The 288,358-nt window shown below is 47.0% G+C and overlaps 1 protein-coding gene and 2 long non-coding RNA genes across 5 annotated transcripts; all 3 read right to left on the minus strand.

The window, feature by feature from the left end:
- Positions 1 to 2,908: 2,908 nt before the first annotated feature.
- LOC140396182 (uncharacterized) lies at positions 2,909 to 5,425 on the minus strand. Its single transcript, XR_011936477.1, has 2 exons — positions 5,239 to 5,425; positions 2,909 to 3,456 (listed from the first exon to the last, which is right to left on the minus strand). It is a non-coding gene; the product is annotated as an uncharacterized lncRNA (long non-coding RNA).
- Positions 5,426 to 38,320: 32,895 nt separating this feature from the next.
- Positions 38,321 to 42,370, minus strand: LOC140396175 (uncharacterized). Of its 2 annotated transcripts, none has more exons than XR_011936476.1 (3): positions 42,219 to 42,370; positions 41,272 to 41,777; positions 38,321 to 39,006 (listed from the first exon to the last, which is right to left on the minus strand). It is a non-coding gene; the product is annotated as an uncharacterized lncRNA (long non-coding RNA). The 2 variants fall into 2 exon arrangements; XR_011936474.1 differs by having other exon boundaries at positions 38,321 to 38,982; positions 42,219 to 42,369.
- A 27,033-nt stretch (positions 42,371 to 69,403) lies between these two features.
- On the minus strand, positions 69,404 to 186,880 carry aqr (aquarius intron-binding spliceosomal factor). Of its 2 annotated transcripts, XM_072484459.1 has the most exons (36): positions 186,816 to 186,880; positions 175,704 to 175,806; positions 167,158 to 167,214; positions 166,405 to 166,445; positions 165,496 to 165,531; positions 165,250 to 165,370; positions 162,886 to 163,026; positions 151,249 to 151,317; positions 150,908 to 151,008; positions 150,588 to 150,664; positions 147,339 to 147,403; positions 146,979 to 147,095; positions 143,959 to 144,072; positions 132,288 to 132,391; positions 131,779 to 131,881; positions 131,555 to 131,675; positions 131,302 to 131,443; positions 128,651 to 128,829; positions 128,072 to 128,239; positions 127,280 to 127,449; positions 124,748 to 124,989; positions 122,944 to 123,087; positions 115,127 to 115,196; positions 114,770 to 114,880; positions 106,671 to 106,780; positions 101,694 to 101,829; positions 94,367 to 94,576; positions 90,846 to 90,983; positions 78,164 to 78,235; positions 77,543 to 77,730; positions 76,255 to 76,426; positions 75,859 to 76,029; positions 75,058 to 75,143; positions 72,488 to 72,662; positions 72,289 to 72,402; positions 69,404 to 69,823 (listed from the first exon to the last, which is right to left on the minus strand). In XM_072484459.1, the coding sequence occupies exons 2-36, from the start codon at positions 175,776 to 175,778 to the stop codon at positions 69,620 to 69,622; spliced, it is 4,344 nt and encodes a 1,447-aa protein (XP_072340560.1). In that variant the 5' UTR covers positions 175,779 to 175,806; positions 186,816 to 186,880; the 3' UTR covers positions 69,404 to 69,619. The 2 variants fall into 2 exon arrangements, with proteins under 2 accessions (XP_072340560.1, XP_072340569.1); XM_072484468.1 differs by lacking the exons at positions 150,588 to 150,664; positions 162,886 to 163,026; positions 165,250 to 165,370; ... (3 more) ...; positions 175,704 to 175,806; positions 186,816 to 186,880 and having other exon boundaries at positions 151,249 to 151,318.
- Between the last annotated feature and the right edge of the window lie 101,478 nt (positions 186,881 to 288,358).

Here is a 288,358-nt window from a genome sequence, read left to right on the forward strand (position 1 = left end):
CCTATACTGCAGCCTAATCCAACACTAATGTCAGCAGAAGAGAAAATGATAGGTAAAATGTAAATATTTTGAATATTTAAATGAGTTTACAATCTGTCAGTTCTGTTGGTCCCATCAATGCTCCTTGTTTCTTGGTGTTAACATATTCCAATATACCTCATCCACAAAGACAGCAACTCACTGGTGACCTCAGCAGCTATTTTCCTACTTGCAGTTGGCACAACATTTCTTTGCCTCTTTACTTGAATGACAATCGAGACAGTGAGATTAACAAAAATAGAACAAGATAAATTCAAACCTGATATAGAACCAATGTACACAGGTACACAGAGCCAGCATTGACTGATTTTAAAAGTAACAGAATACATGAACTGAATGGGTTACAGTCCCAGCTGCTGATTAAAGGAGTGAGAGGATTTAGGGGAGTTAAAGTTGAAGAGCGATTGCTCCACTTAGCCTGGGGTAGGGGGTATTGAAACAACTGTGGGAGGAGGGTGATGAAATATACAGTGATACCAGCAAGAGGAGAGTGGAGGACAAAGTGCTTAAATCAGAGGTCTGTACCTGGTGACTAGTGAGCGCCAATTCTCTTCTTTCTTGGTGAACAGGAGGCCTGTTGCCAATGTCATCTCACAGATATTGAGGAAGCAGCAAAGATCTGAATCAGAGCCCGAGCCACCCACTTACTCAACTCAATCCAACCTTTAAGCATTGATCTATTTTTCTTTCATTAAAATCTGATTTTTTAAATTCCGGAGGTTATTTATGATGGGGCCCCCTGAAATCTTCTTGCAGACCCCCCCCTAGGGGGTCAATAGATCCCCAAATTAGAACTGGTTTATCACATTGCATATGCCAGCATGGCTTTGGTTGTTTTCATACTGTACCCATGTATGAGGGTTGCAAACCAGAGTCATGAGTTATGTTGTAAGTGGATGACCCTTCTTGCCCAATGGCCACCCATTGGTTTGCCATGAAGGCTTAAATGCAGCTGGCGCAGAGGATTGTCATAGAATGAAGACATCATGACCTCTGCCAGGACATCGGACACTGACCTGTATGATTCGCTGTCCATGGTCACACACCAGTTGGAAGCTGAGGGAGTGGAATCCCTTTTGGTTCTGGTACAGGGCAGAGTTGACAAGCAGTGCCTGCTAAGTAATGTGAGTGCAGTCAGTGGCAGCCTGCATTGTAGAGAAGCCAGCAATATATCTGCCCATTCCCCTTGCTTCACTCTAGCAAGAAAAAATGGAATGGAATTAGCTCACTTTAAATAGAGAATCCCAGTGACTTCCCGTTGCAATAATGGATGGTAAACTGCAAGATGGTGCTAATATCTCCAGGTCCATCCTGGAAGGAACCAGACACAAGAAAGTTCACCACCACAATCACCATCATAGCCACTGGCAATGCAGTCCTTGCCCCTGCTGTGATGTTGTGATTGCAGGAAATGGTAGATTCCAATGAGGACATCATCTCACCCCTTGTCTCTCACTAAGTTTCAGGTAGACGAATTGCTCACTGAATACTCTAGGGGGATATGGCCATTTGGTGAAGGTGCATGGATATGGAGCTCCCTCCTCCTCCTCTCTCTTCTAGCAACTTGCACTGCTCTGTGGCACCTCTGCTCATTCTCCCTTTCGTACTTTGGTCCAAGAGAGATGTAAACTATTTGCCCCATATTTCAGAGCAACTAGTTTGTGCAGAAGCCTTGAAGCCAACAAGAAGTTCTTCAGCAACTCACACACCACCCCTTGTTAACCCTTGCACCTTCAAACTGTATTAGGTAAAAGGCACTTGTAGAACCATAGCAACAACTTGAAGAAATCAACCAGCAACTATCCTGCAAGTAGTTGATGAAGTCTTTAACTAATGTTGGTATTGTCCTTCCTGATGTTGATCACATGTTTACCTGCACGAGATTAAATGAGGACAGCAGCTACAGTGTTGAGTTCCAAGATGGCAATGCTGGCAAACTAATTGACATGATGGTCTGCCTGCTCTGTGTGTTTGTTGCAGATGTTCACTGTATGCACACTAATGACCTCTTCAATATATCATTCAGAGTAATTCATCCCACAAGAATGCACACACCCAGTGTTTGCCATTTTTGGAGCAATAGTAGAGTAGTGCCCCACAAACTTGCATTAATGAGCCCAGTTTTTCACCCACCATGCATGCAGCCCTGCAATTTGTACCCATACAACCCACTTGAAAACTTTGAACATTGAGGGTAAATTCTACACAAATGTTTCCTGACTCTACACCAGTGTAAATTTTACTCTTCTCAAAACTGGAAAATGGTGTGACCTTTCCATATGAGGTGCCATTTCAGTGTACATCTGTGCACAATTTTACAATGAGCATTTATAAACAGGAGGATCTGCATTAAGATTGTCTAAACTCACTTTGAGTAAGATCATATAGCCAGCAAACTCAAGAAATGTCTCATCTCATCCCATCCATCTAGGTAGGATTGGCCTGGAAACGTACTTGAAAGGTAAACGAACAGTGTATATGCACTTATGACATTGCATCGTCACTTATAATATATATATTGTGCCACAATCTTTATCTAGAGGAAAGAAAATGCTGATAACTTGTTTTTACATTTAACAAATGCCACTTAGAAATACATAATATGTAGAATAAGCAGAATACATCATGAAGTGTTGCATTACAGTAAGTAAAGCACTCTTCATGTGGCTTATTTCATGCTGTCCTCACTATTATTACATGGTTTAGCTTCAGGTAATTCACCATATAGTCCTTGACAGAATTAATACTTTGAGTGTTCTGTGAACCTAGAACATGGAGAAGTTTTTCCAGATTCTGACCATGGATTCATGTAAACAATATGTTGGGATATTTCGATAAAGTAGAATTCTGAACAAATATTGAAGCTACATTTTGAAAAATATGAGAGGATGGTCATTTATTGCAGCATTTTAATTACAAATAAGTTAAAATGTATTTGTTTTCATTCTAGAGATATACCTCTATATAAAGGGGTTGTAAAAGTGGTCAATCAAATCTGTAGCCACCAGCGAAGGTTAGAAGGGAAATGTAAAGTTCTGTGACTATTTGCATTAAATGTAGTGATCCACAGTTATCTAAGTGGTGAAGTAGACAGCTCACAGTTGTAGTAAGGTTTCTTTGCCGCTGAAAGGGTAGCAGATATCCATTTGATTTTTAGCAGAGAGCTTTGCTTGATCTCATATTCTCAGCACAGGTTCTGCCCAGATTTGCACCTTGTAGCAGGACATCGGTGACCTGATCCAGTCCAATGCAGGTAGTCAGAGGTGATAAAAACCCATAGATTCCCCCAAAGAATATACTGAGTGGCCAGCCTATAAAGAACAGCACAATAAGCCAGAAAAGGGACCACATAAGCTCCGAGCAGCTAGCCATGTTGTCCTGGAGGTTGATAGACCGGATCTGGGTGAATTCCAAATACTGAAGTGAGGAAAACAAACATTGTTTAAAGAGTACACCACATTCACCAGGCAATGCATGATGCATTAAACAATGACGTAAATATTGTTCTACTTCATAAATTATGGGACACACTAGATACATATGGTGGATTGACAACACGTGAGTGACTCAATATTCCATAAATGGAGACTGTCATTGTGTGGAGCGATTTCATTGTTCAGCATTATGCCATCACATTGTATAATGTCAAAAAAGTAATATTTGAAGAGATAATTCACTATTGGTACAACAAAGTAGTCTTCATGACTAGTTAGAAAATATCTTTGGGGGACAGCACGGTAGTGCACTGGTTAGCACTGCTGCCTCACAGTGCCAAGGTCCCAGGTTTGATCCCGGTTCTGGGTCACTGTCCGTATGGAGTTTGCACATTCTCCCCGTGTTTGCGTGGGTTTCGCCCCCACAACTCAAAGATGTGCAGGGTAGGTGGATTGGCCACGCTAAATTGCCCCTTAATTGGAGAAAATGAATTGGGTACTCCAAATTTTAAAAAAGCAAAATTTGTAAAAAAGGATAGGTCTTTGGGGAAATCACTTTGTCAGCATTTTTGATATGGTTTCAAAATACCATCAGCACCTTCATGTTAAAGTAAATAAAAATGAATTCTGTTTTGAAAACTTGTGAAAAGACGAGTTCTGTGATGCCATGTGAGATCATAATGCGAGTGAATGATATCACTCCTCACACAGACAGCTCCTGAATCATGTGTTCATTTTTAAAACTTATTTTATCAGTCACAATTTGAAAATTGGAAGCTATGATAACATTTTGTTGCCAGTTCCATGCACATTTCAAGTAATTAATGCTGTGTCGCTCGTGGCTGTGCATTTTGCAATTTAAATGGGCTGTGATAAAGAAGGGTTTTTCAAACAAACACAATGAAATAAGAACAGGGAAAAGCGGCGGGATGCTCTGTCCCGCCACGCCTCATTTCTGCCTCAACCCGCCGGCGGGATTCTCCGTTACGCCGGCTGGTCAATGGCGTTTCCCATTATGCGGCAGTCCCACGCTGTCGGGAAACCCCCGGGCTGATGGCAAAATGGAACATCCCGCCGGTGGAGAATCCCGCCTGTTCTTCTAACCGGTGTTTATTTTAGAAATGCTTTCGGCTGAAGCCTTCACTCTTCGTTCTACTGAGACCATAGATTTACACAATCAAAGGAGAGAATACTTATTAATTCATAGGAAATGTGTAGAATGTTATTAATAAACTGCTGCATCACAATTCTCTCTTTAATCTTTGTTCAAATACTTTGCTGCCCTATTTTCAGATCAGCAATATGTGACTCACCAACGTTGCTTCACGTGTTGCTGACATGGAACCCATGGCGCACATTATTGAATCATAGAATGGTTACAGCACAGAAGAGGCTATTCGGCCCTGCATGCCTGGGGCCGGCTCTCTGCAAGAACAAATCCGACAGTTCCTCTCTGCCGCCCTTTTCCCCAGGTAGGCCTGCAAATTAACTCTCTTAAGATGCTTATCCAACTCCCATTTTAAAGCTGTGATTGAATCTGCCGCCACCTCATTTTGTTGTAAATTCGGACCTCCACTCTCACCCTAAACCTCTCAAGGCAAAAAGCTATAAGCTTTAATATACAATTCAACTAAACTAACTGCAAACTATTTTTTTTTTTTAAAAACCTACATTATTGACAATGAAATATCCACCAACATTGATACATCTCATGGGTAAGGTGCTCAATTTCATAAAAATAGAACTAATGTTCAAAGACTGTTACCTTTGATGGACTAAATAATGTGTTAAATGTAACGAAGCCTAGGACACCTGTAGTGACTCCTTTGTTGAAACTTTGGAGACACTTTTTCTCCTGTATTTTAACAGCACACAAATCCGGACACTGTTTGGAAAAATAGTCAATTCCAAATACAGGAACGTCAATAAAAGCACATTGAAAGAGCAGTTGGTTCACTGCTAACCCTCGTGTAACAATCTACAAGTGGCACAAGAAATCATTTCTCCACAAGTAGGATGTCACAGTGACAAGGTGACAAGCCAAAGTGACATCACAAAGCAATTTATTTCAACTACACCCACCCTCACCAACATTATTTTAGCTGACAAATGAAGATGTGTTATCAACATAGTGCAATGTGAATTTTAAACACTGCATGCTGCACCTTTGCACCTTTTTGACAACTTTCAAACCACCTGTGCACTGAGCAACTGCTTTCAACAAAAGGTGTCTGCAGAGGATCTCCTTTCAAAATATCCAAGCCGCATAGTTTATCCTCTAGAAGGGTTTGAGTGATGAAAAATATTTTTAATTACTTTATTTCAACAACACTAATGTCATTTCTACAGTGGATCGACTATCACCTGCCAGGATGCTTAAATACAACAACTACTTGTTTTTCTATCGCACCTCAATGCAGCAAAACATCCCAAAGAACAAAGAACAGTACAGCACAGGAACAGGCCCTTCGGCCCTCCAAGCCCGTGCCGACCATGCTGCCCGACTAAACTACAATCTTCTACACTTCTTGGGTCCGTATCCCTTTATTCCCATCCTATTCATGTATTTGTCAAGATGCCCCTTAAATGTCACTATCTTCCCTGCTTCCACCACCTCCTCCGGCAGCGAGTTCCAGGCACCCACTACCCTCTGTGTAAAAAACTTGCCTCATACATCTACTCTAAACCTTGCCCCTCGCACCTTAAACCTATGCCCCCGAGTAATTGACCCCTCTACCCTGAGGAAAAGCCTCTGACTATCCACTCTGTCTATGCCCCTCATAATATTGTAGACCTCTATCAGATCGCCCCTCAACCTCTGTCGTTCCAGTGAGAACAAACCAAATTTATTCAACCGCCCCTCATCGCTAATTGGCTCAATACCAGGCAACATCCTGGTAAATCTCTTCTGCACCCTCTCTAAAGCCTCCACATCCTTCTGGTAGTGTGGCGACCAGAATTGAACACTATACTCCAAGTGTGGCCTAACTAAGGTTCTATACAGCTGCAACATGACTTGCCAATTCTTATACTCAATGCCCCGGCCAATGAAGGCAAGCATGACATATGCTTGACTACCTTCTCCACCTGTGTTGCCCCTTTCAATGACCTGTGGACCTGTACACCTAGATCTCTCTGACTTTCAATACTCTTGAGGGTTCTACCATTCACTGTATATTCCCTACCTGCATTAGACCTTCCAAAATGTAATACCTCACATTTGTCTGGATTAAACTCCATCTGCCATCTCTCCGCCCAAGTCTCCAAACAATTTAAATCCTGCTGTATCCTCTGACAGTCCTCATCGCTAACTGCAATTCCACCAACCTTTGTGTCGTCTGCAAACTTACTAATCAGACCAGTTACATTTTCCTCCAAATCATTTACATAAATTCTACGAACAGCAAAGGTCCCAGCCTCTGATCCCTGCGGAACACCACTAGTCACAGCCCTCCAATTAGAAAAGCACCCTTCCATTGCTACTCTCTGCCTTCTATGACCTAGCCAGTTCTGTATCCACCTTGCCAGCTCACCCCTGATCCCATGTGACTATACCTTTTGTACTAGTCTACCATGAGGGACCTTGTCAAAGGCCTTACTGAAGTCCAGATAGACAACATCCACTGCCCTACCTGCATCAATCATCTTAGTGACCTCTTCAAAAAACTCTATCAAGTTAGTGAGACACGACCTCACCTTCACAAAACCATGCTGCCTCTCACTAATATGTCCATTTGCTTCCAAATGGGAGTAGATCCTGTCTCGAAGAATTCTCTCCAGTAATTTCCCTACCACTGACATAAGGCTCACCGGCCTGTAGTTTCCTGGATTATCCTTGCTACCCTTCTTAAACAGGGGAACTACATTGGCTATTCTCCAGTCCTCCGGTACATCACCTGAAGACAGTAAGGATCCAAAGATTTCTGTCAAGGCCTCAGCAATTTCCTCTCTAGCCTCCTTTAGTATTCTGGGGTAGATCCCATCCGGCCCTGGGGTCTTATCTACCTTAATATTTTTCAAGACGCCCAACACCTCGTCTTTTTGGATCTCAATGTGACCCAGGCTATCTACACACCCTTCTCCAGACTCAACATCCACCAATTCCTTCTCTTTGGTGAATACTGATGCAAAGTATTCATTTAATACCTCGCCCATTTCCTCTGGCTCCACACATAGATTCCTTTGCCTATCCTTCAGTGGGCCAACCCTTTCCCTGGCTACCCTCTTGTGGTAGTATGCATTAGGGGTCATGTGGGACTGTGAAGCCGTGATGTCATCGGCTGACAGATCCCGGGTCCTGGTTGGACGTTGACCTCTAGCTCCGCCCTGAAGGCGGAGTATAAGTACCAGGAGTCCTCCCCCGCAGGCAGTCTACTACTGAACTGCGGGGGAACAGTCACGCTTAATAAAGCCTCATCGACTTCACTCTATTCGTCTCTCGGAGTCTTTGTGCGCTACAATTTATTAAGCGTGACTAAAGGACTATGGAGCTCAGGATCATCCCGGAATGCCTGAGGATCAGCCACCACGCAGTGAACGCAGCAGCAGCTTTCAAGCACTGGCAGACTTGTTTCGAGGCCTACCTCAGAACGGCCACCGGCCGGGTCACAGAAGACCAAAAACTACAGGTCCTGCACTCGAGGTTAAGCACGGAGATTTTCTCTCTCATTGAAGACGCAGAGGATTTCCATACGGCGTTCGCAGCACTAACAAGTCTCTATGTCCGCCCAGTAAACCAGATCTACGCTCGCTATCAACTCGCAACGAGACGGCAATGTCCCGGAGAATCGATAGATGAATTCTACGCCCCGCTACTAATTTTGGGACGAGCCTGCAGCTGCCCGCCGGTGAACGCAAATGAACACACGGACATGTTAATGCGCGATGCTTTTGTGGCAGGTATGAACTCCTCCCAAATCCGCCAAAGACTTCTAGAAAAAGAGTCGCTAGGACTCTCAGAGGCACGGGCCCTAGCAGCCTCCCTAGACGTGGCTGCGTGAAATACCCGCGCTTACGGCCCCGACCGCGCAGCAGCCCATTGGGCTCTGTACGCACCCGTCGCGACAAACCCACTCCCCCCCGGACACCCCACAGGCTTGCGTGGTCCAAACGCCAAGTCGCACCGGGGGAGCCCGCTGCTATTTCTGCGGCCAGGCGAAACACCCCCGGCAGCGCTGCCCGGCCCGCGCAGCGATCTGTAAGAGCTGCGGGAAAAAGGGCCATTTCGCGGCTGTGTGCCAGTCCCGCGAGGTCGCCGCTGTCCCGGGAGAACAGGGAGCCCTGCACGCCGTTTACGCTCCCCAACCCCCCCAGCGCCCCATGTACGACCCGCAGGCGCAACCACTCTGGGTCCCGACCACCGCTCTCCCCGGAGAACAGGGAGCCCTGCACGCCGCTTGCGCTCCCCAACCCCCCCCCCCCCCCGCGCCCCATGTATGACCCGCCGGCGCTACCACTTTGGGTCCCGGCCACCACTGTCCCCAGAGAAGAGGGAGTCCTGCGTATTCCCAACGCTCCCCAACCCCCCCAGCGCCCCATGTGCGACCCGCAGGCGCCGCCATTTTGGGTCCCGGCCACCACGAGAGGAGAAAGGGCGCCGCCATCTTGGACCACCCCAGAACTGTGCGACGCATGGGGTGGCCATTTTGTCCACCCCCGCCGCCATCTTGTGACCCCCCCAGCCATGTGCGATGCATGGGGGCAGCCATCTTGTTCACCCCCGACGCCATCTTGGACGGCAACAACGGACCCCAGTGTCGACGGCTCCACGGGGTTCGAAGAAGACGCTCGACCACTACAACCACGTCTGGCTTCAATGACGCTGGACCAAGCTCGGCCCCGGACGCTCCAGACGACGACGACAACGGTGCTGATAAACGGGCACGAGACACCATGCCTAGTCGACTCTGGGAGCACGGAGAGCTTTATCCACCCCGACACGGTAAGACACTGTTCTTTGACCATCCATCCCAGCGCACAAAAGATTTCCCTAGCTGCAGGATCCCACTCCGTACAGATCAAAGGCTTCTGCATAGTTACCCTAACGGTGCAAGGGAGGGAGTTCAAAAACTACAGGCTCTACGTCCTTCCCCAACTCTGCGCCCCCACATTACTGGGATTAGACTTCCAGTGCAATCTACAGAGCCTAACCTTCAAATCGGCGGCCCAATACCCCCACTCACTATCTGCGGCCTCGCAACCCTCAAGGTGCAACCCCCATCCTTGTTTGCAAACCTCACCCCGGATTGCAAACCCGTCGCCACTAGGAGCAGACGGTACAGCGCCCAGGACCGGACCTTCATTCGGTCCGAAGTCCAGCGGCTACTAAAGGAAGGCATAATCCAGGCCAGCAATAGTCCCTGGAGAGCACAGGTGGTAGTAGTAAAGACAGGGGAGAAGCAAAGGATGGTCATAGACTATAGCCAGACCATCAACAGGTACACACAACTAGACGCGTACCCTCTCCCCCGCATATCCGACATGGTCAATCGGATTGCCCAATATAAGGTCTTCTCCACCGTGGACCTCAAGTCCGCCTACCATCAGCTCCCCAACCGCCCAAGTGACCGCACGTACACAGCCTTCGAGGCAGACGGGCGATTATACCATTTCCTAAGGGTCCCATTTGGCGTCACAAACGGGGTCTCGATCTTCCAACGAGAGATGGACCGAATGGTTGATCAACACGGGTTACGGGCCACGTTCCCGTATCTCGACAATGTAACCATCTGCGGCCACGATCAGCAGGACCACGACGCCAACCTCCAAAAATTCCTCCAGACCGCTAAAGCCTTGAACCTCACGTACAACGAGGACAAGTGCGTCTTTAGCACAAACCGGCTAGCCACCCTGGGCTACGTGGTGCGCAATGGGATAATAGGCCCCGACCCCGAACGTATGCGCGCCCTCATGGAATTTCCCCTCACGCACTGCTCAAAAGCCCTAAAACGCTGCCTGGGGTTCTTTTCATACTACGCCCAGTGGGTCCCCGAGTACGCAGACAAGGCCCGCCCCCTAATACAGACCACGACCTTCCCTCTGTCGACAGAGGCTTGCCAGGTCTTCAGCCGCATCAAAGCGGATATCGCAAAGGCCACGATGCGCGCCATCGACGAGTCCCTCCCCTTCCAGGTCGAGAGCGACGCCTCCGACGTAGCTCTAGCGGCCACCCTTCACCAAGCGGGCAGACCCGTGGCCTTTTTCTCCCGAACCCTCCACGCTTCAGAAATCCGCCACTCCTCAGTGGAAAAGGAAGCCCAAGCCATAGTGGAAGCTGTGCGACATTGGAGGCATTACCTGGCCGGCAGGAGATTCACTCTCCTCACGGACCAACGGTCGGTAGCCTTCATGTTCGATAATGCACTGCGGGGCAAAATCAAAAACGACAAGATCTTAAGGTGGAGGATCGAGCTCTCCACCTTCAACTACGAGATCTTGTATCGTCCCGGAAAGCTGAACGAGCCGTCTGATGCCCTATCCCGCGGCACATGTGCCAACGCACAAATTAACCGCCTCCAAACCCTCCACGAGGACCTCTGCCACCCGGGGGTCACTCGTTCTACCACTTTATTAAGGCCCGCAACCTCCCATACTCTTTAGAGGAGGTCCGTACAGTCACAAGGAACTGCCACATCTGCGCAGAGTGCAAACCGCATTTTTTCAGGCCGGATGGTGCGCACCTGATTAAGGCTTCCCGCCCCTTTGAACGCCTTAGTCTGGATTTCAAAGGACCCCTCCCCTCCACTGACTGCAACATATACTTCCTTAATGTGGTGGACGTGTACTCCCGCTTCCCATTCGCCATCCCCTGCTCTGACATGACCGCGGCCACAGTCATTAAAGCCCTGAACACCATATTCACACTGTTCGGTTGCCCCGCATACGTCCACAGCGACAGGGGGTCCTCCTTCATGAGTGACGAGCTGTACCAGTTCCTGCTCAGCAACGGTATAGCCTTGAGCAGGACGACCAGCTCCAACCCCCGGGGGAACGGGCAAGTAGAGAGGGAGAACGGCACGGTCTGGAAGACCGTCCTACTGGCCCTACGGTCCAGGGACCTCCCAGATTCACGGTGGCAGGAGGTCCTCCCGGACGCCCTCCACTCCATCCGGTCACTACTGTGTACTAGCACTAACCAAACGCCTCATGAGCGCCTCCTTGTCTTCCCCAGGAAGTCCTCCTCTGGAACGTCGCTGCCGACCTGGCTGGCGGCCCCAGGACCCATCTTGCTCCGAAAACATGTGCGGGCGCACAAGTCGGACCCGTTGGTCGAAAGGGTTCACCTCCTTCACGCGAACCCGCAGTACGCTTACGTGGAGTACCCCGACGGCCGACAGGACACGGTCTCCCTGCGAGATCTGGCGCCCGCCGGCAACACACACCCCCCCCCCGACACCAATCACCCAACCCCCCCCTTCCTGCCACCGCCGCACGCCGCGACCGCCCCCTTCCCAGGAGGATCGGTCCTCCTCCCAGGCCCGACCAGGAATGAAGCCCAAGCTGAAACCGTAAGGCTCCCGGAGACGACAACACCGGAACAAGCACCACCACCACCACCGGGGCCGAGGCGATCGACACGGACGACCAGACCGCCCGACCGACTCGTGACGTCGATCTAACAGTACAATATGTGGACTTTTAACGAGAACATTTTGTTTTTCCTGACGATTACTGTAAATAGTTCGAAACAAAAAAAAAAACCTTGTACATACTGTAATAACATGCAAAAGGTTTCCTCCCAGGACCAGCCTTGTAAACCCTTACCACCATGCGAAGCATCACCCCGCCGGGTTCATTTTTAACAAGGGGTGAATGTGGTAGTATGCATTAGGGGTCATGTGGGACTGTGAAGCCGTGATGTCATTGGCTGACAGATCCCGGGTCCTGGTTGGACGTTGACCTCTAGCTCCGCCCTGAAGGCAGAGTATAAGTACCAGGAGTCCTCCCCCGCAGGCAGTCTACTACTGAACTGCGGGGGAACAGTCACGCTTAATAAAGCCTCATCGACTTCACTCTATTCGTCTCTCGGAGTCTTTGTGCGCTACACCTCTTGCTTTTTATGGGCTTGTAAAAAGCCTTGGGATTTTCCTTAACCCTATTTGCCAATGACTTTTCGTGACCCCTTCTAGCTCTCCTGACTCCTTGCTTAAGTTCCTTCCTACTTTCCTTATATTCCACACAGGCTTCATCTGTTCCCTGCCTTCTAGCCCTGACAAATGCCTCCTTTTTCTTTTTGACGAGGCCTACAATATCTCTCGTTATCCAAGGTTCCCAAAATTTGCTGTATTTACCCTTCTTCCTCACAGGAACATGCCGGTCCTGAATTCCTTTCAACTTTCACTTGAAAGCCTCCCACGTGTCAGATGTCGATTTACCCTCAAACATCCACCCCCAATCTAGGTGGAGGACCTGGAGAACAGGTCAAGGAGGCAAAACCTTTGGATTATGGGTCTGCCGGAGGGGGTGGAGGGCCCAAGGCCGACTGAATACTTTGCAAAGATGCTGCCGGAGTTGATGTGGGTGGGAGAAGAACCTACTGATAAGAACTGGACAGGGCACATCAGTCGCTAAAACCGAAGCCGAAAGCTATGAGCCACCAAGAGCAGTTATACTTCGCTTCCACAAGTTTCAGACCAAGGAAAAGGTCCTAAACTGGGTGAAGCAAAGGAAAGAGGTGAATTAGGAGGATGCTGGTATACAAATTTACCAAGATTTGATGGTGGATTTGGCAAAAAGGGGGGCGGATTTTGGATGGGTGAAGGTGGCACTCTACAACAAAGGCGTGCGGTTTGGAGTGATGTATCCCGCGACGTTAAGGGTGACGTACAACTCGAAGGACCTCAATATTGGAACAGTGGAGGCAGCGGTGGCTTCCGTGAAGGCCAAAGGATTGGGACTAAAATGAGAGATGGGACTGGAAATGCGATCTGGACTGAGGGGAAGGAGACTGGGCTTAGTCTTTGTTTTTTGTTTATGGTGCTTTACATTTCTGTACTGGGTGGCGGAATGTAGGGTTCTTGGGGTTGGTTGAATGTGGGAGGGTCGTCTAGCTGTGTTTAGAGTTTGTCATAATTATTTGGGGTTTGGCGGATATGTGCACTAACTTTGACGGGAGTAGTTGGGGGGGGGGGTTATTGGGGGTCCTTTTTTTCCATCTGGGATTGGGTTATGGAAGAGGGAATTGGGAGAAGGGGGATTTGGGTGGGGGCCCCCATACTAGCAAGCAGAGTTTGGTTAGTGGACGGGAGTGTGGTGGGGAGAGGGGCCACATCTGTCGATCTGGTTGAGCAGGTTTTGATGGGCCTGGGAAGTATGAAAGAGGGAGGGGCAGTGATAATAGGTGAGGGGCTGATAAGGGGGAGTGATTGGGGGATTTTATTTGGGGGGGGGGTGTTTGACGGTAACAAATAGATGGGGTGGGTTAAGCCCGAGAGGCAGGACCCGGAGCTTTGATGACGGTGGATAAGGGCTTTGAAAATGGACCAAACATATGAAGCTTTCAGAGAAATTATACTTTTGGAGGAGTTTAAAAATTCAAGTCCTGATGTAGTGAGAACTCATGTGGAAGAACAGAGGGTTAAAACTGTGAGGATAGCAGCAGAAATGGCAGATGATTATGAATTAGTTCATAAATCAAAGCTTGGTTTCTGACATCAGTTTCAGCCTGTGAGGGATAGAAACTGGGGACATGAGAAATACTCAAATGGTAAAGGTAAAGGTGATCTGATGGGAGATAATAAGGAGAATGTACCTCAGATTTAAAAAGAAACCCAGGAGGGTGGAAAAGAAATGAAAAGTTTCAAATGTTTTCACTGTGATAAACTAGGCCATGTAAAGTCACAGTGTTGGTGGTTGAAGAAAAGCACTGGGAAGGCTGATATGGGAAAACAGGATAAGACAGTGGGGTTTGTTAAAGTGGTAAAGGAAAGCCCAAGTGAAGCGAAGGAGGGGCAAAAGATTGTACAGAGTGATCAAGAGGTGATTGACAAGAAAGTGCCAGATCTCTTTAAAGAATTTAGTTGTGTGGGTAAAGTTTGCTCATCTGTATCAGGAGGAGCAGGTAAAGAAGTCACAATTTTAAGAGATACGGGAGCTAGTCAATCTTTAATGGTAAGAGATGAGGAGTTATGTAGTTTGGGAAGAATGTCGTCAAAAAAGGTGGTAATATGTGGAATTCAGGGTGAGGAGTAGTGTTCCATTATATAAGGTAAGGTTGGAAAGTCCAATGAAGATAGGTGAAGTGGTAGTAGGAGTAATAGAGAAACTATCTTGTCCAGGAATGCAGTTTATCTTGGGTAATGATATAGCTGTATCGCAGGTGGGAATGATGCCTACTGTAGTTGAAATGCCAGTGCAAAATCAGACAACTGAAGTTTTGAAGGACGAATATCCTGGGATTTTTCCGGACTGTGTAGTAACAAGGTCGCAAAGTCACAGGTTAAGACAAGAGGAGAAATCAAAGAGTGGAGATGAAGTTGAAGTGCAATTATCAGAAACAATTTTTGATCAGGTGGTTGAAAAAGAACAAGAACAGGCGGAGGATGAGGTGGATATTTTTAGTTCAGGAAAATTGGCGGAGTTACAATAGAAAGATGTAGAAATAAAACAGATGTATCAGAAAGCACACACAGAAGATGAATCTGAGTGTATACCTGAGTGTTATTACCATAAAAGTAATGTCTTGATGAGAAAATGGAGACCTTTACATATGCAGGCGGATGAAAAGTGGGCAGAAGTTCATCAGGTCGTATTGCCGGTAGGGTGTAGAAAGGAGGTGTTGCAAGTTGCACATGAGGTACCAGTAGGAGGACATTTGGGAATAAGGAAAACTCGAACGCGGAGGTTCAAATATATCAGTGCTGGAGCGCGGAGGTGGCGAAGAAGAGGGCCGGGTACAACCGGGTGAAGGCGGTGCTGCACAGGAAGGGGGGGGGAAGTTTGTCATGCTGCAGCCGGCGCGACTGTAGGACACCTACAAGGAGCGTCGGGATGGGTGGTCGGGCGTTGGGATGGTCGGGGATTGTTGTTGTTGTGTTACATTTTGAGGGGGGGTTCTTTGTTCTTGATTCTTTTTGATTTGGTTTGGGTGGTTAGGGTGGGTTGGGCATTGTTTTGGTTGGGCCTGTCGGGTGGGCTCTTGGAGGGGGGCAAGTAAACGGAGTAGGGGTGGATGGCCGGTAGGGGGGGATGGGGCCCCACGGAGGAGGGGGGGGCCCGAGTCGGGGGTGAGGGGACTGGGCCTGTAAAAAGAGCTGCGACAGAGGAGGCGGGGGCGGGCAGCTGGAAAGCATGGGCTTTTTCCCACGCTGAAGGCTCGTGGTATACCTCATTGGAGGGAGCGGCAGCGGCGCCGTTGCCAGCGCCTCCAGACTCGTACCCTCACAAGACGCCGTCTCCAGCCTCTTCCATGCTGCCCCCTCCCCCTCCATCACACACCTTGCGCACCATCGCCACATTGGCGGCCCAGTAGTACCCACAGAGGTTGGGCAGCGCCAGCCCCCCCCCCCCCCCCAATCCCTACTCCGCTCCAGGAACACCCTTCTCACCCTCGGAGTCCCTCGCGCCCACACAAACCCCGTTATGCTCCTGTTGACCCGCCTAAAGAAGGCCTTCGGGATAAGAATGGGGAGGCACTGGAACAGGAACAAAAGTCTTGGGAGCACCGTCATCTTGACTGACTGCACCCTACCCGTCAGGGACAGCGGCAATGCGTCCCACCTCATGTCAAATGATAGGGAAACCTCAAGCAGTGATAAAACCAGTGCCCTTAATAGCCATTCCAGCATTTGAGAAACCTTTTACAAGGGTCCTAATTGATTGCGTAGGGCCACTTCCTAAAACGAAAAGTGGGAATCAATATCTTTTGACTATAATGGATGTGTCTACTAGATTTTCAGAGGCCATTCCAGTACATAATCTTACAGCTAAAAAGATTGTGGAGAAGTTACTTAAATTCTTTACTTGATATGGACGACCCACAGAAATACAATCGGATCAAGGATCAAATTTTACCTCAAGGTTATTCAAAGAAGTTATGGATAACTTAGGAATAAAACAATTTAAATCAACTGCGTACCATCCAGAATCGCAGGGAGCATTAGAAAGTTGGCATTACTTCCGGTTGCGGCTATGCGGAGCTAAGTCGTACATTCAGCGGCTCCCGCAAAAGCGGACCTTTGGGCTCTTTTCAGGGCCCCCGACGGGACATTTTCAACATTTCCCAGTGTGGGAAGGAGATTACAACAATTCCCCGATAGTATATGGCTTTTGCCAGGAGCGGGGCGACTAAAAAGGTGGTGGTGGACCCGAAGAAGGTGCGAGGGAAGAAGAACAAAATGGCGGCGGGCGGAGACCAGGCAGCATGGATGTAGTGGGCGCAGGAGCAACAGGAGGGTGTCCAGCGCTGCTTCAGAGAGATTAAAGTGGACCTGCTTGAGCCGATGAAAGCTTCCATTGATAAGCTGCTGGAGGCACAGACGGCCCAGGGGGTGGCGATACGCGAGGCTCGACAAAAGATCTCCGACAACGAGGACGAGATCTTAGGCCTGGCGGTAAAGGTGGAGGCGCACGAGGCGCTCCACAAGAAATGGCAGGAGCGGTTCGAGGAGATGAAGAATCGGTCGAGGCGGAAGGATCTGTGGATTCTGGGCCTCCCGGAGGGGCTGGAGGGGCCGGACGTGGGGGCCTATGTGGTCACCATGTTGAACTTGCTGATGGGAGCGGGATCCTTCCATGGGCCCCTGGAGCTGGAAGGGGCCCATAGAGTGCTGGCGAGGAGGCCCAAGACTAACGAGCCTCCGCGGGCGGTGCTGGTGCAGTTTCATCGGTTCGCTGATCGGGAGTGTGTGCTCAGGTGGGCCAAGAAGGAGAGGAGCAGCAGGTGGGAGAACGCGGAGGTTCGAATATACCAGGACTGGAGTGCGGAGGTGGCGAAGAGGAGGGCCAGGTACAATCGAGCAAAGGCGGTGTTGCACAGGAGGGAGGTGAAGTTTGGCATGTTGCAGCCGGCGCGACTGTGGATCATCTACAAGGACCGGCACCATTATTTTGAGTCTCCAGAGGAGGCGTGGGCCTTTGTTCAGGCCGAGAAGCTGGACATAGATTGAGGGTCGCGATGGGCGTTTGGGGATGGCGGTTGATATGTTACTTTTGGAGGGGGGGTCCTTTGCTCTTGGTTTCTTTTTCTTTTGTGATTTTCTCTTTCTGGTCGGTGAGGGTGGTTAGGGTGGGTTGGGCACTGTTTTGGTTGGGTTGGTCCGAAGGCCGGGAGGGGGGTGCGGGCGCGTGGCTGGCCGAGGAGGGATTATGGCTAGTTGGCGGGGGAGGTGGGCAGGTAGACCCTTGATCCAGCTGATAACCTGGAATGTAAGGGGACTGAATGGGCCGGTCAAGTGGGCCCACGTGTTCGCGCACCAGAAAGGGCTGAAGGCGGATATGGTTATGCTCCAGGAGACACACCTTAAGGTGGCAGACCAGGTAAGATTGAGGAAAGGGTGGGTAGGTCAGGTGCTTCATTCAGTGCTGGATGCCAAAAATCGAGGGGTGGCGATCTTGGTGGGAAGGAAGGTGTCATTCGAGGCGTCGAGAATTGTGGCAGACAATGGCGGTAGGTACGTAATGGTAAGTGGTAAGCTGCAGGGAGAGAGGGTGGTACTGGTGAATGTGTATGCCCCGAATTGGGACGATGCGGGTTTTATGCGGCGCATGTTGGGTCGGATCCCAGACTTGGAAGTGGGGGGCCTGATAATGGGGGGAGACTTTAACACGGTGCTGGATCCGGCACTGGATCGCTCCAGGTCGAGGACGGGTAGGAAGCCAGCGGCGGCTAGAATGCTGAGGGGGTTTATGGACCAGATGGGAAGGGTGGACCCTTGGAGATTTGCAAGGCCGGGGGCTTTCATTCTTCTCACATGTCCATAAGGCTTGTTCCCGAATCAACTTTTTTATTTTGAGCAGGGCGCTGATAGCGAGAGTAGAGGATACCGAGTACCCGGCGATAGCCATTTCGGACCACGCCCTGCATTGGGTGGACTTAGAACTGGGGGAGGAGAGGGACCAGCGCCCATTGTGGCGCTTGGAGGTGGGGCTGTTGGCGGAGGAGGAGGTGAGCGAGCGGGTCCAAGGAAGTATAGAGAGGTACCTGGAGGCCAACGATAACGGGGAGGTCCAAGTGGGGATGGTATGGGAGGCTCTGAAGGCGGTGGTTAGGGGAGAGCTGATCTCCATTAGGGACAACAAGGAGAGGAGGGAGCAGGGGAGAGGCAGAGGCTGGTGGGGAGATGGTGAGGGTAGACAGGAGGTATGCGGAGGTGCCCGAGGAAGGATTGTTGAGGAATTGGCGCAGCCTCCAGGCCGAATTCGACCTGATGACCACCAGGAAGGCGGAGGTGCAGTGGAGGAAGACCCAGGGGGCGATTTATGAGTATGGGGAAAAGGCAAACCAGATGCTGGCGCATCAGCTTCGGAAGCGGGACGCAGCTAGGGAGATCGGGGGAGTTAAGGATAGGGGAGGGAGTGTGGTGCGGAGTGGGGTTGGCATCAATGGGGTCTTTAGGGACTTCTATGAGGAATTGTACCGTTCCGAGCCCCCACTGGAGGAAAGAGGGATGGGCCGCTTCCTGGACCAATTGAGGTTTCCGAAGGTGGAGGAGGGACTGATGGCGGGATTGGGGGCCCCGATTGGGCTGGAGGAGCTGACCAAAGGGATAGGAAGCATGCAGGCGGGGAAGGCACAGGGGCCGAACGGTTTCCCAGTCGAATTCTATTAAAAAATATATGGACCCCTTGCTAGTTAGGACCTTCAATGAGGCAAGGGAGGGGGGGGCTTTGCCCCCGACGATGTCCCGGGCACTGATCTCCTTGATCCTGAAGCGGGACAAGGATCCCCTGCAGTGTGGGTCTTACAGGCCTATTTCATGCTAAATGTAGATGCCAAGGTGCTGGCGAAGGTCTTAGCCACGAGGATTGTGTGCCGCAGACCATCCACGAAGACCAGACGGGGTTTGTGAAGGGGAGGCAGTTGAACGCGAATGTGCGGAGGCTTTTGAACGTTATCATGATGCCGGCGAGGGAGGGGGTGGCAGAGATAGTGGTGACGATGAATGCTGAGAAAGCCTTCGATAGGGTAGAGTGGGGGTACCTGTGGGAGGTGCTGAAGAGGTTTGGGTTTGGGGAGGAGTTTGTCAGGTGGGTTAGGCTATTGTATGAGATCCCGATGGCAAGTGTGGCCACAAACAGGAGGAGGTCCGAGTACTTTCGGTTGCACCGAGGGATGAGACAGGGGTGTCCCCTGTCCCCCTTGCTCTTCGCACTGGCGATTGAAACCCTGGCTATGGCACTGAGGGAGTCGAGGAACTGGAGGAGGTTGTTGCGGGGTGGGGAGGAGCATAGGGTGTCGCTCTATGCGGACGACTTGCTGCTATATATGGCGGACCCGGTGGGGGGAATGCCGGAGGTAATGAGGATCCTTAGGGAATTCGGGGATTTCTCGGGGTACAAGCTCAACATGGGGAAGAGCGAGCTGTTTGTAGTTCAGCTAGGGGACCAGGAGAGGGGGATTGGCGAGCTCCCATTAAAAAGGGCGGAGAGGAGCTTCAGGTATTTGGGGGTCCAGGTGGCCAGGAGCTGGGGGGCCCTGCATAGGCTTAATTTCACAAGGCTGGTGGAGCAAATGGAGGAGGAGTTCAAGAGGTGGGACACGTTGCCACTGTCCTTGGTGGGTAGGGTGCAGTCAGTCAAAATGACGGTGCTCCCAAGGTTTTTGTTCCTGTTCCAGTGCCTCCCCGTGTTTATCCCGAAGGCCTTTTTTAGGCGGGTCAACAGGAGTATAATGGGGTTTGTGTGGGCGCGAGGGACTCCGAGGGTGAGAAGGGTGTCCTGGAGCGGAGTAGAGATGGAGGGGCTGGTGCTGTCCCACCTCTGTGGGTACTACTGGGCCGCCAATGCGACGATGGTGCGCAAGTGGGTGATGGAGAGGGAGGGGGCTGCATGGAAGAGGTTGGAGACGGCGTCTTGTGTGGGTACGAGTCTGGGGGCGCTGGCAACGGCACCACTGCCGTTCCCTCCAAGGAGGTATACCACGAGCCCGGTGGTGGCGGCTGCCCTTAAAATCTGGGTGCAGTGGAGGCGGCACAGGGGGGAAGCTGGGGCCTCAGTGTGGACCCCAATACGGGGGAACCACTGGTTCGTCCCAGGGAGAACAGATGGAGGGTTTTCAGGGTGGCACAGGGCAGGGATACGAAGGTTGGGGGACCTGTTTGTGGACGGGAAGTTCGCGAGCCTGGGTGAGCTGGAGGAGAAGTACGGGCTCCCCCTGGGGAACACCTTCAGGTACTTACAGGTAAGGGCGTTTGCCAGGCGGCAGGTGGTGGAATTCCCGCGGCTGCTGCCACACACAGTACAGGACAGGATGCTCTTGGGGGGGGTTGGGTTGGAGTGGGGAAGATCTCGGAAACTTACCAGGTGATGCAGGAGGAGGAGGATGCCTCGGTGGTGGAGATGAAAGGCAAGTGGGAGGAGGAGTTGGGAGAGGAGATTGAGGAAGGGACGTGGGCAGATGCCCTAGGGAGGGTGAACTCTTCCTCATTGTGCGTGAGGCTCAGCCTCATACAGTTTAAAGTGCTGCACAGGGCACACATGACCGGGACAAGGATGAGCCGTTTTTTTGGGGGTGAGGACAGGTGCGTTAGGTGCTCAGGGAGCCCAGCAAACCACACCCATATGTTCTGGGCATGCCCAGCGCTGGAGGAATTTTGGAAGGGCGTAGCGAGGATGGTGTCGAGGGTGGTAGGATCCAGGGTCAAACTGGGCTGGGGGCTCGCAATATTTGTGGTGGCAGAGGAGCCGGGAGTGCAGGAGGCGAAAGAGGCCGGTATTCTGGCCTTTGCGTCCCTGGTAGCCCAGCGAAGGATTCTTCTTCAGTGGAAGGATGCGAGGCCTCCAAGTGTGGAATCCTGGATCAACGATATGGCGGGGTTTATTAAGTTGGAGAGGGTGAAATTCGCCTTGAAAGGGTCGGTACAAGGGTTCTTTAGGCGGTGGCAACCGTTCTTAGACTTCCTGGCAGAACGGTAGACATTGGTCAATGGCAGCAGCAACTTGGGGGGGGGGGGGGGGGGTGGGTTTACTTTACTTTATTTTTATTTTCGTTATTTACACTGGAGGGTCAGAGGGGGTGTATATACCTGTTGTGTTAAGTCAGGGTGTCAATGTTAATTTATTATTTATGTACAGGGGGGAGGGGGGTATGGAGGGTTGCTTTTCTAGACTGTGTCTTGTACTTAACCCTGTTGGGTTCCTTTTTCATTTTGTTATTGATATTTTATGAAAACCTTAATAAAAATTATTTGTAAAAAAAAGAAAGTTGGCATCAGCCATTAAAGACAATGTTGCGGGCTTATTGTTATGATTATCCAGAGGATTGGGATAAAGGAATTCCATTCGTACTGTTTGCAATTAGAGATGCACCGAATGAGTCAACCAAATTCAATCCTTTTGAACTAATTTTTGGTCATGAGGTAAGAGGACCACTTAAATTGATTAAGGAAAGATTGGTGAGTGAGAAATTGGAAATTACATTATTGGATTACGTGTCAAATTTCAGGGAACGATTAAATAGAGTGGGTGAATTGGCTAGACCACATTTAAAGGTTGATGTGATGAAACGGGTAGCGGACAAGAAATCCAAAGTTCGTAGTTTTGCCTGTGGAGATAAAGTTTTAGTATTGTTACCAGTGGTAGGTGAACCTTTAAAAGCTAGGTTTTGTGGACCTTATCGGGTTGAAAGGAAATTAAGTGAAGTGAAATCTGTGGTAAACAGGCTAGATAGAAGGAAAATTCACTGAGTGTGTCATGTGAATATGCTTAAAAGGTACTTTGAAAGGGAAGGAGAGAAAAAGGAGGTTTTAATGATTCTAACACAAAGTGACAAACCAAATCCAGATGACTTGGAATTTGACATACTTCAAATTAAATTGGAAAACGAGGATGTTCTTCAAAATTGGGATAAATTGTTGAGTTACCTTCCAGAGGAAAAATGAACTGACCTGAAAGAGTTATTGATATCACATGGACAAGTTTGTAGAGATAAATTGGGAAGTACTAAAACGGCTATACATGATGTTGGAAATGCTGTTCCAATCAAATAACATTCATACAGACTTAACACTTTAAAATTGGCACAGGTTAACAAAGAGATTGGGAGTACGCTTAGAAATGGCATAATTGAAGTGGTTTGCAGCCAATGGAGCTCACCCATAGTGATGGTACCTAAACCAGATGGTACCCAATGGTTGTGTGTGGAGTATAGAAAGGTTAATGCAGTTACAAGAATGGACTCTTATCCCATCCCACATTTGGAGGATTGCAATGAGAAAGTGGGACAATCAGCTTTTATTTCCAAATTGGATTTACTTACAGGTTACTGGCAGGTACCTTTATCCGAAAGGGCGAAGGATATTTCAGCTTTTGCGACTCCAGATGGTATATACCAATTCCAAGTTATGCCATTTGGTATGAAAAACGCCCCAGCCACATTTCAACGGTTAACTAACAAGTCGTTTCAGGATTACACAATTGTGTGGGATACATCGACGATCTGGTAATTTTCAGCCAGACATGGAAAGAACATTTGAAACATCTGATGGAGTTATCCGATCGACTTCAGGAGGCGGGTTTGATGATAAACCTAGCCAAAAGTAAATTTGGAAAAGCCCAAGTCACTTTCCTTGGCCATACAATCGGACAGGGTCGAATTGTCACACGGGATGTGAAACCAACAGTTATTGAGGAGTTTTCAATACCCTCAAGACGAAGGGAAATGATGCGATTTCTTGGCATGAGTGGATTTGATTGAACATTTGTGAAAAATGTTTGTAGCGTGGTTGCTCCACTGATGGACTTGCTGAAGAAACGTCAAACATTTCAGTGGACTTTCAACAGGCATTTGAATGCCTGAAACTGTGATAACCAATGCTCCTATGTTGGAGAATTACAAGGGACTCTGTGATCAGATTGAACTAAAGTATCTGACTTTAAAGAGAAATGCCGAGGCGTAGAGAAATGGATGGATGCAAAGACCTTCTTGTTCAAAGAGATGTCAATCGAGAAGTATTTCAGTTGGAGGAAGAAAAAAAATTGACTATATTATTATATCTGTTTGCGTGTGTTGTTTTTTGAAAAAAAAAAGTATATTTACTGTGTGCATTTCTTAAAGGATGGTGAAAAGGTGAAAAATGAAACCATCTTGAAGTTGATGGTTTATTTATATTTCTTGGGGGAGGTATCATGTGAGAGTACCTTTAAGAAATGGGTATTTACTACTGCAGCGATGTCGGAGAGTGGGTGGAGCTGGGCTGTCTGTCAGCTTTTTACTTTTGTTTTAGGCCGTTTGCTGCAGGGTGTGTTTTAGTTTCGTTTTCAGTGTTGGAGCTGAAGCCAGACAAAGCAGGTCTACTGCTGTTCTCTCTGCCATGAAAAGACTATCTCTTGATCATTTGGTGAATTCAGAATTCTAAATAGTGAATGTAAATCTAATGTGCTTCTGTTAAAAGGTGTTTCTTTTGTCTTCTGGATGCTGTTTGGGAATTACTAAGGATTGCTTAGTGTTGTATTCTTTGGGGGTTGCATTTGAATTGATGGTCGCTAAGGTGTTCACTGTATGTTTTAAAAAGGTTAACTTGAGTTCATAGAATAAGCATTGTTTTGCTTTAAAAATACATTCCCATTTCTGCTGTACCACACCTGTAGAGTGGGCCGTGTGCTCCCCATAATCTATTAAAAATTGTGGGTCAGGTGTACTCCATGATACACTTTAAGGTTCTCTAAACCCTGGCCCATAACAGTTGGCTGTCCCTATATGCAGATCATCTGCTCCTATACATCTTGAAGCCAAAGGTATCGATGGAGGGTATAATGGAGCTGCTTCAGAAGTTTGGAAAGTTCTCGGGGTACAAGTTAAACCGAGGGAAAAGTGAAGCTTTCATGGTCTCCCCACTGGGAGTGGGAACAGGGGTGGGAGGTTTGCCATTCTGCTTGCCAACATCTCACTAAGTATCTGGGGGTGCAGGTGTCTCGGGACTGTGCAGGACTCCAGAAAGTTAATTTTTCCAGTTTGGTGTGCAGGGTGAAGGCTGATTTGACAAGGTGGGCCAATCTCCCTTTGTCTTTGGCAGGCTGGGTACAGGCTGTCAAAATGAATGTGTTGCAGTGGTTCCTGTTTCTGTCCCAGTGTCTGCCGATCTTTCTGCCTGAATTGTTCTTCAAGTGGGTGTATAAATTGATCTCCTCGTTCATTTGGTGGGGGAAGGTCCCCAGGATTAGAAAGGTGATATTACAGAGGGAAAGGCGATTGGGGGGACTAGACCTCCCAAATTTGCTTTACTATTATTTGGCGGCAAATGCTGAGACGATGAGAGGATGGTGTAAGGAGGGGATGGTTCTATTGGTAAGGTTAGAGGCGGGCTCTTGCAGGGGTTCGGGTTTGCGGGCATTGGCAAAGGTACCGCTCCTGATGGCCCCAGGAAAGTACTCGGGGAGTCAGGTGGTGGTGGTCACATTAAGGATTAGGAGGCAATTTAAGCTGCACTTTAAATTGAGGGCTGGGTCAGGGAGGATGCCGATTATTGGGAATAATGGATTCCGGCCAGGAAGGATGGATGCGAGGTTCAGGGATTTGGAGAAGACTATCAGTGAAATGAAGGATTTGTTCCCTGTGGGACGATTTGCAAGTCTAGAATAGCTGGGAGAGAAATATGGATTGACACAGAGAGGGGTTTAGGTATATACAGGTGCGGGACTTTGCAAGGAAAGTAATCTCAACCTTCCTGGTCGTGCCGGCTCCTTCGTTGTTGGAGGAAGTGTTGTCAGCGGGGCAGCGGGGGACTGGGGAAGGGGTTTTCTGCGATTAATGGAGGATCCTGGAGGAGGATGCGGTGTCCATGGAGGGGATTAAGATGAAATGGGAAGAGGAGCTGGGAATGGTGCTTGAAGAGGGACTGTGTTGTGAGGTGTTACGGAGGATGAATTTATCGACTTCTTGTGCGAGGTTGGGGCTGATACAGCTGAAGGTAATGTAAAGGACACACCTCACTACGTCAAGGATGAGCCGGCTATTCGAGGGGGTGGCAGATGCCTGTGAGTGATGTGGATGGAGCCCTGCAAATCATGTTCATATGTTTTGGTCCTGTCCGAAACTAGAACATTTTTGGAGGTCGGTATTCAGGACAATTTCAGGGGTCCTACGTGTGGGTGTGAAGTCCAGCCCCATATAGATATATTTGGTGTATCAGATCAGCTCGAGCTCAGACGGGCATGGGGGCAGATGTCTTAGCCTTCGCCTCGTTGATCGCTCAAAGGCGGATTTTGTTGGGGTGGAGGTCAGCCTCACCACCCTGCGTCTCGGTGTGGCAGGGGGATTTACTGGAGTTTCTGACCCTAGAGAAGGTAAAGTTCGAACTGAGGGGCATGAAGGAAGGGTTCTACAATTGTTGGGGTTTGTTGATTATGCATTTTGGGGAATTATTTACCGTTGACTGTTCATGGGGGAAGTGGGGGAGGGGGGTGTATTGCTTATTTGTTTGTTTGGGGATTGCTTGGGGCTGTTTGGGTGTTGCAATTATGAAAATGTTGAGAATTTGTTGAATAAAAATACTTTAAAAAAAATGTTTTTCTTATTGTTAAAATTAGCAGTCCCGTGACTCTGTTCCTCCATATTTTATTTTTTTAAAGTTACAGTCTTTTGAGCCTGCTTCTTTCTGGAATCTTTCCGCCCAATTTAATTGTAATTGCTTACTTTCAGCAACGGGTGTACAAGGACACACAGGTCACGCGGCACATTCCCTTCTACAGCTATTCAGATAATAATCTGCCTTCCTGTTTTTGCTACCAAAGTGAATAACCTCTCATTTATCCACATTATATACTGCATCTGCCATGCATTTGCCAATTCACTCACCTTGTCAAAATCACACTGAAACATCTCTGCACCCCCTCACAGCTCACCCTCCCACCCAACTTTATGTCATCTGCAAATTTGAAGATATTACATTTAGTTTCCCCATCTAAATCATGAATATATATTATGAATTACTGGAGTCCAAGCACTGATCCCTGCGGCACCCCTACTCAGTGCCTGCCATTTGGAAAAAGACCCATTTATTCCTACTTTTTGTTTCCTGTCTGCCAGTCAGTTTTCTATCCATCTCAAAACACGACCCCAATCCAATAGACTTCAATTTTACATGCTAATCTCTTATGCGGAACTTTGTCAAAAGGCTTCTGAAAGTCCAAATAAACCACATCCACTGGCACTCCCTCATCAACTCTACTAGTTACATCCTCAAAGAGTTCCAGTACATTTGTCAAACATGATTTTCCTTTCATAAATCCGTGCTGACTCTGTCCGACAGTGGACTCCAGCATTTTCCCCACTACCGACGTCAGGCTGACTGGTCTATAATTCCCCATTTTCTCTTAACTTCCCTTTTTAAATAGTGGGGTTACATTCGCTACCCTCCAATCTGTAGGAACTGTTCCAAAGTCTACAGAATTCTGGAAGATGACCACCAATGCATCCACTATTTCTAGGTCCTGGGGATTTATCATCTTTCAACCCCATTAATTTCCCCAACACCATTTCCCTACCAATACTGATTTCCTTCAGTTCCTCCCTCTCACTAAACCCACAACATTTCTGGTACATTATTTGTGTCCTTCTTTGTGACGACAGACCCAAAGTATGTATTTAGTTGGTCAGCCATTTCTTTGTTCCCCATTATAAATTCCCCTGTTTCTGACTGTAAGGGATATACATTTGTCTTCACCAATCTTTTTCTCTTCACATACCTATAGAAGCTTTTACAATCAGATTTTTTGTTCTCTGAAAGCTTACTCTTATACTCTATTTTCCCCTTCTTTCTCAATCTCTTTGCCCCCCTTTGATGAATTCCAAACTGCTCCCAATCCTCAGGTCTGCTGTTTTATTCTGGCTAATTTGTATGCCTCTTCCTTGGATCTAATGCCATTTTGTAAACCATGGTTTGGCCTTCTTTCTAGTTTTTTTATTTGAGTCAGACTGGAATGAACAATCACCCAGGCGGTCTTTGAATGCTTGGGATTGCCTATCTACCATCATCTCTTTTAGTAACATTGCCAAATCCATCATAGCCATCTCACGCCTCAACCTTCATGGTTTCCTTTATTTAGATTCAGGACCCGGGTGTCACAATCAACCACATCACACTTCATCTGGATGAAGAATACTATCATATTATGATCGCTCATCCCAAGGGGCCTCACAGAACTATTCCTTTCTCATTACACAATAGCCAGTCTAGGATAGCCTGTTCTCTAGTTGGTTCCTCAACGCATTGGTCCAGAAAACCATCCCATATACACTCCAGGAATTTCTCAACAGTATTGCTACTAGTTTGATTTACCCAATCTATATGCAGATTCAAGTCACCTACAATTATAGATGGTTCCTTATTGCATGTGTCTTTAATTTATTGTTTAATGCCATTCCCAACATCACCACTAGAGTTTGTTTGTCTATATACAACCCCAACTAATGTTTTTGCCCCTTGGTGTGAAGCAAAGTGATCAGTAAAGGTGTGCATACAGAGAAACGGATGTAAGTGTGTACAGTTTATCAGAAGGTATTCTATTATTGATGCTTATAGAATTGTTACAAAATTTCAAGCATTTTGAATAAGGAAACATTAAACTGAAATGGATCAGAATCAAACGAGCTGGATAACTGTCTGAAAACAAAGGGCCAGAATAAACGGCTTTTGCTTGGATTGAAGGGTGAAAGTGGTGTTTGTGCAAAGCCAGCTTTGTACTCTCTCTCTCTGCACATATCTCTTTGACATGGATTTGGGTGTGATAAGCATTGTATCAAATTTTGTTAATAACACCAATGTACGGTGTTTGGCAGAAAGTAAGGAGGAGACTCCAGATTTCAAAAATGGCCAGACTTTTGACAGATGTTAAAAGAGAAGAATTATGAAATAATGTATTTTAGGAAGAAAAATAAATAATAGGAGCGTAAACTTTAAACAGTGTTGAAGAGTCTGAATGACACCTCAGGATTCAAATCCAAAGGCAAATTTCAATTTTCACTGCATTGGCAGTAATCTGGCAGAGGTGATCCAATGTTCATTACATTGAAATCATGAAGAATGAAAACACACAGGCAGGTGGTAACAAGATTTCTCTACTTTTATAATACTTGCTGCATCGGCATGCTAACTGTTTGTGATTCATGTACGATTCAATCTGATTCATCCAATCTATATGAAGATTAAATCATCCAAATTATTGTAGTATCTTTCTTCTTGATTTATACTCTGGCCTATTGTTCAGCTACTGTCAGAGGGTCTGTAACGGACTCCCAGTGTCTTCCTTCATTTTTTGTTCTTATATCCACCCAAACTGATTCTACACTTTGATCTTCTGAACCAAGATAATTGCTCACTACTCATTCTTTATTAACAGAGCTACCCCACGTCCTTTTCCTTTCTTCCAGTCCTTCTGAAATGTCAAATATCCTTGAATATTTGGTTCCCAGCTGTAGTCACTTTGTAACCATGAATTTGTAATGGCTATCATCTTACTTATTTCTATTTTTGCTATCAATTCATAGAATCCTTACAGTACAGAATGAGGCCATTTGGTCCATCGATTCTGCATCGACCCTTGGAAAGAACACCCTACCTAGCCCCATTCCCCCACCCTATCCCCATAACCCTATAACCCCATCTAACCTTTGGACACTAAGGGGCAATTTAGCATGGCCAATCCACCTAGCCTGCACATCTTTGGACTGTGGGAGGAAACCGGAGCACCCGGAGGAAACCCACGCCGATACGGGGAGAATATGCAAACTCCACACAGACAGTCACCCGAGATTGGAATTGAACTCGGGTCCCTGCTGCTGTGATGCAGCAGTGCTAACCACTGTGTCACCGTGCCACCTCAGACATCTTGTTATGGACGCATGTGCATTCAGATCAAGAGCATTTAATGGATGTCTTTTTCCATTTTTCCCTGCTCTATGTGTAGTCCTGGGCTTCTCTATTACAGAAATCCATATAGAACGTACAGGAATAATTCATCAGGCTGATACAAGGACAAGAAGCTACAATTATGAGATGAGACATGGAGTTTTGGACTATTTTCACTGGAACAGCGAAGCCAAAATGAGGTGTCAATTAGTTTTTTTTTAAAATTATGACGGACAAATAGTTAAAATGATTACCCTAGTTGGAAAAGCAGTGATAACTGGTCAGCAATTAAAAATTGTCCCTTAAGAGAATTAGAGAAATCCATTCACACGGAGTTTTTAGAATGTGGATTGTTTGGCCACAGAACAAAGACACAAATTGCTCATTTGAAGGAAGGAAACAAGGAATTCTCCCACAGTAGTAAAAAAGAAAATAATATTTGGTATAAAAGGAAAATACAAGGCTATGTGGAGAAAGAAGGGTGGAGCGATATGCTTTAGAGTGCTCTTGTAGTCGAGACAGCAAAGGCTGTCTTGACAGTTGGCTCCATTCCCTTCAAACTATAATTATCAATGATTGTGCAAATAAAACTCTACTTACACTTCAATTACCTCAAAATGTCTGTGACATCACAAAAGACACAATGAAAGAAATTAATTGAAATCCTATAGCTCTTTGCATAAGAGTGGTGTACATAATCCCCAGAAGAAAAACAATCTAACAATTTGAAGTTAAATAAGCTTCAAGTGGTAAGAAAAGGCTTTTTTAAAACATAGAAATTTCAACACATTTATAGTTCCAACATTGTACTTGTTGCTGTACTTGTTGCTGGTTTTGGTGGCAAAAATAAATGTTGAATGCTGTAGCCACCTAAAATGGCTGATTCCCTATTAATTTGGCCAAAACCTGATTTACAATGGCTCACCAAAAAGGCTGATGGGAAAAGCAGCCAACAGGACACAAACGGACAGCTGCAGACAGAATAGCATATTCGGCTCTGGGGAAGTCGGCCCAGATCGATATTCAAGACCATTAGCAGCACATCAACCCAGACATCTGCAGTTTAATTGGCTATCCCCGGGAACAATTGCAACATATTAGCAATTGAATGCCGGGCCAGACCTGTCGGTGCCTGCAGTGGCCGAAACAAAGACAGGTCAACGACCACCCCCCGATCGAGGAATCGCCCCGTTATTGGACGTATCGAACCCAGTGATTGGGAACAAGTCCAATCACTTGGGACTCAGGGTCAAGGGCCGCCCCGAGAGGCGGGAAGCCCCTGAGCCCTATAAAGTAAGGGGCCAAGTTCAGATCGCTCTCTCTCTCCCTTCTTCTCCTGCTCAAGACCTTCGCAAGAACCTTCAACAAAGAAACAGTAAGTTTGACTCTAGCGATCGCTACCCGATAAAGACTCCTAGCCATCGACCTGTATCAGCCTTTTTGAATCCCGCGGGCCAGATCCGATTCGATAAGCCATTCGTTTCCCTGACCTGGTGGGCCCTTCCTAAAGTTAAGTATTGGCCAGTAGTGATAGGTTTCTGTATAGATAGTAGGATTATTGTGTAAGCATTACTTGTTGTATATAATAAATGACTTGATTTCAATCTTACTAAGCGGTGTGCTGACTTATTAATCATAACTCGAGCTTGAACCACGTGGCAGTATCAGAAGATAGCTGGCGACTCGTGAGCAAAGGTGACATAATCAGAGCTAATAAACTAAGGCTAAAAAGAGCAACATAATTGGCGACTCCGCCAGGATCTGACATAGAAGTGGAAAACCACTCCCGGAGAACCCCAACAATTTGAATAGAATCCAATCGGAAACAAAAACAAAAAAAAACCACAAGTGTTCAAGCGGTTCTGGTTAATAATTCACAATTCGGAAGTGTGTGTATGCATGCGTAACTAACAGGGTTATAAGGTAAAACTGATAGATTTTGTTGCGTCAAAACTGTCGGAAGTCTGTATTTTTGGAAATTAGCGCAAGCCGTACCCGCACCTACGACACCACCTTAGCCCCGTTCCAAATTTGAACGTAACGAGCAGATAAAAGAGATGGCCATGCAGGCAATGCAGCGCCTCATGAACCCCGAAGAATTTGCGGTCGCACTGTGTTAGAGTGGGACAGTCCCATTTGGGAAGTGGAAATTTGCAAATTTCTGCAGGGCAAAGGATGGCCCGTGTGGAGCGGTTTCTGTAATAACGACGTCTCAGGTCCTGGAAGTATAGGGCATACTTGGTGGGAGAACATGAGTGAAATCCATAAGAAAAGCTTAGCGAAAGCGCGCAAGCCGATGGCAATCGTGTCCTGCATGGCACAATTGCGAGGCACAGAGGAGGTCGTCAGGACGCTCCGAAAAGAAATAGAAGGCATACATCGTATGAGTAAAATCGATGTATGCGAGATGGAAAAGGAAAACCTGGAATTGAAAAGGCAGTTAGAAGCCAAGGACGAAGAGGTGGCTGACGCCAAACGGGGTCACCAGTCTTGTCTGGCGCATTTAAGCAGTTTTCAATCCCAGTATGAGAAGGGTTATCAGGACACGCAGCGTGCCATCCTGGTTAAGAAAGAGACGGAGAAGCAGGTGGAGACACTACAGAAGCAATGTAGTGATCTCAAGGCAGCCTTGAGAGCGCTCCACGCTGCAACCACAGAACAAAGGCAGAGTACCTTAGACCATGCAAAGTGCCGAAAGCAAATTGCAGACCTGCAAGCAATGCTTTCTGTCCAAAAGGGATTCCAAGACACCTTTGGGGAAAGTTTAGACCAGGAAGACGGCCCTGATTGGGAAGAACTGCAAGAGACAGCGCAGAGATATGTTCAGGGAGCATGTGCGCAGGGAAAACCCCAAAGGAGGAGAGCACCCCCACTCCCCACACAGCAGGTAATACAGGCTCCCATGAACCCTGTAACAGCCCACCGCACCGCCACAGCAGACGAGGCGGAAGTCTTATATTCCACCCCCCTCACAGTGACCCAATTTCGGGACGCGTGTGCTAAAATCGCACCGTTCCTCCCCGCTTCAGACCCACACCATTTCTTTGCCCCCGTCAAACACCAGGTGACCATGTACGGCCTGGATGAGAAAGAGCAGGTAAAGCTCACGGTCCTCAGCTTAGACCCATCGGTTGCAGCAGCCCTTCCCGACCCACAGAATGTATGAGGAGGCACCCTTGCAGAAATGCATACCGCGATCCTGGATGCGATTGGGTACAACCGGGGCGACCCCGTAGACGGTCTAAATAAGTGCAGACAGAAAAAGTCTGAACACCCCACAGCGTTCGCAAGACGCTTGTGGATTCACTTTGAAGCCGTTTTCAGAAATGTAGACCGTGCCCATTTGTCCGCAGACAATATGGCCAAATGGACCCACACCCTTATCTCCCATGCCACGAAAGCAGGACAGAATGCCTGTAGTAATTATGACCTCTCGGAGGAGGCTCATAATGAGAAGTGGGTGGTCAAAAGATTGTCCCGCGTTTGGGAACAAGCGGCTCACGGTAAACCCGCAGTTAGAACCCCTGAGGAAAACCAAGCCGCCGCAAACGTGCAGGCAGTAAGAACCATTCTTCACAACCCCGCCAGGGTAAACAAGGGAAAGAGCAGCCCTCCAGCAAAACCGCAAGAATGCTACAATTGCGGACAGTTGGGACATTTTGCCAAAGAATGCAAGGCCCCTAAAAAAACACAGAGCCCAGCAGACTGGCACTCTCAATAAGAAAAAGGCAGAACCCATACATAGCGTTAGCGCCCAGTCCGATCAGACAGACTTGACCAGAACGGACTGACGGTGTACAGGCTCCCCCAGCTGGGTCTGCGATACCCTTTGGGATAGGTCAGGACGACCCATAGTCACAGCAAAGTTTAGGGACAGCCGATCGAGCTTCTCTGGGACACAGGAGGGTCGCGCACAACCTTAAATTCCTCCACCCTTGGTAAGGACACGTGGCCCACCACAGCCACTATCACCCTCAGCGGCTTCACAGGCCACTCACAACAGGGACATATCACAACCCCTGTACCCATCCAGATCGGAACCATTAATACAAAACACTCCGTAGTGTTAGTCGACCTGCCCCCAACAGCAGACCACATTTTGGGGATCGACTTCATGAACTCTCATCACCTCTCTTTCGATCCAGTCAACCAGTGTGTCTGGAAGATGGCGAAATCCGCTAGAGCCCCCGCAACGCTCAATATAGGGGATTATATGAACAAAATTAGCGCAGTAGGCGAGTTTTGGTTCAATCCCAGCACACTCAGCATGGACCGACAGGTTAGTCCTGCAAAAGAACAGGGCAGCATTCGCAACCCACAAACACGACTGTGGATGGATGACCGGTTCCGTACAAATAACCAGACCGGACCAAAGACCCCCAAAACAGTATGGATTTCCCCTAGAAGCAGAGGGAGAAATCCTAAAGGTCATAGAAAGCTTATTAGAGCAGGGCGTCCTAAGATCGGTAGCCTCAACTAATAATGCCCCGATTTGGCCAGTAAGGAAACCCGACGGATCATGGCGCTTGACCATTGATTATCGTGAACTCAATAAAGTCACCCCCGCAGCAGCCCCCACCGTTGCAACAAGTCCCGAGACCATGCTCAAACAGGGACTCCATGCCCGATATTTCACGGTTTTGGACGTCAGTAATGGGTTCTGGTCCATTCCATTGGCAAAGGCATGCCAGTATAAATTTGCCTTCACTTTCAGAGCTCAGCAGTACACGTGGACATGCCTGCCACAAGGCTTCCACAACTCCCCCTCCATTTTCCACCGACAGCTGGCAAATGGACTAGCAAAATTTTCTCGCCCCAAATGTCTGGTACAGTATGTAGACGACCTACTACTGCAGACAGACACAAAGGAATAGCACATTGAGCTTCTGTCCGAACTCCTGGAATTACTACATTCCATTGGCTGTAAAGTAAACCCCAAAAAGGCCCAGTATTGGAAGAAAAAGTGGTATATTTGGGTACAATTATCACGGCAAACGCGAGATCGAGCACAAAAGAATTGACTCGATCGCTAAATTGCCCCTTCCCCAACACGTTTCAGCCCTCCGGTCGTTTTTAGGACTGGTTGGCTACTGCCGAAACCACATCGACGGTTTCACCAGCAAGGCAGCGCCCCTCTCAGACCTCCTAAAGAAAGGAACCCCCTGGGAATGGCTTCCACAGCATACGGATGCTGTGGAATCATTAAAACAGGCGCTCATAGCCGCCCCCGCACTACAAGTTCCCGACCCGCTTTCCCCTTACGCCATAGAGGTAGCGACCACAGACCGCACCCTTTCAGCCGTGCTCCTGCAGGAACGGCACGACCAGCTAAGACCCGTGGCTTATGCCTCCCGGATTTTAGATGCTGTGGAGCAGGGATTCTCAGCCTGTGAGAGGCACCTGCTCGCAGTTTTCTGGGCAGTCCAGTACTTTTCATCCATTACCAGACTGAACCCCATCACCATCTTGACCGAGCACACCCCCAACCAACTTTTACTGGACGGACGACTCAAGGACGGTACCGTCAGCCAAATCCGCGCTGCTAGGTGGACCCTTCTCTTACAATGACGGGACATCACAGTAAAACGGACAAAGACTCACACATACTTAGCGGACAATCTACAGTACCCCGGAACCCCCATGAGTGTGAGATCATTTCACCCCACCATAAAGCAGGTCCCTTTATAGCTAAAACACCCCCCCAGAAAACTAGCCACTCCATCTCAGAACCCCCTTCACCCGGACACGTGTGACCCCGTTAGGATTTATGTGGATGGATCTTCCACAATCCTGGATGGGCAACGCATAACAGGTTGTGGGATTTATGTGGAGGACGCGTCCTCGAGGAAATCGCATTAAAATTACCCGGAGACTTAGGCGCGCAGGCAGTAGAGCTTGCGGCCATCGCTTACATTGTGGAGCACCCAGACTCCTTCCCCAGCCCAGCAGACATATATTCAGACAGTCTATATGTGTGCAACAGCCTCACTGAATTTCTGCCCCTCTGGGAAACGAGAGGATTTGTTTCCGCGGATGGGAAACCCCTCCCCTCAGCCCCATTACTCCGCCATATTCTGAAAAAAGCCAAGAACAGGATTTTTGGCATTATAAAGGTCCGCAGCCACCATCGTTCCTCCCCCCCTGGAAATGTAAAAGCCGACGCACTGGCTAAGGCAGGATCCAGGCATGGGTATTTTTGGAAGCCCCCCGAGAGCGCCCCAGTGAGTGCGCCAGTGAGTGCAGTTCAGGTCGCGCAGACTAGGATCGAAGATCTAGTAAAGACCCAGAAGCAGGATAGCGCTCTCACTGAGATCGTGAAAGGGAAGTTTCCAGCCTCATACGAGAGGTTCAGAAATACAACAACCACACATGGCGGTGTGGTGCTAAAGGACACCCTTTATGTAGTTCCTGAGCAGGAAAGGAATCAAATGATCTGTTTATTCCATGATGGTCATGGACACCAGGGAATCGAACCCACCGCAACCCACCTCAAACAGCTTTGTTGGTGGCCTAATCTCAAAGAGGATGTATCCCATTACATTGAGAATTGCCTCAACTGCGCTCAGAACAACCGAGATAGATATGCTAAAAAGGCACATCTCAGCCACACCCGACCCGTTAACGGTCCCTGGACTAACCTCCAGATCGATTTTATAGGTCCATTGCCCCCTTGCAGGAATGGCTATAAATATGTTCTGGTGGTCATAGACACTTTTACAAAGTGGGTGGAAGCATTTCCAGCCCGCACCAACACTGCGAAAACCACAGCCAAAATCCTAACCCACCACATTTTTACAAGATGGGGACTCCCCCGCAGTATTGAATCAGACCAAGGTTCTCACTTTACGGGATGGGTCATGCAGAATGTCCTCACGATATTTGGCATAACCCAAAAATTTCACATTGCGTACCACCCTCAGTCGAATGGTATAGTGGAGCGCATGAATCGGACCCTAAAAACCACCCTTAGGAAAATGGTCCAGCAGAATAACACCACTTGGGATTTGGTCCGCCCCTTTGCGCTGATGTTTTTGCGTAACACTGTTTCCACCTCCACAGGTTTCACCCCACACACCCTCATGACCGGACGCCCCATGAAAGGGACAGAGTACTTGTTGGGTTTAGACCTGACCAGCCCTGAAGTTACAGCCCTCACCCATGAGAAAGCCGTTGAACAATTACTTGTGAATGTAAAAATGGCTCAGTTAGCAGCCGCTGTTAAACTAGGCACTAAAAGAAAACAGAGCAAGGCCTGTTTTGATAAGGCAGTACATGCAACGGAGTATAATATAGGACAACAAGTGATGTTGTCTGTGTATAACCCCAGCACATTTCTGTCTCCGAAATACTCGGGTCTGTACTCCATTACGGATAAAGTAAGCCCATCGGTATACAAAATCAAATACCAAAATGGTAAGACTGCCTGGTTTCACATAAACCAGCTAAAGGTTTATGGAGCACAGTCGAACCACGTTATGCTTGACGCGGCAGACCAAACCCCGCCCACAGCCAACGTAACCACACCCACCCCTTCCACGTCCAGCCCAGACACGGACTCACCCCCGACTCCACCCACAAACTTTACACTCCGCCCCGGAACACCCACAGACTGCAGCAGCAGAGACAGCGACTGTGACTCTGACGACAGCCACAGCACGCCTCCCTACTATCCTGGTCCCACACCCAGCGACTCCGACTTCGACTCCAGTGATCCCTTCCTCATCACTTTCTTAAACAAACCACACCACCGACCACCGAACCACACGAACGACCCCGACTTTGTTCCCACCCAACTCATTGGAACCACGACAACTCCTGCAGACTCGTCCGCAACGACGAGAGCGACCCCAACTCACACCAAGCAGCCCTTTCCGCCCTAATTCACTCCAGAGTTTGGCACCCGGGAGAAGGTGACGACCTCGGGTCTGACTCCCAAGCCGCCAACCCCTTTGCAACCCTGTTCGCAACAGAGAACTGAGGTGTCCACATGATGATTTAAAGGAGACACTTGGTGAAAAGTGTTGTCCTTCCTGATGGAACCTGCAGGATGTTTTCCGTTGTTTGTATGTTTGTTTAATGTTGTTCGTCCAACAGGAGAATGTTCTCACCGCCACACACCCATTCACCTGACCTTTTAGCTCAGGTGAAAAAAATATCTGCCTCAGTTTATCTTGAATTGGATAATTTCTTCCTATCAAAAAATACTCTTTCAAGTATTCTGAATTATTTACAACACCATCCTTAGCATTTTTGCAAAATGTCCCACAATTATTTGAATTGTTTTCTACATCAAAGGAAGTAATATGGCTTTCATATTACCAACTTTGCCTTCACTCTCAGTCTCTCTGACGGTTCCAAGATGTCGCCAGAGTGTGGCGACTCTCTGCGAGCTCACTCACGCAGATCCTCTTCCGACATCTTATAACCATACTAACCTTTTAAAATTTAATTCCAACACTAATACTACCTCTAACCGTTCTCTTTTCTCTACTGAGTAGTACTGCACTCCATATGTTCACCCATTGCCTGTGCCTATGTATTTACATTGTTTATGCATGTCCTGTTTTTTCATGTATGGAACAATGTGTCTGGACAGTAAGCAGAACAATACTTTTCACTGTACCTCGGTACACGTGACAATAGAACAAATCCACAATCCACTCTGGTAAAGTTTTAAGCATTCCTTTGTATATTTCTTTACTATCTCTTCACTCATATGCTCCGCAGTGGACTCTTGTACTTCTTCAATTATCACACTGTAAGTAGTCGTAAGAATCCTTTTCAGAGTCTTGGTTAGGTTCAAAGTCGTATTCTGCACATAACAGGAATGAATGACTATGCCAATTATTGTGTTAAAAATGTTTTATTGCATATTGAATAATAATTAGAATACGGCAATTAAAATTGATAATATATATTAAAAGAACATATAAGAAAGATAATGTGTATAAAAAGGAAGATAGATAACTTCATTGAAAGGAGAAAGCATTTTGTATATATCTGAAGAAAAGAAGTCAGACAGATGTTTGTTTATACACAAACAATAACCCTCAATTTGGTCTGTTCCACGACAGCTCACTCAAAATTGGTACACTTGTTACTTTCTCCTTCATAGATACATTACCAAGTCACTGAGAAACCCCAACGGGACGGGCACTATGGTCAGTTACTCCATTTCTGGCCCTTCCTCCCGTCGTCTGTGGGTGACGATTCCACCCAGTTGCAACTTTTTGTCTCTGAAGCAGTGTCTCTTTAAAATGAACTTTTGGTCCCATTCCAGTCTAGTGAAGTCTGCTACACAGTCTTTCCCAAAACAACTCTCAGATCTAGTCAGTTCTCTCACAGGGACCACAAGGTTAAGCAGACTTTGCAATATTCAGGTATTATATAGCTCTTGATGATGTCTTTCCATCTGCCACCAATCAGGTGTATGTCCATTAATTAAATGTCATCTTCTGCGGCTTCAGGTGACGATTAGTCAGCTATCTGGTCTGGAATTCAAGGGTCTAGAATGCCGTAGAACAGTACTTCTGAATATTTATAAAAATCTTATTTTAATATTCTATCATGAGAAAGTGGAAATCAAAACCTTTGCCCAGACAACAGATGCATGGACCCGTAAAAGGGCAAACAAGATAAAGAAAAACAGGTCACGACTGATTACTATTGATTAATTGATGTAAGCACAATTATAGCTGGGTTAAGATCAGACTATCAAGTGAGAAAATAACAAAATGACTTTAAATATTAAAAATGAGAGGCTGCAAAAGCTTTAGTCCTTCCACAGCTTCACTTGTGAGTTGTGGAACGTAACAGAGGGAGATGGCCTCATTTCCAAAAATTAAAATTGGAGATGGAAAATTACTTAAAAAGTGTTAATGCAGGGCAGCATGGTGGTGCAGTGGGTTAGCACGGCGGCCTCAAGGCGCCGCGATCCCAGGTTCGATCCCGGCTCTGGGTCACTGTCCGTGTGGAGTTTGCACATTCTCGCCGTGTTTGCGTGGGTTTCACCCCCACAACCCAAAGATGTGCAGTGGATTGGCCATGCTAAATTGCCCCTTAATTGAAAAAAAATGAATTGGGAACTCTACATTTATTTTTTAAAAGTGTATCGCAATTAGCTGATGAAAGATTATTGAGCAAGAAAATTGCTGAGAGAAAAATACAGGAAGCACAATTATTTAAAAATATATATTGGCCCATAATTTCCGAGTTCCCCAGCGTTGTATTTAGGAAGTACCCTAATGATGCACTGGGCAATCTCTCAAGGAAGTTTCCATGTAAGAATTTACCCAGCAATTGCGCAGAAGTGCTAACTTCCTCGGGATACTTACGCTGGGCTGGAAACCATCTGACAGAAGCGATTTAAATCACTAACTTCAGATGGTTCTGCCAGCTTTACAGATTGTTATTCTGAAAAAGTGAGGAAAGAAAAACTTCTAACTCGCACGCCTCCCCCACCCCCCAGTGTACCCACTACACCACAGCCACCCCCAATCCAATGCCCTGTCCTGACCCGATCTGACTCGACTACCCCTCCTGGTGAGACCCTGGCTCATTCCCCTCCTGGACTGACCCCTCCTCTGGCACTGAGAACCCCCTTAGACTGATTCCCCTCCCCGACTGACCCCCTCCCTCCTGGACTGAACCATCGTTTGTGGTCTGACCCCCTCCTGCACTGACAACCCCCTCTCGAACTGAGCCCCCTTCCTCTTAGACTGACTTCCACCCCACTCCCCCACACACATCCACCCCCATTGCCCACTGGGACCGACCCCCCACCCCCCTCCAATCGCCAGGACCAGGCCCTTCCCTCCACTAGGTCTGACACAACCAACCACCAAGTCTAACTCCAAAGCACCTCATTCCCCAAACGTTAAATCATACCCACGATCTGTAAATTGTCCCTTTAAACCTCTGTTTTAAAGCAGCTTTCCTGTAAAAAGGGAGTGTTTCCTTCTTCTGTGTGACCCCATTGCTACTCGCCAATGCAGCTGGATGGACGTTTGGCTCCTCCTGTCTCACCCAGCCTATGTGAGGAAGATTAGGCGAGACAGAGGCATCAGAATCTCAGGAAAGGCAAGCCTGGTGAGAGTGACAATCCGCTGGATATTGCCACTCAGGAAGTTACGGGTAACATTTATTGATCTATTTTAACAGGACACAAACATGTTTTCATTAGGTTTTGAATATTTCTTGTGCTGGGTCTTTGAAACTTTGGGCACCTGAATATTTAGGCACCGAGTATAAACATGGGTAGTGAGACAAAAATTATAAAAACAAATAAAAAGATCAAATGGGACAAGAATGGATAAAACGACTCAAATAAAAGCCAATGCTAGAAATCTGAAATAAAAACAGAAAATGCTCGATAAACACAGCAGGTCTGGCAGCATCTATGGAGAGAGAAACAGAGTTAATGTTTCGAGTGCACACGACTCTTCTCCAGAACTGAAGAGGAATGGAATTATATTATTGTTGAGGTGGGTGGACCAGTACAGGGGGTCAGGGATAGGCTGGGGTTAAGGGGAGATTGACAAAGGTGTCATGGGCATAAGGCAAAGGTGCCAGTCGGGGATGAAGAGTGTAAATGGCGGCAAAAGGAAAGATAGTAGAATGTGTTAATAGGATTAGTATCTTCTGGCTGGACAGTAATATAAAAGGTCAAAATCTAAAACAGGCAATTTATTATCGAGTTATTTATTGCCAATATTAAAATCACAAAAGTACAAATTTACCCTTCTCATTAAAAAAAAAAGTTGTACCAAAGTTGAGGATTGTAAGATTAAGTTTACCATGACAATGGCGCATCAGGCAAGTTCGAACAGGTGAAAATTAGTGGACATTTTTTTTGTCGAATGAAGTAGAAATTGTTCGATGAAGTGAAATAATGAAGGATATGGGGGTGCCTAGGACCCTGGGGTGGAAGAATAGGCGTGAAGAGAATTTCGGGCTGCCTCTCTCGGCGTTGTCATGTTTCTTGGTCGCAATACACAAACAACCAGGTTTCCTGCAAAGACTGAGGAAAGTTTCTCAACACAGCGCTTTGCTGGATATGATGTTCTCGGCGCAGGAGCGACCCAGGCTGGCGCCTTTCAGGAGCAATTCGCTGACTCTGTCCAGTCCCATGCAGGTAGTCAGGGGAGAGATGAACCCGTAGAGGAAGCCCAAGAACATACTGATCGGCCAGGCCAGGTGAATGAGGACCAGCAGCCAGAACACGGACCACAGGACGTCCTTCACACTCATTGTCCGATTGCCGCTGCAAAGTGACAGGATGTCGCTCTGGATTTTTCAGGAGCTGGAGTTGTGAGAGAGAGAGAAAAAAGATGTGGTTTAAAATGGCCTGGTTTACATTTAAAGTGGGCACCAGAATTAATGTGAAGGCGGCAAAAACAATCAGTATTCAGACATGGACTGTCCATTTGGATACATATATATATTCCGGAGACAGAGGAAGGTTTTGATCAGAAACTGGGGTGTGGTTTTCACACAGTTACAAGTAAAAGTCTTGCCACAAGAAAGTTGCTTCTCCTTCAAGTGAAAGAGGCGGGCGGAATTATCCCCCGCAGAAAATAACCCACCCTGCTCAGATCAAGCCTCACCTGCAAACATCTCTCGCATTTTCCCTCAACCCTCAGGAAACGTGATAGTTAAATCCCGACTCACCCGATTGAAATGTGCACAGTTTTACAAAGAAATTCCTCGAGTCGAAATTAAATAACTTGCAAAGAATGCTTACCTGGTGAGCTCAGAGTCTCAGATGGTTACAACTGTTCACATACCCTTGTTCTAAAAAGTTTACTCACTGGTCTGATGAGAATTTCTGTATGCCCCATGACCCACTCTGCAATTTGCATATTAAAATCAAGGATGTGACTCTCATTAAAGGTGGAATGTCTTTTTGTTCCCAAAACATTCACTGAAACCGCAGTAAAAAGTTCAGGCAGTTATTTATAAGAGTACTGATTATTTATTGGCAGCATTTTAAAGTATTGTCAAATTTACACGCAGAATACCTTTTAAAGGTAACCAAGCAACAAATGCCTGACGAATAAAAACTTGGAAATCTGCTCCAACATAATGATGCCTTAACATCAATCCTATTTTTTTTAAATTATTGGGGATCTGAGAGAAAATCATAGAATCCTTACAGTGCAGAAAAGGGTCCATTCGGCCCATCAAGTCTGCACCGACCCTTTGAGAGAGCACTCTGCCTAGTCCCACTCCCCCGCCCTATTCCAATAATCCCTTAACCTAATCTGCATATCTTTGGGCGGAAACCAGAGCACCCAGAAGAAACCCACAGACACGGGGAGAAAGTGCAAACTCCACACAGTCACCCAAGGTTGGAATCGAATCCGGCTCCCTGATGCTGTGAGGCAGCAGTGTCAACCCGTATAGCATCATGAGTTTTCTCTGCAAATTAAGAACATAGGAATAGCAGACCAGTCAGCCCCTCAATACTATTCCACCATTCAATTAGATCATTGGCTGAGTTCCATTGCTCTGCCAGTCAGCTGACGCTGCCCATTTACATTTCTTTCATAGCCCTCAGGCCCTTTTCAAATCAATGGGGCTGGCAAATTTGCTGGATCCCTGCCACCACTATGAATGGCACCACAGCAACATGGAGCGGAAGATTAATGGTGTGGGTGACCTGTCAGTGATGTAAGTTATGATTCTCACATGACCCTCCACAAAGGAAGTCTTGCAACCATAGAATCATACTCTGGCAAGTCTGGAAATTAAGAGTTTTTAAAAATCTGGTCAGGCAGCCTTTTTTGTTTAAACCAGTCTGGCCATTCGGAATTCTGTTGGTGTTGGAAGGTAATAATTTTCAGGACCAAAGCTCTTTCTACACCCAGAAGACAGATAATGTGATAGACTGGTCTATCCACAGGCATATTCACTGTTTTTGATTATGGCAATAAAACCATTCCTCATGGAGGGAGTGTGTCGTGGAAATTATAATGAAGACAATTGCTTCGAGCTTCGATTCAGTGTCATGGGAATGTCACTTTAAGAAATGTTTGTCTTCTCAAATGGCTGCAGTGATGGCATTGTGTGGATGGAGCTGGGCTCTGGCTCTGCTTTTTACTTCCGTTTTCAGCTGGAAGCTGTTTTTGGCTCTGAATTTTAGTTTAGTTTTCAGTTGGAGAGCTGCATTCAAACCAAGGAGGTGTATTTTGGTCTCTCTCTGCATGCTAAAGAATGTCTCCAGATCACTTGATGATTTCAAAGTAATACCTGTTTCTGTAAGGAATACTGTCTTTGTTAAAAAGGGTCTTTGACTTATGGATGTTGTTAGGAAAGTTACTAAGTGTTACCTATAGAGTACTGTATCTTTGGGGGGAGCATCAGTGTTGGTAGTTTATAAGATGTTTACTGTGTGTTTATAAAATGTTAACTGGATTCATGGAATACACATTGTTTTTGTTTAAAAATACTTTAGATCTCTGTTGCATCACATCTATAAAGTGGGCCCTTGTGCTCCCCATAACCAAAATCTATTAAAGGTTGTGGGTCAGGTGAACTCCATGATATACTTTGTTGTTCTCTAAACCCTGGCCCATAATATCAGGAAATGTATTTGACACAAATTTGTGGAGAGGGCTGTGGCGCGCTTAATAGCCATTCCACAGCACTCTAAATTATTCAGTTCAAAATCATTATATTTATAGTGTGAAATAAACAGCTCTGAAGAAATAAAATCTTGGGAACATACGTAAGAGGGAATACGGATATTTTGCCCTTGGTTTAAAAACAATTCTCGTGCGCATTTGTTATCCTTCGGGAGGTAACAAGGAGGTAACAAGCAAGTTAGACAAAGGAGAATCAGTGGACGTGATTTATTTAAATTTCCAGAAGGCCTTTGACAAGATGCCGCATAGGAGACTGTTAAATAAGTTAAAAGCCCATGGTGTTACGGGTAAGATCCTGGCATGGATAGAGGATTGGCTGACTGGCAGAAGGCAAAGAGTGGAGATAAAGGGGTCTTTTTCAGGATGGCAGCTGGTGACTAATGGTGTGCCTCAGGGGTCTGTGCTGGGACCACAACTTTTTACAATATACATTAAGGATCTGGAAGAAGGTACTGAAGGCACTTGCTACGTTTGCAGATGATACAAACATCTGTAGAGGGACAGGTACTATTGAGGAAGCAAGAGGGCTGCAGAAGGACTTGGACAAGCTCGGAGAGTGGGCAATGAAGTAGCAAGAGAAATACAATGTGGAAAAGTGTGAGGCTATGCACTTTGGAAGGAGGAATCTAGACATAGACTATATTCTAAATGGGGAAATGCTTCAGAGAGCAGAAGCATAAAGGGATTTGGGAGTCCTTGTTCACAATTCTCTTAAGGTTAATGTGCAAGTTCAGTCAGCAGTTAAGAAGGCAAATGCAATGTTAGCATTCATGTCAAGAGGGCTAGAATACAAAACCAGGGATGTACTTCTGAGGCTGTATAAGGCTCTGGTCAGACCCCATTTGGAGTATTGTGAGCAGTTTTGGGCCCCATATCTAAGGAAGGATGTGCTGGCCTTAGAAAGGGTCCAGAGGAGGTTCACAAGAATGACCCCTGGAATGAAGAAATTGGCATATGAGGAACGTTTGAGGACTCTGAGTCTGTACTCGTTGGAGTTTAGAAGGATGAGAGGGGATCTTATTGAAATGTACAAGATACTGCGAGGCCTGGATAGAGTGGACATGGAGAGGATGTTTCCACGTGTAGGAAAAACTAGAACCAGAGGACACCATCTCAGATTAAAGGGACGGTCCATTAAAACAGAGATGAGGAGGAATTTTTTCAGCCAGAGGGCGGTGAATCTGTGGAACTCTTTTCCGCAGAAGGCTGTGGAGGCCAATTCACTGAATGTCTTTAAGACAGAGAGAGATAGGTTCTTGATTAATAAGGGGATCGGGGGTTATGGGGAGAAGGCAGGAGAATGGGGATGAGAAAATATCAGCCATGATTGAATGGCGGAGCAGACGCAATGGGCCAATTCTGCTCCTATGTCTTATGGGAGGACAATGTGTTATCATAATAAGGCTGAGAACAAAATATTAAGCAGTATCTTTTTCCTTTACCTGACCTTCTAAATTTTGTTCAGAAGCAGTGTTAAAAATATAGTCAAATAATCCCCATATGCTTTAAAGTGCCGATTTCTTTATTAGCAACGAGATATTAATGTATGCTCTAAGTGGGCAGCTAATCCTCACATTAATTTCCCTTCCACAATTCCCTCCTTGTTGATCTTTTGATCAACACCTTTTAGTACATTATTTTGTCCTCCATGGAGAAAGGTGGTTTATAATGTAAGGGGAACGGACGTATGACAGTTCCCTGCATGTTATTGGGCTGGTACCAAGGAGGCAATGCGGCCAGGGCTGTTCCCATGTTCATACAATACCCTGGCAATTATAATCCAGAACACAATCTTCTGTCCGAACGATCCTAACCACCCAAAGCCAAAGTCCCTTCCCTCATTTTCATGTAATCTTGTTACTTCGTTACGAATGTGATCCACCAGATTATCAATTTTTTCTGAGTTATTTGGATATATGTGCAACATTCACTTCCAATAAGGGCACAGGTACCTCCCTTTTCAGCTAACAAGAAATCAAGGGCCATTCTATTCTGCAGGGCAACCACTCTTATAGCAACCATCTCAGTTTCTATCTATTTCACAGCTTCTGCAGTATCATTTGCTACCTGCTCTAGGATATCTCGTAGTTCACGTAGTTCACATGACCAATCAAAGATGAATAGTCCCTCAGCTGTAGTGTGGAACATGGGGGGTTGCCAATTCTAGGTCTTATCACACTGACTTGTGCCTACTGGGTGGGTCCCATATGTTTTATGTTTCTTAAAGCATATACTTCCTTTTGGGACTCCAGTGTAATTGGGAAGGATCAAACAGGGCAGTTGACGTGTTACATTAAACCTAGGCCACCAGCATCCCTCAAACCTATTCATATCGTATCCAGTTTATCTCCAATCTAACATATTCTGTGTATCTTCACCCTGTCCTGTTCTTTTTCTTCTTAGAGCCCAGTCTGCTATCTCTTTACTGGTGAATGGGATTGTCGAACAGGGTTGCCCTTCCCCGAGCATCTGGGAATTTGTGGACAAACCCAACAACTGGACTTATTTACCCTCTCGGCATGTATATTAAGGTGGTAGTATGCAGTTCACTTCCTACATGATGTTTGAATAATATGATAATACATGGGGGCACGTTAGCACAATGGTTAGCACAGTTGCTTCACAGCTCCAGGGTTCCAGGTTCGATTCCCGGCTTGGTTCTCTGTCTGTGTGGAGTTTGCACGTCCTCCCCGTGTGTGCACGGGTTTCCTCCCGGGTGCTCCGGTTTCCTCCCACAGTCCAAAGATGTGCAGGTTAGGTGGATTGGCCATGCTAAATTGCCCTTAGTGTCCAAAAAGGTTGGTTGGGGTTACTGGGTTACGGGGATAGGGTGGGGGTGTGGGCCTAGGTCGGGTGCTCTTTCGAAGGGCCTGTGCAGACTCAATGGGCCGAATAGCCTCCTTCTGCACTGTAAATTCTATGAACAGTAAGTAGCACCGTCATTCTCTTCAGGTTAGCGTTTCGCTAGTACTCTCAAAGTTCCATCTGATATAATTTACACCGAGTTGCGTGGATCCAATCTGGCTTTTCTTTTACTTTAATGGCTGTTTGGGTTGTTAGCAGCACTTGGTAGGGTCCTTTCCACCTCGGAGAAAAAGAATCCTTGTTTAATGCTTTCACATATACTTGATCTCCAGGTTTAAAGGGGTGTGAATTTCCCTCTTTTGATTGCATCTGAGCCTGTTGTACTCTTTCATGTATTTTTCCAGCGGTTTCACACATGGCTTGGGCATATTTTAGTGATGCCTCATCTGTCCATATTAAGGCTTCTGCCTCTGGCGTCATTGGGTGTTTTGTTCCAGTTGTCATGGGACGTCCCATTAATATCTCATATTGGGTTAAGCCTATGTTGCGATTTTTCTGATTCTCAGGGTATACATTACTATGGGTATAGCAGCCCATTTTGTTGACACACTTTTGTTACTGCAGTTTTAATTATCCTTTCGCCCTTTCCACCATTCCTGAGGATTGTGGCTGATATGGGATATGCAATTTCCAATCCAATCCCATGGCTTCTGTTCGGGCTTTGGTCAATCAGCTAGTGAAATGAGTTCCTCGGTCACTGTTAATAACCATTGGAATTCCAAACCTGGGTATTATTTCTTTTAACAGAATATTTACCACTGTTCTAGCATCATATCTTTTGGTTGGAAAAGCCTATACCCATCGTGAAAACATGTCCACTATCACCAGCATATATTTGAATCCTTTAGCCATCGGCATGTGTACAAAATCTATCTGCAAATTTTCAAAAGTCATTTTGGGCTGTGGGAGGTGATTAAAGACAGCGGGTGTTTTACCCTGATTATTCCTCTGACAAATCATACATGTGTGGGCTACTTTTTCAATTGTTACCGTAATACCTGGTGCGTATCATTGTTGACATATGGCATGTGTCATCCCTCCTTTGCCCACATGAGCCTGCCCATGGGCAAGGCGACACAGTGGCAAGAACAGACTTCTGGGGCATACTACTCGGGTATCTGGGTGGATCCAGATTTGATGTTTATTTTGATAACGACCCGCTTTTAGCCAAGAGCGATGCTCCTGTAAGGAGGCTTGCTCCTGGGCCTGTTTTAACTTTGGTTCTGTTATGGTGGACGGAAGTTTTCCTGCAGCTGCTTGCAGTTGTGGCTGTTGATTGAGAGCCACTTCTTTTGCAATTTTATCAGCAAATCTATTACCGCAGTGTGGTGAACCACTGTAATAGGAGGTGTAAGGTCAGACCTGCACTACAGGTTCGCCGGTAGCTTCTGCCGGCTGGCTCCGCCCACGGAGAACTGTATAAATATGCATGACCTCCAGTGCCCTGCCATTTCGCCAGCTGCAGCAGGAGGCCACACATCTGACTGTAATAAAGCCACAGTTGTACCCAACTTTAGTCTTTGTGCAATTGATCGTGCATCAATTTATTACAGTCAGATTTTCCACAGAATGGATATCCGAATTAAGCCCGATCGCCTGCAGCTGGATCCTCACTCGCCCGACGCCAGGAAAGACTTTACTCACTGGCTAACATGTTTTGAGGCCTACATCAAGGCTGCGGACCCCGCGCCAACGGAGGCTCAGAAGATAAACGTCCTGTACTCCAGACTGAGCTCCAGCGTGTTCCCGTTGATCCAAGACGCCACGAATTACACAAAAGCGATGGAACTCCTTCAGGAACACTACGCGCAGAAGGCGAACACGCTCTTCGCCAGGCATGTACTCGCCATCCGCTCGCAACTACCTGGTGAGTCCATCAAAGACTTCTGGCGGGCCCTAATTCCACTCGTCCGGGACTGTGACTGTCAGGCCGTTACGGCTGCCGAACACGCGAATCTCCTCATGCGCGATGCCTTCGTGACGGGGATTGCGTCGGATCGCATCCGAGAACGATTACTGGAAGGGGACACACTCGAACTGGCGGAGACGAAAACCTTGGCGTTCTCCATGACGGTCGCATCCCGTAACGTACAATCGTACCCCTCCCGCCGCGCTGCCCACCCTTCTACTCCTTCCTACCCCTCCTGGACTCCTCCTCCGACCTCCTCAGCTGGGGTCCTGCCTTCCCAATACGCCTGCACCGCATGCCGATCCGCACACCCCGGGGGTCCCCGCTGCTACTTCTGCGGTCAGCAGAAGCACCCCCACCAACACTGCCTGGCCCGCACTGCAGTTTGTAAAGCCTGCAGTAAAAAGGGCCACTTCGTGGCTGTGTGCCAGGCCCGCGCAGTCGCTGCGATCGCGCCCACGATCGTGCCCGCTATCGCCCCCTCCCCCATGCCAGATGCACAATGGGAGCCGCCATCTTCTCCTCCCGGGTCCATGTGTGACCAATGGCGCAGCCATCTTGTCCCCCTTCGGCCACGTGCGCCCCATGGGTGCCGCCATCTTGTCCTGACCCCACAATGTGCGCACCATGCACGCCGCCATCTTGTCCCGACCCCGCAATGTGCTCACCATGGGTGCTGCCACCTTGTCCCCCACAGGGTCTCTGGACATCCCACCATTGGAACCGCACACGCTTGCCACCCGAAGCATCTGATGGCTACCCGCAGCTCGCTTCGATGACGCTGGACCAATCTCACCCGCATAACCTGGCCACCGCGTCGACGACAGTTAAAATCAACGGCCACACGACCTCGTGCCTACTGGACTCCGGGAGCACTGAAAGCTTCATTCACCCAGATACGGTAAGGCGCTGCTCCCGCACGGTCCACCCTGCCATTCAAAGGATCTCCCTCGCATCCGGATCCCACTCCGTCCCGATCCAAGGCTTTTGTACAGTCACCCTCACGGTCCAGGGCGTAGAATTTAGTAACTTCCGCCTCTATGTCCTTCCTAATCTCTGTGCTGCACTCCTGTTGGGCCTGGGCTTCCAGTGCAACCTCCAGAGCCTCACCCTCAAATTCGGCGGGCCCTTACCCCCCCCTTACCGTTTGCGGCCTCGCGAACCTCAAGGTCAATCCCCCCTCCCTTTTTGCCAATCTACTGTGGATTGCAAGCCTGTTGACACTAGGAGCAGACGGTACAGCACCCAGGACAAGACCTTCATCAGGTCCGAAGTCCAGCGGCTGCTTAAGGAGGATATTATCGAGGCCAGCAACAGCCCCTGGAGAGCCCAAGTGGTAGTGGTTAAAACTGGGGAGAAACACAGGATGGTCGTGGACTACAGCCAGACCATCAATCGGTACATGCAGCTCGACGCGTACCCCCTCCCACGCATATCTGATATGGTCAATCAGATTGCGCAGTACCGGCTCTTCTCAACAATTGGCCTGAAATCCGCCTACCACCAGCTCCCCATCCGGAAGTCGGACCGGCCATACACTGCTTTCGAGGCGGACGGTCGCCGCTACAACTTCCTTACTGTCCCTTGCGGTGTCACAAATGGGGTCTCGGTCTTCCAAAGAGAGATGGACCAAATGGTCGACCAGTACGGTTTACGGGCCACCTTTCTGTACTTAGATAATGTCACCATCTGCGGCCATGACCAGCAGGACCACGATGCCAACCTCGATAAATTCCTCCACATTGCCACTCTTCTCAACCCGACCTACAACAAAGAGAAGTGTGTGTTCAGCACGACCCGGTTAGCCATTCTCAGCTATGTAGTCCAAAATGGACTTCTCGGGCCTGATCTCGACTGCATGCGCCCCCTCATGGAACTTCCTCTCCCCCACTGCCCCAAGGCCCTCAAACGCTGCCTGGGGTTCTTTTCGTACTACGCTCAGTGGGTCCCAAACTATGCGGACAAGGCCCGCCCACTCATTCAGTCCACCCAATTCCCGCTCGCGGCCGAGGCACAACACGCTTTCGCCCGCATCAGAGCAGACATCTCCAAAGCCGGGATGCGCGCAGTGGACGAGTCACTGCCCTTCCAAGTAGAAAGCGACGCCTCAGACGTCGCCCTTGCCGCCACTCTAAACCAGGCAGGCAGACCCGTGGCATTCTTTTCCCGCACCCTTTATGCCTCTGAAATTCGACACTCATCCGCCAAAAAGGGGGCCCAAGCTATCGTTGAAGCTGTGCGGCATTGGAGGCATTACCTGGCCGGTAAGAGATTCACTCTCCTTACGGACCAACGGTCGGTAGCCTTCATGTTCAGTAACACACAGTGGGGCAAGATCAAAAATGATAAAATCTTGCGGTGGAGAATCGAGCTCTCCACCTATAATTACGAGATCTTGTATCGCCCCGGTAAACTCAACGAGCCCCCAGACGCCCTCTCCCGAGGTACATGTGCCAGCGCACAAGTGGACCAACTCCGGGCCCTACACGACAGCCTTTGTCACCCGGGGGGGTCACTCGATTGTACCACCTGGTCAAAGCTCGCAATCTGCCCTACTCCGTCGAAGTAAGGACAGTCACCAGGGACTGCCAGGTCTGTGCGGAGTGCAAGCCGCACTTCTACCGGCCAGATCGTGCGCGCCCATCCAGCTGGCCCTACGGTCCAGGAACCTCCCAGTCTCTCGCTGGCAGGAGGTCCTCCCTGATGCTCTACACTCCACCCGGCCACTATTGTGCACCCCCACTAATAACACACCCCATGAACGTGTTTTTACCTTCCCCAGGAAGTCCACATCCGGGGTGTCGCTCACGACTTGGCTCGCTGCTCCAGGACCGGTCCTTCTCCGTAGGCACGTCCGACTCCACAAGGCGGACCCCTTGGTGGACAGGGTTCACTTGCTCCACGCCAACCCTCAATATGCCTACGTTGAGTTCCCCGACGGCCGCCAAGATACTGTCTCACTCGGGGACCTGGCACCATCAGGTTCCACCCCAACACACACTCCCACCAATGCACCCCCCCCCCCCACCTCCCACCGCACTGCCAATATTGACCCCACCAGAGCACCCCCCCCTCCCCTTTTCCGCACAAGAGGACGAAGAGGACTTCTGTATGCTCCCGGAGTTCCCCGATGACTGGCCAGCATCAGCACCGCCACCACCGGCATCGGTGCCACCTCCACCACCGCCAGCACCGACTTCGCCGCCACCATTACGCCGCTCCCAACGAAGCACCAAAGCACCGGATCGGCTGAACCTTTGACGGACTCCGGACCGTCAACATGGACTTTTCTTTCCCTACCACTCTACATAATTGCACTAATTGTATATAGTTTCACGTCACCCCCGCCGGACTCATTTTTAACAGCAGGTGAATGTGGTGAACCACTGTAATAGGAGATGTAAGGTAGGACCTGCACTACAGGTTCACCGGTAGCTCATGCCGGCTGGCTCCGCCCAGGGAGAACTGTATAAATATGCATGACCTCCAGTGCCCTGCCATTTCGCCAGCTGCAGCAGGAGGCCTCGCATCTGACTGTAATAAAGCCACAGTTGTACCCAACTTTAGTCTTTGTGCAATTGATCGTGCATCATGCAGGAGACTTCATCGTCTGCATAGTAAGTGCTTCACACTTTAAAATGGCTATCTTGCTGGGCAGGTGAACAGCATCTAGTAAATGTATAAGCAATTTAGCATGTTTAATAGGTTGGCCGGAGGAAGTTATGAATCCCCTGTTTTTCCATAATTGGCCAAAATCATCTATTACCCCGAAAGCATATCGCGAATCAGGATAAATATTGACCGTTTTGCTTTAGCTGGAATTCACGCTCTAGTAAGGGCATACAACTCGGCCGCTTGAGCTGACATTCCGAAGGTAGAGCAAAAGCTTCCACTATCTCGAATGGAGTTACCATTGCATAGCCGGCCAGGAGGAACATATCATTTGGGTTGATGACCTACCAGTGAAAAAGTTAAGGTCCAGATTTTCTCGTGGGTTATTCAATAAATCAGGTCGAGAGGTTGTGCTGGCTTCAACCAATTGTAACCAGTCATGATCAAATAGATGTTCTGCTTCTGAGGTCGCAGGCAAGAGTGTAGCAGGGTTGACAGCTGGTGCTCGCTTGTCGGTATAATTGGTTTTAACTTTTCCATTGAGACTCTATGCCCTCTCTGTGATAATAACAAAAGGGTATCCTGTTGACAAACTAGCCCTCCTTCTGAGGTTATCAATAAATCGTCAGCATATTGAGGGAATGTTGAGCTTGCAGGCACACGGCACTCGTCCATGTCTCTTTTAACTGCCGCAGCATACACTGCTGAGCTTTCCGTATAGTCTTGTGGCAGGGGCGTCCAAGTGTACTGTTGATTCGCTATGTAAAAGCAAATAGATATTGACTGTCCTGGTGTAATGGTATGGAGAAAAAGGCTGAGCATAAGTCTACGACGGAGAAAGTTTCTGCTGTTGGTGGTATAGATGACAAAATGACATTTGTGTCAGGAACCAATGGAGCAAAGGGATGACTATTTTATTGATGACTCTGAGATCTTGCACAAACCACCACTCATTGGATCTTCCTACTTTTGGAATGAGGAGTATAGGGGTATTACAGGGGCTTTGTGTTTTCTTCGGTATCCCTTGCTGTAACAGTGCATTGATCACTCCCTCTATCCCTTTTTCTGCTTCCAGCACCAACCTTTAATGTTTTAAGCAGGGAAGAGCAACATTCTTCTGTAACTGCGCCCTATGTGCTGTGGCAGAGTGTACATTTCCAACATGATTTTTTTATGTTGAGCCCGTAGATGTGCCGGTACCTGGGCCAGGACTGAAGGGAGCAAATGGCGGTTCTTTCGGGGCAGCTGGTGACTTTCAGATATAGCGGGCCATTGCTCCTCTTACCAGGTTACTCGATCCTCCTGTTTACTATAAAATTCTATCAGGCAAGTTTTTCCGTCTATTTCAATATAACCCTCATGGGCTACTTTTTTGCCTTTGGCTTCTTTGATCAGTTCTCCTATTTTCTTTGCCTTAGCATGATGTCTTACGGCCAATGATAAAATGGGGTTCCGAAGTTAAACCCATCTTAAAGAGGTCCCTCTTACTGTGGGTTGATTGTACTAACATTACTAATCCCACAACACTGAAAAATAAATAGGGATTGACTTGCAATGAAGTTTGCTTTCCCAAGTGACATTGCGCTTGTTCCTTTTATGCTTGCTCATCCTCACGAGCATACCAAGGCGTACAATGAGTCACTATATTCTCTTGGCTGGACCCACACATTAACAACAAATTTAAATGAAGTAAAATAATTAAAAAACAATGAAGAAACAATATATCAAGGTTTACAGTACAAAACAATAAATAGTACAAAATGAACAATGACACTATACATATTGTAATATAGACGGTGGAGTAACAAGGTTCTTGATTGTTGAGTCTTTTCCAACCTCTGATGGTCCTTTCCGAGTCCAGGTGTCGTAGGAATTCCTTCTTCCATCGGGCGAATTCGGACAGTGGGATACGCTGCCGTAAGTAGGAGTCCTGTAACAGCCAGGTGTGACAGAATGCGGTTCTGGGGAGATCAAGGTAGCACCTGTTAATTCTTATGAATATCTGATTCCCTTTTCTTTACTAGAATGTCGTATGACCCTTTTGTTTTGTTTTTTCCCTCTGAAAGAAATAAGTAAATTAATAATAAAGGCCCAATAATCATACGAAGGGTTGGTCGGTAGTCAGTACCATTACATTCTTCATCCCACAATCAAACTGTGGTGTGCCAGGAGATCATGGAAACAATACAATGTGGGTGGACAAAAACCCTTTCCAATTGGGTGGTGCGTGGAGTGGACGGATAAAGCTATTTACAATTTGGACCGTGCTGTCCTGAATCTTCCTCAGAGGAGGGACCTACATGGGCAGGCTTTGGCTGCCAGGTACCCACTGCATTACCACCTCTGGTAGTGAGTGCCGGGTCAGGCGGTTATGAGGGTCTCTGTACCAGGGACGCCATTTTGGGTGACCTTTTCGGGTTTCCCTGGAGTGCTTTTGGTCGAGGTCCCCTCAGACGAGGCCTTCTTCCTGACGTGCGGTGAATCGGAGCTGGGACCAGGCGGGCCGGAATCGATTCCGGAGGTATAGGGTGAAGGTTCGATTCCTGGAGTATAGGGCGTGGGTTAAGCAATTCTAGGGGCTTGGAGATCCCCTCTAGTGTGATGTGGTGTTGGTGGAAGTTCTGCTGCGAGCCAAATGCCTTCATCTGGTTGATATGATACCATCTGGCTTTCTTGGGGCCCACCAATAACTTGTATACAGAGGGTTTGGCCTTATCTGTCACCGGATAGGGTCCAGCGTATTTGGGAGATAGGAAGGTCCCTGGCTGGAAAACTCGGAGCATTACCTTTTGCCCGACCTCGTACTCGACGGGATTTATTTTCCCGTCGAAGTAGGCCTTGCTCTGTTGTGTCCGTTTGCCCACCTTTATCGATGCAGCCTGTTGAGCTGCCTGTAAGTTTTGTATAATCCCTTTGACGGCATTCTCATGGGTGAGGACCGTGACTTCAGGCCCTGATAAATCTAACCCCGATAGAGGTTTGATGCCCCGCAACGGTCGCCCGGTCATTAAGACGTGGGAAGTGAAACCAGTGGAACTAGACACAGTGTTCCTCACTATTATGGGTACAAAGGGCAGGACTTTATTCCAGGAATGGTTGTTGTTCTGCTGAACAGTCTTGTGGGTCATGTCTTTCAGAGTGCAGTTCATTCTCTCTACGATGCCACTGAATTGGGGGCAGTATGCTATGCGGAATCGCTGTTTTACTCCAAACCGTCCCATCACCCGCTGCATTACCTGGGCTGCGAAGTGAGTGCCCTGGTCGGAGTCAATGCTGCGGGGCAGAACCCACCGAGTGAATATGTGTTGCACTAGGATGTCAGCCGTGATCTTGGCAGCGTTAGTGCGGCTTGGAAAAGCCTCCACCCACTTGCTAAAGGTATCCACGATGACCAGAATGTACTTGTACTCCCCTGCACCGGGTGATAGAGGACCGATGTAGTCGATTTGGAGGTTTGTCCAGGGCCTCTCTACTGGGCGGGTGTGCCTGAGTTCTGCCTTTTGGGCATATTTATCATGGTTGTTTTGGGCGCAGATTATGCAATTGTCAACATAATGTTACACATCTTGTTCGAGCGCTGGCCACCAGCACAATCCTAGGATTCGTTCGCTTGTGGCCCCCGCTCCCTGATGGCCCTGAACATCGTGATTTTGGAAATAATTTGATTTTGGTCTCTGGTCGGAACCACATATCTGCCACCCTGAGGACTAGCCCATCCTGAACGGTGATAGTGCTCCGCCATTTATCAACCCTTCCTGATATAACCCTTCCTGAATCTGTTTCAGGTCCTAGTCACTGCTTTGGGCCTGTTTAAGGTCTTCGGCCTTGGTCTGACTGACAGTAACAGCTTCAATGTGTTCAGTGACGGGTGGTTGCCAAAATTCACCCTCCCGGGCACCTTGTTTGGCTAATCCATCCGCTCTTACATTCCCAAGTGGGGAGGTGCGGTGGTGGGCCTTGACTTTTATTATTCCATACTCTCTGCCTTGGGCAATCTGGAAAATGAATCTCAATAGTGGGGCTGATGGCAGAGGCTTTCCATCCGCCAAGATAAACCCCCTTGCTGCCCATAGGGACATAAAATCCATTAAACTGTTGCAGACATACATACTATCTGAATGTATGTCTTCTGGCATGGGAAACAGATTGGGGCGGCTGGCTACGTAAGCTATTGCTGCTAGCTCTGCAGCCTGGGCACTCACGTGTGCAGGAAGTTTTAGGGCTATCTCCCTCAGGGGCTTGCCTTCGTGGTCTTCCACAAAGATGCCATATCCCGTTTTCCTGTTTCCGTCCTCCACCATGGAAGATTCATCAACATAAATCCTTACGCTGTTGTGAGTCTGTCTGGCTCCCCTGCTGTCTCCCCCCATTTGTTTTCCACCGGCGTTAACATACGGGAAGCGTAAGCTACTGGGCCGAGTTGTCCGTGCCGTTCTTGGAGGAGCACGGCAGACAGTGTACTGTCAGTAGCCGCTACTTCAAGGGCAAAAGGGAGCTCAGGGTTGGGTACCTGCAAGGCAGGGGTTTGTGCAAGGGATTGTTTGAGGTCTGAGACCGCTTGTGCGTGTCGCGCAGTCCAGACCCACAGGGTGTTTTTTCGTAAGAGTTCGGACAGGGGAGCGGCTTTAGTGGCAAAACCGTTGATGTGGTTCCGGCAGTACCCGACCAAGTCTAGAAGCGAGCGCAGCGAACTCGCATCCTTTGGTAAGGGAAGGCGTGTTACAGACTCAATTCGCTTCCTTGCTATCTCGTGCTTTACTTCAGTCACTATTGTACCGAAGTAAGGGACCTGTGGTCTCATGATCTGGGCTTTCTTGGGATTTACCTTCAACCCTAATGTAGTGAGGAGGTTCAGCAGTTTGTCTAATAATTTGAGATGCTCCCCTCTTGTTTCAGTCTGTAAGAGGAGATCATCTACGTATTCTGGTTTGGAGAATCCCTCCAAGCCCTTTGCTAAGCACTGGTGAAATATGGAGGGGGAGTTATGAAAACCTTGTGGTAAACCAGTGTAAGTGTACTGTTGTCCCTGGAACGTGAAGGCAAATTTGTATTGACAGTGGTGTTCTAAGGGAATTGACCAGAAGCCATTACTGATATCCAGCATCGTGAAAAATCGTGCACATGGGGCTTGTTTCATCGTGGCTTCTGGGCTAGTCGCCACTGTGGGGGCTGTGATGGGGGTGGTCTGATTTAGGGCTCGATAATCAATGGTGAGCCTCAAGGAACCGTCCGGTTTCCTTACCAGCCATATAAGTGAGTTGTTAGTGGAGGCAGGACACCTTGTGTTAATAAACTGCTAATGACCTTGGCCACTTCCCCTTCGGCTTGCTTCGGGAAGCCGTACTGTCTTTGGGGTTTAGGGTCAGGACCTTCTATGATTACTTCCCGTTATTCGGCCGCAGTCATGTTTGTGACTGGTGACCGCCTGTGTGTGTTTGGCTAATATAGCCTGTGCTTCAGGGTCCTCCATCATTGCTGTGGGGCTGATCCATAATTCTCCAAAAGTGGAGATTCGGTCGACGTATCTGCCGATGGCCACCTTGACTGGGGCTTTGTGGGTAGCCGGCAGGCGCCATATACAAGAATTTGCCGGGTCGAATGATAAGCTGCATTTTCTCATAAGATCAGATCCTAGTATATGTTCAGCTTCGGGGTGGAGTTTCACGAAGGTGGCGGGGTGGTGACATACCAGGTTTCCTAATCTGAATTCCAGCGGATCGGTTTCCGCACCCTCCTGTCGGTGACCTGTAAAACCGCTTAATATGACTGTTTTTTGGGTACGCTATGTGCAGTCGAGGTCTCGGGATGTGTTTAGAGTGGTGCGGGATCACCCTGTGTCCCAAAGGAACTCAGTGAGGCGGCCTCCAACCTCTCCTTGTACAAGGGGTCTCCTTACACTATCCCACTTGGTCTTACACACCCAATTTGGTGAGGCCGGGCACCGTCATGCTTTGGGTCCATGTTCTAATTGGAGATATAGGTTAAAGGGGGTGTTGGGAGTTTTCTAGTGGGGTTATGGTGGCTTTTCAGGCCAATCCTGCGAGGGGCTTGGGTCGGGGTTCACCGTTGGGGAACGGCTGAGACGGTCATGTGGGATAGTTGGCTGGTGCCCTACAGTCCCGGGCAAAATGGTTGGGTTGCCCGCAGTTGTAACACTGTACTTGTGGTTGTGGGCCTCTGGATTTGGCTCTGTACGGTTCCCTGCTTCGGGGGTTGGGCATATGTCTCCTGTGGGCTTGTGGTTCCCTGATTCTGCGATCATCAGGGGTATATGATGGCAGGTGGTTGGGATTTGCTGTTCCCCTGATTCTACCTCCCCCCTCGTTTCGCCACACCGGGCCGGGATTTGAGTTGGGGCAGATGGGATTCATTTTTAATTCAGGGGTGTTCATCTGTTTGGCGTCCGCTCCCAAGCGCGAGTCATTTTCCGGATAGCCAGGCCTCATTGTGTGTATCGTCTTCAGGGTCATAATTCGCGCATCCTTTGCGACTAGTGTGCATGGCATGGGCTATCAGGGTACGGATCCATATGGATCGGTGATTTGGGTCTAATTGGGATCTGTTTAGTGGATGGAAACCCCCAATAAACTGGTACCCCAGCCGACCTGCGAATGCTGTCGGATGTTCCCCTTGCTTTTGCTGACAATTGTTGAGGCCGTTCACTGGGTCGTCTCTATTGTATCCTATGGCGGTCAGAACAGCCGCCTTCATTTGGGGCAAGGTTCCCCCTGCTACATTTTGGGGGTTGGGTAGGGCAGAGTGGATGCGGGCCTTAGGCATAGGAGGATGAGCTTGACCTCCTCTTCCTCGTCTAGCCTGTTTAGGATACGGAATTGGGCGATGTTCTTGAAAAGAGCATTTGGCTCACCGCTGGGTTCGAACACCCCAATCGCTTTTGCAATGTCAGTGAGCTGGTCACAGTATAAGGCATTATGTAGGTGACATTGAGGTTCTGTCTGTCCTGTCTGCGGGTGGTGACTGGATTCATAGGGATGGGTGTCGGTTCCGGGGCCTGTTCAGGGGGTGCGGTTGATTCTACCTCTTGGAACAGGGAAGAGGTCCCCAGTCGGCAGTGGGACTTGCCGTCGCTTAGTTAGAGGCATCCTCTTCTAGTTCCTGCCATTCTACCCCTGGGTCACTGTCCCCGGAATTTGTGGTGAAGGCGCACATTACCCCTCTTTTAACTGCTAATTGGGACTGTAATCTGCCTATCTCGCGCAGGCATTTGGTATGGTCCGTAGCGCGGGCCCTGTTTTCTTTCCCTGTTAGGTATAAGATTTTTACCGTAGCCTGCAGGTCGCTGCATTTTAATTTCAGTTTCTCTAATTGGGTAACAGCAGCACCTTTCTCATGAATAACGCGCTGTGTTTTTTTATGTGCCTTGTCATACTGGGCCTGGAGTTGACTCATATGTATGAGGTTGACACGGTTCCTCTCGTCTCTCATTGCTACCTCGGCTTCTAGCTGGTGGATGCGCGCAGTGGCGCCCACTAGGTCATGCCGTATCCTTATTATTTGGCTATCCTTGTCTTCTTTAATTCGATTACATTTACGGCGAACGACCACAGCAGTGACCATGACCAGCAACATCGCCAAAGAAGGAAGGAAAAGCAGAGCCAAAGTATGACTCCAGCAATATTCTCCTTCGGATCCCAGATCTGGTATTGGGGTTTCACCCCACTGTACCCACTTGGGCCATTTACTGTTTTTATATGCATGGAAGACATCCTTCCACTTGGCACGACTGGCCATCACTATTCTGCTAGGATATGGTGGGGGTGGAGTGAGAAAACAATTGGGATCGGGGTCCAGTTTACACTAAATTCCCTCCCACGGAATTCTTTCAAGTCCCACAACTATCCTAGATCTTTTCTAAAGTTTGTACTCCTCACATTCCAGAGTCCTGGGGCGCGATTCTCTGACCCCCCGCCGGGCCGGAGAATCAGCGGAGGGCTGCATGAATCATGCCTTGCCGCTCCGACGCCATTCTCCCGCCCGTGAAAAAACGGGCGGGCACACATGGCGCCCGGCCGCATGGAGAATTACCGCAAACGGCCGTAGCGGCGATCCTCCGGTGGCGCCGCGATTCTCCGGCCCGGATGGGCCGAGCGGCCGTCCGAAAAAATCCGAGTCCCCCCGACGGTGTTCTAACATGCTCTGGGCCAGCGGGACCTCGGGGCTGAAGGGTCCGGGGGCGGCCTGTGAAGGGGGAGGGGGGTCCAACCCTGGGGAGGGCCTCCGTAGTGGCCTGGCCTGGCGATAGGGGCCCACCGATCAGCAGGCCGGCCTCTCTGGCTGCAGACCACTTTTCTTCCGAGCTGGCTCCTGGATCCCTGTGCCATTTGGCGTCGGGGCCAGCGCAGGGATGACGGGCAGTGCGCATGCACTAGTTGGCGCCGGCCCAACTGCGCATGCGCAGACCCCGCGGCGCCAGGTCGACACCGGGACCGGTAGCTGGAGCAGCATGGGCCGCTCCAACGCCGTGCTGGCCCCCCCAGGACCCGAGAATCGGGTCTCGGAACTGGCGCCGGAGTAAAGTACTCCCGTTTTGGCGCCGGCCAGACCAGAGAATCGCGGCCCCGGTTTATGGCCCAATCAGCTGGTCGAATCTATTAGTCCTTCACTCACTTAAGACTGGCCGTTACGCGGGACAATCTGTCCTCTTAATTCAGACTCAGACGGAGTGTTGGAGAATACTGGGTTGAAGGTTCAACTTCGGAGCAACGTATCACTTCTTATCGAAGGACCATTTGAGGTGCCAAAATGTTGTATCTGTCCAATTCAGACACTTCACCCAGCTCTTTAATTAAAGTTTACCCAGGTGCCGTTATTTATGAGTAGAACAAAGTAGGACACAGATATAATACAACACACTTATTAAAATATAGTTAACCCATAAATTACCAACAATACATATAAACAACACCCAGGATTTGACTATATTACCCGCAAAGGTGGTTTGGTAAGCTGCAGATTCGATCCCCGAGTCCCTCTGGTTCCTCTTTGTAAAAGTGATTCTCGCTGGCTGTCGCTTGCTTGCTTTCTTCTGGTCTGGTCAAGGTCACCTCACACACCAAGCTTCGAGTCTTTTGCTTCGAGTCTTTTGCTCCAGTCCTTTCTCCCTCGATGTCTGGAATGCCTATTTTTCACCCCCCACCTGTTGCCACCCACCTCTTTTCTCCACCTGCCCTTGGCCTTCGGCCAGTGGAGTCTCAGGAGGCAGGGTCTCAGTTCCCAATGGTCTGTTTGATGACCTGTTGACAGGGTACCTGAGCCCGCCCTGGGAGGAGCGATGATGGCTTGATGGGTTATCAGGAACTGTGGACAATAGGCCAGTGCATCTCCAGTATGAGCGACAATCACACAATCACTTAATGGCATATCAGGAACTGTGGACAATAGGCCAGTGCATCTCAAATAGCAATGATAATTACTTGATGGGTTATTCAGGGGCTGCTTTGGATAGGCCCCGGCAGCTTGTCTGTGTTCAGTACATTCGGATTCTGCAGGCTTTTGCAGACTGGGGTTTTTAAAGTGCCCAATTCTTTAATTTAAGATATCCCAATTTAATTGGCCTTATTTGTATTCTGAAAAAGTGAGAAGGAAAGAAAAACTTCTAACTCCAGGGTAAACATTTAAACATCGCATGTCTCCACCCCCGCCCCCCAATCCCCCAGTGGACTCACTACACCACAGCCACCTCCAATCCGATGCCCACTCCTGCCCGATCTGACTCGGCTATCCCTCCTGGTGAGACCTGGTCCAATTCCCCTCCCAGACTGACCCCTCCTCCTGCACTGAGACCCCCAGACTGATCCCCACCCCAACTGACCCCCTCCCCCCCCCAGACTGAATCCTCCCTCGTGGTCTGACCCCCTCCTGCACCGATTCCCCCCTCTCGACCTGAGCTCCCTTTCTCCTGGACTGACCTCCCTCCCGGACTGAACCCCCTGCACCCACCCCACATCAATCCCCATTGCCCATTGTGACCGACCCCCCTAGCCCCCCAATCACCAGGACCAGGTTCGCCCCCCTTCCCTCCACTAGGTCTGACCCAACCAACCACCGAGTCCAACTCCAACGCACCTCATTCCCCAAACGTTAAATCTTACCCACTATCTGTAAATTGTACCTTTAACCCTCTTTTACAGCAGCTTTCCCGTAAAAAGGGGTGTTTCCTTCCTCTCTGCGACCCCATTCCAACTCGCCAATGCAGCTGGATGGACGTTTGGCTGCTCCTGTCTCACCCAGCCTATGTGAAGAAGATTGGGCGAGACAGAGGCATCAGAATCTCAGGAAAGGCAAGCCTGGTGAGAGTGACAATCCGCTGGATATTGCCACTCAGGAAGTTACGGGTAACATTTATTGATCTATTTTAACACGACACAAACATGTTTTCATTAGGTTTTGAATATTTCTTGTGCTGGGTCTTTGAAACTTTGGGCATCTGAATATTTAGGCACTGAGTATAAACATGGGTAGTGAGACAAAAATTATGAAAACAAATAAAAAGATCAAATGGGACAAGAATGGATAAAACGACTCAAATAAAAGCCAATGCTAGAAATCTGAAATAAAAACAGAAAATGCTCGATAAACACAGCAGGTCTGGCAGCATCTATGGAGAGAGAAACAGAGTTAATGTTTCGAGTGCACACGACTCTTCTCCAGGAATGGAATTATATTATTGTCGAGGTGGGTGGACCAGTACAGGGGGTCAGGGATAGGCTGGGGTTAAGGGGAGATTGACAAAGGTGTCATGGGCATAAGGCAAAGGTGCCAGTCGGGGATGAAGAGTGTAAATGGCGGCAAAAGGAAAGATAGTAGAATGTGTTAATAGGATTAGTATCTACTGTTGGACAGTAATATAAAAGGTCAAAATCTAAAACAGGCAATTTATCATCCAGAGTTATTTATTGCCAATATTAAAATCACAAAAGTACAAATTTACCCTTCTCATTTAAAAAAAAAGTTGTACCAAAGTTGAGGATTGTAAGATTAAGTTTACCATGACAATGGCGCATCAGGCAAGTTCGAACAGGTGAAAATTAGTGGACACTTTTCTTGTCGAATGAAGTGAAATAATAAAGGATCGGGGGTGACTGGGACCCTGGGGTGGAAGAATCGGCGTGAAGAGAATTTCGGGCTGCCTCTCTCGGCGTTGTCATGTTTCTTGGTCGCAATACACAAACAACCAGGTTTCCTGCAAAGACTGAGGAAAGTTTCTCAACACAGCGCTTTGCTGGATATGATGTTCTCGGCGCAGGAGCGACCCAGGCTGGCGCCTTTCAGGAGCAATTCGCTGACTCTGTCCAGTCCCATGCAGGTAGTCAGGGGAGAGATGAACCCGTAGAGGAAGCCCAAGAACATACTGATCGGCCAGGCGTCAATGAGGACCAGCAGCCAGAACACTGACCACAGGACGTCCTTCACACTCACAGTCCGATTGCCGCTGCAAAGTGAAATGATGTTGCTCTGTAGTGAGAGTGAGAAAGAGATGCGGGGTTGGATTTTTCGAAGCCCCGCGCCGAAATTGCGTTTGGCACGGGGGCAGAGAATCAACGTTTATGCGAGAATTGGGCCTGGCACCGCTCTGGCCCCCGGAGAATCGCTCGCGCGCGAATTGCCACAAGAAAGTTACTTCTCCTTCAAGTGAAAGAGGCAGGCGGAATTATCCCCCGCAGAAAATAACCCACCCTGCTCAGATCAAGCCTCACCTGCAAACATCTCTCGCATTTTCCCCCAATCCTCACGAAACGTGGGAGTTAAATCCCGACTCACCCGATTGAAATGTGCACAGTTTTACAAAGAAATTCCTTGAGTCGAAATTAAATAACTTGTAACGAACGCTTACCTGGTGAGCTCAGAGTCTCAGATGGTTACAACTGTTCACATATCCTTGTTATTAAATATTTACTCACTGATCAGATAAGAATTTCTGTATGCCCCATGACCCACTCTGCAATTTGCATATTGAAATCAAGGATGTGACTCTCACTAAAGATGGAATGTCTTTTTGTTTCCAAAACATTCTCTGAAAACTGCAGTAAAAAGTTCAGGCAGTTATTTCTAAGAGTGCTGACTATTTATTATGTGGAGGTGCCAGTGTTGGACTGGGGTGAGCACAATAAGAAGTCTTACAACACCAGGTTAAAGCCCACCAGGTTCAACTGGGGAAGGAGCAGCACTCCGAAAGCTAGTGACTCGAAACAAACTTGTTGGACTTTAACCTGATGTTGTAAGACTTCTTCCTGTGACTATTGGCAACGCATTTTAGAGTATTGTCAAATTCATACGCAGAATACCTTTTAAAGTTAACCAAGCAACAAATGCCTGACAAATGAAAACTTGGAAATCTGCTCCAACATAATGATGGTTTAACACCAATCCTATTTTTAAAAAAAGCAGAAATAAGTGGGGGATCTGAGAGAGAATCATAGAATCCCCACAGTGCAGAAAAGGGGCCATTCGGCCCATCAAGTCTGCACAGACCCTTTGAAAGAGCACGCTACCTAGTCCCACTCCCCTGCCGTATCCCAATAATCCCTTAACCTAACCTGCACATCTTTGGGCTGTGGGAGAAAACTGGAGCACCTGGAAGCAACCCACAGACACGGGGAGAAAGTGCAAATGCCACACAGACAGTCACTCAAGGTTGGAATCGAACCCGGGTCCCTGACGCTGTGAGGCAGCAGTGTTAACCCCTACAGCACCATGCATTTTCTCCACAAATGAAGAACATAGGGACAGCAGACAAATCAGCCCCTCAATACTGTTCCACCATTCAATTAGAAAATTGGCTGAGTTCCATTGCTCTGCCAGTCAGCTGACTCTGCCCATTAACATTTTTCACATCCCTCAGGCCCTTTTCAAATCAATGGGGCTGGCAAATTTGCTGGATCCCTGCCACCACGATGAATGGCACCACAGCAACATGGAGCAGAAGATTAATGGTGTGGGTGACCTGTCAGTGATGTAAGTTATGATTCTCACATGACTCTCAACAAAGGAAGCCTTGCAACCATAGAATCTTACTCTGGCAAGTCTGGAAATTAAGTTTTTAAAAAATCTGGTCTGGCAGCTTTTTTAAAAAACAGTCTGGCCATTCGGAATTCTGTTGGTGTTGGAAGGTAATAATTTTCAGGACCCAAAGCTCTTTCTACACCCAGAAGAGATAATGTGATAGACTGGTCTATCCACAGGCATATTCACTGTTTTTCATTATGGCAATAAAATCTTAAATTAGAAAAAGTGGACCTATATTTTCTAAAGTTTCGAAGAATGAGGGATGAAATCATTGAAATCTACAAAATACTTACTGGAATAGACAGGGTAGATGCAGGTAAAATATTTTCCCTGGTTGGAGAGTCTGGAACCAAGAGTAACAATATCAAAATAAGGGGGAAGCCACTTGGGACTGAGATGAGATATTTTACTCAGAGGGATGTGAATCTTTGGCATTCTCTGCTGCAGAGGCCTGTGGAAGCTCAGTCAATGAGTATGTTTAAAGTACAGATTGACATGTTTCTAAATGTCAGTGACATAAAGGGCTATGGGAATAGTGTGGGGAAAAAAGGCATTGAGGGGGAAGATCAGTCATCATCGTATTGAATGGCAGAGCAGGCTCAATGGCCTATTCATGTTCCTCTGTGGGGGAAGCTCAAACAATGTATTTTGTCCTCTACCAATCCAACATCCATGAATCGTTCAGCTGGAAGGAACAAAAAGGCTTGCATTTATAGAGCACCTCAAAACAAAGCACGAGACACTGAAGTATTTGTGAAGTAAAGAAATTGTTGCAGTTCCCACACAAGGTAAAATGACCAAACATTCTGTTTTTTTAGTCATGTTGATTGGAGGGTGAAATATTGGCCAGGCATAAGGGAGAACACCCTGCTCTTTTTCAGGATAGTTCCACAGGGTCTCCCACCTTAGAGGGCAGACAGGACCTCAGTTAATACCTCACCAGGAGAAATCACCGCCCAACAGTGCAGCATTCCCTCAGTAACAATTTTATGCTCGTCTCCAGAGTGGAACTACACCCCACAACCAACTGACCACAGCGGACAACCAGGAAATAGATCGGTCATCGGGGACAAAACTTAGTTAAAGCCAGGGCAAACAACATGCTTCCACATCACCAACAATGCAGGACAGGAGGGGTACTACAACCGTACACACGGTTACCTAGTAAATGGTGGAGAGGACAGTTGGGGCCCTCAAATTTCACTTCTAGTGCCTGGAACAACTTTGGGGAAAGTGGGTGGGGGAGGGGAGGGGATACCCTGGTGTATTTTCTAACCTAAGTTGCAAAAACTTTTAATGGCCTGCTACACACTACACAATTCTATCCTGCAGGAAGCAGCAATATCACCTTACTTGGCAGATGAGATGCCTGTGGAACTGAAGGATTCTTAAGGTTGTCCCTGGGCCCCATGGATTGGGCAGCACCTCCTACAATCACCCTTGCCCCCCCCCCCCCCTCCCAAGAGGGGAAGGTGGTTAGAAATTGGCAGCTGGTGTCTCAGGTGTTGACAATGATAAACATCTCTGTACGTCCTTCTCCAGTTACACCAGCAAAATGGACATGGAACAGAAATTCTGTCATTTCTCCATGGAATGTTTCCATGTGGGGTCATGAACGGGAGGGAGGACAGGCAGGATTAAAACTTTAACAATGGAACTGATCGTCTGGGCAAAATCAATTGTCAACCAGCAGAAATGTAAATACAAATGACAGCAAATAATCTATGAGCTTCTCATTAAGTAGTGTATTCGTTTATAAATAGTGCATTTTCTATGTTACAGGACTTAGTTATCAATGATAAAAAAATATTTTATAATGATCGTGCATATATAACTACCTGCGAATTAAGCAGCAGTGGTGACTGCATTGAGGTGGTAAATTGAAAAGTAGTGGTTACTTTTAATATGTTAAACATTTCTCCTGTAACGGCATTTTTAAGTACAAATTCATTGTTGCTCTACTTAAAAACAGAACAGTTTCAAAATTAACTAGAGAATAATATCAAGAGTGATAAACAGAACAAGATGATTGTAACAGCAACATCACACTAGGAATAGCCATAAAAATGTCAAAACTATTTACAACTGCAATCTGAAGTGTAACCAATAGCGAGTGAGGAAATGATTCTCCATTGAAGAGGCACCCATGCCTTGACTGCACTTAAACCTTGAGCTCCGATGGTCATGGGGACTCCTGTGATAGGGCAGCTATTGCTGGCTGTATCATTGGAAGGTGAGCCATTCTAGTTCCATCTGCCTGATACAAAGCCTGCGGGCAGAAGGAGGTAGCCCTGGTAATTGTTGCTTTCCTTCAGTAGCACATTTCTTGGAGCCCAGCACTGCACCTGTTGGCGCTGAAAGCGAGGTCATGCATCACGTGCAGGCTAGTAACCAGATGGCTCATCAGCTGGCAGCTTCTTTGATGTGCACCTCTATCCTTGGTAATTTGTTGCCATCTGTAGTCTAGGGTGTTTGGGTTAGTCACAATTAACATGGGACTGGGGAAACACCCACATTATGTAGAGTGAACATGATGGTAGACTGTGGGTAGAGAGTTTGGTAGAAGATAGCTGAGGACGCTACCTAGTTAGGGTAATACCATGGAGATGCATATAGCTGTGTTAACAATAAAGTTAATGTTCAACCACACAAACCGCCAGACCTTAGTGAGATGTAACACAACCACACACCGTCCTTTACCTTTCTTGTCCAATTTCTTGTTACACTGGCTCTAATGGATGTTTTTTGTAACCCCAAACTGCAAGTTAAATGCTAGTTTAAAGTTACCTGGCTTACTGCCAATACCCAACTATATCTGCACTTTATTTTCATCAGTGCACACAAACTAAAACGTGGCTTCTAAATTCCTCGACATGTCTGCACATTAAGACTACACCACCACTGGACTATATTATGAAATTCATCTGCTATGTCCTTTTTTATTCATTCAAAGGATGTGAGTATCACTAGCAAAGTCAGCATTTAGCAAAGTCAGCATTTATTGCCCATTCTAATTGCCCTTGAGAAGGTGGTGGTGAGCCAGCCTTTTGAAATGATGCAGTCCAGGTGGTGTAAATAAATCCCCAAGTACTGTTAGGGAGGTAGTTCCAGGATTTTGTCCCAGTAACGATGAAGGAACGACAATATATTTCCCGGTCATGGGAATGGTATGTGACTTGGAAGGGAACTTATAGGTGGCAAGTGTTTCCATTATTCTGCTGCTCTATCCTTCTAGGTGGTAGATGTCACAGGTTTGGAAGGTGCTGTTGAAGGAGCTTGGTGAATTGCTGCAGTGCATCTTATAGGTGGTACAAATTGCTGCCAATGTACATCAGTGGTGGAGGGAGTGAATGTTTAAGGTGGTGGATGGGATGCCAATCAAGCCGGCTGCTTTGTCGTGGATGGCATTCAGCTTAAGTGTTCTTGAAGCTGCACTCATCATGACTAGTGGGGAGTATCCAACACAATCTTGTCTCGAGCCTTCAAGCTGGACGGGCTTTTTTTTTTGGTGATGGTATCAAGTGATAAAGAATTCACAGCAAATAACATTCGGCCCACACATGTGCTGCGTAATGACCATCTCCAACAGGAGAGAATCTAACCATCTCCCTTTGCCATTCAGTGGCATTACCAACACGGAATCCCCAGTATCAACATCTTGGAGGAGTTGCTATTGACCAGTAACTGTACTGGAAACACTCTTCTCTGGCCAGGATAACGTTGGGTTCCTCTAACCTTCCACTGTTTTCATTCTTGACCAGCAGCAACCCACACCACACTGATGATTGTGTGGATCACATGCTCCTTAAACTGACCAATCAAGTCAGTCAGGACACACAAAAAATGACTAGACAGATGCTGAGAGTGAGAAACATTTTTACAAAAATTTATTAAAATGCATCAGAATACAAAATAGATTGTTCGACCCTCTTAATTACAACCCACATCATAACACTTTTGAACACTGGTTGATGTTCTACATAAATAATCTGGACAGTTGTACAATGAGATGTCCAACTTTTATATATTTATTCACAGAAAACATTTCTTTCACATTACAGATGTAATTTTTGAAACAAGGTACCATTAGTTTTCTTTGTCTTCTTCAGGTCCACTGCCCTCACTATCACTGTCTCTGCCAGGATGTTCAGGCATTTGTTTACATTCTTCCTTGGTTGTCTCTTCATCCGTATTCTGAGGAATCACCTCTTCAGTTTCTTGCACATTCTCAATACCTGGCACTGGAGTTGGCTCTTGAATTGACTGAGGGACTGGTGGTGGAAGTAACTGCTGCAGAAAAAAAAAATTAAAGCATACTTAATGAATGTAGCAATATGACAACTGGTATTGGCACACTGATGTAATGGCTGTGTTGAAATCAAAGAAACCTAAAGCAACTGTGGAAACATAACGAGATGCAACAACTGTTGTGAAAACCAGCAATTCTCTCCGCTTGTAAATGTTCAAATCCAAATTTAGCAATTTTTTCATTAGCCCAACTTGCATCCTACTCCAGCACTCATTATGTGGCCCTCACTCATCAAATCTGACCTGTTCATCTTAACTGCTCCGGAAAACAGAAGTGATGTGGTGAGAAAAGAGGAAACAAGTGCAAATTTCCCCACTCAAAGCAATCACAAATCAGCACATACTGAGTTTCTACATTTATCTAAAAATTTAAGTTGGCATTTTCTGGTACAATCATTTTCATTCCTACATTGCAGTACAGATGAGGCAAGCTTGGTCATCTGCAGTTTTGTCAAAATATCATCGCGTAAAGGCCTCAAATATATCTAAATTTTATTGATAAATCTTTTTTTAAATGTATTTGTTCACAGGGTGTTGGCATCACTGGCTAGGCTAGCGTTTATTGCCCATCCCTAGTTGCCCGTGAGGTGGTGAGCTGCTTCTTGAACCATTGCTGTCCCTGTGATGTAGGTACACCTGCAGTGCTGTAGGGAGGAAATTCCAGGATTTTGACTCAGCGACAGTGAAGGAACAGCGATATATTTCCAAGTCAGGATAGTATGCGGACTGGAGGGGAACTTGCAGGTGGTGGTGTTCCCATGTATCTACTGACCTTGTGCTTTTAGGTGGGCGAGGTTGCGAGTTTGTAAGGTGCTGTTGAAGGAGCCTTGGTGAGTTGTTGCAGTGCATCTTGTAGATGGTAGACACGGCTGCCATTGTGCATCAGTGGTGGTCCTGGATGGTGTTGTGCTTCTCGAGTGTTGTTGGAGCTGTACTCACCCAGGCAAGTGGAGAGTATTCAATCACACTCTGATTTGTGGCAAGCAGATGGTGGACAGGCGTTAGGGAGTCAGGAGGCGAGTTGCTCACCACAGAATTCCCAGCCTCTGAACTGCTCTTGTATTTTTATTTTATTTATTTATTCCAATTAAGGGGCAATTTAGTGAGGCCAACCACCTACCCAGCACATCTTTGGGTTGTGGGGGTGAGACCCATGCAGACACGGGCAGAATGTGCGAACTCCATACGGACAGTCACCCGGGGCCAGGATCGAACCCGGTTCCTTGGCGCCGTGAGGCAGCAACACTGCGACACACCCCTCTTGAATATTTATATCGCTAGTCCAGTTTAGTTTCTAGTCAATGGAACCCCCCCTCCCCACCACCACCCCCCACCCCCAAGGATGTTCATGCTATCAAGGTATCAGAATTTTTTCCATTTCATTAAATGGAGAAATTAACATCAGTGCAGAAAGGACATAATTATAATTTTCTAAGTTTGAATACTTCTCAACTTCATAAGGCACGCATTGTAGTAAAAACTGCTGCATAAACAAACTATTGAGGTTAGTTTTCTAATAATAATCTTTATTGTCACAAGTAGGCTTACATTAACACTGCAATGAAGTTACTGTGAAAAGCCCATAGTCGCCACATTCCGGCGTCTATCCGGGAGCACAGAGGGAGAATTCAGAATGTCCAAATTCACCTAACAGCACGTCTTTCGGGACTTTTGGGAGGAAACCGGAGCACCCGGAGGAAACCCACGCAGACACAGGAAGACGTGCAGACTCCACACAGACAGTGACCCAAGTCTGGAACCGAACCTGGGCCCTGGCGCTGTGAAGCAACAGTGCTAACCACTGTGATACCGTGCCACCCATACTAGGATTTTTCATTTTGTCTCACATCTGTATTAACAATGTGATGTCCCAAAAGCAATTCACGAGTCAGATGACTTGACTTAATTTTTTTAAAAGAGCCTTTAACAGTAAAACACCCCAAGCTGCTTCACAGGAGTGTTAACAAACAAAATTTGACAGTTAATTAGAAAAACTTGGCCACTATCCAACAAGATGCACATGAGGCAGTTATTGTTATCCATATATATCTAGATCAAGTTAATTATTTTGTGGACACTGTAGGTTTGAGAATTGCTATATACTGCTGCGTCCATATTAGTAACACTTACTATATGTCAAGAATGTGATGGGGGAACATCCATTTCAAATATAACTGAGCATTCAAAAGTCACTATACTTAGAACTTCAACTTATTAAAATGTCCACTAGGATTTTAAAGATTTATATTTTTATATATAAAGAAAGGCAGATGCACAAAAAAATTAATATAGTTCAGGCAAATTAGTTTTATTTTCAATGTGTAAGTAATTCGTTATGACCACTGTAGCAGAGGCTCACCATCCAGTCAAGAGTTTACTGTCATTTTAAACACTGACTTTGACTGCAAGAACACAGAACTGAGGAGGAAATAAAAACAGTTCTTTACCTTTCTGTATTGGTGCATATTCTGAATCATCTGCATGTACATATTGTAAACAAAGTTTGCCAACTCAGGCATGTTTTTGATAACACGCGTTAAATGGGTTGGGATAGTGCCATTCTAGAAGAAACAAAGAAATATTATTAAAATCATTGCTGAAAGCCCAGTCAGAAAGGATAATCCTTTGTCGTTAAATATACGTTACCCGTCTGTCTGTTGGGTGATACTCTGACGGCACAATGTGTAGCTGGAGTGGCCGAGCAGTTAGCTGATTAAAGGCTGGAGTAAGCTCAAAACAGTTCTGGAACAATGATACTCTTGCAAATATATATAGCCCAAGCCTGGCTCTTGACATGGCAACAACTAATCGCCGGACATCTCTGGATAAAAAGGAAGATGATGGTTAATATCCTGGCTATTGCAACAAGGCTCACTGTTGTAGAAAAAATCTATCCAACCCAAAAACTAAAAGAAACACTTATTTTATAAATGTCATTTCAAAAAAGGTGATCGGAGTCCAACACTGCCAATAAACCTAAAGTTATAAACTGACAGCTAATGATTGCAAAGCCACGTTCAATTAGGTCAGCCATGATGGCAGCACGGTGGCGCAGTGGTTAGCACTGCAGCCTCACAGCGCCGAGGTCCCAGGTTCGATCCCGGCTCTGGGTCACTGTCCGTGTGGAGTTTGCGCATTCTTCCTGCGTTTGCGTGAGTTTTGCCCCCACAACTCAAAGACGTGCAGAATAGGTGGATTGGCCACGATAAATTGCCCCTTAATTGGAAAAATGAATTGGGTACTCTAAATTATAAAAAAAAAAAAAATAGGTCAGCCACAGTACACTGCCATGTCATGTTTGCAATTTAAATTTAATTTTTAAATTGGACAATGTGGGTTTTCATTGCAAGCTGAAATTCTGTTTTAATTTATTACATTCCTGAACTTCTCTTGCATTTGTAGATCTCTCTGTAATCTCACTATTTTCAACCTCTCTGATCTCGAAGTTCATTGACTTCTCTGGTGCCAGATTATTTACTTGTTTTCAGCTCCATCATCAACAGTCAATATTTTGGTTGGTAGATTTCTACCCTCTGGAACTCCCCCTTTCATATTTCTACTTTGCCACATCCCTCTAATCATATTGCTGATTCCAAAAAACTGGATGTCAAAAAAAAAAATAGATTGCATGGGCTGCTGGATGTTTCTAGTGTGTAACAGTCAACATCAAGATTACCATGAAAAACAGCTGATGTTAGCCACGCCAGACTCATAACTTCAGCCACATTGCCCATATGAAGAACACTGATACTGTACATCCCAAAACTATATGAATCCTCAGGGTAAAATCACCCAGATTAACTAATATAAAAGAAAATACATGTAACTTAGTCATCATCATTTTTATATTGCTCCTCACTTGCAAAGATGTCTCACAGTACTTGATAGGAAATTAGACAAATAGACAAACTGAGGGAGAAGGGAAAAAGATTCTGAGGCACTAAAATGTAGTTAAAGATGAGTGATTGGAAAATTTATGAAAAGTGTTGTGGCAAAGTAGAGATGTTGAAAGAGGGAGTTAAAGAGCGTCAGAGATTAGTGACTAAAATACTGACAATAGAGCTGGAAGCAAACAGCAGTCTGGCACCTGAGGGATTGATGAACAAGATCATGAAGTTAGACAACAGCAAGATTATGGAGAATGTACAGACAAATCAGTTCCCTGCTGGCACTGGAAGACATGGGAATTTGGCAAAACTGGGACTTGGTACGGTTGAAAACATGGGTCATTGCATTCTGGATGAGTTGTAGTTTGCAGTTGTAGTGGACAGGAGTGAGAAGGGTGGCAAGGAAAACATTGAAGATCCTCAAGGGTGTGGATCAGAGATTCAATGGCAGGGTGGATAGAGAGTCAGGCAATGGTTGAGAGGTGAACTAAAATAGTTTTTGTAATTCACATTAAAACATTTATACAAATTAAAAATGCTATAAATAGAGGACAGGTCAGCAGCTGAAAGAGAAAGATTGGTTAACATTGCAGTCATTTTTTGATTAAATTACAGATTTTTAGATGCAAACTTTTCCCTATTCTCGAAATTTAAAAAAATAGAAATAAATTTAGAGTACCCAATTCATTTTTTCCAATTAAGGGGCAATTTAGCGTGGCAAATCCACCTACCCTGTAAATCTTTAGGTTGTGGGGGTGAGACCCACGCAGACACAGGGAGAATGTGCAAACTCCACACGGACTGTGACCCAGAGCCGGGATCGAACCTGGGACCTCGGCGCCACCATGCTAACCACTGCACCACCATGCTGCCCTTTCTATTCTCTAAAACGATTAAGAAAACTGAACACCCCAACAAGTTACAAAATATCAGGTCATTTCTGTTGCAGTTTCATCAGTTTATTTAAAATGTTTTTTCAAACCAGTGACAAGAATATCGAATATCTTTTGATACAACCGTGAACCACAAGACGGGTTCTCTGCTGATTTAAATGAAACGTGAGCTGTCTTCAATGAGGCAATTTTTGGAAACTGATATAAAAGAAATCGGCCAGACCCTTGACCACTGCTGAAGACTATTTAGAATACAGATGATGTAGACTATATGACAAAGACTAAATAGGATACGGATGATAAAGAAATGGAGAACTTAAAGTAAATCCACTGAAGACTTTCAAGATTCAAAAGTGTGACCATTTGAAAGATTTAAAACACATGGATTAGTTTGTTGTGGCTCAATAATGATCAAAAATCATGACACACACCATACCTGAGATGTCCAACAGCTTTAGTTCGTACTAAAGAGAGGATAATATAGTCATTCTGCTGTCCCTGGAATCTGTCCACTGTGGTCACCTAGAAAATACAAGTTCCCATTTATGAGCTGAAAACTTGGGGGAAGGTAGCAAGAGTGAAGAATAAAAAAACAATTCCCAGACCATTTAAAGGCCCTTTAATATATAAAAGGTTTGATATGAGGTATGTGAAATAAATTCTATGAAAGAGTAACTATATGCACAGACAATAACATACTCTTTGGAGCTCTGGATTACATCATATCTATGAAGGAACAAAATCAACATTTAAAGGAGTAGATTGGACTTGGTTCATTCCATGTTTTCGTGCTGCTTACAATTACTGTGGAGTCTTCGACAACAAAATAATTTGGCCCTGAATTTGCTGAGACTAATTTGCGGAGTACAGGTGACCTTTATCAGCTGCTTTAAAAAAAAAGTAACTCTTCCTTTGCACAGTTCTCACCTGGGCTCTTCCAGTGTTAATCCTAGCCAGGCACCAAGAGATGGGCTTGACAATGCCCAGTCCCACTCCCAATATTTCTTCTCCCACCTCTACAAAAGGAAAAGCCTCACCTCCACTCAGTTCTTCTCTATAATGTGGATAATGTGGAATTGGGAAATTAGTAGCAAAGAGAAATTGAACTCTTTCTGCACTGCATCATATGGTATCCATCCAACAATTCTTTATACATTACTTGCAAAATGTCATTTTAGTTCACTAGACTGCTGTATATCAGGTCAACTGTGTATCAAGATTTGAAGATAAAGCTTACCTTGTTTGGTCGTCCTATAAGAGGATTACCACCACAACGCTGATTAATAACATCACGAATCAAATGCTTCTGGCCATTGTATGTTGTCAAGATGCTGATTCTTTCGGCAGGGTACCCCAGCAAGCGCATGTACATAAAAAGGGCCACTGCATATTCAGCCTCAGCAAGATTCTGTCAAAGGTTGAGCAACAGTTTCATTTTCAGAAAAGCAGACAATGCAAAGTAAAAACAGTAAAGGCTCAAACATTCTTCAAATTCTTGAATATTACTTAAAATAATGTCAAAATGGTTTGAGTAAAAAAAATCATCAGGATGCAAAATATTTCAACAATCAGTCTTCATTATTTGTCATTACAGATATTTGAAATGATAATGATATTAAAGACAACTATTTACCTGGTAAAAATAGGGATTGGGTTCAGATTCACCAATTCCATTGAAACCCTCCACATTGATTAACTGGAAGTCGTACACTAAGCCAGCATTGGCAGTACAAAACTCAGGTAAGATCTGTACATGGGGAAGGTTGCCTAGTTTCTTGTAACGCCAGTTATAGAGGTTGCACAAACTTAATGGAAGGTAAAATGGAGCAAAGGTTAGAAATATGATGGACATCATGTTAAATAATGAACATGCTTAAATGAACAAATTTCCTTTCAATGATGCTTCCTGTTTTTTCAAAAAACCTTAAATAGCCGTGGCACAGTGATAGGACTTTTGCTTTCCAAATCAAAAATCAAATCAAAAGTCATAGGTTCAAACCCACTAGAGAGGCTTGAGTATAGTATCTAGTCTGACAATTCAGTGCAACACTGAAAGAGTACTGCCGTGCCAGAGGTGCTGTTTTTTTAAAAGGACCATTGAACTAAGACCTCAAATGAATACAGACGATCCCGTGGCAGTATTCGTGGAACAGTTCCTGTGTCCTGGCCAACAGGACACTAACCTGTCATGAAACGATGCCTGGCATATTTACTTCCACCATTTTGACATCTTGTTTCTGCAGCGTTTTGACTAAGGTGTCATGGTGCAGAATCCCTTTTGGGGGCGGGTTTAGGTCCCTTGGCTAGACAGCTGATTCGTGGTGCAGAGCGAGGCCAGCAGCAGAGGTTCAATTCCCGAACTGGTTGGGATTATTCATGAAGGCTCCACCTTCTCAACCTCGCCCCTCGCCTCAGGTTAAGGCACCACCAGTCAGCACTCTCCCTCAAGGATGAAAGCAGCCTATCTGGGAAACACCATGGAAAAGAAATAAAGCGAGAGAGAACGAGAGTGTGTCATTGAAATTCGCTTACTTGGCGGAAACAATGGCATAGTGGTAATATCACTGGACTAGGAATCCAGTGGCCTAGGCCAGTACTCTGGGGACATGGGTTCAAATCCCACCACAGCAGTTGGTGAATTTAAATTTAGAATTCAAAAGCTAGTCTCAATTATGGTGACCATCGATTGTTGTAAAAACCCATCTGGTTGACTAATGTCCCTTAGGGAAGGAAATCTGCCATCCTCACACACTCTGGCCTACTTGTCACTCCAGGCTAACGGCAACGTGGTTGCCTCTTAACTGCACTCTGAAATGGCCTAACAAGCGATGTCCACATCCCATTAAATGATAAAAAAAACTATAAATATATATAAATGCAAATCTTTAAGTTCTTTTTTCTTTAAAGTTCCTCTTCTTTACCTTGCCCTTGCTCTGCCCTGGGCATCCAGATCCACTGTTGGAACGCCCAAACGAACAAATCGTGTAAACAGAGACTGTTCCATATTGGAATATTTTTGGAAGGCCATGTTCTTAATGACAGGTGGAAGCTGGTGGTGGTCACCAATCATTATCCATCGCTTCAGTCTACTGAAACCATCTTCAGGGTTCTATGGAGAATGGACAAGGCATAAACAACTTCCTGGTCTCAAAAGTGCTGCCAGAGATTGGAAGCAATTTCTATAATTTCAATTACTACTTTTCAAATCTGGAAGTTTTCTCCTCATTCCATCAGTTAATTTAATTAAATCAGTGGGAAACTGAACAGCTCATGTCTCGCTTGAAAATAAGTTCATTTTCATTTGCTAAGTTTAATTAACTTCCCGATGAATGCCAACCATGAATTTGCAGTCAGGTTTACATGTTAATACCATATTAGTAAATTCAATTTAATAGACAATTTCAGCATGAGGTACATCATTTATTTTGTTCTAACTTGGGGATAAAACTGACCTAAAGAATGATAGACCATATTAATTATCATTGTTACACTAATCCCAGAAATCAAATGTGATAACAGCCTATTTCTAAAAGAAACCTTACTTGCAGTAGGAGCGGAATAAAGGTTTCAATCTCAAGAATCTGTGCAGCTTCCTCCATCAGGATGTTGTCATACTGTCAAAAAATTTGGAAAATTTATTTTACATATTCTCATGTCAAAGGACAATCCTGCCGCTCACTACCCCCCATCAAATAAGCAATTAACGCCAGTGTGTGCACGTTACAGTAAATCAATTGTTAAAGAGAGAGCAATCCAGGGAATGGTAGATTCTGCAAATCAGGAGCCAGTAGGATTTTAAAAACATGCCCTGATAATGTAGAACAGACAGAGACGGGGTAAAACCTTCCTCTACTCTGCCCCAATAGACTGCTTTATATTTGTGTGATTTCAATGTTCCAGAATTATTTTGTTTAAATGTACAGTACTAGTTTCTTAAATCTGTTCTTAAGTGCTGTTTCTGACAAAATCTTATTTCACAACTAAGAAAATTCATGTTTCCAGGAAAGCACACTTCTCAGAGAAAGAACCCTTGCTTGAAAACACATCACCGACATTCTTCCCCTTTATGTGGATAAGGGCACCTGAACTGGATCGGAAGTGGCTTCCTTTTCTATTTGCTCATGATACCAAACAGCACAGTCGAAAATAGAAGATCATAGCAGGACACAGACAGGCTTAGAGAATGGGCAAATAAGTGGCATGTACAGAGGAATGCTATGTGCTCCATTATTGGAAAAATACCAACAAAAGGATGTACATCCTAATGGTAAGACTAAGTAAAAAAACAGCAAGGTCTAGGCATAAGCATACACAGAACTTTAAAAGGTGGCAATTCAGCCAGAAAATGTATGAAACAGTGAACACGTAATGTTGGATTTGTAAACATTGGTTAGACCAACTGGAGATTAGAAGGGGTGGCACGGCGGCGCAGTGGTTAGCACTGTTCCCTCACAGCACCGAGGACCCGGGTTTGATCCCAGCCCCAGGTAACTATCAGTGTGGCGTTTGCACATTCTCCCCGTGCCTGCGTGGGTCTCACCCCCACAACCCAAAGATGTGCAGGATAGGTGGATTGGCCATGCTAAATTGCCCCGTAACTGGAATTTTTTTAAAAACTGGAAATTGGATGCCACAGGAGAGTGGATATCACAGCTATTATAAAAGTACTGTATCGATTTATTACAATACCAGGAGAGGGAGGTTCGGAGCTTTAAAATAAGGTTCATAAGATTGGCCCTATTTCAGTGCAACAGGGAAGGTTAAGGCAGAGATAAATAGAGGATTTTAATATAAATGAGACAACCACTATGCATCATTGAAATAGGACAATGTAAAAACAGTATTAAACTATATTGGGGAAATTACAGAAAATTAGATTCGATGGTTCCAGTTACAACTTTCGCATTGGTAAAGTCACATGGGTCAAATGGTTTAATTCTCTGTGGCAATTTTCATAATTCTTTGAAACTGCCTAACCTAATTTTATGTACCCTTGTTACCAATGCAGAAAGACACGGTCATCTTGTCGGTCTAGAATCAAATCACCTGAGGTGAAAGTGCTAATGCACTGTGCGACTCGGCCTCTGACATGACTAATTTCTTGGAAGCATGAAATATTACATTTAGTTTGTTAGTAAACAAGAGAGAGAGTTTAGTTTGTCAGAACTCCCAATAAAATCAGTTTTTGGTATTAGCAATATTCTTTATTCTAGGTACATCAAAAAAACAAAAACATAAATACAAGTTTGTGTCTATGTTTCCAATACTTAGTCTAGAACTAAGTATGGTGCAGTGAATATTTACAACAGCTACAGTTTCTAAAGTACACACAGTGTGTTGGAACAATAATGATTTTTACAGTACTGAATCTGATGCTATAAATTCACAATCCTAGACTTTAGATCATACAATGACAGGAGTTACATGGTTATTAAACTACTCAGGTCATTGTTAGTCAGATATTGTGGCATTAACAGTTTGGAATGTGGCTGGTTTTGCAAAGGCTGAAATTTCATGGGTAATTTTGTAATGGTACGTATATAGGCAAGCTTGTGAAGGGTTAATTATTACAACCCTGTGTAATTCAAACACTGGAGGGCACCACCATTTCTCTGTATATAAATCAGACCTCAGAGGATGCTGGGCATTAGCAAAGTAGAAAGCCTGAGAATAGCACGAGGAATAGATTAGATTAGAGAGTTAACACAAGGATATTGTTAGTGACTACTAGATTATTGATTACTGCTAGACAGATTCAATATTACTTTATTATTAACTATAGCTCTGTAGCGTGTGTGAACTTCATTTAATTTATCGTTATTCAATAAATTAGTTTTGTTTCAATCTAATGATTGGTGGTTTCTTTGTCATCAACTCAATGGACCATTCTGGATCAAAAGGCAAAGAACAACGACATATTACCACCAAGGGTAATATAACATGCTACCAGGAGTTGAAACATAACATGACACAAGGAGTGGGCAGCTTTAAGTTTTAATGTACCAGAGTGACTGCTGAAGCTAGTTAGATAGTTTAGTCAGGATTTAGTCAATAAAAACTAACACGCAAATCGAATTTTGAAGAACAGGCCTGTTACTGCAAGACATCGAAGAATCCAGGACTGACGGACAAAGCTCAAGCTCCACAGCTATGCCGGATCAACGGAAAACTCAATGTTAACTGGCAAGTGTTTAAACAATAGTTTCAACTCGAATCGCTCATCCTCTGATCTAGAAACTGCCAGAGATGAGCGAAAAATGGCTCTATTTTTACTAATGGCTGGGCAACAGGCCATAGAAATACATAACACATTCTATTTTGGGAATGATACTGAAAAAAAAACTTTTAGTTAAACAATTTGATTATTATTTTGAAAATAATGAAAATCTCCGCAAAAGACTGCAAGAGAAACAAAAAGTATCTTCTCAAGATTCGATTAAAATGTGCGCAATATGCAATGCGAGGAAACAATCTAAAAATAGGTGTGCCAAACTGTTCAATCGTCAAAGTGAAGCTATGGCGCAGTTGAAAATTAATCACGCTTAAAAAGACGAATGTGGTCAAGCGCACCCAGAAAAAGCATCCGATTCCGATTCTGACCATTCTGCGCATGTATGGGACCAGTCTGCACAAATGCACTTAAAAAGATGCAAACCGGAAAAATACCCTTCTGCGCATGCACAGTTGAAAAAAGAATGCACTCCGGAAGATCCATTTGCACATGCGCAATCGAAGATAACGCATGACATCACGAACATCATAACGTCAGAACATTGTGGACATGCCCACTTAAAGGGAAACTGCCCAAAAATTAAAAAAAAAAACAGTTTTAAAGGCACAAAACACAAGTGTTTTTTATCTCGCAAGGCAGAACATTGCCTAAATTTAAACAAAAAAACTGAGAAAACCTTTGCAGCACCATGGAACAAAATGCTTGCAGCATGCAACATGAAGAAAATGTCAACAAATCCAAAACTGAAGAAGATGAATTCTGCATTGAAGAATATTACTCAGACATGGCTGAGATATTCGGATTTGATGATCATACTATTAGCAACACGGTTGAAAAGATAAATACGAGACTGCCGGTGGCGACCATGGAGGAGTAGGCCGCACATTCGATAGCTCCCATAACTGTACTGGGGCAAAAGGTGGAGGTGCTAGAGGACCGCCACAAGCAGATGCAGGAGGAGCTGGAGAATAGAACAGGAGGCAGAATTTAAGACTCGTTGGTCTTCCTGAAGGTATCGAGGGATCAGATGCTGGAGCGTATGTGGCGAGTATGCTGGAGTCGTTGATGGGAGCAGGGGCTTTTCCTCGACCCCTGGAGCTGGATGGAGCCCACAGAGCCCACACAAGGGAACCCAAGGTGAACGACCCGCCAAGGGCCATGTGGTCCGTTTCCACCGATTTTCAGACAAGGAGCGCGTCCTGCGATTGGCCAAGAAGGAACGGAGCAGCAAGTGGGAGAATAATGAGGTGCGCATCTATCAAGGCTTGGGTGCGGAGCTGGCCAAGAGACGTGCGGAGTTCAACCGGGCAAAGGTGACCCTCTTTAAGAAGGGGGTGAAGTTTGGGGTGTTATATCCAGCGAGACTGTGGGTAATGCACGAAGACCGACACTATTATTCCGAGTCGCCAGATGATGTTTGGACATTTATTAAAGAGAAGTTGGACTCGAGTTAAGAGACACAATGCTTCGAAGACGGGAAGAGGCGGCGGTCTGTACTTGTGTTCTGTTTTAAATAAGATTGTGGTTAGCCATGGGCGAGAGAGTGGGTTGGGGGGACGGTTGGAGGGCGCTTTGTTTAGAAGGTGGTTGATACGGAGGGGGGGCCTGAAACCTGAAGCTAGCATTACCCTTCGGGAGACTGGGTTCTGTTTTAAGTGAGTGTGGCTGTTTGGCTTTATGGTTATGCTAATGGCTTTTGGAGAGCTGATGTTTACTCACTAGGGAATGTGATCTTGTAAATATGTTTTTTCTATGTGGGGAGAGGGGCCCGAACAATAGGGAGATAGCCTGACCGGCACCAGGGGCGGGGACTATCGGGGTCAGCATGGATCAGCTGACTCTTGGGAGCGTGGTGGGGGGTGACTTAGTGTCGAGTTGCTGTTGGATTTGGGAGATTAGGTTTTTGGTGTTGGGGTGGGGAGGGGGATGTCTGCTCTGCGGGCAAGGGAGGCATTTTCTTCGGGAAATAAAAGGAGGGTCAGGGGCTCGGGGCAGGCCAAGAAAGGGTGATGGCTAGTCAGCTGAGGGGGGGGGGGGGAGAAAGGATGGTGGTACTCCCCTGACCAGGCTGATTACTTGGACCATGAGAGGTCTGAATGGGCCAGTGAAGAGAGCACGCGTGTTCGCGCATTTAAAGGGACTAAAGGCAGATGTGGCAATGCTCCAGGAGACACATCTGAAGGTCACAGACCAGATGACATTAAGGAAGGGTTGGGTGGGTCAGGTGTTCCACTCAGGGCTGGACTCGAAGATCAGGGGGTAGCAATTCTGATCAGCAAGCGAGTGGCATTTGAGGCTGGGAGAATAGTGGCTGATAAGGAGGTTAGGTATATCAAGGTGAGTGGGAAGCTGGAGGGGGTCCGAGTGGTGCTGTGAATGTCTACGCCCCGAACTGGGACGATGTGGATTTTATGAGGCATGTGTTAGGCAAAATCCCGGACCTGGAGTCACACAACTTGGTCATGGGAGGGGACTTTAACACGGTCATTGGACCTGAATTGGATCGCTCAAAATCCAGAACAGGGAAGAGGCTGGCGGCAGCAAGGGAGCTGAAGGGCTTTATGGAACAGATTGGGGGGGGGGGGGGTAGACCCCTGGAGGTTCACACGGCCGAGGGTACAGGAGTTTTCCTTCTTCTCCCAGGTCCACAAAGTTTATTCCCGTATTGATTTTTCTGGGCAGGGCGTCGATCCAAAAGGTGACGGGGACGGAATACTCGGCGATTACAGTTTCGGATCATGCTCCGCACTGGGTAGATTTGCAGCTTGGGGAAGAGAGAGGGCAGCGTCCGATGTGGAGACTGGATGTAGAGTTGTTAGCGGATGAGGTGGTTTGCGGGCGGATGAATAAGAGTATCCAGAACTATTTGGAAACGAACAACACGGGAGAGGTTTCGGCAGCGACGGTCTGGGAAGCCCCGAAGGCAATTATTAGAGGGGAACTTATATCGATCCGGTCCCATAGAGAAAAGAGGGAAAGGGCGGAGAGGGAGTGATTGGTGGAGGAGTTACTCCAGGTGGATAGGAAATATGCGGAGGCCCTGGAGGCGGGGCTCCTGAGGGAGTGGCGCAAGCTTCAGGCGGAGTTCAAATTCTTGACCACAGGGAAAGCGGTAGAACAGTTGAGGAAGGCTCGGGGTGCGGTGTATGAATATGTGAAAAAGGCGAGCAGGATTTTGGCGCACCAGCTTAGGAAGAGAGAGGCGTCCAGGGAGACTGTGGGAGTACAGAATAATGAGGGAAACTTGGTCTCAGACCCGAAGGGGGTGAATGAAGTTTTTAAGGAGTTCTACAGCAAACTATATGAGTCGGAACCCCCGGCGGGTGCGGAAGGGATGAGGCAATTTCTGGACCAGTTGAAGTTCCCGAGGGTGGAGGAGGGTCTGGTGGAGGGGCTGGTGGCACCGATCAAGATAGAAGAAATTATTACGGTGCTGGAGGGCATGCAGTCGGGCAAAGCTCCGGGGCCGGATGGCTTCCCGGTGGAATTTCTTAAAACATTTTCAGAGGTGTTGAGCCCACTATTGATGAGGACCTTTAATGAGGTGAGAGAGAAGGGAATCCTCCCCCCTACAATATCACAGGCCTCGATCTCACTCATTCTGAAACGGGATAAGGACCCTGATCAGTGTGGGTCTTACAGGTTAATTTCATTGCTAAATGTGGATGTCAATCTATTGGCTAAGATCTCGGCCACGAGGATTGTGTCCCGGGGGTGATAGGGGAAGACCAGACTGGATTTGTTAAGGGCAGGCAACTTAATGCTAATGTGCTGAGGCTTTTACTTTTAAATATTGTTATGATGCCCTCGGAAGGGGAGGAAACAGAGGTTGCGGCAGCGATGGATGCAAAGAAAGCTTTTGATCGTGTGGAGTGGGAGTACCTGTGGGAGGCTCTGGATAGGTTTGGGGAGGGCTTTATCCGGTGGGTGCGATTGCTGTACCAGGCGCCTGGGGCAAGCGTGCGCATGAACCGGCTCAGGTCGGAGTATTTTAAATTGCACCGGGGTACGAGGCAAGGGTGTCCCCTTTCCCCGGTATTATTTGCTCTAGCCATTGAGCCGCTGGCCATCGGGGGGGGGGGGGGGTTTGGAGCACCGGGTTTCGCTCTACGCGGATGATCTCTTCCTGTTTATTTTGGACCCATTGGAGGGGTGGGGGAGGTCATGCGGATCTTAAGGGAATTTGGCAGTTTCTCGGGGTACAAACGGAACGTGGGGAAGAGCGAGCTGTTTGTGATCCAGGCTAAAGGACAGGAGAAGAGACTGAGGGAGCTGCCGCTGAGGATGGTAGAGAAGAGCTTTTGTTACCTGGGTATACAGGTGGCCCGGGAGTGGGATTTGTTGCAAAAGCTCAATCTGACCCTGCTGGTGGAACAAATGGAAGGGGACTTTAAAAGATGGGACATCCTCCCGCTGTCATTGGCGGGGAGGGTACAGACCGTGAAAATGACGGTCCTCCCCAGGTTCTTATTTGTATTCCAGTGCCTTCCCATCTTCATCCCTAAAGCCTTTTTCAAGCGGGTTAATAAGATCATCTCGGGATTTGTGTGGGCGAACAAGACCCCGCGAGTGAAGAGAGTGCTGCTGGAACGCAGTCGGGGGAGTTATGGGCTGGTGCTGCTGAACCTTTGCAACTACTACTGGGCGGCCAACATTGCCATGATCCGGAAGTGGGTATTGGGGGAGGGGTCGGCATGGGAGCGGTTGGAGGCGGCGTCACGCAGAGGCACCAGTTTGGGAGCTCTGGTAACGGCACCTCTGCCGTTCTCGCCAGCCCGCTACTCCACAAGTCCGGTGGTGGTGGCGACTTTGATGATCTGGGGGCAGTGGAGGAGACACAAGAGGGGGGAGGGAGCATCGGTCTGGACCCCGGTATGTAACAACCACAGGTTCCTGCCGGGTAGGATGGACGGCGGGTTCCAGAGCTGGCAGAGGGCAGGTATTAGGAGGATGGGTGACCTGTTTATAGATGGGAGCTTTCTCAGCCTGCAGGCGCTAGAGGACAAGTTTAAATTGCCGCCAGGGAACGGCTTTGGATATTTGCAATTGCGGGCCTTCCTGAGGAAACAGGTGGTGGCCTTCCCGCTGCTGCCGCCATGGGGGATACAAGACAGAGTTGTGTCCGGTACCTGGGTGTGGAGGGGAAGGTGTCGGATATCTACCAGGGGCTGGTGGAGGCGGAGGAAACCCAGGTGGAGGAGCTTAAAGGCAAGTGGGAGGAGGAGTTAGGAAGGGAGTTAGAGCCAGGACTGTGGGCAGAAGCCCTAAGTAGGGTCAATTCCTCCTCATCATGTGCCAGGCTCAGTCTCATACAGTTTAAAGTGGTTCACCGGGTACACATGACAGCGGCGAGGATGAGCAAGTTTTTCGGGGTAGAAGACAGATGTGTGAGGTGTGCGGGGAGCCCAGCAAACCATGTCCATATGTTTTGGGCATGCCCGAAATGTGAGGAGTTCTGGCGGGGGTTTGCCAGGGCAATGTCCACGGTGCTAAGCCCCCCGAGTGTAGAGACCTGGGTTAGTGACATGGCTGGGTTTCTCAGCCTTGAGAAAATAAAGTTTGCCTAAAGAGGATCAGTGTTAGGGTTCTCCCGGAGGTGGCAGTCATTCGTCGGCTTTCTTGGGGAAATCTAATTTAAAATGTCGGCAGTAGCAGCTTTCCGGGGGGGGTTTAGTGTGCTTGTTTGTTTTTTGTTATTTTCGGTGGTCTGTAAAGACAGAGCCGTTCGGGGAAATATCTGTTTTTGCACTATGTTAATGTTTAACGCCTATTGTTCCTTTTCTGTTTTTGTTATAGAAATTTACAAATATTTCAATAAAAATATTTTTTTTAAAAGAAAAGCTAAATACCGCTCTACTCATGGTAGATGAATCCAATACCTTGATGGAAAGGAAGATCGTTGCTACGTCGGATGACAGTAACCTGTCAAATGAGCAAGAAGAAAAAGACTGCACACACAGAGAGCACTGAACAACTCCACAGAGAGAGCACTGAACGACTCCACAGAGAGAGCACTGAACGACTCCACAGAGAGAGCACTGAAAGACTCCACAGAGAGCACTGAAAGACTCCACAGAGAGAGCACTGAAAGACTCCACAGAGAGAGCACTGAACGACTCCACAGAGAGAGCACTGAAAGACTCCACAGAGAGAGCACTGAAAGACTCCAGAATGGAAGCAATGAAGGTCTCTCTAGCTTATCTGATCAACAAGAAGACTATGAAGGTCTATCCAGCTTATTTGATCAACAAAAGGACGACTATGAATGTCTACCCACTGTCTTTGCGAACAGTGACAATGTGATACAATTAGCATACAAGATGTGCAAGACAACAGCGAGACGGACAGATCTCAGCTCGACTGTACAAAAGAACATGACAATCAAAATAAAATGATAAATGAATCAATTGAGACCACATCTATTCTAAACAACCTACAAGAAAATTACATCTTGGCGAAGTTCACTCCAGAAGAGAAGCACCAAGAAATCAAACATACATCAGATCAACCAGAAATGACGGATGTCACCAAGATCAACAATACTCAAATCATTCACATGAACCTCAAATCATAAAGCTCAATGCAACATCAGATAATACAAAGGACACTGATACTAAAAAGTTTGAAAATGACTCAAACAATTGTCAGACGGAACAGTTATTGAGCACAAAAACAGAAACTACGAAACAACAAACTGTACACAATGGTACAACTGTGAAACTGAAGGACAACTGAACAGCACAAACAGTCCAAGACAATGCCAGGAAGAACAGGACATTGTTCAGACAAAATGTCATGCCTACAAATGAAAAGCAAACCAGTTTTTAAAGCAAATGACATACAAATTCGATACCATACGCACAGAAAAAAGACCAGGTCAGACAACTAAAGTGGTTCAACCAGTCAAACACCTGATGATGACTTGTTGGTACTTCAACACACCACGAGTGAAGACTAAAGACAGTCTCAATTTGTGAATTGTACTTGTTGAACTTTACCTTTTAAGAAATGAATGCTTAAGAAATGTACCTTTAAGAAATGGGTGTTTATCAGTGATGTCAGAGTGTGGGTGGAGCTGGGCTGTCTGTCAGCTTTTTACTTTCGTTTTAGGCTGTTTGCTGCAGGGTGTGTTTTAGTTTTGTTTTCAGAGCTGAATAGCTCCAGTCACAACCAGAAGGTATATGAGTCTCTCTCTCTCTGTAATCTAAAGACTGTAAATCGATCCTTTGGTGATTTAAAACTAATAATTGCTCTCAGTAGTGACTTTAACCTGATGTGCTTCTGTTTTAAAGGTTTTTTAAAAAAAAGTCTTATGGATGTTAAAAGACAGCTTAAGTATTACTTAGGGTTGTATTCTTTGGAGGTTATATTTGAATTAATGGTTGCTAAGATGTTTACTGTATGTTAAAAAGGTTAACTTGAGTTCATAGAATAAACATTGTTTTGCTTTAAAAAATACGTTTCCATTTCTGTTGTACCATACCTGTAGAGTGGGCCATGTGCTCCCCAGGCTACAATCTATTAAAAGTTGTGGGTCAGGTGAACTCCATGATTTACTTTGGGGTTCTCTAAATCCTGGCCCTTAACAATATACATATTATGTATTTTTTCCTTTGTAAATAGAAAAGAAATGTAAAAAAAAAAAGGGGATATTTGCATAGAATTTACAGTGCAGCAGGAGGCCATTTGGCCCATCGGGTCTGTACTGGCTCTTGGAAAGAGTGCCTTACTCAAGCCCACAGCTCCACCCTATCCCCATAACCCCACCTAACCTTTTTGGACACTAAGGGCAATTTATCATGGTCATTCCACCTAACCTGCACATCTTTGGACTGTGGGAGGAAACCGGAGCACCCAGAGGAAACCCACACAGACACAGGGAGAACGTGCAGACTCCGCACAGACAGTGACCCAAGATGGGAATCGAACCTGGGACCCTGGTGCTGTGAAGCAACTGTGCTAACCACACAGTTATGATGATATGTATATAGGCAAGCTAGTGATGGGTTAATTATTAGATCTCTGTGAAATTCAAACACTAGAGGGCACTACCATTTCTCCGTATATAAATCAGACCTCAGGAAATGCTGGGAGTTAGCAAAGGAGAAAGCCTGAGAACAGCACGATGAGTAGATTAGATTAGAGAGTTAACAAGAAGCTATTGTTAGTGACTACTAGATTATTGATTACTGCTAGACAGATTCAATATTACTTTATTATTAACCATAGCTCTGCACTGTTTGCGAACTTCATTTAATTTATCGTTAGCCAATAAATTAGTTTTGTTTCAATCTAATGATTGGTGGTTTCTTTGTAATCAACTCAACGGACCATTTTGGATCAAAAGGCAAAGAACAACTAAATATTACCGATCAAGGGTAATATAACATGCTGCCAGGAATTGAAACATATCAACTTTGACCCATCGAGTTTTTTGTGATACATTTGATGTCCAGCCTGGCATAGTGAAGGGGGTTAAGAGAGGAAGTGAGGCAGAGAGGATTACGGAGAGAATTTGCAGCTTAGGGCCTCGTCAGTTGAAGGCCTAACCACCAGTAGTTGCAGTGAATAAAATAAGAGAAGCGCAGAAGACCAAAATTAGAGAAGTGCAGATATCTTGGATGGTTGCAATGGTGGACGAGATTAGAGATAAGGAAAGTCATCGATGGATTTGAAAACAAGGATAAGAATCTTAGTTTGTGAGAGTCAGCAGAGGTTACGTGACCATAAGTTTATGGAGGGTTGAAGATATGATTCCACCAAGAAAGTGGATGAGGACTTCTGCAGCAAATGAGCTAAGGCAGGGCAGAACAGATCGACATTCCAGAGGTGGAAATAATCAATCTAGGGGATAGTGCAGATATATGGTTGGACGTTGTCTCGGGATCAAATGTGATGTCAACATTGTGAAGAGTTTGGTTTAGCCTCAGATCGTTTTCAGCGTGCGGGGTGAAGTCAGTGACTAGCGAATGGAGTCCAGGGCAGACATCAAAGGCATTGGTCTTCTCAATATTTGTGGAAATTTCCTCTCATCCAATATTAGACGGTGGACAAGCAGTCTGACAACTTAGAGAGCACAGGGGGGGTCAAGAGAGGTTATGGCGGTAGAAGAGCTGGGTATGAATAACTTAGCCTTAAATCCTGGTACTTTGTTTTCAGATGGTGCAAAGGGGAAATATAGTTGGTGAGGAATAGGAGGGTTGGTTTCTTGCAAAATACCCATGGTAGGAATATGGCAGCAGAAAGAAACGCCACTGCCAAGTAATACCTTTAGCTATGATTAGAGAGTAAGAATGTAACCAGGCACATGAAGTGCCAGCTAGATTATGGTGCAGAGGCTTTGGTAAAGGATGGTGTGGTCAGATGTGTCAAAGGCATCGGACAGATCAAGGAAGAATGGTCACATATCATTTGTAACTTGGTAGTGCGGTAGGGTGTGGAAAACGGATTGGTGAGATTGAAACATGGGCAAGGATTTGAAAGATGACGTCACGTTCAAGATTTATAGAGAGGAAAAGGAGATGGAGATATGGCAATAGCTTGCAAGGGTGGAGGGATCAAAGTTTTTTTTTGAGAGGGACGATAGCTGCAAAACTGTAGGTCAGGGTCAGTACCCAAGCAAAGAAAACATTAACAATATCAGTTAACATGAGGACCAGGAAGGGCAGCTCGCACTTACTTCCAATTCACCATTTCAGATTAAAAGGCAAATTTCCCACCATATAATTTGTTTTGTGTTTAAATAAAAACTGTAATTGCAGGTCAATTCTTCTGAAATAAAATACTTTTGAACCCAATCTAAGGTACAGGTCTTTTCTATATACTTGACAAGTGTTTTATCTTTTGTTCTTTTAAGTACACAAATTATTTTGTACAAAGAAAGGGCCAGGCTGGAAACATACCAAGTTTCAATTCATCAGGAGTTAAGCTGTTCTGAAATACTTGAGTCTCTTCCAAGAATTACTGTATTAAGGGATTGAATTGCTTTTTACCTTGAACCCCAGCTCTACTAGGTCATGTCGTTTTAAAGCAGCATGGGTACATGTCATGGCAATGATCTTTGCTTCTTTTACTAATAAATATTTTGACCTGTCCAGGCCACTGCGCAGCAGTTCAAAGGCTCGAAACTCCTGAAAAAATTACCAAGAAAGAAAGTTAAAAAAATAACAAATTCACACATATTTGCCTTTGACCCTGCTTCTGTACTGAAGCAGAACTATGACTACATAGTAAAATAAAAAATAAGATTACAGACTTGGAAGCTCATCTAGATAGTAATGAATGAAATGGCTTATGTTCAACACTCTGTACTTTTTGATACCATCAAGAACAAACAGTAGAGAAAATTAATTTCTATCATAATAGAAAGTATGCTCATTCTGAAAATTGAAAAGGGTGTACATTTAAATAGACAGATTGAGATTACCCATGCTTCATTTAGTATCTCCTGGAAAGTATAAAGCAGAATGGACTTATATAATATTACATCTCTAGAAACGACAGACAATGGCACATTTTGGCCAGATTAAGCAAACTAAACCTTCTTTGAAGCACAAAATGTTTAACCCAGAAAATGGTTACAATCATCAGAGCGGAAGACAGCCCAGCTGAAATTACCTACTTCAATCCCAATTCCTTGGCTTTGATTCCATTTTATTTTTTTCCATTTCACGCTTTTATAGGGTAGCACAGTGGTTAGCACTGCTGCCTCGCAGCACCAGGAACCCGGGTTCAATTCCGATCTCGGGTGACTGTCAGTGTGAAGTTTGCACGTTCTCCCAGTGTTTGCATGGGTTTCCTCCGGGTGCTCCGGTTTCCCCTCTCAGTCCAAGGATGTGCAGGTTAGGCGGATTGGCCATGCTAAATTGCCCCTTAGTTTATCCAAAGGTTAGGTGGGGTAGGGCAGGGAAGTGGGCCTAGATAGGGTGCTCTTTCAGTGGGTCGGTGCCGACTCGATGGGCCGAACGATTCTATGATACCCATGCACTTTAAATTAGGTTTTGGAGTTTGCCTCAATAGCCACATGTAATAAAGCATTTTCTGTTACAATAACCTTCTTAGTCCCGAATAAGTGTCCTTTTGGACTTGAAGTATTAATTATTTTTCTCTCTCCACAGCTGCTGCCAGACCTGCTGAGTTTTTCCAGCATTTTCGGTTTTTATTTCAGATCTCCAGCATTCACAATATTTTGTTTTTATTTTCTTAGTACTGTGCTGTTTGGAAAATGTATTTCTGAATCTGTTCTTACAAACCTTCTGCAAGACAGACTTTTTCCACATTCCTCTGTAAAAAACTGATGCAATATACTTGAGCAATTCTACCATTCCGAATCAGGAAAGAGATGCCCTTTCCTTCCACTTTATACTTTCTATGCCTATCCTTATTAACAGCTTTTGCTATTTTGCTTGGCGTAGACCACTAGTTTGCTTTCATACCCTTTAATCTTCTATTGTAAGGGAGATTTTATATTTCTCACATTCCTTCTGCGCATATACAAGAGGCATAATAGTGTCCTTTTCAGTAATCAGTTTCCCTAGGACTATGGAGCATTTGACACTTTAATGCTGTATTGTTGGAGCTGCCAACTTTGAATGAAATGTTCAACAACGACTGCTTGACCAGCTAAATATTAATGATGCTGTTGCATTACTAGAGTTGTCATATTCAACATTCTTCGTTCAAGCAAAAGACCAAACTCATTCATGTCAATTGATGTTTGTGGGATTTTGCTGTGTGCCGATTGGCTGCTTTGTTTGGCAACTGCACAGCGGCTGCAATTCTAAAGTAAACCATTGGCTGCTTTTGGAATTCCTGAAGTCATGAAAAGGCACTTTATAAATGCACATTCGTTCTTTCTCTCTCTTCATTCATGGAACTTTTTCTTTAATGTATCCCCTTTACATGTGAACCGGAACATATTGAATCCATATCACATTTGAATATCTTCCACTGGTGTTTTTTAATCTGCCATATTCCCAACCAGTTAGCACAGGGCTGCATTTCCATTAATTACAACAGAATTTGCCAATTCCTAGTCCAATACTCTTTCATTCCTCTCTTTCCTCAATGTGAACCTGATCAGGCTTTCATTGTAACTTCCCTAAGTATTGCCCACAAACCCACTGCTTACTTGTTCTGTTTTGTTACTCAGAATCAGATCTAATACAGCATCTTTTCTTACCAGCATATTGGTTCTGGAAACAATACTGGGTTGCATTCAGAAAATCCCTTCCTGTTTTGACCAGAAATCTCTATCTTATCTCGTTACTTTAAGATAGTTTTTTTTCTTCTTTTTTTTTCTCTCTTCCCCCCCCCCATTCTCTCTCTCTTCCCCCCCCCCCCCCCGTTACTTTAAGATAGTTGAAGTTCCTCATCGGTACAACACCCTTTAAAACTGCCTACAAATACCTATCGAGTAGTTAACAGTACACTCACCAAAATGGCATCAAATTCTCTATTTCTTAATACATGGAAGATCTCAACATCACCATCAGTAAATGTTTTCCTTTCTCTAGCCGCATTCATTTTCAAATTAATGAGCATTCTTCCTCATTTTATCTTTCCCTACCCCTCCTGAAAAGGTTATATCTGCAAATGATTAGTACTGTCTTACTGTTTAAAGCACAGTTTAAATTCAAAAATATATCCCAAGAAATTGTTTTAAAACAGCACTCAGCACCAACCGAATAATGCTGCATGCTTCTCCTCCCTTCCCACTTTCACCATTGTGAATGCTGTCTCTTTATAGAAGGCTTCCATAATCTGTTCAGGATTTACAACTTTTTGTAATTAATAATCATCCAGAATAGCACGGCAAGCTCAGCATACTAAGTATAACCCATCAGTAGGGCAGCACGGCAGCACAAGTGGATAGCACTGTGGCGTCAAGAGCGCCAGGGTCCCAGGTTCGATTCACTGCTGGGTCACTGTCTGTGCTGAGTTAGCACATTCTCCCCGTGTTTCCTCCGGGTGCTCTGGTTTCCTCCCACAGTCCAAAGACGTGCAGGTTAGGTGGATTGGCCATGATAAATTGCCTTTAGTGACCAAAAAAGGTTAGGAGGAGTTATTGGGTCACGGGGATAGGGTGGAAGTGATGGCTTAAGTGGGTCGGTGCAGACTCGATGGGCTAAATGGCCTCCTTCTGCACTGTATGTTCTATGTAACATGAGCATCGTCATGATTTAAAGGACCGCAAAGATGGTTTTTCCTGTAAATTATGGCATGTTTAAGAATTAACCAACAATAACCCATAATCACAACAAAAAACCATAATCACAACAAAGAATCGGACAGTAAACGAGATCAATCATATTTTTATAAGTGAAGGGAACCCATTTTCAAACTTTCTGGTCTCTGTTCTGTAACTAATGCTAGAGTTGAGATTGCAGACAGTAAACAAAACATTTTACTAATTGTTTTACATTTAGTAATAAATTAGGCAATAAATCTTGGTATTATTTAGCAGATTGAAAACAGCACAAGAAATCTTGCTATCCAGACAAATGTAGCCTACCTCTAGCTGCGTAAATATTTTATTGATGTGCCTGAAACAACCTTCAGCTATTTCCATATCTTCTTCGTATGATTGGCCTTTAAAAATAGGCTGGGGAGCATTTGCAAAGTATTTGTGGAATGGAAAATGCTCAGACACTGTTGTAACATCACCAGACTTTCCACTTTTGGCCTTTACTTTACTGAGATATTCTTCCCAGCGTGACATCACCTGAATGAAAAAAGAAAACAAATGCATTGATGTTCTTCTGTGTAACTCAAGTCACAATAAAAATGAGCCGTAGGCCATATATAATTTTGAGTCAAATATCACAAGTACAATTCATAATTTAAATATTAATTAGTAAAGTTGCTATTAGGATTATGGTGCAGTTGGTCAGTGTGTAACTGAGGCTGGTAAGTAACTATATTTACCTCAGCTGTAGCCATTGGAATTTAAAATAGAGGCAAGGTGGCTGAATGAGTAAAAGAAAGAATAACTAGAAGGGTAATTCTGCATGACTGAGCTAATTCCGCAATGACATAAAGGCTGCACTTTGTTTTGTGTCTAACATCAGTTTGAGAGGGGTGAAAGGAGGGCGGTGGCAAAAGGAGAGTGGGGGGGGGGGGGGAGAAAGGAGGGCGGGAGGGGAGAAAGGGGGGCGGGAGGGGCGGAAGGAGGGAGAGGAGAGAACGGAAGGCGAGGGGCAGAAAGGAGGGGGGGCAGAAAGGAGGATGGGGGCAGAAAGGAAGGCGGGGGGGAGAAAGGAAGGCGGGGGGGAGAAAGGAAGGCGGGGGGGAGAAAGGAAGGCGGGGGGAGAAAGGAAGGCGGGGGGAGAAAGGAAGGCGGGGGGGAGAAAGGAAGGTGGGGGGGGGGAGAAAGGAAGGCGGGGGGGAGAAAGGAAGGCAGGGGGGGAGAAAGGAAGGCGGGGGGGGAGAAAGGAAGGTGGGGGGGGGAGAAAGGAAGGCGGGGGGGGAGAAAGGAAGGCGGGGGGGAGAAAGGTGGGCGGGGGAGAGAAAGGTGGGCGTGGGGGAGAAAGGTGGGCGTGGGGGAGAAAGGAAGGCGGGGGGAGAAAGGAAGGCGGGGGGAGAAAGGAAGGCGGGGGGAGAAAGGAGGGCGGGGGGGAGAAAGGAGGGCGGGGGGGAGAGAGGAGGGCGGGGGGGAGAGAGGAGGGCGGGGGGGAGAGAGGGCGGACGGGAGGAAGGAAGGCGGACGGGAGGAAAGAAGGCGGACGGGAGGAAGGAGGGCGGACGGGAGGAAGGAGGGCGGACGGGAGAAAGGAGGGCGGGGGGGAGAAAGGAGGGCGGGGGGGGAGAAAGGTGGGCGGGGGGGGGAAGAAAGGTGGGCGGGGGGGAGAAAGGTGGGTGGGGGGGGGGAGAAAGGTGGGCGGGGAGAGAAAGGTGGGCGTGGGGGAGAAAGGTGGGCGGGGGGAGAAAGGTGGGCGTGGGGGAGAAAGGTGGGCGTGGGGGAGAAAGGTGGGCGTGGGGGAGAAAGGTGGGCGTGGGGGAGAAAGGTGGGCGTGGGGGAGAAAGGTGGGCGTGGGGGAGAAAGGTGGGCGTGGGGGAGAAAGGTGGGCGTGGGGGAGAAAGGTGGGCGTGGGGGAGAAAGGTGGGCGTGGGGGAGAAAGGTGGGCGTGGGGGAGAAAGGTGGGCGTGGGGGAGAAAGGTGGGCGTGGGGGAGAAAGGTGGGCGTGGGGGAGAAAGGTGGGCGTGGGGGAGAAAGGTGGGCGTGGGGGAGAAAGGTGGGGAGAAAGGTGGGGCTGGGGAGAAAGGTGGGCGGAGGGGAGAAAGGAGGGCGTGGGGGAGAAAGGAGGGCGGGCGGAAAGAAAGGAGGGCGGGAGGAAAGACAGGACGGCGGGAGGAAAGACAGGACGGCGGGAGGAAAGACAGGACGGCGGGAGGGGAGAAAGGAGGGCGGGAGGGGAGAAAGGAGGGCGGGAGGGGAGAAAGGAGGGCGGGTGGGGAGAAAGGAGGGCGGGAGGGGAGAAAGGAGGGCGGGAGGGGAGAAAGGAGGGCGGGGGGGAGAAAGGGGGGCGGGAGGGGCGAAAGGAGGGAGAGGAGAGTACGGAAGGCGAGGGGCAGAAAGGAGGGGGGCAGAAAGGAGGATGGGGGCAGAAAGGAAGGCGGGGGGAGAAAGGAAAGCGGGGGGGAGAAAGGAAGGCGCGGGGAGAAAGGAAGGCGGGGGGGAGAAAGGAAGGCGGGGGGGAGAAAGGAAGGCGGGGGGGAGAAAGGAAGGCGGGGGGAGAAAGGAAGGCGGGGGGGGAGAAAGGAAGGCGGGGGGGGAGAAAGGAAGGCGGGGGGGAGAAAGGAAGGCGGGGGTGAGAAAGGAAGGCGGGGGGGAGAAAGGAAGACGGGGGGGGAGAAAGGAAGGCGGGGGGGGGAGAAAGGAAGGCAAGGGGGAGAAAGGAAGGCGGGGGGGAGAAAGGAAGGCGGGGGGGGAGAAAGGAAGGCGGGGGGGAGAAAGGAAGGCGGGGGGAGAAAGGAAGGCGGGGGGAGAAAGGAAGGCGGGGGGAGAAAGGAAGGCGGGGGGAGAAAGGAAGGCGGGGGGAGAAAGGAAGGCGGGGGGGAGAAAGGAGGGCGGGGGGGAGGGGGCGGACGGGAGGAAGGAAGGCGGACGGGTGGAAGGAAGGCGGACGGGAGGAAGGAAGGCGGGGGGAGGAAGGAAGGCGGGGGGGAGGAAGGAGGGCGGGGGGGAGAAAGGAGGGCGGGGGGGAGAAAGGAGGGCGGGGGGGAAGAAAGGTGGGCGGGGGGGGAAGAAAGGTGGACGGGGGGGGAAGAAAGGTGGGCGGGGGGGAGAAAGGTGGGTGGGGGGGGGCAGAAAGGTGGGCGGGGGAGAGAAAGGTGGGCGGGGGGAGAAAGGTGGGCGGGGGGAGAAAGGTGGGCGGGGGGGAGAAAGGTGGGCGTGGGGGAGAAAGGTGGGCGTGGGGGAGAAAGGTGGGCGTGGGGGAGAAAGGTGGGCGTGGGGGAGAAAGGTGGGCGTGGGGGAGAAAGGTGGGCGTGGGGGAGAAAGGTGGGCGTGGGGGAGAAAGGTGGGCGTGGGGGAGAAAGGTGGGCGTGGGGGAGAAAGGTGGGCGTGGGGGAGAAAGGTGGGCGTGGGGGAGAAAGGTGGGCGTGGGGGAGAAAGGTGGGCGGGGGGGAGAAAGGTGGGCGGGGGGGAGAAAGGAGGGCGGGGGGGAGAAAGGAGGGCGTGGGGGAGAAAGGAGGGCGGGCGGAAAGAAAGGAGGGCGGGCGGAAAGACAGGACGGCGGGAGGAAAGACAGGACGGCGGGAGGAAAGACAGGACGGCGGGAGGAAAGACAGGACGGCGGGAGGAAAGACAGGACGGCGGGAGGAAAGACAGGACGGCGGGAGGAAAGACAGGACGGCGGGAGGAAAGACAGGACGGCGGGAGGAAAGACAGGACGGCGGGAGGAAAGACAGGACGGCGGGAGGAAAGACAGGACGGCGGGAGGAAAGACAGGACGGCGGGAGGAAAGACAGGACGGCGGGAGGAAAGACAGGACGGCGGGAGGAAAGACAGGACGGCGGGAGGAAAGACAGGACGGCGGGAGGAAAGACAGGACGGCGGGAGGAAAGACAGGACGGCGGGAGGAAAGACAGGACGGCGGGAGGAAAGACAGGACGGCGGGAGGGGAGAAAGGAGGGCGGGAGGGGAGAAAGGAGGGCGGGAGGGGAGAAAGGAGGGCGGGAGGGGAGAAAGGAGGGCGGGAGGGGAGAAAGGAGGGCGGGAGGGGAGAAAGGAGGGCGGGAGGGGAGAAAGGAGGGCGGGAGGGGAGAAAGGAGGGCGGGAGGGGAGAAAGGAGGGCGGGAGGGGAGAAAGGAGGGCGGGAGGGGAGAAAGGAGGGCGGGAGGGGAGAAAGGAGGGCGGGAGGGGAGAAAGGAGGGCGGGAGGGGAGAAAGGAGGGCGGGAGGGGAGAAAGGAGGGCGGGAGGGGAGAAAGGAGGGCGGGAGGGGAGAAAGGAGGGCGGGAGGGGAGAAAGGAGGGCGGGAGGGGAGAAAGGAGGGCGGGAGGGGAGAAAGGAGGGCGGGAGGGGAGAAAGGAGGGCGGGAGGGGAGAAAGGAGGGCGGGGGGGGGGAGCAAGATGGGCGTGGGGGGGGAGAAAGGAGGGCGTGGGGGGAGAAAGGAGGGCGTGGGGGGAGAAAGGAGGGCGTGGGGGGAGAAAGGAGGGCGTGGGGGAGAAAGGAGGGCGTGGGGGAGAAAGGAGGGCGTGGGGGAGAAAGGAGGGCGTGGGGGAGAAAGGAGGGCGTGGGGGAGAAAGGAGGGCGTGGGGGAGAAAGGAGGGCGTGGGGGAGAAAGGAGGGCGTGGGGGAGAAAGGAGGGCGTGGGGGAGAAAGGAGGGCGTGGGGGAGAAAGGAGGGCGTGGGGGAGAAAGGAGGGCGTGGGGGAGAAAGGAGGGCGTGGGGGAGAAAGGAGGGCGTGGGGGAGAAAGGAGGGCGTGGGGGAGAAAGGAGGGCGTGGGGGAGAAAGGAGGGCGTGGGGGAGAAAGGAGGGCGTGGGGGAGAAAGGAGGGCGTGGGGGAGAAAGGAGGGCGTGGGGGAGAAAGGAGGGCGTGGGGGAGAAAGGAGGGCGTGGGGGAGAAAGGAGGGCGTGGGGGAGAAAGGAGGGAGTGGGGGAGAAAGGTGGGCGTGGGGGAGAAAGGAGGGCGTGGAGGAGAAAGGAGGGCGTGGGGGAGAAAGGAGGGCGTGGGGGAGAAAGGAGTGTGGGGAAAGAAAGGAGGGCGTGGGGGAGAAAGGAGTGTGGGGAAAGAAAGGAGGGCGGGGAGGAGAAAGGAGGGCGGGGAGGAGAAAGGAGGGCGGGGAGGAGAAAGGAGGGCGGGGAGGAGAAAGGAGGGCGGGGAGGAGAAAGGAGGGCGGGGAGGAGAAAGGAGGGCGGGGAGGAGAAAGGAGGGCGGAGGGAAAAAGGGCCCTTTATTTTGTTCAGTACACATCCTTTTGCATTGATTAAGTGGGGGGAAAATTGCATTTAATAATCTAGTTATCTCTTCACTCACAGCAGCTAATACTCCAAAGAGCATTGTAAAAGGAGCTTTTGTTTGTGTTTGTTCAACCATGCTAAGTTGGACTTTGTTTTATCCACTTTGCAGCAAGGCACAGATTTTTCAGAAGATATGAGCAAGGCAAATGTCCACAAGTTGAGTGGGGTGGGATCGGCGGTGGGAGCGGGAAAGGAGGTTGAAAGTCAGGATCCCAATTTGTACATATTTAATGTAATCATCGGGCCTTTACGCCTGATAATCTCACACCTACCCCTCATTAGATTGTCCATTCCTGTCAGCGTGGGGGCAGGCCGCGAATCATGAAATGGCCCCCAGGGCATGCACCTGACGGGCAAGACCTGCCAGAGGGGTTCAGATGTGTACATCACCCAGTGGGTGGATGGGGAAAGAGGGTCATGTCTAGGCACTGCACCCGACACCATGTGGGTTAGTTCTATTGTTGATTTTTTGAAGGGAGTCCAGTGGGATGTCTTGGGACTCGCCCATGCTTTTTAAAAATATACTAAGTCCCCAACAATAGTGCGGATGAAGCCGTTGTTGGGGCCAGTGGCTTCCACGTTGTTTTTCCTGCCTGCTGCCTCACTACAAAAATATGAGAAAATTCCACCCCTCATCTGCTGCCACACATTTTCTGCTCTGTTGTTCAATCATTTAGGACCATGGGGTCAAAGGGATCAGGGTTGAAATGCATTACTAAACATGAAATGAACATAACCGAAGAAAAAAATACAGGATTTCCCAGGATTAGCTGATGCTTGGTATCTTGCTGAATTCTTCTCTCATGTGAAGGGACCAAATTATTAGTCTTTTGCAGAGAATGAAGAAATAAGAATAAAACCCTGCATGTTCCTGGAGCATGGAAATCTATTTTATGATGCTGGAGAGAAAAGTATTTACTTTGAGATCAAGCCTCCTCAACACATAGACTCTCTGACCTTCTGAAAAGTTTATGCCCAAAACTAGAACATTTTCTTAATATTTCTCCAACAACAAATTGAACGCAAAAATATAATATTTCACCTGATGTCTATTGAATCTTTGGAATCATATATTTCAATATCCTCGTCACTGCCAGGGGCAAAATCACTAACAGAGCTCGGAAGTGAATAAGGTCTATTGCAAAACACCAATGATGACCCTTCATCTTTAGAATGCCCCATGCCAACTTCAGATGAGCAGAACAAAAGATTGCCAGTTTGTGCTCAGCTAATCAATCTCGGTGACAATGACTGTAATGGAGTAAAAATGACCACTTTCACAGAGCTGGAAGGAGAAGATGTGCCTTCCTAATTTTCATTATTATCATAAGATCCTAACTTGAAAAGGTACATCTATGGAGGTCGAGTGAGGACAGAACCAAGCTCAGATGTGATGCTTTCTGTGGGTTGCCAACCTGATATCCAATGATTAGGCTTACACATGAAGAGTGGACAAATAGGAAAAGCATCAGTAACGATTGAGATATTTCCCAGGAGAAGAGAAATATATTAATACAATAAAAGTTCATTTGCCAGTTTGTTAGGAATCAATGTAAATTTGCACGTAAACATTAAAAACAGAATTCTTCATTTAATTTGAATTTGTCCAGTGACCATTTATTATAATTCACACACAAAAAGTTCTGATTTATGATATCAGATTGCAATGTCTGAGAATGAACGAGTTTTCAGGGGTTGAAGGGATAGGTTACATATGTGCGGACTGCACGGTGACACAATGGTTAACACTGCTGCCTCACAGCGCCAGGGACCCGGGTTCAATTCTGGCCTTGGGTGACTGTGCGGAGATTGCACTTCCTCCCTAAGTCTGCCTGAGTTTCCTCCAGATGCTCCGGTTTCCTCCCACAGTCCAAAGATGCGCAGATTAGGTGGATTGGCCACAATATTGTCGCTTAGCGTCCAGGGATTTGCAGATTAGGTGAGGTTACAGGGATGGGGTGGGGGAGTGCGCCTAGGTGGGGTGCTCTTTTGGAGCGTCAGTGACTCAATTGGCTCCTTCTGAACTGTAGGGATTCTATTGTAATGTGAAATAGTAATGCAAAAAGTACAATGTTAGGCCGTGGTGCAATTACAGAAAAATAATCTACCAAGTCCAAATACAATAATTTTCAGGTTAAAAATAATGTATTTTCAGGAAAAAAAAATAGTATTATGTAGACTGACCATTTAAAATAAGACACGCAAAGCCAAATGGACCGTATCATTGCCACCACAGGTTACAAAGCAAATGTACGAGGTGTGTAATTGTAACTAATATTAAATGGAATCAAACTGAGAACAATGATCATATGTTCCCATGCCTACCAACACTAAACTTGGATATTGTTAATTTACCGCACTGCAAATGTCTTACCTGATACAGGTAAAAATGTCCGGCTGTTTCACAAGTATATGACACATCTCCAGGTACGCCTAGGCTCTCTTGCAATCGTCCTACTTCACGCAATAACTCAAGTCTCCTTGCCAACACATAATTTACACGACCGTACCTATAAAGTAAATTGCAAACAAACCAGACGGTAGTGCTAGATATTATTTGGCCTACACGCAAATGAAAACATACCTATATTTGCAATCAAGTACATACATGCAAAACTATTATCAGTTTCATAAGGAGAGCATTATCATCATACCATTAAAGCGCAATATATTATTCTGCTATAGGGCCATTTAAATCCACAAAGTCCAATTGCTAAATTGTTTAATTCCGGCAAGGAGGGAAATTTGTAAATTTGTAGAAGTTTCAGAGGAGCTCAGAAGTCAGGAGTCCAACTTTATTCCCTCCACCAGCTGCGTCAAGTTTAACTTATGCAACTGGGCTCAACTCCATGCCACCTGTATCCCAAGATAGCAAAAGCTCACCCTCACCAACCGAAGCGGCAACTCCCCCAACCTCCTCTCCTGTCCCTGTGCATTAATTAAAAAAAAATATATATATATTTTTTTATTATTTAAAGAGTACCCAATTAATTTTTTTCCAATTAAGGGACAATTTAGCCTGGCCAATCCACCTATCCTGCACATCTTTGGGTTGTGGGGGCGAAACCCACGCAAACATGGGGAGAATGTGCAAACTCCACACGGACAGTGACCCAGAACCTTGATCGAACCTGGGACCTCGGTGCCGTGAGGCAGCTATGCTAACCCCTGCGCCACCGTGCTGCCCTGTCCCTGTGCATTAATTGGGACTACCTCGCTTTTCCTCATGTTAAGCCTGTACCCCCAAAAGCAGCAAAATTCCCCAAATTCAGCATGATCCCGACCGGATCCAAAATATACAACATGCGATCATCCACGAACAAAGAAACCCGATACTCCAACCCCTCCCCACTAAATACCTCTCCACTCTCTCAAACCCATAAGCGCCATTGCCAGCGGCTCAATCGCCAGAGGAAAGAGCAGTGGAGAGAGTGGAACACCCCTGCCTTGTTCCCCAGTGTAACCCAAAATAATCCGAAGTGACCCTGTTCGTCCAAACACTTGCCATAGGATTATACAACAACCGCACCCAATCCACAATACCCTTCCCAAACCGCCCCAACACCTCGAACAAATACGCCCACTCACTCTGGTCGAACGCATTCACCGTGTCCATTGCCACAACCACGTCCATTTCCCGGCCCTCCGAGGGTATCTTTATAACATTAAGCAACCTGTGCATATTCGCCGACAACTGCCACCCTTTCACAAACCCCGTCTGGTCCTTGCCTATGAATCCCAGAACACAATCCTCTATCCGCACCACCAGCACCTTCGCCAATAACTTTGTTTCGATATTCAACAGGGAAATCGGGCAGTACGGATCACATTGCTCCGGGTCCTTGTCCATCTTTAGACTGAGCAATATCGGAGCGTCAGACCATCGACTCATTATACATCACCACTAGCAGAGACCCCAGCTCCAACCCAAACTTCTTATAGAACTCAACTGGGAACCCATCCGGATCCTTCCCTGCCTGCATCGACCCCACGCAATCCATTACCTCACTCAGCCTAATCAGGGCCCCCAAACCCTGCACCTTCACCTCCTCAACCCTCAGGAACGTTAACCTGCCCAAAAACTACCTCATCCCTCCATCCCCCACCGGAGGCTCTGAATTATACAATCTCCGGAAAAAATCCACAAAACCCCAATCACCCCTCCGGTTCCGATATCGTCTCTCACACTCCCCTTGCCTACTTCCTCAGCTGGTGCACAAGCATCCTGCTTGCTTTCTCTCCTCGCTCATATACTGCCCCCCCCCCCCCTCCCCCGCTCTGCGCAATTGTCCCACTGCTTTTCCAATGGGCACCAGCCCAAACTCCAGCTGGAGCCTCTGCCTCTTCTTTAGTAACACCTCCTCAGGCACCACTGAATATCTATGGTTCACTCTCAGAACGTCCTCCTCCAACCTCAGTTCGCTCCACCCTCTCCCTGTGCGCCCGAATCAATGTAAATTGCCCTCAAAGCACTACCTGTTACGACTCCCACAACGTGGAAGCAGACACCTCTACAGTCTTATTCTGCTCCACTTAATTTTGAATGGCCACACTCACTTTCACAAACCCTCTCACCTGCCAACAATTCCACATCCAAGCTCCACTGTGGTCGCTGAGCCTCCCCCTTCACCATCCACAAGGCCACCCAATGCGGCTATGGTCAGAAACCCCAATCGCAAAATACTCTGATCCAGCCACCCCCGCCAACAGCACCTTGTCTAATACAAAGAAATCAATCCAGGAGTACACCGGGTGCACGTGCGGGGAATAGTAAAATTCCTTTGCCCCCTCTCAAACTGACATGGATCCAACCCGTCATATGTTCCATAAACCCCTGCAACTCATTTGCCAGGTTCAGAATCTTTGCTAAATCCTGCCTCAGAATATCAAAATCGTCCCATACATACACTAGCCCCATCAGCTTCCCACTCACCATTACAAACCTACCTTCCCTCTCCATCGCCCCCCCGCCCCATACCCAGAGTCACTTACAATACTTCCCACCTCAAGAACCACCCTCTTATTGAACAGCACCACCACTCCCCCTCATCTTCATAACCTATCCCGAATGGAACACCTTCCTCACCCAACCCTTCCTCAGCCTCGTTTGGTCCCCGGCTTCAGGTGAGTCTCCTGAAGAAACAGGTATGCCTTCAAACTCCTCAAATGTGCGAAAATGTGTGACCTTTCAACCAGGCCATTCAAACCCCAAACGTTCCACGTAATCAACCACGTTGGGGGGCTCCCCGCGCCCCCATCGCCAATCAGCCATAGCCCTTCTTTAACCAGCTCCCCCAGGCCCACACTTCCCTCCCCCTCAGGTCCTTCCCAAGATGTCCACCACCCCTTAAGCAACTGCACAACACCAACTCCACCCACGTCAGCATTCCCTCCTCCCATGAAAAAGAAAAACCAACCACCAGCCCCTCCTTCCACAGATTGACCCCACACTTCACTCCCGCTAACTAGCCAGCCAATCAGCTAGCATGGTGGCGCCCACTGGCCTCCTCCAGCATGTCAAAATAAAACACTCAATTCTGGTGCGTGGCCCACAGACGAGCAAGATACAACACCCCAAACTTCACTCCTTCCTGGCAGAGGGCAGCCTTGGTCTGATTGAAGCCGGCCCGCTGCTTGTCCAACTCCGCATCCAAATTCTGGTCATCCTCAGTACTTTTCCCTCCCAGGTGCACTTTCCCGTTTCCTTCACCCACCTCAGTATCTTCCCCTTGTTGAGAATGCGATGCAGCCGCCCTCGACAGCTCCCCCGCCTTCGGCCTCCTCAACGCCCCGTGAGCTCGATCCACCTCTGGGGGGGGGACAATCAAAGCCCTCTCCCCCACCAACTTCCCGACCATGTTCGCCACATTCCTTGTGGCCTGCGTTCCCTCAATCCCTTCAGGGAGACCCACGATCCGGAGATTCAGTCTCCTGGAACGATTCTCTAGATCCTCCACCTTCTCCTGCCACCTCTTCTGGCTACGCACAATGAGCACCATCTCTACCTCCAACGAGGCCAGCCAGTCCTTATGCTCCCACACCGCTACCTTCACCTTCTGGAGCACTAGACCCTGCACCTCCAGCCTCTGCACCACTCTCAATAGCTGCCATACGGGGCTCCACCACCGTTGCCAGGTCCTTTGAGGCCTCCTTCCTCTGCTGCTGGAACTTTGCATTCAAAAAGTCCAACAATTGCTCAGTAGACTACTGGGCGGGCAACGCCACCCCAGAAACCTCCACCATCTTTTCCTTTGTCGCAGCTCGAATAACCTCTTGGCCAGGCTGCTGCCTCTTACTCGTTAACACTCCTCGTCAGGTAAGCCATAAACTGGCCCCACTGATGGAACACGATTATTTCTCAGTGCTCGTGCACCTCACACCAGCAAACACCCCTTAAATCGGATGAAAAGGACCAGGCAATTCCACCTCGAGAGGGAGCCAGCAAATGTGCAACCACTTGCTCCGTGGCCACTTCGGAAGTCACGGGTGATGTGTCACAGGGTTAGTTCATGACGCCCATTCACCAATCACGGACAGTAGAACACAGCTGCAACAGAGCTCCCCAACCAGAAGTATCAAAAGCATCATTGGTACCTTGGAAGTAGTGCTTCACAAGCTAATCTTAAGATTGGGAACAATCTTGCAGTAAATAATTACCAGTTCCAGCACGCATCAAAACTTCACCCTTAAAACAGGCCTAAACAAAGACTGGAATAGCAAAGCCATACAGGGATAAATGGATGAAAATTCGGATGACGAATTAGCAACTGTTCAGCAATTCAGCAAATAACAGTAATTCAGCAACAGGCAGTAATTACAGATGACTTCCAATGAATGCCTTAGAAACGCTATTTGTTAAAGGGGCAAACAATATTTGCCAGATAGCTATCGCCAAATAACATCCTGTCCTGTTTTATACTGGAACAGGCATGCTGGAAATCATAATAAGGTTTTTTGAAATTAATTTTTATAAAAATGAAATGATAATCAAAACAGGAAGCATCAAGAGTTGGCTCCATAACACAAAATGAACTTCTGCAAGCACAATTGTTTTAATCTAGATAATACAAGTATGAGTTTCAGTCAAGGCTGCATTACAAAATTTATCTTTCCATTTACAGAAAATAACTTTGATGACCATTTTTCTAAAATTAGACATCAATTTCAAAAATACATTTTACATAAGCTTTATTGGATGGTTTGCAAGTATACACACATAAGTGCTTTGTTTCAGGCCCTTTATATTCTCAATTAACGAACACCCTAAATATGCAATATCAATTTCAGATTAAAATTTATTCCAGTTTTCTTTTTTCTACCCTATCGGTACACATTCCTTGCAGCTCCTCACCTGCTAAAATCCTTCTCAGTCTCCAGCTCCTCCTCTCCATGACCCAGACGTAGAAGGTGGCGCTCATCAATGTCCAGAGCCATGATCTTCTCAAACAGCTGATTCAATGCCTGGAGATTGACAGTAACAGACAACTCCGTGTTTAGAATTGAGAACAACTTTTGAAAATAAATTTTTTTTGGGTGCGAAATGAAATCTTTTATTGTGTCTATTGATTATAATTGAGAGTTTAAGATCTTCTTGTGGTTACAAATCAAATGTTCTCAGTAAAGCCCCTGCATGGTCATCACAACTAGTTTACGTTTTAGCAAACCGGTCGTGATTCCTGCTGGCGTGACCTCATGCCAGCGGGGGGATCCGACACCCCCAGAAGCAACAGCATTAAGTCATTTAAATATATGGAAACTAGGCCTACGCCCTCACCGGGCAATAACCTGGTTACGTCACTGGCGGGGAAGATCTCAAACTGAGATCTCACCACCACAAATCCCATTATGGCCCTCCCCTGAGACTTAACCGGATTTGTGCCCACAGCAAATGGGCCCAGAAAATCACAGGCAATGACTATGTCAGCTTTGATTTGAATACTTATAGGTATTAGTCTGGAGAAAATCTCTCAAATGTTATGCATAAATTTAACACTAGGTTTAAATTCAAAAGTATGTATTTTATACGCTGAAGTTTAGGATATGCAATGTTTCAACAGATGTGCAAGTTCATCAACTTTATTCTGTATTATTTAACCAGCAAAAGAAAAGGTTCAAGCAATCGGGTGTAGATTTCTCCATTGACTTTTTCTTCCTAAATTTTAAATATTTTTATTCCATTTTTGTCATGTTAAGAGTAAGATCTCCTTTTAAAGTCATTTAAAGTCTCCATTAAAAGTCTCTCTCACAGTTCATTCATTTTTCTTTTTGGGAAGTCAATTTGTTACTAATTTTTTATTCTGTTTTTGAAGTTGCCAATTTGTTTTTCTCTCTTTGATTTCGGGACTGGGTGATTCTCAGAACTTGCCATGTTTTCTCAAGTTTCAGATGGAGCTCGAGACTTCCATTGCTAAAAATAGCCTGCATTATAACTTAGCTGCTATTCAAATTATATTTGGAGCCTTCACCTGACTGATTTGGTGCTTAATTAGTGTGCAATCAACTTCCACTTCCAAAGTTCACGTAAATTAGTCCCTTGTTTATGCTCAAAAATGCTTTAGACATTCCCCCTTAAGGCAATAAATATGATTATTTAAAAAATACTTCTTGGTTTACAAAATCTTTCATGCATCATTGGCAGTGTGATTACACTATGGTGATAGTAAAGTCACAAGAACCCAAAGAGAAAATGCTGGAAAATCTCAGCAGGTCTGGCAGCATTGTCGGGAGAGAAAGAGCTAAAGTTTTGGATTGGATTGGATTTGTTTATTGTCACGTGTACCGAGGTACAGTGAAAAGTATTTTTCTGCGAGCAGCTCAACAGATCATTAAGTACATGAGAAGAAAAGGGAATAAAAGAAAATACATAATAGGGCAACACAACATATACAATGTAACTACATAAGCACTGGCATCGGATGAAGCATACAGGGTGTAGTGTTAATGAGGTCAGTCCATAAGAGGGTCATTTAGGAGTCTGGCGACAGTGGGGAAGAAGCTGTTTTTGAGTCTGTTCGTGCGTGTTCACAGACTTCTGTATCTCCTGCCCGATGGAAGAAGTTGGAAGAGTGAGTAAGCCGGGTGGGAGGGATCTTTGATTATACTGCCCGCTTTCCCCAGGCACGTGTAGATGGGAGTCAATGGATGGGAGGCAGGTTCGTGTGATGGACTGGGCGGTGTTCACGACTCTCTGAAGTTTCTTGCGGTCCTGGGCCGAGCAGTTGCCATACCAAGCTGTGATGCAGCCCGATAGGATGCTTTCTATGGTGCATCTGTAAAAGTTGGTAAGAGTCAATGTGGACATGCCGAATTTCCTTAGTTTCCTGAGGAAGTATAGGCGCTGTTGTGCTTTCTTGGTGGTAGCGTCGACGTGGGTGGACCAGGACAGATTTTTGGAGATGTGCACTCCTAGGAATTTGAAACTGCTAACCATCTCCACCTCGGCCCTGTTGATGCTGACAGGTGTGTACAGTACTTTGCTTCCTGAAGTCAATTACCAGCTCTTTAGTTTTGCTGGCATTGAGAGAGAGATTGTTGTCGCTACACCACTCCACTAGGTTCTCTATCTCTCTCCTGTATTCGGACTCATCGTTATTCGAGATCCGGCCCACTATGGTCATATCGTGAGCAAACTTGTAGATGGAGTTGGAACCAAGTTTTGCCACGCTGTCGTGTGTGTACAGGGAGTAGAGTAGGGGGCTAAGTACGCAGCCTTGCGGGGCGCCGGTGTTGAGGACTATTGTGGAGGAGGTGTTGTTGTTCATTCTTACTGATTGTGGTCTGTTGGTCAGAAAATCGAGGATCCAGTTGCAGAGTGGGGAGCCAAGTCCTAGGTTTTGGAGCTTTGATATGAGCTTGGCTGGGATTATGGTGTTGAAGGCGGAGCTTTGGTCAATAAATAGGAGTCTAATGTAGGAGTCCTTGTTTTCAAGATGCTCTAGGGATGAGTGTAGGGCCAGGGAAATGGTGGCTGATGTGGACTAGTTGCAGCGGTATGCGAATTGCAGTGGATCAAGGCGTTCTGGGAGTATGGAGGTGATGCGCTTCATGATCAACCTCTCGAAGCACTTCATTGTGACTGAAGTCAGGGCCACTGGTCGGTAGTCATTGAGTCACGTTGCCTGGTTCTTCTTTGGTACCGGTATGATGGTGGTCTTCTTGAAGCAGGTGGGGACCTCGGAGTGGAGTAGGGACAGGTTAAAGATGTCCGTGAATACCTCTTTTTTGAGTCCAGATGACCCTTTGTCGAAGTGAATGACTCGAAAAGTTAGCTCTTTTCTCTCCCTACAGATGCTGTCAGACCTGCTAATATTTTCAAACATTTTCTCTTTGGTTTCAGATTCCAGCATCCGCAGTAATTTGCTTTTATCCTTAAAGTTACAAGGATTTGTTCAATTATTGGCCCAAACTTATTGATAGGACTTGTATCACATCACGTCTTTGACTGTCCAGTATTCTGTTTTTAGTTCCTCTGCTTCAGCTATCATGCTTGGTTGAGTCAAGTTCACTTTGCTAAGGATTTAAAAATCGCTCACAATATCTCTACGACCTCTTTTATTTTAGTAGCTGACGTGCTTCGCATAGTTTAAAGGTTAGTCAAATAGTGATGAGCTTAAGATACAATTGCAGAAATCCAACTGATGAGTTAATAATTTAGAAACTCCGCTCTTAGCCATTTAGAGCCATACAACCTGGCTTTGTTATTCATCTCCAATTTACTTCAGTATTCAATAAATTAATCTCAAGGAGTATAACAGTCTTTAAATGAAGTATAACTCTGCCTAAAATGAACTATACAATGTCTTTCATCAGTTACTTGTACAAATCAATTCTGAGCTTCAAGTAAGCCAAAAGACTTTGAAAGGTTTTACGCGGTGTCATTCGTGCAAAGCAGGCCACAAATCATCGCAAGTATGATACAAAATACATGTTGCTGATATGAAGGCAGTTTCTTGTGCAATTATCTGCTAAAATGTAACTAAAAGCGAAGTAATTGTTGCATCTTCCCGCAACTAAAATTCAATTTACATAGCCAATGGGAGCACACTGGGCTAAATCGCTGGCTTTTAAAGCAGACCAAGGCAGGCCAGCAGCACGGTTCGATTCCCGTACCAGCCTCCCCGAACAGGCGCCGGAATGTGGCGACTAGGGGCTTTTCACAGTAACTTCATTTGAAGCCTACTTGTGACAATAAGCGATTTTCATTCATTTCATTCATTTGGATCTAAAGAACGATTTCAAAAATATGCATTTCTCCTTAAAAACAATTGCAAACCTCTAAAAGCTTAAAAATCCGTTTTAAATGTTGAGAAACCAAAGATTGTTTGATGAGGGAAAAAATTAGGGTTTATATTTAATTTTAATGCTGAAATGTTTCTGTCATTAAAGTCTTATGATCTTTCAGCTCGCAAACAGCTTAGAAATTGATTTGTTTAGGAGACGAGGGCTGAAAGTGGTGGCAAAATGTAAAAGCCTGAAGGCAACACAAGTAGGAGCAGGTCAGACTGGAGAAGCTATATTCCACAAATTCACTGCACTCCCCATGGACAAGGCTGTACTTCAATGCTAAGAGAAAATGTGTGCAAATAATAGGGCCGATAATCAGAATTGCAACACTCAAATGTCAAGAGCCACAGTCGAATGTCTTCTTGAACTCTAATTAAAATGGTTCTATTGCGCGCTATCTTTTCATTTTTGATTACTAATGATTTCAAAAGTGTTCTTCATCGCAAATAACCTGTTTTTAAAGTATCCGGTCCGTGGAATGCTAATAAGCCAAAAGAAAATGAAATCCAAGATGTTAGTCTCAACCACATTTCCATTCTTGGAATTAAAGGAGTTATTTTTTGCTCGATCAAAGGTAACTATATATTATTATCACACAAGCTTGCCACCCTACCATTGATTCTGTCTACACCTCCCGCTGCCTCGGAAGGGCAGACATTGTCAAAGACACCTCACACCCAGACTTTGCCTTCTTCCAGACCTTTCCATCAGGCAGAAGGTACAGAAGTCTGAAGACTCGCACATCCAGACATAGGAACAGCTTCTTCCTCACAGCTACTAGACTCCTCAACTCGGACTGATCTGTTCCCTGTAAGACACTATTCACGATGCCCTATGCTGCTCTTGCTCATGTATTTGCTTAGTTTGGTCCTTGTTCCGCATTGGAACCAATTATTTATTGGTCGATGTACTTTCTTGATTATTCGTTTTGTCTACCGTGTTAGTACTGCGTACGTCCCCTTGGCCGCAGAAAAATATTTTTTACTATACTTCGGTACATGTGACAATAAATCACTTCCTGCATTATCAAATACTATTACGACTACTATTGTATGGACTGATGAAGAGCGAGATGTGAAATTTGTAATTCTTCAGCAAGTTGGCAGCCTCATCAGCCTGGAGCAGAGCAGTGAGATGGTCACTGAAGCACACGTTGGGGCACTTGTCGATGATATGCACCATGGTTTGCAATTCACCACAGTTGCACAGGGGTGAGTCACGGCATAACCAATGGAAGCAGTAGCCGCAGCAGCGTCCGACTCCAGTGCGAAACTTGTCCAGTTTGAGCCGTTCGCTGCACAGGAGATCGAAGCCTGGGATTCCCAACGTGGGATCATCAAACAAGTGCTGATTCTGGGCTGTGTTGTTGGTGTGCCACAGGTCTGTAGCAGAACTGCCTAGCTCCGGCAGGTTGGGCCAGATTGGCCGCCTTGAATGAGGCGTTTGCAGGGTGGGTGAGTGATGTCTTCTACCAGTGGCACACCGGATTTTTGTACACTCTTCCTCACAAATGTGTTATGCTAGCGACATGACAGATTTGTGGTGGAGCAATGTTGCAGAGCACAGGTAGCCAATTTGTCTTTGTTGACTGGATTACGCCCGAGATGTTCCTTTCGATCTCATTCAGCTGGACATCTAACAGTTTCTTAAATGTCTTGCTGCCAGTGATGTGGTTGCTGCATTTGAATTCACCTCATCGCAGTATGGCTGGAGTTTCTAGCAATTAAAATTGACCTCTTTCAGGCTGCCAGTGCATTTCACATATACAACCTGGGCTGATTAAGTCGCTGATGTACAAAATGGCAGCTTTACCAAATTATGTACTTTTTTAAAACTGAAAAACCTCAATGAAGAGTCAAGAAACAACAGTGTAAGACAACACCAAGGCTAAAAGGAATAAAAAACAAGCATATTAAACAGTAGCGAGATGTCAATCTTGGGCTTTTAAAAATTGACATTATCAAAATGAACATTGAAAAAGAGACATGCTTTGCCTCTTGGAAAATAATTAGTTTAGTGGGGACAATGTGAAGATCAATCATTATTAATCAGCAAATTCTGCAGTACAAAATTGAATCAGGTATAACAAAAGTGGAGCCATATGGACTTGTAACATTAACTCGTAGCACAGTGGTTAGCACTGTTGTTTCACAGCGCGAGGGACCCGGGTTCGATTCACGGCTTGGGTCACTGTCTGTGCGGAGTCTGCATGTTCTCCCCGTGTCTGCGTGGGTTTCCTCCGGGTGCTCCGGTTTCCTCCCACAAGTCCTGAAACACATGCTTGATAGGTGAATTGGGCATTCTGAATTCTCCCTCTGTGTAGTCGAACAGGCGCTGGAGTGTGGTGATTAGGGGATTTTCACAGTAACTTCATTGCAGTAAGCCTACTTATGGCCCTAATAAAGATTATTAAACTCCGGGGATGTGGTGGCATAATGGTATTGTCCAAAATTAATGCTCTGGGGAGCTGGGTTCAAATCTCACCACTGCAGATGGTGAAATAATGACCACAAAACCATTGTCCATTGTTGTATAAAGGACCCATAGTGTCCTTTAGGGAAGGAAATATGTCACCCTTACCTGGTCTGACCTACATGTGACTCTAGACCCACAGTAATGTGGTGACTCTTAAATGTCCTTGAAAATAGTCTAGTAAGCCATTCAGTTCAAGGGTAATTCGGGGTGGACAACAAATGTTGGCCCAGCCAGTGACACCCACATTCCCGGAAATGAATTTAATAATTGCTGCCAGACCTGCCGAGTCTTTCCAGCATTTTCTGTTTTTATTTCAGATTCCCATTCGCAGTGTTGTGTTTTATAACAGAAGTGTCATCAGTATTGGTTTTTCAAATAAGTTATCGGAAAAGGGCATACTGATCAAACAAAAGTATTTTACAGCGCAGAGTGCTGCTCACAATGTTAGCTACTGATATTCAAACTGCATTTCTAAATCATTGAGTTTAAAGATATTTTAAAAATACAGGTTTCAAAAATGCAGCAAACTATGTTGAGTCTTGTCACATACTGTTTGAAAACTATTTCTGAATGGATCCAGTTCACACTGATGACAGCCGCTTTGCATTGTTGACCATATAGGTCACACATAAATACTGGCCTCCTCTGGAATTTGCCTAATCCACAAAAACAGCTCAGGTTTGGCAAGCTGACCACCTTACTGAATAAAGCCATAAGGATGGTGGACACTTTTTAAAAAGTAATCATCACATTTAAATTGCTGAGGGTTCTATTCTGAGGTTAGAGTTAGGCATGTTGGTTGGGGACAATAGAATGCACTTTGCTACAGTTGGTTGTGTTTTTCCTGGCCAAGGGGCTCTTGCTGTTAAAACCCGATGGTCAAAATGGAAAAATGTGCATTCAACAATTCCCTGCCCCACTTAAAAAGTTAATATTGTTTTTTAAAGGGCAGCACAGTGGCTAGCATTGCTGCCTATGGCGCTGAGGAACCGGGTTCGAATCCCGGCCTGGGTCACTGTCCGTGTGGAGTTTGCACGTTCGCCCTGTGTCTGCGTGGGTTTCACCCCCACAACCCAAAGATGTGCAGGGTAGGTGGATTGGCCATGCTAAATTCCCCCTTAATTGGAAAAAATAATTGGGTACTCTAAATTTGAAAAAAAGAATATTGCTTTTTTTTTTTAAAGTCAAGTCAACATTGGGTCATCCAGTTACATCCACGACAAACCACAACTGAAAAGTTCCCGTGGGGACTATTAACCTCTTCAGAGCACTGCACACACAACTGGTTAGCACTGCTGCCTCAGTGCCAGGGACGTTGGGTGACAGTGTGGAGTTTGCATGTTCTCCCTGTGTCTGCGTGAGTTTCATCCGGGTGTTCCAGATTCCTCCCACAGTCCAAAGATGTGCAGTCTAGGTAGATTGGCCAGGCTAAATTGCCCTTAGTGTCCAACGGTTAGATGCCTTTCAGGATTATGGGAATAGGGCAGGGAAGTGGGACAGGGTGCTCTTTCAGAAGGTCGGTACAGACTCGATGGGTTGAATGGCCCCCTTCTGCACTGTAGGGATTCTAACTTGTCATCAACAATTATAGTTTTAATGAGACCCATACTACACATAATATGAACATGAAGATATCTCAGCCTGACAGAATCTAATCTAGTAGATTATTGAGCATGCTTATTGTTGATGTACCTGATTGGAATGGGTCACAATGAGAGTCCTCTGCTCTGGAAAGTTGTGATACAGGTTGGAAATTATCTGTACCGCTACATCAGTTTTTCCTGTACCTGGTGGCCCGACTACCTAGAACACAGAAACACCGCATTAAAGAACAACAGTAATAAAAAACAACAACTAGAGTAGCATCAAACACTTTCCACAGATGCTGCCTGACCTACTGAGTATTTCCAGCAATTTCTTATTTTAATTTCAAATGTCCAGCATCTACAGTATTTTGCTTAGGCAACATTAAACATAGCCCCACAGACATTTGTTAAGATTGGAAGAAAAATTAGGAAGTAAAAGCTGAAAGTTTCAAAATGCTCTTACCATTGTTAGGCCTGGTTGCATACCAGCCCGAATTGCTTCTATCTGTGTAGGCGTGAACTGAATTGTGTTTCTGCAATTAAAACCAAAGTGTAGATACCCATGAGAATAGATTTATAAGCAACATGCATATTTATGTCAAGAGAAAAACATGTTTTATTGATTAATGAACTGATGGCCAAACATTCAAGGCTCACAACTTCCTAGGTTACCTCATCATCTATATTTCAATATAAGCTTTCATCATTAAAGTCTTGGTTGTGGAGGCTTCTGGTGGCGCCCATGGTGTGAGTGGCCGCACACAGGGCAGCTGCTGCTTAAAGGTGTAGAAAAGAGCACTTCTTACCCAAAATAGGGTGCAAATTCGACAGAGAAGTGTAACTGAACCCCTGGGAGTGGTATGTCTGCTGGTTACCAAACCTGGCAGAAGGTGAAAGATCTGGCCAAGGAGTTGGAAGGGACCTGTGGCGCAGCAGTCATTGGAAGATGGCGGAAGGGAAAGGGCTAATGCAAGTAGCAAAGCCCCAGATGGAACAGTTGATGGCCTTCATCAAGGAAGAATTCCGCCAGCAGATGGAGGAGATGCAGGAGGATCGCACGAAGGCCATCGAAGGGGATGTGGCACCCCTGAAGGGCTCGATGGAGGGTGGAGAAATGCTTGGAGACACAGGGGTTGCAGATCGGAGAGGGTGATGTTGAACCACAGCGATCGGGTGGTGGCATTGGAGGCTGTTGCAAGACGTTGAGAGCAAAGGTGGAGGAGCAGGAAAATAGGTCGAGAAGGCAAAATCTGCGGATAGTGGGCTTGCCTGGAGGAGTGGAAGGTACGAGTGCCACAAGGTATGATTCGAGGATGCTGGCGGGGCTGGTGGCGGAGAAGGTGTTGGTCAAGGCCCCGGAGGTGGGCAGTGCACACAGGTCTCTGAAGCAGAAGCCTAGAGTGGGGGAGCCACCTCGGGTGGTGATTGTGATGCTCAATAAGTTTGTGGAGAAGGAGAGGATTCTGCAGTGGGCCACAGAGAAGTGCAACTGCAAATGGGAACAAGGTCCGAATATATCAGGACATTGGAGCTGAGCTGGCAAAACAGCGTGCGGGGTTTCAACAGGGCTAAGGCGGTGCTGTATCTCGAGCGGATCAGGTTTGGGGTGCTCTACCCGGTGAAACTATGGGTCACCCGTGAAGGCCGGGAATACTATTATGAGACCCCAGAAGCGGCCAACGATTTTATCAAGGAGCATAAATTGGGGGAGAACTGAAGGATTTGGGGAGACGGAGGTGCTGGCACTCTGGAGTAATGCAGAATACGGGTAGACTGGGGGTTGGAGGGTAGGGGGGGGGGGTCTTTTCCTCCGATGTGGAGGGTTTTTTCTTCTTTTTACTGTTGGGTCAACAAAGGTAGCAGGGGTGAAAGGTTTGTCAGGGGACGGCTGTCCCCAGCCCCCCTCCTGCTACCTGGGGCTGTGTTTCTTCTTTTTGTTTGTCTTTCGGGGAGGTGACCTGTGGTTCGAGATTAGTCTTTGTCTGGGTGGGGGAAGGTGTGGTCCGCAGGGAGCCTTCTTCAGAGAACAAAGAGGCGAGGGTGGGGGAGTCAGTAGGCAGAGCCTTTGGGCAGGAGTTGCCACACGGGCAGGTAATGCTGGTGAACGGAAGTGGGGGGGGGGGCCGAGAGAGGTGGACATGGTCATTGGTGGTGGGAGCGCGACGCAGCACGTTTGCAAAGAAACATGGTCAGGGGTAGGGAAAGGGACCATCTTGGATGGGCCAGGTACAGGGTAAAATTAACGAGGGTAGAGCCGAAAGGGGAAGATGGCAGATGGTGGAGGGGAATGGAGGCGTAAGCCTCCGGCAAGGCAGTTAACATGGAACGTGCGTGGGCTCGAAGGAACCGGTGAAATATCTGGAGTCTTTGCGCAACTAACAAGTTTAAAAGCGGAGGTGGTCTTTCTCCAGGAAACACACCTTCGCTTGAAGGACCAGGTTAGGCTAAGGAAGGGATGGGTGGGTCAGGTTTTCCACTTGGGGTTTGATTCAAAGTTGCATGGGGTGCCCATTTTGATGAACAAGAAAATGCGGTTTGTGAGCGCGAAGGAAGTGAGGGACCTGGGTGGGAGATATGTTATGGTGGGTGGGGTATTAGAAGGGACGCCAGTGGTACTGGTGAATGTCTGTGCACCAAATTAGGACAATGTAGATTTTATGAGGGGGTTGCTGGCAGTGATCCTGGACTTGGCCACGCACCAGTTGATTATGGGATGAGATTTTAATTGTGTTCCAGAGCCGAGAGTAGATAGGTCAAGCCCCAGGTCACTGGGTAGAATACGAATGGCAAAGGAGCTGGGTGGGTTTATGGAAAAGATGGGCATGGTGGACCCGTGGCACTTCAAGAAACCAGGACGAAGGGAGTATTCCTTTTTCTTACATGTGTATAGGATATATTCAAGAATCGGCTTTTTTGTGGTGAGCCAGGAGGTTTTGGTTGGGGTGGAGGGGACAGAATACGCGGGGATAGTAATCTCGGACCATGGATCCCACTGGCTGGAGATTCGGCTTAGATCGGGACGGGAGCAGTGGCCGGGGGAAGGCTCGATTTAGGTTTGTTGGCAGATAGAGGGTTTTGTCATAAAGTGTGGGCTATGATTAAAAATTATGTAGAATTGAACCAAAACGGGGGTGGTGTCGGCGGCCATATTTTGGGAAGCGCTGTAAGTGGTGGTCCGAGGGGAAATTATCTCGTTCAAGGCACATGAGGATTGTGAGAGTGTGGAATATGAACGGCTAATGAACGAGATAGTGGAGGTAGATAGGGAGTACTCGAGGGTGCCCACCACGGAGGGAGTGGCGAGGAGGAAATAAATTACAGGGGCAATTTGATTGGTTGTCAACACGGAGGGTAGTAGGACAGCTGCTTAGGGCAAGGGGGGTGCAGTACGAATACGTGGAGAAGGCTATTCAAATATTGGTGCATCAGCTACGGAGGCAGGTCATGTCCAGGGAAATATTGAAGATACGGACTGGGGCAGGGGACGTGGTGTCGGAGTCGGGCAAGATAAACAAGGTGTTTTGGGATTACTGTAAGGAGCTGTACAGGGCAGACCCGGGGGGGGTGAAGAGGAGGACATGGGACGGCTCTTAGACGAACTGGAGTTTCTACAGTTGGAGGAAGAGAAAAGGCAGGCGCTAGAGGAGCCTTGGGTCTGAGGGAGGTATTGGATAACATAAAGAGTATGAGGTTGGGGAAGGCCCTGGGCCCAATGGTTACCCGCCGGAATTCTATAAGGAGTTTGCGACGAACCTTGCACCTCTTGGGGCATTTAATGAGACGTTGGAGAAGTGAAAGCTGCCAGAGACGATGACATAGGCAATGATCACATTAATACCATAAAAGGGGAAGGATCCATCAAAATGTGGGTCGTTTAGGCCCATATCGTTGTTAAATACGGATGTGAAAGCACTGACTAAGTTGGTCGCGGTTTGTGTCCCGGGGGTGGTTGCGGAGGCTTTGTAAAGGGCAGGCAGATTTCTAGTCATACAAGGAGGCTGTTAAACGTGATCATGACCCAGTTAAGAGTTTAGGTACCGGAGGTAATGGTGCCCATGGCTGCTGAGAAGACATTTGACCAGGTGGAGAAGCGCTACCTGTTTGAGATCCTGGGAAGGCCGAAGTTTGTGGCATGGCTACACCTGTTATATGTGGCACTGATGGCGAGTATGCGGACCAATGACATGGGTTCACGGAACTTTGAACTGCACAGGAGAACAAGGCAGTGATGCCCGCTGTTGCCGCTGCTGTTTGCACTGGCTATAGAGTCTCTGGCAATGGCTCTTAGGGGGTCGACAGAGTGGCGAGGGAACAAAGGGAACATAGGGTGTTGCTATATGCGGAGGCACTACTATTGTATGTTTCGGACCCGCTGGAGAGCATGGAGAGGATCATGGACCTGTTGGAGACGTTTGGGACGTTCTCAAAATAAAAGTTAAATGTAGGGAAAAGCGCCGTGTTCCCGATGAACGAGTTGGATCGGCGAGCCAATCTAGGGGGGCATGCCATTTAAGATGGCCAGAGATAATACCTGGGGATTCCGGTAGCGAGGGAATGAGCGACACATGGAATGTATAGGAAGTGGAGAAGGTGAGGGATTTGTACCTGGAAGAAGAGTTTACCAGTATAGAAGAACTGAAGGGGAGGGTAGAGCTCCCGAGGGGAAGTGAGTTTAGGTTACTGCAGGTAAGGAACGTCGCGCGGAAGGTTTGGAAAATGTTTCCCAGGTTGCCGAGTACACCCTGTTCGAGCGACTGCTGCTTATGGATGGGGAGGCAGGATCGGAGACGTATATGGGTGGCTGGGAGAGCAGGAAGTGAAGATTAAGGAGAAGCGGGCAGGAGAGCTGGGAGGGGAGATAAACTGGGGAGCACGGAGTGAGGCATTACAAAGGGTAAATGCGACCTCCTTGTATTCAAGGATGAGCCTGATACAGTTCAAGGTGGTACAAAGGGTACTTATGACTCCGGCAAGAATGAGTAGGTTCTTCCAGGGAATGACAGACGAGTGTGAGAAGTGTGGACGAGGACCAGCGAATCATGCTCGTATGTTCTGGGGCTGCGAAAAGTTGGGGGGGGGGGGGTATTTGCAGCACTAACAAGGATAGTGGGGGAGGAGATTGAGCTGGACCCACTAGTGGCGGTGATATTTGAGTTATCAGAGAAGCCGGGGCTGATGGAGGGGAGGAAGGCCAATGTTCTGGCCTTCGCTTCTGATTGCCCGTCGAAGAATTCTGTTGGAGTGGCGGTCAGCAACTCCACCGGGGGTAGCGTCTTGGTTGGGGGACTTGTATGACTTTCTTCAGTTGGAAAAGATTAAGTACAAATTAAGGGGTCCAGCGGAGGGCTTCAAGGCAAGGTGGGGGATGTTTGTGGCCGTGTCGGAGGCTTGTCTGAAATGTTTCCTTCTACTCTCTGATAGCTTTGACTTTTTAATGCAGTTGATTGCTGATAAGGTAAATTCCACTTGTTCAAAGTAGTGGGTGACCTTAAACAGGGACATAATCTTGTCTGAGGAGCTGTCCGGGTATTCACTAGAATTTCACTAATAATACATAACCTGGCATTGTGGCTGTGTACCATCATAGTTCTAGTAACATACAGCCAAGTTGGAACCCATTACCAGGGCTAAAGACCACATTAAATTAAAGTGTGACACAGCTTTGTTTTGACAAAGTATCAAGCAATGCACCTATAAAAATGTGCCCCAGATTCTGCAACAGTTGAAATATTCTGAAATGCTTATTTAAAAACAAGAAATTCCCGGTACAATGTCCAAATACTTTACCATTAACTAACACTATAATTAAAAACAGATCAACTAGTCATTTACCCGTCTGCTGTTTGTAGAACTTACCTGTATACAAAATAATGGCTGAATTTACCAACTTAATAATAACTGTACAACGCAGCTTTTCCGATGTGAAGGATCTGGGGCATTTTTCTGGGACTTCAATAGACAATGTATGAATGCAAGTTTCTACTTCTCTTATTTCCTTCCATTTTACACTAACTGTGGTAAACCACTGTCTTATATTGTACTTACTGTTCTTACTTATTGTACTTACTGTTCTTACTGTTTGTTACATGTCTGAGTTTGTCCCTGCTGGCTCCGCCCCTCAGGCTCAAATATAAAGGTGGCTAACCTCCAGCCCTGCCCTCATTCTGGGACCGGCTGCCAGCAGCTGATTAAAGCCACAGTTTACTCTTCCGACTCTCGTCTGTCATCATTGATGGTACATTACTACCCAAAACATCTTTCTGATACCAATGTATTCTTTCTCTTGCAAAATTATTTCGCCACCAACTCCAAGCATGTGCTGCTTTAGAACAGGAGGTTTAAGTAAGATCAAGAGGTGACGAGTGAGTATGTTCCCAATTAAAGTATTCTCCGATATGACTTCTTCGTTGTGACACAAATTCAGGCCCCGACAGTTCCCCCTGGACCAACTCAAGAGACCAGAGTGAAATAGGGGGCCAAATTGTTTGGCTTCAAAAGTGGTGGACATGGAATGCGGGGGTTCCTCCTCCAGAATGGTGGCCCGCTGCTCATGCCATTTTGTAGATGGAAGATTTAGAAAAGTTGGGCAAAGGTCACCTCCACCGTGGGGTCCCCTCTCCCTTACTAACCTGTATCCTGCTGCTGCTTCCAAGTTGGACGGCCTCTTGTTGACCCTCCAACTTCAAGAGACAACCCAGGCATCCTTAGAATCGTAGAATTTACAGTGCAGGAGGCCATTCGGCCCATCGAGTCTGCACCAGCTCTTGGAAAGAGCACCCTACTTAACCCGACATCTCCACCCTATCCCCGTAACCCTGCAACCCCATCTAACCGAAGGGCAATTTGGCATGGCCAATCCACCTAACCTGCACATATTTGGACTGTGGGAGGAAACCGGAGCACCCAGAGGAAAACCATGCAGACACGGGGAGAATGTGCCGACTCCGCACAGACAGTGACCCAAGCGGGAATCGAACCTGGGACCCTGGCGCTGTGAAGCCATAGTGCTAACCATTGTGTTACCGTGCTGCCCCATCTTTAACTGGATAGTGAGCCTGCCCTTTCATCATTAATTGGCTGCATTGGAGAAAATCACTGGTGTGTGACTGATCCCCACACAGTGCAGGCTTCTGACCCCAATTTGACCGTGCTGAGGGTCAAACAACATCCTTCGCTGTAAATGGCATATGCAAATTAGTGAACATGGGCAGCAGGGTCCACTAAATTAAATTGGTTGGAAGCTATTCTAGGGCTGCAGTTTACTCTGACCATGCCGGACGAGAACAAAGCAGGAAAGCCCAGAAGAATCTGCCAATGAAGGGCAGCAAGAGGAGGAGGGAGGAAGTCGAGGAAGGAGAGTTACTCCACCTGCATCTACAAAGTAATGAAGCAAGTTCAACTTTTACTGATGCACCATAGAAAGCATCCTATCTGGCTGCATCACAGCCTGGTATGGCAACTGCTTGGCCCAAGACCGCAATAAACTTCAGAGAGCCGTGAACACCGCCCAGTCCCTCACACGAACCTGCCTCCCATCCATTGATTCGGTCTACAACTCCCGCTGCCTGGGGAAAGCGGGCAGCATAATCAAAGACCCCTCCCACCTGGCTTACTCACTCTACCAACTTCTTCCATCGGGCAGGAGATACAAAAGTCCGAGAACATGCACGAACAGACTAAAAAACAGCTTCTTCCCCGCTGTTACCAGACTCATAAATGACCCTCTTATGGACTGACCTCATTAACACTACACCCTGTATGCTTCACCCGATGCCGGTGTTATGTAGTTACATTGTATACCTTGTGTTGCCCTATTTTGTATTTTCTTTTATTTCCTTTTCTTTTCATGTACTTAATGATCTGTTGAGCTGCTCGCAGAAAAATACTTTTCACTGTACCTTGGTACACGTAACAATAAATAAATCCAATTCAATCCAATCACTCCTATACCGGCATCTCCTCCATGGCCATGAGCATCTTGTACTCATTCGTCAATGACATTTTTACATTTCCAAGTGCATCGTGTGTGAGGCTTTCCACCTGGCTCATTACAACAAGCGGCACACCATCAGACTCCCGGAGATCCAGACTGCTGTGCACCTGCTGCTGCCCAGGGAGCTGGCCAAGCACGCCGTGTCAGAGTGGACAAAGATGGTGACCAAGTACACCAGCTCCAGGTAAAACTGTACACTGTTTGAAAAAGTAATCTAAAATAGCCCAATGACTCACAGGTAAACTATACACACAGCTAAATTATATAGGAAGACACTTTGCCTTTACCTCTTGGGCTGGTTGTATGGGTACGGTCCTCTGTTTGGAATCACATGCGGTTCAACAATTAAAGTTTGAGTCTCTTCATTTCCTTCATCAACATTCTCCCCTTTTCGCTTTTTGCCTTTTCCATACTGTACAGGGATTGTGATCCTAAAGTTTAGAGCGGGATGGGGGCAAGAGAATGCTCGTATTGGTCATGGCAAAATCATTTTGTACTTTTCATTACCTAGATCCATTCTGCCATTATATTTTTCTATTAAAAACATTCAGCATTATGGTGACTTTATGCTATGCAATGTTAAGTACAAGGTGTATGTAAAGGATGATAATCTGCACCAAATAATATGTCACAACACTCAAAGATCTAAATATTTTTTCTTATTCATTTACGGGATGTGGGCATCGCTGGCTAGGCCAGCATTTATCACCCATCCTCAGTTGTCCTCGAGAAGGTGGTGGTGAGTTGCCTTCTTGAACTGCTGCCGTCCCTGTAGTGTAGGTACACCCGCAGTACTGTTCGGGAGGAAATTCCAGGATTTTGACCCAGTGACAGCCAAGGAATGCCAATATATTTCCAAGTCAGGATGGTGAGTGACTTGGAGGGGAATATCCAGGTGGTGGGTTTCCCAGGTATCTGCTGCTCTTGTTCTTCTGGATGGTAGTGGTCATAGCCTTAGAAGGTGCTGCCTAACGAACCTTGGTGAGTTCCTGCAGTGCATCTTGAAGATGGTATGCACTGTTGCCACTTCGCGGTGGTGGAGGGATTGAATGTTTGTGGAACGGATCGCAATCAAGCAGGCTGCTTTTTCCCGGATGGTGCCGAGTTTCTTGTGTGTTGCTGGAGCTCCACTCATCCAGGCAAGGAGGGAGTATTCCATCACACTCCTGACTTGTACCTTGTAGGGGGTGGACAGGCTTTGGGGGTTCAGGAGGCGAGTTATTTGCTGCAGAATTTCTAGCCTTTGACCTGCTCTGGTAGCCACAGAATTTATCTGGCTATTCCAGTTCAGTTTCTGGTCAATGGTAACCACAGGATGTTGATGGTGGGGATTCAGCAATGGTAATGCCATTGAATGTCAAACGATAATGGTTAGATCCTCTCTTGTTGGAGATGATCATTGCCTGGCACTTGTGTGGCGCAAATGTTACTTGCCACTTGTCAGCCCAAGCTTGGATATTGTCCAGGTCTTGCTGCATTTGGGCATGAACTGCTTCATTATCTGAGGAGTCGCGATGGTGCTGAACATTGTTCACAGGTGACTGCACGCCGCCACTTATGATGGAGGGAAGCTCATTGATGAAGCAGCTGAAGGATGTTGGGCCTAGGGCACTATCCTGAGGAACTCTTGCAATGATATCTGGAGCAGAGCTAATTAACCTCTAACCGCCACAACCATCTTCCTTTGTGCCAAGAATGGTTTGAACAAGTGGAGTTCCATCCCCCACCCCCGATCTCCATTGGCCCCAGTTTTTCTTGGGCTCCTTGATGCCACACTCCGTCAAATGCTGCCTTGATGTCAAGGGCAGTCACTCCCACCTTCCCGACTGCCATTAGACTTTTGAATGGACCTATTAAGTTGATCTTTTCTCTACGCCCTAGCTATGACTGTTACATTCTGCAGTCTCTCCTTCTTTCCTATGTACGGTATGCATTATCTGCATAGCATGCAAGAAACAATACTTTTCACTGCACACTAATACGTGTGACAATAATAAATCAAATCAAAACCTCACCTTTCAGATATGAAAATAGAAAGATTTCATTTGATTTAAAGGTTGCACATGTCACTTCATATCATGGCATTGTTACCTGAAGGGAGGTTTCTGTAGAGCAGTGTTCGTGGTTGTTGTTTTAATAGTACACCCAGGAAAACTAGCTTTCTGGTGTACAATAGAGAGAAAGGTGTCATTAAAGTCCAGTGTGGCAATCTGATTCGGCATTTTAGAATAATGAGCACTTCCTGGATCTCCATATCCAAGGATAATGTCGTGAAGCCAGTCAGGGACGACACACTCAGTGTTCATTAGATTCCGGATGGTCTCCAGCACTGCCTGAGGATGAAATTCATTTGAAACCGGTCAATCCAGATGAAAGCTACAGCAGTGAAGTATTGTAAAATACAAAAATAATTCTGATTCAAAGGTGAGTTATAATCAAAATCTTTGCTGTCTCTAACCGTCAATTCAACATGCAAAAAGGGCCGCAGGGTGGCTAGCACTGCTGCCTCACAGCGGTGAGGACCCGGGTTCAATCCAAGCCATTGTCCGTGTGGCGTTTGCACATTCTCCCAGTGTCTGAATGGGTCTCACCCCCACAACCCAAAAGATGTGCAGGGTAGGTGGATTGGCCAGGGTCTCACCCCCACAACCCCAAAAGATGTGCAGGGTAGGTGGATTGGCCACCCTAAATTGCCTCTTATCTGGAAAAAAAAAATTCGACATGCAAAAGGGCAACTGGGAAATTCCAGTCAGGGCACTGATATTCATAAAAACGTTTAGAATCAATCACACAGACTATGCTTACAATAACAGCCACAGTCATTTAATTTTAAGTTCTTGGGGCAGTTTGCAGTATGGGGTGGTCAATGATTGCACAGCGAAGGGTCTGCTAAAGCTGAATGAATGCACAAAGCTGGAAATACTCAGCAGGTCTGCTAGCATCTGTGGAGAGAGAAACAGAGTTAAAATTTTAGGTCAATGACCTCTCAACAGAACTTTGAAGAAGGTGTTGGCGACCCAATTCATTAACTGTTTCTCCACTGATGTTGCCAGAGTATTTCTGTTTTTATTTCAGATATCCAGCAGCTGCAGTAGTTTGTTTCTATGTTAAATTGAAGTGGTTGCTCTGATGACTATTTAAGACCAGATTTTTAATACAAAATGTTCTGAAATTAAACACCGGAACCAAGGTTCCAAAGGCTATTTAGCCTCCAATCTGTTTTGGAGTGAATATTTGAAATATTAAAAACAATTACAGATTAATGTAAAGTTACTGCTAAACTGAATAAACATTGAGACTGTTTCAGTGTTTTGTTAAACATACACAACTATACTCCTAATTTACTCAAAATTACAAAGTGTATCCCATTCTGAAATGAAGAGGCTTGGGGTGAAATTTTCCCATATTTTTTCAACGTGTCAGGCTCAGGCTGAAAACCGGCGTGTCGCTCTCCAGCAGCTCAGACCAGTTTTCACTCCAGATCTTGAGCCTCAGAGAAGAAAATCAGTGGGTGGGTTTAAGCCATCACTCTGGCAGGGTGGGGCTGGATAGAGCAGGCAAGGCTGGCTCCACAGAGATCAGGGTGCCATAATTAATAGGCGCCCCACCCTGATCAGCACAGAAACTGAATGGGCCCCCGACTCCTCACAGGCATCCTCCCCCCGCGGGCTTCACACCGATCTCCTCTCACCCCTTGCACGCATAGGAACGACCTTCTCTCACCCCCAGCCCCCTTGTAAGTAGAACAACTCCCATGTGGTTGCTCAGAGGGCTCTCCTGGAGGGATCACGTGGTGGCTGGATGGCTGATGACATTAAAATGCATGCCATAACATTAACAAGAGTTTCTCGGCCTTTGTGGACGTGAACCTTGTGATGGCATCAGCGAGGGGTGGGGAATGAGGGGAGTGAGTCAAGTTGGGAATGAGTGTAATGTTTTAAAAATTCATTCTTAGGATGACGTTGCATATGGCATGGACAGCATTTATTGGCCATCTCTGGTTGCTCAAGAAGCCTTTTCGTGATCGACCTTCTTCTTGACCTGCTCATGGTTTGATACAAATAAGTAGCTACCCAAACCAATTAAAAGTCAACACCCGAGGTATAAGACTGGAATTATATATAGACCAGACCAAATCAGGACAGAGCTTCCCTAAAGGATATCAGAATTAGCAGGGTTTTGAGAATATGAAAGATTCACGGTTAGACTTGGACTGATAGGTGCCCTTTCAAATTGAATTCAAATTCGCAAACTGCCATGGTGAGAATTAAATTCTCATTCTCTGGATAACTGGTCCAGTAATATTCTTTCTACTTGCCAATGAATATTAGTTTGCTGATTGTGTAAAACAGAATGCTGGGGGCAGCACAGTTGCACAGTGGTTAGCACTGCTGCTTCACGGCGCTGAGGACCCGGGTTTGATCCTGGCCCTGGGACACTGTCCGTGTGGAGTTTGCACATTCTCCTCGTGTCTGCGTGAGTCTCACCCCCATAACCCAAAGATGTGCAGAGTAGGTGGATTGGCAATGCTAAATTGCCCCTTAATTGGAAAAATATACTCTAAATTTTTTTTTTTTTTTTAAATGCAGAATCCTGCATTTCTGCAAATCGCATTATGTTCACCTTAAAATTATTTTCTTTAGGTTTTCTTCTCATGATAATGTTGAACGTTTCATAGACATCTTCAGCCCCATTCTGAATGGAGAAGCTCATATCTTGTTGATACTGGTTGGGATCCAGCCACACTCGGTAGGTTCGTGAGTCTCCCTTCAGCTTTGGTTTAGGCTCAGGACCTGTGAAAGGGAAGCACAATAATCAGTGGGAGTTAAATTAGGAACACAGTGATTTACTCTCAGCCTTAAATATATACTTGCTCAACAGAGGACATCTGCCTCAATAACTCCTTTCACATCCTGAGGTGACTGGGAGTGATTCATGGGCAATAAGTACTTTTCCCATGGTGAGGTTTTTTGTGTGACGCACACACGAAACAACTTGCCAGCGGATACTCCAACAAACAGGTGAGAAATAATTAGGTAATCTCTTTTAATGGTATTGGAAGGATTCCTATTGGTTAGTACACTGGGAGAAACTCCTTTCTCTACTCTGAAGAGTGCCATGGAATTGTTTAGATCAGATCCATCTGATCATACAGACTGCATGGGTTTAACATCTCATCCGGTAAACATCCCCAATAATGTAGCACTTCTCAGAACTGCAATGAAGTATCAAGCTAGATTCTGTGCACAGGTTCTGGAGTGGGATTTTGACTCTTGACTCAGAGGTGAGAATGTGCCCAACTGAACTGAATTGAAATAATATAAAGGACACCATTAGTGCTTAAGATACATACTGGCTAATTAAAAAAAATATATCTATAAATTTTATTCTGCAATCAAAAACATGAAACTATACCTTCTTCAATGACCCGTCCCTTCTCATCCAGCATGCCTTGAATTTCACATCCTCGCACAAAGAAAAGCCCATACTGCTCTGCAAATGGTTGCTTTCGATCAAACTTTGTGCCGTAAGCCAATACTGGTCGAACAGTTATAAGGAAGCAGACATCGTGTTTGCGAAGTGCTACAAAATTGAAAATGCAACAAATAAACACAGAAAGCAAGAAAAATACATACAACTCGGCTATTTAATGCATACAACTCTGCTATTCGAATTGACCAAACAAACAACTTTCTAGAACAGCGAGAGTATTAACTCTGCTCGACACTTTTAACAGTGCAAGTGTACCCAAAACCACATTAGAACCGTTGTCACAGATTCAAGCAAGATAATCTAGTTAAACAAGTACAAGAAATCTTTGATCTATTCAGCACAACCCAATTTCAGGTTTTAGATTTCTTTCCTATCGGTGGATGATTCAAATCAATCTTTCAGAATCTAGAATTGCCTTCTGACTAAGATTACTTTTCCACTTAATGTTTTGAAAAGAGAAGTTACAATACCCTCTGCAAAACAGAAAATACCCTTCATTACCTTCCCATTCCGCTCTGATTTGATATCGAACGTTTAAGTTGATGGTTACATCCGCACGGACTCTTGCTGGCCAGTTCTCACCGATGTTTGGTTTAGCTACTTCGACAATGGAGAAAGTGACAATAGGCTGTGCCATTCGAGCCCAGCCACCAAATACAACTCCTCCATACTCCCCCTGCCTGAGAAGTAATTAACCAAATTAATGATCCAACCAAAATACAGTAAAGTCAATGATCTAACATGAATTGTAAGAAAATAGTCCCATAAAAATATTATACAATTTAAAATGGTTTTAATAAATCATTTTCAATAACAGCGGGCAACAAAAGTAGCTTAAGAAAGTGTTGTGGTCCCAGATGTATTTTAGAATATCTATGTAAAGCGCGCATTAAAAGAATGACAGGGGTAAAAGATTTGAACAGTTTTTAAAATTTTGATCCAATGGAAGAAAAACACCCGCACCAAATTTATTTTCCTAAACAAACAGTACGTATTAGTTTGGGGGCTTATTTAAATCTACTTTAAACACTGGACTAGTTGTTGAAAAAAAATGCTTTTATTGTACTCCAGTTACAGTGACGTTTCCAAAGGCAAAATATGAAGCAGACAAATTTCAAAAAAGGTTTTGGAAACATAGAGGAAAAGGACTCAACTACTGCCAACTGTTTTAAAGTAAATCTTTTGGGCGGCACGGCGGTCAGCACTGCTGCCTCACAGCGACAGGGACCCAGGTTCAATTCCCACCATGGGTAACTGTCAATGTGGAGTTTGAACATTCTCGCCGTGTCTGCGTGGGTTTCCTCCGGGTGCACCAGTTTCCTCCCAAAGTCCAAAGATGTGCAGGTTAGGTGGATTGGCCATGCTAAATTGCCCTTTAGCATCCAAAAAGGTTAGGTGGGGTTACAGGGATAGGGTGGAGGAGTGGTCCTTCGTAGGGTGCTCTTTTGGAGGGCCGGTGAAGACCCAATGGGCCGAATAGCCGCATTCTGCACTGTAGGGATTCTTTTTTTAAATTTTTTAAAAAAGTATTTTTATTAAGGTTTTGCAGAATTTTTTAGTACCTATAGTAACAAAACAAACTAGAGTGAACATTAACATAGTGTAAAAAGAGAATATACAATAACAATAAAATAGACATTACCCCACGCGACTCAATCTTCCCACACCATCCCAATGAAGCACTCACCCCTCCCCACGGATTGCTGCTGCTGCTGACATTTTAATTTTCCCTGAGAAAGTTGACGAATGGCTGCCACCTCCGAGAGAACCCTAGCGTAGACCCTCTTAAGGCAAACTTTATTTTCTCGAGGCTGAGAAACCCAGCCACGTCGTTAACCCAAGTCTCTACACTCGGGGGCTTCGAGTCCCTCCACATTAATAAAATCCGTCTCCGGGCTACGAGGGACGCAAAGGCCAAGACTTCAGCCTCTTTCGCCCCCTGAACTCCCGGGTCTTCTGACACTCCAAAGATCGCCCATCTCTGGACTCGGCACCACCCGTGTGTTAAGCACCTTGGACATTGCCCTCGCGAACCCTTCCCAGAACTCTCTAAGCTCCAGGCATGCCCAAAACATGTGGACATGGTTTGCAGGGCTGCCCTTTCACCTCATACAACTATCTTCTACCCAAAAAAACTTGCTCATTCTCGCTGCCATCATGTGTGCCCGGTGGACCACCTTAAATTGAATTAGACTCAGCTTGGCACATGATGAGGAGGAATTAACCCTGCCCAGGACCTCTGCCCACAGACCCGCTTCCAACCCATCACATAGCTCCTCCTCCCACTTGCCCTTGAGCTCCTCCACCGGGGTTTCCTCCGCCTCCTGTAGTTCCTGGTAGATATCCGACACCTTCCCCTCCCCCACCCATGTGCCGGAGACCACTCTGTCCTGTATCCTCAGTGGCAGCAGCGTCAGAAAGGCCACTAACTGTTTTTTCAGGAAGGCTCGTACTTGCAGATATTTAAAGGCGTTTCCTGGTGACAGATTAAATTTGTCCTCTAGCGCCTTCAAACTGGGAAAGCTTCTGTCTATGAAAGATCTCCCATCCTTCTGATGCCTGCCCTCTGCCAGCTCTGGAACCCACCATCCAGGTTCCAGAGCTGGCAGAGGGCCACCAACCCACCCTACCCGGGACAAACCTGTGGTTGTTACATATTGGGGTCCAGACCGACGCTCCCTCCACCTTCTTGTACCTCCTCCACTGTCCCCAGATCCGCAGTGTCGGCACTACCATGTAGGGATTCTTTTCAATGAAAAATCTGTGGCTGTTTCCATTCTGGAGTGGGCTGGGCACTGCCACACCTCTCAGACTACAACCTGGACTGGGAAATCTTATACCCTTGCCTGGTATGAAGTGCACTGTGTCATGAGGTAATGAGGAGAGTTTAGTTTTTTTTTATTCTGGCTGTTTGGAAAATGTGAAATAAAAAAATTTTGTTGGAAGGATATATGTGCACATTTAAATTAAAAAGGAATGTCACCCAAAGACTTAAATTGGAAAGTTCTCATCAAAATTTCCAAATATATTTTTGGATTTCCTGCGCCTTAATTTAGAACAATCATGAAACGTATATTAGTTGGAAAATCGAAAAAAAGAGAAAAAAATGTAAGTATAAACAGAATAGTACAATCATGCACATTACAACCCACCATGGTTTAAGTCTGCTGATCACATCCTCCACATCCTGTCTAATCTCGTATGTGGACTCCAGACGAAAGAGATTAAAATTCCTCAGGAGGTAGTCATGAAGTGTCAAAAACTGTAAATTCAGTTTAGGCAATGCAAGGCAACCTGGCATAACAAAAGAATATAAAATGCAAAATCTGTCCGATAAAGTTTCAGTTTTATAATCAAACAGGCCGCAAGAAAAAGAATATTCACAAGCCTAACTAGATATTATACCTTCTCCAGAGTAATATTCTGTTGGTACAATGTTTTCATCCCAGATTATTTTTTCTGTTGGATAAAGTGGCATCTCATTTAATTGTTGAATTTGGGATATTCGGCGTTCGTGTCGGGACACCTGTTCGAATAAAGAAAGGCAACTTTAAATGAGTAACAATGTCTTCCTTTGAAAAACGCTCCAATGTTATATCAATTAGTAGTCTTTTCATTCCAATACCTACCAACATCTCCAAGAGAAATTCCTTTTCATAACAGGTATTCTCTTCTTCAGGTAGGGAGGGCAAAAGACAAAGATACGATGCCACTTTGTGGAGTGTGTTGGGGCTGCAAATGGAAAACAAGACTATTTCAGTATTTTCCTTGTGTCTGCGATTCTTCGTGCAAGTGGTCCTTCCAAGTTTGCAGAAGGGAAAAGAAAATAGAAAATAGGATAAAGTTGAAAAGTTCAGTCTTGATGATTGTTGAACTGAGCCATGGCGAATGTGTAATTTTGTTACCACATGGAATAATTGGAGGAAATGGTACAGATGCAATAACATAGAAGCAAAATATCAAGAAAGAAACAGAAGGATTTGTTTTTTAGTATGAGATGAAGGTGGGAAGAAGCTTAATGTGGAGCATAAACATTGACATAAACTGGCTGATCGGATTTCTGTGCTGCAAGTACTATGTGAACTCAATGTGTGCAGAAACAGTGCAACAAAAAAGTGGTGGAAAAAAAAATATTTACCTCAGTGATCCAAAGTGTTTTACTAGAGATTCTCGAGTATCGACAGCTGCGACATTAGACAAAGCAAAATCATGTAGTTCTGGAAAATGAGCAAACGCTGCCCTCTGCAATGAAAAACATGTAACAGTCTCATCAGATTTATGCAATCAGCATATCTATTGAATTTTTAAAGGAAAAATGATTAAGCAGCAATGAAGTCATAGAATTTACAGAGCAGAAAAGGCCATTCGGCCCATCGAGTCTGCATCAGCCCTTGGGAAGTGCACCCTGCTTAAGCCCATGCCTCCACCGTATCCCCATAACCCAGTAATACCACCTAATATTTTGGACACTAGGGCGATTTAGCATGGCCAATCCACCTAACCATCACATTTTTGGACTGTGGGAGGAAACCGGAGCACCTGGAGGAAACCCACACAGGCACAGGGAGAAAGTGCAAATTCCACACAGACAGTGGCCCAAGTCGGGAATCGAACCTGAAGCTGTGAGGCAGCAGGGCTAACCACTGTACCACCGGGCCACCCATGAGAAGAAACGTTTTTCACACGTCGTCATATTAAACTTACAAATTTTCTTCCAAATGTCCTCCAGTGTAGACTTGAATACATTAACATTTTAAAGATGAGGAAGTTTCTAATAAAGCTAATTTGCAAGCATAGCAACTAATTAGATTGTCATTGTTTATTGAAAGGGGAACTGAATACAAAAGTGGAGAGGTTATGCCTCAGCTATACAGTGTATTGGTGAGATCACATCTGGAGCACTGTGTACAGTATTGGCCTCCTTATTTAAGGAAGGATGAAAATGCATTGGAAGCAGTTCAGAGAAGATTTACTAGACTAATGTCTGGAATGGATGAGTTGCCTCATGTGGAAAGGTTGGACAGGTTGGGCTGGTAAACAGTGGAGTTTAGAAGAGTAAGAGGTGATTTGATTGAAACCTTTAAGATCCCAGTGGTATTGACAGGGTGGATGTGAAGAGGATGTTTCCTCTTGTGGGAGAATCTAGAACTAGGGGTCACTTTTTAAAAGTATGGGGTCTCCCATTTAAGAGAGATGAGGTGAATTGTTTTCTTTCAGATGGCCGTGAGCCTTGGAAACTCCCCTCCTCAAAAGACGATGGAAGCAGTCTTTCAATGTTTTTAAGGCAGAGGTAGATCGGTTCTTGATAAGCAGAGGGGGTGAAAGGTTATCGGAGTGGACAGGAATGTGGAGTTGAGGTTACAATACACCGGCCATGATCGTACTGAATGGGGGAAACAGACTTGAGGGGCAGAGTGGCCTATTCCTGCTCCTAATTCATATATTTGTATACCAAGTTAAAAATATGAATATTTCTGGGTAGTTTTATATACTGTTTGTTTTCTGACACTTTACATCCCAACCACAGCTAACTGAAGTTAATTTCAAATCCAACATTATAATTTCGAAAGTCACATCAAAAATAAATACCACAGAATTAATACTACTTCAAGCACAATAGAACTCTGATCCTATTACAGGGGTTCTAAATAAAGGTCCTGAATTTAAATGTGTTTAATGATACAAAACACTCAGCCAAAATAAATACTGTTGCAGAAATATTTGGTTCTGGAACCAGGCTTAAATTTTCTATTTATGGTTCCTCCTGGCACTTACTACAGCATCTTTAATGTAATAAAATGTCCCAAGGAACTTCACAGGAGTATTAAATCAAACACAATTTGACACTGAGCCACATAGTGGGACAGAAAAGAGATGGGTTTAAGGAGTGTTGTAAAAGAGGAAAGAGAGGTTGCGCCCTTATGAAAAATGTATTTCAGCTTTTCCATCCAGAACAATCTAATAGGATGTTACATCTAGGTTGATATCACTCCCTGTATTGTTCTTTACACAAATCCATCTCCCTCTGCAGCCACTTGGGTTGGCCATTCCCGACTTAAAATGGAGGTCCGCAAAGACTACAGGGAAATTCAACCAACACAGGCAAAAACTAGCAAGTGCAGAAATCCTGTGTATTAGAACTTGCAAAAGCCCAGACAGCACTGAAGCTCACAGCCATCTGCATACTAATGAGCGATCCCCGGGAACAAAGAAAACATTTAAGGTGAATAAAGCCAAGTCAGACTCCTTGACGCCAACAGGAGCCAAGACAAAGGAAGGCCAACGGACACTCGGACCGCCCAGCGATCAGGGAACAACTCCAGTATTGGAGAAATCGATCCAAGTGATCGGAACGTAGTCCAATCACTTGGAACCAGACACGGGGTCCGCCCCAAATGGCGCAAAGCCCCTGGGGACTATAAAGTAAAGCCCCCGAGTTCAAATCGGTCTTCTTGGCAGGGTTACTCAGCAACTCGAATCAACCCTTGAGAGTGAACTGTCCAAGCTGCCGCATCAGCCAAGTAAGTCTCCAGTCAACGCACGCTACGAGATAGGCGCTCCTAGCTACCAGTCCATACCAGCTTTTGAATCCTGCAGACTCAGATCTAACGAAAGGCCATTTGTTCCCCTGACCTGGTGGGCCAGTTCCAAAGCTAAGCATAGGCCTTTTTAAGCGATAGAAATGGTCAAGAAAGTAGAGTTATATGCATGAGTAGTGATTTACTGTGTATAATAAATGTGTTTTGATTTGAATCTTACTAATTGGTGTGTTGAGTTATTGATCAGTACTTGAACTTGAACCTCGTGGCGGTATCATAAAGATACCTGCCGACTCTAGAGCAAAGGTTACAGAAACAGAGCAAATTCAGTAAAGACCCAACAGGCAACGAGTTAAGAGCCAACCAAAGTTAGCAACATATTACTGGCGACTCTGGTGGGACCCGACTTAGAAGTGGCCTAACCACTCCGGGAGAACCCAAAATTTGAATTAGAATCCAGTTGGGAACAGAAAAACCACAAGTGTTCAAGCAGTTCTGATCAATCCTCGTAATTCAGAAGTGTGTTAATGCATGCGTAACTAACAGGGCTATAAAGTAAAACTGACAGATTTTTGTTGCGAAAAAACTATTGGGATTTTGTATTGAGGAAAATAGCGAAAGCCGTACCTGTAATTACAGAGGAAAGATGGCAATGCAACGCCTCATGAACCCTGAAGAATTTGTGGTCGCAGCGACCAGCAATAGAGTAGGTCAGTGTCCTGTTTGGGAAGAAGAGATCAGGAAATATCTCAAAGGGAAGGGATGGCCCCTTTGGAGTGAATTCTGTAATAATGAGGAAACAGGACCCAGGAGTATAGGACATACTTGGCGGGAGAACCTATCAGAGATCCATAAGAAAAGCTTGGGAAAAGCTCGCAAGCCGATGGCAATCGTGTCCTGTCTGGCACAATTGTGAGGCACAGAGGAGGTCGTTTGGACATTCCGCAAAGAGATAGAGGAGACACATCGAATGAGCAAGGTCGATGTGCGCGAGTTTAAGAAAGAGAATATAGATTTAAGAAGGAAGGAAGTTGGCAGCAAAGGACGGAGAGGTGGATGATGCCATGTGGGCACACCAGTCTTGTCTAGTGCATCAGTGCAGCTTCCAAACCCAATACGAAAAGGCCTATCAGGACACGCAACGTGCAGTCCTGGTAAAAGAGACAGAGAAACAGGTAGAGGCAGTGCAGCGATTTAAAGGCAGCGTTAAGAGCACTCCATGCTGCCACCACGGAGCACAGACAAAGCTCATTAGATCACGCAAAGTGCCGGAAGCAGGTTGCGGAACTGCAGTCTTTGCTTTCAGTGCAAGATGGGTTCCAGAGCACCTTTGGATCCCAATTACATGAGGAAGACGGCCCTGATTGGCAAGAATTAAATGAAACCGCGCATAGATATGTTCAGGGAACATGTGCGCAAGGAAAGCCCCAAAAGAGAAAAGCACCTCAACCCCCCACAGTGCAGATAGATCAGGTTCCCATGAATCCAGTCACTACCCACCACAGTCATCGGAAGGAGACGCAGAATTCCTTTACACCACCCCCTTAACCGTGACCCAGTTACGGGACTTGTGCGAAAAGATCACACCGTTCCTCCCCACCTCAGACCCCCACCACTTCTTTGCTAGAGTAAAGCAGCAGGCGACCATGTACGGCCTGGATGACCGTGAGCAAGTGAAGCTCACAGTTATGAGCTTCGACCCTTCGGTCGTAGCACCCCTTCCCGACCCACAGAATGTAGGAGGAGGCACCCTTGCAGAGATGCACACAGTGATCCTAGATGCGATCGGCTACAACAGAGGTGACCCAGTAGAAGGCCTGAATAAGTGCAGGCAGAAAAAGACAGAACACGTCACAGCGTTTGCTGGACGCCTGTGGATTCATTTTACAGCCGTTTTCGGCAATTTAGACCGTGCCCATTTGTCCCAAGGCGGTATGGCCAAATGGACCCGCACCCTTATCTCCCATGCCACAGAGGCAGGACAGAAGGCATGTACCAATTATGACCCCTCGGAAGAAGCGCACAATGAAAAATGGGTTTTAAAGAGATTGTCCCGCACCTGGGAGCAATCTGTCCAAAACAAACCCGCAATTAAGAAACCCGAAGAACAGCAGGCAGAGGCAGATATCCACTCAGTTAAGACGCACCAGAACCCCGCATGGGTGAACGAAGGCAGGAACAGCCCCCCACAGAAACCACAGGAGTGTTACAACTGTGGACAATTAGGTCACTTTGCACACGAGTGCAATGCCCCACGAAAGCCACAGAGAGCCCCGCAGGCAGGCACTCTGAATAAGAATAGGACAGAGCCCATACATAGTGTGAGCACCCGTTCAGACCAGACAGACATGAACGGAACTGACTGACGGTGTTCGGGCTTCCCCAGTTGGGTCTGCGACACCCTTTGGGATAGGTCCGGCCGACCAGTAGCTGCAGCAAAAGTACGGGGACAGCCCATCGAATTTCTCTGGGACACAGGAGGGTCCCGCACCACAATTAATTCCTCCACCATGTTCCAAAAAGACACGTGGCCCATTACAGCCACAATCACCCTCAGCGGCTTCACAAGCCACTCACAGCAGGGACACATCACAGCCCCTGTACCCATTCAAATTGGCAATATTACGACAAGGCACCCCATAGTTTTACTCGATCTACCCCACACAGAACACATTTTGGGCAATGATGTTATGAACTCCCACCACCTTTTCATTTGATCCAGTAAACCAATGTGTCTGGAAAATGGCAAAATCCGCAAGAGCCCCCGCAACGCTCACAGTAGTGAGGATGCAAACAAGATTAGCGCAGTCAGCGATTTCTGGTTTGACCCGACCACGATTAGCACAGACACGATTAGCATTAGCAGGTTAGGGCAGTTCTGCAGGAGCACAGGACAGCATTCGCGACCCACAAACACGACTGTGGCCGGATGACTGGTTCCGTTCAAATCAGAGGACCTGACCTTAGACCCCAAAAGCAATACGGATTTCCCCAAGAGGCAGAGGGAGAAATCTCAAAAGTTATCGATAGCTTATTAGAGCAGGGCGTACTTAGATCAGTAGCCTCTACTAATAATGCCCTGATTTGACAAGTGAGAAAGCCCGATGGATCATGGCAACTGACCATCGATTACCGGGATCTCAACCAAGTCACTCCCGCAGCAGCCCCCGCGGTAGCCACAAGTCCCGAGACCATGCTCAAACAGGGACTCAACTCACGATATTTTACGGTTTTGGACATCAGTAACGGATTCTGGTCCATTCCATTGGCAAAAGCGTGCCAATACAAATTTACCTTCACTTTTAAAGGTCAGCAGTACACGTGGACATACCTTCCACAAGGATTCCACAACGCCCCCTCCATTTTCCACCAACAGCTGGCAAATGGATTATCAAAATTTTCTCGCCCTGAACGTCTGGTCCAGTATGTGGACGACCTATTACTGCAGACAGACACCAAGGCAGAGCACATCGAGCTTCTGTCCAAACTCCTGGAACTCCAACAGCAAATTGGATGCAAAGTAAACCCCAAAAAGGCCCAAATTTTGGAAGACAAAGTGATGTTTTTGGGTACGATTATCACGCATGGTAAACGCGAGATCGAGCATAAAAGAATTGACTTGATTGTCAAATTGCCCCTTCCCCAGAATGTTTCAGCCCTCCGGTCGTTTTTAGGACTGGTTGGCTACTGCCGAAACCATATTGACGGTTTCGCCAGCAAGGCAGTAGCCCTCTCGGAATTCATAAAGAATGGAACCCCTTGGGAATGGCTTCCGCAGCACACGGATGCTGTAGATGCTTTGAAAAGAGCCCTCATTGCAGCCCCCGCACTACAGGTTCCAGACCCGCTTTCCCCCTATGCTGTAGAGATAGCTAGCACAGACCGTACCACCGTTACCCTTTCGGCCATGCTCCTCCAGGAACGGCACGAACAGTTAAGATCCGTGGCTTACGCCTCCAGAGTTTTAGATCCTGTGGAGCAGGGATTTTCAGCCTGTGAAAGGCACCTACGCGCAGTATTCTGGGCGGTTTAGTATTTTTCATACATCGCCGGACTAAACCCAATCACAATCCTGACGGAACACACCCCCACCCAACTTTTATCAGACGGACGACTTAAGGACGGTACAGTCAGCCAGATCACAGCAGCCAGGTGGACCCTTGTTTTGCAGGGACGGGATATCACTGTTAAAAGGACCAAGACACACACTTTCCTAGCCGACAACCTTCAATACCCAGGCACCCCCTACGAATGTGAAATCATCTCACCGCACCACAACCCAGGCCCCTTTATCGCAAAAACACCCCCCAAAAAGATAGGTAGTTCACCCCAGAGCCCCCAGCACACAGACACGTGCGAACCCTTACGGATATATGTGGATGGTTCTTCCAAAGTATTAGACGGGAAGCGCATTACAGGATGCGGCATCTATGTCGAGGACGCGCAGAGACACGCCCTAGAAATCTCCTTAAAACTACCAGGACACTGAGGCGCACAGGCGGCAGAGCTAGCAGCCATTGCGTACATTGTGGATCACCCACATTCCTTCCCCAGCCCAGCAGACATATACTCGGACAGCCTCTATGACTGCAACAGCCTTACAGAGTTCCTACCCCTGTGGAAAGCAAGAGGATTTGTTTCCACAGATGGAAAACCCCTCCCTTCAGCCCCATTGCTCCGCCACATTTTAGAGAAAGCACAGGACAGGACATTTGGAATTGTTAAAGTTTGAAGTCACCACCGTTCCGCCCCACCTGGAAATGTAAAAGCCGACGCACTGGCTAAAGCAGGTTCCAGGCATGGATAGTTTTGGACATCCCAGGAAAGCCCCCCAGTGAATGCAGTTCAGGTCTCACAGACTAATATCGAGGATTTAGTGCAGGCCCAGAAGCAAAATAGCAATTTCAGGGAGATTTTGAAAGGAAAATTTCCAGCACCTTACGTTAGACTTAAAAATGCACTAACCACACATGACGGTGTAGTCCTAAAAGGCACCCTTTATGTGGTTCCTGAACAAGACAGGAATCAGCTTATTTGTTTGTTCCATGACAGTCATGGGCATCAGGGAATTGATCCCACTGCAGCCCCCCTCAGGCAGCTCTGTTGGTGGCCAAGTTTAAAAGAAGATGTAGCGCACTACGTTGAGAATTGCCTTATCTGTGCCCAAAACAATCCGGACAGATACGCAAAGAAAGCTCAGCTTAGCCACACCCGCCCCGTTAATGGCCCCTGGACTAACCTCCAGATTGATTTTATGGGACCATTGCCCCCTTGCAGGAATGGTCACAAGTACGTATTAGTCGTCATAGACACTTTTACGAAATGGGTAGAGGCATTCCCATCCATAACTAACACGGCAAAGGCAACAGCCAAGATCTTAATCCACCACATCTTTACGAGATGGGGACTCCCCCGCAGCATTGAATCCGACCAAGGTTCCCATTTTACGGGACGTGTGATGAAGAACATCCTCACGATATTTGGCATTACCCTAAAATTCCGCATCGCATACCATCCCCAGTCAAGTGGTATCGTGGAGCGAATGAATCAGACCCTAAGAGCAACCTTCAGAAAAATGGCCCAACAAAACAACACCACTTGGGATTCAGTCCTCCCTTTTGCACTGATGTTTTTGAGAAATATTGTTTCGACATCCACAGGATACACCCCACACATTCTCATGACCGAACGCCCCATGAAAGGCACAGAATTTTTATTAGGACTTGACTTGACCAGCCCCGAAGTGACGGCCCTCACACACGAGAATGCAGTAAAACAGTTAGTCAAAAATGTAAAAACAGTTCAGCTAGCAGCCGCAGTAAGATTAGGCACCAGGAAGAAACAGAGCAAGGCCTGTTTCGACAAGACAGCACATGCGACTGAGTTTGAGGTAGGACAGCAGGTCATGCTCTCCATTTACAACCCCAGCACATTCCTGTCACTGAAATATTCGGGTCCGTACTCCATTGCGGACGAAGCCCCCCCCCCGTGTATAAAATTAAGTACCCCAACGGAAAGACTGCGTGGTTCCATATTAACCAGCTTAAGGCATATGGCCCACAGTCTAACCACGCCCACCACCTCGACGCAGCAGACCACACCCCGCCCACACCCAACCCCAACACGTCCACGCCCTCCACGGACTCGACCTCGACTCCACCTCCGAACTCTAGACTCCGCCCCGGAACGCCCAGAGACAGCAGCAGGAGAGACAGCGACTGTGACACAGACAATAGCCACAGCACGCCTCCCTTCTATACCCATGCAACAGGACCCACACCCAGTGAATCTGAACACGATTCGAGTGATCCCTTCCTGATCACATTCCTCAACAAACCCCACCACAGACCACCGCCCTACGATGACGACCCCAACCCGTCCCCACAGAATTAGACACCACTTTTTCGCACCGCGACAATTCATACAGGCTCGTCCGAAACGACGAGATGGACCCCAAGTCACACCATGCAGCTTCATCAACCATCATCCATTCCAGAGTATGGCATCCGGGCGAAGAGGGCGACTTTGAGTCTGACTCCCAAAACGAGAACCCCTTTGTGACCCTGTTCGCAACTGATAACTGAGGTGTCCAGATAATGTTTTCAAAGGAACCGCTTAGGAGAAACGGTGTCCTTTCTGATGGAACCTGCAGCATGTTGTTCAATGTTTGTTTGTTGGTATTATTGTTAAGTGTTGTTTGTACACTCGGAAGTTCCACGGCCACACGCCATATTTGTCGGCAAAAACCTGTGAAAACTTGCCAGCATGCTTATCGGCAGAAACCGCTGAGAGCTTGCCAGCCCCCGTTCATAACTGCTCTTCTGGTTCGACGGTAGAACCTCTACAGCAATCCCCCACGATGACTACATTTTTTGCCCGTTCTTGCCGGTTGCTCAGGCAGTGGAGAAATGGCATTGGTCTCCGCCCTGCCGGAGGACCCCCCCCTCTGGTCAGCTACACTCAGGTAGAGCACATACGGCATTGATCACCGTCCTACCCGGGGATTCCATCCAAATTTTACCCGTCGCGGCCCATACGCACCTCATTTCGGCACTCTTGGTTCAAAAAGTTTTGTTTTCGGGCAACCCTTGCCATCCCTATGCTATTTACATCCTCAAACATTTGGATAGTAAATTGTACAGCCTGCGAGACGGCTCGCACTGTTTCAGTTTTGTTTTTTTAAGTGTGTCTAGTCCACATTTTCGGTTTAAAAAAAAAGAGGGAGTCACACATGGTGACAAATTATAAAGGGAAATTGGCACTACAAGACAGACATGCTAACGCACGAGATATTAACCAAGATAGTGACAGAAACTATGCTTGATCCACAGAATTCCAGAAGCTCCAGGAAGAGAGAAGAAACAGAAAGGAAGAGACGAAAAGGAAAGAAGACAACAATGAAGACGTCATACGTGTTTTTCGTTGTTGTAATTTGTATCCGGTTCCGCGCGAATGCGAACCCCCTAACCCCTACCACACAGGCCGTGAATGATTCCCACCCCTACCATACACTACACCCTGAAATAGTTAACCACGAGATAGTCACCGACACACCAACATGGTGTGACACGTTCATAACCTGGTATTCACTATCATACGTAATTGAATCCCTTCTAGTATTGGCGATACTCTGCAGCATCGTGCAGACTATCCGCATGAGGAAATGGCAAAGGAGAGCCTACCACTCTCGCACCCCGGTATACAGGTTAAAATCCCTTATTTTCGGTTATCACCAGGACCCCGAACCCCTTGATCTACAATAAAGAACATTTGTGTTGCATCCTTTGTAAATAAAGAAATGTGTTTCGTTTACAACAGAAATATTGTACACCTCTGTGCTTGACTGCCAAGCCAGAGGAAAAATGTGAAGGCTGCTATTATTTTTGTATTGTTAGGAAGTTAGTATGATTGAATGTTTGAGTGAGTGTAGTTTATGAGAGATAGTTAGAGATACCGATTTTTTGTTGTAATGCATGTCCCTGTCTGACATAGTGCCACTTAGAATTGTTAGTTAAAACATTTTCATACATAGTTACGGTCAGTGTAGAGGCCATGGAAGAGTGCTCGCTGGGTCAGGAAGTGAAGACAACGCAGTTGTGATCCTTCGCGCTTCGTGTTCGGGATCACAAGGAGGGAGTGTAGCCACCTGGGTTGGCCACTTCCCGACTTAAAATGGAGGTCCGCAAAGACTACAGGGAAATTCAGCCAACACAGGCAAAAACTAGCAAGTGCAGAAATCCTGTGTATTAGAACTTGCAAAAGCCCAGACAGCACTGAAGCTCACAGCCATCTGCATACTAATGAGCGATCCCCGGGAACAATCAAAACATTTAAGGTGAATAAGGCCAAGCCAGACTCCTCGGCACCAGCAGGAGCCAAGACAAAGGAAGGCCAACGGACACTCAGGGACCGCCCAGAGATCAGGGAACTCCAGTATTGGAGAAATCGATCCAAGTGATCGGAACGTAGTCCAATCACTTAGAACCAGACACGGGGTCCGCCCAAAAGGGTGCGAAGCCCCTGGGGACTATAAAGTAAAGCCCCCAAGTTCAAATCGGTCTTCTTGGCAGGGTCACTCTGCAACTCAAATCAACCCTTGAGAGTGAACTGTCTAAGCCGCCGCATCAACCAAGTAAGTCTCCAGTCAATGCACGCTACGGGATAGGCGATCCTAGCTACCAGTCCATACCAGCTTTTGAATCCTGCAGATGCAGATCGAACAAAAGGCCATTTGTTCCCCTGACCTGGTGGGCCAGTTCCAAAGCGAAGTATAGGCCTTTTTAGCGATAGAAATAGTCTAGAAAGTAGAGTTATATGCATGAGTAGTGATTGACTGTGTATAATAAATGTGTTTTGATTTGAATCTTACTAATTGGTGTGTCGAGTTATTGATCAGTACTTGAACTTGAACCTCGTGGCGGTATCATAAAGATACCTGGCGACTCTGGAGCAAAGGTTATAGAAACAGAGCAAATTCAGTAAAGACCCAACGGGCAACGAACTAAGAGCCAACCAAAATTAGCAACACCTCTCGCAACCTGTGCTTGCACCTTGAAACACACATGCTTTGGCCCATCGATCAGCACAACATTGCTGCAGCTACTAATCTGCTCAACCACACCCACCACCTTACATGAAAGGATAAGTAGATGATTTAATATCTTAGCATCTCCTGATGTGCACTGCTTAAATAAGTATAAAAACAACATTTATAAGCAAATTCTACCTTACAATGAAGACCATATAAAAGAAAGCTTTGCTGTTCCTCACCTGAAGGGAAGTGATGCGATCATAATGGATTGTAGTCATCTCATTCTCGGTCAGAGCATTCCCAGTTTGGTCATTAATTTCAAAACCAGTGTAGAACTTCAACATTTCTAACAGCTACAAATAAACGGATACAATATTTTAACCAACCTAGAAGTGACTAGCTGGACCTAGATCTAAGTGTAAAGGTCAAAAACAAGTCAGATGTATCAAAAACATATTAGGAATTTTTAAGGTTGAGCACAAAAACATTGTTTACTATTTTTGTCCAGTCTTGTGGAGTTAATGAATTACCATTGAGCTAAACCACAAGCAGTTTGCACTGAAGCAAACTCCCAGTTTGGCTTTCTGTAATAGGTCACTATTTTGAAATTTATGTAAGATCCAGTTACCTGGGACAATAATTGTTAAGGTACTCACTGTACTTAAATTATGAGCTTTTGTCCTTCAATTTAACGTTACTGGATTTGCTAATTAGAAATGTTATTCATTCTAAACTCACCACACTATAAAGGTGCATACACAAGCAGAACCGTGTACCTTTGGGGGAAAGAGCAGCTGGTCACTTAAACAAAACAGCACGTGTGAATATTAACTGGTCAAAGAGCCTACAAACAGACAGCCAGAGGGCCCAAGTCTTTGTGGGCCACAGTCACGCACCATGGCCCCAAGAGTGGGGAAGGAAGGATCTGTTCAAATCCCTGCGTAATTTGTATTCATCTCAAGATCCTGCTTTTTGAGTTCTTATTCAGAGTTGAACACCTAATGTGTCAACAGCACTAGGGCCAACTGTTTCCAAATCCCCAGGCTCACAAAATGCAAAAAGGCCAAAATAACCAATGTTTCAAGTACAATACATAAACCCACCCATAAATAATAGAAACTTAGACAAGGTATTAGAAGAGACAAAGTCCGGGAGAGCGCAGGTCCATCGGCAATTGAAGGTAGGGAAATATTAAACAACAGATCTGAAGGATTTATTCTTTGGCCATGCATTCCACACAACATACTTCAACCACCGGAATTGTCAGCAATATCTCGATGAAGAAATGGGGAAAAAGTGCCTTAACATCACCCTTCAAGAGGGCAGCACACAATGGGAACTCTCAATCTATGGTCATGGGTGAGGGTCACGTGATGTGAGCATGGGAGCAGTTGTGTTTTCATGACCTCCGGCTCTGCTCGTCTTTTAATTCCTTATTTCATCCCGGTGCAGTTTCTACTTGTTTTTTCTTGGGTTACATGGCTTGCGCTATGTCCCCGGAAGTTCCTGATTGTTTTTGTTGTGTGCGCACGGTGTGTGTGTGTGGGGGGGTCAAGTCAATCCCCTAGCTAAGACCTAGGCTGTGGACCGCCTGGACATCAGAGAGGTTGCATGGTAGAGGTGATGGAGTTTAGTGGAATCCTTCAGAGCTCCTGAACAGTGCTAATTGATCCTGCCTTATCCTTTACCTTCTCGTGCAACATGGAAGGTGTCTTTATCCTGTAATTTACTCTGTGGTTCTTCTGTAATCCTGAGCGTTACTCCCTGCTACGTTGACGACTTTTTGTTGCTGTCTTTTCTTTTCCTGTAGGGGCATGTGAAATGCGAGTGTGATGGCCTGTGTCGTTGATGATCCTATTCTACCAAATCATTTTGATTTTGTTATGCAAATTGTGGATTGTGCAGTATTATGTCTTCCCGTTATTGTGCATGTGGAATACGAGTAGAGCTGGGGCAGGATGAAGGATGTGTGGTTATGGTTGGTAAGGTTAGTTGCTTGGGTCTTTCTTTGCATTCCTCTCCTGGGCTATTATGGTGGTTGGCATGATGAGGAGGGAGATTGCTTTGGATATCCTTTCTGCGATGGTGGTCGCTTTAAGCTAGGCTGGATGTCCCTTCTCTGGAGGTTCTCTTCTCATTTTCTTCTCTTCATCGGACGAATATTATGTCAGTTCTTATACTGATCTGGCTCTGCTATGGCTGTTGCCCCTAGGGGTTTGAGATGTCTCTCTCAGAGGGGGTGGGGGAGCTTTCTGACAGGCTGGGCTTTGTTTCCTTGTCTCTCTGGTAAATGGGGGCCTGTGGATGGGTCGAGTTCTGTGCCTTGGTGGATATCCTGTTCGTGTGGGCAGGGGTTGCCCTCTTGTTAATTGCGCGGCCTGTTTTCCTCTTCATTGGTGGGTCTTGTCAACTGGTGGGTTTGTTCTCGTCGTTTTAAAATTGCTCTTCTTTTCTTTTCTATGTTGGGAGACCCTGAAGGCTTGTCAATAACCTGATCATGATGATGTTGTTTTTGTTGTTGTCGGTCCTCTCTACACAATTGTGTGGAATGATTTTGGTCATGCCCTGGGCCTGTTTTTGGAGTTTAGTTGCTTTGTGTGATATGTATGTAACTCACCTTACATCTGGAGTTTCCATGTATTTTCTTCTCACAAATCCACTCTTGGCTCTTACATGGGTGCAGATGGGTAATATCCAGAAAGAGGAAGTTATATGGATTGCTCGTGCTATTGGCGTTGCTGGAGTCGATGGGGGTGTACGTTGGTGCGTGCCTGTCCATGGCACGGGCAGTTTATCTTGATTTCTCGTGTTGTTCACAGACTTGTGCGGTGTGTGAGTGTGCACCATTTTGCCATGTTTACATGATCCTATCCTGTTTCTCCCTCGGTCTCTGGTAGTATCTAGTCTTTGTGTAATTACTGTCTTGAGACAGTTGTGATGTCGTTCTCCTTCTTCTATTCTGCACTCATGTCGATCAAGACATTTTTGCTTTCTCTCTCTTTCCTTATGAGAATGTATTATTTTATTGTTTTGGTGCGTTATTCTCTAAAATGTAAAAACTCAATAAATATTCATTAAAAATCTATGGTCATCACAAAGATTCAACAACCTGCCTCTTTACAGCACAGCAGACAGGAACATGAATACACTGTCACCCTCTGCTGCTCCAATTTCAAAGGTCTTAATAGGAAATGGCCAGCAAGAGTTTACCGCCTCCTGTAAGTAAAAGTGACAATTCTTGGTTGCTGCCATATCTCACCTGGCAGAAAAGCCGCCCCTCCTTCTCTCTCTGGACCAGATTAGATAGATAGCAGTGAGTGACTAGATGAGAATCATCCAGTACAGTGTTGAACCACCGTCGAGTTGGAAGGAGGGCCTTTAAGAAAATACATATACAATTGAACAACAGATCCTGCTTCATTTCAACATATCTTCAATAAAAATATCCCATTTTGTGATTCCTAAATGAACTGTACACAGTTAAAAATATTTAATCAATATTCAATTCAATGTCAGCCTGTTAAGACTTCAAGCAAACAGAGCAGATTAGTTTGATTTGTTAACCAAGACCATTTCAGAATTAATATACACACCCTGTGTGAATATAGGAATTACCTACCTCCAAATCTATCATTAGTTCGATAAATCTCTCACAATAATGAACCATATCCATGCTTTCCGTTCCTATATAAATGAACAAGTTAATATAACAATGTAAAATGCGGATCTACATAAATTATTTCATATGTTCATATTAGCAAACTTTCTGCAAAAAGAGAACACTACAGGAGTAGTTAAGATACCTAGGATGAACCTTGATTGAACATGTTTAATTGAGAGCTTGAAGGGAAATGGGGTAAAGATGAGTCAGAACGAAATACAAATTTCAAGGCATTGGGCAAATCACAGTTGGGATATCATTTGTAGTTCTGGGCATCCCATTACAGGAAGGCTATTAGAGCTTCCTAAAAAGTCGAGTGACGATTCACTGGAAGGATACCCAAAGTGAGGGGCTCCCCAGTTATGAAGATAAGCTTGGTATTCAGATTATTTTCACAGTAAAAGGTTATGGGGAAATCTGCCAGTGGCTCGTTTTAAAATGATGACGGGCTTTGAAGATTGTTTCCACTGGTTGCTGAATAAGGATCATCACAAGAAAATGGAGGAGAAATTTAGAAGAAACTTGCTCTCACACAGAGGTTTATTAGACCATTGAAAGTTTTACTATGGGAGACCACTGACACATTAAACTCTCATTGTAAAATGAATCGGAGAAGTATTTTAAGAAGATGAATACAAAAGAGTGTAGAGCAAAAAGGAGGAAAAGGAATTATCACAGCCAGATGCAGTTGATGAACTAGTCTCAGCACAGGTATAAGGAGCCAAAGGATTGTCATGTGTGCTATAAATTCTAAGATTTCTAACAACATTACAGGAATGTCCGTCTTCAGGACTTCAGCGTTGATTGCTACAAAATAATAAAATAGATTTTTTTTTCCATTAAAGCTATAAATGATCGGCTGGATTCTCCGCTGTCGGGATTCTACGTTCCCCCGGCAGCCCTGGTATTTCCCGACGCGTGGGGCAGCCCATTGGCCGGCTGGCGAGATGGAGAATCCTGGGGTGTGCCATCTGGTGCGGCGGGACGGAGAATCCCGCCCGATGTCTCCAAGATTGCACAGAATAAACCTGTTCTCCCTATGCTAAAGATTAAACTATAATTGGCGATCATCCAAAGGCCACAGCAGCACGGCGCTCTAGTGGCAAAAAAGGATGACATAACCTCAGGGGTTTCAAACTATAATCATCGAGATATGCCACCATACTTCTCCTTCACCTGGTGCATCAGCAAAAATATTTGCTGCAGAGTAAATTTAGATTGAAGCAGAGTAAAACTATTGTTAGATTAAACTAAACAATTTCAATGTAAATCAGTTTTATATTGAGCTTTACTACCCTGTATCTAAATTAAAAATGAATGTTTTATTCAAGAAAGAATTAAAGCAGTCAATTTAGTGGAAGCGTTAATAGTCAAGAAAATAAATCATAGCAATGGGAGATTTGCATAGAGTTGTTATACACATTGCTGGCATTTCTAATGACTATTACTTTTACAGTTGAATTTTGAAGCTTAGAATAAAGGAAAGCTACAAATTCTAATTCAATCTAATACATAACTCAGCAAAGAGAAACATACATACAAAACAGGAATGACAACAGATTAATATTTTCACTAATTTCATTTGTACAGCATAAAGTAACAGGTTATGACAGCATTTATTTTAATTAAGAGGCACAGAATGCACGGATAATAGCAGTTAGGATTCAGTACGCCCATCAAATACATGCATGGAACTTAGGAACAGGGGTAGGCCATTCAGCCCCTCGAGCTTGTCCCGCCATTCAAAGAGATCATGGCTGATCTGTGGCCTAACTCCATATACCTGCCTTTGGCCCATATCCCTTAATATCTTTGCTTAACAAAAATATATTCAGATTTAAAATTAACAACTGTTCTAGCTTCAACTGCTGTTTGTGGGAGAGAGTACCAATCCTCTACCATCTTTTGAGTGAAGAAGTTTCCCCTCACATCTCTCCTCGACGGTCTGACCCTAATTTTTAGACTATGGCCCCTAGTTTTAGAATCTCCAACCAATGAAAATATTTTATCTTAATCTACCCTGTCCTTCCCTGATAATGTCTTGAATACTTCAACCAGACCACACCTTCTAAATTCTATCAAAACAGGGGAATTTGTGTAATCTCTCCTCATAACATAATCCCTGTAGTCCAGGTATCATTTTTGTTATCCTACATTGCACTCCTTCCAAGGCCAAAATGGTAATGAGCAAAAAATAGCAAGCAAGCCATCATCCTAAAATAGAAACTACACAATGTTAAATTTTGTATACAGTGCCCAAAATTCTAATGGTGTCACCAGAGCTACCTTCAGAGAGGGTACTGACACCATTGTGAAATGTGCAAACTGTGCAAATAGACAACACCTCTCAGGATCTGCAGTATTCAACTGATACCTTTAAGGCTTGTCCTCCCTCTGATCAATGATCATCCAGATCCAGTACAACAGTTCACCTTCATGAAACTGTCCTCCCTCCTGTTCTCCAGTCAAGTCCTTGCTCAATTTGGTGACAGAATGCAGTACCAGGTGGCTCATGAACCTGCAGCAAAGTCACAACCCGGAATTTCCTACGACTCAGATGCCACTGAGAAGGGCACATCCCTAAGAAGTTCACAATAGCAGCATGCAGCCAAGCACCAATGGGTCCAAGGCCCTCATCTATCACATCTGCACCAGGATACCTTTAAGAATAGCATAAAGGTCAACTAAGGATAGACACAATAGTTATAAAAAGCAAGCCCCATGTGCACAATTCACTTTGAGATATGGGCCTGAATTTTACACTCCCACTCCGGTGGGTTTTGAGACGGGTGGGGGAGGTCACGTAATTGCATAGACCCATCTCGATCCAAGCATGTTTTATGATGAGGTGTGCAGGACCTCAGATGTGAACCCTGCCGTTGCCCCTAATAAGGCCCTTTAAATGGCCACTTAATGCAGCTTTATCGTGCAGTTTGGAGGAGTGGGGTGGTTAAGTGGCAGAATTTCAGGGACAGCTGGATTTACTCTTAGGTTCTTATTATCGGTTTCAAAACCACTCTGGGAGAAGGCACTTCATCTGCCAGCAACCAATCCCACCAAAATTTATCGCGCAACCCAAATTTCAATCCACTACACTAAAATTACAACAACTTTTGCAACAAAGAAATCAGTATTTTGGCCCCACTGTTAATATTTTATTGGGGAAAAGCCACGAGAGGGAACAACAAAAGATAGTTGAGCCGTCACCTGAAAGAGGAATACTTTTTAATACGCCATGGAATTTGCTGATCAGACAAGAAAGGAATCGCTTTTCTTGATTTGCCCTTTAGGTTAAGAAACAAAGATAACGTTGGTACATTATTTTCAGTGCAACACAAAGTAGTATTTTCTGAAATTACGTCCTGTAAAATAAACAACTCCAGTGCAGAATATGCTATATCTGAGGAGACAGTAGCTATGTTTTACAAGACAGCATGAATAAACAGAACACCACAGCAACTATACGGATTCCAGTCTGATGGAACGGACAGTCCAGAACTCACAGGTGGATACAAACATAGACTTACTGCTCCACAGATTTCTCATCCATTTTCTCTTCTTTTCTTTTGATTAGATTCCAGAATTTCCTCAGCTTTGGTGTTTTTTTCAGCTCATGCTCCAGTCGTGACTAATACAAATACAGGTTTGATGTTAACAGTTTAACACTCAGTGAGACCCAAATCAATAATCATGTCCTTGTCCCATATTTTAATGAGCATTGCCCATAACTATGCCAAGTATTTCAGGCAGTGGGAGAGTATCTGATGAAAGGCAACAAATTAAGTTCAAAGAAACCACTCAGCAACAGTGTATGTCATTAATCTGTTTTAATTATTTTATGCAGACTTTGAATGATCACTGAACTTGCCAAAAGTAGACATATCCACATCGGAAGAGAGATAAGCCTCTGCACCTGTTCTCGAATAAGATCCACTTCCTGAAACAAAGTATTTCACAGGTTGAAATCATGTCCACAAACAGTCGTCTATGCTGATTATGTTTTAACTACAAATATATTGGCAAATAAATACTAATTTTCCTGCACCAGTACATGCCTCAATTCCAAAAATATTATATTAGGAAATATGAATGGTAAACAAGGCCACTTCTATTTATTATTGCAATATCATCTTTAAAACTCATTATTATAAAATACGACTTTCTCCAAAAAAAAGACAAGTTTAATTGATATTAAATAATGAAAGCCTTCACAAATATTCCTTCCAAAGCTTTTTACATAATTCAGCAAAAGCCAAAGTTAGCAGTGTGCTCAGTTCCTATCTCCCAAATATTAGGGCGTCATAGAAAATATGTTTAGTTATAAAATGCTCAGCTGAGCCCTCTTGTGGCACAGTGTAGTATTAACCACACTCAGAGCTTCACAACTCTGGAACAAAGGGATCAAATCTTCAATTCTGAAAATATTGTGCAAGTTTTGCAGTGTTACATCTGACAGATTGATAATGATCGAAGATTTTACAACTTTCCTCAAAGATAAAATAAAGATCAGAATTACATAAAACAAAAGTGAAGTTAAAATTCAAGTAATTTAGAACTATATTTTACATTGTCATAGTACACAAACAGCAAGATAAACAGCAAACTCGTCAGTTTCAAAGTAAATGTTCCAATCTCTCAAAAGTCAACTGGCTAATTTTTATTTATGATTTACACAATCCAGACATAAAATCAAAATTATAATTGAAAATATGTTTTGTGGTTTATAAACTGTAAGGACTATAATTGGCAGTGAAAAGAACAAGGAAAGAAGGACCATGGAGAATTGGATTTAATCTAATATCAAGCATCTTCCAAAGGTTTGATTTAAAGGGGTAAGTCATGACACAAGAACTCAAAGTTTTGGTTGGCTCCTCTTGCTCCGTGTGGGAGGTCACTCCGTGGGGGAGGTCGGGAACATTTCCCGTGCACGGGACCAGCATGTGTGCAAGAAGTGTCTCTAGCTACAGCTCCTGGAAGCCCGGTTTCAGAGCTGGAGCGATGGCTGGAGACACTGTGGAGCAACCACGAGTCAGAGTGTTGTGGATAGCACGTATAGAGAGGTGGTCACACTGCAAGCTCAGACTCCGCAGGCAGGAAAGGAATGGGTGACCACCAGGCACAGCAAGAGAATTGAAGTTGGATTTGTTTTATTGTCACGTGTACCGAGGTACAGTGAAAAGTATTGTTCTGCGTACAATCGAGACAGATCATTCCATAGATGAAAAATAACATAGGACATACATAAATACACAAGGTAAATACAAACGCACAGGCAACAGGTAAGCATATGGGGTACAGTACTACTCAGTAGAGAAGATATGTGAAGAGATCAGTTCTGTCCATAAGAATTGGGCAGGCAATGCAGGAATCTCCCGTGGCTATTCCCCTGCAAAACAGATATACCACTTTGGATATTGTTGATGGGAATGCCTCTCAGGGGAAAGCTGCAACAGCCAAATCCGTTGGGACACAGTTGGCTTTGCTGCATAGTGGAGGAGAAGAAGGGGTGGGAAAGTAATAGTTTGGGGGATTCAATCGTTCAATTGTCACAGGCGTTTCTGTGGCCGCGAATGAGACTCTAGGATGGTATATTACCTCCCTGGTGCTCGGGTCAAGGATGTCTCGGAGTGATTGCAGGGTGTTCTAGAGGGGGAGGATGAACAGCCAGTAGTCATGGTACACATCGGTCCCATGACACGGGTTAAAAAAAAGAATGCGGTCCTAAAAGCAGACTATAGGGAGTTACAAGAAAGTTGAGAAGTCGGACCTCAAAGATAATGATCTCAGGATTATTACCAGTGCCACGTGCTAGTCATAGAAATAGCAGAAATTATTGATGAATAATTGGCTGAAGAGACTGTGAGAGGGGAAGGGTTTCAGATTCCTGGGGCATTAGGACTGGTTCTGGGGAGGTGAAACCAGTATAAACTGGACAGGTTACATCTGGGCTGGACTGCGATTGATGTCCTAGGGGAGTATTTGCTAGAGTGTTTGGGGAGGGTTTAAACTAAAATGGCAGGGGGATGGGAACCTACACAAGGAGTCAGAGGAGGAGGAAACAAGGACAAAAACAAGATACAGAAAGGGGAATATGAAAAGTTATAGGCAGAGAAAGCAAAGGTTAGATTCAAATAGGGCCACAGTGAAAAATATTGGGAGCGAGACAAGTAATATTAAAAAGACGATGCTTAAAGGATTTGTGCCTTAACACACGGAGCATTCGCAATAAAGCGGATGAACTAATCGCGCAAACAGACATAAACGGGTATGATGTGATCGGGATTACGCCGATATGGCTGCAGGGTAACCAGGGATGGGAGCTGATGTCCATGGTTACTCAGTATTTCGGAAGGATAGACAAAAAGGAAAAGGCGGTGGAGTAGCAGTGCTGGTTAAAGAGGAAATTAATGCAATAGTGGGAAGGATATTAGCTCTGACAATGTGGATCTGTATGGGTAGAGCTGAGAAACACCAAGGGGCAAAAAACATTAGTGGGCATCGTATATAGGCCCCAAACTGAAGAGATGTTGGGAATGGCATTAAACAGGAAATTAGAGATGTATACGTCAAAGGAACATCTGTAATTATGGCTGATTTTAATCTGCATGTAAATTGGAAAAATCAAATTAGCAACAATGCCATAGAGGAGGAATTGCTGCAGTGTATATGGAATGGTTTTCTGGACCAATACATTGAGGAACCAACTAGAGTACAGGCCATCCTAGACTGGGTACTGTATAATGAGAATGAAATCATTGACAATCACCCTTGGGGATGAGCGACCATAATATGATAGAATCTAGAAGGATAGTGAAGTAGTTGATTCTGAGACTAGGGTCCTGAATCTTAATTTTTTTCTCAAAATTTAGAGTACCCAATTCATTTTTTCCAATTAAGGGGCAATTTAGCGTGGCCAATTCACCTACCCTGCACATCTTTGGGTTGTGGGGACAAAACCCATGCAAACATGGGGAGAATGTGCAAACTCCACACGGGCAGTGACCCAGGGCCGGGATCAAACTTGGGACCTTAGCGCTGTGAGGCAGCAGTGCTAGCCAATGCGCCACCGTGCTGCCCTAGGTCCTGAATCTTAAAAAAGGAAACTACGATGGTATGAGGCACAAGTTGACTATGACACATTGGGAAACATTACTTAAAGGGATGACAGTGGATAGGCAATGGCAAACATTCAAGGAGTGCATGGGCAACTGCAATAATGGCATTAAACAGGATTAGACAGCAAATGTGGTCCCTTTGTTCAAAAAGGGGAGCAGAGACAACCCCGGCAACTATAGACCGGTGAGCCTCACGTCTGTAGTGGGTAAAGTCTTGGAGGGGATTATAAGGGACAAGATTTATAATCATCTAGATAGGAATATGATATGATCAGGGATAGTCAGCATGGCTTTGTGAAGGGTAGGTCATGCCTCACAAACCTTATTGAGTTCTTTGAGAAGGTGACTGAACAGGTAGACGAGGGTAGAGCAGTTGATGTGGTGTATATGGATTTCAGCAAAGCGTTTGATAAGGTTCCCCACGGTAGGCTATTGCAAAAAATACGGAGGCTGGGGATTAAGGGTGATTTAGAGATGTGGATCAGAAATTGGCTAGCTGAAAGAAGACAGAGGGTGGTGGTTGATGGGAAATGTTCAGAATGGAGTACAGTCACAAGTGGAGTACCACAAGGATCTGTTCTGGGGCCGTTGCTGTTTGTCATTTTTATCAATGACCTAGAGGAAGGCACAGAAGGGTGGGTGAGTAAATTTGCAGATGATACTAAAGTCGGTGGTGTTGTCGATAGTGTGGAAGGATGTAGCAGGTTACAGAGGGATATAGATAAGCTGCAGAGCTGGGCTGAGAGGTGGCAAATGGAGTTTAATGTAGAGAAGTGTGAGGTGATTCACTTTGGAAGGAATAACAGGAATGCGGAATATTTGGCTAATGGTAAAGTTCTTGAAAGTGTGGCTGAGCAGAGGGATCTAGGTGTCCATGTACATAGATCCCTGAAAGTTGCCACCCAGGTTGATAGGGTTGTGAAGAAGGCCTATGGAGTGTTGGCCTTTATTGGTAGAGGGATTGAGTTCCGGAGTCGGGAGGTCATGTTGCAGCTGTACAGAACTCTGGTCCGGCCGCATTTGGAGTATTGCGTACAGTTCTGGTCACCGCATTATAGGAAGGACGTGGAGGCTTTGGAGCGGGTGCAGAGGAGATTTACCAGGATGTTGCCTGGTATGGAGGGAAAATCTTATGAGGAAAGGCTGACGGACTTGAGGTTGTTTTCGTTGGAGAGAAGAAGGTTAAGAGGAGACTTAATAGAGGCATACAAAATGATCAGGGGGTTGGATAGGGTGGACAGTGAGAGCCTTCTCCCGCGGATGGATATGGCTGGCACGAGGGGACATAACTTTAAACTGAGGGGTAATAGATATAGGACAGAGGTCAGAGGTAGGTTCTTTACGCAAAGAGTAGTGAGGCCGTGGAATGCCCTACCTGCTACAGTAGTGAACTCGCCAACATTGAGGGCATTTAAAAGTTTATTGGATAAACATATGGATGATAATGGCATAGTGTAGGTTAGATGGCTTTTGTTTCGGTGCAACATCGTGGGCCGAAGGGCCTGTACTGCGCTGTATTGTTCTATGTTCTATAATAATTGTTTATTCCTGTCTGGCACAAAGGTAAAATAGGGAAGGTGGCCAATCCATGGCTAGCAAGGGAAATTGGAGATTGTATTCATTCCAAAGAAGAACCACACAAATTGACCAAGAAAACCAACTGGCTGGATTCTCCGAAATTGTGTTTGGCGACGGGGCGGAGAATCCGTTTTGACACCAATATCATTTTTTATATTCTCCGCCCCATGAAAAGCGGCATTCTCTAGGAGTACACCGCACCGATTATTCACACCGAGGCCCGTCCAGCGATGCTCAGTCTCCGACTGGCCGCGTTCCCAATGCTGTGGGTTAAGTGTGCTCACACCATCCCGGAACCTCATGTGGCAGCTGCAGGCTTAGTCCGGCGCCGCCAGTCAGGTGAGGGCCGATCGTCGGGCAGGGGGAGCTTCATTCAGGCGTCCGGGGCGCGCAAGCAGCCAAAGGGGGGCACTACCTTTGTGGTCCGGGGCCCACAAGTAGCTGAAGACGGGCACTACTTTTGCGGTCCGGGGGCTGAGTCCACCGGCCACTGCAGGCCACCGCCGTGCGCATGCGCAGCCATGAAACCGGAAATGCTCAGGGCCATATTGGCAGCTGGAGCTGCGAGCTCTATACGCTGCCTCCCTGCTAGCCCCCAGCAAAATGGGGAATCAGTGGCCGTTTTGCACAGTTTTTCTGCGCCAGCCTGGGGACTTAGTCTCCAAAATGGAGAATCTAGCCCAAAACGCCTGAGGATTGGGAGCAGTTTAGCAAAGAAAGACCAAGGGATTGATTAAGAAGGGGAAAATAGAGTACGAGAGTAAACTTGCAGGGAACATAAAAACTGACTGTAAAAGTTTCTATAGGTACGTGAAGTGATAAAGATCGAGGAAGACAAATGTAAGACCCTTATAGTCAGAAATGGGGTATATATAATAGGTGACAAAGAAACGACTGAGCAACTATACACACTTTGGTTCAGTCTTCACAAACGAGGACACAAATCAAATATCAAAAGTGTCCGGGAACGTAGGCTTTAGTGAGGGATGAACTGAAGGAGATCAATATTAGTAGAGAAATGGTGTTGGGAAATTGATGGGATTGAAAGCTGATAAATTCCCAGCGCCAGATAATCTACATCCCAGAGTACTTAAGGAAGTGGCTCTAGAAATAGTGGGTGCATTGGCGGTCATCTTCTAGGATTCTATAGACTCTGGAATAGTTCCTGCAAATTGGAGGATAGCTAATGTAACCTCACTATTTAAAAAGGGAGGCAGAGAGCAAACAGGGAATTATAGACCAGGTGTTAGCAGTAGAGAAAATTCTAGAATCCATTATCAAAGGTTTTGTAGCGGAGCACTTAGAAAGCAGTGGCAGGATCGGACAGAGTCAGCATGGATTTACGAAGGGGAAATCATGCTGGACAAATCTACTGAAATGAGAGGATGTAACGAGTAGAATGGTCGAGGGGGAGCCAGTGGATGTGGTATGTTTGGACTTTCAGAAGGCTTTTGTCAAAGTTCTGCACAAGAGATTAGTGTGTAAAATTAAAGCACATGACATTAGGGGTAGTGTATTGAGGTGGATAGAAAACTGGTCGGCAATCAGGAAACAGCATGGGAATTAATGGGTTTTTTCAAATTGGCAGGCAGCAACTAGTGGGGTACAGCAGGGATCGCTGCTAGGACCCCAGCTATTCACAATATTTAGATGAGGGAACAAAATGTAATATCCCTAAATTTGCAGATGATACCAAGTTGAGTGGGAGGTTGAGCTGTGAGAAGGATGCAGGGATTCTCCAGTGTGATTTGGACAAGTTGAGTGAGTGAGCAAATGAATGGCAGATGCAGTATAATTTGGATAAATACGAGGTTATCCACTTTGGTAGCAAAAGCGAGAAGGCAGACTATTATCTGAATGGCCATAAATTAGGAGAGGGGAATGGGCAACGAGACCTGGATACCCTTGTACACCAGTCACTGAAGGTAAGCAGACAGCTACAGCAGGCGGTAAAGGCGGCAAATGGTATGTTGATATGTTCATAGCGAGAGGATTCGAGTAGAGGAGCTGGGATGTCTTGCTGCAATTATACAGGGCCTTGATGAGGCCACACCTGAATAGTGTGCGCAGTTTTGATCTCCTTATCTGAGGAAGGATGTTCTTCCTCTAGAGAGAGTGCAGCGAAGGTTTATCAGACTGATTCCTGGAACGGTGGGACTGACGTACGAGGAGAGATTGAATCAGTTCGGATTGTATTTGCTGGGGTGGCACAGTGGTTAGCATGGCTGCCTCACTGTGTCAGGGACCTGGGTTCAATTCTGGCCTCGGATGACGGTGTGGAGTTTGCACTTTCTCCCCATGTCTGTGTGGGATTCCTCCGGGTGCTCCGGTTTTCTTCTACAGTCCAATATGCAGGCTAGGTGGATTGGCCATGCTAAATTGCCCTTAGAAAAAAAAAGGATTGTATTTCCTGGAGTTCAGAAGAATGAGGGGGATCTCATAGAAACCTATAAAATTCTAACAAGACTAGACAATGTAGATGTAGGAAAGATGTTCCCAATGGTGTGCGTGTCCAGATCCAGGGTGTGATGATTTGAATATGCAGTTACGTAAATACTAACAGATACGGCCTCCAACCAGCAGGTGGCAGTAAAAAAAAAAACACATGACAGTTACCTCAGGGAGTCTGGAGATAGTTGTCATTGTGGATAGTCGCATTTGTAATAGCTCTTAGATAGTTTATAATAGTGATTTGATAGTTTGTGTTTTTAGTAGTTTTCATATTGTTATCTGACCCATGTTATTCTTAATCAATAAACGTTCAACTGGTCACGAACTATACGTTCTCTAGTGCACAAATTCTGTCCAGCCATACACCAGAACGTAACACGGGGTCACAGTCTAAGGATACGCTGTAGACCATTTAGGACAGAGATGAGGAGAAATTTCTTCACCCAGAGAGTGGACAGCCTGTGAAATTTGTTACCACGGGAAGTAGACGATGGCTGACCTGGTTTATTGTCTCAGCTCCACTTTCCTGTCTGCCCCCCATAACTCTCGACTCCCTTGTCTAACGAAAATCTGTCTAGAATAAATTTAATGACCCAGCCTCCACTGCTCTCTGGGGAACAGAATTCCAAATACTAACAATCTTAACTTCAGTGTTAGGGGAATACGTATTGATAAATGTTTATAAACTATAGAAAGATAATGGCTGATAAAGCCTATTCCTTCAGAGGTTGGAAACAATTGGATCAGGTATTGTTTAAGGGAAGTAGCTCTAGGATGAATAACTGTGACTGCTTACGTGAATAGGTTCCCTCCAAAAGATTGGGATTAGGTATCATGCAGTCTTATCTATGATATACATGTTTGAGATAGGTAAAATAGAGGACAGAATTTTCCCAAGCCCTTTAATGATATTAAAATTTACCAAAAATCATGGATATCAGTTATCAGGTTCATGCCCCATTACGTTACTGGTAGGAGGCAGGGAAGATCTCAAACCGAGATCTCACCAACTGCAAATTCCATTTTGGCCCTCTCATTAGATTTAGCGGCCATCTAGATTTGCACCCGTGGTGAACAGGGTCGCAACATTGCGACCATGGTGTATGAAGCGGCACAGTTTTCAAAACTTCCTCAGAACTTTCAGAACCTCCAAAAGCTGGAAAGTTGCTCCTTCTGTACACAACTGGGTAGATCAAGGTGCTATGTAATAAGTACAGAAAATAATCAAGTTGGCTAATGAAATGCTTGCCTTTATATCTAGAGAGCTAGATTCCGAGGGGCACAGATTAAACTAAGTCCTGATTACACTACACCATGGGTACTTTGACTAGACCTCAGCAAAGATATTTTGCCTCGGAAGGAATACAGGGTAAGGTTGTGAGATTTGTAGCCAAAATCCAAGGGTTTAAATTACGAGGAGAGAATGCACAAACAAGGGGTGTATACCCTGGAATTTGGAAGAATCTGGAGTGATTTGATAGACATTTTCAGGATTTTAAGGGAAACAGTTAAGAGAGAATTATTTCCACTAGTTGAGGAGTCAAGGACTGGTGGGCATGATCTAAACATTAGAGCCAGCCCTTTCAGAACTGAAAATAGTAAACACTTATTCACACAAAGAGTGTAGAAGTTTGGAACTCTTTCTGCAAACAACAACTGATGCTAAGTCAATTGTCAACTTCAAATCTGCGATTATAAACTTCAATCTTCAATTGAGATTGATACATGCCAACATACGAATTAGGAGTATGCCACTTGGCCCGTCGAGCCTGTTTTGCCATTCAGTACAAGCATGGCTAACCTGATTGTAACCTCAACCCCACATTCCTGTGAGAGGTGACGCATTTTGGGAGGACTAACAAGGCAAAAGAATATACAATGAATGGTAGGACACTAGGAAGTACAGAGGAACCAGAGGGACCTTAGAGTGCATGGCCATAGATCCCTGAAGGCAGCAGGACAGATAGAGAAGGCATATGGAATACTTGCCTTTATTGCCGAGGCATTGAATATAAGAGCAGGGAGGTTATGCTGGAGCAATATAAAATGCTGGTTAGGCCCCAACTGGAGTAGTGTGTGCAGTTCTGGTCACCATCTATAGGAAGGAAGTGATTGCACTGGAGAGGTGCAGAGGAGATTCACCGGGATGTTGCCTGGGCTAGAATGTTTCAGCTACGAGGAGCAGCTGGATGGGCAGGGGTAGTTTTCCTTGGAGCAGAGAAGGCTGAGGGGGGGGACCTAATTGAGGTATATAAAATTATGAAGGATAGGAAGGAACTTTTCCCCTTATTGGAGGGCCAATAACCAGGGGCATAAATTAAGCTAAGGGGCAGGACGTTTAAAGGGAATGTGAGGAAAAACCTTTTTCACCCAGAGGGTGGTTGGAATCTGGAACTCACTATCTGAAAGGATGGTAGAGGTGGGAACGCCCACAACATTTAAGAACTATCTAGATGAGCACTTAAAATGTCATAGCATACAGGGATACGGGCAAGTGCTGGGAAATGGGATTAAGGTAGATACGATGCTCAATGGTCAGGGCAAACATGATGGGCCGAAGGGCTATTTCCATGTTGTAAAACTCAATGACACCTCCGTCTAAAAGGGCAACATGGTGTCACAGTGGTCAGTACTGCTGCCTCACAGCGCCAGGGACCCGGGTTCAACTCCAACCTTGGGTAACTGTGTGAAATTTGCACTTTCCCCAGTGTCTGCATGGGTTTCCTCCCAGTCCAAAGATGTGCAGATTAGGCGGATTGGGCTTTCTAAAATTGCCCTAGTGTCCAAAAATATGCGGGTTGGGTGGGGATACAGGATAGGGCAGGGGAGTGCGCCTGGGTAGGGTGTTCTTTCAGAGGGTTGGTGCAGACTTAATGAGCCGAATGGCCTCCTTCTGTACTGCAGAGATCCTATGGAAATGGGCAACCCCTCATTTTAAAACTGTGACTCTAGTTCTAGATTCTCCCACAAAAGGAAAACATCCTCTCCACATCCACCCTGTCAAGACCTTTCAGGATCCTATATGTTTCAATCAAGTCACCTCTTACTTTTCTAAACTACAACGGATACAAGACTAACCTGTCATACCTTTTCTCTTAAGACAACCTTCCATTCCAGGTATTAGTCTAATAATCCATCGGAGAACTGCTTCCAATGCATTTACAGCCTCCCTTAAATAAAGGAGACCAATACTGTACACAGTGCTCCAGACGTGGCCTCATCAATGCCCGATCAAAATGAAGCATAACCTCCCTACTTTTGTATTCAATTCTTCTCACAATAAATATTAATATTCTATTAGCTTTCCTAACTACTTACCGCACCTGCATACCAATACTTCACAATTCATGCACTGGGACACACAGGTCCCTCTGTATCACAGAGTTTTGCAATCTCTCACCATTTAATAAGCTTCTTCTTTATTCTTCCGGCCAAAATGGACAATTTCACATTTGCCCACATTATACTCCATTTACCAAATCTTTGCCCACTCACAACATATTTATATCCCTTTGTAACCTCATGTCCTTTTCACAACTTATTTTCCTACCTTTGTGTCATCAGCAAACTCAGCAACCATACTGTTGGTCCTTTCATCCAAATCATTTAAGTAAATTGTTAAATGTTGAAGGCTCAGCACTGATCGCTATGGCACACCACTCTTGCCAACCAAAAAAGACCCATTTATGCCAACTGTTTCCGGTTAGCCATGCACTCTTCTATCCATGCCAGTATGTTACCCACTACACCATAAGCTTTTATTTTCCACAATAACCTATGACATGGCACCTTATCAAATGTCTTCCAAAAATCTAAGTACAGTACATCCACTGGGTCCTCTTTATCCACAACACATGACTCCTTCAAAGAACTCTAATAAATTGATTAAACATGATTTCCTTTTCACAAAACCATATTGATGCAGCCTGACTACCTTAAATGTTTCTAAGTGCCCTGATATAACATCTTTAATAGCTAGTTTTTGATGTCAATGGTATTACAGTATATGAGGCAAAAGCATGTTTATGGAGTTAGGTTGTAGATCAGCCATGAATGGACTGAGTGGTAAAATATTCTTGAGGGGTTAAATGACCTCCTCATATTTCAATATTTTTCTCAATATTAGTGATAAGTCCTGATTGAAAAAGATAAGTAAGTGAGGGATGGAGGTGTGGTGAATTGAAGAGAGTGCCTGAGACTTGAATAACAACAGGAATGAGGAATTAAAACGGCCTGTTCCTGTACACATTTCCTATCCATAAAGTCTGCCCTGTATATTACATTACAACGTATCACCTGCTCACTCAAAATGTGTTGTTATAAAGCAGAGGAGGAAGGAGTTTGACTGACATGATACTTACCAGGCTGTTGAAGCAGTGATCAAGAAAGACCAAGAGGACAGTCTGTTCTCGTAAAGTAAGATCCTTATTCTCCTCAGCAAGCGATGCAGTCAAAATACACTTGAAGAAATAGGGAAAGTGTTCGGGCTTCTGTGTAAATGTCTAACGTAAAAAGGGCACAAGGCATTTCCTTAAATCGAAGTGAAAATGGAATAGACCACATAAAGCAATATCTATTGCACAGAAGAATCTGAACTTGAGCGTAAAACATTTTCAATCATGCTTGCAAATTAAAGAAATCTGCCCAGTACAACTATTGTTATCAGATTTCATGGTTTTGATCATGTGCAGCTTTCAAAGGCTCTGCTTGTGATGGTTACCAAAATAATTTTCAAATTTTTTGTTATTTTCATTTTGGAGGACTGAAATTTCAGGAGCTGTATTTGCAGTTACGGATTTTTTCTCCCATTTTGCGACTGAAGTGCGATATTGGCGGCTCCGGTAGCGTCTGCCCCGCCGACCAGAAGAGCGGAACCTATTCATTATACACAATCTGTCCACCCGCTGTCAGCTGATAGGTTTGAAGGTCCCGGCACCATATTTAAATACCAGTCCAGCACACTCATATCACTCTCTTCAACCCACTTGCCTTCACAAGACCATGCAGGATGTCAGCAACACAGAGGAAAAAGTCCTCAAGAAGTCTCTTCCTCAATTCAACCACCCTCCTCCCAAGCCCATCACCTGCAAGGTGCCCATACCCAACTTGAACCTCTACCCACCGCATCTGGAGTGTTTGTGCATTTCTTTCCAGTAAACAATGTGGTATCCCTTCGACCTCCTAGTTTGTGAACTTTTCATGCAGCCTTGCCAGGGTCGAGCTTCCCTCCCCTCACTCTTCCTTCTACCTTCCATTGTTCATCTTCTTCAACCACTTCTTTGCCCCTTTGCCATCGTGAGCCTTCCGTTCACGTCCCTCCCCCTACTCCTGTGCAGACTTACTTCCAAATTGCCACCCTTACCTTCATTAGGCCCCACCCCTCACCTCCTTTGCTGTGGTGCCTACACAGTCCTGTCCAAAAAGACACGGTGTATGGCACCAGGGGAGAAGGAGGCCCCTGTACTCCCCAACCCTAGCACTGATCTGACTCAGTGACACAGGAGAGTCCGTGGGTCCAGCAGCACGGTGCTGTTCATGAAGACCAGCTCAGCATGGAGATGGAGGCAGGAATCAATCTTTCTGGCAGAGTGGTGAACAGCGCATCAAGAACAGCGCAGCACTATGGCAGAAAGTTGGTGCATCCACTCTGAAGTCTCTAGCAATCTGCGGACCGTCTTGTGCACGCCACTCTTTAGCAATCGGGTCTGACGCCGACATAATGTCACACTGGCGTGCTGCAGTGAAATGCCTGACAGGGCGCCAGAGAGCAACTGTTTTAATATGCATTCATGAGATGCAAATGAATGCAAATGGAATTTGCACCCCTGCCAGCAGGAAGACAACCCACGATTAAGAGAATTGCAACATGATTTTACACCAGCAGCTTTACCTGTCGCCAGATCTTCCATGCCTGCCCCCAATGGGTAGGTTGGGAGAACTAGGGCCAATGTTTCAGCTCGCAATGACTACATTAAGGTTGTCTTATGAAGAAAGGTTAAACAGGTTGAGACTTTCCTCACTGGAATTTAGAAGAATGAGGGGTGAACTTATCGAGGCATATCAGATCTGATAGGTCTTAAGAGGTAGATGTTGAGAGGATTCTTCTCCTCATGGCAGAATCTTGAATTGGGGGACACCGTTCAAAAATAAGGATTTTCTCATTTAAGATTGGGATAAGATGGAGTTTGTTCTCTCAGATGGTCATTAGTATTTGGAATTCTCTCCCTCAGTGAGCAGCGATGCCTGGACTATTCAATATATTCCAGGTCCGACAGATTTTTGCTTGACAAGGGTGTCATGGGTTATGGGGTAAGACAGGGAAGTGACGTTGAGGGCACATCAGATCAGCAATGATTTTATTGAATGGTGGCGCAGGCTCGAGGGGCTGAAAGGTCGACTCATGCTCTATTTCTTATGTTCTATACTTTGGGCATGGAGTGCCATTTTGCAACTGTTCACAAAAGCAGGAGCTCATGGAAATCACAGGGTCAGTGTGACATTTTCCAGCCTTAACCGCATCCAATCCTGTTGAAAGTCAATGGGCGTTTGGCTGAGCCGCCGAATCTCCCATGGCCAGTCCCGCCATGGCAGGGCCAGAAAATCACCACCTCAGACTTGCACCTCATCACTTTGCGGCACAGCATTCCTATGGGATGTCCTCAGGCTTCAACACCGAACAAGGAGCAATAGCAAGCTCTACAAACAGTTAAACAATAGCCTCTTACCTCCCAGGCAGGAACATTCTCTCGAAATTTTTCATTCACCATACAGCAAATGGACATCAGGTAGGCATTGCTGGATACTTCTGAAGAATAGTTTGGCCAGAGATAATTCTCCAGATACTGGCTGTCAATGTTACAAGAGAATATAAAAGTAAATTGAAGGCTTAACATTCATTAAAATATTGTTTCATAAATCATTCTAATAATGGTGTTTCTTTAAAAAATATCCCAAACCAGAAAAACAATTACCTGAATTCAAGCAGCATAATTTTCCTAATTGCAAACCTGAAAAGTAAAAATATTTACTGTAGGCAAATATTTATGACTGAATATACCACATTAAAACAATATTGCCTTAGCCCTGCCATCAAGATTAACAGGGCGGTGCATGAAGTCTCAGGCTCAAATTCCCCAAGTATCAAAATTGACAGTGAAACATGGTGGGTATACTCACCAGAAAAAGAAATTGGTTCAGCACTGAAATTATTTTTTAAAGCTGTTGACTTCGATAAGTTTCTTTTCCTTTCGTTTGAGTAAACTTCAGGAAAGTGAGTGGGAATTTAACTCAATGAGTCCATTGTTCTTCCCTCTCCAAATTCAAAAATATGATACTGAAGCTCATTTTCAAGACCAACATTTTGTATAGTTTAGGCACAAGGTTTTAATTAAAAGTTTATATTTGATTGGAAAACAAATTAGATGTTTAAATTAGGCCTTTCAATACACCAAACTGGCTTCTATGGAGATAAACATGTTCATTCTGATGTTTATATCCTTGATTATACTGAAAGTGAAAGGCATGTGGTGCCTCAAATTCTTATGGGGAGTTGCAATGCCATCACTCTCATTTCATGTTTACTTTGGAACATCTATTCGTCCCTACCCCCATCCTTCTCTATTCAACAGCAATGTAAGATTTATTTCAATTTCCTATCTCCAGATCTTTTATGGAAGGAACGGGCACTTTTTAGCAACACACAAAATTTACATGAAAAAATATTCAGGTACCAAAAATATTCGTCCCTTGATAAGACCAAAATAATGGCCACATGTGATGAGATGCAGCGCATTTTTAGAACTGATGAATCCTTTAGTACAAGGTAGAACATAGAAGATAGCTCTAGAAAAAAGGCTGACACAGAAATAGGTGCAACTTACTTTGTCTTTACAATCTCTTTCTGATACACATCTTCAATGACCTGTTTGCAACATAGAAAGTAAAGGAATAGACAATACCAGAATGAGTCAATTTATTTCCAATGCCTCAACATGAAAACTGATTATTTTTTTGTGTAGAGCTATGTGAAGAAAACAGATCGATCGAACAGTTCCGTTGAATGTGGTGCAGCTAGATTACATTCAGAATAATGGGAAGGAATTGTACTTTAAAACCATAGAATTCCGACTGTGCAGAAGAAGGCCATTTGGCCAATCGACTCTGCACCAACCCTCTGAAAGATCACCCTATCTATGCCCATTCCCCAGCCCTATCCCCGTAACCCAAAACCCCCACCTAATCTGCACATCCCTGGACACTAAAGGGCAATTTAGCATGACCAATCCACCTAACCTGTACTTCTTTGGACTACAGGAGAAAACCAGAGCACCAGGAAGCCCATGTAGGCACAAGGAGAAAGTGCAAGCTCCACACAATAACCCAAGGCTGGAATTGAACCTGGGTCCCTGGCGCTATGAGGCAGCAGTGCTAACCACCGTGCCACCCTGGTCCATCTGAATAGTCCATCTAATCTGCATAACAAACTTGAGTTATAATAATCTCCAGTTATCTAAATCTGCAGTTGAGTCAACAAATGTGAAAACAAATCTAGTATTTTGTTGGCGCTTCCACTTTTCAAAAGGGTTCTGTACAGTGTACATAATTTGAACATAAGAAAACAAAACATGATTTACCTTTGAATCAAACGTCATTTTTTTCTTTACGTGAGGCGCCCAATATCTATTTGATAGCTGAAAATATGAAAATAGATATTGTAAACACTTCTAAAATAAGGCTTCAGCGGAAATGGACATGGCAGACCTGTGCAAGTCTATGCAACAACTTTGACTGACTGGATAGTCAGACAGCATATTTTTATCAGACAACATCCAATGGATTAAAAATAGATGTACTCGCCATATTCCATTACCTGTGCCACATTTAATAAGGACGGCCTCAGTCATTCACCCTCCATGAAACCTTTTACCTCTATTAAAATAGCATTTCTGGATAAATTAAACATAAATGGGGAACTTGTGTTACGACACCCTGGGCCAGTGTGCGGTCAATACCAGCCCCACTTGATGCGGAGTCGCAACATGGTTGAAATTAATTTTTATTTTAAAATTGAAAACAGCGCGCGTGGAGAGTGAGCCGGGACATTGAAAACAGCGCGAGAGGAGAGTGAGCCGGGACATTGAAAACAGCGCGGGAGCTGAGTGGACCGGGACATTGAAAACAGCGCGAGTGGTGAGTGAGCCGGGACATTGAAAACAGCGTGAGTGGAGAGAAAGCCGGGACATTGAAAACAGCGCGAGTGGAGAGAGAGCCGGGACATTGAAAACAGCGCGGGAGGAGAGTGAGCCGGGACATTGAAAACAGCGCGAGAGGCGAGTGAGCCGGGACATTGAAAACAGCGCGAGTGGATGTGAGCCGGGACATTGAAAACAGCGCGAGAGGAGAGAAAGCCGGGACATTGAAAACAGCGCGAGTGGTGAGTGAGCCGGGACAGTGAAAACAGCGCGAGAGGAGAGAAAGCCGGGACATTGAAAACAGCGCGAGTGGTGAGTGAGCCGGGACATTGAAAACAGCGCGAGAGGAGAGAAAGCCGGGACATTGAAAACAGCGCGAGAGGTGAGTGAGCCGGGACATTGAAAACAGCGCGGAAGGTGAGTGAGCCGGGACAGTGAAAACAGCGCGAGTGGTGAGTGAGCCGGGACATTGAAAACAGCGCGGGAGGTGAGTGAGCCGGGACAGTGAAAACAGCGCGAGAGGAGAGAAAGCCGGGACATTGAAAACAGCGCGAGAGGAGAGAAAGCCGGGACATTGAAAACAGCGCGAGAGGAGAGAAAGCCGGGACATTGAAAACAGCGCGAGAGGAGAGAAAGCCGGGACATTGAAAACAGCGCGAGTGGAGAGAGCGCGGGAGGAGAGAAAGCCGGGACATTGAAAACAGCGCAGGAGGAGAGACAGCCGGGACATTGAAAACAGCGCGAGAGGAGAGAGAGCGGGACATTGAAAACAGCGCGGGAGGAGAGAAAGCCGGGACATTGAAAACAGCGCGAGTGGAGAGAGCGCGGGAGGAGAGAAAGCCGGGACACTGAAAACAGCGCGAGAGCGGGACATTGAAAACAGCGCGGGAGCGGAGTGAGCCGGGACATTGAAAACAGCGCGAGTGGAGAGAAAGCCGGGACACTGAAAACAGCGCGGGAGGAGAGAGAGCGGGACATTGAAAACAGCGCGAGTGGCGAGTGAGCCGGGACATTGAAAACAGCGCGAGTGGAGAGAAAGCCGGGAGATTTATAAAGCGCGGGAGGAGAGAGAGCCGGGAGATTTAAAAAGCGCGGGAGATTTTAAAAGCGCGGGAGGAAAGAGAGCCGGGACATTGAAAACAGCGCAAGAGGAGAGGGAGCCGGGAGATTTAAAAAGCGCGGGAGATTTAAAAAGCGCAGGAGCTGCGAGTCAGAGTGGAGATTTTAAAAGATCGCGGCCTAGTTTTGGGTGCCGTTCGGAGGAGGAGGAGCAGTCTCTGTCAGGGAGAGAACCTGAGAACATCGAAGACACTCAGAAGGTAAGAAGGTAAGTAAGTGATTTTTACTTTTATACCTTTTTCAAATTGTGTGTGTCGGGGGGGAAACTGAAGTGACATCACAGAAAAGCTGTAACCTGAGTGGCTGGTTGGGAATCTACACTAAATTTAAAAAATTAAGCATTGGTAACTAATTAAACATAATTACTTAATTATAATTTAGAGGAGTATGTAAGCCAGAGATCGGAGAGTACTATATTTAGCTTTCGCATTTATATTAGAAATCTAGTGTAGGAAACAGATAGTTAACAGTAACTTTAAAAAATATATATACATAATTTTTTTTTAAAAACTTTTAATTTTAATTAATTGACGCAATGTCAGTTAGAGGCGTGCAGTGCTCTGACTGTGAGATGTGGCAGGTCCGGGAGGCTTCCAGCGTCCCGGATGGCTTCATCTGCAGAAAGTGCACCCAACTGGAGCTCCTCACAGACCGCATGGTTTGGTTGGAGCAGCAATTGGATGCACTTAGGAGCATGCAGGTGGCGGAAAGCGTCATAGATCGCATTTATATAAATGTGGTCACACCCAAGGTGCAGGCAGAGAAATGGGTTACCACCAGAAAGGGCAGGCAGTCAGTACAGGAATCCCCCGTGGTTGTCCCCCTCTCGAACAGGTATACCCCTTTGGATACTGTCGGGGGGCATAGCCTATCAGGGGAAAACAACAGCAGCAGCCAGAGCAGTGGCACCACGGCTGGCTCTGATGTTCAGAAAGGAGGGTCAAAGCGCAGAAGAGCAATAGTAATAGGGGACTCTATAGTCAGGGGCACAGATAGGCGCTTCTGTGGACGTGAAAGAGACTCAGGATGGTATGTTGCCTCCCTGGTGCCAGGATGTCTCCGAACGGGTAGAGGGCATCCTGAAGGGGGAGGGCAAACAGGCAGAGGTCGTTGTATATATTGGTACTAACGACATAGGCAGGAAGGGGCATGAGGTCCTGCAGCAGGAGTTCAGGGAGCTAGGCAGAAAGTTAAAAGACAGGACCTCTAGGGTTGTAATCTCGGGATTACTCCCTGTGCCTCGTGCCAGTGAGGCTAGAAATAGGAAGATAGAGCAGCTAAACACGTGGCTAAACAACTGGTGTAGGAGGGAGTGTTTCCGTTATCTGGACCACTGGGAGCTCTTCCGGGGCAGGTGTGACGGGCAGCACAGTAGCATTGTGGATAGCACAATTGCTTCACAGCTCCAGGGTCCCAGGTTCGATTCCGGTTTGGGTCACTGTCTGTGCGGAGTCTGCACATCCTCCCCGTGTGTGCGGGGGATTCCTCCGGGTGCTCCGGTTTCCTCCCACAGTCCAAAGATGTGCAGGTTAGGTGGATTGGCCATGATAAATTGCCCTTAGTGTTGGGTGGGGTTACTGGGTTATGGGGATAGGGTGGAGGTGTTGACCTTGGGTAGGGTGCTCTTTCCAAGAGCCGGTGCAGACTCGATGGGCCGAATGGCCTCCTTCTGCACTGTAAATATGATATAAGGACGGGTTGCATCTAAACTGGAGAGGCATAAATATCCTGGCTGCGAGGTTTGCTAGTGTCACACGGGAGGGTTTAAACTAGTATGGCAGGGGGGTGGGCACGGGAGCAATAGGTCAGAAGGTGAGAGCATTGAGGGAGAACTAGGGAATAGGGACAGTGGGGCTCTGAGGCAGAGCAGACAGGGAGAAGTTGCTGAACACAGCGGGTCTGGTGGCCTGAAGTGCATATGTTTTTATGCAAGAAGTATTCCGGGTAAGGCAGATGAACGTAGAGCTTGGATTAGTACTTGGCACTATGATGTTGTTGCCATTACAGAGACCTGGTTGAGGGAAGGGCAGGATTGGCAGCTAAACGTTTCAGGATTTAGATGTTTCAGGCGGGATAGAGGGGGATGTAAAAGGGGTGGCGGAGTTGCGCTACTGGTTCGGGAGAATATCACAGCTGTACTGCGGGAGGACACCTCAGAGGGCAGTGAGGCTATATGGGTAGAGATCAGGAATAAGAAGGGTGCAGTCACAATGTTGGGGGTTTACTACAGGCCTCCCAACAGCCAGCGGGAGATAGAGGAGCAGATAGGTAGACAGATTTTGGAAAAGAGTAAAAACAACAGGGTTGTGGTGATGGGAGACTTCAACTTCCCCAATATTGACTGGGACTCACTTAGTGCCAGGGGCTTAGACGGGTGGAGTTTGTAAGGAGCATCCTGGAGGGCTTCTTAATACAATATGTAGACAGTCCAACTAGGGAAGGGGCGGTACTGGACCTGGTATTGGGGAATGAGCCCGGCCAGGTGGTAGATGTTTCAGTAGGGGAGCATTTCGGGAACAGTGACCACAATTCAGTAAGTTTTAAAGTGCTGGTGGACAAGGATAAGAGTGGTCCTAGGATGAATGTGCTAAATTGGGGGAAGGCTAATTATAACAATATTAGGCGGAAACTGAAGAACATAGATTGGGGGCGGATGTTTGAGGGCAAATCAACATCTGACATGTGGGAGGCTTTCAAGTGTCAGTTGAAAGGAATTCAGGACCGGCATGTTCCTGTGAGGAAGAAGGATAAATACGGCAATTTTTGGGAACCTTGGATAACGAGAGATATTGTATGCCTCGTCAAAAAGAAAAAGGAGGCATTTGTTAGGGCTAAATGGCTGGGAACAGACAAAGCCTGTGTGGAATATAAGGAAAGTAGGAAGGAACTTAAGCAAGGAGTCAGGCGGGCTAGAAGGGGTCACGAAAAGTCATTGGCAAATAGGGTTAAGGAAAATCCCAAGGCTTTTTACATGTACATAAAAAACAAGAGGGTAGCCAGGGAAAGGGTTGGCCCACTGAAGGATAGGCAAGGGAATCTATGTGTGGAGCCAGAGGAAATGGGCGAGGTACTAAATGAATACTTTGCATCAGTATTGCATCAGTATTCACCAAAGAGAAGAAATTGGTAGATGTTGAGTCTGGAGAAGGGTGTGTAGATAGCCTGGGTCACATTGAGATCCAAAAAGACAAGGTGTTGGGTGTCTTAAAAAATATTAAGGTAGATAAGTCCCCAGGGCCTGATGGGATCACCCCAAAATACTGAAGGAGGCTGGAGAGGAAATTGCTGAGGCCTTGACAGAAATCTTTGGATCCTCACTGTCTTCAGGTGATGTCCCGGAGGACTGGAGAATAGCCAATGTTGTTCCTCTGTTTAAGAAGGGTAGCAAGGATAATCCAGGGAACTACAGGCTGGTGAGCCTTACTTCAGTGGTCGGGAAATTACTGGAGAGAATTCTTCGCGACAGGATCTACTCCCATTTGGAAGCAAATGGACGTATTAGTGAGAGGCAGCATGGTTTTGTGAAGGGGAGGTCATGTCTCACTAACTTGATAGAGTTTTTCGAGGCGGTCACTAAGATGATTGATGCAGGTAGGGCAGTGGATGTTGTCTATATGGACCTTAGTAAGGCCTTTGACAAGGTCCCTCATGGTAGACTAGTACAAAAGGTGAAGTCACACGGGATCAGTGGTGAGCTGGCAAGGTGGATACAGAACTGGCTAGGTCATAGAAGGCAGAGAGTAGCAATGGAAGGATGCTTTTCTAATTGGAGGACTGTGACCAGTGGTGTTCCATAGGGATCAGTGCTGGGACCTTTGCTGTTTGTAGTATATATAAATGATTTGGAGGAAAATGTAACTGGTCTGATTAGTAAGTTTGCAGACGACACAAAGGTTGGTGGAATTGCGGATAGCGATGAGGACTGTCAGAGGATACAGCAGGATTTAGATCGTTTGGTGACTTGGGCGGAGAGATGGCAGATGGAGTTTAATCCGGACAAATGTGAGGTAATGCATTTTGGAAGGTCTAATGCAGGTAGGGAATATACAGTGAATGGAGAAACCTCAAGAGTATTGACAGTCAGAGAGATCTAGGAGTACAGGTCCACAGGTCACTGAAAGGGGCAACACAAGTGGAGAAGGTAGTCAAGAAGGCAAACGGCATGCTTGCCTTCATTGGCCGGGGCATTGAGTATAAGAATTGGCAAGTCATGTTGCAGCTGTATAGAACCTTAGTTAGGCCATACTTGGAGTATAGTGTTCAATTCTGGTCGCCACACTACCAGAAGGATGTGGAGGCTTTAGAGAGGGTGCAGAAGAGATTTACCAGAATGTTGCCTGGTATGGAGGGCATTAGCTATGAGGAGCGGTTGAAGAAACTCGGTTTGTTCTCACTGGAACGAAGTAGGTTGAGGGGCGACCTGATAGAGGTCTACAAAATTATGAGGGGCATAGACAGAGTGGATAGTCAGAGGCTTTTCCCCAGGGTAGAGGGGTCAATTACTAGGGGGCATAGCTTTAAGGTGAGAGGGGCAAGGTTTAGAGTAGATGTATGAGGCAAGTTTTTTACGCAGAGGGTAGTGGGTGCCTGGAACTCGCTTCCGGAGGAGGTGGTGGAAGCAGGGACGATAGTGACATTTAAGGGGCATCTTGACAAATACATGAATAGGATGGGAATAGAGGGATACGGACCCAGGAAGTGTAGAAGATTGAGTTTAGTTGGGCAGCATGGTCGGCAGGGGCCTGGAGGGCCGAAGGGCCTGTTCCTGTGCTGTACATTTCTTTGTTCTTTGTTCTAATACCCGAGATCTTCAGCTGCCCAATAACTACAGTCACCAGGCTTGTAAATTTGAACACAATTAACTTTCTATTATTAACAGCAGCTATACTTAAATAGGCAATAAATACAACTGGTTAACTACTATATAATCTCTAACCTCTCCTGCCTTTTAACTCATCCACCCTCTATATGCACACACACACACACACAGTGTAAAATAATGATGAAAGGCTGCCTTCAAGTATTCCTTTCTCAGTCTAGTCTTTCACATAGAAGTTAGTTTTTCTTTCAGCTTGCAATGGTTTTCACTGTACTCACAGAAATAGCAGACAGCCAGCATATGAGAGCAGAGCGAGAGACTTGCTTCTTCTTTCAGGGTCTAGAAGCCTCTGCCTTTAGACAGTAGGCAGCAGAGCACAGAGAGCGCAAGCTGCTTCCACCTTGAAGGTCTAGTGGCTTCTCCTGGGTTCTCTCGGAGAAACGCTACCTGACAGGAACCAATCACTGTCGGTTGTCGGATAGAATACTGTCCCTGGTCAATCCATTGGCCACCAGCCAACCAATCGAAATGAACCCCTCCAATCTCCAGGGTACCATAAAGGCTGGGTTCTTCTGCCCAAAATGCAAAACCTTATAACACATTGTACTATTTAACACTTTGAGTTCTTTACTTCCTCTGCTTGACGAAAAGTTATGTCTCCATTAACGATCCATGAACCAAAAACGATAAATATAAAATGACAGAAATAGGAAGTAACGGAATCAACAGGAATAGCTGTTACAATTGATATTTAAGTGTTAAATATAATGTTGCATCCCATGTAACATAAACTGGCACATCATTTGTGTGATCACAGAATCTTTACGATAGAGGTGGTCATTCTGTCCATCGATTCTGCACTGACTCTCAGAAAGAGCATTATATCTAATCCCACTCCCCTGTTATATCCCTATTACACATTATTTTGCTTTTGATAGTAATTGAATTCCCTTTTGAATATCTCCGCCACCCTCCCAGGAAGTTCTTTCCAGACTCCAACCACCTTGAGGGTGAAATTTATTTTCGTGTCACTTTTACTCCTTTTGCCAATTATTTTGAATCTGTGCCCTCCAGCTCTTGACGCACTCTTGATTGGGAACAGTTTCTCATTATTTACACTGCTCATACTCTTCAAAATCGTGAATACCACTATTGAGTCTTCTCTCAGCCTTCTTTTCTCTAAGGAAAACATTCCCAACATCTCCAATCTATCCTCAAGCTAAAGTTATTCATCCCTGGAATCATTCTTGTGAATCTCCTCTGTACTCTCTCTATCCTTCCTCAGGTACGGCACCCAGACTGGATGCAATAAATCAGATAAAGCCTAACTAGTGTCTTATACATATTCAATATGACCTCCTTACTCTTGCATTCAGTGCCCCAATTAATAAAGCCTACGATACTGTATGTTTTATTACCTCTCTCTCAACATGACCTGCCATCTGATATACATACATACCGAGGTGTCTCTGATCCACCTCCTTTCGAGTTTCTCCCTTTGTTTCATACTGTCTCTCCATGTTCTTCCTGCCAAAATGATTCACCTCACACTTCTCTGCACTGAACTTCATCTGCCACTTCTCTGCTCAACCAATCATCAGTACTGTATTAATCTTTTTTTTAAATTATAATTTAGATTATTCCAATCATTTTGTTTTCCAAGGGGCAATTTAGTGTGGCCAATTCACCTACCCTGCACATCTTTGGTTGTGGGGGTGAAACTCACGCAGTCATGGGAAGAATGTGCAAACTCCACACGGGCAGTGACCCGGGGGCGGGATTGAACACGGGTCTTCAGTGCTAACCACTGGGCTACCGTGCCGCCCTAATATTACATCTTAAAATATTACCTCCTACATGTGTCTAGGAATACTACAGGTATCATGCATGACAGAATTTGATACAGACATTATGCAACCTCTTGTTTGAAACGATTATGGTCACAAAGGGTGTAAACACCTGCTGAAAAAGATCTGAGGTTTTTTTTCCAGTTATGAAATACAAAAAAGATTGGATGGAAATACTGATGGGTCATTTGCAAACCCCTTACCTGAGTAACATATTCAGCATTTATCTGAGATACAGTTGGTGCCACCATTTTCTTTCCTTGAGGTACAGGCTCCATTTTCTGGATAATCTGCTGTCAGTCAGAACTGGGAAAATAATATAGGCTGTAAGAATTTGTTTTACCTTCAATTAAAGTAAGAAACTGTAAAATTGAGAGAATATATAGTATACTATTCGACAAGGTAAAAAAGTAAAGATAATTTCCCATTTCTGCTTTTCAGAACTTTGGGAATTATCAAGTGGATCAGCATCGCTAACATGTAGGGGAAAAAAATGTTCCAAATTGAATTATTTCTGGTTGATACAATGTTACAAAATATATGGGAAACGTTTTCCAAAATTACTGTAAATATTTGGAGATACGTTTCAATTCTTTCTTTATTAAAAATCCAGTAGATTAGTGGAGAGAAATTATTTTCAGTTTTTAAAAACTTATTTGCATTTCATTTCTTTATGAATTTCACATAAGAAGCTGACTATTTACAGAGTACGGGCTATTTCTAACCTGTTGCTGAAGACCAACATTTGCACTTTAACTAACAATAGAGATACTGCTCATTCACAATAGTTTAGTTGCTATAAGAACAATAAACTGAACAATATTTTTGTTTTTAAATTTAGAGTACCCAATTCATTTTTCCAAATAAGGGGCAATTTAGCATGGCCAATCCACTGGCCCTGCACATCTTTGGGTTGTGGGGCCGAAACACGGGTAGAATGTGCAAACTCCACACGGACAGTGACCCAGAGCCGGGATCGAACCTGGGAGCTTGGCGCTGTGAGACAGCAGTACTACTCACTGCGCCACCGTGCTGCCCAACTGAACAGCATTTTAAGGTAAACATAACACGAACAGGTAAAGTAAAAGGACAGGTATTACAGTGCGCACACTAGGAAGTATATTTAGAAATATAGCGCGGCATTTACTGCCCGCCCCCAACCATACACACAAGGAAATATCCTCCCGTTATCCACCCTTTCAGGTCCCCTCAGATCTTCTATGTTTCAATAAGATCATCTCTCATTCCTCAAAACTCCAATGGGTTAAGGCCTAACCTATTCAACTTTTCTTCATAAGACAAGCCCTTCATTCCGGAATGCGTCGAGTGAACCTTCTCTGAAAAGTACCTAACACAATTATATCCTTTTTCAAATAAGGAGGCCAAAACTATACACAGTACTCCAGGTGTGGTCTCTGTACAGAGACCCTGTACAGCTGCAGTAAAACTTCCCTACTTTTATATTCTATTCTCCTAGTAATAAAAACATTCCTTTTGTCTTCCTACTCATTTGCTGTGCCTACATACTAACTTTGTGTGATTAATGTACCAGGACACCCAGATCCCTCTGTACCTTAAGAGTTCTGCAATGTCTCTCTATTTATATAATGTGCTGCTTTTCTTTTCTTCCTGCCAAACAGGACAAGTTCACATTTTCCCGATGATGTAGTGGTTAGCACTGCTGCCTCACGGCACCGAGGACCCAGGTTCGATCCCAGCCTCAGGTCAGTCCGTGTGGATTTTGCACATTCACCGTGTGCCTTCGTGGGTCTCACCCCCACAACCCAAACAGGTGGATTGGTCATGGTAAATTGCTCTTAATTGGAAAAATTTAAGTTCACAGTTTCCCACATTATACACAATGCCAAATCTTTACGCACTCTTTACCTCCGCTTGACAACTTACTTTCCCTACTTGGTCTCATAAGCAAATTTAGCTGCCATACATTTGGTCCCTTCATCCAAGCCATTGATATAAACAGTTGGAAAAAGGAAATGTTATATTGCATTGCGGAAACCATCTTTCCCAAATCATGTAGCATGGCCATGAAAAGGCCTGACTGCAAGAAATAAATAAGACTTCACTGATAGTCACAATGACTCCAAGCTCCCAACAACTCTGAATGTTCAGGGTAATTTTAATGGATATGTTTCAGTGAACAGACCAGCACGCATACTCCATTTAACTTGAATGGGTTATTCTACGTTTTAAGCTCCATTAGGACATTTAACTTCCGCAACATTCAACTCTAGAAATGGGAGGAATTAAGGAAACCATTTTGCACCGGTAAGACTGAAGTGAGGGGATGCCAGTCAATAAAGATTCTTCTTTTACTTACTAGATATAGGTGTTGTGACTACTCCTTCACTTTATAATTTAGTTTAGGCTGTGACAATTCCACAACCAAAGTGCGGATTTCACGGCAATCTCTGTGACATAAATTTCCCCTTTCGTATCATCCATTAGCTTCAAGTTCACGGGGCAATTGGCATCCAATAACAGTGATGTCATCAAGCAGGGTAAGCAGCCAACCAAAGTGAAATATCCTCACAGACAGAAAAATCAAGCGGCATAATAGTGAATGTTTCACTTTTTATTAAAACATTGGAGGGAAAAAACGATTGGGACATATACATGTGTAGTGGATTCAAGATCGAGTCTGCAGGCTTGGAGGTTCAATCAAAATGAGGAACTTTGTTTAGAAGATGTTAACACTGCAGGCTGCGATGTTAGACTGCCGGTTTGCCTGCGCAAAGACCGATACGCAATCATTCTCTTAAAGTACTCCTGTTCAACTACAAAACTGCTTGTGGGGAAATACTAAAAACACTATGAATACCCATTTACTCCCCCTTAAATCAAAGGTCTCTGACACAATAAACTGTATAACATTAACAATCAATTAGAAACATGATATTATGATCCCAGACAGTGGCTAGGGCTAGGATACTGGACCAAAACCAATATTTTATTTTATTTTTTTAAGACTGTGAGGAAAGAATACTTCGCTCCAGGAGTGATTGCACAAAGAAATAGGGATTTGGTATTTAAAACAAAACTTTATTTTTATTACACTATTAAACTTTTAACAACACATCTGAAAATAGCTTACAATTACCCCTTAAACAATACTAAATACAATACCCTTAATTACCCCTTAAACAATACTAAATACAATACCCTTAATTACCATCTCTATTCCCAATTAAACAAGGAAAAGAAAAACATACAGTTCTCAATTCCTCCTACAGCCTAATGGCACAGAGTAACACTTGCTTTCCAGAGCAGGTTTGGCTCCTGTTAGAACTCCTGCAGACTCGGACTTCAAAAAGCTGTTTTAACTGGTTTGTTTCAGCTTCCCCCTTGTCCTTAGACAAGTCTGCACTGCTTTAAATACTATTAATCTTTTTAAATTATCCTACCGTGAGAGATAGCCAACAATGTACTTATATGTTGTGATCTATTACTGTCCTTCTTGTACTTTGTTTTTTTCTTTTATGCTAATAATTATTCTTTATTAATTGTTCACACAATGACTGGACTATTCCTCCTTGGTTCACATTTTTCTCACGGTATACCAAATTGAAAATATACGCCTCTATGAACCAATGTTCTCAGTTACCCTCCTGAGTTTTAGGATACTCTCACATTTAACATCAGCTGGGTTCTTGTGCCAATGAAAATCAGGATGCAAAGCCCATACGTGTTATATGCTGGGAGGTACTGGCAAATGAGTTTAAACCCTCAAAACGTCAAAGATATTTGAAGACTAAGCATGGCGAGTTCAAGCACAAACCTCTTGATTTTTTTTCAAAGGATGCAGCGAGAACATGAATCAGCTGAATTCCTTAGAAGAAATGTAACATTGAATAACAAAGTAAATGAGATCTTGAAGCCCAAGCAGGCTCACCGGTCACATTAAAGGCAAGCGAAAATGATGGGTCGCGAAGGTCGGCTGGTTGGTAAAAGTGGGTCCCGGGAAAAAAGTTTGAAAAACACTGGTTTAACACATCCCCGAATTCGCAGTGTTAAGCCAGTCTTTTCAGGATAGCTAGAAACTGTGTAATCAATTCACCTTCTTCTTGGTTGCGCTTATGAAACCTAAACCTTCTACGATGGCTAAAAGTTTTGGTGAATAGTGGCCTTGCAAAGTCTCTTTGTATGTTTTTGTGCCTGGCTTTTCCAGCTGTACCAGACTTAAGAGGTTAAATGTTTCTCCTCCTTATGCTCAGGAATGTTGGGACTTTTGTATCTGCTACTATCTTGTTAGTTTCGACAAAATATCATTCTATATACGAGCTCTATCACTCTGTATTCTCATCAACCAGTCCACGGTGCAAAAGCTATTTTTCTCTATGGAAGGACCTGCATGTGCACAACGTGCCACGAATACTCAGCACTACCTTGCTTCCTTTCTCCCCAAAAGGCAAAACCCGAGCTCAGCCTGTTTCCCTTTGTGTTTTACAACATCCCCAGCTCTAAATTTGTTGTTGTAGAATACTTGCTTCCGACGGTTACTATGTTCGTTTCGAGCAGAGCACGTGGCAGCCTTCTCTCCGAGTTGTTTCCTTCTGATTTTTTTGTTTCTCCGATGGCTACAACTGTTGTTCGTCTCCCCCGTCGCCAGCTTTCATGTAGCGATGTTTTCAATTATTTATTATTTCTCGAGGGCCTCCAAGCGCTGTTCGCCTGCCTCGTCGCCGTTTTTAAAAAAAATGTTTTTATTGGGTTTTAACATGATATACTTACAAATGTACACACAGAGATACAAAAAAAAAAAGAGGAAGTTTTTTAAAAAAAACAAAGAAACAAAACTAGGTGGGAGGGGTATCTGGGTGGTGCCCCTGTTGTCACTCGCATCTCTTGGCTGGTTTTTTTTGTTTGTTTTTGTCCCTTTGCCTCAGCTTCGGCCATCTGTCGTTCCTTCTTCCTGTTCTTTCTTTCCCTCTTTCACCCTGCTGTGCTTGTTGTGGTCGTTGCCGTTTCTTGCACTCTTCCCCCACTTGTGTTCCCTTCTCTTTCCTCCCTTCTGGCTCCCCTCTGTTGAAATCCTTCTGTCGTCCACCCTCCTTCCCTGTCCCCCCCCACTCCTCTCCGCTCCCTCCCTTCCCTATCCCCCTCTCAACCCATTCTTCTCTGCTACTCCCTTTTTTCCTGCTGGGCTTGGCTACTCCCTCTTGCTCCACCCCCCACTGCCCCTCTACCCTTCCCCCGTCCTCGCTCCCTTCCCTCTCTTCTATCATGCCCTGGCTACTACTTTCCCCTGGCTCTTGGCTACTTGTATATTTGTTTGCTGGTCACAAACAGGTCCTGAAACAGTCGGGTTAATGGCTCCCATGGTCTGTGGAAGCCATCTTCCGACCCCCAGATGCAGAATTAAATTTTCTCCTTTTAGAGAAATTCCGAAAGGTCGGTCAGCCAGTCTGCATCTTTGGGTGGTGCTGCTGACCGCCAGCTGAGTAGGATTCCACCGCGGACGATCAGGGTGGCAAAGGCAAGGGCATCCACCCTTCTCCCCATGAAGTCATCTGGCTGATCTGATCCCCCAAAGACTTCTTTGGACATTGCCTCGAAGAAGGCTGTCCAGTACTCAGCAAGTCTGGGGCAAAACTAGAACATTTGGGCGTGGCTGGCAGGACCTCCTTGGCATCATTCACATCTGTCCTCCACCGCCGGGAAGAACCTACTCATTCGGGTTCTTGTTACGTGGGCTCTATGTACCACTTTTAGTTGCGTTAGGTCGAGTCTTGTGCACGTGGAGGTGGAGTTGAGCCTATGTAGTGCTTCGCTCCAGTGTCCCCACCCTATTTTGAACCCCAAGTCTTCCTCCTATTTCCTCCTCATCGCGTCCAGGACAGTGTCAGCCCTCTCTATCAGTCATTCGTACATGTCGCTACAGTTCTCGCTACCCAGAATGTCTGCATCCAGTAGTTCTTCTAGTAGCGTCCGTCGTGGTGGTAGCGAGTGCGTTCTTGTCTCCTTCCGTAGTAAGTTTTTAAGCTGCAGGTATCTGTGCTTGTTGCCCTTAGCTAGCTGGAAATTCTCCATCAGTTTGTCCAATGTTGTGACCCTGCCATCGGTGTATAGGTCCCTGACTGTCAGTGTGTCCCCCGTCTTGTCTCCACCTTTTAAAGGTGGCATCAGTGAGTGCTGGCGTGAACGTATGGTTATTGCTGATGGGGCTTTGTCAAACATGTCGGTCAGGCCAAGTTGTTGCCGTAGCTGGTTCCAGGTCTGGAAGGTGGCTACCACCACTGGGCTGCTGGAGTATGTTTTGGGTAGGGATGGGAGTGCCGCTGTGGCGAGGGCCCGGAGCGAGGTCCCTTGCAGGATGCCTCCTCCGCTCGCACCCACTCGGCTTCTGGCTCCTTAATCCATCCCGTTTTCTGTCCTCCCCCACAACTGTTATGTCCAGTCCATCGAGGAACTGCTTCATCCCCGAGTCTCCGGGTGGGGGCTCCGAGGTGCACAGCGCCAGGTAAAAGGCCTTGAAGGATTTGTTAACCTTGTCTGGGTCTGCTTCCAATGTACCTCTGCTTTCTCTAATTTGCACGATCTCTCTAGTGGTTGCCTGCTTTCTCAGCTACTGTGCCAGCAGATGGCTAGCTTTGTCTTGGTAATCGTACAGGGTCCCCTGTGCCTTACGGAGTTGGTGCACTGCTTTCCTCGTGTAGAGCAGGTCAAAGTCCATTTGTAGCTTTTTCCTCTCCGCCAGGAGCTTTACGCTTGGGGCCTCGGAATATCTACGGTCTACCTCTAGTATGGAGTCAATTGTTGCCGAGCCGCTCTCTCCTCCCCTCTCTTCGCACTTTAAAGGTGACAATTTCCCCTCTATTCACGGCCTTTAGCGCCTCCCAGAGCGTGGACGGTGAGACCTCCCCATTTTGATTGTTTTTTATATATTCAGCCTGTGATACTTTCTCGTTAAAGGCCTTGTCGGCCAGTAGTGCAGTGCCAAACTCCATGTGGGGCGTTGGGCACTGCCTGACTCCAATCTCACATCCATGCATTCGCCTTGACCAGCCCTGGAAGCAACGATTTCCCCACCACAAAGAAATTGATCCTAGAGTATATGTTGCGCACTGGGGAGAAGAACTCTTTCTCCCCTGGGTGGGTGAATCTCCAAGGGTCCGCTGCCCCCAAATGCTCCATAAAACTACCGAGTTCCTCCGCCACGTTCGAAGTCTTCCCTGTTTTGGGCTTTGATCTGTCTGTCCTTGGGTCCTGTACACAGTTAAAGTCTCCCCCACAATCGGTTGGTGCGTCCCTATGTCTGGGATTTCCGTCATGGTCTTTTTAATTAATTTCGTGTCATCCCAGTTGGGAGCGTACACGTTAACAAGTACTGCCGGTGCCCCGTCCAGGGCACTGCTGACCATGACGTACCGTTCCCCTGGGCCCATAACAGTCTTCATCACCTTATTGATCAGTATTACCACCCCCCTGGCCCTCGTCCCGTAACAGGAATGGTAGGTCTGTCCAACCCAGCCCTTCTGTCCCTGACATTCCAGGTGACTATCCTGGTGGGGTTTTTTTTGTCCCCCTCCCCCCCCCCCACTCCTGAGGGATTAACCATACTTGCCTGGTGGACGTACCCCTACACTCCACGGTTTCACTTTGTTAGGGGGCCGTCCAAAATGGCCACTGTCACTGCTCTCCCCATGCGGTCGGGTCCCTGTGCTCCGGGGTCTTCCTTTGTCCAGGGGACACCCAACATGGCTGCCAATAGTGCATCCACCATGTGGATCTGCCCCTGCACTCCAACATCTCCTTTCGCCTAGAGACCGTACTAGGTGGTTGCTTGCAGTGCTTACTTGCTCCGGGCCCCTGGTTGCGGCCTTTTGTAACCATATTGTCGCGTTCGCTCTGATCCTGTTTTTTCCCCTTTCCCTATGTTCCGCTCCCTTCCCAGTCCCCCCTTCCCCTCACTTATTCCCCCTTTCCTGTGCCCCCACCCGTTCTTTTCCCCTTTGCTTCCCTGTCCCTGCTGATTGTCTACCCCCCCCACTGCCTGGCGCTGTCCACTGTCGGGGGTGCACCGCGGCCTTTATCCGCTGCATGCCCCCGGTTTCCCCGCTAATGTGCTGACCCCACCCCCTCCAGGGAGTTACTATCTCATTTTTCCTTCGCCCGCTCTCTGTCGTTCCTGCCTGTTCTTTCTCCGTCATACCCTGCACTGCTCTCGCTTGCCACTCTGCTTTCCCTTTCTGCTGCTCTCGTTCTCTTGAATGAGGCCATGTTCTCCCACGTGAAGCGGTCTCTCAGGTGGTGGCTTGCTGCTTGGCACTCGGGATGTGTTTGGGAGATGGGGGGGGGGGGAGAAAGAGAGCTTTGCTGGGTACAGCATTTCAAAGAGTATGCCGTTCTTGTAAGATGCTGCTTTCACCCTGTTAAATTCCACCCGGCGCTTGGCCAGGTCAGCCCCAATATCCTGGTGTATTCTTATTTTGTGTCCTTCCCAGCTGCAGTTCTTGGACTGTGGGGGTTACGGCAGCATAGTGGTTAGCACAGCTGCTTCACAGGTCCAGGGTCCTAGGATTGATTCCCGGCTTGGGTCACTGTCTGTGTGACGTTTGCACGTTCTCCCCGTGTCTACATGGGTTTCCTCCGGGTGCTATGGTTTCCTCCTACAGTCCAAAAATGTGCAGGTTAGGTGGATTGGCCTTGCTAAATTGAACTTAGTGTCCAAAACGGTCAGCTGGGGTTACTGTGTTATCGGGATAGGGTGGAGGCATGGGCTTAGGTAGGGTGCTCTTTCCAAGGGCCGGTGCAGACTCGATGGGCTGAATGGCCTCCTTCTGCACTGTAAATTCTATGATTCTATGACTGCATGGCCCAGCGCAGGATTCTTTCTCGGTCCTGGTACCGGTGCAATTTGGCTATTAAGGCCCTCGGTTGTTTCCCGGCTTTGGGTTTCAGATGCAGCGACCGGTGTGCCCTGTCTATTTCTGGTCCCATCAGGTTGTCCAGCATCCGGGCAACGTAGTTCATGGGGTCCCCGCCCCCGATTCCCTCTGGTAGGCCCACAATCCGTAGGTTTTGCCTCCGTGAGCGGTTCTCCTGGTCCCTCTAGACTTTACCTCTCAGGCTACCCTGCGTCGTGACCAACCTCACTACCTCTTTCTCCAGTGCCACGAACCGATCACTCTGGTCGGTTGCGGCTTTCTCGAAGTCCTTGATGGTTGCGTCTTGGGCTTCCAGTCTCTTTTCCGCTCTGCTCAGGGCAAGCTGTATTTGTGCCAGAGTTTCGGCCACCACGTCCTTCACTGCGGTCTGAATGTCCGCTTTTATCTCCAGCTGGTGCTCCCTTAGTGCCTCCATGAAAGATGCCTTCCAGCCGCCCCCCCCCCCCCCCCCCCCACCCGGTGGGGAGGGGTTTGTTCATGGGTGCCCTGCCCTTCTCGCTCTGGCGAAACGTGCTCTCCGCCGTCTCGTGTGCTGGTCGGCTTGTCCTATTGCTATCATTCTTGGTCCCTTCCACTCTTGGTCTCTGTTCGGCCACAAGACTGGCTTTTTCCAGGCATTTTTTCCTCTCTTTCTTCCGTCCCGTCTTACTAAGGTTTGGAGAATGAATTGCTGGGTTTTCTGCGAGTTTTTGTTAAAAAGTGGCTATTTTTCGGATCCACGGGAGGAGAGCCACCTGACCCTGACGTGCGACTGCTCAACACATCTTCGTCACCGCAAGTCCGTCGCCGGTTTTTATTGAGTCTGTAGGCCTTGGATGTTCAACCAAACCGTAGAGCTTTATTTAGAAGATGTTAACACTACAAGCTGCGACTTAGACTGCCCAAGCAAACGGCCGATGGTGTAATCAACTCATTCGCTCTCTTAAAGTGCCCCTGGTCAGCCTCAAGCCTGCGTGTGAGCAAACGCTAAAAACACTAATAAATGCACAACAACATGGGATTTGGGTTGATGCTAAAATATCATTAACAAATACTAAATGGAGAAATTCGACATTCCACAAATATAACATTAATTTTACAGCAAGTGTGGCTGTTTGGTAGCTACCCCCCACAATCTCTTCCCCCACACCCTATTTCTCCCACCCCCGACACCCTATTTCCCCCACCCCCGACACCCTATTTCCCCCACCCCCGACACCCTATTCCCCCCACCCCCGACACCCTATTCCCCCCACCCCGACACCCTATTCCCCCCACCCCCGGCACCCTATTTCCCCCCACCCCGACACCCTATTTCCCCTCACCCCGACACCCTATTTCTCCCCACCCCGACACCCTATTTCCCCCCACCCCGACACCCTATTTCCCCCACCCCGACACCCTATTTCCCCCACCCCGACACCCTATTTCCCCCACCCCCGACACCCTATTTCCCCCACCCCCGACACCCTATTTCCCCCACCCCCTATTTCCCCCACCCCCGAAACCCTATTTCTCCCACCATCTCTCCCCCCTCACCCTATTCCCCACCACCTCTCCCCACCACCTCTCCCCCTCATTCCCCATCACCTCTCCCCCCTATTCCCCACCACCTGCCCCCCCCTCTTCCCCACCACCTCTCTCCCCCCTATTCCCCACCGCCTCTCCCCCCCATTATTCCCCACCGCCTCTCCCCCCCCTTATTCCCCACCGCCTCTCTCCCCCCCTTATTCCCCACCGCCTCTCTCCCCCCCCCCTTATTCCCCATCGCCTCTCTCCCCCCCTTATTCCCCACCGCCTCTCTCCCCCCCCCCCTTATTCCCCACCGCCTCTCTCCCCCCCCTTATTCCCCACCGCCTCTCTCCCCCCCCTTATTCCCCACCGCCTCTCTCCCCCCCCCTTATTCCCCATCGCCTCTCTCCCCCCCCTTATTCCCCACCGCCTCTCTCCCCCCCCCTTATTCCCCACCGCCTCTCCCCCCCCCCTTATTCCCCACCACCTCTCTCCCCCCCCTTATTCCCCACCGCCTCTCTCCCCCCCCTTATTCCCCACCGCCTCTCTCCCCCCCCCTTATTCCCCACCGCCTCTCTCCCCCCCCTTATTCCCCACCGCCTCTCTCCCCCCCCTTATTCCCCACCGCCTCTCTCCCCCCCCTTATTCCCCACCGCCTCTCTCCCCCCCCCTTATTCCCCACCGCCTCTCCCCCCCCCCTTATTCCCCACCACCTCTCTCCCCCCCCCTTATTCCCCACCGCCTCTCCCCCCCCCCTTATTCCCCACCACCTCTCTCCCCCCCCCTTATTCCCCACCGCCTCTCTCCCCCCCCTTATTCCCCACCGCCTCTCCCCCCCCCCCTTATTCCCCACCACCTCTCCCCCCTTATTCCCCACCATCTCTCCATCGCCCCCATCTCTCTCTCACACACACTCACGTCCGTCCCGCTCTCAGCCGCCTGCCCACCGTCACCATTCACTTCCGCTCCAGCCGCTATTCCCGTCCCCCTCACAACAACAGCGCGAGCGCTCAGTTCCGGCCCGGCTGAGGCATTCACAAAGCTGGGACCTCCAAAGACACAACCTGTCACATATTTGTCCGTTAAACGCTTTAATGAAAAATGTTTACATCGTGTCTTGTGCATAAAGTATGTGCAAATGTTTTATCAGTGCAATCCAGGTGGATCAAGAGCAAAATATTGTGAAATATTTAATCATAAGTTGGTTATACCCAAACATTCCTGTTTTCCTCACTGGTTTAAAATTGAATTCACCCATAAACTGGCCTCACTCCTCGGGCCAATATTCTGAGGCTCTGCTGATTGCGCTGCAGGAAGCTTCTTCAAATTGCACTCATTTTCTTCAGTCCAAAGGCATGTTGAATTTTTTATTCCAGCTCAAATATTTATCTCAGGGAAACTGAATAGAGTACCCCAGTGAAATTAATTGATCAATGTGCAGGACATTACTGTGTGCAACCCTGAAGATCAAACATCAGGACATGAAAGAATATAATTTTTTTGTCATTTTCTTTGAATATTTCACTTTACCAGATATATAGAAAATGGAGTGGGAGAGGATGTGGTAAACCACGTTATTGTCTTAAATTCACTGCCTGGGCTTGTCCAGCCTGGATCCGCCTGTGGCTCCTCCCCTCAGGTTTCTGTATAAAAGTGGTAAAATCTCCGCCTCCGGACCCAGTTCGGGTCCAGAGGCAGGAGGCTTGCCGTTTAGTGTATTAAAGCCTCAGTTACGTTTATCACTCGTCGTCCATTATTGATGGTGTATCAGTTTAACACACTAAACTTCAAAGATGGACACTTCACTCAAGATCAACTCCTTACTCAAGCCTGATCGCTTGCAAGTGGACCTACAAGCAACTGACGCTACAGAGGCTTTTGAACACTGGCTAAGCTGCGTCGAGGCGTACCTCGCATCTTTCAGCGAAGACTTCACACACCTCCAGAAGAAGCAGGTCCTCCACGCACGGGTGAGCCCAAGAGTCTTTAACCTCATCAGGGACGCCCTCTCGTACGCGGAGGCAATAACACTGCTAAAGGGACATTACATGAAATCCGTTAACCAGGTATATGCTAGGCACCTCCTCGCCACGAGATGCCAACGCCCTGGGGAATCACTCGCGGAATTCCTGTGTGCCTTGCGCATCCTCTGCCGGAACTGTGACTGCCGGGCGATATCGGCTACCCAGCAAGCAGAGTTGCTGATCAAGGACGCTTATGTCGTGGGCATACACTAGAACAATATTCGCCAACGATTATTAGAAGGGGGGACACTCGGCCTCCCAGAGACAGTACAACTTTCCAACTCACTGGAGGTGACCTGCCAGAACATGGGGGCCTACACCTCCGACTGCGTGGCACCCTTGTGGGCGCAGCCATCAACCGAGCAGGGTGTGACGCAAGCCTGTGCCGCGCAGCGGCCCGCCAACGCCGGAGGCCCGAAGTGCTACTTCTGCGGCCAGAGTAATCACCCCGACAACGCTGTCCGGCACAGAACACGACCTGTAACGGCTGTGGGAAGAAGGGACACTTCGCAAAAGCCTGCCAGGCCAGACCCCCCCTAAATATTATAGGCCCAGCGTCGCTGCCTGCTGCCTGTCGGGGCACCCCCAGCTGCCGTACCACCCGCCATGTGCGACCGATGGGCGCCGTCATCCTTAATTTCGGCCGACACGTGCGACCCATGGGGACCGCCATCTTGGATGCCATCTTACACCTCGCCCGCCACGTGTGACTCATGGGGCCGCCCATCTTGGGACCAATCCGCGGCCTCCCGGGAGCCCTGCTCACCCGACCGTAAGCTGGCCGCCGCCACCTCTGACCGGCCTACTGACCACCTTCCGACACTCGCCTCCGTCACACTCGACCAGTCCTGGCCGCACCACCTCGCGAAGTCCACGATGACCATCCGGATCAACGAGCACGAGACGGGCTGCCTTTTCGACTCCGGGAGCACAGACAGCTTCATACACCCAGACACAGTAAGGCGCTGCTCCCTCCCCATTCTACCTGCGACCCAGAAAATCTCCCTGGCTTCCGGATCCCACGCAGTGGAACTCCGAGGGTACTGTGTCGTGACCCTCACTGTGCAAGGCGTAGAGTACACCAACTTTAGGCTCTACGTCCTCCCCCATCTCTGTGCTGCCCTATTACTGGGGCTCGACTTCCAGTGCCATCTCCAGATCCTTACCCTAAAGTTCAGTGGACCCCTGTCCCCCTCACCGTCTGTAGCATCGCGACCCTTAAGGTCGCCCCACCCTCCCTCTTCGCAAACCTCACCTCGGATTGTAAGCCCGTCGCTACCAGAAGCAGACGCTACAGTGCCCAGGACAGGGCCTTTATCAGGTCAGAGGTCCAGCGACTCCTGCGAGAGGGGATCACTGAGGCTAGCAACAGCCCCTGGAGAGCCCAAGTGGTGGTTGTCAAGACTGGGGAGAAGCACCGGATGGTTATCGATTATAGCCAGACCATCAACCAGTACACGCAGCTCGATGCGTACCCCCTCCCCCGCATATCTGACATGGTCAATCAGATTGCGCAGTATCGAGTCTTCTCTACAGTCGACTTGAAGTCCGCATACCACCATCTCCCTATCCGCCCGGAGGCTCGCCAATACACTGCCTTCGAGGTAGACGGCCGCCTCTATCACTTCCTCAGGGTTCCCTTCGGCGTCACCAACGGGGTCTCAGTCTTCCAAAGGGAAATGGACTGAATGGTTGACAAGTACGGGCTGCGGGCCATGTTGCCGTACCTAGACAACGTCACCATGTGTGGCCGTGACCAGCAGGACCATGACGTAACCTCCGGCGCTTCCTCCACACCGCAAAACTCCTGAACCTAACTTATAATAGAGAGAAATGCGTCTTTCGCACAACCTGCCTGACCATCCTCGGCTATGTCGTGGAACACGGAGTCCTAGGGCCCGACCCCGAACGCATGCGCCCCCTCCTGGAACTCCCCCTCCCCCACTGCCCCAAGGCCCTGAAGAGATGCCTGGGGTTCTTCTCTTACTATGCCCAGTGGGTCCCGAACTACGCGGATAAGGCCCGCCCACTGATCAAGTCCACAACATTTCCCCTGATGACTGAGGCCCGATTGGCCTTCGATTGCATCAAAGCAGACATCGCCAAAGCCGCGATGCACGCTGTGGACGAGTCCATCCGTTTCCAAGTGGAGAGCGATGCGTCGGACTTTGCTCTGGCCGCTACACTCATCCAGGCGGGCAGGCCCGTGGGTTTCTTCTCCCGTAACCTCCATGCCTCCGAAATTCCTCTGTCAAAAAGGAGGCCCAAGCCATAGTAGAAGCTGTGAGACATTGGAGGCATTACCTGGCCGGCAGGCAATTTACTCTCCTCACTGACCAAAGGTCGGTTGCCTTCATGTTCAATAACACACAGCGGTGCAAGATTAAGAATGACAAGATTCTGAGGTGGAGGAACGAGCTCTCCACCTACAGCTATGGTATCTTGTATCGACCCGGGAAGCTCAATGAGCCCCCAGATGCCCTATCCCGTGGTACATGTGCCAGCGCCAAGAAGTAGTCAAATCACTTCGCTGTCTGATTTGGAGTCCCTTTCTTTTTTCGATGTTTGTGCTGGTGCTGTCGGATGGCATCTTGTAGGTGTTGACGTTGAAGAGGTACCATCAACAGTATCATTCGAGGTCATGGATGTGCCATGTGGTGAAGTTGGATAAGACTGTACATACTGGTTCTGGCCAGGTGCTGTGCAGTAGTGTGATCCTGCTGAGAACCGTTGAAGCTTGTCGAATTGGAAACAGAATTGCTGCCACATAAATACCTGGTGATGGTGTGAAACTAGAACCTTGCATCTGATAGGAATACGCCGTCTGGCCAGGCTGGGGTGCAGCAAATCCTGGGCTGTAATTAAGGCATCCAGTCTGTAGTGCAGATTGTGCTGGCGGTAGTCCTCCTTCGGTCTTGATTCCATTAGTGGGAAATCCATAGTGCTGGCCTATTTGAGAATATGCTGCATAGACTGCTTGCTGCTGCATGCCTGAATACTGGGTTTGTCCAGCATGAGCTGTCATTGGCTGCACTGCTGGTGTGGAAAAAATGTGTGGATTTAGCTGTGGTGAATATTGGTGTATTCCTCTTGGACTGTAGCTGCTGCTTGTTATTACTGACCCAGTGTAATTGTTGAGTGATCCATCTCCTGGCATTGTGGCATCTGCTGTCACCCTGAGCGTGCCATCACTGAGGTTGCGGCACTCCCTTTCTGGAGTAAAGTCCGGCTTACGTGAATCAGAGTCGGCGTTTGGTTGCTCCCCATCTGGAGTCTGGTCTGTTTTAACTGAGTCAGTATTGGTCTGTTGATGCTCCCCGCCCAGAATCTTAGCAGGTTCACTGGAGTCAGCTGAAATTTCTTGAAGCTGCACATCTGGAGTCGGAACATGCAGGAATGCATTGACTTGTGGAGATGTTCGAGCGAATGAGGGTGGAAGTATTAAAGTGTCACCGGAGTCACCTGTGGTCTCACAGTGATCGTCGAGTGCCTCTGTACACACTAGCTGAGGTCTGTCACTTTGCACATCTTGCATGGGAAGTGGGATGCTGTCGTCACTCGTCTCACATACCGTGGGTAGATCCTCAGTAGCTGCTTGTTGTTCATTTGGGTTGGGTAAATTGTCAGAGTCTTCATCTGGTGGCGCAAACAATGTGGGTGGACTGTCATTGTCTTGCTGTTGTCCTTCATTTGGGCTTGGACTGTCAGCGTCGCTTTGATCTTCACTGTAGCATGATAGACCGTCATGGTCGTCCTGCTGTGCACTGGAGCGTGGTAGACTGTCATAGTCTTCTTGCTGTTTACTTGAGCATGGCAGACTTGCACCGTCTGCCGCTAGTTGGTCAGAGGAGGTTGCTAGACTCTCATGGTCTTATTCCTGCAAGGACTGCGCGTCGGAGTCTTGCGTTGCTTCTATCGTGGAGGCTGTCCACGAGCTCGCTGCGGAGGCTTGTGACACTGGAGTCACATCTTGTGTGTGCAAGGACTGCGCTCTGGAGTCTTGCGTTTCTGCAAGTGTGGAGTCTGTCCACGAGCTCGCTGTGGAGGCTTGTGACTCTGGAATCACTTCTTGTTCATGCAAGGACTGCGGTGTGGGGTCTTGCATGTCTTCTTTCGTAGAGTTGGGAACCCTGAGCGGTGCGTGGACCACGCTCTGTGTGGCAACAGGCCGCTCTCTGTGGGCTTGTACCGCTCTCTGTCTCTTGGTTTCAGGCTGCAGCATCATCCTGCACTCACGAGCTGGGCTGAAGATCCTCAAATCCGAAGAATTCGTCATCGGGGTCGTCAATGTGCAACACGTCTAGTTGCAGCTCGGATTTGGTACTGGGGTAGCCTCCCAAGGTGAAAGGTTGGTCCGAGTCATAGTCTTCTAGGACCATATCATCACTGTTTGCGTCGGAGCTGGCATTGGGCTCGCGAGGTCCAGAGAAAATGTAACGGTCGGTATCGAAGTATTCAAGATCGGAATCATCGGTTTGGGGGTAGGTAACTGCTTGTTGCAGGGTTCTTCGGAGGTTAATTTCATTCCCTGGTTCAATTTGAGGCATTGTGCTGTCATTCCAGGTGAAGGAAGGTTGTTTCACAGCTTTAAAAGATTTTTTCTTTGATTTGGGACGTTTCCCCTTTAAATGGCCGTGGTCCGGGGCCTCTGACGTCATGACGCACGTGACGTAGCGCGTAGGAAGCGATTGCGCGTGCGCAGATCACTGTTCCTTTACCGATGGCCATTTTCGTGATTGCGCATGAGCGGCGTCTTGCGCATGCGCAACGGACCTTCCTGTTCTGCGCAAGTGCAGTCCCTTTAGAAAGATGGCCGCCGACCAAACTCATTCTCTGCTCCGGGATCTCGGCCTCGAGGTGAGTACTGGCGCTTCTCTTACCTTTTCTTGCTGGTTGGAGTATGTTTTCCTCACAGTATTTGCCGAATTTGTCCAGGAATGCCTGGAAGTCGCTCCTGTTTTGCCCCTTGGAGAACTTGAATTTTTGAAAGATTTCTTCTGCTCTGGCACCGGTGATGGTGAGGAGAAAATCGATCTTTTCAGGATCGGCCACTTCTTCTAGGAAGATTTCAAACTTTTGCTGGAATGCCCGCCAGTTTTCGCAGAGATCGCCGTGGCACTGGAGCTGCTGCGGAACCCGGATCTCGAACATCTTGCCTGGGTATCGTTGCTGGTTGTCACTGTACGCTGAGGTATGGCTATATGGATTGAAACAGTTCACTTCTGGTACCATGATTTGTTATGTTGTAGGTGTAACATAAGCGGCTTCCTTGTGGTGCACTTGACAAAGGAAGGTTCAGACGTGGAGATAACTTCAACACGTTTATTCAACTATTTACACTTTTATTACTCGGGTTCGACACTACGCCTAATCCTACTGTAGCTACCCAGACTGACTAGCCAGCTGCTGCAATCCACGTGATAGGTCTAATATTGAATCAACTCTGTGTCTGTACTCACTGACTGTCTCCACTGGAAAGAGGCAGATCATAGGCGGGATTCTCCACCCCCACGCCGAAGTGGCCGCGCCGTCGTGAACGCCGTCGAGGTTCACGACGGCGCGGAACGGCCCCGGTCCCGACCGATTCAGGCCCTGACAATGGGCCAGTATCGGGGCCGCGTCATCTACCCGCGCCAGGCCTTGTTGCCCGCGTAAACGGCGCCGCATAGATGACGCAGCCGGCGCCGCATAACGGATTCATCCGCGCATGCGCGGGTTGGCATCCTGTCCAAATCCGCCCCGCAAGAAGATGGGGGACGGATCTTGCGGGGCGACAGAAGGAAGGAGGTCCACCTTCAGAGAGGACGGCCCGACGATCGGTGGGCACCGATCGTGGGCCACCCCACATTCAAGGTGAAGCCCGGTGCAGGATTCCCCCTCGCCCCCCCACAGGCCGCCCCCCCCCCCCAGCGTTCACGCACCGCCCACGACTGTAGCGACCAGGTGTGGACGGCGCCGGGGGGAACCCGCCGTTTTGGCCTGGCCGCTCGGCCCACCCGGGCCTCAGAATCGCGTGGGTGCCGGAGAATCGCCATTTTCTGTGTCTCCGGCGATTCTCCAGCCTGCGGCCTGCGAAACTCGACCGGGCCGTTCCCGCCGCTTGGGAGAATCGCGGGAGGGCGTCGGACCGGCGTCCCCGGAAATTTTGGCGGCCCAGGCGATTCTCCCAACCGGCGTGGGAGTGGAGAATCGCGCCCCATGTGTGTGGTGTCCTTTATATATGGGTTGGTGTAATGCCCCCCCTGTGGTCGTGTCACCTCCGTGTGCATCGTGAATGTCCATTGTTCGCGTCCTATCTAACTGATCTATTGGTTGAGTGTGTGTGTGTGATGTTTCTGGTGCTCCCTCCAGTGGCTAGCTAGCCTACATGCATTTACATTGATGCACATCACCACAGGGGTCACCCGCATTTTCCACTTTATCAAGGCTCGCAACCTGCCCTACTCCATCGAGGAGGTCAGGTCCGTGACCAGGGACTGCCAGGTCTGCGCGGAGTGCAAACCGCACTTCTATCAGCCAGACAGAGCACATCTGGTAAAGGCCTCCCGCCCTTTTCAGTGCCTCAGCATGGACTTCAAGGGCTCCTCCCCTCCACTGACCATACGTGTACTTCCTCAACATCGTTGACGAGTACTCCAGATTCCCCTTTGCCATCCCCTGCTCTGACATGATCTCTGCCTCTGTTATCAAGGCCCTGCACAGCCCTTTCACCCTGACTGGGTTCCCCGCCTACATTCACAGTGATTGGGGCTCTTCCTTTATGAGCGATGAGTTGCGTCAGTTCCTGCTCAGCAAAGGCATCGCCTCCAGCAGAACGACCAGCTATAACCCCTGGGGAAATGGATAGGTGGAGAGGGAGAACGTGACAGTCTGGAAGGCCGTCCCACTGGCCCTACGGTCTCCCACTGGCAGGAGGACTCCCCGATGCGCTCCACTCCATCCGGTCGCTTCTATGTACGGCCACTAACGAGACTCCTCATGTTTGCCTTCCCCAGGAAGTCCACCTCCGGGGTCTCGCTTCCATCCTGGCTGACAGTCCCGGGGCCTGACCTTCTCCGCAAGCATGCGAGGAGCCATAAAACCGACCTCCTCGTCGAGAAGGTCCTGCTGCTCCATGTAAACCCCAATATGCCTACGTGACACACCAAGACGTGCGGCAGGACACGGTCTCCCTTCGGGATTTAGCTCCTGCAGGTTCCCCAGCGACCATCACCACCACACCCCATCCTACACCGTCTTCCGCCACCTCCGCCCACCTCCCTCACGAACTGACTCCCGCAGGCTCACCGAGGACAGGCACCACCACCACCTCCGCCCATACACCGACCCCCACCCCCCCCCCCCCTTCGCCGACACAACATCTGGGTGAAGAAGAAGAAGTCAACACGCTCCCGGACACGCAAGTCTCGACACCAGTGCCCATACCACAGCCGGGACTGAGGCGATCACAGCGGAAGGTCAAGGCCCCCAACAGACTGGACATTTAAGACCACTTCACCCCCGCCGGACTTTTTTTAAATAGGGGGGGAATGTGGTAAACCACATTATTGTCTTATATTCACTGTGCTGGATTGTACATGCCTGGGCTTGTCCAGACTGGCTCCGCCTGTGGCTCCTCCCCTCAGGTTTCTGTATAAAAGTGGCAAGTCTCCGCCTCCGGACCCAGTTCGGGTCCAGAGACAGGAGGCTTGCTGTTTAGTGTATTAAAGCCTCAGTTACGTTGATCACTCACCGCCTATTATTGATGGTGTATCAGAGGGGCAGCTTGGCTGACAGTCATGCAACTTTGAATTGGGTAATGAGTTATTTTGCATTCCAATTGGCGTAAGAAGGCAGTGCGTCACAATAGGATGCATATGTTGGCTGACCAATGGCCTGAGTGTGCGGGAAAGTCATGTGATCAAACTTTGTCCAATAGGTCTGTAACACTAACACTGGCACCCGTGTCCAATTTAAAGTTTGTGAGATGCCCATTAAATGAAATATCCACATTCCAATATGAAAAACCAGGATTGTTTACCTCACCCAAGAAGCATGGCAGTGTGTCCTCTTCCAGTCTTGATCTCATGAATCATATTTAGGTGCATTCTGTGCATTTAGATGTTTTGGCCTTGCAGTTTGCTGAAGTGTCCAATCCTGTTGCATTGAAAGCATTGGGCTGAAATTGTAGAACAGTGATCTTGCCTGTGGGGGTGCTTTGCTCCACAAAACTGGCATGGTTGTGATTGCTTCCCTTGGCCTGGAGTGTCCCTGTTTCTGGTTAATTAAGTGGACGGTGTGATTTACTTTCTCCTCTTCTCACATCACATCTTGCATCATTGGCTTTGTCTATATATGTGTTTGTGTAACCTACCTCTTCACTCACCTGATGAAGGAGCTACGCAATGAAAGCCGGTGATTCCAAATAAATCTGTTTGACTTTAACTTGGTGGTGTAAGACTTCTTACTGCACATCACATTTGCTTCTTTTGCAAATGTGCTGCTCGTGGAGTACAGACTACCTAACAATCTGGATAGATTTCTTGATGGTTAGATCTTCCTTTGCATGCAGCATGTCTGAAAGTGCACAATCCACACCCCCGACAACTATTCTATCTCTGATAAATTCAGATTTTATCATAGATTATCATAGAATTTACAGTGCAGAAGGAGGCCATTCGGCCCGTCGAGTCTGCACTGGCTCTTGGAAAGAGCACCCTACCCAAGGTCAATACTTTCGCCCAATCCCCATAACCCAGCAACCCCACCCAACACTAAGGTCTCCATTCTGCAGCCATCAGCCATCCTGTATAGATCATTAATGAATGAGACAACAATTTCTCACAGCTGGTGGACATGCTTATTAAATTTAGCTCTTTCAAGCAATTTTTGCTTTTTAGGTGAAAATAAACAAATTTAGCAGAATTACAGAATTGTAACGGTGCATTTGGTCCATCGTGTCTGTGCTGGCTCGCCAAATGAGCTTTAAGATTTAGTGCCATTCACTGCCTTGTCCCCGTACCCTTTGTTTCTATTCAAAGAATTATCTAATGCCCTCGTGGATGCTTTGATTGAACCTGCCTCCACTACACTTCGAAGGAGTGCATTCCAGACCCAAATCACTCGCTGTGTGAAAAAGATTTTTCTGTCTTCACATTCGCTTCTTTTGCAAATCACCTTAAATCTGTGCCCTCTCGTTCTTGATCCTTTTACAAGCACGTTCAGTTTCTCCCTAACTACTCTGTCCAGACCCCTCATGATTTCGAACAGCTCCATCAAATCGCCTCAGCCTTCCTCACTCCAAGGAGAACAATCCTAAAGAAGTGGGATATGAAGTTATGGTAGGAGGGTATCTTCATTTTCAATGGTTCAGCCATGGCTTTGCTGATGGCTCTTTCCATCTCCTCCTTGGGGTTTTGAATATGCAGTTGCATCTTTCCTCGTCTGCTTTTGCTTTAGTTGTGTCAGCATCACAGACTAATAGCTGTATTCCACCTATATTTATCTGGGTAACGCAAGTTAAAGCAGGCATGATCTGCTGAGGTGGTCATCCCGATAATGAAAGCTTAAAAATGGAAATAATCTAAAGATGGGCCATGACGATTTCTACTGTTGGGACTGTGACTATTTCCTTTGTCAGCTTGTTCCACTATGGGATTGTCCTTTGGAAGAAAGATCGTTGATCAACTTTCTTCAAAACAAATTGTCTTTGAGCAGTTTCTGAGGCTAGTGGTGCAGTTGGTAGAGAATTCGAAGATGCATTCACTGACCTTGACCTTTGATGTAAGGTCATTGAACTTCTTGTGACATTGCAGCCTGGTCTGTAGCATTGATCTCCATGCCCCTCTGTTCCCACTGACTTCTTGTGGTGATATGTGAACTACCATCTATGTATTTAATATAATAACCAAACCGTATGTAAGCACTAGTGCCTGTATGTATAGATTAGTGTTCTAGCATCTGACCACAGGTGGCGTGACGACAGGAGAAGGACGATGGCCACATGGTGAGACAGGACGCAGTCTAGCATCTGACCACAGGTGGCGTAGTTACAAGAGAAGGTCACTGGAAGACACTCACATGTGCGAGACATATTCTCCTGGACAGCACAGAGAGAGAAGCTGGACAGCAAGCACAGACTGCAGTCACACATTGAGCAGCTCCTGAGTCAACAGTAATTAATAATTGTTAATCAGAGTTGTTTGTATTTAGCCGTCATATCCAACTGTAATCTTAGTAGACATCATAGAACCCCTTTAGTGTTTTAATTAATTAATAAACAGTTTTGTTAATTTACAAAGCCGTTCACTGATCACTTCAACTACACTTCAACTACAAAGACCTCGCCATCAGTGCATACAGAGAACATTACACTTCTCACTTGTGTGTGGAGTCTCCTGACCCTGAGGATGCAGGTCTTGTCTACTTCCTCCACCTCTAGAACATCAGCCATCTATACCAGCCTAATTCAGCCTCTCCTACAGTCAGCAATTCTTCACTCTTTCTGATTTGTTGAATGACTTCCAGCATTTGCTTTACAGCACTTGCCCTTTGATGCATGATCAATGACCACTAAAGCGAGGTTGTAGTCCCACTGAAGGCTTTAATAAGCTAGATGTTTCCCCCAGCAGCTCAGGTACAGAATTGGGGCTGCTGGGGCGGCACGGGTTCTTATACCCCGCCTATCAGGGTGGAGCTATCATACACTCTAACCAATAGAAAGCATACAGTTTCCATCAATGGTGCTTTAGCCTATCAGGTACCGTAATACCTATAATACCACATTCACCCCCTGTTAAAAAAGAGTCCGGCGGGGGTGGTCGCCAGAAACTACAAAACATAACAACATGGTATAATTAGTTATGGAGGTACCGTAATACCTCCGTACAGTGTTTAGTAACTATTTACAAGTCTGGTAGCTATGTACATTTGATTATATTTACAGATTACAGTTAAAATGAAGCAATCAGTCGATCGGGGGCCCTGGTCATCCTCAGTGATTGTCGGAGCTTCGGTGGTGACTCCGGTGGAGGCTCGGGCGTCTGTGACTCCGGGAGCGTGGCTTTGATCTCCATGGCAGCTTCGTCACCCCTAGACGGCGCTGTTGGGGAAAACGGCTGACCTGGGAAGGGAGCGCTTGCGGGGGGCATCGGTGGGTGGGGAGGCCTAGACGGGGGCGGCGGCAGGACCGATCCTCCTGTAAGGTGCTGCGGTGGAGGGGAGGGTGGGACTGGTGGCTGGAATGTGTGTGGGGTTCCGGCGGGCGCCAGGTCCCGTAGGGAGACTATCTTATCGGCCGTCAGGGTACGCCACGGAGGCGTACTGGGGGTTAGCAGGGAGCAGTTGGACCCTCTCGACCAACGGGTCCGACTTGTGCGCCTGCACGTGTTTTCGGAGCAGGATGGGTCCGGGTTCTGCCAGCCAGGTCGGGAGCGAGGTCCCAGAGGAGGACTTCCTAGGGAAGACAAGGTGACGTTCATGAGGTGTCTGATTGGTGGTCGTACAAAGCAGTGACCGGATGGAGTGGAGGGCATCCGGGTGGACTTCCTGCCAGTGGACCATAGGGCCAGTAGGACGGTCTTCCAGACCGTTCCGTTCTCCCTCTCTACCTGTCCGTTACCGCGGGGGTTGTAACTGGTCGTCCTGCTCGAGGCGATGCCCTTGCTGAGCAGGAATTGACGCAGTTCGTAGCTCGTAAAGGAGGACCCCCTATCACTGTGTATGTAAGCGGGGAACCCGAACAGTGCAAAGATGCTATGGAGGGCCTTGATGACGGTGGTTGCAGTCATGTCGGGGCAGGGGATGGCGAATGTGAACCGGGAATACTCGCCAATCACGTTAAGGAAATACGAGTTGCGGTCGGTGGAGGGGAGGGGGCATTTGAAGTCCATGCTGAGGCGTTCAAAGGGACGGGAAGCCTTTATCGGGTGCGCTTTCTCTGGCCGGTAGAAGTGCGGTTTGCACTCCGCGCAGATTTGGCAGTCCCTGGTGACGGTTCTGACCTCCTCGATGGAGTAGGGCAGGTTGCGGGTCTTGACGAAATGGAAATGGCGAGTGACCCCCGGTGGCAGAGGCCCTCGTGGAGGGCTCGGAGGCGGTCCACCTGTGCGGTGGCACATGTGCCGCGGGACAGGGTGTCAGGAGGCTCGTTTAGCTTCCCGGGACGATACAAGATCTCGTAGTTGTAGGTGGAGAGTTCGATCCTCCACCGCAAGATCTTGTCATTTTTTTATCTTGCCCCGCTGTGCATTATCAAATATGAAAGCCACCGACCGTGAGTGAATCTCCTGCCGGCCAGGTAATGCCGCCAATGTCGCACAGCTTCTACTATGACCTGTGTCTCCTTTTCGACTGAGGAGTGGCGGATTTCGGAAGCATGGAGGGTACGGGAGAAGAAGGTCACGGGTCTGCCCGCTTGGTTGAGGGTTGCCGCCAGAGCTACGTCGGACGCATCGCTCTGAACCTGGAAGGGGAGGGACTCGTCAATGGCGTGCATCATGGCCTTTGCAATGTCTGCTTTGATGCGGCTGAAGGCCTGGCGGGCCTCTATCGACAGGGGAAAGACTGTGGATTGGATCAGGGGACGGGCCTTGTCCGCATAGTTGGGGACCCACTGAGCGTAGTAGCTAAAAAACCTAGGCAGCGTTTCAGGGCCTTGGAGCAGTGAGGGAGGGGGGACTCCATAAAGGGGCGCATGCGTTCAGGGTCGGGGCCTATAACTCCATTTCGCACTACATAGCCGAGGATGGCTAGATGGTCGGGCTAAATACGTATTTATCCTTGTTGTATGTAAGGTTAAGGACTTTTGCGGTCTAGAGGAATTTTCGGAGGTTGGTGTCATGGTCCTGCTGGTCGTGGCCGCAGATGGTGACATTATCGAGATACGGGAATGTTGCCCGTAACCCGTACCGGTCAACCATTCGGTCCATCTCGCGCTGGAAGACCGAGACCCTGTTGGTGACACCGAAGGGAACCCTTAAGAAGCGATAGAGCCGCCCATCTGCCACGAAGGCAGTGTATTTGCGGTCACTAGTATGGATGGGGAGCTGGTGGTAGGTGGACTTGAGATCCACCGTGGAGAAGACCTTATAATGCGCGATCCTGTTTACCAGGGCGGATATGCGGGGGAGAGGGTACGCATCCAGCTGCATAAACCTGTTGATGGTCTGACTGTAGTCGATGACCATCCTTTGCTTCTCCCCGGTCTTTACCACCACTACTTGAGCTCTCCAGGGGCTGTTACTGGCTTCAATGACCCCTTCCCTCAGTAGCCTTTGGACCTCTGACCTAATAAAGGTCCGGTCCTGGGCACTGAAGCGTCTGTTCCTGGTGGCAGCGGGTTTGCAATCCGGGGTGAGATTCGCAAACAGGGAAGGCGGGTCGACCCTGTCGCGAGGCCGCAGACAGTAAGCGGGGGTATAGGGCCGCCGAATTGGAAGGTCAGACTTTGAAGGTTACACTGGAAGTCTAAACCCAGGGGTGTAGCCGCGCAGAGGTGGGGGAGGACGTAGAGACGGAAGTTTTTGAACTCCCTTCCCTGGACTGTGAGGTTTGCTGCACAAAACCCCTTTATCTCCACTGAGTGGGAACCGGAGGACAGTGAGATTTTTTGATTAATGGGGTGGATGAGGAGAGAACAGCGCCTTACCGTGTTGAGGAGTATGAAGCTCTCCGTGCTCCCAGAGTCGATTAGGCAGGACGTCTCGTGCCCGTTGATGAATACGGTCGTCGTAGCAGTTGAGAGTGTTCGAGGCTGAGACTGATCCAGAGTCACCGAGGCTAATCGCAACAGTTGAGAGTTCTGTTCGGGCAGTGTGTGGTCAGCCGAGCTGGGGTCCTGGGGGTTCATCCAAGATGGCGTCTCCCATTGGTCGCAGATGGCTGGGGGTGCACAAAATGGCGGCGCCCATCCCTCCAACATGGCGTCCGCGGAACAAGATGGCGGCGCCCGGGGACCGCACGCGGCACCCGCACCGTGAGGTTCGCGATGCAGAACCCTTTGATTTCTCAGGAATGGGATCCTGCTGCCAGGAAAATTTTTTGATTACTCGGGTGGATCGAAAGAGAACAGCGTCTTGCCGTATCGGGGTGTTTAAAACACTCCGTGCTCCCAGAGTCGATCAGGCAGGGCGTCTCGTACCCGTTGACGAGTACCGTCGTTGTTGCCGTTTGGGGCGATCGGGGCCGCGACTGGTCCAAGGCCACCGAAGCCAGTCGCTGTTGCTGCATCGGGGTGTTTTCTTCAGGCCCCGTGAAGTCGTCCATTCCGGGGTCCTTGGCCGTCAGCCAAGATGGCGGCGTCCACGGGTCGCACACGGTCGGGGGTGGACAAGATGGCGCCGCCCATTGATCGCATGTGGCCGGGGGAGCACAAAATGGCGGCACCCATCCTTCCCGCATGGAGTCCGGGACCCAAGATGGCGGCGCCCCTCCCTCCCGCATGGAGTCCGGGACCCAAGATCCCGGCACCTATTAGCCACACATGGAACATTGGGGGGGCGGGGGGGGGTGCCGGAGGTTCGGTCGTGGCGGGGCGTGCCGAGGGGTCGGTCTTGGCAGAGGTCCACGGTGCCCAAGGGGCAGCCGCGCGGGCGTATGGAGTCCAGGACCCAAAATGGCGGCACCCATCCTTCCCACATGCAGTCCGGGACCCGATATGGCGGCTGCCGTTGGCCGCACATGGATCGTTGGGGGGGTTGAGTTAGAGGTCCTAGCTCTCCCCGGTAGATTGCGGCGACCCCCCGGGCCTGGCACACCGCTACAAAGTGCCCTTTTTTGCCGCACCCTTTGCAGAGTGCTGAGCGGGCCGGGCAGCGCAGCCGGGGGTGTTTTGTTTGCCCGCAAAAGTAGCAGCGGGGCCCCCCCGGGTGGGCTGGCGCCCTGGCAGCACAGGCCTGTGTGGGGGGGGGGGTGGTGGTGCCGGGGGGTCGGTCGTGGCGGGGGTCGATGGTGACCAAGGCGCGGGGGTTCTGTGACGCCACATCAAGCGAGGCAGCGAGGGCCCGTGCCTCCTTGAGGCCTAGTGCATCTCTCTCCAGCAATCGCTGGCAAATTTGGGACGGGAGCCTACCTGCGACGAAGGCATCCCGAACTAGTAGTTCTGTATGTTCATTAGCCGAAACCGATGGGCAGTTGCAGTTTCTCCCCAGTATCAACAGCGCATTGTAGAATTCGTCCAGCGATTTCCCGGGGATCTGCCGTCTCGTCGCGAGCTGGTGGCGTGCGTAGACCTTGTTGACGGTCCGAACATAGATTCCCATCAGCATGGCGAGTGCCGACTGGAAATCCTCCGCGTCCTCTATGAGAGTGTAGATTTCCGGGCTCACCCTGGAATGCATTTTCTGGTCTTCTGTAGTCACGCAGGTGGCCGTTCGGAGGTATCCTTCGAAACACGCTAGCCAGTGTTTAAAAGTGGCCGCTGAGTTTGCCGCGTGGGGGCTGATTTGCAGACACTCCGGAATGATTCGGAGCTCCATGTCCTTTAAAGTCTGCGTAATAAATTGTAGCACGATCAATCACTCACGAGACGAGAAGAGATGGAGTCAATCGATGGCTTTATTACGCAGACTTGTTCCCCAGCAGCACAGTTACAGAATGTGGCTGCTGGGAGAACCTGGGCTCTTATGCTCCGCCTTACTGGGTGGAGCCAGTAGGCGGTCGATCCAATCAGGACCCAGCGTCTATCCACCAATAGCCTCTCGGTATCACAGGGTACCGTAATACCCCTAATACATACCACCACAGCGTAATTTCCTGTTTTAACACAAGCCACTCATAAACTCACCCCTGGACAAAGACCAAAGAACAAAAAACAATACAGCACAAGAACAGGTCCTTCGGGCCTCCAAGCGTGCACTGACCATGCTACCTGCCTAAATGAAAATGGTCTGCACTTACAGAGTCCATTTCCTTCCATTCCCACCCTATTCATGTATTTGTCTAGCTGCCCCTTAAATGCCGCTATCGTATCTGCTCCCACCACTTCCCCAGGCAGTACGTTCCATATATTTACCACCTCCTGTGTAAAAAACTTGCCTCGCACATCAGTTCTAAACTTTTCCCCACCCACTTTAAACCTATGTCCCCTAGTACTTGACCCTCCTACCCCAGGAAAGAGCATCTAACTATCCACTCTATCCATGCCACTCATAACCTTGTAGACCTCTATCAGGTCGCCTCTCAACCTCCGTCGTTCCAGTGACAACAGACCGAGTTCATCTAACCGCTCCTCATTGCTAATGCCCTCCATACCATGCAACATCCTAGTAAATCATTTCTGTACCCTCGCCAAAGCATCCACGTCCTTCTGATGTGTGGCAAGCAGAATTGTACACAGTATTCCAAATGAGGCCGAACTAAGCTCCTGTACAGCTGCAACATGACTTACCAATTTTTATATTCAACACCCCAACTGATGAAGGCCAGCATGCCGTATGCCTTCTTGGCCACCTTATCCACATGCGTTGCCACTTTCAGTGATCAGTGGACATGCACGCCCAGATCTCTCTGCTTGTAAGTACCCGCAAGAGTTCTACCATTCATTGTTTAATTCCTACATGCATTGGACCTTCCAAAGTGCATTACCTCCCACTTGTCCGGATTAAACTCCATCTATCGTTTCTCTGCCCAAGATTCCAACCAGTTATATCCTGCTGTATCCTCTAACAATCCTCTTCACTATCCACAACTCCACCAATTTTTGCGTCATCTGCGAACATCCTAATCAGCCCAGCTACATTTTCTTCCAAATCATTTAAATACACCACGAACAACAAAAAGGCCACAGAACTGATCTGGGCACGTGTTATCAGCATGGTAGCATAGTGGCTAGCACTATGGATTCACAGCGCTAGGGCCCCTGGTTCGATTCCAGCTTGGGTCACTGACTGTGCGGAGTCTGCAAATCCTCCCCGTGTGTGCGTGGGTTTCCTCCGTGTGCTCCAGTTTCCTCCCACAGTCCAAAGATGTGCAAGTTAGGTGGATTGGCCATGCTAAATTTCCCTTAGGTTAGATGGGGTTGTTGGGTTGTGGGGATAGGGTGGAGTTGTGGGCTTGGGTAGTGTGCTCTTTCCAAGAGCTGGTGCAGACTCGATGGGCCGAATGGCCTCGTTCTGCACTGTAAATTCTATGACACATAATGTATGATCTGAATATTACACAATATAGTGTGAGTCTGAATATGATTATTCTAAATGCCTTGGCATGATGAATGTTGCCTGAAATGTCTAACTCTTCCAGTTGTGCTAAACTGGTTGCAGTCGCCTATAATGTGAACGATGTGCGATAATCTAATGGGACCTAGACTGGCCACATTGCTAAGCAAGCTGGTAGCAGATGGAATTCAACACAAATAAGGATAAAGCCATGGAACTTAATTTTTTTTTCCAAGCATGAATATACCAATGCTTGAATGGCAGCTTGGTTTAGCAATGGAGGAGGGGCCTTGGTTAGATAGCCCTGTAAAGCTATCGGTTCAAAACCTGAAGGTGTAGAAAACCAGTTGTGGGATTTATAGCTAAGAGAGATGAGAAGGCACTACTTCTCGCAGACGGTGGTGAATGTGTGGAACTCGCTGCCACATAGTGCGGTGGAATCCGAATCATTAAATGGTTTCAAGAGGGTTTCAAGAGGGATATAGATATATTTCTGATTTTAAAACTGGGTTAAAGGGATATAGGGAACAGGTAGGGAGATGGATTTGAGACCAGGAAGAGGTCAGCCATGATCTGATTGAATGGTGGAGCAGGCTCGAAGGGCTGAATTGCCAACTTCTGCTCCTAACTCCTATGTTCCTCAAGTGATTTATGAATCCAAGGAAATGTTAAGAAACAAAGGGAGTTTTAAGGGATTCATACTTGTATTGATAAACATTAGAAATAAGGTATAGTTTTAGGCAAGTTTAATTTAATGTTTCTGTGCCTGGAACTATACCTTATTTCTAATGTTTATCAATACAAGTATGAATCCCTTAAAACTCCCTTTGTTTTCTTAAATTCAGGCTGGAAAAAGGTGTGGGGCTGTTTTCAGTCCCAGCTGGGATTCTAGTGTGATAGAGAGAGCTCCGTAGTGTGAAAAGTAAATATAGTTGCTTTGGAACTAGAGACCTATGTAAGGGGAAAATGCTTTCCTTGTGTACTCTCACTAAGGCCAGTCTTCCAACACCTTGCCCTTTTATTTATATAACGGAAAAGGTCTCAGCCACTGTTTACAGCCTGCAAGACCATTCCTCCGGAACCAATACCGGTTGAAGCAGTGGTTTTAAACTCTCGTTGCACGACTCCCATTGGACAAGCCCCCAATTTATTATGGGCCAGGGTTTAGAGAACACCAAAGTGTATCATGAAGTTCACCTGACCCACAATTTTTAATAGATTTTGGTTTGGGGGGGCACAAGGGCCCACGTTACAGGTGTGATGCAACAGAGATCGAAAGTATGTTTAAACAAAAACAATGTTTATTCTATGAATCCAGATAACATTTTATAAACACACAGTAAACATCTTATCAGCTACCAACACTGATAATCCCCACAGATACAATACTCTATAGGAAACCCTTAATAACTTTCCTAACAACATCCATTAGTCAAAAACCCTTTTTAACAAAGACAGTAGGTTTGCATTCCTTACAGTAATAGGTATTACTTTGAAATCTTCAAGTGATCTGGAGTCATTCTTTAGTAGGCAGAGAGAGAGAGAGAACACCTCCTTGGTTTGAATGCAGCTCCCCAACTGAAAACATAACTAAAACTCAGCCAAAAACAGCTTCCAGATCAAAGTGAAAGTAAAAAGCACATACTCAACAGGGATGTTCATACTCCACAAAACTCTCAGGGAGATCTGTTGATGATTCCCCACATTCATCGTGGCTACAGCAGTTGATAGGCAGTTAGAGAGAGAACTTTGCAAGAAGAAAAACCATACGATGGAGCAATGGTTAAGAAATCCAATGCCAGAAATCTAAAGGACAAATACTGCAGGAAACTAGAGAAACGAAGAGGAGATTCCAGGGAGCTTGAAGTTAAAGGAAATAGGAACTGGGAGCAGAACATGATACTGTTCATTTCAAGTCACAAAACTGTAAAGCAGCTGGCTAGTGAGAAGTTAAAAAATATATCTTGTCATGGGAATGTCACTTTAAGAAATGTTTGTCTTCTCAAGTGATATCATTGTGTGGGTGGAGCTGGGCTCTGCTTTTTACTTTCACTTTGATCTGGAAGCTGTTTTGGGCTGAGTTTTAGTTATGTTTTCAGTTGGGGAGCTGCATTCAAACCAAGGAGGCGTTCTCTCTCTCTCTCTCTGCCTACTAAAGAATGACTCCAGATCACTTGAAGATTTCAAAGTAATACCTGTTACTGTAAGGAATGCAAACCTACTGTCTTTGTTAAAAAGGGTTTTTGACTAATGGATGTTGTTAGGAAAGTTATTAAGGGTTTCCTATAGAGTATTGTATCTGTGGGGATTATCAGTGTTGGTAGCTGATAAGATGTTTACTGTGTGTTTATAAAATGTTATCTGGATTCATAGAATAAACATTGTTTTTGTTTAAACATACTTTCGATCTCTGTTGCATCACACCTGTAACGTGGGCCCTTGTGCCCCCCATAACCATAATCTATTAAAAATTGTGGGTCAGGTGAACTTCATGATACACTTTGGTGTTCTCTAAACCCTGGCCCATAATAAATTGGGGGCTCGTGGGGTAAAAGTCTATCTTTCATGATTGGGTTGGCTGAGTGAACTTAATGACAGTGAGGGGTGAGCATATTTGTGTTTGCTTTTCAGGTGTGGTATTCCAGTTTAAGTAGGGAGTGTATTCTGGACAATGGCTCTTTAAGAGGCTCGGAGGTTTTTGGGGGTGGAGAAGGTCACACGCAGTACCTTACGAACAGAGACTAAAAAATACTTTTAGATTTGGCAAAAACATTCCAGTTACTGTTACCTGACAGCATACGAAAAAAAGAGGTACTTACGGTAGTAGCTGAGCATTTAAAATTGCCTGAGATACAGTCTGACTCATTAGAAATGGCAAAAATTCAGTTACAGATTAAACAACTTGAACATGAAAAAGAATAAAGCAGCTTGAATATGAAATGAGGGAAAGAGAAAGAATAGACCGAGCAGAACAACAAGAAAGAGAAAGGGAGGTACAGATCAGGGAAAAAGTAAGAGAGAGAAACAGATAGAGGGAGAAAAGAGATAGAGAGGGAAAAGAAAAAGAGAGAGAGGAAAGGGAAAAAGAGAGTGAATTTGAACTTCAGAAATGGCCATGAAACATGACAGTCAGTTAAAATTGGCGGAGGTAAAGAGAAATGTACAGTTTGAGGATACTGATGAGGATAAAGAGAAAGAGCATCATAGTCGAAAGCTTGGTGGGGATCTATTTAAATATGTCCAAGCATTGTCAAGGTTTGATGAGAAGGAGGTAGAAGCTTTTTCCATTTCATTTGAGAAGGTAGCTAAACAAATGAAATGGCCACAGGACATGTGGGTATTACTGATTCAAACAAAGCTGGTAGATAGGGATAGTGAAGTGTTTGCATCACTACCGGAGGAGGAATCTGGGATGAATGAGGAGGTGAAAAAATCCATCTTAGTTGCATATGAACCAGTGCCTGAAGCCAACAGACAAGGGTTTAGAAATTGAAGGAAAGAACCTGGTCAAACATACATGGAGTTTGAAAGGATCAAACAGAGTAATTTTGATAGGTGGATAAAGGCTTTGAAAATAGACCAAGCGTATGAAGCTCTCAGAGAAATTATACTTTTGGAGGAGTTTAAAAATTCAATTCAGGATGCAGTGAGAATTCATGTGGAAGAGCAGAGGGTTAACACTGCGAGGTTAGCAGCAGCAATTGCAGATGATTATGAATTAGTTCATAAATCAAAGCTTGGTTTCCGACATCAGTTTCAGCCTGTGAGGGATAGAAACTGGGGACATGAGAAATACTGAAGTGGTAAAGGTAAAGGTGATCTGATGGGAGATAATAAGGAGGGTGTACCTCAGATTTAAAAAGAAAGCAGGGACGGTGGAAGAAAATGAAAAGTTTCAAATGTTTTCACTTCTAGGTCATGTAAAGTCACCGTGTTGGTGGTTGAAGAAAAGCACTGGGAAGGCTGATGTGATAAAACAGGAAATGTCAGTGGGGTTTGTTGAAGTGGTAAAGGAAAGCCCAAGTGAAGTGAAGGATGTGCAAAAGATTGTACAGCCTGATCAAGAGGTGATTGATCAGAAGGTGCCAGATCTCTTGAAAGAATTTACTTGTGTGGGTAAAGTTTACTCATGTGTATCAGGAGGAGCAGGTAAAGAAGTCACAATTTTAAGAGATACGGGAGCTAATCAATCTTTGATGGTAACAGACAAGGGCGGTATTCCTCTGTACCCGGCGGGGCAGGGGGTACCAGCGGGACGGAGTGGTGTGAACCACTCCGGCGTTGGGCCGCCCCAAAGGTGCGGAATCCTCTGCATCTTCAGGGGCTAGGCTGGCGCCGGAGTGGTCTGCGCCCCGCCGGACGGAGTGGAAGGCATTTGGCGCCGTGCCAGCCGGGGCCGAAGGGACTCTGCCAGGCGGCGCGGGTCCGCGCATGCGCAGGAGCGTCAGCGGCTGCTGACGTCATCCCCGCGCAAGCGCATGGGTGGGTTCACCTTCGCGCCGGCCATCGCGGAGGCTTACACGGTGGGCACGGAGGAATAGAGTGCCCCCACGGCATAGGCCCGCCCGCGGATCGGTGGGCCCCGATTACGGGCCAGGCAACCGTGGGGGCACCCCCCGGGGCCAGATTGCCCCACGCCCGCCTGTGGTCCCAGGAGCCCGCCCGCGCCGCCAGGTCCCGGCGGTAAGGGACCGACTCCAATTTACGGCGGCGGGACTTGCATAGAACAGGCAGGACTTTGGCCCATCGCGGGCCGGAGAATCACCGGGGGGGGGGAGCCGCTGCCGGCGGCTGATGACCGGCGCGCTCCGATTCCCGTCCCCGCCAATTCTCCGGCGCCGGAGAATCCGGCAGCCGGCAGGGACGGGATTCACGCCGCCTCCCGGCGATTCTCTGACCCGGTGGGGGGGTCGGAGAATCCCGCCCGAGGAGTTATGTAGTTTGGGATGAATATTGCTAGAAAAGGTGGTAATATGTGGAATTGAGGGTGAGAAGAGTAGTGTTCCATTACATAAGGTAAGATTGGAACGTCCAGTGAAGACTGGTGAAGTGGTAGTAGGAGTAATAGAGAAATTATCTTGTCCAGGAATACAGTTTATCTTGGGTAATAACATAGTTGGATCGCAGGTGGGAGTGATGCCTAATGTGATTGATAAGCCAGTAGAAAATCAGACAACTGAAGTGTTGAAGGACGAATATACTGGGATTTTTCTGGATTGTGCAGTAACAAGGTCGCAAAGTTTCACGTTAAGACAAGAGGAGAAATCAAAGAGTGAAGTTGAAGTTGAAGTGCAATTATCAGAAATGATTTTTGATCAGATGGTTGGAAAAGAACAAGAACAGGTGGAGGATGAGGCGGATATTTTTAGTTCAGGAAAATTGGCGGAGTTACAACATAAAGATATAGAAATAAAACGGATGTATCAGAAAGCACACACAGACGGGGAATCTGAGTGTATACCAGAATGTTATTACCGTAAAAATGATGTCTTGATGAGAAAATGAAGACGTTTACATATGCAGGCGGATGAAAAGTGGGCAGAAGTTTATCAAGTAGTATTGCCGGTAGGTATAGAAAGGAGGTGTTGCGAGTAGCTCAAGAGGTACCAGTGGGAGGCCATTTGGGAGTAAGGAAAACTCAAGCTAAAATACAAAAACATTTTTATTGGCCTGGATTACATCAAGATAGTTAAATTTTGTCGATCATGTCACACATGTCAAGTGAGAGGGAAACCTCAAGCAGTGATAAAACCAGCACCCGTAATACCCATTCCAGCATTTGAGCAACCTTTTACAAGGATCTTAATTGATTGCGTAGGACCGCTTCCTAAAACGAAAGTGGGAATTAATATCTTTTGACCAGAATGGATGTGTCTACGAGGTTTCCTAGGCCATTCCAGTACGTAATATTACAGCTAGAAAGATTGTGGAGGAGTTACTTCAATTCTTTACTACATATGGACGACCCACAGAAATACAATCAGATCAAGGATCGAATTTTACCTCAAGGTTATTCAAAGAAGTTATGGATAGCTTAGGAATAAAACTATTTAAATCAACTGCGTACCATCCAGAATCGCAGGGAGCATTAGAAAGGTGGCATCAGACATTAAAGACAATATTTAGGGCTTATTGTCAAGATTATCCAGAGGATTGGGATAATGGAATTCCATTCGTACTGTTTGCAATTAGGGATGCACCTAATGAGTCAACCAAATTTAGTCCTTTTGAACTAATTTTTGGTCATGAGGTAAGAAGACCACTTAAATTGATTAAGGAAAGATTGGTGAGTGAGAAATCGGAAATTACATTATTGGATTACGTGTCAAATTTCAGGGAACGATTAAATAGAGCAGGTGAATTGGCTAAACAACATTTAAAGGTTGCACAACATGTGATGAAACAGGGTAGCGGACAAGAATGCAAAAGTTTGTAGTTTTGCCAGTGGAGATAAAGCTTTAGTATTGTTATCAGTGAAAGGTGAACCTTTAAAAGTAAGGTTTTGTGGACCGTATCAGATTGAAAGGAAATTAAGTGAGGTGAATTATGTGGTAAGAACGCCAGATAGAAGGAATACTGACCGAGTGTGTCATGTGAATATGCTTAAAAGGTACTTTGAATGGAAGGAGAGCAAACGGAGGAGGTTTTAATGATTCTAACTCAAAGTGAAGAACCAAATCCAGATGACTTTGAATTTGACATCCCTCAAATTAAATTGGAAAACGAGGATGTTCTTAAAAATTGGGATAAATTGTTGAGTTAACTTCCAGAGGAAAAATGAACTGACCTGAAAGAGTTATTGCTATCACATGGGCAAGTTTGTGGATTGCTACGTAGATGTGGGAAATGCTATTCCAATTAACAACATCCATATACTCTTCACCCTTTAAAATTGGCACAGATGAACTAGGAAATTGAAAGTATGCTTAAAAATGGCATAATTCGAAGTGGGTTGCAGCCAATGAAGCTCACCCATAGTGATGGTACCTAAACCAGACGGTACCCAATGGTTGTGTGTGGACTATAGAAAGGGTAATGCAATTACAAGAACAGACACTTATCCTATCCCATGTTTGGAGGATTGCATTGAGAATGTGGGACAATCAGCTTTTATTTCCAAACTGGATTTACTTAAAGGTTACTGGCAGGTACCTTTATCCGAAAGGACAAAGGAGATTTCAGCTAACCCTAACTTTAATTTGTGACTCCAGATGGTATATACCAATTCAAAGTTATGCCATTTGACATGAAAAACGCCCCAGCCACATTTCAACGGTTAACTAACAAAGTCGTTTCAGGATTACCCAATTGTGCGGTGTACATCGATGATCTGGTAATTTTTAGTCAGACATGGAAAGAACATCTAAAGCATCTGATGGAGTTATTCGATCGACTTCAGGAGGCGGGTTTGGTGGTAAACCTAGCGAAAAGTGAATTTGGAAATGCCCAAGTCACTTTCCTTGGCCATACAATTGGACAGGGTCGAATGGTCCCACAGGATGTGAAAACAAAAGTTACTGGGGAGTTTCCAATACCCTCGACACAAAGGGAAATAATGCGATTTCTTGGCATGAGTGGATTTTACCGGAAATTTGTGCTGAATTTTAGCAGTGTGATCGCTGCACTGACGGAATTGCTAAAGAAGCGCAGCAAATTTCAGTAGACGGCAGAGTGTCAACAGACATTTGATGGTCTGAAGGCTGTGTTAAAAACTGCACCTGTGTTGGCCATCCCAAATTACACAAAACCATTCAAAGTGGCTGTTGATGCGATGATGTGGGCGTAGGTGTGGTGCTTTTACAAGAAGACGACAAAGGACTAGAGCGGCCTATTGGTTATTTTTCAAAGAAATTAAATACGTACCAGAAGAAGTATTCAACGATTGAGAAGGAGGCTTTGAGCTTGGTGCTGGCTTTGCAACATTTTCAAATTTATATTACCAGCAATTTGTCTATAACAACTATATATACTGATCATAATCCATTAACATTTTTGGAGCGATTCCAGAATAACAATGCAAGATTGTTTTGATGGAGTTTATTGTTACAGACAATACATGTATTTAAAAATAATACCTGTGGCAGGACGAGAAAACGTGATAGCCGATGCTTTGTCACAAATGTGATGGAGAGAAGCAGGTTCGGTGCAGGAAGAAGAACTAAAATGGACCATGTTATTATAAATGTTTGCCTGTTTTGTTTTGTTAAACAAAAGTATATTTACTGTCAACGTTGTTTAAAAGAAAGTAAAAAGGTGAAAAATGAAACCATCTTAAAGTTGATGGTTTATTTATTTTTTCTTGGGGGAGGTGTCATGGGAATGTCACTTTAAGAAATGTTTGTCATCTCAAGTGACTGCAGTGATGTCATTGTGTGGGTGGAGCTGGGCTCTGCTCTGCTTTTTACTTTCACTTTGAGCTGGAAGCTGTTTTTGGCTCTGAATTTTAGTTATGTTTTCAGTTGGGGAGCTGTATTCAAACCAAGGAGGTGCTGTCTCTCTCTCTTTGCCTACTAAAGAATGTCTCCAGATCACTTGATGGTTTCAAAGTAATACCTATTTCTGTCAGGAACGCAAACCTATTGTCTTTGTTAAAAAGGGTTTTTGACTTATGGATGTTGTTGGGAAAGTTATTTAGGGTTTCCTGTAGAGTATTGTATTTTTGGGTTTACCAGTGTTGGTAGTTGATAAGATGTTTACTGTGTGTTTATAAAATGTTATCTGGATTCATAGAATAAACATTGTTTTTCTTCAAACATACTTTAGATCTCTGTTGCATCACACCTGTAAAGTTTGCCCTTGTGCTCCCCATAATCAAAATCTATTAAACATTGTGGGTCAGGTGAACTCCATGATATACTTGGTGTTCTCTAAACCCTGGCCCATAATAATCTGAAGTTGCTCAAAGGTTTCTGACATCTTACAACAGTTTGTGAGACATTAATTGAAATAATTGTGGAGCAATCTGTGGATAGATATCAAAATTTGTGTGTGTGGGTAAGAGCAGTCAAGGCAAATAAATCATAAAAGGGGTTGGTGTAAAAGGTGGAGTAGATTCGCTGCTAGAAGTGGAGCAGAGGTTCTGTACACAAGAGTCTTTTGCAAAACGTGGATTTTGGAATGCACACCGCGATCAGAAAGCTTGATTACAAGGTAAGGTCAGCGGGCGGGGAATTCTGAGGAGAAATCCCCACACACTAACTTGGATTCAGAGAGGAGTGTTTCTTTGACCAGAGCCAATTTGTGTGTCTTAAAAAAGGGACTTTGTGTGTAGCTTCAAATGTACTTTGTCATCTGTGTTAATCTTTAAATCTATGGGCAGGATTCTCCCAACGGGAGTCTAAGTGCCGATGCTGGAGTAAAAACTGGAATGTTTTACTCTGGCGTCCGCCCATTCCCAGACCCCTATTCTCCACCCTCCGTGGGGCTAGCAGGGGTGTTGCGTGATTTACGGAGGCAGGGCCTCAGCACGACGTCAGAGACCCGGCGCCGCGTATAAGACGCGGCACCTTGTGTCCCGTGCATGCGCAGTTGGGCCGGTGCCAACTAGCGCATGCGCGGTGGCCGTCCTCTCCTAGGCCGCCCCACACAAACATGGCGGATGGATCCAGGCTCGCCGGCGGAAGAAAGGAGGCCCGCCGACAGAGAGGCCGGCCCGCCGATCGGTTGGTCCCGATCGCGTGCCAGGCCACTCCGGAGGCCTCCCCCCGGGAATGGAGCCCCCCTCCCCCCCCCACAGGCCACCCCCCAAGCCTTCGTGACAAGTACCCGCCTGCAGCGACCAGGTGTGGACGGCACCGGCGGGACTAGGCCGTTTACGTGCGGCCGCTCGGCCCATCCGGGCCGGAGAATCGCCGCTCGCTGTTTGCGGCATTCTCTGAGCGGCCCGGCGTGATTTGCACTGGTTTTGGGTTTTGGGCGGCATGAGAGAATCGCGTGCGGGTGTCGGGGCGGCATGGCACGATTTGCGCGGCGCCCCGCCAATTCTCCCACCCGGCGGGGTGGGGGTGGGGGGGAAGAATACTGCCCTGTGTGTTTTTGTTAAGCTAAGGAGGGAGTAATGGAGTATTGTATTGTAATCCAATTTTTCCATGTTTAATAAATGTAGTTTTTGTTAAAATTAACAGTCCTGTGACTCTGTTGCCACATTTGATTAAAAAAAAATAAACGTTGTGGCTTCTTGAGCCAGTGTTCCATTCTGGGATCTTCCCATGCAGTTATAACATCAAATGGGGTTGTACCTGTAATAGCCCACACGAGGCCTACAGGGTGGGAATGATTATTTTCCCCGTGGTCATTTCGGAATACGAGCTCTCCCGCTGGGTCGGGGAATCTCTATTTAGCTTTGTTTAAAAAGTCAACCAGTAAGACCAGAACAGGAACCCGGTAGGGATCTACTGGGCAGTGTATACTGTGTAGTAAATAAAACTATGTTTCTTTATTTTCCTCGGTTTGGACTCTCCGTGTCCTTTTTAAAGTGACAGAAGATATATTGAAATTCCATATGGCCTTGGGGAGGCTACATCCAGAGTGCTGTCTTCAGTTTTGATCTCCAACTTTGAGTTGTAAAATCCCCACTGATGCGAGCTCAATGTCTCCTCCCAATGAGCAATTTCTTTAAATTCTTCAGAAACGTGTAAAATTGCTTTCTCCATGACTTTAAAATTTAGCGAGGAGCTGTGGGGGTGGGAGATGGGGGTAGGGACAGATTTTTATCCTAATCACCTGGATAGTAAACTGAGAGTGTTTATTTTGCAAATTCTGTAAAGAGCAGTGATGCTCTTTGCCCAATACACATCTAAGCAAAGACAAAAATCTGCGTGGACAGGAATCAGTGGAATTTGACAACCCTGTGCATGGGCAACAGTCAACAAAATGTCCTGTGGCCCACACTCAGAAACCAGATGGGCTGCATGTGGCCCCAGGCTAAAGGTTCTCCACGCTGCATTAGAACCTTCACTGAACATTCCAGTTATCATCACTGAAGCCTCCCAGACGGTCTTGATCCATTGCAGTTTGCCTATCACTTATACTGGTCCACAGCAGATGCTATTTCCCTGGCCCTACAATCAACACTCGAACACCTCGACAACAAGGACACCTACATGAGACTGCTGTTCATAGACTACAGCTCCGCCTTCAACACCTATATCCCAACAAGACTTATAACCAAACTCTGCAATCTTGGACTTGACTCCTCCATGTGCAGCTGGATTCTTGACTTCCTCATCAACAGACCGCAATCTGTCAGCATAGGCAACAGCGGACTTCTGGTGGCGATTGCGAGCGCGTCAGCCGCATCGAGAGGAGCTCTCGCCGGTGGCCACTATTTGCAGCGCTTTCGGGGGTCTCCCCTATTCTTCACTCTCCCCCCCCGATTATTGTCGGCCTTTGGAGCCGTCCCGGGCATCAAGCGGGTTGAAAACCGGCGAGGAACCCGCGCGGGTGTCGGGCGGCTGGTGCTGAGGCGTCGGGCCCAGTGCGCGAGGAGGTCAGAGCAGCGGGGGTGGAGCCAAACGGAGGTCGAGGCGGGAGGCCCGAAGCCAGGGCGGGATGTAGGTGAGATGTCCCACATCGGGTGGCTCCCGCCCAGAATGTTGTAAGAAGACTGAAGTCCAGTCCCAGGGGAATTCTGGAGGAATACAAAAAAGAAGAGAAAGAAGTTTTAAAGAAACTTGGTGAAAGTTTTTTTTCTTTTTTTGAAGGAAGAATTTTTTGTTTTTCTATAAAAAAAAAGATTGAAGAAGGAAAGAAGGGTGAAAAAAAAGGAAAAATAATAAGTCGTTAAAGGATGTGAAAAGCAGCGTCGAAGAAGTGAGGAAACGGAGGTTCGCCGTTGAATGAGAGGACCAGCAAAAGTGCTGACAAGATGGCGGATGCCGGACCGCATGGTGGGGCCGCACTACTTCCAGTGGAAAAGATGACCGAGGTCATGGTGGTGGAGCTGGAAAAGAAGTTTGCGAGGCACATGAAGGCTTTGAGGAAGGAGATGGCGGTCACATTGAAGTAATTGGTGGAGGAGGCAATCGTCCTGGCGATGGTAGCTGTGGCAAAGACATCGGCCGAGGTGAGAGAGCAGGGCGAGAAGATGAAGGAAGTGGAGGAGGCCGCGTCGCAGCACAGCGACCAGCTCACCTCGATGGGGGACGAGCTGCGGAGAGTGGTGCAGGTCAACAGAGGACTCCGAGCAAAGCTCGAGGACTTGGAGAACTGCTCGAGGTGGCACACTCAGAGAATTGTGGGCTTGCTCAAAGGGACAGAGGGCCCAAGGCCAACAGAGTAGTTCGCTAAGAAATTGGCGGAGTTTATGGAGGAGGGTGAGAACCCCTCCCGGTACGAGCTGGACCGAGCTCATCGGTCATTAAGGCCTAAGCCCAAAGTGAATGAGCCACCAAGAGCTGTAATTATTTGCTTCCATAAGTACTGCATGAAGGAGAAGGTGTTAAGCTGGGCGAAGCAGAAGCGCGAGGTGCAGTGGGATGGTGCTGGAGTTCGGATCTACCAGGACCTGACAGTGGAGTTGGCAAAAAGACGAGCGGCATTCGGGCGAGTGAAGGCGGCACTGTACAAAAAAGGGGTGCGATTTGGTCTGGTATACCCAGCGAAGCTGGGTCATGTATGATGCCAAAGACTTTTATTTCGAGACAGTGGAGGCGGCTGAGGCGTTCGTGAGGGCAGAAGGCTTGGGACAGACGTGAGGAGCGGAGCTGGAAGAGAGAATGTGGACTGTGATTGGGGAGCTGAAAAATGTATAAATGTTATAACTTTCTTTTTACTGACGTGTATTGTAATTTACTTCTCTTCACATTGCTACAGAGTTCAAGTTATTGGTGGGTTGATTGGCATTCTGTGTTGCGACAATTATATCCTATTTTAGTGAATTGTATGGGTTGGATTGTTGTTTTTGAAGGAGCGATAGTGGAGCAGGAGATAAAGGATGCGATTGGGAGGATGCAGTCGGGGAAGGTGGCAGGGCCGGATGGGTTTCCGGTGGAATATTATTAAAAAATTCAAGAATAAGCTGACACCCCTGATGGCGGGGATGTTTGAAGAGGTGATAGGGAAGGGGGTGTTGCCACAAACTTTGGGACAGGCATCGATTTGCCTGTTGCTAAAAAAGATAAGGATCCGACGGCGACGGAGTGTGGGTCGTATAGGCCCATATCACTTCTGAATGTGGATACAAAAGTATTGGCGAAGATACAGGCGGGTAGGCTGGAGGAGTGCCTCCTGAAGGTGATAGGTGAGGATCAGACGGGGTTCGTGAGAGGGAGGTAGCTTTTTTTAAACATTAGGAGGGTATTGAACGTCGTTCTGGCACCGGCAGAGGGGAAGGAAACAGAGGTGGTTGTGGCATTGGACGCTGAGAAGGCGTTTGACCGGGTAGAATGGGGGTACTGAGGAATTGAACAAACGAATGTGATAAAAAATAGTTAGTTCAAATATTAGTTACAGTAGTGTGGATGTGATCAGTCTAATAGTAGTGAGTTCACAGACAATGGATTTCAGAAAACATGGCAAGGAAGGGAGTAGGGGTGTCTGGTGGAAGATGGGAAAAGGATGCTGGGTAACAAGAGACCCAGTGTTAAGGAATGAGAAGTGAGCCAATCAGGATATATGGCCAGGTCAGGAGGTGTATAGGATGGCCTATGAGAATCTTGTATGTGAAACTTGATGCCATTTGAATGTATTTGTAGAGATTCCTTTGTCTCCAATAGCACTCGGTTCGGGAGACCCCAGGAGGCAGCTTGTGTTCTGGGTCTTTATGAAGCGAGTCAGACTTGCAAGTTGGTTAAAAATAAATAATACTATGCCTACAAATCCATCTCGAGTTTTATTGAGGCCGGACTGACAGGTAAAGACACTAATATTGTCATTTGGTGCCGAAATCCGGGATTTCTCCAGACGGTCACCGGCCAGCCACAAAATCAGAATTAGACTGATGTTGGACAAGGAAAGTGGAAACGGGCCCATAATGTGTGTAGCTGGAAACTGACCCACATTGGTTTTCCCCTCTTCTCATGGTCTGATTGGTCTGGTCACTCGCAGTTGGTACGGAAAGATCGTCTCGACAAAATCAAAGGTCAATCTGGGGATTAGAAAATTAAACTGATGGGATATCATAATTGATCGTTCAGTTTTGGGTTAATTGTGGAACTGATGGGACATCGGAAAGATGGTTTAGTTCCACGAGTGTTTTTAAAACTATAGTTGATTAAGCTAAAATTGTATCCTTGGACTGTAGTGGCGAGAAACACAGTCTTGAGGACTAGTTAGAGATTATGGGGAATTGCTTGGATAAATTTCAAAACAAAGAACATCCATAGAACTGGATGCTGCATGTTAGTTAAAGCATAAGTCTCTCAAAGGGTTAACAGCAGCCACAGTTAAAGACTACAGACAGTGCTTCTCACACGAGCCTTGAGATAACAGCAGCAGCCTGTGGTGTAATCGGATACCTTTCTTTCGAGTCAGTGAAACTCCAGCAAAGTTACGTTTTGAATTAATTAAAGGAAACCAGTGGATTTCTCCACCTCCTTGATAAAAGTTAATTATTTTAGCAAGCAATTGATTGAAATTGCCAGAATCTTAAGTTGAATTACTTGAAATAATGTTTATTTCATTTTATTTGTGAATTAATAGAAACTTAAAGAAACTCACTGACACCATTTTAAAAAGTGTAAATCTGGATATGACAGTTGACTTTGCTCCAGTATAAATCACCGCAGCTAACTGCTCCCTCATTGATAGCAGCCAACATTTTTGTGAATGTAAGAAAAACTTCTTAAAAGAAAAATTGTTAAAATGAAGAATTAATTAAGTTGTAAAAGTTATACAAGTTTGTGTTAAGCAAATCATAAATTCAGTTCTGAGTCGAGATCAGAACTAAGCTTGCAGTTTGCAGTAATTCAATTTGAATTTTCAAACATTTTAAGTTTTAAAAGAACACTGTTAAAACCTTGTAAATAACTTTGCCAAGTAGCAAAAATTGCCATTGGTTATAAATAGGCAGATAAATAAATTTTTTAAAAGAGCCAAAGTATGAAAGCTAAAGAGTTAATTGGATTATGGAGACAATATTGTCAAGAGGAGAGGGATAAGATCATGTTATTAAGTTGGCAAGAAAATGCCCTTAAAATGGGGATTCCAATTAGTGAAGGGGGGAACCAGAAAACTCTGGTGATCTTGAAAAAGGAGTATGCATTCAAAAAATGCGCAAGTAAAGAGAGAGTGGACTCGAGTTTTAAAAATGAGCTACGTAGTTCAATGGCTGGCCTTGCATTGACAGACGCAGATGATGACCTAGAGAATTGGACCATGTTGGCTAGAGTCCCGACTGCACCAGTAGCATTGTCTGCACTAATTCCGGAACCACCAGGGTATCATAATTTATATCCAGTCACTGCTCCCCAGATTCAAATCATGCCAGCCTCTCCAGTCCCTTTGGTTAATAGTTTGGGCCCTATTTCTGCACCTTAACCGTCTGTTAGAGAAAGGGAGCTCTGTTCCACAAGCCCAATTAGCTCTAGGACCTGATCTCGGACAAAGAGAGAGGGGCCTGATCCTATCCAGAAACAATTGTGCATACCACCTAGATTCCTTAGGACCGATATAGTAGGACAGAAAAGTAAGAGAACAAAGAAAGAGGATGGGAATGGTTCTGAGGAGCTGGAGCTCCCCCTAGTGGAAGGGAAGGATGTCGAAGTCTTTGAAGAGCCAGAGGAATCCGCTAAAGCGCCCACTAGTGAGACTCTGAGTCAGTTGCCGATTAGGAAAATACCCAACCCTGATGTTGCAACAGCAGCAGCACAGCCCACAATACACATTTATTTCCCATGGAGACCCAGTGAGATGATGGCTATTCTGGCTGCAATCCCAGACAGGAAGAAATCTCCTGCTGCTTTCGTGGACTATCTGAGAACTACCATCTCAGTTTATCAAGCTGATTATAGGGTCCTCTGGGCCCTAGTCCAGCAGCTTTTAACCCCAGCAGAGCACCGCAGTTAGCTCAACCACTTGAATTATGCTAGCCACGCCGCACTTCAGCAAGCCCATGCCTTGGACGATGATAGACGGGCACAAATCCTGAATGCGTTGAATGCCACATTTCAAAAGCCCATAAACATCTCTGCTATCTTAGACCTCAAACCTAAAAAGACTGAAGAGCCAGAGGAATTTCTGGAACGTTTTAATGAAATCTACCGTGGGCAGTCAGGCTACTTGCTGTACCAAAATGGTCAGAATTCCCCTTAATATTGTGCTATGTTAATGCATTGCCTACCACCTTCCGTGGCTACTGCCGTGAAATGTAATAACATGAATTGGACAGAGAACGACCCTTCCCAGATGGCCCGGGCAGTCAGATTTTATTGGAAGGAGGGTGTAGGCCAGGAAGGAGGCTCAGTTACAAAGATTAAGACTGAGTATGTAATGAAAAAGGATGATCTGAGACCCCAACCAGTGGCAGATATAGAGGGAACAATGCATGTTTTAATTGTGGCCATACAGATCACTGGCATCAGGAATGCCCCTTTAAAAGACGGGCAGCAGAAGGAGACTACCTGACCCAAAAGGAGGGGGTACCCACCAAGGGGAGGACAGACGAGGTACACCGACTTCTCCCAGGCAAACCCTTTCCCAACACAAGATTGACTAGCTAATTTAGTCATAGGGCAGCATGGTGGTTAGCACAATTGCTTCACAGCTCCAGGGTCTCAGGTTCGATTCCCGGCTTGGTTCACTGTCTGTGCGGAGTCTGCACGTTTTTCCCGTGTGTGCGTGGGTTTCCTCCCACAGTCCAAAGATGTGCAGGTTAGGTGGATTGGCCATGACAAATTGCCCTTAGTGTTCAAAATTGCTCTTAGTGTTGGGTGGGGTTACTGGGTTATGGGGATAGGATGGAGATGTGGGCTTGGGTAGGGTGCTCTTTCAAAGAGCCGGTGCAGACTCGATGGGCCGAATGGCCTCCTTCTGCACTGTAAATTCTATGAAATAAGGACTCTCCAATCGGACAGGGAACCTATTATCTCTCTGCAGATAGGAGATCAACATTACCCATTTGTAATCGACACTGGAGCAGCCATGTCTTCGGTGCAATCAGAACTTCGACTACCACTATCCGACCACACCCAGCATTTGTCGGGGCCCCAAGGACAGGCGTGTGAGTATCCTATTTCTGAACCTGTGACAGTCACTTCTGAGAATAAGTCTACAGATCATCAGTTTGTGGTGACTACTGGATTGGACTGTAACTTGTTGGCCCGAGTTTTACTGTGTATCTTCCAGCTACAACTAGAGTGTGGAGACGAAGGGGTAACGGTTCAATCATGGAGGATGAGACAACAGTGCTATATTTCTATCACACCCCAGTGGTGGACGTTAGACATTGAACATTCACTGCACCACGTTACCCTGACCTATGACAGAACCGGACAGAACAGGGAGTTAGAGGACAAAACCGGCCGTTAATTGGGAACGAATGGCCAGTCAAGATTACAGCCACAGTCACGGGAAAAGAAGGTACAGCCGATTTTGTTACAATACCACCACATTTATGGCCACAGTCAGCTTCTGTAGGCCCTCATATTACACGTCAGGTCCACGACCAGTACCATGCCAAGGATCTGGGGCCTATGGTAAGGAGGGCAGTGGATCATTCAGATCCAACAGAGTACGCACTTCAAGTCATGCCAGACGGCACTTGCATAAAATATTTTGAGGTCCCTGAAACGATTAACACTCGACTTCAGCCAACCCACAGCTCTGGAGAATAGGGGATTCCTTACCTCGGCCGGCACGGAAATATCCCACCCTCCTTATGCCCATGCAGATTTCCGTCATTAAATGCGCTGCCCATACAAACAGTAAGACCCCAGTTGACGTTGGTAATGAACAAGCAGATTGTGCAGCACGGACAGCTGCCCAAATTCAGCAAGTGATGGTGCCTAAAATGTTAGGTCAGACTAAACGATCTGCAATAAATAGGTCTGCTTCTGACAAGCCAATGCCAACCATCCAAGACGTCATAAGGTTACAGGAGGACGCTCCTGAGAGTGATAAACAAATGTGGAAACCGTTAGGTTGTACATATGATTCTGTTTCTTCTTTATGGACCATGCCAGCACATCTGACTTGTATGGCTGAGGTACTGGCTGTCGTGTTGGGTGTTCCGATACACAAACGAACCAACACAGTTGTAGATGGTACAACTCTGTTTTATTATTCTGTACAATAATAACTATTAACTTCTGGCTGTGGTTCGTACTTCACCAGCTAACCTGTGGACCCAGCCCTAGCACTAACTTAGTGAGGCACTCAGCACATGGTGTATGTCTGAGTGGCACGCTGTGAGCTCTGTGCTCTGAGCTATCTACTGGTAAAATGAACGGGAACTGTGGTGTTCCCTGTTTCATAGTGCGTGTGCTTTCACTGGTGATTGGCTGTGATGTTGTGTGTGTGTTGGTTGGTCCATCTACCTGTCCATCAGCGTGTGTGTGTGATTGCAGCATGATATGTTAATATGGATATCATGACACTGGCTTTATGGGTCATCGAATGTGTACACTTTGCAACTCATTGTGGGGCTCGGGGGACTAGTGATTTGTTGCTGGACACTTGGTGGCACCCTAAAATGCAAGGGCTGGCCCAGAGTATCAGTAATCGGTGTTTGATTTGTCAGCAATATAACACCGGCAAAAGTATCCATTGTGGTATGAGGCAAACCCCGTTGCCCAGTGGTCCCTTTGAGACGCTCCAAATGGATTACATTGAGTTGGAAAGGTGTCAATGTTATAAATATGTTTTGGTTATTGTGGATGTGTTCAGCAGATGGGTTGAGGTGTATTCGACTACCGATAATAAAGCTGCTACTGTGGTTAAAGTTCTGAGGCGGGAAATCATTCCCCGGTACGGCATACCTGCTCAGTTGAGTTCTGATAACGGGCCTAATTTTCTTGGCAGATTAACCTGCCTCCCTTCCCCAGCGCTGTTTTACAGGTGTGGGGCATGATGGAGTGACTACGAACCGCCTGTGTAATCTTCGGCCTCGCCTCGCTTGGAGTGACACCGGCGACGGAAATGGAAAAGGGAAATATCATCTACATCTGCAACCCCAACCAAACTACACGGACATTTCACTTATGCCGAGGTGACATTCTGCGACTCGTGGAAGGTCATCAGGTTAACGGACAATGCAGGACTCATGAAGCAATTGCACCGGTCACGGCGATGGGAAGGGAACATTACATGGACATTGCCTTGTTTTTGGAGTACATGTAAATTTGATTTTGGATGTGTTAAGATTGGTGCCATAAAGGTAAAGTTAGACCGTACGGAGAGGGTAGGAAGAGGTTGTGAGAGAGAGAGTGGGACTAGAAAGAGGATGGAGCATGTGAGAAGGGGAGTACAACTAGAACGTAGATTATCAGGCGATATACTTAATTAATTTAGGACCCAGAATGAGGGAAACCTGGGTAGTATGAATCTCTTCTACCAGATCTACTACCGCTTGTATGGCCAGGGACGGGTTGTCTGCTACCCGAACCCTGCATCGGTGTCTAGGTTATTTTCTGTTTCACCGTTTTGGGGCACTCCCCAAACAGTGGTTCATTGTCAGCGTGCTGAGACACTGCTCGAGCAAGTCATTCTTCCTTATGATCCGGATTCCGCACCACCGGCTATTTGCCTTCCCCTTCCTCAGGATAATTCCCACTCACAGGATGATAGGCTGCAATGGTGCAGGGCGTACATACCTACCCACTTCACTCCCAATAGAGACTCCCGGTCATATGAGAATTGTTTCAGCAGTGACGGGTATGGCTGTTTGCTGGTAGAGGGGGAAACGAATATAACATGTCTGTTCCCCACCTGTACGGACAGGAGGTGTTATATCGGATGCTAGCCTGTACACGGAGCAAGGATACTACTTTTTAATGGCACAGCGACCAATGTTTTGTCACCCCCATTTCCCCGCCAAATTGCTATCGGGACTCTAGTCCCTACCACAGTCCCCTGCCCCTCGGCGTGGATGCTGCACAATCAGTCGCCGGGCAGTCTCAGCTGAATTCTGCAAGAACTGGAAAAAACCTCAGGTTCTCGCACCCAACTGGGGCCACTCAGCCGGATGGGGAATTCTGAGCGTCTTGACACTGGGAGGTGGGGGAGGGTTCCTTGGCGGTTAGCAATAGGAATTATTTTATTTGTGGCCTTACCATCCTGGGAAACGAACCCTTGGGAGCCTTCGGGGCAATAACTAAAGAATTGTCTCAGCTGCGGTTGTTTGCCATGCAGAACCAGTATGCTCTGACTATCTTCTGGCCCATAAGGGTGGGGTATGCGCCATAGTGCAGGACAAGTGTATCATGGGAGTTCAAGACCTAACCGCTAACATCATTAAATTTATGGATCGCATACGGGATCACCTGGATATGTACTTGCTAAAAAAGTTCTCCTGAATGCAATTTAAGAATTTTATGTCACTTCTATATCAAATAAACCAGGGCATCTTTATTGGGAATGAACATGATTTTTAACTTACATATTGTGACAGAATTAAAGAAATTATGATCATGCTAAGTGCTTTATTTGTTGTCCTTCCCATTTACCTGTTCAAATGTTGAGATAATGAAAAGAACTAAACATGGTGCTCAAATTTACACTGTCCTTCTCAATTGCTTCATTGTTTTGTCCATGGTGTCAGCAGGAACAGAGGAGAATTCTGTAACTTGCAATGTGATGAAAGGGTGGAATTCAGGTCAGCTTTGGGGTGGTAATGCATTTTTCTGTGGAACCAGCAAGTTCAGCTGAGGAGTTTTGCGCACTGCTGCAATGTTTCTCACTGGTTGTGTTCAATGTCAGGATGGCCCAATTAAAATAGTGACAACTGATAGATATTTATATGAGGGCTCCAAAGACAAACCTTAGTTTGTCCTGCTTAACATGCCGCTACAGGAAAAATGTAATTTTAGCATATTTGTTTAAAGTTTTCCAGTATGAACATTTGCAAACTTTCAAATATTTTTATTAAAAAGTCTTTACTTGTCAGAACAGGTCTTTCCTGAAATATTTCAAGGCAACGGGTATTAAATTTGTTAAATTGGTGAACTTGTATCAAGAAGAATAGACTGATATGTTGTGAATTATTTTGTTCTTCCACAGGACATGTACAGACCAGTGCAGAATTGATGGGCCAAGTGGCCTCCATCTGCACTGTAGTGGTTTATGGTTCTATGGTGTGTCATGCTGGCTAGGCCAGTGATTTTGTTACCTATCCCTATTTGCCCTTGAGAGGGTGGTGGTGGGCTGCCTTCTTAAACCGCTGCAGTCCATGTGGTGTAGGTGCACCCACAGTGCTGTTAGGGAGGGAGTTCCAGGATTTTGACCCAGCCACAGTGGGGGAACAAAACAGAAAATAAATTGACTTTTAAAAAAAACATTGAAATTATTTGGCTTTTGAAGTGAAGCATCACTCACACCCTTGATGCACCCACTGACAGGAAACAAGCTAACTTTCAGATGACGCCAGTGCTGAAAAGGAGAAATTGAGGTTGTTGGTGACCAATATGGTCAATACTGTTCAGATTGACTGGAGGTATTCCTTTTTTTGTTGTTTTTTTAAATAAATGTAGAGTACCCAATTATTTATTCCAATTAAGGGGCAATTTAGCATGGCCAATCCACCTACCCTGCTCATCTTTGGGTTGTGGGTTGAAACCCACGCAGACACGGGGAGAATGAGCAAACTCCACACAGACAGTGACCCGGGCCGGGATCGAACATGGGTCCTCAGCGCCGTAGGCAGCAGTGCTAACCACTAGAGGTATTTCTCTAGCAGATGGCACAGCACAGGCACTGATTTCTTCCTAAGTTTTAGTTTTCTCAGGCCCTACCTCTCACTCATCGGTAGCCTTGCTCTGGGTATGGACATCATTGCTTGTTTTTTGTATTATTCTTCACTGGCTGGGCCAGCATTTATTGCCCATCCGATTTGCCCTTGTGGCCATTTTGGAGGCACTTTAAGAGTTAACCACAATGCTGTGGGTCTGACTCACATGTAGGCCAGACCAGGTAAGGATGGCAGAATCCCTTCCCTAAAGGACATTTGTGAACCAGATGTGTTTTTACAGAAATAGACTTATTCTAGATTTTTAAAAATTGAATTCAAATTTGACCATCTGCTCTGCTGGGATTTGAAATCCAGGTTCCCAGAGCATAACCCTGGGCTCTGAATTACTAGTCCAGTGACAGTACTACTGCCTACCTTAATTTTAACTTTCTCAGCCAAGTTCATTGTTATAGGATTTAATTCATTGTGTTGCAGTCTATAGAAAGATCCTGATACAAACAGCAACTTCAGCAAGGACCCCCCTCCCCCTGAATCGGTCCAACATTCATAGCAATTCTGAAGGTAACACATTTATAACCAAGTGCACGGGCGAGCATTCTCAGCTTTTTGAGCCTCTGACCTGCTTGTGCGTCTGCTGTTGACCCGGCAACAGCTGAACACAGAGCTGGTGACAGGAAGCAACAACAGTTTTAAACTGCACCTTTTAAACAGAATAGAAGGTGCATTAATCTGTACCCAATTTGTACCCAATCTCGATAATATCTGAAAGCTGGAAACTGGAGAAGGTAACCCGAGTGTAACAATTGGTGGGAAATGTTAATTTAATGTTTGAATCAAACTGACTAACTGCCCTGTGGTATAAACCTAAGTTAGATACAAATATGGAACAAGATTGGAAGCAGCACGCAAGGATGGGTTGGGAGAGACTTCAAAAATACATCAGCAGCAGCAAAGAAGTCAAGTCTGAAAACATAGGTACTTGATTTTGTTTTTTAGCTCTTTTAAAATGATATGGTGGCAACAACTCACAGGTATGTGCAATGTAGAGTAAAGTTTATTTAATTTCCACATTTTTCATGTAAATTCCGCCAATTACCCAACAAACTGTGTGGCAGGTTAATGGCCAATGGCAAACCAACCAGGTTATTCTGTTGGCTTTTGCAGGACGTACTTAACTTCCACTGGCAGGAGCTATGTGAGTGAAATTGGCGAGTTCTCAATTTCCGGAATCCCTGTGCAATTGCATTTTTGCATAGAATGTGCCAGAAACTCACTGAATGGTGAAATTTGATGCAAATAGCGCAAAGTGAGGTAGTCCATGATTTTTCTCCAGTGCACATAGATTCAGTCCCTGTCTTTAAACCAGGAACATAGGAATTAGGAGCAGAAATGCCGCCCCTCTAGCCTGCTCCGCCATTCAATCAGATCATGGCTGATCTCTTCCTGGTCTTAAATCCACCTTCCTACTTGTTCCCCATATCCCTTTTGTCATAACATACACCAGTATATCATGGTTCAGACACACACACTGATGGACATGCAGTGGGACCAATCAGCATACACAACACCGCAGCCAATCACCAGTGAGAGCACACACACTATAAAGACAGGGGACAGGAGAGTTCCCGCTCACTCTAGTAGCAGCCAGCTCGGAGCACAGAGCTCACAGCCTGCAACACAGACATTCACCATGTGTTGAGTGCATCACCTGGCTAGGACTAGGCAAGGGTCAACAGTTAAAGCTGGTATTGCATTTACCCACAGTTCAAGTATGTTAATATAGTTAACCTTATAATAAAATAGCGTTGCGCCACTTCCAGTGTTGGTGACCTGTTTGTGATCCAGAACACCCAACACATCACCTTTAGCCCATTTTTATCAGAAATATATCTATCTCTTTCTTGAAACCATTTAATAGAACATAGAACATAGAAAAATACAGCACAGAACAGGCCCTTCGGCCCACGATGTTGTGCCGAACCTTTGTCCTAGATTAATCATAGATTATCATTGAATTTACAGTGCAGAAGGAGGCCATTCGGCCCTTTGAGTCTGCACCGGCTCTTGGAAAGGGCACCCTACCCAAACCCAACACCTCCACCCAACACCAAGGGCAATTTGGACATTAAGGGCAAGTTATCATTGGCCAATTCACCTAACCCGCACATCTTTGGACTGTGGGAGGAAACCGGAGCACCCGGAGGAAACCCACGCAGACACGGGGAGGACATGCAGACTCCGCACAGACAGTGACCCAAGCCGGAATCGAACCTAGGACCCTGGAGCTGTGAAGCAATTGTGCTATCCACAATGCTACCGTGCTGCCCTTGAGAACAAATAAATCTACACTATCATTTTACTGTAATCCATGTACCTATCCAATAGCTGCTTGAAGGTCCCTAATGTTTCCGACTCAACTACTTCCACAGGCAGTGCATTCCATGCCCCCACTACTCTCTGGGTAAAGAACCTACATCTGATATCCCTCCTATATCTTCCACCTTTCACCTTAAATTTATGTCCCCTTGTAATGGTTTGTTCCACCCGGGGAAAAAGTCTCTGACTGTCTACTCTATCTATTCCCCTGATCATCTTATAAACCTCTATCAAGTCGCCCCTCATCCTTCTCCGTTCTAATGAGAAAAGGCCTAGCACCCTCAACCTTTCCTCGTAAGACCTACTCTCCATTCCAGGCAACATCCTGGTAAATCTTCTTTGCACCTTTTCCAAAGCTTCCACATCTTTCCTAAAATGAGGCGACCAGAGCTGTACACAGTACTCCAAATGTGGCCTTACCAAAGTTTTGTACAGCTGCATCATCACCTCACGGCTCTTAAATTCAATCCCTCTGTTAATGAACGCGAGCACACCATGGGCCTTCTTCACAGCTCTATCCACTTGAGTGGCAACTTTCAAAGATGTATGAACATAGACCCCAAGATCTCTCTGCTCCTCCACATTGCCAAGAACTCTACCGTTAACCCTGTATTCCGCATTCATATTTGTCCTTCCAAAATGGACAACCTCACACTTTTCAGGGTTAAACTCCATCTGCCACTTCTCAGCCCAGCTCTGCATCCTATCTATGTCTCTTTGCAGCCGACAACAGCCCTCCTTTTAATGGCTCAGACTCCACCACACTATGGGGCCAGAGTTCCACAAATTCACCACCCTCTGTGAGAAGTAGTTCCTCTTCATCTCAGTTCTAAATCTACCGCCTCTCGACCTATACCTGTGACCTCTTGTTCTAGATTGCTCCACAAGTGGTAATGTTTGGTCTACATTTACTTTATCAATCCCTTTTAGTATTTTATGTACCTCGATCTGATCTCCTCTCATCCTTCTAACCTCCACCGGGTATAAGGCCAAACTGTTTAATCTCTCCTCATAAGTTAACCCTTTCATCCCCAGAATTAATCTGGTGAACCTCCTCTGATCTATCTCCAATGCCACCACATCCTTCCTCAAATAAGGAGACCAAAACTGGACACAATACTCCAGATGCGGTCGCACCAACACCCTGTACAATTGCAACAACATTTCTCTACTTTTATACTCCCATCCTTTTGCAATAAATGCTAAAATTCCATTTACCTTTTTAATTACATGCTGTAACTGCATACCGACTTTCTGCGATTCATAAACAAAGACACCCAGATCCCTCTGCCCAGACACATTTTGAATCTGCTTTCCATTTAGATAATTATTTGCCTTTCTATTTTTTCGGCCAAAATGGATAACCTCATACTTATCTGCATTAAACTCCATCTGCCAAATTTTAACCCATTCTCCTAGTCTATCTATATCCATCCATAAAATCTTTATCTCCTCTTAACTGCCTGCTTTCCCACCTATTTTAATATCACCTGCAAATTTTGCTATGTTACTCACTGTCTCTGTTTACAGATCATTTATATAGATTGCAAACACTGCAGATCATTTATATAGAGTGTAAACAGGGGTTAATGGCCATCTGGGAAAGGAATATCTTAAAGAGACACCTCCCCACCAGACATTCAACCATATAGCCACATTTTGAAGTTATATCATACAAGAGGATGAAAAACATGCAAAAGACTAGAAAGGCAAGCTGCTGAACTACCATAATGATCAGTTGGATGTGCTGGTCCTGATACCACTACTGCAATGGCCAAGAGCGATTACCTCAACAAAGAGACAGTGACAGAATGGCAGCACTCCTGTCTTGGGATTGCCTGGCCAATGGCAGTCAATCTCCCTCTACTATTGTATCTCTACCTACTTCCAGACTGTCATAATAACATAATCAGGCAATGTGCTATTCATCTAGTGTGATGAATGTAGGCTTTTCAGATGTATTGTATTATATGTATTTGGCGCATGAAGAGTTAAAAGCCTGGGTTAGTGCATGTGTGTGGTCGACTGCTGCAGTCATGTTTTTAAAATCCTGATTTGAAAGACAGCCAGACTTTTTGGAGCCAGAGGTGCAATTAAAACATCGTAAACATTTGGGACAATGGACTTTTATTTATATTAAGATGGTTCCCTGGAGAGTAGATAATTAGATACAATGTGTTCAGCTTAATGAGATGATGTAATTAATAGGAGGAGTCTGAAGCTGAAGCAGTCAGATGTTGAGGTTTTCAGAGTTAGTTTTTGGCTGGAAGGGAAGCTGAGAAGGTTTCTGAAGAATACAACAGAGATTCTGCATTATTCTGACAGGGTGTCAGGTTTCTTCCTTTCAAGCATTCTCAAAAGATCTCTCTTTCTCAATGTGAAGTATCCAAGACATCTCTTTACACCGAGTATTCCTGAGTGTGCTCACTGTATTTAAAAGTGGATTGGGACCCGAGATGGTTTTGTTGTTTGAGTGGAAATAAAGATAGCAGTTAAGGGTTATTGTGTCACTGTATTGATTAACATTGTTATGGGGTAATGGTAAGTTATTTTCTTGTATGACTTTAAAGATATTTTAATACTATGTTAGTAATAAAGTTTGTATTGATATACCATATTCCAATTTTACGTTAAATCACTCCTGGAGCGAGGTATCCTTTCCTCACAGTCTTACAAAATTAAAATTAAATATTGGGGTTTCTGTCCAATATTCTAGCAACTCTTGGAGCCTGGTCCAGGTTCATAATAAAATACATCAAACAGGTAGCAGATCCAATACTGAGCAGGCAAGTAGTGTCACCCCCTCTTCCACTGACTATCAAGGACAGCATGGCATATACCACTGCATTCTTGCATTTTACAGTACACAGTGAGTCGTGATACCATTTATGTGGTCATCTGGATTGCATATTCCAGCTCCTTCTCTGGTAGTGTTAGGATATTGTCTGTCTGTCCTGTGTTCCCTTTTAATGCCTGTCTTTTTGCCCGTTCTGATCTACATTCTTCGGGTTAGGAGCTACAAAGTTACTGCACCTTCCAGTATTTCTGTAAAAATTGTAGTTTTTGGACACTGGAAAACCCCCCTGCTCTGATGGGCTGGTCCAAAAATTTCCCCTTTAGGTTCTGTGGCAGAACCTGTGATGTTGTTTGATAGACTTGGCAAGCAGCCAATCAGTGTATGTGGAATTTTCAGTCTTCTCCTATCGTTGCCGGCGGTTGGTGAAACCAGTCATAAACCTTCATGAAAGAAGGTGGGTCTCCTGGAGAGTGCTTTCTTTTGTTTAGTTCTGTGTGGAAGGCCAGTGGGTAAGGACCCTGAAATCTCTCTCTCCTCTTTTCTCTCTCTGCTGGATGATTTAAGAGGCATTATAGCCAAATCTGTGAAGATTTTCTTGTTTAAATGGGCATAGACAGCCATCAGAACTGGTAAAGGGATCTTGAATGTAAACGTGCAAGTCATTTTCCCAAAGGTCAGTAACCTTTGAACTGTTTGTGTCAGGGGCTGGGAAGGGCTGAAAAATTGAAGCTTAAGGTGGGAGCATTTGTGATAAAACCGCCAGTCTTGTACAGTAATTAGGCAAGTACATTTCTAAATTCTAGGATCAAAGTTGCATTGTTCTCAGAGGGAAATTAAAGCTCCATCTGGTGGTAGAAAGGCAGAAGTGCACGACCTGGGAATCCTGTGTACAACACCATCTGGTGGCCGGCAACAAGAACTGCACGGGTCTGAACTCTCGGACCCAGCTCCATCTGGTGGCTGAAGAATGCAATCACACCGACCTGGAATTCTTAGATGAAACACCATCTGGTGGTCAAAGGATGGAAGTGTGCCAACCTGAACCTCTTGAATAAATCTATTTCCCAGAGGCTGCAACCACAGTAGTGAAGATTCATCTCAGACCTATCCTTTAATCCCTGTTTTTCTATTCCTCACCAACCCTTACCTTGTGTCTGTCTTGTGTTTGGGTAGAAGATGGGATGGGATCTTGGGATTAGGTAGTCTGGTAGACCATTATTCTGTTATTTCCTTATATGTTCATCTTTTCTTTTTATTAATAAACAGTTTGTTAATGTTTTACTTATAAATCTGGTGCCTGTAACACATTGCAGCAGTCAAGGGTTAAAGACCTTTGGATAACACAAATTATTAGTTAATTCACTTATGTTGGGACTCCCGGGGTCTGTGAGGCTGGGATTCACCATGCCCTCGCCCAGGATATCGTAACAAAAGCATCACTTGGTCTTCCACATTCTTACACCATACTCACCCTAAGCTCACTAACATTACCCTGCGATCAGCCTGATGGTCACAACAAGCCAGAAGCTCACACAGTATCCTTCATTCCTCTCACTTCTACCAACACTTGTAAATTCTGGTGAGAAGGATTCAGTTTACAATGAGGTGCTGGCTTGCTCTGGACCACAAACAGGCGACAATTCTGGAAAAGGATCATTCTACTAAAATTCGGGAGAAGGTTACACACAAATTCTCATTGCAAAACATTGCAAGTGTGTGTGTCTGAGAGAGAGAAAGGATCAAGTACTGCACGAGGATTGGACTAGTACTAAGCTTTGGGAGAACTTCAGTTTCACTGTTTCCCAGTTGACATTTTTCTCACAATAACAACTTGTAATTATATAGTGCCTCTGAAAAAGGCAAGCTTAAAAAGAAATGGACACTGAGCAATGGGAGGAGTGTTAAGAGAAAAGATTGAAAACGTGGCTGAATAATGCATTTTAACAGGTTGGAGGTAGGGTCGTGGAACATTTTTTAAGGTGGGGTAAATAGATTCTTGACGAACAAGTGAGTCAAAGGTTATCAGGGCTAAGCAGGAATGTGGGAATGAGGTTACAATCAGACCAGTCATGATCCTATTGAATGGCGGGGCAGGCTCGAAGTGCCTGATGGCCTACACCTGCTCTTAATTCATACATTGAAATGTTCATCGTCTTATAACGATTGAGAGAGATAAAGGGGTTTAACGAGTGAATTGTAAAAAGTTAAGCCAAAGCACTCAAAGGCTCTGTCAGCAACGATGTTTGAAGGCTGGGATAGAGGTTTGGTCTCCCAGGGAATCAAGGGACATGGAGAGAGGGCAGGATGATGGAGCTGAAGCCTGAGATCAACCACGATCATATTGAATGGTGGGGCAGGCTCGATGGGCCAAGTGGTCAATTCCTGCTAATATTTCTTGTGTTCTTGGGAAGGACGCACAGAAGTCCAGAGTAAGTGGACGTAATGCTCCAGAATGGAAAAGAAAGTTGCAGGATACTGCAGAGACAGGTTAGAGTGAAGCCATAGATGGATTTAATGAAAATAATGAGCATTTTCATTTCACAGCACTGGGAGACTGGGAGATAATATAGGTCAGTGACAATTGAAGTGACAGACATAAGGGACTTGGTGTGGAAGAAACTCAATATTGGACAAATTGGACAGTGAAGGATGTAAAGAATATGTAGAAACCGAGTGTAGAGGTGACAAAGCAGTGGGTAAATATTTTGCTTGTGATGGGGGTGAGGCAGAGTCAGGAGTGGTGAGTGATGTAAAGTTGGTTACAGTTTTGGGGAGGCTGTGGGATTTGATACTGGGCTGTGAGCAGAGGTTTCACATGACCTGATTGAGTCTGAGTGAGTGGCCAGGGATGTAGCTGGAAACAATGCCGAATGAGCAGAATGTATGATAGTGACAGAAAGTTTTTTTTTAATGTTCCAATTTGAGGAAAATTTAACTCTTAGATGACTCAAAGGTAATAATGTCCAGGGTAGTGTCCTTAAAGGCTTGTACTTATTGCGAACTCCCTATTGTGAGACAAATTCAGTAGAACGGCACTACAGGAAGAAAGCCTTGCCAAACAAGAGCACAAATGACAGATAATGTGGGCTATATGATCATCATCCCAATTTTCTGACACACACTTGTTCCTCTCTCATCAGGTACTGTCAGTCTCCCCTTCAAATCAGCTATCATCGCAACCTCCTCAAAACAACGCTTAACCTGTTTTACAACTTGCCTCCCAGCTCCAAACTTCCTGCCCTTTCCAAAGTCCTCTGTCACTTTCTAAACTCCTGCCCTACCTGTTCCACAACTTCATGTTTGAATCCCACCAATCAAGTTTCGAACCAGTCACTGAACCAAAATCACTGCTATCAAAGTCACAGATGACAACCTATGTTGACTGTGACTGGCAAATGAGCCCTTCCCACCTTTCTCGAGCCGTTGGCCGTCTTTGAAAGTGTTGATCCTCATATGATCCTCCTCCAATGCCTCTCCTTTGTCATCCTGCTGGGTGAGACCACACTCAACTGATTCCATTCTAATCGATCCACTTGAAGCCAGAGTATCACCTGCTTTGTTTCCCCATCCCATGCATTTACCTTAAGTGTCCCCCAAGGATCACTCCTTTGTTTCCTCTCCTTTTCCTTATCCACTTGCTGTCCGTTAGTGACATCATCTGAAAACAAAGTGTCAGTTTTCACATGCACATAATTGACAACCATGTCAACCTCCCAACCACCTGCCTCTCAAACCCTATTGTCTGCATCCTAACTCACATCAATCCCACTCACCCAACACTCCCCGTGTGTTCGCTGACCTACATTGATCACTGGTCTGGAACTTGTTTTCAAATCCCTCCAAAGCCTGAGCCCTCTGTAATCTCTTCCAGGCCACAACCCTCAGAGATCTCTGTAACGGCCTCCACTTCCACAACTCTCCGAGATCTCTGTAATTTCCTCCACCCCACAACCCTCCGAGATCTCTGTAATCTCCTCCACCCCACAACCCTCCGAGATCTCTGTAATCTTCTCCAGCCCACAGCCCTCAGAGATCTCTGTAATCTCCTCCACCCCACAACCCTCAGAGATCTCTGTAATCTCCTCCACCACACAACCCTCAGAGATCTCTGTAATCTCTTCCACCCCACAACCCTCCGAGATCTCTGTAATCTCTTCCACCCCACAACCCTCCGAGATCTCTGTAATCTCCTCCACCCCACAACCCTCAGAGATCTCTGTAATCCCCTCCAACCCACAACACTCAGAGATCTCAGTAATCTCCTCCACCCCACAACCCTCAGAGATCTCTCTATTCCCCTCCACCCCAACACTCAGAGATCTCGGTAATCTCTTCCACCCCACAACCCTCCGAGATCTCTGTAATCTCTTCCACCCCACAACACTCAGAGATCTCGGTAATCTCCTCCACCCCACAACCCTCAGAGATCTCTGTAATCTCCTCCACCCCACAACCCTCAGAGATCTCTCTATTCCCCTCCACCCCAACACTCAGAGATCTCGGTAATCTCTTCCACCCCACAACCCTCCGAGATCTCTGTAATCTCTTCCACCCCACAACACTCAGAGATCTCGGTAATCTCCTCCACCCCACAACCCTCAGAGATCTCTGTAATCTCCTCCACCCCACAACCCTCAGAGATCTCTGTAATCTCCTCCACCCCACAACCCTCAGAGATCTCGGTAATCTCTTCCACCCCACAACACTCAGAGATCTCTGTAATCTCCTCCAGCTCCGCGACCCTCAGAGATCTCGGTAATCTACTCCACCACAATCCTCAGAGATCTCTGTAATATCCTCCACCTCCATAACCCTCCGAGATCTCTGTAATCTCCGTCACCCCCACTACCCTCCGAGATCTCTGTAATCTCCTCCACCCCACAACCCTCCAAGATCTCTGTAATCTCCTCCATCCCACAACCCTCAGAGATCTCTGTAATCTCCTCCAGCTCCGCGACCCTCAGAGATCTCGGTAATCTACTCCACCACAATCCTCAGAGATCTCTGTAATATCCTCCACCTCCACAACCCTCAGAGATCTCTGTAATCTCCTCCACCCCACAACCCTCCGAGATCTCTGTAATCTCCTCGAGCCCACAACCCTCCGCGATCTCTGTAATCACCTCCACCCCACAACCCTCAGAAATTCTGTAATCTCCTCCACCCCACAACCCTCAGAGATCTCTGTAATCTCCTCCACCCCACAACCCTCAGAGATCTCTGTAATCTCCTCCACCCCACAACCCTCTGAGATCTCTGTAATCCCCTCCACCCCACAACCCTCAGAGATCTCTGTAATCTCTTCCACCCCACAATCCTCAGAGATCTCTGTAATCTCCTCAAGCCCACAACCCTCAGAGATCACTGTAATCTCCTCCACCACACAACCCTCAGAGATCTCTGTAATCTCCGTTACCCCCACTTCCCCCCGAGATCTCTGTAATCTTCTCCAGGCCACAACCCTCAGTGATCTCTGTAATCTCCTCCACCCCACAACCCTCAGAGATCTGTGTAATCTCCACCCCACAACCCTCCGAGATCTCTGTAATCTCCTCCAGCCCACAACCCTCCGAAATCTCTGTAATCTCCTCCAGCCCACAACCCTCAGAGATCTCTGTAATCTCCTCCACCCCACAACCCTCCGCAATCTCTGTAATCTCCTCCAGCCCACAACCCTCAGAGATCTCTGTAATCTCCTCCACCCCACAACCCTCAGAGATCTCGGTAATCTCTTCCACCCCACAACACTCAGAGATCTCGGTAATCTCCTCCACCCCACAACCCTCAGAGATCTCTGTAATCTCCTCCACCCCACAACCCTCAGAGATCTCGGTAATCTCTTCCACCCCACAACACTCAGAGATCTCTGTAATCTCCTCCAGCTCCGCGACCCTCAGAGATCTCGGTAATCTACTCCACCACAATCCTCAGAGATCTCTGTAATATCCTCCACCTCCATAACCCTCCGAGATCTCTGTAATCTCCGTCACCCCCACTACCCTCCGAGATCTCTGTAATCTCCTCCACCCCACAACCCTCCAAGATCTCTGTAATCTCCTCCATCCCACAACCCTCAGAGATCTCTGTAATCTCCTCCAGCTCCGCGACCCTCAGAGATCTCGGTAATCTACTCCACCACAATCCTCAGAGATCTCTGTAATATCCTCCACCTCCACAACCCTCAGAGATCTCTGTAATCTCCTCCACCCCACAACCCTCCGAGATCTCTGTAATCTCCTCCAGCCCACAACCCTCCGCGATCTCTGTAATCTCCTCCACCCCACAACCCTCAGAAATTCTGTAATCTCCTCCACCCCACAACCCTCAGAGATCTCTGTAATCTCCTCCACCCCACAACCCTCAGAGATCTCTGTAATCTCCTCCACCCCACAACCCTCTGAGATCTCTGTAATCTCCTCCACCCCACAACCCTCAGAGATCTCTGTAATCTCTTCCACCCCACAACCCTCAGAGATCTCTGTAATCTCCTCAAGCCCACAACCCTCAGAGATCACTGTAATCTCCTCCACCACACAACCCTCAGAGATCTCTGTAATCTCCGTTACCCCCACTTCCCCCCGAGATCTCTGTAATCTTCTCCAGGCCACAACCCTCAGTGATCTCTGTAATCTCCTCCACCCCACAACCCTCAGAGATCTGTGTAATCTCCACCCCACAACCCTCCGAGATCTCTGTAATCTCCTCCAGCCCACAACCCTCCGAAATCTCTGTAATCTCCTCCAGCCCACAACCCTCAGAGATCTCTGTAATCTCCTCCACCCCACAACCCTCCGCAATCTCTGTAATCTCCTCCAGCCCACAACCCTCAGAGATCTCTGTAATCCCCTCCACCCCACAACCCTCTGAGATCTCTGTAATCTCCTCCAGCCCACAACCCTCAGAGATCTCTGTAATCTCCTCCACCCCACAACCCTCAGAGATCACTGTAATCTCCACCACACAACCCTCAGTGATCTCTGTAATCTCTTCCACCCCACAACCCTCCGAGATCTCTGTAATCTCCTCCACCCCACAACCCTCAGAGATCTCGGTAATCTCTTCCACCCCACAACCCTCCGAGATCTCTGTATTCCCTCCACCCCACAACACTCAGAGATCTCGGTAATCTCTTCCACCCCACAACCCTCCGAGATCTCTGTAATCTCTTCCACCCCACAACACTCAGAGATCTCGGTAATCTCTTCCACCCCACAACCCTCAGAGATCTCTGTAATCTCCTCCACCCCACAACCCTCAGAGATCTCGGTAATCTCTTCCACCCCACAACGCTCAGAGATCTCTGTAATCTCCTCCACCTCCATAACATTCCGCGATCTCTGTAATTTCCTCCACGTCCATAACCCTCCGAGATCTCTGTAATCTCCGTCACCCCCACTACCCTCCGAGATCTCTGTAATCTCCTCCACCCCATTACCCTCAGAGATCTCTGTAATCTCTTCCACCCCACAACCCTCCAAGATCTCTGTAATCTCCTCCATCCCACAATCCTCAGAGATCTCTGTAATCCCCTCCACCCCACAACACTCAGAGATCTCGGTAATCTCTTCCACCCCGCAACCCTTCGAGATCTCTGTCATCTCTTCCTCCCCACAACACTCAGAGATCTCGGTAATCTCTTCCACCCCACAACCCTCAGAGATCTCTGTAATCATCTCCAGCCCACAACCCTCAGAGATCTCTGTAATCTCCTCCTGCTCCGCAACCCTCAGAGATCTCGGTAATCTACTCCACCACAATCCTCAGAGATCTCTATAATCTCCTCCACCCCACAACCATCCGAGATCTCTGTAATCTCCTCCAGCCCACAACCCTCAGAGATCGCTGTAATATCCTCCACCCCACAACCCTCCGAGATCTCTGTATTCTCCTCCAGCCCACAACACTCAGAGATCTCTGTAATCTCCTCCACCCCACAACCCTCAGAGATCTCTGTAACGTGCCTCCACCCCACAACCCTCCGAAATTTCTGTAATCTCCTCCAGCCCACAACCCTCCGAGATCTCTGTAATCCCCTCCACCCCACAACCCTCCGAGATCTCTGTAATCCCCTCCACCTCACAACCCTCCGAGATCTCTGTAATCTCCTCCACCACACAACCCTCAGAGATCTCTGTAATCTCTTCCACCCCACAACCCTCCGAGATCTCTGTAATCTCCTCCACCCCACAACCCTCAGAGATCTCTGTATTCCCCTCCACCCCACAACACTCAGAGATCTCGGTAATCTCTTCCACCCCACAACCCACCGAGATCTCTGTCATCTCTTCCACCCCACAACACTCAGAGATCTCGGTAATCTCTTCCACCCCACAACCCTCCAAGATCTCTGTAATCTCTTCCACCCCACAACACTCAGAGATCTCGGTAATCTCTTCCACCCCACAGCCCTCAGAGATCTCTGTAATCTCCTCCACCCCACAACCCTCAGAGATCTCTGTAATCTCCTCCACCTCCATAACCTTCCGAGATCTCTGTAATTTCCTCCACCTCCATAACCCTCCGAGATCTCTGTAATCTCCGTCACCCCCACTACCCTCCCAGATCTCTGTAATCTCCTCCACCCCACAACCCTCAGAGATCTCTGTAAACTCTTCCACCCCACAACCCTCCAAGATCTATGTAATCTCCTCCATCCCACAACCCTCAGAGATCTCTGTAATCCCCTCCACCCCACAACACTCAGAGTTCTCGGTAATCTCTTCCACCCCGCGACCCTCAGAGATCTCGGTAATCTACTCCACCACAATCTTCAGAGAACTCTGTAATCTCCTCCACCTCCACAACCCTCAGAGATCTCTGTAATCTCCTCCACCCCACAACCCTCCGAGATCTCTGTAATCTCCTTCAGCCCACAACCCTCAGAGATCGCTGTAATATCCTCCACCCCACAACCCTCCGCGATCTCTGTTATCTCCTCCACCCCACAACCCTCAGAGATTCTGTAATCTCCTCCACCCCACAGCCCTCAGAGATCTCTGTAATCTCCTCCACCCCACAACCCTCCGAGATCTCTGTAATCTCCTCCACCCCACAACCCTCCGAGATCTCTGTAATCTCCTCCACCCCACAACCCTCCGAGATCTCTGTAATCTCCTCCAGCCCACAACCCTCAGAGATCTCTGTAATCTCCTCCAACTCCATAACCTTCCGAGATCTCTGTAATCTCCGTCACCCCCACTTCCCTCCGAGATCTCTGAAAACACCTCCAGGCCACAACCCTCAGTGGTCTCTGTAATCTCCTCCACCCCACAACCCTCAGAGATCTATGTTATCTCCTCCACCTCCACAACCCTCAGAGATCTGTGTAATCTCCTCCACCCCACAACCCTCCGAGATCTCTGTAATCTCCTCCAGCCCACAACCCTCAGAGATCTCTGTAATCTCCTCCACCCCACAACCCTCAGAGATCTCTGTAATCTCCTCCACCCCACAACCCTCAAAGATCTCTGTAATCCCCTCCACCTCCACAACACTCAGAGATCTCTGTAACCTCCTCCACCTCCACAACCCTCCGAGATCTCGGTAATCTCCTCCATCTCCACAACCCTCCGAGATCTCTGTAATCTCCTCCACCCCACAACCCTCAGAGATCTCGGTAATCTCCTCCAGCCCACAACCCTCAGAGATCTCTGTAATCTCCTCCACCCCACAACCCTCAGAGATCTCGGTAATCTCCTCCAGCCCACAACCCTCAGAGATCTCTGTAATCTCCTCCACCCCACAACTCTCAGAGATCTCTGTAATCTCCTCCACCCCACAACCCTCAGAGATCTCTGTAATCTCCTCCACCTCACAACTCTCAGAAATTTCTGTAATCTCCTCCACCCCACAAATCTCAGAGATCTCTGTAATCTCTTCCACCCCACAACCCTCAGAGATCTCTGTACTCTCCTCCACCTCCATACCCTTCCGAGATCTCTGTAATTTCCTCCACCTCCACAACCCTCAGAGATCTCTGTAATCTCCTCCACCTCCATAACCTTCCGAGATTTCTGTAATTTCCTCCACCTCCATAACCCTCCAAGAGCTATGTAATCTCCTCCACTCCCACAACCCTCAGAGATCTCTGTAATCTCCTCCAACCCCACAACCCTCCGAGATCTCTGTAATCCCCTCCACCTCCGCGACCATCAGAGATCTCTGTAATCTCCTCCACCTCCACCACCCTCAGATCTCTTAAATCACCTCCACCCCCACAATCCTCCGCGATCTCTGTAATCTCATCCAGCCCACAACCCTCAGATCTCTTAAATCCCCTCCACCCCACAACCTTCAGAGTTCTCTGTAATCTACTCCACCCCCACAACTCTCAGAGATCTCTGTAATCTCCTCCACCTCCATAACCTTCCGAGATCTCTGTAATTTCCTCCACCTCCATAACCCTCCGAGATCTCTGTAATCTCCGTCACCCCCACTACCCTCCCAGATCTCTGTAATCTCCTCCACCCCACAACCCTCAGAGATCTCTGTAAACTCTTCCACCCCACAACCCTCCAAGATCTATGTAATCTCCTCCATCCCACAACCCTCAGAGATCTCTGTAATCCCCTCCACCCCACAACACTCAGAGTTCTCGGTAATCTCTTCCACCCCGCGACCCTCAGAGATCTCGGTAATCTACTCCACCACAATCTTCAGAGAACTCTGTAATCTCCTCCACCTCCACAACCCTCAGAGATCTCTGTAATCTCCTCCACCCCACAACCCTCCGAGATCTCTGTAATCTCCTTCAGCCCACAACCCTCAGAGATCGCTGTAATATCCTCCACCCCACAACCCTCCGCGATCTCTGTTATCTCCTCCACCCCACAACCCTCAGAGATTCTGTAATCTCCTCCACCCCACAGCCCTCAGAGATCTCTGTAATCTCCTCCACCCCACAACCCTCCGAGATCTCTGTAATCTCCTCCACCCCACAACCCTCCGAGATCTCTGTAATCTCCTCCACCCCACAACCCTCCGAGATCTCTGTAATCTCCTCCAGCCCACAACCCTCAGAGATCTCTGTAATCTCCTCCAACTCCATAACCTTCCGAGATCTCTGTAATCTCCGTCACCCCCACTTCCCTCCGAGATCTCTGTAATCTCCTCCAGGCCACAACCCTCAGTGGTCTCTGTAATCTCCTCCACCCCACAACCCTCAGAGATCTATGTTATCTCCTCCACCTCCACAACCCTCAGAGATCTGTGTAATCTCCTCCACCCCACAACCCTCCGAGATCTCTGTAATCTCCTCCAGCCCACAACCGTCAGAGATCTCTGTAATCTCCTCCACCCCACAACCCTCAGAGATCTCTGTAATCTCCTCCACCCCACAACCCTCAAAGATCTCTGTAATCCCCTCCACCTCCACAACACTCAGAGATCTCTGTAACCTCCTCCACCTCCACAACCCTCCGAGATCTCGGTAATCTCCTCCATCTCCACAACCCTCCGAGATCTCTGTAATCTCCTCCACCCCACAACCCTCAGAGATCTCGGTAATCTCCTCCAGCCCACAACCCTCAGAGATCTCTGTAATCTCCTCCACCCCACAACCCTCAGAGATCTCGGTAATCTCCTCCAGCCCACAACCCTCAGAGATCTCTGTAATCTCCTCCACCCCACAACTCTCAGAGATCTCTGTAATCTCCTCCACCCCACAACCCTCAGAGATCTCTGTAATCTCCTCCACCTCACAACTCTCAGAAATTTCTGTAATCTCCTCCACCCCACAAATCTCAGAGATCTCTGTAATCTCTTCCACCCCACAACCCTCAGAGATCTCTGTACTCTCCTCCACCTCCATACCCTTCCGAGATCTCTGTAATTTCCTCCACCTCCACAACCCTCAGAGATCTCTGTAATCTCCTCCACCTCCATAACCTTCCGAGATTTCTGTAATTTCCTCCACCTCCATAACCCTCCAAGAGCTATGTAATCTCCTCCACTCCCACAACCCTCAGAGATCTCTGTAATCTCCTCCAACCCCACAACCCTCCGAGATCTCTGTAATCCCCTCCACCTCCGCGACCATCAGAGATCTCTGTAATCTCCTCCACCTCCACCACCCTCAGATCTCTTAAATCACCTCCACCCCCACAATCCTCCGCGATCTCTGTAATCTCATCCAGCCCACAACCCTCAGATCTCTTAAATCCCCTCCACCCCACAACCTTCAGAGTTCTCTGTAATCTACTCCACCCCCACAACTCTCAGAGAACTCTGTAATCTCCTCCACCCCCCACACCTCTCAGAGATCTCTGTAATTTCCTCCACTTCCACAACCCTCAGAGATCTGTGTAATCTCCTCCAACGCCACAACCCTCAAAGATCTCTTAAATCTCCTCCACCCACAACCCTCAGAGATCTCTGTAATCTCCTCCACCCCCACAACCCTCAAAGATCTCTTAAATCTTCTCCACCCACAACCTTCAGAGATCTCTGTAATCTCCTCCACATCCACAACCCTCAGAGCTCTCTAAAATCACATCCACCTCCACAACCCGCAGAGATCTCTTAATTCTCCTCCATCCACAACCCTCAGAGATCTCTGTAATCTCCTCCACCTCCACAACCCTCAAATCGCTTAAATCACCTCCACCCCCACAATTCTCCGAGATCTCTGTAATCTCTTCCACCCCACAACCCTCAGAAATCTCTGTAATCTCCTCCACCTCCACAACCCTCAGAGATCTCTAAAATCACCTCCACCTGCACAACCCTCAGAGATCTCTGTAATCTCCTCCACCCCCACAACCTTCAGAAACCTCTGTAATCTCCTCCACCCCCACAATCCTCAGAGATCTCAGTAATCCCATCCACCACCACAACCCTCCGAGATCGGTGTGATCTCCTCCACCCCCACAATCCTCAGAGATCTCGGTAATCTAATCCAGTCCACAACCCTCCGAGATCGGTGTGATCTCCTCCACTCCCACAACCTTCAGAGATCTCTGTAATCTCCTCCACCCCACAATCCTCAGAAATCTCTGTAATCTCCTCCACCCCCACAATCCTCAGTGATCTCAGTAATCTCATCCACCATGACAACACTCCGGGATCTCTGTAATCCCGTCCAGTCCACCACCCTCAGAGATGTCTGTAATCTCCTCCACCCCACAACCCTCGGATATCTCTGTAATCTACTATTTATAAGACCACAAAGGAGTAGTTCACACTGAGTAGTTCAAAGAAACTTAGGGCGGGATTCTCCACTCCCGCGCCGAAGTGGCCGCACCATCGTGAACGCCGTCGAGGTTCACGACGGGGCGAAACGGCCCCGATCCCGACCGATTCAGGCCCTGACAATGGGCTAGGATCGGGGCCGCGTCATCTACACGTGCCAGGCCTTGTCGCCCGCGTAAAGGCGGCGCCGCATAGATGACGCGGCCGGCGCCGCATAACTGGCGTCACCCGCGCATGCGTGGTTGCCGTCCTCTCTAAGTCCGCCCCGCAAGAAGATGGCGGACGGATCTTGCGGGGCCGCGGAAGGAAGGAGGTCATCCTTCAGAGAGGACGGCCCGACGATCGGTGGGCACCGATCGCGGGCCACCCCACATTTGAGGTACCCCTCGGTGCAGGATCCCCCTCGCCCCCCCCCCCTAGGCCGCCCCCCCCCCCCAGCGTTCACGCACCGTTCACAATGGCAGCGACCAGGTATGGATGGCGCCGGGGGGAACCCGCCGTTTTGGCCTGGCCGCTCGGCCCATCCGGGCCTGAGAATAGCGGGGGTGCCGGAGAATCAGCATTTTGGGTGTCTCCGGCGATTCTCCGGCCTGCGGCCCACGGAACTCGACCGGGCCGTTCCCGCCGCTTGGGAGAATCGCGGGAGGGCGTCGGACCGGCGTCCCGGGAAATTTTGGCGGCCCAGGCGATTCTCCCAACCGGCGCGGGAGTGGAGAATCTCGCCCTTAGTTTATTTATAATGATTATTATATATGTCACATGGTTGATCCCAACTGGGTCTGCTTAGTCGGTGCCTAACTGGCTGGCTTTATTTACCACACAACTATCCATTGTTTAGGGGTCCCCCGCCCCTTAATGGGGAGCTCATACTCTGCAAGGTTCCCAGGGACGTTAATTGTTCCCACCTGTAAGATAGCCCCACAACCCTTAGAGATCTCTGTATTCCTTCAAACATAGCCTCTTGTGCATCCTTGATTTTAATCACCCTACCATTGGTGGCCCTGTCTTCCGCTGCCCAGTCTTTAAGCTTTAGAATTCCCTCTCTTATCTTGCATTCCTCTTTTAACACAGAACTTAAAACGTATCCTAAATTAAGAACAAAATACTGCATTATTTGTTGGTGACAGAATAGTAAGAGAGCAGAAGTATCCCACACAGCTATGGCTCATGATCTCGCAGCACCATTCACGGAGAGCAGGGCTGCACAGATTTAATATGATGCATGTGTTCTTCAAGAGTTGTCACTGATTCTATTGCTTTGACAGATCCTCTGATACAGTTTCATGAATCATTCTGTGTGCTGTATTGCTTCGTAACTTTGATCTTCAGTGAGGAGCCCATGTGGATAAGCTGGAGCAAGGGGCCACACACAATATCACGAGGGAGAGGTCATTAAAAAGTTGTAGGAACTAGAGGATCCAGCTGCTCAAGGACCTTTGCCATTTGGCAATGTCTCAAATGACACTATCAGTTAATCACGGCATTTACTCTCTCCAGCTTTCTCATGCCCTGGAATAAATCACCATCTTTTCCATTTGCACAAAATCTTATATTTTGACAGCCACAACACTCCCTTAAATATACATGGATTTCCAGAGGTATTTATATGAAACCAAACCCATTGTAACTCAAGTGTCTTCAAATTATATCAAAAATAGCATGATTCAAAGCAAGTCCTTTTTATTGTTGCAAGGCCAAGGAGGCAGTGCTGTGGGCATTCTAATTCCAATTTTTGGCAATAGAAAGCTTTGATGCCAGTGGCCATTTCTGCTGCCAACACCCTCTCAGCTCTTGTCTACTTTGAGGTGCTAGGTGCTGCCAGGGTATGGACCTGTGCCAGGGGAGCATTTGACCTCAGTAAACGACTTGAACCCAAGCATACAGCAGACTAAGGTGCTCCTGGTCAGATCACACTTCAGGCATACTATTCCTGCCTGGCAGCCAATACAGAGGACGCATAAATTGGCCCTGATAGCTTTCAAGGGCTGAATGTAAAGATTGTATTTGTAAATTAAGCAAGAAACAAAATCAGACCACCAGTTAGAGTTACTATTGAGGCATTTTTGACAAATTAATCCACTTCACATAATAATATACTTATTATCTTCATTAACCACTGATGCTTGATCAAAAACTGTTACTTTTATGACATTGATTCAAGTTCAACCTGTCACAATGTTATCTTTATTAGAAACAGCCATTGGTTTAATAGAATTCCTTGACAATTTTAATATACACTGGAATTGACCTGAAAGTGGACTGAAGAAATGCTAGCAGGAGCAACATTGTTCGGAGATGTTTTCAGTTTTGGTATGAATCTGCTTCTAGCCTTTATAAAATGCTTCATATCAGGGTTGACACTTATAAAGTACTACGTTGATCACCAAAATGACCACTGCTTGGGGGTGACACAGTTGAAGTGCTACAATGAAATGGGTGCCACCTAAACAACTCAGGTGAAGCTTTTGACTTGTTAATGAGTCTCAATTCAAAGTAACGGAGTAGTTTCAGGAAAAACTGGCCAAAATACATCCTCATTCCCACACTGAAATCTCTAGCTCAGGCTTGGGCTTTGGATCAAAAATGTGAATTTTCTGTTGGTATTGGAGTGTGAACAAAGACTTGTACAAAGACTACTGTGCAACAAGGAAATGGAGACAAGAAAAAAGCAGACAAGAAATGTCAGTGCAATGACATAAGATCACTGCTGTTGTCTTTGGCATACAGCTGTGAAGTCTAGTATTTTGAAGTATGATTTCCATTGAATTCTAAACAGGGTGTAATGGATTGTCCCCACAAGAGATAACTGAGCTTCTTGAGTGCAGGTTAATAGACAACTCATCAAGTTTGAACTAAGAGCTGAATATCAGCTTGTACATGTCTAGAGCAGTAAAGAAAAAACAAATTTTGAAGTTTTATGAATTACTTTAGCGAAACAGACAACGGATTCCCGTGGTCTTGTAACAAAAACATGTCTGTTCATTCTCTGCAGCTTTCAACACGGCTAACCTCAAATTCTCCTTCATAGTTTATCTATGTGGAAACTGTGATTGCATTCGCACTCTTAGTAAAGCTAGCATATTTCCTTTAATTGGTTCTCTACCCCATGCCTCAGTGGTCGCCTCCACTGAGCCCCTCTGCTATTAATTAATGATACATTCTCCCCTCAGTAACATTATCTGTATACATGAGAACAACTTTCATACTTATGCCTAATAATACCCAACTTCCCCTCTCAATCATCATCTTTAGATTTCATAATTGGCAAGAAGGAATTCATCACAAATGCAATATATTGGCCTATGATCCCATTTCCTCTTACTGGATGCATGTCCAGCAATATGGAATGGAATATGGAACATGGTCAACAATAAGAAGATAGAACTTTGGTGTCTTGCTTGTCCACGGGCTAACCAATGTTTCAATCCAGCTTCCTTCAGGAAACAACCTGAAATATAATTGTCTCGAATATTTTGTTTCTGTTTTCTAATCATTTTACGGAGTAAGCTGTGTTTTTCCACCAGACTCCCTCTGGATTAACCTTTTAGAGTTAACAGATCAAGCACATTTGAGGATGAAATCTGAGCATCCTGTATAAATGCACACATTCTGATATTTATCTTTAATAATTTCCTGCTTTATTTGCTATTTTCCAATTCCTAACTCCCTTTAGGGAACAACGAACGCAGCAATGTAATGTGGGCAAAATCAAAATCTGCACTTCACGCACACATTATGAACGACAGCATGGAGCAAAAGAATCGCCGAATAATTCGCTATGTGAAAAAGGCTCCTCTATACCATATCAACAGAAAGCATGATGTGAAGTATTGGTATGAGGAGCCGACTGTTGGAAAGAGTAAGTGACGTGTTATTATCATTATCAGATTATCTGATTTAGCTGTATTCGTGTGAAATTCCATTGAAGATGGATTTACGAAGAGAATACAGCATCACCCCAGTCTTCAACTCTTTTTTTTCTTTTGTGGGATGTCAGTGTTGTTGGCAAGGCCAGCATTTGTTGCTCATCCCTAATTGTCCTTGATCTGAATTATTTGCTAGGCCACTTCAGAGGGTAGCTAAGAGCCTACCACATTGTTGTGGGTCTGGAGTCATATGTGGGCCAGACTGGGTATGAACAGAAGATTTCCTTTGACAAAGCACATTAGTGAATGAGATGGCTTTTTACAAAAATTGATGATAGTTTCATCACTCTTCCACCTTGCTAAATGCACACCCATCTCCACTGTTCAACCAGCCTGTGAGACTTTGGGGCAGTCTTTCACATATCCCCTAAGAAGCCTTCCATAAATGGATAACGAACCATAACCCAAGAAACTGAGTCAGGTCTTCAGTAGCATCTGCGGGATGAACTGGTGGGGGTGAATCCAGCTCCTCGAGTGACAGGTTTTTAATAAGAGCTGCTGTTAGATGTTGACATTCTGCTATTTGTTTTATCTTTTGCACCAGTTAAGTACTTTTCCAGAGGAGGAAATCATTAGTTGACAAAAGAAAAGTCATCCATATGCCCTTGCCAGTTTTTGTGATGTTTAATTAAGGACTGGAATTACCTTTTGTAGTTCTAGACTTGAATTAATGATGACATTGATTAACAATGGATCTTGCCTCAGGCAATGTTCCAAAGTTCTTTCTTGAACAATAGTCCAATTAACCCTATTCAACACCCTTGTCTGTCTGGCTTAATTTGTTCTCACCTTGAACAACTTCTCTTTGATCCCCACTCGTTTCCTCCAGATAAAAGGTGTTATGCGGTTTCTGTAGAAACATTCTTTGTGTCAACCCTTCCCTGACTTCCTCTTCTGCTACATCCTATGTTGGGATACATCCTATTATATACACCAGCAGTGCAGTGTTGCTTTTTGCTGTTTCTCTGATCTGGACACTTTTATTTCCGACATTTCAATTTTCATCCATTTCTCATTGTCACATGATCCATCTCTGACTTTTCCTTTCCTTCCTGGATTCCTTTTACCCTCCACCTCTGACGACGTGTTTTCCATGGTCATGTTGGACAAGCCCAATGTTTCTGAAAAATCTCAAGTATGTTTCTTTCCTGCTGCTTTTACAAGATGTCCATACTTTCGATTTTCTCCATCTCTGTTGCATTTACTCTGATAACTCTATCTGCTGCACCAGAGGGCTGAATTTACTTGTAAGAACATAAAAAATAGGAGAAGGAGTAGACTAAACGTCCTGTCTCACCTGCTCCGCCATTTAATATGATCGTGATTGGCTTTGGGTTTTAACTCCACTTTCCCCACCCACTTCCCATATCCCTTAATACCGAGAGACCAACTATCTGCCCGAGCCTTATGTTTTCAACGATGGAGCATCAACAACCCTCTGGGGTCGAGAAGTTCACAGATTCACCACCACATCCAGTGAAGACATTTTCTACATCTCAGTCTTAAATGATCAGCCTCTTTCTGAAACTGCCCCTCATTCTAGATTCTCCAACCTCAGGGAACCTTCGGGACCTTGAATGTTTCAATAAGAATACTTGTCATTCTTCTAAACTCCAGAGAATATGGACCCAATTTACTCAACTTCCCATCATGGGACAACTCTCTCATCTCAAGGACCAATCTAGTGAACTTTCGCTGTACTGCCTCCAATGCAAGTAAATCCTTCCTTACGTTCAGAGACCAAAACTGCCTACAATATTCGAGATGTGGTCTCACCAAAGACCCATACAATTGTAGAAAGTCTTCTTTATTTCTGTATTCCAATTCCCTTACGATAAAACCAACATTCAATTTCCTTTCCTTATTGCTTGCTGGACCTGCATGCTAACTGTGTTCCTTTTATGAGTACACCCTGTTCCCTCTGAACAACTACACTTACAACATTTGTCCCTTTTAAGAGATATTCTGCTTTTCTATTCTTACGGTCAAGGGGAATAATGTCACACTTCCCTACATTGTACTCCTTCTGCCATCTTGTTGCTTATTCACTTAATCTCACTTAAGGGGAGGCTTGGTGCAGTGGTATTGTCACTGGATTAGTAATCCAGAGACCCAGGGTACTGCTCCGGGGTCCCTGGTCGATGGTGACATTTTAATTCAATAAAAATCTGTAATTAAAAGCCTAATGATGACCATGAAACCACTGCCAATTGTCAGAAAAACCCATCTGGTTTACTAATGCGCTTTAGGGAAGGAAATCTGCTATCCTTACCTGGTCTGGCCTACATGTGACTCCAGATGCACACAGGGATGTTGTTGATCCTTAACTGCCACTCGCTGAAATGGCGTAGCCAGCCACTCAGTTCAAGAGCAATTAGGGATGGGCAACAAATGCTGGCCCAGCCAGCAACACCCACATCTCAAGAATGAATTAGAAAAAAAACTATCTCCTTGCAACTACTCTGTGTCCTTCTTTGTAACATCAGCAAATTTAGATACATAACTTTCTGTCCCTTTGTCTATGTCAGATTGTAAACAGCTGAGGCCCCAGCACTGTCCCCTGTTGCACTCGATCAGTCACAGTTTGCCAACTTGAAAAGGCCCCATGTATCCCGACTGTCTGCTTCCTGTCTGTGAACCGTGGGCCAGGAACAGGAAGCTGCATCAAGATGGCACATTTCTAACCCTGGGGATTTTTCCCTGGGGATTTTTCTCAGGGGATCCGGAATTGGATCAGCTGCTCACCAATTACATTGGTTATGCTCACAACTAGGGTCACTTTTGCAGCACTACTATTGGCCACCAGCTCAATGGAGGTAGCCTCCCGAAGACAGGCTGTCAGAGGGTTTATTACCCATTGACAGGGCCGCAGTTTGAAAAGCCCCAATCTCAGCCAATCCTGATCCAGACGGGTGGTTTTCCCTCCATTCCAGTGAAATTGCTGATGTAGATTTTGTTCATTTTTTAATAAGGGTACGGGGAGTCCACTACAAGTTAGATAAGAAACAAAGTTTTATTTACACAACGACATATGCACTACCCGGTAGATCCCTACCGGGTTCCTTCATTGTCGATACCTTACTGGCCAATCTTACATACATGGATTAATTGAGATATCCAGTCCCTAGGGAGGGAGTTTGTACTCCACCAGGAGCACGGGGAAGTGAAGCATTCCCACCTTGCAGGTTTCATGCGGGATCTTACACACTTCTCCACTGCTGTGCAGCCCTGCGATTGCATCTTCATCTCCACGACCAGCCTTAGTAGCATCCACCTTTCCTGATGGGGCTGTTGAAGCTGCAGAGCTGCCAGCCCTCTGATTGGGTGATGCAGTATCAGGTGCCCACCCGCACCAGTTGGCGGCCGTAGATGCAGCCAGTTAGGAGGCCAGCTCAGGAACGAATGCTGAGCTGGTCTTTCTGCCTTAAACACACGCTTGGTACATTGGGTTCCTGAAGGTTCTGTGAAATTCCAGCCCAGAGCATCTTCTGGACCAAGATTGAGAATGTTCCTTTTCAACAGAGTCTCAGAATGGATACACCCCAATTTCCATGCCTATGTTCTTCCTTTCCCAATCATAAGAGTTCCTATTTCTCATCTTCCACCCCAAAGATTTCTGAATTGTCCCCCTCCATGTCTACCACCTACAATACGATCCCACAGCTAAATGCATCTTGTCCCCTCAGCTCTTCAGCTTCTATGACACCTGGATTAATTCTTCTGCCACCCCAAATTTCAACCCTCTCCCCAGTACCTTCCTGTGCAACCACATTCACTGCAGTCTCATGTCCATTCATCTCTTTGAATCCATAGAATCCCTACAGTGCAGAAGGAGACCATTCGGCCCATCGAGTCTGCACCAACCCTCCGAATGAGCATTCTACCTAAGCCCACTCCCCCGCCCTATCCCCGTAACCCAGTGCTTTGATCATGGCCAATCCACCTGAGCTGCACATCTTTGGACTGTGGGAGGAAACCGGAGCAGCCGGAGGAAACCCACACAGACACGGGTAAAACATGCAAACTCCACATAGACAGTCACCCAAGGCTGGAATCGAACCTGTGTCCCTGACCCGGTGAGGCAGCAGTGCTAACCACTGTGCCACCATGCCGCCTCTTCCTTGACTGTTGCCCAGAGCCCTTCTGTGTGAGGCTCTGATTGATGTTTCCTTCCTTTAATCTAGTGCCCTATACTGGCTGCTCACAATACAGTCTTCACTTTGGGAAAATTAAACATACATTAGACAACCACAATTTCTCCATTCTGTCCATGATCGTGATCCTAAGCTCACCATGTTAACTTCCTCTTCAACCTGCACTCTGGCCTTTTTGTCCTTTGCTTCTTTTGCAGATCTCTGGTGAAGCTCAGTGTAAACATTACATTTTCTCTCAGGTTTATATGTCAAAGGCATGAATATTAGATTCAGTGAGTTCAGACTTTGGTCACATGCTTCATTTTCTTTAGAGTATGCATTGCTGGTGATAGAAGTGAGCCTGTCACCAACTATAGGGATGGGCTATGGCGTGATTTCTCAATGTTAGGCATCCTTTGACAGAACACACTGCAGTTAGAGTAGTGGGGCTGGTGGCAGGGGAGGACTGGTGGTCCTTGAAAACCCTTTTTCAAGCCGCTGGACCCAGTGTACTTTGCTAGAATTTTCTTGTTTACATTTTTTAAAAAATGTTTTTATTTAGTTTTTTGTGGCATACAAAACAAGGATAAGTATGGACAAACAGTAGGAGACAGAGGAAAAAGAAAAATATATGCACATCAGTCTGTTTCAACTATTTCCATACATACATCGTTGTTCTTTCTCTTGCATTATTTACAGTGGTGGTTTCCTGTTTTTTGTTCGCCACTGGTTTTTTGGTTGTGGTTGTTGCCCCTGCCCCTCCGCTTCTTCTATTTTCCACCCTAACTTTGCTTCTCATGCTTCTTTTGTTGGGCATTGCTGGGTTCATGTTTCCTTGCCCCTGCCTCCCACTCCCCTTTCCCCCCTCGCCCTTCCTTGCTGAGATGTGGCTACCCACTTCTGTTTTTTGGTTTCATAGAGTTATCATAGAATTTACAGTGCAGAAGGAGGCCATACGGCCCATCGAGTCTGCACCGGCTCTTGGAAAGAGCACCCGACCCAAGGTCAACACCTCCACCCTATCCCCATCACCCAGTAACCCCACCCAACACTAAGGGCAATTTTGGACACTAAGGGCAATTTATCATGGCCAATCCACCTAACCTGCACATCTTTGGACTGTGGGAGGAAACCGGAGCACCTGGAGGAAACCCACGCACACACGGGGAGGATGTGCAGACTCCGCACAGACAGTGACCCAAGCCAGAATCGAACCTGGGACCCTGCAGCTGTGAAGCAATTGTGCTATCCACAATGCTACCGTGCTGCCCCTAGTTGTTGGCTCCTAGTTGTTGGCTACAAACAGGTCTTGGAACACTGGGTGAATGGCTCCCACATTGGCTCCTCCGACCCTTGGATGGCAAATTTAATTTTCTCCATTTGGAGAAATTTCGATAGGTCGGACAACCAATCTGCTGCTTTAGGTGGTGCTGCAGGATTCCCCGGCAGGGGGTTAGGGAGGCAAAGATGAGAGACTTCTCCCCATGAAGAGTTCTGGCTGTTCTGATATCCCGAAGACTGCCACTCTCGGGCATGGCTACACCCTCATCCCACCACTTTGGACATTGCCTCGAAGAAGGCTATCCAAAAACCAGTAACTCTACGGCAAGACCAGGACATGTGGGTGTGGTTGGCCGGAAAACCTTGGCACCGTTTGCATTTGTCCTCCATCTCCAGGAAGAACCTGGTCCTTTGGTTTCTGGTTAAGTGGGCTCTGTGTACCATTTTTACCTGCATTAGGCTTAGCTTGAGGATGTGGAGGTGGAGTTGACCCTGAGCAGTCCTTCCCTCCTGAGTCCCAACCCATTTCAAACCCTAGGTCTTCCTCCCACTTCTCCCTCGACTCGTCCAGTTGTATGTTGGCCCCCCTTAGTAGTCGACCATACATGTCGCTACAGATCCCTTTCCCTAGGATGTCTGCGTCCAGCAGGTCCTCCAGCACTGATTTTTGTGGTGGTCGTGGGTACGTCCTTGTTTCCTTTCGTAGGAAGTTTTTGAGTTGTGGGTACCTATGTTCACTTCCCCATGTCAGCTAGAATCTTTCTCCGTTCTTCGAGCGTTGTTATCCTATTGTTGATGTAAAAGCATCCCTCCATCCTGTCTCCAACTTTTGAAGGTGGTGTCTATAGTCACTGGCGTGAACCTGTGGTTATTGCAGGTGGGGACTTTGTCGGACATTTTGGTTAACCCGAAATGCTATCACAGTTGGTTCCACGACCGGCGTGTTGCTACCACCACTTGGCTCATCGAATATTTATTAGGTGGGGATGGGAATGCCGCCATGGCAAGGGTTTGGAGGGAGGTCCTTCTGCAGGAGCTCTCCTCCATGAGCACTCACTCAGCTTCTGGCTCCTTTATCCACCCCTTTACCCTCTCTGCGGTTGCCGCCCAGTGATAATATTGCAGGTTTGGGCTGCTCTGCAGTACTCTCTTTGGGATCCTTGCCTTCTTCCTGCCCCACACAAATACCATAATCAGTTTGTCTAGTGAGTTGCAAAAGGCCTTGGGGATGTAGATTGGGATGGATCCAAACAGAAGAGGAGCCTGGGCAGTACGTTCACTTTGATCGTCTGCACCCTACCCGCCAGGGAGAGTGGGAGTGTGTTCCATCTCTGCAGGTCCTTTTTTTCTTCTCCATCAGGCTGGTCAGGTTCCACTTGTGGATCCCTGTCCAGTCATGAGCAATTTGGACCCACAGGTAGCGGAATTTGTGTCAGGCCTGTTTAAAAGGCAACCCCTCCAGCTCTGCACCCCCCCCCCCCGCCCCACCCCACTTTGCGGGTTCACCGGGATGATCTCGCTTTTGCTCAGGCTAAGTTTGTAACCCGAGAAGGTTTCAAACTCTTTCAAGAGCGCCTTGATTCCTTCCGTGCTGCTTTGTGGGTCCGAGATGTAGAGGAGCAGGTCATCCGCACAGAGCGAGACTCAGTGCTCGCTGTCTCCTCTCTGGGTCCCTTTCCAGTTATCGACTACAGCTCAGCCTTAAACACCATCATTCTTACGAAACTCATCTCCAAACTCCGCGGCCTTGGCCTCGGCTCCTCCCTCTGTGACTGGATCCTGAACTTCCTAACCCAGAGGCCACAATCAGTAAGGATAGGCAACAACTCCTCCTTCACGATCATTCTCAACACCGGTGCCCCACAATGCTGTGTCCTCAGCTCCCTACTATACTCCTTATACACCTATGACTAAATTCCCCTCCAACTCGATTTTCAAATTTGCTGATGACACCACCGTAGTGGGTCGGATTTCAAACAATGGCGAGACAGAGTACAGGAATGAGATAGAGAATCTGGTGAACTGGTGCAACGACAATAATCTCTCCCTCAATGTCAACAAAACAAAGGAGATTGTCATCGACTTCAGGAAGCGTAGTGGAGAACATGCCCCTGTCTACATCAATGGGAATGAAGTAGAAAGGGTCGAGAGCTTCAAGTTTTTAGGTGTACAGATCACCAACAGCCTGTCCTGGTCTCCCCATGCCTACACTGTAGTTAAGAAAGCCCACCAACGACTCTACTTTCTCAGAAGACTAAGGAAATTTGACATGTCAGCTACGGCCCTCACCAACTTCTACAGATGCACCATAGAAGGCATTCTTTCTGGTTGTATCACAGCTTGGTATGGAGCCTGCTCTGCTCAAAGAAACTACAAAAGGTTGTGAATGTAGCCCAGTCCATCACGCAAACCAGCCTCCCATCCATTGACTCTATCTATAATTCCCACTGTCTCAGAAAGGCAGCCAGCATAATTAAGGACCCCACGCACCCTGGACATACTCTCTTCCACCTTCTTCCTTCAGAAAAAAGGTACAAAAGTTTGAGGTCACGTACCGACTGACTCAAGAACAGCTTCTTCCCTGCTGCCATCAGACTTTTGAATGGACCTACCTCGTATTAAGTTGATCTTTTCTCTACACCTTGCTATAACTGTAACATTACTGTTTACGTTAATGATGGAAAGGGATAAGTATACACCGCAGGGCAAGAGTTATAGCTGGGGGAAGGGCAATTATGATGCCATTAGACGTGACTTGGGGGGGATAAGGTGGAGAAGTAGGCTGCAAGTGTTGGGCACACTAGATAAGTGGAGCTTGTTCAAGGATCAGCTACTGCGTGTTCTTGATAAGTATGTACCGGTCAGGCAGGGAGGAAGGCGTCGAGCGAGGGAACCGTGGTTTACCAAAGAAGTGGAATCTCTTGTTAAGAGGAAGAAGGAGGCCTATGTGAAGATGAGGTGTGAAGTTTCAGTTGGGGCGATGGATAGTTACAAGGTAGCGAGGAAGGATTTAAAGAGAGAGCTAAGACGAGCAAGAAGGGGACATGAGAAGTATTTGGCAGGTAGGATCAAGGAAAACCCAAAAGCTTTCTATAGGTATGTCAGGAATAAGCGAATGACTAGGGAAAGAGTAGGACCAGTCAAGGACAGGGATGGGAAGTTGTGTGTGGAGTCTGAAGAGATAGGCGAGATACTAAATGAATATTTTTCGTCAGTATTCACTCAGGAAAAAGATAATGTTGTGGAGGAGAATGCTGAGACCCAGGCTAATGGAATAGATGGCATTGAGGTACGTAGGGAAGAGGTGTTGGCAATTCTGGACAGGCTGAAAATAGATAAGTCCCCGGGTCCTGATGGGATTTATCCTAGGATTCTCTGGGAGGCCAGGGAAGAGATTGCTGGACCTTTGGCTTTGATTTTTATGTCATCATTGGCTACAGGAATAGTGCCAGAGGACTGGAGGATAGCAAATGTGGTCCCTTTGTTCAAAAAGGGGAGCAGAGACAACCCCGGCAACTATAGACCGGTGAGCCTTACGTCTGTAGTGGGTAAAGTCTTGGAGGGGATTATAAGAGACAAGATTTATAATCATCTAGATAGGAATAATATGATCAGGGATAGTCAGAATGGCTTTGTGAAGGGTAGGTCATGCCTCACAAACCTTATCGAGTTCTTTGAGAAGGTGACTGAACAGGTAGACGAGGCTAGAGCAGTTGATGTGGTGTATATGGATTTCAGCAAAGCGTTTGATAAGGTTACCCATGGTAGGCTATTGCAGAAAATACGGAGGCTGGGGATTGAGGGTGATTTAGAGATGTGGATCAGAAATTGGCTAGCTGAAAGAAGACAGAGGGTGGTGGTTGATGGGAAATGTTCAGAATGGAGTTCAGTTACAAGTGGAGTACCACAAGGATCTGTTCTGGGGCTGTTGCTGTTTGTCATTTTTATCAATGACCTAGAGGAAAGCGCAGAAGGGTGGGTGAGTAAATTTGCAGATGATACTAAAGTCGGTGGTGTTGTCGATAGTGTGGAAGGATGTAGCAGGTTACAGAGGGATATAGATAAGCTGCAGAGCTGGGCTGAGAGGTGGCAAATGATGTTTAATGTAGAGAAGTGTGAGGTGATTCACTTTGGAAGGAATAACAGGAATGCGGAATATTTGACTAATGGTAAAGTTCTTGGAAGTGTGGATGAGCAGAGGGATCTAGGTGTCCATGTACATAGATCCCTGAAAGTTGCCACCCAGGTTGATAGGGTTGTGAAGAAGGCCTATGGAGTGTTGGCCTTTATTGGTAGAGGGATTGAGTTCCGGAGTCAGGAGGTCATGTTGCAGCTGTACAGAACTCTGGTACGGCCGCATTTGGAGTATTGCGTACAGTTCTGGTCACCGTATTATAGGAAGGACGTGGAGGCTTTGGAGCGGGTGCAGAGGAGATTTACCAGGATGTTGCCTGGTATGGAGGGAAAATCTTATGAGGAAAGGCTGATGGACTTGAGGTTGTTTTCGTTGGAGAGACAAAGGTTAAGAGGAGACTTAATAGAGGCATACAAAATGATCAGGGGGTTGGATAGGGTGGACAGTGAGAGCCTTCTCCCGCGGATGGAAATGGCTGGCACGAGGGGACATAGCTTTAAACTGAAGGGTAATAGATATAGGACAGAGGTCAGAGGTAGGTTCTTTACGCAAAGAGTAGCGAGGCCGTGGAATGCCCTACCTGCTACAGTAGTGAACTCGCCAACATTGAGGGCATTTAAAAGTTTATTGGATAAACATATGGATGATAATGGCATAGTGTAGGTTAGATGGCTTTTGTTTCGGTGCAACATCGTGGGCCGAAGGGCCTGTACTGCGCTGTATCGTTCTATGTTCTATGTTCTATTATATTCTGCAGTCTCTCCTTCCTTCCCTATGTACGGTATGCATTGTTTGTACAGCATGCAAGAAACAATACTTTTCACTGTATACTAATACATGTGACAATAATAAATCAAATCAAATCAAATCAGTTCTTTGCCGCCCTAAACGCGATCACTAGTTGTTCGGTCGCCAGGGCGAACAGCAGTAGGATAACGGGCATCCCTACTTTGTGCAGCTGGAAGTACTTAGAGCTGGTGGTATTTGTCTGTACGCTCGCCGTGGGAGCGTTGTACAAGAGTTTCACCCAGGCAGTGAACCCTGTTCTAAGTGTTTACATTTTAAATATGATCTTGGGATATCTATCTTTCAGCTTCTCAAATTATTCTTCAACCGTCTCGTGCGTCAACTATTCACACATCACTTTTTACTTGAACTTCTTAATATCTTAAATACTTTGCCCACTACTTTGACTGAGTTGTTACATTTCATTTCACTGGCACTTCTTTTCCCTGTTTGTTTTTCACTCTTTACTAGCATTATTACATTGTCTCTCTTTGCAATTCTGATGAGTACGTACCCTCCACAGTTTGACGTGCTCTGTATTTCTAACAATATTTATTTTTGCTTCAGATTTTCAGCAACTTGCTTTTTATCTGAAACAATGTGAGAATTTGATCATAATCGTTAAAACTACCTGAATTATAATAAATCGTTAACCTTCATTTGCTGATGTTGCAGAAAGTAAAATGCTATTCCTCATTAATACATCAAATGTCCGACAAGAATGTCAGGCCAGGAAGATAAGTAAGTTTTATAGCAGTTCAATGTAATATCAGTGAACTGTACAGAGCCCCCAACTTACATAAGTATATAATTTATGACCAAAGGTCTCCAATGTGGGAAAATGTTTTGAATCAGTAACAGTTTTACTCGTTACTGGTGTGCTTTGAGAAGTAAAATGCCTTTGTTGTTTGTATGAAACAGGAAAAAAGCCACAGACATTAGGAACGCATGGGACTTTCCTGGGATTGTGCGACTCTTTACGGAAATGAAACCCAGTGCCAGCGACTGTAGCGACTGTTTCTCACAAGAAAATCATGGCAATAGGGAAGATCAGGCCCCTGGAAATTTCTACATGTGACCATTGTTATCCGCGCCGCTCACATCTTACTCCAAGGTGTGTTTAGACAAAGTTGGAAAATTGTTAAAGCTAAAGAATAATAGAATGCAAATGAATGTAGTACATAGGAATGAGTTAAAATTCCATTTAGATTGGTAGTTAACAGTATGCAAAGGCATGCGATTTTATAAAATAATGATCTTGTTTGTACCAGAATATCCTTTTGCTGGGGTCAAGTGTCTAGGGAAAGTTAAGCCATGCACACAATCTCTACCAGCTAGAAGCACAAAGAAAACAGGCACCACCACCAATTCGCTCTCCAAGTCACACACCATCTTGACTCAGAGACATCTCACTTTTCCTTCGTCACTAGGTCAAAACCTTGGCACTTTTTATCTAACAGCACAGTCGGACATCCTAGAGGACGAAACAGTTCAACAAGGTTTCTCAAGGGCAACAAATGCTGGACCTGCCAACAAATTAATAAAATAAAAGATTGGATGGGGCAGTTCTGCTGCTTATAAATCAATGGAAAGAATCATAAGAGCATTAAAAACATTTTTTTACATGTTGGTCTAAAGGTGCAGCGTATTAATTTTTAAAACGTATACACATTGTTCTGTCTCACAGATGAAGGTTCACGCACATCGTTGATCTTTGTTGTGCAGTTGGTGACCAGTTGAGCATTGGGAATCGGGGAAAATAGACAGTGGAGTTAACATTAACAACTTATGCCCTTCCTCATGATGAGCTTAATAGTGGCAGTCATTTTTCAGAAAATTTTACACAATATAGTTATGGCATAAATAAGCTAATTTGGCAATGATCTTTGAATTTTGTATGCTTTGAACAAAAGTGCATCCAGAAATTAAATAAAAATAAAATTTGGAAAATACATTGTGGAAGAATGATTCTTTAAGTAGTTCTTCTGTGCCTGGGATTCAATAATCCATATTTTACATTGCAACAGGTTGCATCTAAGGGTAAGTATGTTTACATGAACTTCATTATTTGTGTGATTATGTTTTAAGATGAATAATGAAAAGGTAGCATTCAAAACCAGAAACTGCTTTGTTTCCAAGATTTACTTTTCCAGACTTTATCATAATGTTGCCTTCTGTGGTTATTAAGATCAAACATTCAGTTTAATTTAATCTGAGTTGATCCATCCCATCAAATCTCATAGCAACTTCAAACCGTGAGAAATCTGAGGATAAGGGCCATTCTTGGCTCAGGTTGACAAAGAACAAAGAAAACGTGATTTTTTTACTAGACCCTGAACAGTGCACAAATGACTAAGGCCTTTGAATACTGAATAGACTTTGAAGTTTTCACAACATGACCGCTTTCAAAATATAAGTTCATTGTGTTAGAAGGATGATTTATTTTTGAATTTTAAATTTGAAGCCCTAGCTGTAAATATTGGAAATATGAGCACATCAAACCCAAAGTATAAATCTGAAATGGTTTGAAAATTTCAATCCTGCCCATTTTGGACCAGTTCAGATTTTTAGGGACATAAAATGTTGACATTCGTGATACTATTATCAATGTCATATGGGAAGGTTGTCTCATCTACATGTGAAATGAAATGAAAATCACTTATTGTCACGAGTAGGCTTCAATGAAGTTATTGTGAAAAGCCCCTAGTCGCCACATTCCGGCACCCGTTCGGGGAGGCTAGTACGGGAATTGAACCGTGCTGCTGGCCTGCTTTGGTCTGCTTTAAAAGCCAGCTATTTAGCCCAGTGAGCTAAACCAGCCCGGCTACGTTATTAGGACCCAGAAAATTAATGATTGTGGTTCCTAGGAGGCTGTTACAGAAGGGTTGGGTCATATGGCCTTGATTGAAGATACAACTAGGAACAAAATGTTGACAATGAGAAATAGTGGCAGAATTCATTCCAATGATCACTCCTTAGAGTCAGATCAGTGACCCTGCATTCTGAGGAAAATCTTCCTGTTTCACAGGGGTCTGGGCCAGAGAATCAGCGCTATGGTATTGCAGCCCAATCTTGAGTGGAAGTGCAGGATTATGAAATTTAAGGCCCCCCCTTTCTCAATCTTGACCCTCGCCTGAAGTGTGATGACCCTCAGATTAAATCACAACCAGTCAGCTTTCTCTCAAAAGGGGAGAGCAGCCTATGGTCCTCGGGGACAATGGAGACTTTCATTTCAATATGGAATTTACACTGTTATCTTTATTGCCTGAATCTGAAACTCTATTTTATCTCAACTAATTTTCTAACCCTTTCCCGTGGAGAGAATGTGATATATTTTAACATTTCCTACAATTGCAGCCACATTCAAACACAAAATCCCCATAAATTAAGTTTTCAACACAATGAAAACTTTTTGAAAGTAACTGCATTGTTAAAACTTTAAAAGTGTTTTCAAAAGTCAAAGGGTTTTGTCATTTGTCTTGTGTCCAACATTTTGTGAAATTGGTATGGTATTGATTGGGAATGAATACAACCCTTAGTTGATTTGGATATCATCAATGTTGCAAATTTGGCCTTTTTAACAAAATCTTACCTGGATGTCAATTTGTGGAAACACACCGAGCTAGATTCTCCATCGACAGGTCCTCCGCTTCACCGGCAGCACCCTCACGCCCTCGGATTTCCCAACGGCGTGGGGGTTCCCACAATGGGAAACACCATTGGCCGGCTGCCAGGGTGGAGGATCCCGCTGCCAGCGGGGGGGGTGCCATACCAGAAAACAGGTGCAGTGGGAGGGAGAGTCCCATCCACCATGTTTTTATCTGTCCTTTTAATCAGCACTGTTTACGGGTTAATGTGTCCCAGACTGACAGATCAATCACGGTGAATAATTTATTGAGGTTCATGTGTACTGTGGTAGCTGGTCCCTTTAAGAGGGTGGGCTTGATGGCCCACATGACTGGCTCAGAGCCAATCGCGCAGAGCCAAGCACACAAACCTCGGCCAATAGGGAGTTTGCGCAAGAACCTGGGAGCAGGACCCTGGGCAATGTGAACTCTGGAGCCGAAGTGTTAAGATCTGTTGTATGGCGTTCTGTGCCTGTTACTTAACTGCCCCTTTTCTTTCATCAATAAACCTCTTTGTTGACTACTTGAAGCCTCCAGTGTCTCGAGCTGCCACATGGACAATCTTCAAACCTGATGGCAAGTTTTGCTAAATTCTGGGGAGTTTTATGATATGGCATAGTCATTAGTCATTGGGTCAGGAATACTAAATAACTACATGTACACAAATAATCAAAGGGTGACACAGTGGTCAGCACTGCTGCCTCACAGTGCCAGGGACACGGGTTCAGTTCCAGGTGACTGTGTGGCGTTTGCACTTTCTTCCTGTGTCTGTGTGGGTTTCCGCCGGGTGCACCGGTTTCCTTCCACAGTCGAAAGATGTGCAGGTTAGGTGGATTGGCCATGCTAAATTGCCCCTTTCTGTCCAAAAAGGTTAGGTGGGGTTACTGGGTTACGGAGATAGGTGTGGGCCTAGGTAGGGTACTCTTTCCTAGGGTTGGTGCAGACCCGATATGCCCAAAGGCCTCCTTCTGCACTGTAAATTCTATGTTTTGAGATTTCCAGAATGGGAGGAAGGGGAGTAAAAGACAGAAAGAATAAAAAAAAGAACTCGCATTTATACATTGTCTTTCATAACCACTGGATGTTCCAAAGCACTTTTCAAGCAAGTAAATATTTTTGAAGTATAATGTTGAAAACATGGTGGCCAATTTGCATTCCCACAAACAACAATGTGTTACTGACGAAGATTATCTCCCTTTTTAGTGACCTGCTTCAGGGAGAAATATTGACCAGGACATTGAGGATAATTCTTCTCCTCTTCTTTGAAATAACACCATGTGGGACCTTTTAAATTCACCTTGGTTTAGCACCACTCTGAAAAGTGACAATTCTGATAATGTAGCTCTCCTTCAATGAAGAGTTTGCCTGGAACATAAGCTCTAACCTTGGAGATTTTTATAACCTTCTGACTCTGAGGTGAGAGGGCTCCCACTGAGCCGGAGGCTGAGACCTGTCACGAATACCAGTAATAAAATGAAGCAGTTACTCAATTATTTGGTTTGATTTTAGATTAACAGGGAATAGATTTTACAAGTGGATGCTCTCCATAGGAAAATACATATGTGGCTGCATTCTCTGTTCCTGAGACTAAGCGTTGATGCCGGGGCAGGATTCATGGAGTTCAACGACAGCAAAATTGGTGTCGCACCTGGACCGATTCAACGACCATTGAGGGGCTCGCACTGACGCCATATGGACCACAATCGATTCCAATGGGAAATGGTGTGGGATTCGCCAGATTCGGGTTTGACACTCAGGAGGCTGACAAGCTGCAGCCGCATATACACACTTCACTCCCCACACTCACCATCCCAGCAAACAAGATGGCAGCGAGAAGAGTGGCACCCCATTTCACGGAGCCAAGCTCGAGACCCTGCTGGACGCCATGGAGGAGAGGTGGGTGACCCTGTACCCCAGCCGGGCCTGGGTGCAGGAGGCAGAGGTGGTCAGCACCGTGGGTAACACCATCTGGACCATCTAGCATTGCAGCAAGAAACTGCATGACCTCCTCAGGGCGGCCAGGATGAGTAGGCTACTCCTATCACCAAACCCCGTCCCACATACCCGTAACCCCATCCCACCAAACCCGGAAGGCGGCCGAACCCCCACCCTGCACCACATGTCGGCACCCATTCCGGCCACCATGGCCGAGTGCCCTGGCCACTGAACCCACCAGCCACCCACACCTGGGATGCATGCGTCGAATGGGCTAACACTGTGCGCATTCCGCTCCCCTCCATACAGGAGAAGGCTGCCCTTTACTGCAGGGGGCGGGAGAAGACTGGAGGCGGACCACCGGAACTGCGACCTCTCACTGCAGCAGAGCGGGCTCAAAGAAAAGGCAGTTGCCTGGGTGGAGTTTGGCATCGGCGAGGAAGTGAGACCTCACTGAGTTGCGGTTCTCTGTGATCAATGTGGCACCCCCTCCAAACACCACCCCCACACCACTCTCACACTGACCACCACCTGCACACAACCCTCACCCCCACACCACCCCCACACCACTCTCACACTGACCACCACCTGCGCACAACCCTCACCCCCACACCACTCTCACACTGACCACCACCTGCACACTACCCTCACCCCCACACCACCCCCAAACCACCCCAACACCACTCTCACACTGACCACCACCTGCACACAACCCTCACCCCCACACCACCCCCACACCACTCTCACACTGACCACCACCTGCACACTACCCTCACCCCCACACCACCCCCACACCACCCCAACACCACTCTCACACTGACCACCACCTGCACACAACCCTCACCCTCACACCACCCCCACACCACTCTCACACTGACCACCACCTGCACACAACCCTCACCCCCACACCACACCCACACCACCCCCACACCACTCTCACACTGACCACCACCTGCACACAACCCTCACCCCCACACCACCCCCACACCACCCCCACACCACTCTCACACTGACCACCACCTGCACACAACCCTCACCCCCACACCACCCCCACACCACCCCAACACCACTCTCACACTGACCACCATCTGCACACAACCCTCACACCCACACCACCCCCACACCACTCTCACACTGACCACCACCTGCACACTACCCTCACCCCCACACCACCCCCACACCACCCCAACACCACTCTCGCACTGACCACCACCTGCACACAACCCTCACACCCACACCACCCCCACACCACTCTCACACTGACCACCACCTGCACACTACCCTCACCCCCACACCACCCCCACACCACCCCAACACCACTCTCACACTGACCACCACCTGCACACAACCCTCACCCCCACACCACCCCCACACCACTCTCACACTGACCACCACCTGCACAGAACCCTCACCCCCACACCACCCCCACACCACTCTCACACTGACCACCACCTGCACACAACCCTCACCCCCACACCACCCCCCACCACTCTCACACTGACCACCACCTGCACACAACCCTCACACCCACACCACCCCCACACCACTCTCACACTGACCACCACCTGCACACAACCCTCACCCCCACACCACCCCCACACCACCCCCACACCACTCTCACACTGACCACCACCTGCACACAACCCTCACACCCACATCACCCCCGCACCACTCTCACACTGACCACCACCTGCACACAACCCTCACACCCACACCACCCCCACACCACCCCCACACCACCCCCACAGTGACCACCACCTGCACACAACCCTCACCCCCACACCACTCCCACACCACCCCCACACTGACCACCACCTGCACACAACCCTCACACCCACACCACCCCCACACCACTCTCACACTGACCACCACCTGCACACAACCCTCACCCCCACACCACCCCCACACCACTCTCACACTGACCACCACCTGCACACAACCCTCACACCCACACCACCCCCACACCACCTCCACACCACTCTCACACTGACCACCACCTGCACACAACCCTCACACCCACACCATCCCCACACCACCCCCACACCACTCTCATACTGACCACCACCTGCACACAACCCTCACACCCACACCACCCCCACACCACTCTCACACTGACCACCACCTGCACACAACCCTCACCCCCACACCACCCCCACACCACTCTCATACTGACCACCACCTGCACACAACCCTCACACCCACACCACCCCCACACCACTCTCACACTGACCACCACCTGCACACAACCCTCACCCCCACACCACCCCCTTACCACCCCCACACCACTCTCACACTGACCACCACCTGCACACAACCCTCACCCCCACACCACCCCCACACCACCCCCACACCACTCTCACACTGACCACCACCTGCACACAACCCTCACACGCACACCACCCCCACACCACCCCCCACACCACTCTCACACTGACCACCACCTGCACACAACCCTCACACCCACACCACCCCCACACCACCCCCACACCACTCTCACACTGACCACCACCTGCACACAACCCTCACACCCACACCACCCCCACACCACTCTCACACTGACCACCACCTGCACACAACCCTCACACCCACACCACCCCCACACCACGCCCACACCACTCTCATACTGACCACCACCTGCACACAACCCTCACACCCACACCACCCCCACACCACTCTCACACTGACCACCACCTGCACACTACCCTCACCCCCACACCACCCCCACACCACTCTCACACTGACCACCACCTGCACACAACCCTCACACCCACACCACCCCCACACCACTCTCACACTGACCACCACCTGCACACAACCCTCACCCCCACACCACCTCCACACCACCCCCACACCACTCCCACACTGACCACCACCTGCACACAACCCTCACCCCCACACCACCCCCACACCACCCCCACACCACTCTCACACTGACCACCACCTGCACACAACCCTCACCCCCACACCACACCCACACCACTCCCACACCACTCTCACACTGACCACCACCTGCACACAACCCTCACCCCCACACCACCCCCACACCACCCCCACACCACTCTCACACTGACCACCACCTGCACACAACCCTCACCCCCACACCACCCCCACACCACTCTCACACTGACCACCACCTGCACACAACCCTCACCCCCACACCACTCTCACACTGACCACCACCTGCACACAACCCTCACCCCCACACCACCCCCACACCACCCCCACACCACTCTCACACTGACCACCACCTGCACACAACCCTCACCCCCACACCACCCCCACACCACTCTCACACTGACCACCACCTGCACACAACCCTCACCCCCACACCACTCTCACACTGACCACCACCTGCACACAACCCTCACCCCCACACCACCCCCCACCACTCTCACACTGACCACCACCTGCACACAACCCTCACCCCCACACCACCCCCACACCACCCCCACAGCACTCTCACACTGACCACCACCTGCACACAACCCTCACCCCCACACCACCCCCCACCACTCTCACACTGACCACCACCTGCACACAACCCTCACCCCCACACCACCCCCACACCACCCCCACAGCACTCTCACACTGACCACCACCTGCACACAACCCTCACACCCACACCCCCCCCACACCACCCCCCACACCACTCTCACACTGACCACCACCTGCACACAACCCTCACCCCCACACCACCCCCACACCACCCCCACTCCACTCTCACACTGACCACCACCTGCACACAACCCTCACACCCACACCACCCCCACACCACCCTCACACTGACCACCACCTGCACACAACCCTCACACCCACACCACCCCCACACCACGCCCACACCACTCTCATACTGACCACCACCTGCACACTACCCTCACCCCCACACCACCCCCACACCACTCTCACACTGACCACCACCTGCACACAACCCTCACACCCACACCACCCCCACACCACTCTCACACTGACCACCACCTGCACACAACCCTCACCCCCACACCACCTCCACACCACCCCCACACCACTCTCACACTGACCACCACCTGCACACAACCCTCACCCCCACACCACACCCACACCACTCCCACACCACTCTCACACTGACCACCACCTGCACACAACCCTCACCCCCACACCACCCCCACACCACCCCCACACCACTCTCACACTGACCACCACCTGCACACAACCCTCACCCCCACACCACCCCCACACCACTCTCACACTGACCACCACCTGCACACAACCCTCACCCCCACACCACTCTCACACTGACCACCACCTGCACACAACCCTCACCCCCACACCACCCCCCACCACTCTCACACTGACCACCACCTGCACACAACCCTCACCCCCACACTACCCCCACACCACTCTCACACTGACCACCACCTGCACACAACCCTCACCCCCACACCACCCCCACACCACCCCCACACCACTCTCACACTGACCACCTCCTGCACACAACCCTCACACCCACACCACCCCCACACCACTCTCACACTGACCACCACCTGCACACTACCCTCACACCCACACCACCCCCACACCACTCTCACACTGACCACCACCTGCACACTACCCTCACACCCACACCACCCCCACACCACTCTCACACTGACCACCACCTGCACACAACCCTCACCCCAACACCACCCCCACACCACCCCCACACGACTCTCATACTGACTACCACCTGCACACAACCCTCACACCCACAACACCCTCACACTCACCCGCAGCCCCACACCACCCCCACAACCCACTCCACCGCCAACCCCTTCTCCCCTCCCCAACACCCCCCCACCACCCTCACTCCCCTCCCACCCCATGGTCTAATCATGTGCCTTGTCTTGTGTCTTGCAGGAGCTGCTGGTGCTGGGGTAGGTCCTTCTGGTGTCTCCCCGCCGACGACCCCAGCCACAGTCACAGCCAGAACCCTAGGTGCCGACCAGCGACGAGGACGACACCAACACGAACACCCCAGGACACCCCGGAGATTGCGTCGGAGGACGGAACGGATTTCCCGTCTCAGCTGTCACCAACATCCTCCACCATCCCAGGGACACTCACCTCGGTTGGGCACATTAGTGAAGAGGCTCCTGGGACACAATCTGGTGCGTACCACACACGTGCTGTGGTACAGCTGGTGGAGGTAGGAACTCCCGAGGGGGCAGGCGGTCAGAGGGCGGGCCGACCTGAGAGACTAGCTGCCATCCAGATGGGTTTGGGGCTTTGGGAAAGGACAGTCCCATCGATTGTGGGGATGCAGTCGCAGAGTCAGGGACTACATGAGGGATTGTTGATGAACATCCAGCACCTGCAGGGGAGTTGGTGGAGTCCAACCATGTGTAGGAGCAGGAGGTGGTACCATGTGTGCCACCCAGGCCACTAACGCACGAGTGGCATCCATGGTGGAGGCCTTGGAGGTGAAGGTCTCGGCCATGGGTCAAGATGTCCAAGGCTTGGGTAAATCTGTGCAGGCGGTGGCCGAGGTCCAAGATAGGGCTGCCCTATCAGAGTCAGAGCCAGTTGGACATTGCAGCGGAACTCCTCAGCATGGCCCAGTCACAGCAGGCCGTGACTGAGATAGTCAGCGGAATTGCCCAGGCATTAGTTGACATTGCACAGACACAGAGGGAGGTGGCCCAGTCCCAGAAGGTGGTGGCGCAGTCACAGTATGATGTGATGCAGTCCCAGATGGAGGTGGTCCACTCCCTGTTCTCCATGGCCTCGGGCATGCAGACACTGGCCGAGACGGCAGCGGGCCTCCAGGACTGGCAGCGCCAGGTGGTGGGGGAGCCTCAAGAGGTTAGCTTCACTTGCACCCCATCTCATGGAGTAGTCCAGGGCCGTGAGGCACCGTGCCGGTAACTTCACGCCAGGGAGGTGATGGAACACTGCAGCACTTCGGACTACCCACCCCCTCCCACTCCTGTCCCTGGTGCATCACATGGGCAGCAGGCAGAACAGGGCAGCACCACACCCCCTGAGACACCTGAGCAGCAGCCGGGCCCACCCAGGCCTGGCCACTCCAGAAGATGGCCGCAAAAGGGGACCGAGGTCACAGTGTGGGAATCACAGCAGGCCGCCACCACTTCTGATATACCATCTGGGGACCCACCTAGGCATAGCGTTAGGGCTAGTAACACCTGAACGATAGGCACCAGTAAAGTTGGCACGGGTGTAGTGCGCAGTTTAGCGATAGGGGCTAGGGCACAAATCTATATATATGTTTTCACATTAAACACTTGTATACAACGTTACAACATTGGGGGTGGGGTTGGCTCAGGGGGCGCAGTTCAGCCAGCATTCACCCCTCTGATGTCCCATCCACACCTGCATCCTCGGGATCCGACGGGACCGTGTGATGGAGTGGCCAGTTCGCATGCAGGGATCACTGTGGGGTCCTCTGGCCCTGGCGCCCATCCCCGCTGTCCAGGGATACTATCGCCTGGTGCTGCCCGTGCCAGTGGTACGCTCTGCAGCCCCCTATCCACCCCCCACCCTTGCGGGGGCTACTGCAGACGTTGCCCTTAGGTAGGTCTTGTGATGCCTCGCTGGCGGATGGCAGCTGGTTTGGGGGGGGGTGTATGGCAGAGGGTGGGTTCTGGGCTGGTGGGGTGGAGGCACCTATATGGCCAGTGACACTCAGGGACCAAGATGGGTGGTCAGTGGGGTGTGCAGCAAGATGGCTGCCTTGCAGGCCGTGGCAGTGGCGGTCCGTGCATGGACACCGCCCTGATCCTGTGGGGGTCACTCCGGCTCTACACCCATCCCCATGTTCCCTCCAGCCCCAGGCCTTGGTAGGGCCACACCCCACCCCAGCCAGCCCGCCCGGCCAGTGTCAGGACCGGCAGCCCCCGGTCGCACCTCTCCGTGTCCTACCACCTCTCTCTCCCTCATCAAACATGGCGTCTGTTTCTCAATTTTAAAAACACAAGTGAACCTCGACGTCGGGAATTCCCCTCAGTGGAGGCGGAGAATCGCGGAGGCCCTGGAGAATTCCAGATGAGGCCCGCTAATGATTTGCAAACGGTGTTTACTGTATGTGCGGAGTAGTACACATTGACACCACTGTCGAGGCACTGGGGAATTGTGATTAGGCTTGATCCCGGTGTCTGCCATGATTTTGACGTCAAAACCGATTCTCTGCCCAATCCCAACCAAGCTCATATCAAAGCTCCAAAACCTAGGACTTGGTTCCTCACTTTGCAACTGGATCCTCGACTTTCTGACACATAGATCACAATCAGTAAGAATAAACAACAACACCTCCTCCACGATAGTCCTCAATACCGGTTCCCCGTAAGTCTGCGTACTTAGCCCCCTACTATACTCCCTGTACACACACGACTGTGTGGCAAACTTTGGTTCCAACTCCATCTACATGTTTGCTGACAACACGTCCATAATGAGTCGGATCTTGAACAATGACGAGATAGAATATTGAGGGAGATAGAGAACCTAGTGGAGTGGTGCAACAACAACAATCTTTCCCTCAATGCCAGCAAAACTAAAGAGCTGGTCATTGACTTCAGGAAGCAAAGTACTGTACACACACCTGTCAGCATCAACGGGGCCGAGGTGGAGATGGTTGACAGCTTCAAATTCCTAGGGGTGCACATCTCCAAAAATCTGTCCTGATCCACCCACGTCGACACTACCACCAAGGAAGCACAACAGCACCTCAACTTCCTCAGGAAGCTAAAGAAATTCAGCATGCCCACACTGACACTTACCAACTTTTACAGATGCACCATAGAAAGCATCCTATCTGGCTGCATCACAGCCTGGTATGGCAACTGCTCGGCCCAAGACCGCAAGAAACTTCAGAGAGTTGTGAACACAGCCCAGTCTATCACACAAATCCGGCTCCCATCTATTGACTCCATCTACACCTCCCGCTGCCTGGGGAAAGCGGGCAGCGTAATCAAAGATCCCTCCCACCCAGCTTACTCACTCTTCCAACTTCTTCCATCGGGCAGGAGATACAAAAGTCTGAGAACATGCACGAACAGATTCAAAAACAGCTTCTTCCCCGCTGTTACCAGACTCCTAAACGACCCTCTTATGGACTGACCTGATTAATACTACACTCCTGTATGCTATGCTTCACCCGATGCCAGTGTCTAGGTATTTACATTGTGTACCTTGTGTTGCCCTATTATGTATTTTCTTTTCTTTTCATGTACTAAATGATCTGTTTGAGCTGCATGCAGAAAAGTATTTTTCACTGTACCTCAATACACGTGACAATAAACAAATCCAATCCAATCGCCTTTCCCAATTCCGGCGCGGCCAACGGAGAATCCTGTCCATGGGTTATTTGAGTTCAAGGTAGACAAGAGCTAGGTACCTGGGGGTTGGGGAAAATGAAGCTGTCTGTTGGCCCCTTCGCTTTTGCAGACCATCCCAGTGCATTTCCAACAGGGAGAGTTGTTTATGTTGATCACACCAGAAAACATAGTCCAGCCCTCCATTCTGTTCCTTTCTGGTTTCTTAATTTTGCGGATGAGGATTTGGGAATCTTGTTTTTTTCTCTATTTATTTCTCTAGCTAATTTACTTTCACCGTAATTCGACAATGGTCTCTAGCCTGTAAACGTGGGTATTTATTTTACTTCCATCTCTGATCATGGTTTACGGAGCTCCCATGGACTTCACCCAGAGGTTATCTGGTCACAAAAGTGGAAGCTTAATGAGTTGCTTCTTATGGTCCATCATTGGGGAAAAAGATATTTAAGGACTTCTAATAATACTTAGACATTAATGACACAATTGGGACACTGTCAGTTCCACTTTGGCAGACAGGGAAAACATTCAAAAGAGTGATGGATTAAGCTTAGATAGGACAAAATAATCTGTGACAACTAACTATCCTTACAGGAGAGGAGATTTAAAATGTTCCGAGGAGTGTGTAAGAAGCATAAACTAAACCTCCCAAAGGAATCCAGTGACCCAGTTATATTGCAGCTTTTGCATCACATAACTGTGTTAGACCTACAGAATTGCTGAAATGACAGTGTTTCAAACATTAGCAAGTGGTGTGAGGACAACTCAAGGAGACATTATCAAAACTTTACATTGGTAAACTTGTGGCAAAGGAAATTTAAAACAATTCTCAGATAATTAATTGGAATTCCCAAGGCCTTTTGAAACTTAATTTTCAAACTTTTAACACTAGGAGAAATGGACAGGAGCATTGCCTTTTTGGTAACATTAAAATGTTATCAGGTGCACACAACTCTTGTTTCACCAGAGGGTAAAGTGGAACAAACAGTATGACTTAGAACTGCCATCACCATATCACACTGACAAATACCAATCTCAAAGGGCCTGCAGTGTTACCACAGTTTAAAAATATAGGCCTAATACGCCTAGAAGACATAGGAGCAGAATTAGGCCACTCGGCCCATCGAATTATCAGATAGTCCAGAAATTAATTGATCTATTATCATACTGTCTCTGAAATCAGCATAATTACAGCCTTGTGCTATTAACTTGAGATCTGTGATAAAATCAGTGATGGCTTTTCCATTTCTCTGGCATCTATGACAAGAGTTATATCTTTCCAGCATCTCACCAGACTGACTTTTACAGTGTTCATCAAATTTTTTGAGTATTACTTCTAATTTGGTGTTGTCTTCACCTTCTAAGTAATTAAAGCAATTATAGATTTCTCTAGCTTCATGCCCTCCTGTTGAGAATAGTAGTGCTATTTTTGTTGCATCAGAGGCCGTGCTCAAATCATTAGCTGCGATACATATGTGGAACATCTGTTCAAACATTTTCCAGTTATAGCTTAAATTACCGGTTGTTTCCAGCTGCCATGGAGCTCCAATGAGTTCCATCGAATCAGTTAGTCGTCGAGTATCCATTTGCTGCGAAGTCTTCCACAGTTGAATGTCCGGTTTGAATTTTCTTCTCTTTTTGTCTAACCTAATCTAACTAGTTCTTTTAAAGCCAACACCCCTGATACCATCTTTTATTACACTCCTGTATGATCTTAATATACTACGGAGTGTAATATGTGTTAGTCAAACCTTGGTTACAGATGAGGTCTTCTGAATTTCGATGAAGAAGACTCAAACTCGTCCAGTGGTAACTAAAGGTTTATTGAGTAACTATAACAATAATTGCATGAGTTCTTTACTTTAACTTTGATACAAGTGCTAAGGTTGACAAGATCTAACTTCAGTAACTACACTAATCATCTGAGCTAATCTGATACTCCTGCCCATGTCACAGTCCATCCACAAGAGAGGGAGAGGGACCCAATGTGGTTGCCTTTATACCCCTGTTGGTCCGGCCCTCTAGTGATCATGTGGTGCTACTGATTACACATTAACCCCTTATGTACATGCACATACAGAGATCACTACAACAGGGGCAGGGTGAAATCAAAGGTGGAGTTTTGAAGGGCATGGGCTTAGACAGAGAGCTGCAGAAATATTCCTTGGTGAGGAATAGTGTTACAGACAGCGTCAGAAGTGAACAGAAATCCTTGCACTCCTTCACTTACTGTCCGTAATCAGTATGGTTTTGGAAGAGGAAGATGTGTATGCTCTAGCCCCGGAGTATGTGCGGTCAATTAAATAACATCAGCAGGTTATTCACACAATTCAGCTCAAAAGTCTAAACACTATACCAATCATTCAGCACTCACACACACACACTCGAGAAAAATAGTTCGAGAGAATAGTGTACTTTCACAAGTTGCAAACAAAAGAAAAGTTTATTTTTCACGTGTCTGCCTCGTTTGATGAGAACAGTCATTGCTAGCTCAGTAAAGAAAGGATTATTGTCCACTCCTGAATTGTAATTCAGCTATCTGTCGTTGGATATCAGAGTTATCATAGGATTCCCTCAAAATGTTCAGCAGGTCAAAAAGCCTTTTATGTCAGAAGGCCTCTTTACAAGCCAACTTCAATTTAAGAATCAAGCTGGGAGGCTTTTAGTTTATTTTTACAGCCCACCTACTGTGAAAAGCAAATGTGACACTGCCTTTTCTGCAGCTGTTGTGACTTGCAATGTTCTCTGCAGACTGCCCATATTTTTGCTGGATCTTCAGATAATATAATAGTGGTGTCATAAGCCAGTTTCAGTCACGTGATGAACTGCTATTATCCAGAAAAGCTTAAATCTGAAAGCCAATGCTATACAATGGAGATAGATGATGGCTCTTCATGTCCAATTGTAGATAATAGGTTTTATGCAGTTCCTCTTCCATGGAATTGCAAATTCAGAGACACGGGGTGGAATTTCCCCCCAAAATGATAAAATTTCATTTCAGGCAAGAAAGTCAGTGTGAATCCCGCCAGCCCCAGTGACACAATCTGGATCGCAATCTTCAGGCAATTTGAAAAAGAAAATTCCCATACCTGATTTACCCACCCCAGGATTCATCTGAGCACTTCAATAAGGGTGCGCTACATTTAAATGGCTTCACAGCACTTGATCTCATTCAAGCCAGGAGGATGACAGAGAGAAGACCAGCTCCCAGATTTTCGGAGAGGGCCCTCACTCGATTGCTGGATGCTGTGGTGGAGAAGCGGGCCCCAATTTGCCCACATGTTGGCAGGAGATCCTCCAGCAAGGACACCAATCCCACCTGGGAGATGGTGGCAGCACTGGTGAGTGCTAGCAGCCTGACCAAGAGGATGGGGGTTCAGTGTAGCAAATAAATTAATGACCTACTATGATCCGCAAGGGTAAATTCCCCTGTCTGCCCGTCGCACTCCACCTTTCCGTCAACCCCTAAAATGTCGCCACCTCGCAAGTTCCCAGCACCTGATCTCCCACCATCAACCTCAAACCCCACCGCCTCAGCACTCCTCATCAGAACCACTCCTTGCATAAGCGCATTTCCCAAACATACCAGGTGTCTTCAACCTCTGACCTGCCAGACGCCTGCCTCACATTATCTCATCTTGTGTCGCTGCAGGAGATGATACTACAATCGCAGAGAAAGAGAAGATGAGCGGTGGAATACCCAAAGGATCATGACTCTTTTTGAGGAGAAGGCCGTGGACTTCGCAGGGTTGATGCAGGAGCGAGCCTGCACAGAGACTGAGATTGGCCTGCAACAGAAAAGTGAGGAGCCACTGCACCTCCATCCAGATGGCCAATCTTAAGTGAATTTGTGTTCAAACCCTTGTACTAACACCGTGTCCCTTGCCTTAAAGGAACATCAAGCAAAAAGCATTGGCTGTCAACCAGCAGTGCTACCCTGACCCCCTTGGAGGATTTGAGGATATGGATGATATGTCCCAGCTATCACCCAGGCCATCCACCATAGTAGAAACAAGCACCTCAGTGGGTGAGGTTAATAGACAGGCTTCAGGGTCACTAGCTGGTGAGCATCACACTGCTTGTGCTGCACATCAGGTAGAGACAGGAACGTCCCAGGGATTGGACAGTCGGAGGTCTGCTGGATCGCAGAACTCAGCTGTGCCCCAGCCAGGTGCCGTGCCTCTGAACAGATTCACCCCTCAGCTGCTGGCGATGCAAAGGCAAAGTGGGGGATACCAGGAGAGGGTGTCAGCAACATTCTGGCGACTGCAATGTAGTGATATCATGGTTGTGTTGTAATTCACCGACTGACCACTAGGAGTCTCATTAGTACATAAGTGAATGTTAGAATCAGGTGACCTCAGACTAACTGGAAAGCAGGGAAAAGAGAGGTTGCTTGTGCATGTTAATACTGTTATCCATTTGTTGTTTTATATATAGTTGACCCACAGTTAATGTTAATAAATTGTTTATAACTTTAGCGAAAAGTGTTCTTGTAATATAAATCAGGCCATCCGATAAGTACCACGGTTGGATAGTGTTAAACACTGAAAAAAAAAACTATCATCCTGCCACGAGGTCCACAGAGATTTGCAGATTTTGCAGACTGCCAGAATTAACAATATGGAGTCATTGAAGCCGCGAATGAGTCTCAGGTTTCATGGTATTGTGGACAGCAACTGGTGTGTGTTTAAACAACAAATTAATCTGTTTCTTACTGCAGTAAATTTAGGAGATCAATCAGAGTTACGTAAAGTAGCAATGCTCCTAACAGCAGCAGGGCCCAAAGCAATTGTTATTTAATATGTTTAAATTTGCAAACGATGAAGATAGTAAAAATTTTAACAAAGTAATTTGAAGATTTGATGGACATTTCACCCCCAAAAAGAAAGAAATTTATGAACGCTATGTGTTCAGATCACGTTTACAGAAGACAGAAGAGTCCATGGACCATTTCATCAATGATTTAAAGTTAAAAGCTAAAACCTGTAATTTTTCTGTGGTGGAATCGTCCATGATTCGGGACCAAATGGTGTTTGGTGTGAATGAAAATAAGCTGAGGGAATGGTTGCTGAGGGAATCGGACCTGTCTTTGGAACAAACAGTTAAGAATTGTCAGGCTCACGAGCTAGCAGCACAGCATTCTAAAATGTTTCTCAGTAATGGCGGTGTCTTCTTGGAGGAAAGCACACCGGTTGCCTCCCTTTTTCCAAAAAGGTGGGAAACTTCAAAAAAAAGGCAGCAAAGTACCTGCAGCTCCTTGCACACCAACAAACAGGTTAAAAATCAGGACAAGGTATTTCTGTGTAAAAGATGTGGTCAAAGGCACAAATTAAGGCCGTGTCCATCGTTTGGCAAGTTTGGTTCCAGATGCAAAGGAAAAAAATCATTTTGCTCAGAATTGTTACTCTAAGCTCAACTCCAGATCAGTCAGCACAGTGGAAGATACAGTATCCAAATATGAAACATCATTGTTTGTTGGAGTAATAACAGAGAAGAAGAATTTTTTGGAGACATCAAAAAATTCTCCAACACTTAAAAAAATGCAAACCGATGCTCCATTTAAAATAAATGAGGTTGATGAGGACAAATGGCTGCCACCGCTTGAGGTGAACTATACAATGGTCCAATTGAAGTTAGACACGTGCACCAAAGCCAATTTAATCAGCATGCCTGATTTAAAAAATCAAAAAATTGAGCTGATTAGAAGAAATCACAAAATATCTCTGAGAGATTATAATGGTTCAAACATTAAATGTTATGGTGCTTGTGACCTGAGTGTGATGGTGAAGAAAGTTTATTCCATCCCGTTTTGTATTGTATCCGAGGGCTTGGATTCATTATTAGGTGATCAGTCCTGTGAAGAATTAGATCTAATGCAGTTGGCCTATAGCATTCACAAAGGATTGGATCAACACTCCAACGATTCTGAAAACATTATCAGCAAATTCAGCGATGTGTTCACAGGTTTTGGTGCACTACCATTCACCTACAAGATACAACTCAAAGAGGATGCAAAACCTGTGATACAGGCACCAAGAGAGTACCTGCACCTCTTCGGGATTGCCTCGAAAAGGAGTTAGACAGAATGACAAAATTAAAAGTAATCAGAAAAATAGAAGAACCTCCCGACTGGATAAACTCCATGATTTGTGTAAAGAAAAAGAATGGTGATTTTCACATATGCATGGATCCTAAAGATGTTAAAAAGAATATCAGAAGAAAACATTACCAAGTAGCAAAGTGTGAGTTAATTATAACTGAGATGGTTGGTGCACAATTCTTTACGAAAGTTGATGCATCTCAAGGTTTCTGGCAGCTAAAGCTAGAGGAACAAAGTACAAAGTACTGCACTTTTAATACGCCATTTAGACAGTATTGCTTTCTGAGAATGCCGTTTGGCATCATTTCGGCATCAGAAATATTTCACCGCGCCATGGAGCACATAATTAAAGGCATTGAAGGTGTACGTGTGTACGTGGATGATATCATCGTTAGAAGAGCACAATACGAGGTTGCTTCAAGTTCTAATGAGCATCAGGAGAATTGGGTTGAAGCTCAACAAGCAGAAGTGCCAATCTGGAGTAACTGAGGTCACATTTCTCGGTGACAAGCTCTCATTGCATGGCATTGAACCTGACAAGGACAAAATCCAGGCAATTCTCAACATGCCAAAACCACACAACAAGACTTAAGGGTGATGGGTATGATCAATTTTATAGGGAAATTCAATCCAAACCTGTCAGCAAGAACAACACATCTACGTGATCTCCCGCACGAGACAATGGATTTCACCTGGACTGAGCAACATGAGCAAGAGTGGAAGAAGCTCAAGACTTCACTAACCACCACGCCAGTTCTCACATTTTCTGACCCATCTAAGCAGATTAAAGTGTCAACAGATGCAGTTCATCTACAACCCAAGCATGACAATTGGAAACCAGTTGCATACGCATCATGATCCCTGACAACAACAGAGCAGAGGTACATTCAAATTGAAAAAGAATGCCTAGGTCTGTTGGTTAACATTATCAAGAAGAATCTCAACCAGATTTCTCCCTGCATTCAGAGGCTGATGATGAAGTTACAACAATCTGGTCTACATGCCATTCAAATATTTGTTCTTAGCAGATGCATTATTGAGACCGCTCATACAAAATATTTGTAGTGAAATTGCAGCAGATGTAGACCTGCATCTCAATCTTATTTCCACACTACTACCAGAATCAGGGACAAAATGACGTGAGATCCAAGAAAAGACCAAGAAAGATCAAATTCTTCAAGAGGTGATGAGGAACATCAACTCACATTTGCCCAGAGGTCCATGTCCTGTGTATCATTAATGGAGTGATACTTTGTTTGAACACTAGGGGCTGGATTCTTTGAGCCTCCGCGCCAAAATCGCGATCAGCGCAGGGGCGGAGAATGGGTATTTATGCCGAAATCCGGTCAGGCGCCGCTCCCGCAATTCTCCGGTCCCTGGAGAATCGCCGCAAATCACGCGCACGGCCGTTGAGGCACCCCTCATGATTGTCCGTGGAAAACTGGCCGAGTTCCTGACAGCATTGGCCTGGGCCGAAGCCGCCTTGGTTGGGGGTGGGGGGATCCTTCACAAGGGGGGGGCCTCACAGGCGGCCAGACAAGCGATCAGGCGGCACCGATCCGTGGGCGCATGCGTTCTCGGGGGCATCTACTTCGTTCATCACGGTCCGCGGTGTGAGTCCGCCATGTCGCACGGGATGGCCGCTGCCGTGCGCATGCGCGGACTCCCGACCAGAAGTGCAGGCCCCGTATCCGCCGCCAGATGCGAGGAGCACTCCGGGGCTCTGCTAGCCCCCAGCAGATTGGAAAGTCCAGAGTGAAAAGCCTGCATTTTGACGCTGGCGTGGGGACATAGAACCATTTCTGGAGAATCCTGCGCTACATTTCTACCTCAATCTCTTCGCAAGGATGTACTAAAGAGGATACATGAAGGAAATCTCAGGATTGAGCAGTGTAAACGGAGAGCTCCTGACTCTGTTTACTGGCCAGGTATAAACCAGGATATTGGCAGGATGGTCAGTTGTTGTGACACATGCCAGACACATCATTGCATGCAAACAAAAGAACCTACGCAAATATCTGATTTACCCACGGCACAATGGTGGAAAGTAGTGAATGATCTCTTTCACCTATGAGGGAAAGATTATTTAATGATCACAGACTATTTTTCAAACTATCCCGAAATGGTTCTACTGTCAAGCGTAACGGCAAGCAGTGTAATACTGCATACCAAGTCAATTTTTGCTAGGCAACACTTCGCAGTCACGTATGATTTCAATCACGTTGAATCCGTTGTACCCATAAGCCAATGGGAAAGCCGAAAAAGGTGTATATATTGTTAAGCAATTGTTGAAGGCGGCAATGGACAGCCAATCTGATCCATATCTCACACTATTGAGTTACAGAGCGGCACCATTGTCACATGGTAGATTGCCAGCAGAATTACTCATGAATTGAAGGTTGCGTACCGCACTTCCATACTTGGGGAAGAAGGAGAAAGCAGTGGCACAGCAGGAAATGCAAAACATTAAAGCAAAACAAAAGCTGTTCTAAGGTTGAGTGTCTAGAACTTTACCACCGCTGAGTAGTGATGACATTGTGAGAGTAGAAGATTCAGGCAATTGGTCAAGTAACACCTCATTCCTACAATGTACAGACAGAGGACGGGTTGGTTTTAAGAAGAAATCATCGCGCAGAGAAGACTTTCACAACAACGTGATGGATGACAAATCTACGTCAGAATCAACGTTAACTGCAGTGTCAGATAGTTCAGCAGTTCCTGAACATGAGAATGCTTTGGAGAACATTGAATCTACAAGTTCTGAGCAGCAAGGTCAAAGTTTGTGAAGATCAACCAGAGCCAGAAGAAAACCTGATTGACTCGATTTGTGGATTTGGACTATTTGTACATACTATGCTTGCTGTTCTTGTATTATATACACTATATAGTTGGTTAACTAGTTTTAAAAATTAAAACAAAATACGGTTAGACTCACAGGCTAATGATATCACATGTAAATATATTGATGATAATGTATTAATTTATTCCTTCAAAGGAAAGGGGATATAGTGATGTCATGGTTGTGTTGTAATTCACCGACTGACCACTAGGAGTCTCACTAGTATATAAGTGAATGTTGGAGTCAGGTGACCTCAGACTGACTGGAGTGCAGGGAAGGGAGAGGTTGCTTTTGCATGTTAATACTGTAATTCATCTGTTATTTTGTATATCATTGACCCATAGTTAATGTTAATAAATCGTTTATAGCTTTCGCTACAAGTGTTCTTGTCATATAAATCACCACATCCGACAAGAACATTATATGCAAGGCTGAATGGAGCAGTCCCAAATCCTTCAGTCACAGGAGATGCTGCCGGACATGCGTGATACCCAGGCCTATGCTGCAAGGGTGATGCCTGCAGTGGAAAGCCTGGGCAAGACATCAGAGCCAAGCACCCACAGCTAATGGACCCACAAAGTTGTGGAGTCCGGAAATTCATTGATTTGGAGTTTGGAATAACCTACAAGCCATGACAGGTGTGAATTCCACAGAGGACGGTGCTGTCTGGGCATGCCCATACTAGGGAGAGTCCCACACCCAGGGAGATTCAATTAGGAACTTTCTGGAAGCTTGATGCTATTTGGAGTATTGCGTGCATTTCTGGTCGCCGCATTATAGGAAGGATGTGGAAGCATTGGAAAGGGTGCAGAGGAGATTTACCAGAATGTTGCCTGGTATGGAGGGAAGATCTTATGAGGAAAGGCTGAGGGACTTGAGGCTGTTTTCATTAGAGAGAAGAAGGTTAAGAGGTGACTTAATTGAGGCATACAAGATGATCAGAGGATTGGATAGGGTGGACAGTGAGAGCCTTTTTCCTCGGATGGTGATGTCTAGCACGAGGGGACATAGCTTTAAATTGAGGGGAGATAGATATAAGACAGATGTCAGAGGTAGGTTCTTTACTCAGAGAGTAATAAGGGTGTGGAATGCCCTGCCTGCAACAGTAGTGGACTCGCCAACACTAAGGGCATTCAAATGGTCATTGGATAGACATATGGACGATAAGGGAATAGTGTAGATGGGCTTTAGAGTGGTTTCACAGGTCGGCGCAACATCGAGGGCCGAAGGGCCTGTACTGCGCTGTAATGTTCTATGTTCTATATTGAATCTGCTAAATCACCTTACTCTTGACAGCCACCTGTAGGCATCTGGTTAGTGTCCATTTTAAAAGGTAGATGATGTGTTGGGTGCTCTGGATCCGTGGAACACATACAGGCCACCAACACTTAAAATAGTACAACACTATTTTATTAAGCTAGAAACTGTTGAACATACTTTCACTGTCGGTTAACACGATGTTAGATTAAACTAAAGACGTATACCTGTACGAACCAGTCAATGCACTCAGCACATGGTGAAGATCTGTGCTGTAAGCTGCAAGCTCTGTGATTCTGAGAGGCTGCATCCCGAATGAACGGGGACTCTGATGCCCTCTGTCTTTATAGTGAGTGTGCTCTAACTGGTGATTGGCTGCGGTGTTGTGTGTGTTGATTGGTCTTGCTGTGTGTCCATCAGTGTGTGTGTGCACCATGATATACTGGTGTATATTATGACATCCCCCCTTTTATAAGAAAATGTATGTGTGTGGCAATAAATAATGTGTGGTGAGAATGTCCCTAACTACGTGTGGAGTGCGAAGACATATTTACAGGACTACGTACATGAGAACTAAGCTATTTACCTGGGAAGGTGCCTGGTGCAGAGAAGCAGTATGCAACAAGAGTAACGAGATCAACACTATATACAAACCAGGGAAACGATAAAACAAAGCAACAAAACAATTCAGAGAGTCCATAAATTCGAAAAGTTCATAAATGTAGTCTCTGAGGTGGGCGATGAGTTCTGGTTGACCGCCTCAAGGGTGGGTCGAGAGCTGCCGGTTCAGGAGCGGGCTGGACTGCTTCAAAGTCAGGGGGAAGCAGAGTGACAGGGAGCTCTGCATAGTCCATGGCAGGGTCAGCAGGAGGGCGAGGCGACACTGGAAGATCACGTGGCGAGCGTGGAACGAGACGAAGGACGCATTGATTGCGACGCAGAATAGAGCCATACGGTCGACGAACCAGGAACGAGCGGAGGGCCACCTGCCGAAGGACAACAGCGGTTGCAGACCAGCCACCATCCGGAAGATGGACGCAGCAGTTGTCATCTGGAGCCAGAGCAGGGAGATCAACTGCACGGGAGTCATGAGCCGCCTTGTGCTGTGCACGGGACAGCTGCATCCGGCGAAGGTTCGGAACGTGGTCGAGGTCTGGGACATGGATGGACGGCACCGTCGTCCTCAGGGTGCGACTCATGAGTAATTGGGCTGGCAACAGGCCAGTGGACAATGGGGCGGAGCGATAGGCCAGCAAGGCAAGGTAGAAATCGGACCCAGCATCGGCAGCCTTGCATAGGAGCCGTTTGACGCTATGTACTCCTTTCTCTGCTTTGCCGTTGGATTGGGGGTACAGGGGACTGGACGTCACATGGGCAAAATTGTACCGCCTGGCAAAGTTGGACCATTCTTGGCTGGCGAAGCAGTGGCCATTGTCCGACATAACTGTGAGCGGGATGCCGTGTCGAGCAAAGGTTTCTTTACAGGCACGAATGACTGCAGACGAGGTGACGTCGTGCAACCGTATCACCTCCGGGTAATTTGAAAAGTAGTCCATGATCAGGACATATTCTCTACCCAGCGCGTGGAACAGGTCGATGCCCACCTTGGTCCATGGTGACGTGACCAACTCATGGGGCTGCAGGGTCTCACGTGGTTGGGCCGGCTGGAAGCGCTGACAAGTGGGGCAGTTGAGCACTGTGTTGGCTATGTCCTCATTAATGCCTGGCCAGTACACTGCCTCTCGGGCCCGTCGGTGGCACTTTTCCACGCCAAGGTGGCCCTCGTGTAGTTGTTCCAGGACAAGCTGGCGCATGCTATGCGGGATGACAATGCGGTCCAGTTTTAGAAAAACCCCGTCTACTACCGCCAGATCATCTCTGACATTATAGAACTGAGGGCATTGGCCCTTGAGCCACCCGTCCATTAGGTGGCGCATGACACGCTGTAGCAAGGGGTCAGCTGCTGTCTCGCGGCAAATTTGGATGAGACGTTCATCCGAGGCAGGTAGATTGGAGGCCGCGAATGCCACATGGGCGTCAACCTGGCAGACAAATCCCGCTGGGTCCCATGGAGTGTTGACTGCCCTGGAGAGAGCATCAGCAATGATGAGGTCCTTGCCTGGGGTGTGTACCAGCTGGAAGTCGTATCGCCGGAGCTTGAGAAGAATACGCTGGAGGCGAGGCGTCATATCGTTCAAGTCTTTCTGTATTATATTGACCAGTGGGCGATGGTCGGTCTCGACGGTGAATTGGGGAAGTCCGTAGACATAATCGTGAAACTTAACAACACCGGTCAGAAGGCCCAGGCACTCCTTTTCTATCTGCGCGTAGTGCTGCTCCGTGGGGGTCATCGCATGTGACGCATATGCAACAGGGGCCCATGATGAGGCCTCATCACGTTGAAGGAGCACTGCCCCAATGCCGGATTGACTGGCATCGGTCGAAATTTTGGTCTCCTTTGCTGGATTAAAGAAAGCTAAGACCGGGGCAGTGGTCAGTTTTGCTTTGAGTTCCCTCCATTCGCGCTCGTGGGCAGGGAGCCATTGGAAGTCTGTTGTCTTCCTGACCAGGTTCCTGAGAGCCATGGTATGAGAGGCGAGGTTAGGGATGAATTTCCCTAAAAGATTGACCATGCCCAGAAATCGGAGGACCGCCTTCTTGTCCTCTGGTGTTTTCATAGCTGTGATGGCAGCTACCTTGTCCGCATCCAGTTGCACACCCAATTGGCAGATGTGGTCCCCGAGGAATTTAAGTTCTGTCTGACCAAAAGAGCATTTGCCCCTGTTGAGGCGGAGGCCATGCTCATGTATACATCTGAATATGCGCTGGAGGCGACTAACATGCTCCTGCGGGGTGGTGGACCAAATGATTATGTCATCGACATAGACGCGAACACCTTCAATACCTTCCATCTATGGAACACTTCTGATGCAGAGATGATCCCAAACGGCATCCTGTTGTAACAATATCTTCCAAAGAGGGTGTTAAATGTGCAGAGTTTCCTGCTGGATTTATCGAGCTGGATTTGCCAGAATCCTTTTGAGGCGTCGAGTTTGGTAAAGAGCTTGTCGCGCGCCATCTCACATGTGAGCTCTTCACGCTTGGGAATTGGATAGTGCTCTCTCATAATTTTGCGATTTAGACCCCTGGGATCAATGCAAATTCTCAATTCGCCGGAAGGCTTTTTTACACATACCATGGAACTGACCCAGTCGGTCGGTTCCGTGACTTTGGAAATCACTCCTTGGTTCTGGAGGTCCTGCAGCTGCTGCTTGAGGCGGTCCTTAAGGGGTGCTGGGACCCTGCGAGGTGCGTGCACCACAGGCGTGGCATTCGGTTTTAATAAAATCTTGTAGGTGTACGGGAGCGTGCCCATGCCCTCGAAGACGTCATGGTACTGGTTGATAATGGCGTCGAGCTGTGCCCTTAAGTCAGTGTCCTGAAAGGCAGACGCGTCAGCAGGAGAGAGAGAGTGAACTCTCTGGACTAGGTTCCACAGCTTGCATGCCTGCGCGCCAAGCAGGGAGGATTTCGAGGAGCCCACAATTTCAAAGGGAAGGATGGCTTTGCGTGACCTGTGCGGCACGTCAAGTTGGCATGAGCCGTTGGGAGCAATGGCATTGCCATTATAATCTAATAGCTGGCAGGCTGATGGCAGGATGGCTGGTTTGACACAAAGGCTTTGGAGGTCAGAACGCGCAATGAGATTGGCGGAGATACCAGTGTCAGGCGGAATCGTATTTGGGACCGGTTGACCGTAAGGGTGGCACACCACTCATCGTCCGGATCGATGCTGTAAACCGATAGAGGCTGGATTCTTTGCTTCGAGGACACCCTGTTTTTTGTAATGATACCGATTCGAAAAGGTGCCTTTGGGTCCTCGGCGTCAATATCGGGTAGCAGGTCCAATTCGGGTTTGGTGATCATGGGTTGAATGGCCTGGCCATTCCTGCGGGGCTGGCTGGAGCGACGAGAGTTGGCAGGCTGAGCTGATCTGCATAAAGCAGCATTGTGGCCAAGTTTGCCACATCGCAGGCATTGTCGGGATTTGGCAGGACATTGCCGCTTTAAGTGGGCGGAGCCACAGTTGCCGCATGTTGTAGCGTCAGTACGTTCGTTGCGCCACCCGCATGCGCGGTGCGGTCGTACGTGATGCGCGCCTGTGCAGTATGTTCGTTGACGTCGCCATCCCCTCGTTCAGTGCGCACAAACGCGGGAGTCTGCGAAAAGCGGGTGAAATGGCCGCCCTCTTCCAGGCTGAGGCCCTGGAGTTGCTCGATTGCTTGGACCCGTTCTGCCTCGTGGGGACCTTGCCATGCCGTTTCAGCCGCTTGGATGTGGGAATACCGACTAGTGGCGTGTTCATGTAGCACGCAGGTCTCGATGGCGGTCGCTAGGGTGAGCTGCTTTACCTTGAGGAGCTGCTGGCGTAGGAGGTCCGACAGAACACCAAAAATTATCTGGTCGCGTATCATGGAGTCGGAGGTGGGCCCGTAGCTACAGGACTGCGCAAGGATGCGGAGGTGGGTGAGAAAGGACTGGAAAGGTTCATCCTTACCCTGCAAACGCTGTTGGAATACATAGCGCTCGAAGCTTTCATTCACCTCGATGTCGCAGTGATTGTCGAACTTAAGGAGGACCGTCTTGAATTTTGATTTATCTTCACCATCAGCAAAGGTGAGAGAATTGAAAATGTGGATGGCATGTTCCCCGGCCGTGGATAGGAAGAGAGCGATCTTCCTGGTGTCTGAGGCAGCTTCCCGGTCTGTCGCTTCAAGGTAG

The sequence above is a fragment of the Scyliorhinus torazame genome, chromosome 2 (genome assembly GCF_047496885.1).
Source record: "Scyliorhinus torazame isolate Kashiwa2021f chromosome 2, sScyTor2.1, whole genome shotgun sequence".
Lineage (NCBI taxonomy): Eukaryota > Metazoa > Chordata > Chondrichthyes > Carcharhiniformes > Scyliorhinidae > Scyliorhinus > Scyliorhinus torazame.

Coding starts and splice junctions, on each gene's coding strand:
- aqr (XM_072484459.1), bottom strand. CDS start 175,778: ATGGAGCCTGTACCTCAAGGAAAGAAAATGGTGGCACCAACTGTATCT. Junction 147,096..147,338: donor AACTAATGATAGATTTGGAG/GTAGGTAATTCC, acceptor ATTTTCTTAAAG/GCCCTCCTTCCAACTCGACG. Junction 128,830..131,301: donor ATCAGCAGACTTAAACCATG/GTGGGTTGTAAT, acceptor ATTACTTCTCAG/GCAGGGGGAGTATGGAGGAG.